General features: G+C 41.5%; 5 protein-coding genes and 1 long non-coding RNA gene across 14 annotated transcripts; 3 read left to right on the plus strand and 3 right to left on the minus strand.

Annotated features, from left to right (window-relative positions):
• The first annotated feature begins 25,583 nt into the window (after positions 1–25,583).
• Positions 25,584–51,701, plus strand: APCDD1L (APC down-regulated 1 like). The gene is made up of 4 exons (XM_073309240.1): positions 25,584–26,036; positions 44,266–44,440; positions 46,751–47,309; positions 50,247–51,701. Exons 1-4 carry the CDS (start codon positions 26,000–26,002, stop codon positions 51,012–51,014), a joined length of 1,539 nt encoding a protein of 512 aa, XP_073165341.1. The 5' UTR covers positions 25,584–25,999; the 3' UTR covers positions 51,015–51,701.
• Positions 51,702–56,382: 4,681 nt separating this feature from the next.
• VAPB (VAMP associated protein B and C) lies at positions 56,383–115,081 on the minus strand. 2 transcript variants are annotated; one of them, XR_012154658.1, is made up of 7 exons: positions 114,700–115,081; positions 91,401–91,553; positions 73,165–73,268; positions 69,313–69,393; positions 67,327–67,500; positions 65,601–65,669; positions 64,618–64,684 (listed from the first exon to the last, which is right to left on the minus strand). XR_012154658.1 is itself a non-coding variant. In XM_073309241.1 (6 exons), the coding sequence occupies exons 1-6, from the start codon at positions 114,755–114,757 to the stop codon at positions 64,526–64,528; spliced, it is 729 nt and encodes a 242-aa protein (XP_073165342.1). In that variant the 5' UTR covers positions 114,758–115,077; the 3' UTR covers positions 56,383–64,525. The 2 variants fall into 2 exon arrangements, 1 of the variants encoding a protein (XP_073165342.1); XM_073309241.1 differs by lacking the exon at positions 65,601–65,669 and having other exon boundaries at positions 56,383–64,684; positions 114,700–115,077.
• An 11-nt stretch (positions 115,082–115,092) lies between these two features.
• LOC140896995 (uncharacterized) lies at positions 115,093–138,293 on the plus strand. Its single transcript, XR_012154659.1, has 4 exons — positions 115,093–115,118; positions 123,086–123,394; positions 136,997–137,116; positions 137,864–138,293. It is a non-coding gene; the product is annotated as an uncharacterized lncRNA (long non-coding RNA).
• RAB22A (RAB22A, member RAS oncogene family) lies at positions 125,140–160,237 on the minus strand. 2 transcript variants are annotated; one of them, XM_073309242.1, is made up of 7 exons: positions 159,990–160,237; positions 157,117–157,196; positions 150,372–150,453; positions 143,297–143,368; positions 143,092–143,198; positions 135,206–135,315; positions 125,140–133,916 (listed from the first exon to the last, which is right to left on the minus strand). In XM_073309242.1, the coding sequence occupies exons 1-7, from the start codon at positions 160,023–160,025 to the stop codon at positions 133,819–133,821; spliced, it is 585 nt and encodes a 194-aa protein (XP_073165343.1). In that variant the 5' UTR covers positions 160,026–160,237; the 3' UTR covers positions 125,140–133,818. The 2 variants fall into 2 exon arrangements, with proteins under 2 accessions (XP_073165343.1, XP_073165344.1); XM_073309243.1 differs by lacking the exon at positions 143,297–143,368.
• LOC140896991 (putative serine/threonine-protein phosphatase 4 regulatory subunit 1-like) lies at positions 159,976–201,488 on the plus strand. Of its 7 annotated transcripts, none has more exons than XM_073309235.1 (21): positions 159,976–160,164; positions 160,635–160,679; positions 169,434–169,546; positions 170,534–170,666; positions 171,830–171,936; positions 174,207–174,349; positions 174,878–175,024; positions 179,654–179,761; positions 180,516–180,581; positions 182,004–182,162; positions 183,049–183,242; positions 183,698–184,152; positions 186,623–186,840; positions 188,319–188,411; positions 189,156–189,341; positions 189,681–189,842; positions 190,485–190,585; positions 192,817–192,937; positions 195,281–195,415; positions 196,466–196,607; positions 198,192–201,488. In XM_073309235.1, the coding sequence occupies exons 4-21, from the start codon at positions 170,569–170,571 to the stop codon at positions 198,344–198,346; spliced, it is 2,790 nt and encodes a 929-aa protein (XP_073165336.1). In that variant the 5' UTR covers positions 159,976–160,164; positions 160,635–160,679; positions 169,434–169,546; positions 170,534–170,568; the 3' UTR covers positions 198,347–201,488. The 7 variants fall into 7 exon arrangements, with proteins under 7 accessions (XP_073165336.1, XP_073165335.1, XP_073165337.1 ...); XM_073309234.1 differs by lacking the exon at positions 159,976–160,164 and adding an exon at positions 160,255–160,446; XM_073309236.1 differs by lacking the exon at positions 159,976–160,164 and adding an exon at positions 160,255–160,446 and having other exon boundaries at positions 169,434–169,521.
• A 41,046-nt stretch (positions 201,489–242,534) lies between these two features.
• Positions 242,535–250,880, minus strand: CIMIP1 (ciliary microtubule inner protein 1). Its single transcript, XM_073309524.1, has 4 exons — positions 250,819–250,880; positions 249,016–249,097; positions 246,868–246,966; positions 242,535–242,690 (listed from the first exon to the last, which is right to left on the minus strand). The coding sequence occupies exons 1-4, from the start codon at positions 250,878–250,880 to the stop codon at positions 242,535–242,537; spliced, it is 399 nt and encodes a 132-aa protein (XP_073165625.1).
• Between the last annotated feature and the right edge of the window lie 37,478 nt (positions 250,881–288,358).

Below are 288,358 nucleotides of genomic sequence, written 5' to 3' on the forward strand. Positions count from 1 at the left end.
CAAACTCACTCTCCTGCTGGTAATAGCCCATCCAAAGTGACCACTCTCTTTAAAATGTGTATGATAATCAAGGTGGGCCATTTCCAGCACAAATCCCGTGCTTTTAGAAAAGAGAATCCTGCTGCCTGTAATGAGACCCCCATAACTCATCCTGTAACTGGTACTATGTCAGCTTTTCCCTCTTTAATTAGATAACTATGGAGTAGTGCGGCTGCTTTGGGTAACATTTCATCATCAGAATCCATTTTTATTCACAAAATTACATACGCACACACACTTTCTTGGAGGATCAATTTTTAGATCATAAAATTCTAGAGATTAGTGGTGGTTGTAATTTGAGAGCGCCTGAGTGAACATTCTCCCCTTTCCAAGTTTTTCCTACTGTACAACCACCCTTTAGAATGTTATTGGAAGCCACACAGCTTAAAATGGTTTATGATCATTCAAACCAACTCCCATTGAAGTCAAAGGCAATTCCTTCAATTTACTTCCACGGGAGTTGGATCAGGTCCTTTCTGCAGCATAAGAGAGCAGTAATAAACACTCTAGTTGATTGAAAGCCCTTTTTTTTGATCACTTGAATTCCCGACAGTTCTTGTCCCCGCCCCTCCATTTTCCTCTTAATAAATAGGCATCTTTTCACGGGTACATTGGGATATAGAAAGTCTTTGTGTCTGCAGCTGTCAGACCTCTCCATCCCATGATCTTTAGGGACATCTATGAGCTGTCATGAAAAATTCTCATCATCTCTGCTTCTGCTGGGTTTTTCCCCGAAGACATGGATATAACAATAATGTCTGGGCTTCAAGCAACAATTGAGGCGCCTTTGAAAATGTTTTCTTTGGTCCAAACTGCTTAGGGGTTTTCTGAATCTTTGTTGTTACTTTCTCTGTGTGTGTGTGTCAAAGCACATGCACATGTATATCAGGGTGAGAGCAAGGAGCCACCAGGGGAACTGTCCATAATCTTGGCTATTTTTTGCTTTTATTACAAATTTATCACTGATATTTTTTTATGTCAGGAAGCTGGGAAGTACAGTTTCAAGCCGCTCACTTGGACTTAAACTACAGGCATGTGATACATTCAAATGATCAGAAGAGCACTCATTCTGTACACTAGTTTCCTTGCATGCTGAGATGTTGAACCAGCTGGATTCAATATTATTTTGGGGTTAGGTTCATCTGTCCTATCAGATACAGTAGAACAAAATAACTGATTCCAATGATATAAATATAGCAAACCACAAGATGTTCTTAGAGTCTGAGCTTGTTTTTATCTGCTCCCTTTATGTCACTGGTCTGTAACCAGCAGGATATTGTAACTCACTCCTGCTCAGTTTCTGGCTCAAGTGGATCTTTGAGGAGCGTATGCAGGCCCTGTTTACTTGAAATGTTTGTAACATTTACATAGTTGTAGCCTGAAGAATAGAAGCGCTTGGATCTCAGAGCCTTGGTGTGGAAAAATCACTCTTGTCATGCATTTTATCCTCTGTCCCTAGGGACTGTGCAACCACTGGGTATCCAAGGGTGTGTAGACGGGTGAGGGAGGGCAGTATTTTTAAGTGAAAGTTCCACCACCACCATTGCTGTAACATTTGAGGATTGAAGATGTAGGGGGAGGGGGAAGCCCTTTGTTTTCTTTCCTTTTAATTGAGAAAAAAGAGATTGTTTAACTCAACATGAAGTTTTTCTTCACGACCAGCATCTTTGAGGTGAAAACTGTTAACAACTGAAGGGCTAGATTGTGCAATCCTCACTCGTGTTGGTGACCACTGACTCCCAGGAGCAGTCCCCAATGAGTGTGTCTATGCCTGTGAGTAAATGCCCTGTGCAAAAGTTGCACAATATAGCTCAAAATGTTTAGGCCTGCAACTGGGTTCCCATGTTGCTTGTATGCTTACTGTGATTTTGTGCTCAGACTGGGTAATTGTGCACATAGGTGACCAGAAGTGGCTATTTCCACATGTATTAATTATTATTATTATTATCATCTATCATGTTTATTACTGTAGTGCTTAGGTGCCAGTTGAGGATGGGGCCCAGTTGTGCCAGGTACTACACAAACAGAATAAGAGAACATCCCTGCCCTGAAGAGTTTACAATCTAAACAGACAAGACAGACAAAGGGTAGGTGAAAGGGATATAATATAATTTGCATGCTCGTTAGAACTGCACACACAGACTAGGAACAGAGTTGTGCTTGCAGAATTGTTCATCTAGTCAAAAGTGACTAAAAATGTGGGGTGCCATTGTGAGGAAGCTGATCCCCAGAAACAGCTGAAACCCTTCATTCTGAAAATCAGGCTTCCTTGAGGTGCCTCAAGTTGGGGTACCCAAAAATTGAATCACCTTTGAAAATGTGGCCTTTAAATGCCATGCACAATTCCTCTCCCCACAAACCAAACACCAACAAAAATATTTCCCTTTCTTTGTCTCCTACACTCCTGCATCCTCTTCATACCACTGGGGTGAATGGCTTTTTATTTTTTCATGGAATTTATTTATCAAAGTAATACCAGCAAAGCATCTTTTTATTGATGACCCTGATTCTGCAGGTGTGAAATGCTGGGTTGTGTAAGTGCTCAGATATCCTACAGGGGATATCTCAGCTCAGTCCATGTGATGTTGACTGTCAAAATGAGCATGTACCCCTACACTTTGTTTTATACATAGTATGAACAGCTAGATAGTTAGACGGAGTTCCCTTATCTGATCTGAAGCTATTACACTTTGGGGTAGTTTTGTGAAGGAAAATTCATGAAAAACACATACAGCGAGAGTACTAGGGACACATGGCTGAGCTTATGGTCCTGGATCAGGCCTCTTGTTGCTAAACAGGCCTTCCTAAAGGCACTCCAGACAAAAGGCCTCATTAAGACAAAAAGTAGACTGGACAATCAAAATTGCAAGCTCTCTAAGATCTGATTCCATTTAGAGAGTTTAGTTGGCTAGTGACTCTATAATACAGATTTATTAGAGCTATGGACGTTTCATGGCTGGCCCTTCTAAACCCTCTGTGCCTTGTGGTTACAGCACAGAGCTGGGACACAAGACTCCTACAGTTCTGTTTTCTACTTTGCCACCGACTCACAGAGTGACTTTGGGCAAGTCCCTTAACCTCTCCATGGCACAGTCTTTGCATGTGTCAAATGGACACAAAAAAACTTCCCTATCACATAGGGGTTTTGTGGGTCTTCATTATGACTGAGAGCTTGCTAAGTGCTTTGAGATGCTCAGATGAAAGGCTTATTTATTATTATCTGATGTACAGTACTTTCTTCCCAACCTCTCAGTTTACCAAAGACCCTGTATAAAATTCTTACTTCTTATAACACAACTCTCAAGGGGAGAAGCCATGTGGACTGAGACCCAAAAAAACGTTTGCGTGAACCCCTCTGCAAACCAGAACAGCTGAGCCTCTCCCAGCCCTAGTTAGATTGAGGCTCAAGTCTTGGGTAGTTCTTTTGATAGTGTGATAGGTAAAAACAAGTGGGAGAGAGTGGGATTATCCTGGGCTTTATCCCACTGATTGCTGACACTTGGTTATTAGCTACCAGGAAATGACAATCCTTAAAAAACATGCACATTTTATTAACTTTACGCTGAGAGTCATTATTGGCTTTGCCAATAGATCGCAGTCTTAGAAGTTGGGCATAAGCAATGGAATTATGGCAGGCTTTGAGCCTGAAGGCATCACACTGAAGAAGGCTGCTTCTGAGTAGCTAATAGCGGTAGCGACTCTTGAAACTTATCAGGGGCTGTAATAATAACGTCTAGTAATGGCATGCTGTGTTCTGGCATTCCAGATGAGAAAGAAAAGGATGGTGACTGCATATTTCCTGCCTAAAAAAGCCCTGGCACAGTGTTCTAATTCATTCTATATCCTCTCTAACCATGTCTGTTGCATAGTAACCCCAGGGTGCTGGCAGATTCACTGATCTGACTGCAAATTGCTAATGCATTTTCCATCAAAGGCTGGCAGCTCCTGGCTGGCAGTGCTGAATGGCTGACAATTATGCTAGTGCAAGTGGAGACAGTCACTGGATTTCTTGCTGTTTGTCACTGAGACGTTAGTCTACCAGGTGCCTCCTGGTACCTTTCCAAATATGTTAGGGTTTATTAAAAAAGGCATTTCCTAGACTTTAAAATCCATTGTAAATATAGCACAAACTGACTTTAGTTGCATTTTCCTGATGGTGTCTGAGTATCTGATCTATTTCACACTTTGAGGTGATTGGCCACACCAGCAATTCTGATCATGAGGAGTAAAAGATTTTCAGTCCCAACTGTGTTGTATTATGACATGATCTGCAAGTGGTTTAGTGAATCTAATGTATACACAGATTATATTTACTAAGGGAAATGGTCAATTTGTACTTGTGCATGCCTTGGGGGGAGTCATTTAGCATGTCAATGTGTGTGTGTTTTGGGTGGGCTGGTGAGAGATCTTCCCTTACCCAGGATGATCTGACATCCTGATTATATTTTCTAGGTATTTTTTGTGACAAAATTGCTGACAAAAATTACTAAAACAATATTTCCAAAATGGACACTGTCTATTAATTGGGGCAGGTCCTTGAATGTCTTGCAGCCACTTTGCGCTGCAACACTGGTGTACTTTGACTGTGAAATCTGAGCGTGTGGCTGAGGACAGATTATCCCAGTGTAAGGATAGGTCTAAAATAAGGTCTTCAGAATCAAACCCCTTCCTTGTTGTTGGCCCAGCAGAGAAGTGGGAGCATGGTTCAGTTGGGACGCAACTCTGCTAAGCTGATCTTTTGTTAGGTGCTCAACCTTTTGTGAGCCAATGTAATTTAAAGCAGCCTTCAGGCTGCTCTACTATTGCACATGATCAGGTGTGTGCGCGCGCAGAGCTGCACTGGGATGATGGCACTGCAAGAAACAGTTATATACCAGCTTTGCATGCCACCCCTCGCTTCCCCTCTGTGCATTTTGGGCGTATGTGAGGATCTGGCCCCATATATCTCAATAAAAAAACATGAGTGCTTATTCAGGTGGTGGTTTCTTTGTGATGTCACCAGCAATCCAATGGACCAAGAGATCCAGGCCACCAACCCACAATCAGCTTGAACATCAGCTGGTAATGACCAACCTGGGCTGAACTTGAACAGCTGACCAAGGGAGAAAAATGTGACCTCTTATTACCAATCCCCTTAGCTATCCAGTTATCCCAGCCCAATTCTTCATACGGGGTTATTAATAGAAGCCTTCATTATGTTTGGCTCTGAATGGACTTCATGTATTATTCAATCATGACTATTTTTGTTTGAGTTTCATGTATATTTGTGCTTCATCTTTCCTCTAATAGTCAATGCAGTTTTATATTTTTTAACATTTGTTTGTAAATTGGAGTCCACCATTCAGCAAAGTGCTGTTATTGCATTGAGTTAGTTGGTCCTGTATAATGTAGATGTAGCAAGTATTTGATTTTTATTTATATCTAACTTCTCAGATAATTACATTTATATTTTCTCTTCCTACATTTTTATTTGTGCTACTAAATTTTCCTGGGTAACACACTAACGGTAAAAAGACCATATACTCCTAATTAAAATATTTATCAATGCTAACTAGAGATAAGTACTAATATCTTTTAAGGTCCTTACAAAAATAAAGCCCCTGTATAGCTTTTAGATAATTATTTTTTAAACCGTCACAAAAGTCATTCCCAGGCGATGGTTTAATAAGATATTTCAGTCAAGCTCAGAACAATCTGGGAAAGTTTTCAAAGTAGAAAATGCATGAAAGTTCCCAATTAACAGGCAGGAACCGGAATTTTCAGATTAATTTCAGTTTCTTACTTATCTTGGCACTCCATTAAAATAACTACATTTGCTTTAGTAGAGGATTGATTAGACAGGAATAATCTTGATGTTAAATGTTGAACATTATATTCACCCTACTTAACAGATTTTTGGTCCACAGTGGGGCAGAGAGTTGATAGCTTATCCTGAAGGATAAAAGCTGAGAAGTCGTTTATATGTAGAGGTTTCAAGTTTTAGTGGAGCCAGTCAAAAACAGGGAAGCTTCTGGCTGGCTTTAGTTTTCCTGGGGTAGAACATCTTTTCCCTACCCTGCTGACCCAAGCATATTAATCTTCCATGTGATAACACTTTACAGATAGAATGTTCGAAAGAGCCTAAGGAGTCAAGGAGTCCATGTCTGATTAAAGTTCAATGGCAGTTGGGTGCTTAGCTCCCATTAGCCTTCTTAGACGATCTCAAGCTTAAAAGTTGCATCTGAAGTTAAAAAAAAGGAGATAAGAACGGCCATACTGGGTCAGATCAATGGTCCATCTAGCCCAGTATCCTGTCTTCCGACAGTAGCCAATGCCAGATGCTTCAGAGGGAACAAACAGAACAGGGCAATTATCTACTGATCCATCCCCTGTCATCCAGGCTCAGTCATTCTGGCAGCCAGAGGCTTAGGTAGGGGCACACAGAGCATGGGGTTATGTCCCTGAGCGTCTTGGCTAATAGCCATTGATGGACCCATCCTCCATGAACTTACCTAATTCTTGTTTGAACCCAGTTATAATTTTGGCCTTCACCACATTCTTCAGCTACGAGTCCCACAGGCTGACTGTGCGTTGCGTGAAGAAATACTTCCTAAAGTTTGTTTAAAACCTGCTGCCTATTAATTTCATTGGGTGACCCCCCTGGTTCTTGTGTTATGTTAAGGGGTAAATAACGCTTCCTTATTCACTTTCCCCACACCATTCGTGATATATTAATTACTACAACTTCTGAACTTTGGGTGGGTTTGTTAATCAACTCCAAGCCTAAACCCTGATCCTGCAAACTCCTACATACACATTTAATTTATGCACGTCAGTGGTCCCATGGGACCTTTTGTGTGTCTAAAGTTCAACATGCTTATAAGTGTCAGCAGTAGTGACAACCCCTGAGTTCATGGCTAAAATGGTTACGTGATGAGTAAATGTGCTGACTGAAACATTAGACTGTTCACTCAATCAAGGATTCTTGCATATTTGGGCTAGTTGGCTGAGATTTTCCAAGCCATCTACAAAAACTCCTAAATAGTCCATCTGTGCAAGAACCCCTGACGGAATGAACCATCTATAATGATCCAGTCAGAATGCTTATTAATCACAAAACTGTAAGGAAAATGCTGTAAAAATCATCTGTCCTTCTCAGGCTGGTGATGAGACACACAATAAATAGCAGCAGGTCTCTCAGAAGCAAATGTAGGGGGATTCCACCTGCACTCCTTTCTCAGGCAAAACTCCCATTGCTAGCGACGGGATTGTGCCCTAAATCCGTGCATTTGTAACCCTTGTTCAATTTTGAATGGGATATTCTTCCCCCAATTTTCCACTGGATTCCCATTACAGACTGAGCACTGGCAACATTTCAGACTAAACACCACAAATGAACTCGCTTGGCTCTGAGGAAAATGTTTCTGTCAAAAGCTAACTTATGCTACCCTTTTCCCACCTGTTAATGGGGAGCTTATATTATAGAGACGTTTTCCTTTTATATTTTTGCAGCTTATTCAAAAAATCTTTTATGATCTTTTACGATCATACTGATGAAAACATCACTCCAAAATGTTGTGGTCTTCACAGCCGTGTCTTTTGACTTGTAGATTATAGCCATTATTAAGTGAAGGGATTGAAAAGTAATGTTGAAACCCATAAATATTTTGCCTGTAATTTACAGAGTTTAGGGCTTTTTGAAAAAATTATTTTGTATAAACACAATTTACTCTCAGGCTGAAACATTGTATAAATGTTTCAGAACAGAGCAGGTCCTGAAATGTATTAGTATAAACTCATAGGGTATGTCTACACTGCAGTTAGAAACTCATGGCTGGCCAGTGCCAGCTGACTTGGGCTAAGGGGCTCTGGCTAAGGGGCTGTTTAACTGAGGTGTAGATATTTGGGCTTCGGCTGCAGCCCAACCTCTAGGACTCTCCCACTTCACAGGGTCCTAGAGCCCAGGCCCCAGCCTGAGCTCAAAACATCTGTACTGCAATTAAACAGCTCCTTAGCTTGAGCCCTGTGAGCCCAAATCAGCTGGTATGGGTCAGCCAGGGGTTTTTAATTGCAGTGTAGATGTACCCCTAGAAGCACAAGTGCCAAACAGTGATGAGTTGCCAAAATTTTAACAACCGGTTCCCTCCTCACCCCACGAGGGAACCGTGGACTGCCCCCACCCCCCGGGACCCCTGCCCCATCCAATCCCCTCCCCTGACTTCCCCCAGAACCGGGCAGGAGGGTCTCATGGGCCACCGTAGTGGGTGCCCACCACTCCCCACCCCTAAGAGCCAGAGGGACCTGCTGGGGGGCAAGGTGGGGAGACCCAGTGGTGCTTACCTGGGGCAGCTCCCAGGAAGCATCCGGCAGGTCCCTCTGGGTCCTATGGGGGGCGGGGGCGGGGGGGTAGTGTAGCTGGGGGAGCAGGGGGAGTGGCTGCTCCCCCCACTGATCACATCAAAAGTGGCGCCTTAGGCACTGACTCCCTGGGTACTCTGGGGCTGGAGCACCCACGGGGAAAATTTGGTGGGTGCAGAGCACCTACCAGCAGCTCCCCATCCCGCGCCCAGCCCCAGCTCACCTCACCTCCGCTCCACCTCTTCCCCTGAACACGCCGCCCTGCTCTGCTTCTCCGCCCCCCCGGCCAGGTTTTCTGCGAATCAGCTGTTTGCGCGGGAAGCCTGGGAGGACTGAGAAGCAGGCGGCGGCTTCGCGCTCAGGCCCAGGGAGGCAGAGGAGAGCTGGGGCAGGGAGCGGTTCCCCTGCGCGCCCCCCGGGTTACCTGCTATGGTGCAGGCGGCCCTCCTCTCACCACCCCCCCCCGCCCCAGCTCACCTCCGCTCTGCCTCTGCCTCCCTGGGCCTGAGCGCGAAGCCGCCGCCTGCTTCTCAGCCCTCCCAGGCTTCCCGCGCGAACAGCTGGTTCTGGGGGGCGGGGGGCGGAGAAGCAGAGCGGGGCGGCGCGTTCAGGGGAGGAGGAGGAGGAGGCGGAGGTGAGGTGAGCTGCGGCCGAGCGAGGAGCTGCCGATGGGTGCTTTGCAAATTTTCCCTGTGGGTGCTCCAGTCCCGGAGCACCCACAGAGGTGGAGCCTAAGGCGCCACTTTTGCCCGGTTGTTAAAGTTAGAAGCCCTTTTAACAACCGGCTCCAGCTCACCGCTGGTGCCAAATCCTGTATTTCTTACTCAGCTGGCTACCCCTATTGCAAAATTAGGAGCCAAGGCCAAAATATTCAAATCTAGACACTGATTTGGGGTTTCTCAACTTCCAGGAGCCCAGCCTGCTACACCTTTAGGGTATGTATGGCCTGCAGCTAGGAGCAAGTCTCTGAGCCCATGGGGGACAGACTTTTGCTAGCGTGCTAAAAACAGCAGCATGGACATTGTGTCACCAGTGGCAGGATGGGCGAGCCACCGGGTACAAGCCACCCTGAGCCTCTGTGTCATCACCTGTGTGTTAGCTCAACCGAAGCTAGTGCGTGTCTGTCCCCCCGGGATGGGAGGCACAGCCCCAGCTGCAATGTGGACATATTCTTAAAGCCCCAGCGGTCAAATGTGAATGAGTAGCATTTCGGAAGATCAGAGGGAGCATGTCAAAATGGAGACACCCAAAATCAATGGTCCCTTTTGAAAACTTGCTTGGAGGTTTGCATTGGAATTTCAAAGGATCTCCCAAAACTGGGTGACTGGCAACAAAATGGCAGATGAAATTTAATGTGGATAAATGCAAAGTAATGCACATTGGAAAGCATAATCCCAACTATACATATAAAATGATGGGGTCTAAATTAGCTGTTACCACTCAAGAAAGAGATCTTGGAGTCATTGTGGATAGTTCTTTGAAAACATCCACTCAATGTGCAGTGGCAGTCAAAAAAGCAAATAGAATGGTGGGAATAATTAAGAAGGGGATAGATAATAGGACAGAAAATATCGTGTTGCCTCTATATAAATCCATGGTACATCCACATCTTGAATACTGTGTGCAGATGTGGTCACCCCCATCTCACAAAAGATATATTGGAATTGGAAAAGGTTCAGAAAAGGGCAACAAAAATGATTAGGGGTATGGAACGGCTTTCCTATGAGGAGAGATTAATAAGACTGAGACTTTTCAGCTTTGAAAAGAGATGGCTAAGGGGAGATATGATTGAGGTCTATAAAATCATGACTGGTGTAGAGAAAGTAGATAAGGAAGTGTTGTTTACTACTTCTCATAACACAAGAACTAGGGGTCACCAAATGAAATTAATAGGCAGCAGGTTTAAAACAAATAAAAGTATTTCTTCGTACAATGCACAGTCAACCTGTGGAACTCCTTGCCAGAGGATGTTGTGAAGGCCAAGACTATAACTGGGTTCAAAAAGAACTAGAAACATTCATGGAGGATAGGTCCATCAATGGCTATTAGCCAGGGTGGGCAGGGATGGTATCCCTAGCCTCTGTTTGCCAGAAGCTGGGAATGAGTGATGCGGGATGGATCACTTGATGACTACCTGTTCTGTTCATTCCCTCTGGGATACCTGGTATTGTCAACTGTCAGAAGACAGGATACTGGGCTAGATGGACCCTTGGCCTCAGCCAGTATGGCCATTCTTATGTTCTTATGATACAAGCTGTAGGGCCAATCCTGCTCCAATTTTTATAACTGTCTTCAAAGGTGCCAGACTGGTCCATTTACTATCTCAGTGTGACTGTCACAAGTATGGTAATACAAATCAACTGCTGACGGACTTTATACTTGCAGAGGACTGTGATGGCCCATTGTACCCATGGAAATTTCTTGTTACTTTTAAATCTCTTCTTAAACAAAGTCATAGTTCTCAAAAAGCCATTTAGAGAGGGAGAGTAATATTTTCCCAACAATTATTGCAATCAGTGTAGGTATACAGCAACAACATATACCAAGGGTGGCCAAACTTACTGACCCTCCGAGCCACATACGACAATCTTCAGAAGTTCAAGAGCCAGTGTGCACCTGCCAGGGCTTGGGGCTTCTGCCCCATGGGAGGCACCTGCCAGGGCTTGGGGCTTCAGCCCCACTCCTGCTGAAGCCCTGAGTTCAGGTAGGTGCACCCCTCAGGGCTTGAGCCCCAAGACCTCCCTGGGCAGAAGCCTCTACCCCACCACCCCACTGCAAGTCAGAGGTCCCAAGCTTCCCCGCTAAGTCTGGTAGGTGGAGAATGGGCGGGGTGTGAAGGGCTCTGCAAGCCGCACTTTAACTATAAAAGAGCCGCATGTGGCTCACGAGGCATAGGTTGGCCACCCCTGATATATACAATATTAATAATCTTGGCAAACATTTTATTTAAAAAAATAGTGTTTGAAAAACCTCTTGCTTTGAAAATTCAGTCGGAAATGCCACACAATTATTTTCATTTTCTCGTTGCTTTTGAGATTAATTGAAATTCATTGTTTTAGACTAATTCACATAGTAGCAATTACATTTACTCTCCTGTGACAATACACAGCAAATTAAAATGCTCAGCTATTAGGTAATTTCTCCTTGATTAAAGTGTAGGAGTGGCCAGAAAGCCATGGTCAACAGACTAATCAAGCAATATGAGAATGAAAACCCGTCTTTGATGTTCCAGAAATGCACGTGGCTCTACGGCTGTTTCAACTTAATTTTTGCCATTAACAAAATAAAACAGTGTGTTAGTGTAATAGCAAAGTAGGGCCTGATTCAAAGGCCACTGAAGCAGATGAGGGGTCTTTCCAATGATGTCAGCGGGCTTTGCATCAGGCCTATATATAGGAGCACCAGAGAACAGAACAATTGTTCAGGCACATCACATTTTGTGCTTCTTATATGTAATTGGATTTGACTATCCGAGATCAAGGAAAGAAAGGATTTAAATAGACATCCCCTGGAAGGTCCAGATTCTTCAGCTAGTATTAATTTGATGGCCCTCCTTCATTGCATCATCATGATCTGTTGTTATTACTATCACCAGATACTCACTTGTGTGTGACTTTGGACGTCTTTGGATGGATGTTGCTTAGAAAAACTAAATGTTTCCATATTTTCCCATTACAATGCAAAACCCTTTATTTCCTGCATTGAACAGGAAGATGTCTGAACATCATTATTCTTTATTTAAAGGATTTGTACACAGGGATAATAAGAAACCACCCTGCAAGAATTCATGCAAGAAACACACTACTGTTGGCCGTGATCATGCATTAGTTAAGGGGCCACTGTCACTGTTTCCCTGTATCCTCCCATCCCCCATTTTAGTTGTCTGCATACAACTATTGTTTCTTGTCTTGTATTTCGATTGTAAGGTCTTTGGGGCAATGTCATCGTGCAGGCTGTCCCGGTGCATCTGTGGTGGTCAGGTGTGGCAGCACAGGTGAGCCCTACCTTGATTTCTCTTCATCCCGGGGAATAAACAAGTACAAGGGGGTATCAAAGAGCACGGAGGGTCTTGTTTATTAAAAGACAGGCCAATACAAAGGATAATAAACCAAAAACCTTTGTCCCAGTGTCTTAGCTGGGACACAGAATCAGTCTTACTTTATTTATCCCACCATAGTCTACTGCTAGCTCTGTCCAGGCCCTTTACCAGCAGGGTTGTCTTCACTCAAGTCCCTTTTTTGGAGTCCAATCTTTTGCCACCAGCTGGGGAGAATCCTTCTCTGAAGATAGGGGTCAACCTGCCAACAGCAGCTCTTCTCAAGGACAGCCCATAGTTCCTGACTGGCTGGGCTTCCTGCCCCTGTTTTGGTGGAGATCCCTTCCATGGGACCAGGCCTTCCTGGTAGCATAGTTCTCCCCTTAAAGATCTCCTCTCTCTAGGAGCATAGGTGCTAGGCTCCTTCACCCAGTGAGCTCTCCTGCGGGCAGCTTGTTCTTAGAAGCATGCCTTCTCTCTAGAAGCACGTTCTCCCTGAGAGTACCTACCCTAACTAAGCTCAGGTAACCTTTTAACTAGGTCCATGGGTTTGTTTACCAATTAACCATTGAGTAGCCACCTGGGTAGTCAATTACCCCCAGGTGGGGCTTCAGAAGGCAGTTGTGGACAGATTAGGCCCTGATTTCCCTAAAACAGGCCAGTCACCTTATGATGGGCAAGGACTGTCTTTTTGTTGTATATTTGCACAGCACCTACTCAGTGGGTTTCTGGTCCATGACTGGGGATTCTAGGCACTATGTAATACAAATAATAAACATTACAAATCATTTAAAAAACCACCATTCCTGTTTTCCTAATAATGTGTACTTTTATTAAAAATGAGGGGAAAAAATAAAATCTAAGTGTAAAATTCATCTCTCTTCAGAGAGTCAGCATCAAGCTCTGTGACCCATGTAAATTCTACCCAAATCCTCAAAGTTTAAATAGCACTCCCATGGTGTTAGATGTTTGTGCTGGCTTTGTGCACGGCAGTAAATTATACCCTGCATGTATATTTGTGAGAGTAAATATATTTAACTGAACATTAGCAGAAAGCAAACGCTAAGAGACATGGTCTGGTTGAAGTCAACTAATTTTAACATTCCAATGAATAATGGTAAAGGTTTTTTTTTAAATATATCACCAGCTTTGTTTAATATATCACCTAGAGATTGCCTAGATTAATAGCTACTTACTACAAATAGGCTGGAGATGAGCCTCTTTCCACATTGAAGAGAATTTGGGTCCAATTCTATAAGCGACCCATGTCTGGAACACAAACTGATGTCAGCGGGATGCTTGTGGAATGGAGCCCTTCTGTGTTTAAAAACTGAAGGCATCATCCTCAGCATGAATGGTTCCTTCGAGTGACAGAGCCCAAGGTCAGAAATGCTTTGGGGAAGGTGCCACACAAATTCAGTACTAACTATACCCATGGGCTCTGGTCTCCGGAAGCTGAGATCAGCTGACTGAACACATATGCAGTAGCATCTGCAGCTGGATGTATTTTTGATCAAAGGAGGCCCTAAGTGAGGCCAGGAGCGACCAACTTTCAATAGCAGAGCATGCACTTACATCACATACAGTAAGAGAAGGACAATTTTACCACCTATTCAAGGTAAAGAACTTCTTCCACCATCGGTACCATCCCTCCTTCTTAAGGAGGACCTCCATTTTAGATCTGGCTGCCACCACTACACTAATCTAGAGCTGTGCCTCTTAATTATGCTGTTTCTATACCAGCGATGGGCATGGCACATGGAACTGGGAGTTCCACACACAGAATGATTACTGGTTTTGACACAGCCATAATCATCAAAGTAAAACTGCAGGGCCAGATCCTGAGGTTTTCATTCAGTTTATACTCAGTGGAAACTGTTTGAATGAGGACTGAGTAAAAGCTAAGTATAGACCATGGGGATCTGGCCCATAGAAAACAATGTTCTAGATTTTCAAATAGCTTGAACACACCATTTCTTCTCCAAAACGCACATTCAGTTGACTACCTAGTTTGTATATGCAATTATATCATTTTTAAGTCCCGTTGCCATAATTATGTTTGCAAATTAGCTGTACATTTGCCACAGATTTGAGGCATGCAGTTGTACTCCTCCCCTACTTGAAAGTATGGCCTAATGTTCTGAGCCTATCATGTTATTGTCCTACAATATTATTTTCTTACGCTCTTCATTCTGTGTCTTTCCCACATGTGGGTGCTGGTTGACAGGGAGTCATGCCAACATCTCAGATCTAGGAATAGGGATGACAATCGATCTCTTCCAAATAGTGTGTCTATATTTACAGCAAGTTCCAAGAAGCTCTTGTGCACTGTTCTTCTGGCCTGCTGGTAATACAGGCCGTTCAAGACTGGCTTTGTGTGTTTGTGTGAATTGGCCACAGCCTCTTCCCAAGAAAGCATAAAATGCTATAAAAGCCACACCAGCAAGTATAATACCAGTTACCACCCTTGCTGGAGCCACCAAGAGACAGAAATATAAATGACATCAGCTACATACTCCACTCTTGTACTGAGGCCTATATCTGTATTTTATATTTGTATTTTGAATTCAAATTTGATCAGTCTATATTCACCCAGCATGTTGTACCCACAGACTGAGGAAGAATGTCAGACAGAGAAAGAATTAGCTAGCTTCTTCTTCATCTATATCCAAAGGTTATAAGCAGCATTCACCCTCTAATTACAGCTACAAGTAACAGTCCTTCCAGTTATTTCTCTGTGTTTTTCCATTTTGAAAAATTTACTTATTATTTTATTTTCATAGCTTTTAGAGCTACCACTGCAAAAGAGTGAGCAGTAGTCTCCAAACTGTTGTGGCTTAGCACAGCTGCAGATCTGAAAAAGAAAGAGACTGTTGAAATAAACACCTTGGACCAAATCTGGACATCTGTACTTAGTTTTTCTTTTGGGTAAAAAGTTTTCAAAAGTGCCTAAAGTCCCATTTTCCAAAGTGCCTAACTCCAATGGACTTTCAGGGAAAGTTAGGTGCCTAACTCATTTGGCAATCTTGAAAATCCCAACCCCGAAGTGCCGAAACCACTTTTGGGAATGGAAGTTAGAATTCTAAGTCACTTACCCAGGCAACATGTCCACTGAAGTTAAAAGCTGAGTGAGACTTTAAGATTGGGCCCACTATTAATTTTGTCAGATTTTCATGTAACACAAAAAGTAATTGTTTTGCTTAAATCTTGCACTCTGTCCACTTTTGTGAAACAGCAAAATCTTAATCTTTTTATTGGTCAAGAGTAGAATAGAAATGGATTGTTTTTTTAGCTGTCCAATTTGTGCAATTATGTTTACTTTCCTGTAACAAAATAAACTGCAATCCCTAACTGTCTGTTAATTTCTGCTTGACGAAGGCATGCAGCGGAATAGAAAGGGGGGCTCCAATAAACTGATGAAGAATAAAGTTTGATGTTACTGATGCATATAGATTTTTTCTAGGCAGTAATTCAAATAGTAGCAACTGTTTGTGGAAAGTCTTTCTACAAGAGGGAAAAAGTGAATAGCAGGGAAAAAAAATTTGAAGTGGCCATGCAAAAATCAGTCATGGACATCTGGACCACCCTTATTCATCTTAGGAAATGTAACACTAGTTAAGCCTCCAAGTGAAAAGAATCAATTCCATATTCTGTCTTCAGCAGATCAAAGGTCCCCCTCTAAATTTCAGGCTGCCATTTACTCATAGAACTGGTATCTTGGTTCAGTACCTCACAAACCTCTGTGCTGCACCATGTCTGGGGCCCAATCCTTCAAACCCATGCTGTCTGCCTGTCTATAGGAACAAGGTGGGTCTTGTCTCTCTAATATCCTGGGACCGACATGGCTAAAACTACACTATCTGCTTGTCTAGGCATATACCACTGTGATATCTGAGCACTCATTGACGATAATACAACCACTTCCCTGAGCAAAGTGACCCTACGATAACAATGCAGTAGCTAGGAAGAAAGGGAGGTTGTTTGGGGATATGGAAGAAGGTGCAAAAATGAGTAGAAGGAGACACAAAGGATAGCATCTATCTACTCATACAGCACACATCACCATAGTCTCTGAGCACCTCAAAATTATGACGTTCCCACAGATAGGCCCCAATCCTGCAACTTCATCCTGGGCAGGTGATTGGGGCTCTGCGGCGCCCTCCCGCGCAGATCCAGTTGTAGGTTTGGGAGCCTACATTTCCCTCTTCTTCAGAGTTCAGGGACTAGATTCCATTTTTACTGTTATCGATGGTGGTGCTGGCGTTATAGGGAGCAAAGAAATAGGTTTGGCGTTTAGGTCTGAAGGAGCTGTGGCTTGTGGTCACTCAATGTCTCCTGGGAACAAATTCCAGATTTGAAGGCCAATCACAGAGAAAGACCTCTCTCTCCTCTGTGCACAGCCCTGATTCCTGAACTGGGTAGTTCCATTGTTTCCAGCATAAAATTAAACTGTCTGAGATACTAAGCTTGACATACTGGCTTCTGTGTATGTAGAGCATCTCTGTTTTTTCCTAAGGATTTTGCAAACTTTCTACACATGCACAGTATGGTGGATAGACTTATAGCACGGCCTTATTTTGAAATACCTAAACTGTCATTGATGTGATGGACTATATTGGCTCCAAAGTACCAGTGTTATTAATGGGAAATTCAGCTTGATTTAAGGCTGAAATGTAGGTTTTTGTAAAAACAAGGTTTTACAAAATCTAAGATCAGTAGAAGTGTGTCCATATATATATTTTAAATTCCAATGAAAATAGATTTTTTTTCCCCTTTCGACATTCCCTTTTAGTGCTTTCAGTCCAAACTCTGAGGCATTGGGCTAGTTCACGAAAAGGGCTATAGGATGTGAAACTGACTAGTCTATTTTCATCATCCAGGCTGGGTGAAATGCAAAAAGTAAATTTCAGAATTAATGGTCAGTAGTAGCATTTAAGGCAAAGTCCTGGCCCCACTGTAGTCAACGACAGAACTTACTGTATATAGGATTTTTCATCAAACATTTCACAATGGAGGTTAAGTATCATTATCCCTATTGTACAGATGGTAAAATGGAGACATAGAGGGTACATCGACACTGCAATAAAAGATCTGTGTCATGGCCGCAGCTGGCCAGGCTCAGCTGACTTGGCTTATGGGACTCGAGCTGCTGGGCTAAAAATTGAAGCATAGACATTCAGGTTTGGACTAGGACTAGAGCCTGGGCTCTGAAACTCCGTGAGGGAGGTGGGTTTCAGAGTCCAAACATCTATACTGCAATGTTTAGCCCCGCAGCCTGATCCCTGCAAACCCGAGTCAATTGACCTGGGCTCAGGCTTGATCTGCAGGTTTTTTATTGCAATGTAGATGTTCCTAGAGGGGTAAAATGAAGTATCCAAGGGAAGTCACACACCATGCCAGGAATAGGACCCCTGACTCTTCTTGCTGTTCCTTCTCTGTTGGACCATGCTGCCTCCTGATTTAGGCCCTTTTAGATTTGCTAATGTAAGGATTAAATATAACACAGGTAATGATTTTTTAAAAAAATGCTTAAGGCCAGATTCACTGTTTAGCCTGGACAATGTTCCTTTAAGTCCAAAGAATCTATTGTACCAATAATCCAGATGGTAACAATCCCTAATAGACACCATTCAGTGCAGGAAGGACATATTTTTAGCAATTACAGAAATAGTGGACCACTTACAGATGGCAGTATTTAGCGGAGTTTGTTTGGGTAATCGGTCAGCTGTTTGGGGCAGTTGCTAGTTGTTACAGGGCAGCAAAGAAAGACACGCTGTACAGATGTGCAGAGTGTTCAGAGGTCTCAGTGACTAATGCATACCCAGGAGCCAATGTATCAAAATAATCTATCAACCACTGCCCTCAAAATACAGCCCCCATCTCCTAGCCTGTTTTCCCTTTTGAAATATGCTTTGAAAATGCAATGATTGGTTTGAAGAATGGCAAGCGATGTGAAGCAGCAGAAATGCACAGTATAAGTCAGTCACCCCTGAAAAGCTGATGAGAGACCACTTTGCTAATATTATCATCATTGAATGGCACAGTGGAACAAAACTCTGGATGTATAAGGACTGCAAGTATAAGACTCCCATTAAGGTTAAGCATAAGCTTACGTGCTTTGTTGAACAGAAATGGAAGTAAGCATGTGATGAAGTGCTTTGCTGAATTGGGGCATGAGTGCATAATGGTCAATATACACAGGCCTCTGTAAGGACTGTTCTTATTCCTAGCAGAATATTACATGGGATGGGTCCATCCCAAGCAATGAACAGGTGCATATTAACACAGCTTTCAGAACAGACATGACTGCTGGGGCAATTTATGATGCTTTCCCAAAGTAGCTTGAATTTGGCTGGTGGCCTTTGTAATTTATCTTCACCAATATCGTTATGTGCCCTGAGAAACATTTTTCTTTCCGAATCTAAAAAAATTACCATCAGTTCAAGAAGCAGAAAACAACCCTTATTATAATGGCCCTGGACCCAGGACCACAGTAAGGTTTGGATTTTTAACATGCTCAGAGGTGTTTTAACAGCTGGCTTATGGTTACTACAGCCGCTGAGCAAACATGAAGGTTATTTTACCTTTCTTTATTGATGGCCCAGGCTCCATCTTATTTCCTCTCTCTGGGCAGACTGGCAGTGGCTGTGCTTGGAGCCACCAGGCCGCTCAGTCACTCTCACAAAGTGGTGCGACTGGTTCTGCTTAATTTTGTACTAAAGGCTGGAAAGGGACAAGAGTTGCATGATGATATGGAATGAATGCACAATTGTAATCTATCCATCTAGCCAAGGTATTTATATGGCACCCATTGCCTAGGTTTCTAGGCTTGGAAGAGGATGCTCATTAATAATGAGAACATCCTAGCCCAAGGAATAGACTGGTCGTGCGGTATGTACATTTGTACTCAGCAGCAAGCCACATGTTGGCATAATGTTACTGCGGTTGTGCAGGCTACATTTATACCACTTCTGATGAACAGGTTACTTGGAGATAGTCTCTCCTCCCCCCACCCAGAGCTAGCAGTGCTGTGGATCTAGCCTTGGAATAAAACAGCCACTTTCCACATTGTTATTCCCCTCCCTGTGCCGTGTGTGAGCAAAAACCGAAGACAACTGGAGTTGCCATTGACCTCAAGAATCCAAGCCCCAGACTGGAGTAAAATGAGACCTGCTCTCTAAATTCTAATGAGGAATCAGGGGCTTTTTGGAGGTGTCAAGTGCTACAGAGTATGACTGCGCATCTCAGCTCTTCCATCGTCAGCAGGGGTAATTGTGACAATGAAAATAAACTTGGGATTCCAGAGATCATGGAGGAAGGAGATCTGACCGGTGTAGTGTAACCTCTGTGATGCTGCCAGCCATCTCCAGCTGAGAACCAGCATCTCTCTTTTACCCAGGTTTGCTGAGGAACAAGAAACCGGACTCCCCTCAGATTACATAAAGGCATGGGGTTGCAAAGTCAATGGGATTCTTGGGGGCTCAGCCCCTCGTTGGATAGAGCCCACTGTGAATGAAAAACTTGGCCCAGATTTGAACCAACAGCCCTCCTACCTCCCGTCCCTTTGCTGTAACCACCAGACCACAAATGTCTTTCCCACTCTCTGCTGTTAAGACGGAAGCTTCAGTTTTCAAGTTTGGAGAAATGTGGTGAGCTGAGGGCAGGAAGGATCTGTCATTCATGCAAAAACGTAGGCTAGAGTTTCCAGATATATTTTAATTTCAAATTTCTTTCTTTAATACCAATAGGGTCTGAGGGGCAGGAGAAGGCTCCTACTCCTGTGATTCTCACAGCAGTGGGATAGCTCCTCTCCTTGCTTTCCAAAGTGTCTGTGAAAACAAATGATATGCTTGTAAATTCCCTTGCCCTTTGGAAATCAGAGGCACCTTGCACAAAATGGGAAGCTGGCTCTTTTTCTACCCTTTCTTGCTTTCCCAAAAAAGGAACCTTGAATTAATGTGCATTCCTGATAAAGGCAGTGATATAAATCACACTGGCTTGCTTTCACATTGAGATGTGAAGCCAGTTCTCTGCAGTGTCCTGGAGGGCGCGTATTCTCAACAAGTTAAAATGAAATGAAATGAAACCTAAGAAAGTCACTCCTGGTGTGTGTGCTATGCAAACTGCAGTGATGATCTCTGAGGAGGTGAGAGAGCACATGAGCTTGATCTGCTTCAAATCTTTACTTTCAAACACTCGAGAGTCAATTATAAAATGTGCCAAGGGGGGAAAAAACGTGTTAACCTTTTCATTGTGTGGTTGTTTCCTCCTCATTGCATTTACATTGGCCTTGAAGAACTGGGACATATTGCAGATGGCTTAGGGTCTATAAATTCTTATTTGAACCATCATGAGCCAAGTATAACAGGTAGCAGTCCAGACTTGTCTAAAAAGGATAAACCTCAGCTAAGTGTGTAAATAATACTCTGGTGCTTTTTATCATATAAACACACACACTGAGCCAGCCAGGTGCCATAAAAGGCCTAGTCACATTTCTCTATTGTTATCTTATAAAGTGCATTAAGTATGTACACTGGGACTTTAGTGGGTATTATTTTTTAAAAGCTACCTCTCACTGAAAAGCTCAAACCAAACAAACAGATTGAAGTATTGTGACACTTATTTTAGGGAGCTCTGAAGTTGACCATTAGCTGACTAGACAGTTATTCTCACTCTGCAGGTCAAAATATTCTCCCGCCTTTCAGGAGAAAGCCATGAGAAATTCACCTGCAGGATGTGGGGCCATCAAAGGGAATCTTACGTCACCACTAGTCTGCTGGATAATGTCATTTACTTGTACAGCACTATACAGGGGAAGGGGCAGGAGCAATGGGTGTTCTCTTGTGGTGTGAATCACGACAAATAAAGCACTTGTAACCTTCTGTTCCAGTTGGGAGAAATCCTGAGTCATCTCTACCCCAGTGTCCCAATGGAGAAAACAACAACCCTAGCTGCCTTAAGGGTGTTCTGAGAACTAATGAGTAAATGTTATCTGCTTTGCTTTGAAGATGAAAAGGGCTCTGTACATGCTAAGCATTTTAATTAGAGAATGAAAGAAATAGAATCTGAATCTTCTGTTTGTTTTCTGCACTGGGGAATCTCTGATACCCAAGAATTTCCCCACAGTTTCTGTTTGTTTTTTATCCCCTTTTTGGTCCCCATTCCCCAGGCCCAGGCATCATGGCAAATGTGATGACAAGCCAAGGAGTGTTGAATGTAAACAACTCCCTCCAGAGTTTCTCAATGAGATTCTCTGCAGTTGCAGTCATAAGGGACTTGAGTGTTTTTACTACAGATTCCTAGCTAGAAGGAGTTTATCATTCAGTTATAAACATTTATTATTGATTGAAACTTGACAAAGGAAATCTCAGATTGGGGAAAGCCATTTTACAGACATTGAGAAAGATCACTGTGTTTGTATGTTAGCTCTGTCCAGCCACAAGGAGGAAATTTCACAAGTGACCCATCCATAATAGTCAACATTACTGGCATGAAGAGGAAGAGGCGAGGAAGATATTTTTAATTGTGCATGTTCAATAATTGTTTTGCTATGATTTGTAGTGAATGCCCAAACTTTTATTTCTTTGGGGCCTGAACTTCAAGGGCAGAGTTGCTACTGCTCATTGCCAGGGCTGGCTGGCGATGCAAAGTGTGTAGTGGAGGAGTCCCTCCATTCATCTGAGCAGAATTTTCAAGGCTGGAGAACTGGATAGCTCTAGATCCCTGGCTTTCCTCTTCTTTTGTATGCTGACCCTTCCACCCACCCACTCTACTTCCTTGCTGGGCTGGAGGGAGAGGGGAGAATACTTGGAGTTCCCAGACCAGATTTTTGCCCTGCAACTTGGGTTGTCATTTACCAGTGTAAAATGATACTAAATCAAAATGGTAGTGTCCTGCACCCACTTTGCACTGATGTAAATGACGACACAGGGTGCAAGGCAGTATGGGCATGCAAAGCAATGTCTACACCACAGGGATAATACTGACATAGCTAGAGTGCCAGCATAACCCTGTGGTGTAGAGGCAGCCTACACCAATGGAAGGGGGTTTTCTATCAGTGTAGGAACACCACCTCCCCAAGCCCCTGTCACTAGGTCAATAGAAGCATTCTTCCATTGACCTAGCTGCATCTACACTGGGGGTTAGGTCAGCATAGCTTATCTATATATCATTCAGGGGTGTGGATTGTTCACACACTTGAGTGACATAGCTATTTTAAGTGTAGGCCAGGCCAAACTAAGACTGAAGCCCTGATTCTCCATTGCCCTGCACCTTATATTGGCATTGACACTAGTACAGAGTGTGTAAAATGCTACTAAATCAGAATGATGATGGTTTGAACCCACTTTGCCCTGGAATAAGGCAGTAAAGGACTTTGGAGGATCTGGTTCCAGGGTCCCATTGGAACTATGGGGTCATTGCAATAATATACTTCCCTTGGCATGCTTTGCTAGTTCAAACAGGAATTAGTTCAGGGAAGTCCTATGGCCTGTTATACATCAGGTCAGACAAGATGATCACAATGGCCTCTTCTGGCTTTATAAACCTTGGACAACAGCATACATGGTCCAGACTTATATGATCATCAAAAACCAGCCACATTTATGTCATTCCGATAAGAAGTTAAACTGAAGTCCTGGCCATCTGCAGTAATTAAAGATTCCCCACCAACTTTAGGGAAGTTCAGACCGATGTCCTGGCAAAATTCCAACTAGGAGAACTATATTCTTCCTACCTAAAGCCTCCCTGCAGTTTTAGTTGGATATAGTATACTTCTCATCCTAATGTTATTGTGTGCTGTGGAACTGCTGCCATGCTCTATCCAGACATGTCTTCATTTGAATGGTTGCAGAAGTGATCCTTTAAAATAAAACGTGTATATCATTTTGTTATGTTTGCAAAGTCCTTCAGGATCTTTGGGGATGAAAGGAGCCATATGAATGAAACATTATTATTATTACTCTGTTTTATAATAAAGTCTTAGAGAATCTGTTACACGTGATGGTGATAGTTTTCAAACACCTGTGTAAGAAGCGGTTTTAAAATTGTTTTTTTTAAAAAATTACTGCCAAAATATCCCAAAAGAACTCTGACGGTAGTAAGACCATATTAGAGTCAGTTTAGAGAGTACATTGAAAGCATTGTATGTGAGAGATCAGATGCACAACTTAAAAGTGAGATGGTTGTTCTTATAGAGTTATTTGCACCGTAATTTTTCCAAAGTGATGTGTTTGTTTTTAGTTGAATGGATTCCCAACAGTGGCATGTCAAAGCTGCTCCTTGCAAAATTGCTCCTTTTTCTTTAACATCATGGTTAGCTGGTTTGGATTTGTTTTTTTCTGCTAATGTGTTAGCTAAAAGATACAGCTGTGAGTGCAGTGATTTGGACTAATGACTGGGAGAGCCATTGTGAATTATTGGATTTTGTGACTTTGTGAAACAAATACAATAAAATAAACAAAAAGTGCTTGCACCACAAAATGGACTTTGTTAATTTATTTGGACAAGTGTAATGTAGTTTTAATGATTTCTGGTTGTACTTCAGATTAGACTTCATAGTAAAGGAACTGTGTGATATTTTGTTAAAGTAATGAAACCTTTAGTAATATGAAAGCACACTGCAGTAGCCTGAAGTCAGTGAAACCACACCTGTGAGCACGATTGGGCTCTAGGTTTTGCTCCCCTTATTCAGTCAAATAGTCTGGGATTACTATTGTCATTATGGGAAATCCAGGATCTAGCCCTAAACGTTCCCCAACCGTGGGGAGGAGATCGGCTCAGGACGATCAATATTTTGGTTTAAGCCTGATGAGCGTGTGTATCTATTTCCTAAATATGGAAGGCTGTTTTATGTTTCAGTCTGGAAATGCTCACGGCTAAACCTTAGCCTTTGGTGCAGACCCTGGAACGACTATTACACTCTCAGAGTCGCTATATCTTCGCCTCTCCCCCCTCACCTCTTCCCCCGATAGGTCACCCACTGTTTGACTGTAGCTAAGGGGTAGAAAATGCCTCCAGTCACACCTTTCCTCAACCGTTTGTGTCCGGCCCATTGCTAGTCACGGACAGAACGGAGGGGATTTGTCCAGGACGAGTTGAAATCCAGATTGGTGTTTTATTTCATCCAAGAGCGGGTCCCAACCCACCGATCCACCCTGAGCTGTGCGGCTGGGGAGGGTCAGGAGAGGAAAGGGGGGGACCGGAGCTCTGGTTCAGACGCTTCCCCAAATGGAAGCGCCAGGCGGAGGCACTTTTGGACTGACCCTAAGTCAGTGGGAGTCTGACCACAGCCGGGGGCCCGGTCTCCAGGGCTCTGCCAGGGCCGTTTAAATGGCCTGGACTCTGCTTGGTCAGCTCAGGGTCTCCCGATCCCACCGAGGGCGGCGGGCGAGTGGCCCGGCGCACGGGGATGGATTTCAGCCCGCCTCCTCCGGGGCAGCGCAGGGGGCTCGTTTGACAGCCCAACGCCTTCCAGCCCCGGGCGGCCGCTGCTCCTCTGCTCTCCCCTGCGCAGGGGGATCACGCCTCGCTCCTCCCTGCTGGCCACCAGGACACACCTCCCCCGCATCGGGGCACACACCTCCCTGCTGCCCACCCACAGCCCCTGCGCCTCTGTCCCGGGGCTCCCGCAGCCCCACGCCGGCCAGGGCGCGCTCGCTCGGGCAGGAGAGACGCCCCGGGCTCCTTGCAGCCGGAGCTGCGGTCTCGGCCGGGAGCTGGAGGCGGGTTGGGCCAAAGGCAGCAGAGCCCTGCAGGGAGCTGCGCGCTGCATTCCCCCCCCCCACACCCCCGGTTTTTAAAAACGCGGGTGGAAAAACAAACCTGTGTCTGGCGTGGCGCCTCCCCTTCCAGCCCGGCGCGCTGCAGAAATGCCCCTTTGCAGCCGCTAGACCCGGGGGAGGTGGCGAAGCAGAAAAGGTGGGGGGCGGGCTGTTGGCGGGGGGAGGAGGTGGCCCGTCCCCAGTCACCCACGGGACCTTCCGCGGGTGGGTGGGAGAGGCAGCCCTGCAAAGGGAAGGGGCGCGGCCCGGTGCCCAGGGACGGACGGGCCAAGCCGGGGCAGATCTCTGTGGCTGGCCTGGGGGGGGGGGGGGGGGGAAGCGAGCTGCAATGTGCAGCGGCAGATGGGGTTAAGACGAGGAAGTCTCCACCTCTTCTGGCAGCTTGCAGCGGTAGCTGCCCAGCTCCGTCCGAGCTGTCAGCGGCGCGGGGGGCTCCGCCGCGCAGGCATTCCGGCAAAGCGGGGGCCGAGCGGCGGCCGCTCGGATCCGAGTCCTGCCGAGAGAGACACGGGGGTGGGGGTGTGGTTAATGAGCCCCCTCGCCCCGCTGCCCCTCCTGGCGAGCGGCACGAAGGCAGAATAACCGCGGAGCTCCGGGGCAGCCTGTGCTGGGTCCCCCACTCTCCCCCCCACACACACCTGGGCAGATGAACTTCTAAGGGCTCCTACTAGCCCCACATGGCTCCGCGGCTTCCCCGCAGGGTCCCGCTCCACTGAGCATCGGAGCCAGCGACCTGCCCCGGCCAGCCAGCGGGCTCCGTTCCTCCTCGGCGGGCAGGTGGGAAGGAAGCCGGCTGGATACCACCATGGGCCAGTCCTGGTGCTTCATTGGGCTGCTGCTAGGTAGGTGACACTTCGGGGCCCTGCACTGGAGGGACCCGGGGGCGGGTGGGTTCTGGAGAGCGGCGGCAGGGATGTGCCCCCCACCCCCCTAGATAAGGGCCTGCCAGGATCCCGGCTGGGTCCTTTTGGCCTTCAGCTTCCTCCCCGGCTCTCTCTGGGGAAGACCAAGTTCCTCTTTCCTCCCGCTTGATGCCCGAGCAGGGCGGCTGCGAGTTGGCACCAGAACCTCGGACCCCCGGCCGAGCCCTCCCCAGCCCCGGCATCTCAGCCAGGGGCCCGGCGAATCTGCCTTGTTTCAGGGCCCTGGGGGGCCCTTTCCTTCCCGCGAACCCAGCGGGCAGCGCTCCCCGGGGTCCGATCCGCGAGAGGGCTCAGAGCGCGGCGACCTTTGCTGCGCACGGGAAAGCGGCGCTCAGCGGACTGGACGTGCACCCAGGCCGGCGTCCTGTCCCCTTCCAGCTCCGATCTTGTAACCGCTCGCCAGACATTCAATAAAAGAGCCGGGTTAATGACGAGGAAGAGCCGGGGGACCGTCCAACCCCCTGAAGTGGCTGGTGATGGCGGGAGGGGACTCTTGGCTTTATTGGGGTCCCCCGATCTCCCCAGGCCTGTCTCGCTCTAAGAATGACCCGGGGATGGAGGGTTTCCATCCTTTGATTTGAATGGACTTTGCGATGCTTTTTAGAGCTATTTCCAGCGTTTCTTCGGCACGAAAGAACACAAGTGGTGGGGGCTGGAAATGCCTAAGTGGACCGGGACCTAGTACTGATCTGCTCAGGGATAGCTCGTGGAGGGGAGGCTTTCACCAAAGCTAACACAGAGAGGAGAGGCAGCCTCTGGCTCCCGCCCAAAGCTCCCTTACTGCTGCTGATCATCACCCCGCAGACCGCCTTTGCAACCGTCCCTCTAATGATCTTTCCTTCCCGCCCCAGACAGTGGAGCAAGGTAGGAGGCTGAGCCCCAGTGTGTAACTGTAGCAAGGGCTGGGAGACTTTTCCTGATGCTATTTTCAACCGCCAGGGCTGGAGTTCCAGGAAGAAGCTCAGAAGCACCTGGCTTGGAGGTGAAATACATCAGAAGTATCTCACTTCTCCAAGAGGAGACACATCGCTTTCCCCACTGACCTCTAGGGTAGCTCCTAGACACTCCGAGCCTGGCTGCCGGTATATTTGCGCCCCACCTTTAGAACTGGCAAGGTTCACACCTCAACCGCCAGAGCTTCAGCAAGAGATGTCTTTGGATGCTCAGAGCTAGAGAACATAGACAGTCGTGCTGGTGAAGAAAAACAGCAGCACAGGGCTACATGATTCCCCATTAAAAAGAAGTGAGCCTGTGGGAGGGAAACTTTCTTTATCGCCCCTGCTTGGACAGCATGTTTCCCTGAAGAACACCAGGGAGACTCAGCTGAAACTGTTTGTCCATGTCCTGTGTGACCTCCTCAACAGATAAAAGGCAGAATAAAATATAGCATTGAAAGGAGAACGGGTGATCTTGAGGTTAAGGTGCTAGGCTGGGCCTGTTACAGACTTCCTGTGACTTGAAGTTTCTTAAGTTTCTTCCTCTGAAAAATGGGGAGAAAAATATGACCTGCCTCTCAAGGGCGATTGGAGGCTCAGTTCATTCACGCTTGTCAAGTACTTTGAGCTCAATGGGTGAAAGGCAATATACAAGTTCAAAGCATTTAAAGCACTAAATACAGTCAGCAAGAACTCAACCCGGCCTTTTAAAATACTTAGTGGTGAGACGATCTGATTTTGTGTGCCATCTGTCAGAACTGCCTGATGGTGATGTTTAAAGGAATGCACCATCAGACTTTAATGTGTAAACAAGATTAAAGCTAACAGGGGACTGACCAATTGCCCATCCAGCTGTACCATCTCAGCTGAGCTTCCCAGCCTTCGAGTTTTGATCTGAGCTTTAGATTCAAACCAAACACATTTAATAAGATAACTGAAAATGGTAAAAGGTGGATACAGAAAGATACCATTCTTACCCCACCTTGCCTGTGCCCAAACTCCAGAAACAAATGACTTTTGTCGCCCTCCTTACCAGTTTATAATCTGTAGCTCCAGTATTTAAAATTGATGGCAGCATTTTGCTGCTAGTGCAGGGGAACTGAAATTCATCAACGGTGCATCATTAAAAGATGATGCTCCAAAAAGCATGGATTGTACATAACTAAACTAAACCTTCACATCTCACAGAATATAAACTGGTAAGCAGGGAGCGGCTGTATGCATTGTATTTTTGATGTCTGGCAGCCCTGTTTGTTTGGATAAAGAGGGTTATACAATAAATTAGCCCTTTCTAGCTGTTGATTTCTCAGTGTTGTTACCTTTGCAGTACATTTTAGGATTAGGAAGGTAGGGATTTTTAAAAATTATTATCAATATTTTGGGGATTTGCCTTAGCAAAGGGGTGAGGAAACCAAAGGGACTGTATAACAGCCTTGCATAGGTGCTTTCTAATTTCGAGGTTGATTTTCACAGAGGTTGTATATCATCCATGAAAACCTTGTTTTTATAAATGACATGTGCTATGTTGTGGGCAAATAGAGGAACCCACTGAAAGTAAAACCTCTTTCCAAACTTGGTTCTGCCAGATGCAGCCTTTTCTAGAACTGGATTCCAGCTTTGGTTTTCTCCATAGCAGTTTCTGGCTTTTGAAAATTTCCTTACTCAACAATTTGAGCTTGTGGGGAAAATATAGAAACCACAATATATTTTTTCATGTATGCTCTTTTTTTTCTTTTTACATCTCAGCCCTATCTTTATCCATATCCATATACTTTGCAACATGGATAAGCTATCATTATGGAAAGAGCAAACAGAGTCAAATCGCAGGATCATAGCACATTAGTTGTTGATTTTTTGGGTAGCTTTGAAATAAAGAGTAAAAAACAAAACAACCCAGCAAACAGACAATACATTAGCAAGCAAACTTGGTCTATTTTAAACATGTCCAGAAGGCAGTATTGTTACTTTGTCAGTAAAATATTGTATAAACTTGGTATTATCTTTTTTATGGGATTCGCTTTCTAATCATATAATTGAACTCAACTGTTGATCTTATCTTAGTCCTGACCCCATAATTTTCAAACTTAAAAATAAACAGTGAAAGGCAAGAAGTTCTTTTATTTAAAAACTGGCTAGGTTCTAAACCATTTAAGAGAAGCTACCCATGGAAAATATCGGTGCGGTGTATTGGAATGTAAAAACTTTAATGAAAGTTTAGACAGAAATTGAGCAAGCCTGTTATGCTCTTACGTTTCCAAGAATGAGTGGTTCTTTGGTGAAGGAGGATCAGAAATCAGAGTCAGTTACCTAACTCAAAGAAAGGAGATTGATTTCTATTATTAGTTATTATTCCCTGGGCCCCCTCCTTACCTTCAGCATTATACAAAAGAGAGACCCAGCTCTGGGCCCCATTGAAGTCAATGAGTGACCTTCCATTGACTTTAATTAGTTTAGGATCTGGCCTGAGTTGTCTACTATATATTTTAAGGGTGCATTTCTGCTTTTATAGAAGTCAATAGAAGTTTTGTCACTGATATCAGTGGGAGAAAGATTGGGACCTAATTTAGATTAAACTATGAAAAATTGCACAAGGATTTAAGCAAGCAGTGTTCAAAATAGAATGACTGAAGTGGGGGCACTCTTGTAACGGGCACCACGGATCTGAGCAGGGGAACTGAACAAAGGAAATATATGGGAAAGGAAGAATGCATATCTCAACCTGCCAAGCCCCAAATGTGGGATGCAACATGTCACAAAGACCCTGAATGAGGACACTACAAGTGTTCTTGCAAGAAACTTAAAATGCTGCTGGATTCATTCTTTTAAAGTAAATAACTTTTTTCATAGGCCCAGCTTCATGATCCTTTATTTCTGATGTAAACAATGTTCAAGAGTAAAAGTGAGTAGGTAACTTTTTGACTCAATTAAGTGACATCAGCGAAATGAGGGACACTGCAGAGCTATGGAAGAATAAGTTCTGCAGAACAGGTCCAGTTGGTTCCCTGATTAACTCCTCCCTTTAACTCCTTCTTTCATATGTATTTGTAACCAATCTCATCCAATCTTTTGCTTTTATCAGCACAAAGATTTTTTACACTAACAGATATGCCAGGTCATACAGCTTCTGGTAGAAAACATTTGCAGGCACTTAGCTCTAGTGTACTTTTGCTCACTTTGAGTATTGGTAATAATAAAGCTATGTCCTGCCATTGAAACATGCAAAACATCCACTGCCAATAGACGTCATATTCTGTCATCAGTCAATTCCCCAAACAACCACTGAAGATTCACTCACAACTCTCACTGAAATAACTTTAAGCACTGAACTCTTGGCCCCACTGAAGTGAAAGGCAAAACGTACACTGAGCCCGGACTTCACCCTGTATCTTGGGATCAGTTCACACCAAAAACTCCCACTGGCATCAGAGGAATTCACCTCAGCTCTCACACTGAAGTCCATGAGATATGGGTGCAGATCACTGGCAGGTTATGGCTTTCAAGAGTTTTTATTTCCCCTCTTGAAACAAAACACGATACTTTGTTTTCCATGTTTTTCATAGAATTTTTCAATTAGGCCACCTGGAAAAGACCAATGAAAATATAGATGACAGCAGAAATTTGTGTCAAGAAAGTCCTAAACTTTTTTAATTTCAAGTAGTGCAAGTCCTCTTATTAGATTATGCAGCATGTAGGTTGAACATCAGCTTTAATTTCAGCATCTGTCGGCAGCATTTGAGAGAACTGGACTGCATCAAAAGTTGGCTAATGTTGACAGGCAAAACAATAGACTAAAATTTCAAACTAGCTAGAAACCACACCCAGACCCCGAAAAACACATGTTAAAAACAACTCTGATTCTATGCTTTAACTGAATGAGCAACCATTTTCTGTGGTCACTCGTGACTGAGTTAAAGATGTTCCCTTGTGTCTTTATTTCGGTATGCGTTACTGGTCTGGTGGCATGTATCAGTTTACTACCTTACTATGGAATCTCTTTGAGACAACTTCCACCATCAAACCAGCTAAAGTTCCGCAACTGGGTGGCTCACATTTTTCTTTAGGGACAGTCTCCAGCTTTTCATGGGTCTCCACCCTGCAGGCCTCACTCATGGAGCCACGGTGGAAAGACCTGTGTCCTTTTGAAATAATTCTGTTTGTTCCTATTATTCATCTCTCTAGTATTGTAATGCCTGGGAGCCTCAGTCATGGACCTGGGCCCCACTGTGCTAGGCGTTGTACACACACAGAACAAAAAGATGGTCCATGCCCCACAGAGCTCACAATCTATGTTCCTATAGTCTGATTTCCAAAGGCATTTAGGTGCCTAATGGGATTTTCAAGAGCGCCTAAACAGATTTGGCATCTGATCCCCATTAGGTGCCAATCTGAATCTTTAGGCACCTAAATACCTTTCAGAATCTGATCCCCCGATTCCTATGATTCCATTTTCATAGAACCAGACTGTGGACCCCTTGCTCCCACTTGTGAGCCATTACTTACACAGGCAGTTCCCTTGAAGACAATAGGGTTACTAGGGTGATTGTGAACTCCTGGGAGCAAGGCCCATAGCAGTCTGAGATGCAGAGGCCTGTTAGAATATCCAGGCCTTTTCCCTGTCAAACCCAGCTTATTCCCTATTGTAGACTCACCAATGCTTTGTGCAGCCTACTCTAAAATATGCCAAGAGAATGGGTTGCGATAGCTTAATAGATTTCAATGTCAAGACATTTATCCCACTGTTCAGGCTACATTTTTCCTTTCTTAATTCTCTCCCAACAGAACCTCTTTATTCACCTGAAGGAATTCATCCCCTTCCTGGGTGTTTTTAGCCTCTGAATATTTATAGACTCATCATACCCATACCCACAGCCACTTGTACTGAGCTCTCTTAATCTTTCATTGTAATTCAATCCCTCCCACCCCCTAATCATTTTTGTTGCTCTGCTCTCAGCTCCCACCAATGCCCTTTGCATTGAGCAAATGCTATAGTTACGTTAATATTATATGGTAGGTGGTCCCTTGTGCTCAGGATCCACATAAGTGATTTAGACATTTGAAATGAGGTTGGCATTTCATAGCCAAGCTGTCATCTGATTACCAGTTCTGCTCTTCAAAGCTCTCAAAAATATGCTTAGGAATCACTATTAAACATGGCCAGGATGGCCACTAATAAAGCGACTCCGGGGAGAGGTGCCATGGGATCTGCCAATGCATAGGCATTCTATACACTTGAAATGACAGAGGGCCATTCATTTCAAAAAGGTGGGTCTTGTTTTCTGCTGAGTTTCCATCTCTTCTAACGGAAGGGAGATAGGTGCGATTTGGTAAAAAAATATGGATTCCAATGAAGGTTTCTTTTTTATCTAGTCATAATTACAGCACTGGAGTAGTGCCCCATCATGTGTGTTTATTTGTGTGTGTGTGTTTGTATTTGTGTGTGTGTGTGTATTCACCAGAATGTTAGCACCCAAATCCCACCAGCTAGGCATGCAGGAGAGTGGAGATGGGTCTAAGTAACTCAACCCATGTAACTAAAAGCAAACCTGCACCCTCACTAGTACTCCAGGGGAAAAAACCTTGAGTTTCTTAGTTATTTCCTTGTGTTGGGCATTTCTCATAGATTTATCAATGCCAAACTTTTACAGCAAGGTAGGTCAGAGTTTGACATAGCTCACAAAGCAGCACTGCTCCCTCTGTCCACTGGCTTTCTTCAGACCTTCCTGAGACTAAACTCGGAGCAAATCAGTTCTCTCATCTATTCTTATGCCTCCTAATTAACCCTCCTTGCTCCATACTGTTATGCAGGTACATGCCATTATCAGGCGTTACCACAAGGGCAGCTCTGTGTATATGTTCTCAGCCCACAGCAGGAAAAATTATTTCAAGCACACTTGTCCATTATACTTAGGGCCCTACCAAATTCGCGGCCATGAAAAACACGTCACGGACCTTGAAATCTGGTCTCCCCCTGTGAAATCTGGCCTTTTGCGTGTTTTTACCCTATACTGTGCAGACTTCATGGGGGAAACCAGCGTTTCTCAAATTGGGGGTCTTGACCCAAAAGGGAGTTGTGGGGAGTGGGTGGGTCACAAGGTTATTTTAGGGGGGGGATCATGGTATTGCCACGCTTACTTCTGCACTGCCTTCAGAGCTGGATGGCTGGAGAGCGGCGGCTATTGGCTGGGTGCCCAGCTCTGAAGGCAGCACCCCCCAGCAGCAACAGAGAAATAAGGGTAGCAGTAATCTTGCGACCCCTCTTACAGCTCCTTTTTGGGTCAGGACCCCAACAATTACAACACTGTGAAATTTCAGATTTAAATAGCTGAACTCATGACTTTTATGATTTTAAAAATCCCATGACCATGAAATTGACCAAAATGGACCGTGAATTTTGTAGGGCCCTAATTATACTGGAATCACCCCAGCTATGCGGGCCTCTGTGGATTGGGCAAGGGCATCACTAAATACATGTTGGCATTGACCTAACCACAATGGCTAAACCTACGAAGGACCATATTCCCAGATGGTAATGCTCAGAGATTCCCTTGTTTGACTTTTTGTCTCTAGTTTCTGGGTCCACATAATATTTTGGTTAAAAAAAAAAATTAGTAGAGCAGTTCCCCCTGGGCCACAGCCAATCAGGAAAATAAGTTATTTTCCCGGTGTTTCAAATATATTTATATATAAAAAAGAATAAAACTTGTGTAATTAAAATACAGTGGATGCGGATAAGTATAAAATTCTTTGATTAAAGCATGCTGAGGTCTCTCAGTGAAATGTGCTCTCTGCCACTAGTACAGAACTTTATTAGAATATCTCTATGGCCCTCTGAAGTGGATTCTGCATATGCCCCTTGCTTTGTGTACTGTATTTTGATTCAGAATCCTCTGAATTTGTTTCCTCCTGTGAATCCCTTTATTCTCAAAACTGACTTCATCATGGACTGGGTCTTTTTCTATCAGTTTCATGTTAAAGCATTCAGAGTGAGTGTTTCCTGAGTAGGCCCTGATCCTGCACCATTAAAGGCAATGGGAGCTTTGCTATTGAGTTCAATGAGTACAGGAGCAAGAGTAACCCCATTTATACATTGTGTTAAGCCCTGTTTTTTTCTCTCTTGGTAAACTACCAGAGAAGGCATTTTAAACATAGGTAATCAGATCTAACATGGTCAACACTAAAGAAGACCCTGAAGGTACAGGAGAGAGTGTCTCCTTCACTCCCTTCACTTCCACCCTCTCTAGTCCAAATACTATCTGTCTTGTCTGATGTGCTTTTCCCTGTTTTCTGTTTCAAATGTGCAGGCCAAATCCTACCAGCCTAACTCAGGCAGAATTCCCACTGAAGGCTTGTGGGATTGAGAAGTGAGCTCAGCAGAAATAGAGACTGAGGATGTCTGTGGATGTTCTAACTTTTATCTTGTTTATCTTGACTCAGTAGGGTCTGGCATATTTTAGAAGGAAAAGCTGTACTGTAACACCAGCATCTCTGTAGAAATGAGTCAGTTCACCAGTGTATTAATCTAAATGACACACAAAGTTACAAAAGAATAGGGCCAAATTCTGTCTTCACTTATACCCAGGTTGAAGTCAATATGGTGTCCAGGTAGACAGGGAGGGTAGATCAGGCCCATAGTTGTATTCATACTTTTTTATAATTGTACCTTTTGACTGAAGTATAATAATTTGAGGTTGGTATGTAAAACAGAAGCAAATATTGATCAAAACATTACAAATACAACGGGCCCTATATCCCACTTGGAAATATTTGGTTTGTTTGATTGCTTAGAAAACAGCTCTGAAAGAAATATATTGTAACTTCTTTTTTTCAATCTTTACATTGCTTTTTACTGCTGGAATGACATCACACTGCCAGCCAGCCAGTCATAGTTATCTGAAGCTATGTGATGGATTTCCTAGAGCGCCTGCTTTCATAGGATGGTATCTCTGGCAATAACAAATCCTTTTCCATGATCAACATAAGAATGGCTATGCTGGGTCAGACCAAAGGTCCATCTAGCCCAGTATCCTGTCTTCTGACAATGGCTGGTGCTGGATGCCTCAGAGGGAATGAACAGAACAGGGCAGTCATTGAGTGATCCATCCCCTGTCGTCCAGTCCCACCAGTTTCAGGCAGTTGGAGGTTTAGGGACACCCAGAACATGGGATTGCATCCCTGACCATCTTAGCTAAAAGCCATTGATGGACCTATTCTACGTGACTTATCTAATTCTTTTTTGAGCCCAGTTATATTTTTGGCCTTCACATCCCCTGGCAATGAGTTCCACGGGTTGATTGTGTGTTGTATGAACAAATACTTCCTTTTGTTTGTTTAAATCTGCTGGCTATTAATTTCATTGGGTGACCCCTGGTTCTTGTGTTATATGAAGGGGTAAACAACACTTTCTTTTTCACTTTCTCCACACCATTCATGATTTTATAGACCACTACCATATCTCCTCTTAATCATCTCTTTTCTAAACTGAACAATCCCAGACTTTTTAATCTCTCCTCATATGGAAGCTGTTCCATACCCCTAATTATTCTTGTTAACCTTCTCTGTACTTTTTCCAATTCTAATTTTTTGAGATGGGCAAACAGAACTCCACACAGTATTCAAGGTATGGGTATACTATGGATTTATATAGTGGCATTATGATATTTTCTATTCCTTTCTTAATTCTTCCTAATATTGTTAGATTATTTGGACAGCCTCTGTACACTGAGAAGATGTTTTTAGAGAACTATCCATGATGACTCTAAGATCTCTTTCTTGAATGGAAACAGCTAGTTTAGATCTCATTATTTTGTATGTATAGTTGGGATTATGTTTTCCAATGCACATTATTTTGCATTTATCAACATTTAATTTCATCTGCCATTTTCTTGCCCAGTCTCAGTTTTTTGAGATTCCTTTGTAACTCTTTGCAGGCAGCTTTGGACTTCAATAACATGAGTAATTATATATATATATATAATTGTATATCATCTGCAAAGTTATATAGAACTGGCATCCTGGCAAACGATTTCCTCCTTCAACTTACTAGACCACACTCTGATCTCAAGTCAAGAAAGCATCACTAATCAGGACGGGTGCTTAAGCACATGCTTAACTTCAAGTGCATGCTTATGTCACATTGAAGCCAATAGGACTTAAGTGTGTCTTCAAGTGCTTTCCTGAGCTGGAACCTCTGTTTGTAGACATAGAAAATGCAAAATAGTGCTCAGATTCATTGTATTATAGTTAATTTTTCTAACTGATTTTAATACATAATATAGGTCTTCCCCACAAAATTGTGCTCTTGGGAAATTCTTTATTTTGAGCATATTAAAAAGATCACTAACTTAATCTCAACCCAAATTCAAGAGAAATTGATTTGGTAAACTACAAACATTTAGAAGAATGGTCATTCTTTTAGCAGCTGACCCAAAATCCATTCTGCATGCTTTCTCAGGGGAGAAGAATGGCAGAGGAATGCTTTGTTAATAATGTCTGTGTGGAAAAGTGTAATTCACTTATGCAGAATACATTTGTATGTTTCTTAGCCATAGTTTTGTTCCAGTCTGAACATTCCTTGCCAAATATCAAAGGTTTTGTGTCATTCTTAAATAAAGAGCTATTTAATTCCCCATGACTGTAGGCACTGATCTTATCCATGCGAATGGGTGACTTAGTGAAACATTAGAATTATAAATGGAAATAACAACTTTGGCCATAGGAAGCAACAGCATGAGCAATCTAGCCCTGGAAAAGAGTTGATCTACAGTGCCTAATTTTGTTGCAAGCTGTAATGTGGGCAATTTCTTCTCTATTTATTGATAAGAAACAAAGATGTATGACTAAACTCAGCTTTTCTTCCAAAGTCAATTTGCTTGGTAGAACACAAACAGAATTTGCTTCCAACAAGGCATATTAGGTTATTTCTCTCCTGTTTTTTTTTAAATTATTATTTATTTAAAAGCTGAGATGTGGATCTGAATCAGTGTAGCAGACCAACCAGACCAGGTGGAAGAGAGATATATGCAGCATAACCTCTCATGAGATGGGTTCTAGCTTAGAGGTCCAAACCTGCAGCTCTCAGAATCTTCTCTTAATTTTAACTGGAATTTAGCTTGATTAAGGATGGCAGGATCTGCCCCTTCATGAGTTGATACTATGCCCCTGATTTTTAAAAAGCTGCACGTGCAAATGTGTGTGCAAAACATCTACCTAATTTATACATGTACATTTGGTTACTGCAAGGGCAAATGACTAAGGGCCTGATCCAACTCCCATCGACAACGATAGGCATTAGATCAGGCCCCACTTCTGGTAACTGGCATTCACAATTGCTTGATCTAGATGTGCAATCATTATAATTGTACACATAATTGGCTCCATTATTTGGGGGTTAAGGGCTGGTACTTTGGATGTGGCACAGGTAGCTGTCACTTAGCAGAGAGCTGGAAAAACATACTATGGTGCCTAGCTACTACAGTGATAGGTCCTTTGGAAATACCTATGGTTAACAGATATGGATGGATGGGCAATGAGTACATAGCAGGGGTCACAGTGAGGGATTCTCCCTTTAGGGACTACTTTTGCCCTGTAGATCAAGTGTGATACCTTTCCTTCTTCCCTGTTTGAACCTTCTCTCCTGCGCCCCCTTAAGCCAAAGCATATGCGGATTCACTGAAGTGTCTGTTTTGGGGTAGAAAAAGGAACTGTTCTGACAACCCTTGGCAGTCACCTGAATGAGAGGAGGACAGGTGAGTGATAGGACATTACGCTGCTCTTATTTAGAGTAGAAATGATCTCAGGTATAAATGAGTAAGTAGAAAGTAGAGTAAATGAGTAGAGTAGAAATGAGCTCAAGCTACAGAATTCAGACCTGGATCTGAACTCTTCCAACTTTGGGGGTGTTTGGTTCAGAGCATTCAAGACATAGAATCATAGAAATGTTCGGCTGGAAGGGACTTCAAGAGGTCATCAAGTCCAGGCCCCTGCACAGAGACAACCTAGCCCATTCCTGACAGGTTTTGTTTAACATATTCTTAAAAACCTTTAGTGATGGGGATTTCACAATGTCCTTTGGTAGCCTATCCCAGTACTTAACTATCCTTATAGTTAGAAAGTTTTCTCTAATATCTAACCTAAATCTCCCTTGCTGCTCATTAAGCTGATTACTTCTTGTCCTACCTTCAATGGTCCTGGAGAACAATTGATCACAGTCTTCTCTATAACAGCCCTTAACACATTTGAAGACTCTTATTGGGTATCCCTTCAGCCTTCTTTTCTCAAAACTAAACATGCCCAGTTTTTTAACCTTTCCTCATAGGTCAGGTTTTCTAAACCCTTTATCACTTTTGTTGCTCTTTTCTGGACTCTCTTCAATTTGTCCCCATCTTTCTTAAAGTATGGTGTCCACAACTGGACACACTACTCCATCTGAGGCCTCACCAGTGCCAAGCAGAACAGGACAGTTACCTCCTGTGTCTTACATACAACACTTGTGTTAATACATGCCAAAATTATACTAGTCTTTTTCACAACTGAATGACATTCTTAGCTCCACATTTACAAGACCAAAATTTGTCCCTTTAACTCAAGTACCTCTGGTCAAATCAAAATATTTCACTGTATGCTGCAGAATAATTAATATATTTTGAAATGTAGATAAATTCAGATTCTTGTCTCACTGAAGGATGTCAGAGCTACAAAAGGATCTGTCAAAACTGGGTGAATGGGCAACAAAATGGCAGATGAAATTCACTGTCGATAAATGCAAAGTAACGCACATTGGAAAACATAATCCCAACTATACATATAAAATGATGGGGTCTAAATTAACTGTTACCACTCAAGAAAGAGATCTCGGAGTCATTGTGGAAAGTTCTCTGAAAACATCCACTCAATGTGCAGCGGCAGTCAAAAAAGGGAATAGAATGTTGGGAATCATTAAGAAAGGGATAGATAAGACAGAAAATATCATATTGCCTCTGTGTAAATCTATGGTACGCCCACATCTTGAATACTGCGTGCGGATGTGGTCGCCCCATATCAAAAAAGATATATTGGAATTGGAAAAGGTTCAGAAAAGGGCAACAGAAATGATTAGGGGTATGGAACAGCTTCTGTATGAGGAGAGATTAATAAGATTGGGACTTCTCAGCTTGGAAAAGAAACAACTAAGGGGGGGATATGATTGAGGTCTATAAAATCATGACTGGTGCGAAGAAAATAAGTAAGGAAGTGTTATTTACTCCTTCTCATAACACAAGAACTAGGGGCCACCAAATGAAATTAATAGGCAGCAGGTTTAAAACAAACAAAAGGAAGTATTTCTTCACACAATGCACAATCAACGTGTGGAACTCCTTTCCAGAGGATGTTGTGAAGGCCAAGACTATAACAGGGTTCAAAATGAACTAGATAAATTCATGGAGGATAGATCCATCAATGGCTGTTAGCCAGGATGGCAGGGATGGTGTCCCTAGTCTCTGTTTGCCAGAAGCAGGGAATGGGCAACAGGGGATGGATCGCTTGATTATTACCAGTTCTGTTCATTCCCTCTGGGGCACCTGGCATTGGCCACTGACTGAAGACAGGATACTGGGCTAGATGGACCTTTGGTCTAACCAGGTATGTCCGTTCTTATGTTCACTTTGCCAACATCTGTTAATTAGGCCTCATGACACCGCTGTGCATGGAATCTTGCCCATTTGCATAAAATGAGACCCAGGAGTAAGTAATTTGCCTGGGAATGCAAAAAAATCCATGGCAGAGTTGGGACTAGAAGTCACAGGCCTGCCTCCTAGCCTCCTTTCACCATAAAACATGCCGCTTTAATATGGAGTCAATTTCAGCTAATCCTGTAGTGGATGCTAATGTTTCAAAATTAAAAGACTAACCAATTGGACTGGGTTTTGCCACTCAAACCAATCGCTTTATTGTTGAAGAAATTGTACACATACCAGATCAAAGATGGGAAAGGCTAGTGCAAGCCATAAAGTGGGGATGTAGCAGCCCCCTTGCTGAACATAAAGGGCTTTAAAAATTAGAAAAACAGCATATCAATGAGCCTGCTGCAAGAAAGACCCCAGAACACTCATAAGATCTCTTTCCAGCTAGTCCCAGTACTTTGGTACTTAAAGCAGGAACAGAAAACCGAAGGCCCTGTTCCACTTGGCTTTTGGCAGGCTGGCTTCTGAATCTGATGATTTTCCTGTTTAGCTGGACTCTATTCCCTTCAGGCCCCTCATAGTGCTTTCAGCACCCACAGTCTCAAAGCCATCCAAGCACATTTCCTAGGGCTCCATTGCAGTGATGTTTAAGATACAATGAGCTTTTCCTAGAGCAAATGGCAGTTTTACAGCAAGGTGACTCTCAACTTGTAGACAGAATAACAGACCTTGGGTGGGGAGGCCTCACTTCCCCAGGTGTTCAGAAGACTTGGCATTGCAAACCCCTTGCCACTTGACTTGATCTAGGATTCATATGCTGAGCAGTGGCAAAGCTTGGCACTGAAGAATGAGCACTGAAGCTGTTTCATTAGGGATTTATACCTCAAATGAGACTAAGGGTTTTTTGGAGTGGGGGAGGTCTATTAATGCCCTGCCATAGGCCAGATCCTCAGCTGGTGTAAATTGGCACTGTTCTATTGAAATCAATGGAGCTAAGGCTCTGGCCCATCGTGTTTACATTTGTTTTATACACTGAGTGACTGTGCTGTGGAATTTTCAATTATAATCTTGCAGAACATCCCATGTCTTTCTGTGCTGGCTTTATTGGAAAACACCTTCCTAATGAGAAAATTTAAGACCTTATTCCATTCCACAAGCCAGGCTCAGATCCCTGATCGTTTGAGCTGTCCCTTCAGTGATACACAGTTGAATGATTTAGTTTCTCTTCCCAAATTAAGGGCCCTGTTATACCCACCCCAAAACAAAACAAAAACAGTTTAAGCAGAACTCCCCACTGAAGTCAATGGAGAGTTCTGCTTGTTTTAAAATATATATATATATATATATATATCAGTGGCACTTTGCTGGCAAAAAGAGGAACAATTGCTTTTTTTTGTGTGACATACATGTAACGGGTCAGACTGTGGCCCCTTAGATCTGTGTATGGGTTGGGGTGTTCTCCAGGCATAATTCCCCTCCTACAGACAGAAGGAATGTTCCAATCTCACCATTTCCTCCTTTCAGAGTCCTATCCCAGACGTCTGGAGTCCCCATGAGGTTGGGTGAGCCACAGGTTGGTTGGGTGAGCCACCAGAGGTCACAGCCAAAGCTGGGGTACAGGCCCCCTGTAAGGATGGCTCTAGCTTCTACTAGGTTTGAGGGCTGCCTTTTTTCCCACCAAAGGTTGGGGTGGGGCAAACCCTGCCCCTCTGAGGTGATGACGAAGTAATCTGTAGAAGGGAAACCTCACAGAAAAAGGCCCCTCCTACAGCTTTTAGGAAGGGACAACTTGATGCTTAAATTATAGTAAAACCCGTTCAAATGTTTGGCCTTGGCCAACGTCCGGCAAGTCTTGCTCTGTAGATACTTGCTCAGAAGATATATATATATATATATATATATATATATATATCTATATATATATAGATATATATATAGATATATATAGATATATATATATATATAAAACTGTCTCCTCCGCTTTCTGTGATAGACAGGAGAGAGAGCAACCTCTGTCATATGCATCAGTCATTGAATGAAATCTTCTAGCATGCTGCTAGGTTATAGAATTATATTATATAAAATATTAAAAAATATTAAATTATATTAAAATTTTATATTTAAGTTTATATTTAAAATATTAAAAATAAAATATTAAATTATAGAACAGAGCTAAAGTGAGCCAGCCCCCAGTGGGTCAATAAAACGAATACAGCCCAGTGCAAGTCTGCAGGGACACCTAAGCCAGGGACATAATTTTGCTAGATGGATCAATATTAGCCAGGGGTTCAAGTGTTTTAATTAGAAGGCATATCATTTATTCAAAGTGGGCTGAATCCTGGAGGTTCTCATTTAGGTCTTACTCAGGCAAACTGCCAATGGCTCCAGCAGGAGTTTTGCCTGAGCAAAGAGTGAATAAACATCCAAAGAAAGTCTTCAGGATTTAGCTGAGTGTTCACACATTCCCTAAGCCAGTAACATCCGTTGTTATGGGAAATGAGGTAAGTGACAGAGTTACTGTCCTTATGGTGGGCGACAGGAGAGGCTAATGTTCCCATGTTGTAATTCCCTGGTTCAGTGGCTGTCTCAACAATAGATTAAAAACTGAGAAAGGACAAAGAGCTCTCAGTCATATTTGAAAATTTCAGCTGTGAGCTGAGTGGATTCAGAGGAATCTCCACCAACAAATAAAATAAAATTATTCACGAGTACTAACAAACTAGTGGCCTTAGTTACAATCATTTGGTTTCTATGTTTGAACTAGTTCTTCTTGAGGTCTGTGAACAGAGCTTAGCCAGTGAATATTCAGATTCAGGCTGTGTGAATTAAAACATGAAGTGAATGGGAACTGTGGGTGCTGAGCACCTTGCAGGATCAGACCTCAGATGCTAGCAGATCTCTCTCAGCCTTTCTAATGTGGGTCTGTTGCTTTTCTGCACACACATAGTTTGAACCGTGAGGTTTGCCATTTTATGGGCCTGCAGTGATCATCATGGATCAGAATAGGGCCCCATCCAGACAAGTTGTAACAACAAGATTTCACTCATAAAGCCAGCGTCCAGACTGAGCACTGGAGCAACCGACCGTGCTTCAGTGTTGTGCAAAAAGGCAAACTAATCTGCAGCAATACAATATGCGATTATGATGGCCGTGCTTTTGTGAATGAGGTCTTCTCTGTGCTGCTGATACATTCAGCAGGCTTGCTGTCTTAGCTAATCAGGATGTAGCGAATGAGTGATGGGCACAGAGAACACTTTTGCACCAACCTCTGTCAGGCAAAATGACTAAGCCTGCTGCGTAATGGCAGTAATGGCTTCCGATTTACAATTAAACTCCTCAGCTTTGCCCCTGCATTCAGTTCTGATAAGTGTCTTGGCATTTGTCTCTAGCTGATGCAGATCATTACTGGGGACAGTGTTCTTCTCTGCTTCCATTTTCTCTGAGTAGGACTCCTGCAGCTACAACAAAATATTGGGAGAGACCAGAACTGTGTATGAATCCCATGTCTGTGTTGCGGCTCCTCTCTACGGGCAAAGGGGCATCTAACCAGAGCTGGCTACATTTCAGTGGTGATTAAAGCAATTCCTGTGTAAGTGGCATATTAGGATCTTTTGAGGTGAAAGATACGGCCTTCGCTTTGTCTTATTATTTGTCTCCATTTGTAAACTCCCTCCACGTTGTTACTTTAACTAAAATGTGTCTTCCTAAAAGGATTAAATCCACAAGAAAGATGTAAGGATTTCGCTTCCTAGGAAGAGTGGGTTAAAATTAGTCCCAAACTGAGAAAAAAAAGTACCTAGGTACAACAAAAACATGCAGTAAAATGTCCCTTAAAACACTACACAGTTTAAACACAGCTGTGCAAGGTTCTTTGGCAATGTGCTATGTATCTTAGAGAGAAAATATAGCGTCATTATTAAAGTACATTTTAATGAACACTAAAGTCACTCATGTAATGGACAGAGTATGAGCCAATTTGTGGGCATTTTTAAGGTACTTGTGTTGCCCCCTTCCCAAAATAATACTGTTGCTTGTTGGGCCCTTGAGACTGCAGAGCACAGAGATTGCTTTGTTCTCTGAATGTATCTTATTTATCTGATCAAGAGCCATAAAGAAATTGACTTTTTTGACTTAAGCGGCTTTCTCATGGTTTCATCTGAACTCACAGGGGAATAATAAATGCATGAACTGATAATGCTGGGGATCATGAAATAGCTGTGAAAGGCTGGATACTACCAGGGCTTTTCAAGCTGTCTATGTGACGATCACTGCACTTGAAACGACCAACTCCACCTGCAGCTCTAGGACAGGAGAAACAATCCCTTTCTGGCAGAGTTACAGGACTGGATCTAAAGCACCCTGTCCAGAAACTTAGCAAAAGGACCAAATAGTGCACCAGAAAGGCCTGGTGTGACCCACTGAAGAGGAATTCCTGGAACAGGCAGGTCCCATCTGGTCTTAAAAAAAAAAAATCTTTAGTCAGACTAACCCATTTAATTGAAAAGTGCAGGAGCGACTGCATCTGTGTTCTGAAAGCATCTGTCTTCTTTTAAGCCTATGCATCTGGAAAGAAGCTATGGGACGTGCCTGCCTCTCAGGCTCAGCAGCACAGCACTGGAAAACTGCTCTGGGAGCCACAGTGCCAGTACCAACTGCGCCACCTACAGGACAGCGCTAGAATTTCAGCTCTTCTGCCTCCCCGGCTGGAAGGTCATTGGATTTCTACAGGGTAAGGATCCCAGCAGCCCAGAGGAGTTTGCAGATTGCACGTCTTGCCTCCTTGCTAGACTCTGCAGACAGGGTGAGGTCACCTTCCTAAATAGCATCGTCAGGGTGCACTGATGGGCACACACACTGTTAGACTAATGTGTGCCTGCTGTTAGTGATTTTCCTTTATGGGGAAAGGGTCATGTATTGTTGGTGGCTGGAAAAAGGCCCAAAATTAAAGAGCTGAATATCCTTTAATTTTGGGGTGGTTCAAAATGCACTCCCAGAGCTACCGTTTGCAGATGGCCCCTTAATTTGGTAACGGACTGAATCAAAATCCTTGATATTATCAGTTTGGGATGTGCTCTAAATCCAGATGGAAATACTCCCTCTAGGACTTCCTCCATTTCTCTCTTAATTTGCCATGTCTGCCATACCACAGTTGCAGATGTTGCCCCATCAATGCCCTCTGGGCTGAGGGAACACACAAATACACAGGCTGAGGTTTGAAAACACAGCAGCACATCTTTAAAACACCCCACGGCCTACACGTCTTTTACAATGTCCTCATGTGAATGGACTTTGGCAAAGTCACGGTTCTGACTACCTTTGGGGAGCTATTGTTATTTGGCAGCTTCTGCTGTACACAATGGAACAGGCTCCAGTGCGCCTCTCACGACGACCAGGAGATGAACAGTGGGTCGTTAACTCAGGTGCAGCAAAAGGGAGAGAAAATAAGGGATTTTCAATTTAAGATCTCACAGGAAGCATGCTAGTTTACTTCACAAAAATTCCACTAGCAGCTTCATGAGAAACAGACCCATTTACGGGCAAAGGGGCATCTAACTGAAATTACCGCTCCTAAATCCTAGCCCAGGCCAAACTGCTAAACTAAGCTTCTGAGACTGGGCTGAGTTCTGGGGATTGGCATAAACTCCTGAATTATTAACCTCCCAGGCCAAAGCAAGCCCCTGAGCTGGAGCAAACTTCCACATGCAAGTGAGCTTCTGAGTAGTGCTACACATCCAGCCTGCAGTAAGCACCTGAACTCAATAGTAAACATCCCCCCGCTCCGAAACCTCACAGCTAGAACAGGCTTGTAAATAGAATGAGCTCCCAACTGGAGTGAGAGCACAGCCAGAGAGACCAACTTTATAGTCTCTTAGCCCCACCCCTGATTGGTTTTGGCTAATCAGCCCCCTCCACCTGACCCAAAATGGAGTCTCGAAGGCAGCATTAACCCTGCATCCTCTTCCAGCATGTCAAAATGCCATGGTCTCGGTGGTTTATCCTAACAAGGGGAAGGAAAAGGAGAAGCACCCATCCCTGCAATGTGCATTCTGCTGTAGGGTTCTCAGTATTACTAACCCCAAGTGTTCAAAAATCAGGAGGCAGGCTCCAAACAAGCGTGAGATTCTCAATAATAACAAAGGCTTTTTTTTAATTTGCCTTCTGGTATTTAAGCCTTGAAGGTTCATGTTTTCAAGCTTTTCTCAGCAGCCATAAGGGTAGACACTTTTTTTTTTTTTAAATGAAGGGTGGGCTTCTCATGCAATCACATGATGCCAGGAGCTGGGGGCTGAAAGAATAACACCAAATATCCTGAGAAAATCTTGAGAGTTGGCAACCATGGGTCTGACTTTCCTGTCTCTAGATGGGACTCCGTAAGGAACTTTAATACAAGCAGAGTATGCTACCTGTTGAACCCCATTCACAAACCTCCCCGCTGGACCTCCACCATTGCTGTGGTGGACAATTCCATCACAGTATCTTGTGATGAGGGACGTGGGGTGAGACTCTTATGCGGTCACTTATTGGCAAGTCTCTGGCATTCACATGGCACTGAGTTGCCCCATTTCTTTATGCCACCTAACGGAGGAAACACTACTTGATCATTTGTGAAACCGTTCTATTCAACACCACTTGGGTGAGGGTAGGGTGGAATGAATTGAGACTCTCCCCTCCCCTTAGTCTTATGGCAATATGCCTTGGGGATAGGATGGGGTAATGCTCCACAGACCAAGTTCTTCTATGCAAGGAAACTCTGATTTGTTAGTGGGTATATTTTTTTAATACTTCTTTGCTGGGGTTGCAGTGAAATGAAATCACCATTGCAGGAATAATTGTGTCACTGAGGTGAAATGGGGGGAAGGCCCTTTGGGTCAATGGGGAAGGGAGCAGTGCAAAGATGAGACCCTCGCATCATGGGGACAAAAGAAGTCAATGCCCCATTAATTTCTCTGTAGAAAGAGTCAGGTAGGAATTCAAACCCCAGCTCTTCCACTCTATACATGATTAAGGATTCTACCACCTGTCTCTTCTCTGTCCTTAGCTGTGAGGTACGTCCGGGACCGGAATTCCTCACCAGATCCTACCTGTTTTACTCCAACCGCTTGTTCAAGGCCTATCAGTTCTACTACTGGGACCCCTCCTGCCGCCATCCATCCCACTCCTTGGTCATCAAAGGCAAGCTCAGGCTGCGCCAGGCCTCCTGGATCACCCAAGGGGCAACTGAGGCAGACTACCACCTGCACAAAGTGGGTATTGTTTTCCACAGCCAGAGGGCCATGCAGGAGATTTCTGCCCGGATCAATCAGACGTCAGGAGGGGGCTGCAGTGGATTCTTTCCACCTGGACGGTCCTGGGCTCCCGGAGTCCTCTACGAGGTGCTGAGTGCCAAGGAGGGGCGGGATTGCACCACAGCCCTGGGCTTTGCCATGCATGAACTTAGTCTGGTGCGGGTGGAGAAGCATTACGAGCCCCTGCTGCAAACTCAGCCGAGTGGCAGCAGGACGGTGGAGGAGCTGTACCTAGGGGACATTCACACCAAGTGGTCTGAGAGGCTCCATTATCGACCAACGGGGTATCAACGCCCTTTGCAGAGTGCTGTGGTAAGAACATCGCTGGCTCCTGGGCCATGTTAAAAAATGGAAGCCCAGCTTCCCTGGTGTCCCCTGTTTTTCAATGCATGTCTGTCTGCAGCCTGTATAAAGAGAGGTTCTTAAATTATTTACCCCACCTGCAGTAGGTCACCTCAGTATTATAATGATACAGACAGAGTTGATGCGGAGAAAGCCTGGCTTAGAAAAGACAAAATTGTGTCTTGTGCAAAGTGCTGGTTGGGGGGGAAGGGGAGCCTAACCACAAACGTAGGTGCTCAGTTGTATGCGAATCTGGCTCTTCCCTTTACTAAGCATGTGGCCTTGAAGCCTGGACTAAGCAGTAACAAAAACATACTATAGGGAACAGTCCTCCTCGGCTGGGGCATGGAGCGAATAGATTTTCTTTACCCGCTATGTTTTCACTAGAAATGCTGACTCAGATCCTGGCATGAGGTTAAATCCCACATCACTATAAGCTCTGTGTGCTGTTATTTGTCTTGCAGCCCTCATCTTATTTCTTTGTCCTGTCCTTCAGGTTGAAAGAGGAAAACAAGCATCTTCCATTAAATCATTATTCCAGAATATAATGCCATTAGAAGGGGATATTGACCTGAATACAATTGTTATCCTACAGAAATCACTTTACTTCAACATAAATAATATTATACATTATTTTTATTTTTTGCCAGTAGGTTGCTTTATTTCCAGGGGAAAGAAAAAGGTATTATTTATCTAACTCATAACTAAATGTGACTGAGCAGTGAGATAGGGCAAAAAAGCCACTTATGAACATTACCAGCTGGAACAGGACTAACTCATATGAACTGCTTCATTTGGGGGGAGGTTTCCACCCTTGTGATACTGCAACAACTGGAATTTAAGAGAGAAAAAGAAAAAAAGAAAATGACAAGCCCCCAAGTAACATGCTTGGATTGGTATAAAGCTGGGTGTTATCTTGGGCTAAGACCATGTACATGAGCTAAACCAGATAGTAAACAAACATTTTTAAATGTTAACTTAAAACCAAACCTAAGATACTGAAATTCACTCTCTAAATATAGTGCTGTAATTAATCTGTAAACAGCTCTCCCCAGCACATGATGTCACACTTGGGGATAATTAGAAGCTCCAATACATTAGAAATAATTTCATGTGACTGGTTTAAACAAATAAGATTGTTGGCTTCACAATATGAATTTTGTTGGACGCAGCCTTCTCTTTTAATTAACTAACAGGCAACATTAGCCTGCACTAGCAAGAGATTTATAAAACTTTGCTGATGTCATGACCTGCAGGTCTCAAACCCAGGTCCAGGAGATGCCCGAGGTTGGTGTTAAATCATGTGCCAACCCTTCACCTGACACTTCACTATTACCAGCTAGAACCAGGACTCCTTGAAGCCTAACTCAGGTGGAAGACTCTACCCTAAGCCCTGATTGGTAGAACACCAGCACACCTGATTGGCTTGCTCCCCCTACTTAAGACAGAAGGAGGAGCAGGAAGTCTGTACAAGTGGGGTGTACCCTGTTTTGGACTGCTCATCCAGTGCTATCTATGCCTGTCTTCTGATCTCCTGGTTTCCTGACCCCTGGCTTGTCTACTGACCCTGCACTCCTGGTTCCTGACCTGACCTCCTGGTTCTGAACCCTGGCTAGTGTGGGAACCTGGCCCTTGTCTTATGCTGACCAGTAGGCCTGGCTACCTACATCCTGGTCCTGACAGCTAGGAGCTATTTTTTAACCTATGGGGAAATACTACTCTAACTTCCTTAAATCTATAACTGTTCTAAAGAAATCCACTCTCCTGAAATTACCTCCATTATCAAAGAATTTCCTGTCTACAGGGAATATATATATTTGCCAACTTCTGGGATTATTTAGCAATAATGGACTGTGGACTGTCAGCACTCATTAGTGTGACAGAAGCAGTAAAGCAAGCTGAAAATGACTAAATTACAGTAGACTCCAATCAACATGCATGTAAATTACCCACCCTATTGAGTTATTTAATCTTGTTCCATGTGAACAGTTAGATTAGCTAGAATTTCAAAAAATGATCAAATGTTATAATACTTATTTTTTAAAAAAGTCTCTACGTACTGATACTTTTCCATATGAAATATAGGAAAAGGTTTCAACTTTGCACAAAGCTCCTATAGAATTAGATTGGACATAGGATTGGTTTGACATAGAGCTTTGAGCAATGCTCAGGCATCCTGGGGCTCCTTCAAAATTAAACACATGTTGGTTGGATCCACGTTTTTCATAGAGTTTATAATGTCAGAAGGTGTTTTGATACTGGGTTTCATGGACTCTTCTAGGAGATGGCAGCACCATTTCTTAGCCCTCCTGCTGAGGGTCTCAGCTGTGCTTTGGCTTTTCCGGCACCATCTGAATGGATATAAAAATATACAGGCCTATTTGACAACTCCCAGCAGCACCAGAGACTGCCTCAATAACCTTAACTGGTGGCATTTTCTTTAAGTCCAGGTCTTGTCTAAGTTTTCACTAAGCACATGGTGTTGTGGGAGCAAAACCTCAGCATTTGTGCCCTGATCCTAACCTCTCAAATAGTCACAGAAATCTTGTAGTGAAAGAAAACCAGGGGATTCCAAAAGTGTATCCCTTGTCCTGCTTGCAGTGCTCCTCTTGGACCAACTGCTGCCCTGAGGTGCATGGCACACAGCTCCCACTGGCCTTCGAGAAGAGCCAGGTGCTCATCTCCAAAGACAGAATTTGGCCCTTCCTGGTTTTTCCCTAGAATAGCAGCCTTTTATCTTACTAAACTGCTTGGACCGATTGGGCCAAATTCATCCCTGACGCAGCCTCCTGGACCTCAATGAAGTTGCACCAGGGATGGAGATTGGCCTGTTGTTGTTTAAATACTTTGAATGGGGGTTTGCATGTAATATTTTTCATTTACTTTTTATTTGTTTGCCTCCAACAGCATCACGTGCATCCTTGCCCTGCTTGTGGGATTATATACAGATCTGATGAACACCATCCACCTATCTTACCAGCTAAAGCTGAGCTGCCGATGCAGTTAAGTGGCAGGTGGGTGAGTGCTCATTGTGAAGTCCGGCCAGCTGTGCTTTTTCTTACCAGGTACTTCATATTTCATGGCACCAATCGCACCTGGGAAGGGTACTATTATCACTACTCTGACCCACTCTGCAAGCAGCCTACTTTTACCATCTATGCATCTGGGCACTACACCAAGGGCATCCCATCCTCCATAGTGAGAGGAGGTACAGAGCTAGCATTTAAAGTGACCTGTGCTCGGGTTACAGCAATGGATCAGGTAACAGTGACTATGCTAAACTCCTCAGAGCCAGGGACCTGCGGGGAGACCGGCTCTTGGAGTGCCAGGATTGAGCAGGATATAACGCTGACCAATGGGTGTCTGGCTTTGGGTATCAAGCTGCCCCACACAGAATATGAACTCTTTAAAATGGAGCAAGACATGAAAGATCGCAGCTTGCTGTTCATCGGCGAAAGGCCCACAGACGGATCCAGCCCTGACAGACCTGAGAAGCGGCCCACCTCATATCAAGCACCTCTTATTCAGTGTGCTGGGGCTACTGGGGTCTTTTCTAAACACATCAGTCCAAGCTACCTAGGAAAAGAGGATAATAACGGGAATGAAGCACTAAAACCTTTGCCTGTGACCTTTTTATTGTCACTTATGGCAATGCAGTTTTTAAGATGGGACTAGATGAGTCCAGCTGTTTGCTCAGGTGCAGCACAGAATTCAGACACTGGTGCTAAGACAATTTTATATCCTCTTTAGGTAAGCACATCTGGAATCAGTTTGCTTAGATTCTGTACACATTAAAAACAAAATGGACAAAACAAGAGGGTTTCCCTGCATAACATGCCTGATTATATACGATGTGTACTGTGCATATATTTCCTAATTGACATTCATTGGGCATAAATCTAACGTAGTGACATGGACACGTTGCAAATTGTCAGGTAATTTAGCAATACTAAAAAGACGTGTTAAATTAGAACGGCTGATTCTAGCCTGCAGCATTGCTAGGATATAATTGAGAGCTCCAGTCACACAAAAATCCAGTTTCCAAAGCTTTGAGGGCTCATTCTCTCAAACTGATTCTCCTCTGCCCCTCACTTACTGCTCCTGTAAATTAATGTAGCTGGCTTTGGCAAGGGCTCTGGATCAATCACAGAAACTCATATCATACAAAGAAAAGGAGTACTTGTGGCACCTTAGAGACTTAGAGTGGCACTGAATGCATCCGATGAAGTGAGCTGTAGCTCACGAAAGCTTATGCTCAAATAAATTTGTTAGTCTCTAAGGTGCCACAAGTACTCTTTTTCTTTTTGTGAACACAGACTAACATGGCTGCTTCTCTGAAACCTGTCATACCATACACACACACACACTCTCTCTCTCTCTCTATCGCTCTTCCTTGAGTTCAGGAAGGGCTCTCCGTGGCAGACTGATGCCATCCTTGCAACGTACAGTTTGCAAGCTCTGCTTTCTTGTTGTGTGCATGTTAGCTTTCCCAGGTTCTGGGCTGTGATGGCCCCAGTTCACAAGCAACAATGCGTGAGACACAAGTGACTCTGCCATCCCGCTTTTTCTGTTACGACCTTGCCTCTGTCATATTACACTGACTGCATAAGGATTGGGTTCACTCTGTTCCACCTCTCTGTGTTATCACGTAGCCCAAATGTTCTGAGACATGACCAGCCGATTTATGACTGTACCACTCACCAGGGAGACATAAGCATAGGTGCAAAAAGACACTATACCGACCCTGTGTTACCTCTGCCCCCACTTTGGCACAATCCATTGTGCGTTTGCTGGTGCATTCCCTTAACAAGAGTCATCAATCCAACTCTGGCTTAGATCTCAAACATAAAAATGCCAAACAAGTGCTAGGATAACGTCTGATAAACTTGAGTCAAGTAAATTAATCTGAGGGGTGCAGAAGACAGACTATAATCAGACATCACAGTCAAATCCTAGCTAATTTCTGCCTACAAGGAGAGCAAGGTATGGAATTATATTCCCTAGCCTACTGTAGCTAAGAGGACACCTAACTCGAAGACACCTTGTGATAGCTAAATCCTCTTCACCTAACCCTATGTATCTTATCTGAAAAGGATTTTTTAAACCAACTATGCAATAGCTACATTTTTAGTGACGTATGTACAAAACTGAAGCTGTACTTAGGCCTTGTTTACACAAGGCCATCCAGGAAAATTAATCCAAGTTAACTAATGGTGTATTTGAAGTAGGTTAGTTGAACTCCACTGTGAACATCTGCATTCAGAAGTAAATTGGCTTTAATATGTTTAGTTTAATTCACTTCCAAAATGAATTAAGATAAACCACATTAAAGTCACTTTAATTCTGAACAACAGCATCCACACAAGGATTTAATACCACTGAACTAATCCATTTAAAATTCACACCATTAGGTAATTTTTTCTGGCTGGCCTCTGGTAGACAACCCCTTAGACAATTTATGGGTTTTATAAGTTTTGGGGACTGTGGACATTAACAATTGATTCATACACATTTAACAAGCATCTCTTCTAATAGTGGTACAAATGATTTTCAGCATGTTATCACCAGCCTGCCACAGAAAGTATCATGTACATATCTTCCGAAGTGCTTTCTCTGTTTAAAGATTACTGTGTTTTGATACCTGCTATGTACAAGTATCCAAGGTCAAATGCATATGTTTAAAAAGGAACCATGTGAGTGCAATGATTGTAAATCAAATTTCCTATACTTTTTTCTTGGGTGCAATGGAAAGTTTGCAGTCTGCTCAACCACTTCAGCATATCAAAAGAGAAAGTCATTTTGATATCCCCAAAATAATGACAATGCTCTTTTTCTTGTAGTTTAAAGGATTAGACTTTTTAAGTTTGTCTCAGTACGTGAAACCTTTTTTTCAACAACACTTAAATTTTGCAACTCAAGTAACTGATCCAGGAGAGCCAGGATGATGTAGTTAACAATTAGACACGACAAATGTCCAAGTTTTTTATTCCTTGGTACCTCGAACAGAACAGAATCTGCTAGCACAATGCTGATGCACCGATTCACTAATGGCTTAGAGGAAAGAGGGCTGCTACTTTCATCACCACAACTGCCACCTTCTGCAACAGCCAGGGATTTCTTTGGTGGCCTCCCACCCAAGCCTGATACTGTTTTGCTGGTGAGCTTTGATGAAGTCCTAGCCTGAGCTACACAGGGAAGTTCTAAATTCAGGCCCAAAGTCATCAGTGAGTTTTGTATGCAAATACCACCAGTTGCAGGCACATATATTTACATATGCAAGTTGCATAATACTGTCGCCGTATACACTTTTAATCACACTTGACGATGTGTTCAGAGACTATAGCAATGGGTGTAGTATAAAAACCTGGACAGTCAGTCTCAGGCATGGTGGCAAGGCTACAATTACATAACAAAGCTACGAGAGTAAACTTGGTACCATCGCATACAAATGCACTAAAGGAATCTGGTACATAAACAAATTAGTGAAATGTTTATACTAGGAGCACTTCCAACTCTATTCCCATAGGCTTATCCACTTCACCCTTCAGGGAGTCATTGCGAACAAAGCTCTACAGCATTCCTGTGGAGAGAACATCTGGATCCAGTTACCAATACCTGCAGCAGTGATGAGGTTTATTGGCTGTTTGGAGAGAGGCTTTACCCCTTTCCCTACCAAAACCCAGGCAGGAACCTTTTCACAACCGTTTTCCTTAAGACATTTTTAATGAAGGGGAGAGGGGTGGAGCCACAGAGATTTCTGCATAAAGGGAAAAAACTTGTGTTGTGTTGGATCTAGTTTTGGAAAGCCATTCCCAAACTATTCTGTAGTTTACTGCGAATCAACAGTGATTGTTTAGCAGACGCTTGCAGAATCAGGCCTTGAATTTGAATGAAGTACGTACATGAATGTATATCTCATGTGACTGCCTGTATATCACAGGTAAGTAAATTTCACCACTGTATTGAGCCTAATAACTTGTATGTGGCTAGAGTATATCCTCCAGAAAGGAATCCAGACTTGATTTGAAGACATGAAGAATCCACTTTCCTTGGCAGTTTGTTCCAATGGTTAATCACCCTCACTTGTACAACTATGTACTTACATAGTTTGGAATTTGTCTGGCTTCAGCTTTCAGCGAACACCCCAGTATTTACACACTATATACTCTCTTCTTTCAGATGAGCTAAACAGATAGCGCTCTTTAAATTGCTAACGCTAAGGCATTTTCTCTCATCCTCAGATGTGGCTCTTCTGCACCCACTCCCATTTTTCAAAGTCTATTAAAAAATATGGACAGAACTGTGCATGGTAATTCCGCATCCACCTCATCAATGCTATATACGGTGGTAAATTACTTCCACACTCCTACTCACTCTTTCCTTGTTTCTTCATCCAAAGATTGCATTAGACCATTGTGCTACAACATTACACTGGAGGCTTATGTTCAGTTGCTTGATCACTACCAACCCTTACATCTTTTTCAGAGTTTCTTCCTTCCAGGGTACAGTTGCCCATGTGGTAGGTACAGCTGTATAAAAACATTTTATCTGAATAGCCCAGACTACCAAGCAATCCAGAGGGCTCTGTATGTCTGCCTTGTCCTCATCCTCATTTACCAGTCTGCCAAACTTTGTGTCACTTATCTGTGAGCAGCAGCAATTTTGTATTTACTTCCAGCTGACAGATAAAAATGTTAACTAGCTTTGGGTCTAGTATTTGTCCCTGTTGAACACCACTAGAAATTTCGCCCATCTGATAATTCTCCATTGCCAACTACTGGGAGCTCTTTCAATTAGCCAGTTATCCATTTAACATATGCTTCATTGATATTGTAGAGTGCTTATTTTTTAAATCAGAATGTCATGCAGTATTAACATGTTACAAGAGTCTAATTGTATTACAGCTACAGAGTTTTTATCTACCAAGTTTGTAATCTCAGAGTTAAATCTATTTTGTTTGACAAAATCTATTTTCCGTAAAACTTCGTTGACCGGCATTAATTTATATTCCTATCATTTAATTCTTTAACTGACTCCTGTAGCAGCTTTTCCATTATTTTGCCCAGGACAGAGGTCAGGCTAATTAATCAAGAGTTACTCATGTCATCTTGCCTGCCTTTTTTGAATACTGGCACAACTGTATCCTTCTTCCAGGTTTCTGGAATATCCCTTGTATTCCAAAATTTATTAAAAGTGATCAACAAACCAGATCTCTTTAGCCAACATTTAGGACTCTTGAATGCAATTTATTCAGCACTTGCTAATCAATATCTCTAGCTGTCATAATGAAATCCAAAACAGAACCCCCACACACTGGGTACAATAAAGACTGCGAGTGTTAGAAAAAGCAGTCTCACATGGAAAAGAACAATGGCAACTAACTACTGGATTCCTTTCTTCTTAAACAGCTGCTTTCAATTGTTTAAAAAAAATCAAGCATTTGGGAGAGTCAGGACATTTCAAAGGGCATTTAGGCACAGAAAAAGTCCATAAGAGTGGACTTTTGTGTTTTTGAAAAAAATCAACCCCTTTTAAAAACTTTTTGTATGTTAAAACTTTGTACATCTCAGCTTTTTTTTTTTAAAAAAAAGGTATACATGCATTTTTTATTCCTCATGCATTATTAGTTACTTTCTATATTAACATCTGTTAGTATGAAACTGTTCATGCCTTCTTATTTTAACAGGAGAAGATATTTATTAAAGTTGCTTTTCTAAATTCCTGTTTTTCCAGTGGTATGTGAAAACACAGTCTGGGCTGAAACTTGGACAACAAGTTTTTAAACTGGGATCTATGTTTCTTCCTCACCAGTCCAATTAAAAAAAGTAGTTTCCTGTCAACTAGCTATCTTTATGCCTTCCATTTTTAAATTGCTTTGGGATGTGGTTTTTTTTTTTTTTAAAGCACAGACTTAGCACTCCCCCCCCCCCCCCCCCAATTCTCAAATAAAAATCAGCTACCAAACAAAAGTTAAAGTAAACAAACCTGGGCATTCTGAGATAAACTTGGATCACGGTGAACAAAAACGACTACCATTCACATGGTGTCTTTAGCATTTTCTTCGTAAGACAAATTTTACATTGAATATGGACAGCACATAAAATTGAGTTTAAATACTGAGAGGGTAGATACAAAAGTTTGCACAGCTTTCACTGGAACATTACAGAACAAGTTGAAGGAACAAAGCTGTAAAATGATTATATTAGGTCTCAAGGTGGAGACAGTGAATACAGTTAACATTTTTCAGAAGTGCTTACGTGACCTAGGACCTTAACTCCCATTTTCAAGAGACTCAGGCCCTTAGAGGTCTTAATCCCATTGACTTTCAATAAGATTTAGATTTCTAGATGCCCAAGTTTCTTTTTAAAATGGAGGTTGGTTCGATGTCACTTAGAGCTTTGGAACATTTTACTAATATTCTCCTTCATTAGGATTCATGTAGCTATACAACAATTACTCAGTTTGTTAGATAATTCTAGACCAGTGATACTCTGACTGAGGCTCAGGAGCAGCAAGGGGCTCTTTAATGCGCCTCTTTGCCGCACATATTAAAACACTGATTTAATTAACAACCAATCAGGATGTGTTTACTATGTTAACCAATTGTAGAATACTTGGTCAGTCATTTTGCTGAGAGAATAAATTATATAAATAAAATAGTAAATGAAACAATGAATTCACACTACTCTGGCTCTTTTGGGTAATGTTGATCATTAATTTGGCTCCTGAACCGCTGAGGTCTGAGTATCACTATTCTCGAATGAAATTCTCGCTCTGGTGAAGACAATGGTGAAACTCATTCAGATGAGTGGAGGCAGGATTTCAACCACACTGTATAAGAAACACTCATCCTGTTTTAGCATGGACAACTTTCAACAGCTATCAGAAAGGAAAACACATACCAGCCTCCTTAGTGCGGATGAGCGAATAGATTTTCCAGTTCACGGGCTCATCAGAAGGGAAAAAAAAAATCTATTTGAATTTAAAATCGAACCAATTACAAAAATTCATTTCAAATTTACCAAAACACCAAGGTGACCCAAATTTGAATTTTGTTTTTTTAATCTGTCACCAAAAGGTTTCAATTAACCCACAACAATTTTTCATTTTGATTTGGCCATTCTGGATGCTTGTCAACTTTGTATGTCTTTTTTTAAAATTTAAAATCAAAACAAAAACTGGTCAAAATGAAACACTCCTCCCTCCAAAAACCTATTAGTTGAATTTGAACTGTATTGGCAAATAGTTCTGGACCCCCAAAAATGCATTTTCAGGACCCCCCCCCCCAAAAAAAAACAAACTTTAGTTGAAAAAAAATTCAACCTGCAGCTGTGACCTCAGTTCTTATTCCTGGCTCCCTCATGCCCCTGCTGAACAATCACTTCATCTATCTGTTTCTCCTCTCAACATGTGTCAGTCTTTTGACTTAGACTGTAAGCTCTTTGGGGTAGGGACTCTCTCACTAAATGTTTGTACACAATGTAGCCCTTATCTTGCCTGGCAACTAAAATTCTGGCATTTCCTACCTTTGGAGTGCTTGACTTTGCAACGTTAATGTTCTTTTAATGTAGTTTTGTGTATAGCTTTCAATTCTAAAGCGAAGACTACGATAACTAGATCATTCCTTGAGTTTTCATAGCCAAGGATGAAAGTTGTAGGACCATACAGTCAAGAAATTTAACCCCACAAATAAGAATGAATTGTGGTGTTGACTTAGAGCGTAAACAGAGATACCAGATGCACATCTGCTCCGGGTATGTAGCTGTAATTCATTAAAAAAATTCCTTTTCACCTCCTTCATTTTCCTATTTGGGGGTCTAACAGTAGATGACACGATACAAGATGAAAAAGCATAATTTGTTTAAAAGGAAAACAGCCTGTTTTGCATTCCTGGGTTCAGGATTACATTTGATAAGTTTATTGCAAAACAGAGGCTTCAGTGTAAGCTTTGGTCAGGACTGGGGGCACAACAGATCTACAACAAAATTTATTTTTCCAGGGAACATTTGCAGGTAGTTTATACAGGAAGCGAGATCATAGTAAATGGCAGAGTATGGTGGAGTTAATGATCTATGCACAATAATTGCAGTTAGTCTTCAAATGAATGACTACAGCAATGGGGAAATGGTTTGTATCAGGTGTAATAGGTTCCTGGGTGGCTGTTACTTCGAGGTACTAGAACCCTTAGCTTCACCCAATAATAAAATCAGCCTATTCATAAAACAGCTCTTTTATGGTTAAGCTACTCTGGGTGGCTGAAGCACAGTTATTTTGTTCTTTACAGCTAATCAAAACACAAGTCAGTAATGGTACAATGAACACTGTCACTTCAATACCAACATCCCTTAGAACAAGTGATTAAATATACATCAATCTGTGGGTATAATACAAAGTAATCTTAATTGGACACGGTCAAAGCATCTGTCTCTCAAAGCCCTCTATTTAGCAGCAGGAGATTATTTATGCTAGTGTTGTATTCCATTGTCATCTTTTAACCAAGTCAATCTTTAGCATGACTATGTTTCAAGCTACATGAACAATCAGTCACAGCATGCTGTGAAAGTCACTTGTTCCTATGAAGTGCCTGATGGATTTCTATGAACATTTTTTTATGCGTAAATTACATTTTTAGAGAAGCACATATAATTATGCTATTGCACAATAAGTCACAACAGCTTCCAAATGCAGTGCTGGACTCATCTCCTACACAAATCACAGTAGAGGCTCTTTATAATAGTACTTCTGTAACAAAATAAAAGGGCATATCTTAAAATGGGTCAATTTAAAATTAAAAAAAACCAAAACCGAGGAATTGCTGTAACCCAGTACTCCCCGGCACCGCATGATGGTAGACTGGGATGCATTTCTCACTGTGCACGATCCAGCACTTGTATCTGAAAGTGAAATTTATACTCCACATTGCTGTGTGCGCTTTCTGCTTATGGCTGCCAGAGTTTAAAAATTAAGGGACCTATTCTCAGTGTAGAAGTCTAATAATGTTTCTTAATGGCATACAGCTATTCAATACTTTAAAGCTCAGCTGCTTCAGGCCTGCCTTATTTGTACTGGAATTGTGCACACAACTCAAAAATTGCATACAGAAACGCATCTAATCAGTTATTTTAATGTATAATTGTACACCTGCATCAGTTGAAGTCTCCCCTTCACGTTTTCTGGAGTGCAGTCCTTACACACTTCACCTGAAAATGAACACAATTTACCACTTCTCTCTCAAACTGGCCACCACAGATTTTCAACAACAGCTGCAAACTTGGGTTGAATTAGAATGGAAAACCAGCTGTCTAACTCCATGATTCTAAACTGCTGCTGTGAACTGGCATTGCTGTTAGCAGAGCCACCACAAAACATGGAAGTTCAGGATGTTTTATATAGTCTTCAAAAATCAAATAGAGTGCATACATATAGCGAATACAAACAGCAGTCCTCAGGACAAGTTTCATGATGCTACAATAAGCAAAATGAGTAGCTTTGAAGTCTGAAAACACTGTCTTTAAATTGGTCTATTGTGCCTAAGAATTAGGAATGATCTCCAGTTAAGAGGGACAAAAGGACATTAACATATTTCCTAAAGAGAAGAGTGATAACTATAGAATTCAAGCCACAATTCTGAATTCCCTTGGCTTTCTTGTATTAAGAATTGCAATATTAAACATTTTAAGATTGTAAAATGCCATTGTTAAGGTATGCAGATGCAAACATGTACAACTGTATATACATGTTAGCTGCCAAGGCAAGATTTTTATAAGAATTCATGTGTACGTGCGCAGAAGATATAATCCCTTTATAGTGTACTGGGGAGGAGAAACACTAACAATTTGCAGAATGGATTTCAAATTGTACTCCACTGGCAGCACTTCAGGAGAAAGAATTAACACTGAATACTACTATCGGGCATCTTACTTAAAATTTCATGGTTTTAGGGAACTACATTACGGTATACCAATCCCTGTCACTGTTATGTACTGAGCAGTACCTTGTTCTCTAATGACTCAGGCCATCAATTAAAAATAATTCCACATGTGAAAACATGCACACAAATTTGGTGCTTAACCTGCACATGCAATTGCTATAGTTCTGCATGTAAATTAGGGGACTGCCAACGCAAAGGGACAATTCTGATCATTTATGCATGGAATCCCCTCATTTGAAAACATGGGCCTCTGTGTGAAAATAGGAAAAAGTTCCTTTGATTTATTTGCATTCCACAGACTTCATGGAAAAAGATGTTAGTTTCCTTGCAAGTAAATTTAAAACTTGTGTCTAAAGGGGAAAGATTCCCAAGTCTACAAAGTGAAAATTCTGATTAGAGGCCTTTCCTGCTTCCACTGAAATTAATAGCAAAACCTCCATGGGAGTGGGGCATTCTAAGGGATTATTTTAAAACCAAGAATAGTTGGATGGTTAATTTTTAGATTGTGGATTCCACAATCACACAGAGATTAAGCAGTAGTTTGCTTACACCTGTGTGTTACATCATGGGTGTGAAATTATAGGTATATACACTATGAACATGATTTATAAACTGCATGCTTTGCATAGTTATATAAGTTACGCATTCTTTCACTTCGACTCCTTTTCTCATTTACAAAGGGTCAGAGCTGCCCACAATTATTTGCCACTCTTTCAAGTTCATGGAATGGGTTCATAGGTCTTGCAGTTCGAGTCCTCTTCAAACTTCTCTTCAGAGTCTTTCCATTGCATCCTTAGTCTTCCATGTCCTTTCCTGCTGTCCCCTATATTTTTATATAGCTCCTAGACATCAGAATACTTCACTTTTTACAAGTCTGATGAAGCATTTCTTCAGATGGCAAAGAAGTTTATGAAGCTCTCATACATGTCCAAGCAGTTTAAGAACATATTTCCATAATGGGAAAGTCTCTTACCTGAAAGACAGCTCTATCAGAGTCATACCAGTAAATACAGGTGTATAAAGAGTGTCTTCTTCAAAGAGGGTGGAAAAAGGGGATACTGCATTTGCAGAAGAATACCAGTCTTTTTGAAATTTTGAGAGTTTTCTGTCTCAAACAGGTGGGAAAACAGTAGCTTTCTGTTCAACAGGCAGATAAGAAGAATTCAATTGACACTGGCTATCCTTTGCTTGGATTGATTTTTTGGAGGACCTGGGGGCTACACCAATCACTTCCAGGCTCTCGTTTGTTAGGCTGCTGTCAGGCAGGATATGAGAGACTTCAGAGTTTCGTTAAAATTCTAAGTTTTAATAGTAACTTGAGTTATTTGAGGCACTTACAGAACATAGTGATACTGTGGCTCAGGTAGTACCATGGAAATCACCTGTCTGATCATAGCAGCCAGTACTGATGTATCAATAGCTACCTACTTAGATTGTAAACTCCTCAAGGTAGGGAGTGTCTTTGTATAGTGCTTAGAACAAGGGGAGAGGGTAATCTTTGTTTGGGGTCCCCTATGTACTACGGCAACACAAAAAGTAATAGAAGCAAATTTACTCAAATTATTTAAAATGTTTTAAGTTTTCAGAAAGATACAGACTAACACGGCTGTTACTCTGAAACCTAAGTTTTCAGAGACATTCGGAGGCATGGCCATTAAACAAGCTATGGCCTGAGGACACCAACAAACTCTTCTGGCTTTCTTCTCTAGCCATAAATCATTTGTGCCAGCAAAGTCAATTCCGATGGATAAAGTGCATGACAGTTGCTCAACGGACCAGCAAAAAAAGTCCAAAACACAAAAACCACAACTCTTCCCCACCCTCCTCCATAAAACAGAACAACATCAATGCTTATGCTCCATCATTACCCTGCAATGCTGGCTTGTGTTTAAAATTGCACTTGTAAGGCTGCCTCTGCTTTTAAAACAGCCACAATGCTCCAATGGCCACAGCCACCCAAAACATTTGCGTTCAGTCTCTCTTTAGTCCAGGTTCTTCCTGATACATCCTACAAAGCCATGAAAGTGAATTCTTCAGACATCATATTTATCCCAGTCTTTTAAAAGACAACTCTCCCTTTCAGAATGCTTCCTGTGTTGGTCAGTCATTTTGGTTAACAGAAGTGGAAGAGTTTCAGAAGGCTTCCATTAGTTGCTGGTCCCCTAAAGAGCAAAGCTGTAGCCGTTTAAATCCTTGTATAATCATGCCCCCTCCTACCTTGCTGATCTCACTACTACCTACCTTCTCCCTCTGCACTGTATCCAACCCATCTTGCACTCATGCAAAAAGTGGAGACTATAATTGCTTTAGCCCTACCATATTGAACAGACTTGACTCTGGTTTATCTTCATATTCTGTCTGAAGATGCACCACTTCCTGTTTGTCGGCAGTTCTACAAAAAGTCCACAGAAACACGTACATACCCAGAGGACAAGTTGGGATTTTACTTGACCTGCAAGGATAGCACCGGAAAATTCTGCTCATCTGCACAAAGTAGGGCAGAGGCAACCATTTGATAGATAAGTAAAAGTTCATTAGCATTTTGATTATTATGGCAAGGGTGGAAAAGTAGACAGCAGCAAAAGTCTACCAACCCAAGCCCTCCCCGGCCAGCCTTATTTAGGAATAACAAAAAGATGGCTTCCCTTTCTATTTTTTAAGTGCTTCAGGATTCAAAGGTGTGCGAATAAGCTTCAATCTATTGCACATCTTAATCTGATGGCTTCTGAAATTGGAATCCAAGAAAGATTATATGGGTAGCTGACTGAAAAGAATGTGTCATCTACAGATCATGCTTGAATATAGTGAATATACATGCCTTATAGTTAGTATTATTACTGCCTTATAGTAACATTACTATTAATAGTATTATTACCGTTACTAATATTACTGCCTTAGAGTGTCACTTTGTATAAATTCTCAGGCTTACTGACTCCAATCACTGAAGACTGAAAAACAGCAGAGGATACCTAGTAAATAAACAGACTGACAATGTGGTTATTCTAAACATCAGTATTCCATCAAATGTGCTTCTCTGGAGACTGGTTCTGGAGACTAAAATGCGGCTGGAGGAAACACTGTTGAGATAAGGCTAGCAATTTCCTGATGCCGTACATAAGCTTCAAAGTGACTAACTGCAGGCCCTTTAAAAAAAATTAATTGACTTTGACAAAAGTAACGAAATGAACTTTAATGTCTGGGCTTTATTTTTTTTTTTTTTTTTTTTTTTTTTTTTAAGATGCTACATAGTCAAACAGGATTGGTCTTTTTACGGCATAGAACTAGTTTACTACTAATTTTTTTGCTAGATAGACTATTTATTTACATACAAAAACAGTTTCCTGACTGCTGTTTCCCCAATGTTTAAGTGATCAAAACTTTAACAATTACATAGTGCCCAAAACATGAGGGGGCAGAAAAATCTTGCATCACTACAGCAGTAATTTTTTAGTTCTATCCACTGGTTTTAGAACAGGTGCCTTTTTATACCATAGGATTAGTCAATATGTGACAATAAGGAAACATGAGATGAAATACATTAAATAAGTTAAATATGCATTAAACATCTCTGAATAACATTTCAATTCAACTAAATGAACCAACAGCAATATAGCTTGGTCCCTTTCAGAGAACAAGGCATTGACCTTTATTCGAAATGAGTGTCATACCAGTCAATATATGCCTCTTAATGATGCCTAGCACATTCAGCGCTGCCACATAAATGAATAGTGAGAAGCTGAAAAGAACTGTAAGTGCCAATGAATTGTTAATTTGCACGGAGTTGAAGACACTAACAAACTGTTAACTTTGTGAGCAGAATGGTGGATCAACATATTTTACAGAAGTTATCAACCCCTCCTGCCTAACCCAGCTCCAAACATCCAAAAGGGCCAGCTCCAGCAGTGGAAGAATAATTTGTTTTTTGTTTGTTTGTTTTTTTTAAAATGGACAGGGGGACAGCAACATGTACCAAGGGCTAAGTGTTTAAAGTGACATTGACAGTATGCCATTGTAGTGTTAACTCATGATTTTTTCCTCATCACTTAATAAAGAACATTCTTTATCATTCATTCACTCATTGTACATTTTAAACTTTCAAGAAGATTACGTTATGTTATAGTTGTGCAGGGGTAATTTAAAGGCAAGACCTGTGAGATGTCATACATTAATTTTTTTAAAACATTGTTATGAATAAATTTGATCCAATGATATGGCAGAACCATCAAGCCAATTTACAATCCTCAGCATGCTGCCTTTACAAGGCTATTTTCCCTATAATTACACCAACAATAAAGAACAAAACCACCAGAGCAAGTAGTCTAGTGCTGAGCCCTTCCTCCTTGACAACAGTTGCAGATGCAGATATTGGGTTGTTTGTCTGGGGAGCCCTTCTCATCCGCAGACCATCTTCTTCCTACAGGAAGGAACCCTAATGATTAGTTTTGACCAAAAAAAAGCTGTATTTAAAAAAAACCACCACACCCCAAGACCCTATTGTTAACTAAGCCTATTAGGTGAGTTTCTTTGGAAAGGCACACAATTTTGATGCAGAAGTATGACAACTCGTCTCCATTCTAGTCCTACCAGTTCATTTGAATGAGGATAAAAAAACAAAAAAAATTTATTCAAGAAGTGTCCCACAAATAAATAAATAAATATGGACAGGGGGACAGCAACTTCGAGGGCCTGATTTTCAGTACTATGCACACAAGTAAGCTGTGCAAATTTGCAAATTTGAACACTATCTTGCACTTATGAAGATGCCAATCACCAATGGAATAACCTTGAATTATAAAGTAGCAATTTTTCTCAGGTACTTGAGCTAAGTATTTCCATGCTAATATTAAATGACATCTCACTGACACTACTGAGAATTACTGGCACACGTTGTCCTTCAATCCTATCAGTGCTCTCGATTGAAGAAGAGTCAGGTTAGTGATTGGATGAGATACCTATATTACAACTGCTGATGGAGGAGCTTTAATTTTAATTGGATACAGTATTCATTACTTCCTGACCTAAACAGTTGCGTAGTAGTGCTGCAGGCCGTGAACCACGTCAGAACGACTGTATTCAGGGGTGGATAAAGTGAGCCCTTTGTGCCCATACCATTCAAGTATCAGAGGGCTGGTGTTAGAGACATTCAACTACAGCCTAACACTAATCATGGAATTAAAAAAGGCATGTCAAATAGTTGCAACATGGAAGTAACAGACTCAAGTTTGGGCAAATAAAATTAAGCTATTCTTCCAAAAGGAATTTTTTTTTAAAATTGTAATAAAATTACTAAAACTTCAAAAATTCACAGGGCAAGTTGGACACTTCCTTACTTTTGACTTGTGTTTTTTGCAATTGCTCATTCCAACAGGATGTTCAGTCTACAGCACTGCTCATTACAGCTGTGTTTTAAAAACAACAACAACAAAACACTAGAGTCTTTATACCACTTAATATTTGCCAAATGAAGCAGGTCACAGACAGTTAAGAGGTTTTATAGTTCATGTCTTAGGCGCTGAAGGCCAGATTCTCAGACAAGTTAGACACCCAATTTGCATGCACAATTAGGCTAAGTAGGAGCTGCTCTGCAAACAGTTGTGTATCTATGTTGGAAGATCTGGTACATAGTCTAATCTGTTATACTGAGGTACCAATAACTGTTGCTGTACTGCTGCAAAAACAGACATTTATGAAGGGATTTTCTGAAGGCAGGCCTAATACTAGAGTCCTGTAATTGACAATATGGATCTACGTTCACCTTAAAAAAAGAAAATGGAGAGAGAAAACTATCATGAAGGCTGGTGGACACAAGGACTGAGAATATGTACTAAGGTTTCAATCTCTACAAGATTTTAACAGAACACTTTAGCAAATATTTGCAGAGACCATTTATGCTGTGAGCCTTCAATATGCTGTACTGAAGAATATTGCTTTACTGCTACATGTGGACAGTCCAGATCCACAAAGGAAAAAAAATGAACAAACCAAGTTCTGATCCATGTAACTCTGTCGTGCCACACTGCACAGTATCCTCCAATTTTGGCTTCAATCTTTTAAGTTATTCTTCATGGGTCTTTGGTGAAAGCAAAAAATCAGAACGAGCTTTCCCCTTATAATTGTAATAACTTAAAAGAAAGGCTCAGCACAACAGTATGAAAACTCCATAATAAGAAGCACACTTAAACTTAAGTGCCATGAGAAACGTATTTAAGAAAGATTTTTGAAAATCATATGGCATTTCAGACAATCATCTTGCGAGACACCAGCAAAGTGAGGACATAATGAGAAACTAAGCCAGCATCTAGCATGCTTTAAGAGACATAAAAATGGAGGAAAAACAAAACAGATTTTTAAATGGTAAAGATTTATTTCACACTTAAACCACTACTAAAAGAAGGATGAACATACAATCTCTTTCAATGTGACTGTGTCCCATATTACTATTTTCAGCTTTATAGCTACTTCTAGGCCTAGATCTAGAGAGCAATTAAAAACGGATTTAAAAAGAGTACTTCAAAACAGTGACAAGTGGTTCTTATATACTGAGCTTTCATACTGCTGGGCTGGTTAAGGCACGAACCAATGGTCCTCTTGCACTCTGGCTAACAGTTTAGAGTATGCATTTTAATAGCTTTGGACATTATGAGTGGGATTTCCAAAAGTGCTCAGTATTGGCCTGACTCTGCCCCTGCTGAACTCAGTGGTCAAACTCCCAACTGATGTAGATGGGAGCAGACTTTGCCCAATGCTGACTGCTTTTGAAAATTCTGCCCTAAATTCATTCTACAAAACAACAAAGAGGGGAGGAGAGAATGAATCATTTTGGGTCACTGTCATTTCGCTTTGCCAGGCTGTATGCTTCAGACTTCAGCCCATGCCCCAAGAGTGCATGGATTTATGCACTTCATTTTGATGGCAAAAACTAAATCTGCAGATAAGAATGTGTGTTTTCCTTACATGTGTAACTAATGCTTAAGTACCATGGCCCATGCCAACCACTCCCACCCACAAAGAGGGCTTCAAACTCAAATGGGCAGAACTCAAAAGAAAAATCTTTACCTTAAACTGTTTATTCTCCTCCCGTAACCTCTGAACTTCTACTTGAAGCCTCTTATATTCTTCCATTACTTTCTTAACTTCAGTGTCATCCAAGGAAGAACTTATTGATTTAGACATTACAGAGGATTCTGTCTTTGCAGTTGTGGATAGAATTTTATTTATTTCTACATCATGCTGTCAAAAAAAGGACAGTGATCTTAGGGTGATTATTAAAAAAAGAAAAAACCACACCTTATATTGAGAGGACTATTAGATAACTACTCTGCATTCCTGAACTGTGCCTATCTTAAAAAAAAAAAATCTTAAACTTTCTTTTTGCAGCCTTTATTTCCACTTTCTGGTTTAGGGCAAAAGTCAGAGCAGCAGCAAATCACAGACAGGGAGATTCCTAGACCAGGACTCTGCCTCTCAATGACGGGACAGGGGTTGGGGGACACACGTTTTGATTTGCTGTTTGCTCTCCCTCCCCCACTGCCCCAATACACTAACAGAAACTGTTTGGGGGCATTAGTGCCACCATGAGTCTGAGCAGGAGGGAAGCATGGAGAGCACAGAATGGCAAATAGTTGCTTCCTATACATGCTGAGACAGTATCTTTGCCCAAGCTGCACCTGGCCCATTGCCAGGAAGCCACCTCTTGACCTTGCAGTACATCTGAACACCCTCACTGCCCTCAGCTGGCCACCACTTCTATACTACAGAAGTATAGGAGGGTAGAGAAGGGGGAGCCACCCTTCAAACTAGTTTAGAGAACAGGAGTTGATATTTTAAACACTCATTTGTAGTAAGGATGTATGTGGAGAAACAATTCCCTATTCGCCATTCCAAATACGAGCCTGGACAGAAGGAGCTCAGGGATTTCTTCCCAAACCCTTCCCTTTGAACTTCTTGCATATTCTGTACTTAGGCACATAGAGCCAAGCCCTTGTGAAAAGCACAAGTACTGGTAAAAGCCTTGTGACAAGGAATAAAGGTTATAAGAATAAAGAATAGGATCTTGTTGCTACTTACGGTCTATTTTTGTCCTAATGAATTTTTAAAGAAAAACCAAAACTGCAACTTCAGGAGTTATGTTCAGACATATGAGGTTGCAAGTTTCACATAGATACAGGTCCATATTTCCCCCACCTCCCAAAGAGTGTGCATACAAAAGTGCATTGGCCTGACACATGTGAATATAAATCCCAGAGTGAATGTGCACAATGTGGGGTTTGCAGATGCACAGTATTACAAGTCTGGTCCACAGATGCATAGAAAGAGGTATAAAAGATCACAGAAGGCTTCTTGGGCTTGTAGGGCTTGTTACAAATACATAATTGTATTTGCACTAGCTTGAATGCAGTCTGCTCTTGTGCTTCCTATACATGAGGGTGAATGCACTAGATACACATTAATAGGCAGATCTTAATTAATCAATTCTGCATTTGAGGACACTTATTTCCATCATGAATTAATCAGTATCTTCTCTGCCCCAACAAGAAACACCACAGCTCAGCTCCTAACCAGCAGGAATCCCAGGCCACAGTTGCTATCTTGGTACTTGACCCCTTGCTAGCCTTCTACTTTTAAAACACCGTTTCACTCTCAGGAAACCCCATCAGATCAGGAAGGTGGTAAACTGGAAAGGCAACAAGTGGAAGCTTGTTCTGCTGACGCTTGTGTTGTATTTGCTCTGGGGATAAACAGAGGACTTCTGTGATATCAAACAGCACCTTTCAACGAGGCTGAATTTTTTTTTAATGCCATCTTTCATTAAGGAACAAAGACAAACCCCAAATTCACTGAGAAATAATTGCAGTAGTTTTGCTGCACTTCTGTTGTGCAAATTAAGCTCCAGCTGGATTAAGTAGCATGGATATTCTAATTAGTGTGTTTTTTTCCCCCTAAAGGGGATGTTATAGGGTTGGTCTGTATGAACATGCATTTTTATATGTTCTAGCTGTGGTATTAAGTTAAATCGCCCACCACATTATTGAAAATACTCACAGGTTTATCATTTTCTGCTGGTAGCTCAAACACACATCTAAGTTTAGAATCCATGAGTTCTTCTGGCTTTGCTTCTTTCCACTAAAAATTTAAAAATTATAATCCGGTCACAATAAGGCTTATGGAAAAGGTAATGTAATTCAATTCCTTGTTGCGCTGCCTGGTTCAGGAAAAAATGCTTGGTTTAAAAGTACTGGGTGTTTATCAGATCAAGGCTTTCAACAATAACAACAAGTGTTTTACTTCCACTCCGCCAAGCATATAATTCTTAAGGTATACTTGTTAAAACTATCCTGTAAGGGATAGGAAGGTACAAAATCTGACTCTCTAGATGTGCTGTAAGAATTCGTGGCATTCAGACATTTATATTGAGAATTTGTAAAAAAATGAAAACTACCTGTAAAACTAATTTGCTCTAGGGGGTCAGATGCACAAACGCTTCTCAGGGATATCTACAGTCTAGATCAAGTACATGAGATGCAAGGAGAAGCTCAAAAGAAAGGTGAAGTTACTAAAAACAAAACTAAATCAAATTCATGAATGTTAGCATTCTTATAAATGTACGGTCTGAACAACAATCTTAACAATATCAGTGATTTGTTTTCTAGTTTATTTCAAATGGGGTGTTCAAATCCCTTCTAGAACTGTGTCCATTAGGTATTAAAATAAGAACCGGTTTTCCATCGTTAATTGGTAAATTCAATTTCATGTGATGGGGGTGTTCACCCCACACCGGAAAGGAAGGAGTTAAAAGCAACCTAGGGAGGCTGTGCAGGGAGCAGCCAATTGTTGAGAGGCTGCATGGAGCAGCCAATCAGGGCCCAGCAGGCTTACATAAAAGGAGCTGCAGGGCACAGGCAGTCAGCTGCTGCAGGGAGCCTGAGGAGAGAGGACTGTGTTCCTAGCTGGCTGCAGGAAAGTAGCACATTATACAGAGCAGTTGCTGGCAGGGACGGGGGAAGCAAAGAGGTAGCTCCTGGCTGGAAGCCCTGAGAAGAGGGCGAAGAAGGTGCTGGAGCCCCAGGGAAGTGGCCCAGAGAATTGAAGCAGCTCTGGCAGAGAAGTTAAGGAGAGGCAGCAGGACGGTGCTATCCCACAGGATCCATGGGTCAGAACCCAGAGTAGTGCTTGGGCCCGGGTCCCCCACACTTGCCACTGGGGAAATGACTGCACTATAGAACTGGGAGATTCTTCCCCTCCCAGGAAGGGGGGAAAAAACACAGATAGTGACATGGCTGGAAGGTAGAGTCATGAAAAGGATGCTGTGGTTCCCGGGCTGAGACAGGTCTACAGGCAGAGAAGGCACCAGGAGAGGGCACGTGGGTTGAGAACTAATCCCCGAGACAGCCAGCAAGAGACACCGCCGCTCTGGTAAATGAACTCAGTCACATATAGAATATCAGGGTCGGAAGGGACCTCAGGAGGTCATCTAGTCCAAACCCCTGCTCAAAGCAGGACCAATCCCCACCTCAAGGGCCAGGCCCACCTCAAGGACTGAACTCACAACCCTGGGTTTAGTAGGCCAATGCTCAAACCACTGATGTTCATATGTAGTTGTTAGTTACCTGCTGAAGTCCAGTGTACTCAGTGCTGCATAAGTGTTACAGCCCTTATCCCCAAAGGAGGAGTTATACCATCTAAGCAGACTAACAATACACTTCTGCAACATTTATGTTCAGTGTTACAAATCAGAAGTTTTTGCCGGATATAAACAATAACCCATAACTGAAGTGGCTGGCTCACAGGAATGCTTTCTAGCTAGAAAGGTCCACAATTGTGTGTGTGGAGTGTTCATACACTTCTCTTCTCCCTGAATGTATTTTTGTTAGTGAGATATTTTAGATAATCAGCACATCTCAACACTCTGCAGATTGTGGCTCACCCTCATACAGTCTGATTAAGGATTTGACCCAGGTAAATAGCTGAACTGTTCTTTCACTTTTCTGTTGCTGAAATCAGGATTCTCTTTTGAGCTTGTTGGCTGGCTATGAAGTGTTGAAAGCTTTAGAGGACTCTTGAAATCTGTCACATCTGTTTATCCAGAATAGGAAGATATCTGTATTGTGGAAACATACTGAAGGACTGAGTGAGTACTGCAGGAAGAAAAAGTTACGTTGGCCTAGAGAGCTCTGGAAAATTTAAACACCCCTATAGGCTCCATGGTGTGGAGATACATTTCTGAGGACATAAAGTAGTGCATAAAAATCAAACTTAGCTCTTCTTTCAATCTCTATTTGATTGATTGGTAAATCTCTGCCAATGCAGGAATGTTTCTAACCAGGTAGTGGCTATTGTTTCATCTAGCCTCTTTCTAAAATGGGCTAAACCAAGGGGCTTCAATAACTTCCTTTGGAAAGGTGAGTTCTGGAGTTCCTAAAGGTTCAGAGCCTGTGAAACCATCCAAGAGAGTTAACATTGCAGACAAGAGTAAGATTATGTGACAGTAAGTCATTTGTACGGTTTTCTGGCCAGTCTAATAAAGAATAAGACCAACCTAGTTATCTTCATAGAACTGTGCACAAATTTGTTCTGTTCTACTATGTGATTTCTACTTGGCAAAAGGGCTAGCCTGTCTGCACAGCAAAGTCACCATACCCTCATAGAAACAAAGGACGGGAAAAGAGAGTTTCTCAAATATATTAAAGGGAGTAATTCTCTTCAATGGAACCACTACAAAAAGCCTATTACAATTAGCATGCTCTCATTTAGCTTATCAAAAACCACCATTGCATGCAAAGAGAATCAGTAAGTACCTTTTGGGGTTTTTTTATTTTTAACAGTTTACTATGTCTTTTTTTTTTTTTTTTTTTTAAAAGAAGGCTCAACTCAGGAGACATTTACAAAAATCCCTCTTTTCTTAAAGAAAGGGAGAGACTTGCGGTCATGAGTGGGATTAGTTTAAATCTGCTGTCGCTTCAGATGCATTTTTCTTAGGTGAGTTTGTATGAAATATAAGCTAAATTTAAGTGTCCAAGAGTTTAAAAGCAGGTGGATAGTGAAAAAGTACATTGCACAAAAATGATGTTAAATAGCTAGGAGTTTGTACAAGGAAATGTTTTCAACAAAAAGTACAAAGGCTACTTTTAGTGTTTTCACCTGTGTCAAATGTTTAGTAAAGTAATAAAAGTAAGGATGGAGAATGGTTCAACAGGAAGTGCCATCAGTGGAGAAACAAGAATACCGGTGAGTGTTTAACTGTCAGTGCTGCTTGCTTAAAGTAGCCAACAAGCTTATTGCTATATCTTTTGTCCTTCCTCACCCCAGCCTCTACCTACCTCTGTGTTCCTCATTTATAGCCCATTTAATGCTGTACTGTAAGATCTCTGGGGGTAAGGACCACATATGGGCAAATAAACAAGGGAAAGGATAAAGAAAACTCTACAATACTAGAAAAGATCCTGGTTCCCACTGGAAAGGCGGAGGCTGGTCTACGAAAGTCCTACTGTACATTCAGGAGGATTGAGAGACTCCAGATTGAGGGAAAATGTTTCACAGAGCACAGGAAAAGCAAAACAAAAATCAGACCATTAGCCTTGTAGCCCTTTTTAAAATTTGGACCCAGCCTGGTGTCCTAACACTGACAAAGCAGCCCTCAGAAACAGATGGTAAAGGCAACTCTCCCCATAGTGCAGCTATCCAATTCTGCAATGCTGAGACTTCTGGTACCAGAAACTTGGGGGTGAGAGTAGATGCCATCGCCCTTTGGAGTTATCAGGAAAACCATGAAGTTCATTAAGTCAATCTACAAGCAGTGCTAGAAAAATCTGATTGTGTTCCTCTTTAAGATGTTCTCTCTTTATAAAATTATACAAATAAATGACACTGTCTCTATAAATTAATTTCAATACTTACTACTGCTTCCATATCTGAAGTATCAGCTGGAGCAAACATAGATTGTACCATAAACTTGTGTTTACTTTTCTCGTTAGGGTCGTAATCGAAAGGTTGTAGCATCACTGCAAGAAAAAAAAAAAAGTTACATTAGAATCACTAATGATTCCCCATGACTATATGGTGTCTTGATAAGAAATATGCAAGGTTAAACTGGATTCTAAGTTGCATGCCCTTATGCCGAAACACATTGCATAGATCTGGCTGAGATTCTGAATTCAAAATTTAAATCAATTTGTGAAAGTTCAGACTCTTCAAACAAAAATTTAGATTTAAGAATCAGCAACTTTCTGTACAAAACCCCAGAAGAAAGGATAGTAACTTGTACACAGCAGGAGAATGTAAGTTTTATATATGGGATGGGGAAAGATGTGGAAAAGGGCATCTAAAATACAGTAACTACTGTGCATTCTGATTACTCATACACAGTATTGCTGATGGGTCTGAAAGAAAACTGCACAGAGCCACACAAAGACATAAGGATGTTTTAGAGATTGAGATTAAAGTTTAAAGATGCAAGTTCTCTTTGGAATGCTTAGAAGTCTCAGGGTGCTATTTTACAGCAGAGATTTTTCACATTGAAAATGTTACATACAATTTTAATTTGTTGTAATTTGTAGCACAATCTTCCTTAAAACTACAGAAAGGCTTAATCAACTTTGTAATAAGTGCAGTGAGAATGACATTATAATGCTGAAATTAATATAATGTATTTGAGAATTGACTGTGGAGAATGAGGACCATATCTACTTTGAAATGTCCCATCCTCCCCCTTGCATTAAAATTTTAATCTGCTTGAGTAATTCAGTGCACACATTCTGCCTTGCTAATTAAGATTTATGACAGATGTTTTCCCAGCTGCAGCTATGACTTAAGATACATTTCTTTGTGCACATATAAAAAAGCCCTTTGTTCTTAATCTTTTATAATCAGCTCCCAGGAAGTAAGGCAATAGGTGCCCAAACTATTTTTCAGGCGTCATGGCTCCACGAACCTAGGAGCAACGTGAAAGCAGAATACTCATCACATTAAGCGCTCCACTCTTTTAATTTATGGTACGTCATATCTCTAGGCTCTTGCAACAGCACCCACCACTGTAGGGTGTGTCTTTCAAAGGGCTGAGGGGCCAATGACAAGAACAAGGCTATGTCTACACTACAAACATACGTTAACTCAAGTTACATCAGCAAACAGCCACCACAGTTAGTACATTGCTTGTGAGCATGCATACGTGGGTCCTTGTGTTGGCAATGTGCATACTCACTAGGAGTGTTTGTGTTGATGCAGAGTGTTGCTACCATAGGTAGGCCACTGTGCAACTTGCCACCGTCCAGTGCACTGACTTGGGAAGTTTTGGCAATGCATGATGGGGCAGAAACAAGTCAGGCAGGGATGCATGGGGTCAACTTCCCAGTTTTCAACTGTCTCCATCCAATAATAGTATCTGTATCCCATAATTTTCATGCCTTTTTTCAAAATCCCACAAACCCGCATGCCCCTCCTTGCTGTTTGCCATCTCTGACAGAAGTGCAGAGCCTGCACAAGCTGTCATGAGCGTTGCAAGCACAGGGCACCCAATCCTGCAGTATTTGCAGAGCTGCAAGAACTGAATGAGTGGGGAACATAACGATTCCTTGGAGGACAGATTGCTGTGGGACATGGCAAGAACCAATTCAAGGTTGCTGGTGGTATTCATGCAGCAGCTGATTGGAGAGCACGCCTTCTGGCCCCAGAAACAAGCACCGACTAGCGGAATCGCATTGTAATGCATGTTTGGGATGATGAGCAGTGACTGCAGAACTTTCAGATGCACAGGACCACATTCCTGGATCTGTGCGCTGAGCCTGCCCCAGTCCTCCAGCGCAGACACAACAAAATGAGAGCTGAACTGACACTGGAGAAGTGAGTGGCAATCCGACTCTGGAAACTTGCAATGCCAGATTGCTACCAGTCAGTCAGAAATCAATTTGGAACCAGGAAATCCACTGTGGGGGTCACTGTCATGCAAGCATGCAGGCCATTAATTGCCTTCTGCTACGCAGGACTGCGACTCTCAGCAATGTGTAGGACAAAGGGGATGGCTTTACAGCAATGGGGTTCCTAAACTCTGGTGGAGCAACAGATGGCACTCATATCCCTGTTTTGGCACCAGACCACCTTACCACTGAGTATATAACAGAAAGGGCTACTTTTCTGTGGTTATACAAGCATTGGAGGATCACCGGGGATTCTTTCACTGACATCAATGGGGCTGGTCTGCGAAGGTGCATGACACTCACATATTTAAGAACATAGGACTGTTCAGAAAGCTACAAGCACGGACTTTCTGACAGGCAGATTACCATTGTTAATGTTAGAATGCCAGTAGTGATCCTGGGGGAGACCCAGTTTACCCCTTGCTCCCTGGCTCATGAAGCCGTACACTGGCCACCTTGACAGCACCAAGAAACAATTTGACTACTGGCTCAGCAGGTGCAGAACAACAGTTGAATGTGCTTTTAGTCATCTGAAGGATTGCTGGTGTTACCTACTCACAAGATCAGACCTCAGTGAGAAAAGTATCCCAATGCCTATAACTGCCTGCTGTGTCCTGTAAAAAGGGAAAGTTTCTGCCGGGATAGAGGGAACAGGCAGAGCAGCTGTCTGCTGAATCTGAACAGCCAGACACAAGGGCTATTAGAAGAGCTCAACATGGAGCTACATGGCTCAGGGAGTTTTTGGAAAACCATGTTAACAGTGAGCCAGAGTAATGTGTGGTGGTGTTGTATGCTCTATCTGGCCCTGCTCTTGTGTGGCCTGGTAGGAATTGTGTAGTGATTGCTATATATGTAGGAATATAACAGTCAATGCATCTAGTAATTTTGTTTGTGACTGATCCTATGAATTGTGTCACTGTGAAATAACAGGAAACTGACTGCTTTCAGAACGGCTGAGCACTCAGCAGCATCCATTATGAACTAATAAAGATGAATTATGTTCCAAATAAAATTTTATTCTATAACAAATAAGTGCAAAAAATGCAATTTAAAAACAAATACATTAAAAACTAAACATTCATGTCCATTTCAGCTACATATACACCAACTGTAGCTTTCACAGGTCAGTATATGTGAAGCTGTGAATGTCTTTAATGTTCCCCACTGTTGAGCGGTAAGAGTAGTGCAGCAACCCCCATATGCCACGTGGAACGCTGTGAGAGCGGTGTAGGGAGGTCCCGATACTAAGTTCTCAAGGGGCTGCAGAGGGAAGCGAGCCCAGGATTGGTGGACCTGCAGGTTCAACAAAATCTACAGCATCTGTTTGCTGTCTGAAGAGCCCTGATGCATCTCCCTCCCCTTTTCCTGCTGGGATTCCTGGGCCTCTCTCCTCTCTATTCTTTCCTTCTCCAAGCTGGCTGCCATGTTCATAGCACGGGGCCTGTGCTCACAGGCCGATGCAGTATTGGCTTGAAGGATCTTACTGAATATGTAATCCTGAGTCCTCTTTCTTCTCCTCATCTGGCTCGAGTGTTCTGTGGGAATGGAGGGGGAAATCATAAAGGCCGCAGGGGCAGTAGCTGCAGATAAAGCACACTGAGGTGCTACCGTCAGTGTATTCATTACAGAAAGTGAAACCTAAAATGCTGAACTCACTCCCCCTTGCTCCCCTAGAGTGTGAAGCACTACATTCTCACCTCTGCTTTTGCTTGTGTACGGTGCTAGCCACAGCGCCAGCCATGGGTTTGCCTGGGGTTGACAAAATGAAGAAGGAATTGCTCAGCTGCATGAAACTGAGCATGGGGCAATGACACTGAATAATGGCACCATTTCCCACAGGTAGTGGTGATTTTATCCGACATCTCACTCCTGAAGGTAACAAATGCAGGGAAAGCATAGCTGCTGCTGGTGTCTCAAAGCCACCTAGGTCTATATGTTGCTAGCCTGTGTATTGCAATGGTGCCTGCTAAAGTTATCGCTGAGTGGCATGGGAAAGCGTTCTACCGTGGAGACGGAAATAAGGCAGATCTCCCGAGAAACTTTTGGCAGAGAATTGCAGGTACCTCTGTGAAAGTTTCATCGAAAGCACTCAAAAGGATTCAGGAGACATCACTGTGTACATAACCAAACTGTTCCACATCCTCTCCCCTGCGCCTAACACTAGAGGGGAATGAAAAGCAGACAGAAGCTCTACCTCTTCTAGAACGAGTAAATTTAAGGAAAAGTCAGAAGATGCATCCTGTTACTTTGGGGATGCCAGCCCTGTAATTAAAAGTTTATCTACACGCTTACCCGAGTTTCCTTCCCCTGACCCGGGCTTGCCTGTGCTCAACTGGTGGTACTGACTGGACTACAGTGGAGTCAAAAACAGGTCCTGGCTTGCCGCACAGCTGGATTCCCCAGTCATCTGTCCCCCATATTCATCCTCTTCCTCATCCACCACCACCTTCTCCTTGTTGTTCATGGAAGAGCCTGTGACTTGGGCTCCTCAGAGGTATCCACAATGCTGTGGGGGGATGGAGGTGCTGTCTCTGCCCAGCACAGCATGCAGCTCTTTGTAAGAGTGGCAAGTCTGCGGCTTGGCACTGGATCGACTGTTGGCTTCCTTGGCCTTCTGATATGCCTGCCGTAGCCCCTTGGCTTTCACGTGGCACTGCTGCTGGTCCCTATTGTACCCTTTTTCCTGCATCCCCTGAGCAATCCGCTTGCAGAGGTTTACATTTCTACGGCTAGCTAGGAGCTGTGCCTGCACAGCCCCTTCAACCCCAAGCCCAAGAGATTCAGTATCTCTTGTCTACTCCAGGCAGGAGCATGTCTGGAGCGTGCAGCCAGTATGGTCAGCTGGGGAGTTTCACTCAGCAATGGAGACCTGCTAGGCTCGCTCGTCAAGTAGGGCAATCAGGAAAATAAACTACAAAAATTTGCAGGGCTTTAAAGGGGAGAGGGGCTTCTGGTCTCCATGACCCAGGGCACTGGAGTTCACAGTGATGACCAGAGTGGTCAGTGTGTGGCACTGCAGGACAACTGCTGGAAGACAAGGTCGACATAAGCAACCCAGTATTTACACATGCACTGCACTGAATTAAGTATTTCAACTGCGGCTGTACACTGCTCGGGGAGATGGTGTTACTATGTCAGCGTAACGGGTACTTACAGTGGTGGGACACCAGTTTAAGTGTAGACACATGCACAACTAGGTTGACGTAAACTGCGTTGTGTCGACCTTAAGCCTCATCTACACTATGAAGTAAGTATTGTAGGCATGCAGCACATTCTGAGAAGAGGCCCACAGAAAGAATGTGATCAACTCCCGCTAGTTCCATCCAGGAAGAAGAGGTCACTACCTGCCAAGTCACCTTTCCGTGAGTTGGAAGGTGGTGAGGATTAGGGGGCAAAGGAACTTAGGAGTCATCTTCGGCTTTTTTTTTTTTTTTAAGAGAAAATTCCCTTCTAATAGAGTGATTAACAGAGGGGAATCCCTGTGCTTCAATTACTAACAATTTTTAATCACAGCAGTCACCTGGGACCTCTGTTGTTGCAAATTGCATTGTGTGTGTCAGATTATCTTGGAGAGAGACTGCTAACAACTACATTTTGATTGCAGCCCATTGGTCAATTAAAATACCACATGCAATTTCAAAAGCAAAACCAAGTTTGAATATGAACACATGTAACTAGATGGTGCAAAGAGCTCCAAGCTAACAAACTGGAATCCAAAACTAAACTTGCATAATGCCACAATTACAATTATTAACCCGACTTAAAGATACCCAGTGTAAAATTTCAGAAGGTACATTTTACGATCAAAAGGTCCCCCCCACCCCATCATTTAGTTCATGCAGAGTCCCAGAATTAAGTGTAGTCCGATCTACTAGCACAGCTAAAAAAACTGTAATGAGCCGCTTATCAGATGAACTACAGGAAAGAAATTTCAGTTTACAACTGATATATCCAGCATATAGCTTTATGTGGATATCTAGAGGTTTTGTTACAAGAAAGCTATGTGCAAGGATGTCACTTACTTCAGAGTAAAAACAGCCAAACCAATTTGTTTTCTTAAGTGGACAAAATAAACACTAAGGCTATGCCATCACATTCTTACACACAAACAACACACAGAGTCTGTTGCCATTAGCAACTGTTTGCCTTTTAAAAATGGTAGAAGGAGCTAAACATTGACTGTTCTTATATGAAGTGCTAAATATAAAATTTAAAATGATGATGAGATGCAATGAAGTTGTAAACACTACTTTAAAAAGTTGGTCAAAATGAAAATGTGAACTGTGACAGCACTTGTGTTTCAATATTACACAATATGTAACAGACAAGAAGCATGATAATTAAGATCAGTACTTCCTCCATTGTTGCTCAGTTGTCTTCTCTGCCGCTCGAATCTCTATAGTGGGTGAGGACTAACTGGGTAGTTGAATACATATCCATTTATTGAAAAAGTTCTGCAGGCCTGTGGTTCATATCAGTTTGCTTAGTTGAGTGCAGCTATAAGCTCATTTAAAAAGTAATTATTTTCCAAGGTACAGTGTTGAATCTGTTTTGAACGCGAAACAGATTGCTGTTCTGAATTTAATTTAGTGCTTCGTAACAGCAGGATGCTAGAGAAGGTTTGATGGTGTAAGTGTTGTTACTACTTGTTCTTTCAGATCAATACATGAAAATTATACTGATAGGAATTATGTAGCAAACTTTGCATATGCCAGACTGTAAACCCGAAATACCTACCCATATCAGTTCATTCATTCTATTTACACTGTGAGGAGCCAGACTCAAACTGAACAGAAAACTTGGGAGCCTTCAGTCTAAAATGAATTTAATGTGAGTTCCAACATTTCTAATACCAAATATATAACAGAAGGAGGCTAGAGCATGGATCTCTCAGTCTGTAAAACTGAACAGTCACTATTTGACATCAACATTGTAAAATACTCTCAATATTCTGCCACATGAGATCTGCATAGCCACATGGAGACCAGTAGACAGAGGAGCAGAGTAAGACATTTGCTTGAAGCATTTTGAAAGCAATCATTCCCTCTGCTAATACAAAATGGTGGGGATTCAGATCAGGTGGTTCCGTGTGCTGGGTTACTGCAGAAGGGAATACTGGTTTCACAACACATGCACTGTTTTTCTCCTCTAATGCTGTGTTCACCTCTCTTTTGGTGCAGACAGGGGGCTATGGAGTAGTGGTGGGGAGGGAAAAACAGTAACTCTCACTTCACCTCTTTTCCTTGCATGGATTACTGGCAGAAGTTAATGCAGACACCATCAAGATGAGTTTATGCTGGTTACTCATGTCAGAGCAAACCTCTTTCTTCCCCAAAGGGAAGAGGAGGTTAGGAGGCAGCAACCGGCAAGGAGGCCCTGGAGAAAAACATGCTGTCACAGGGCCAAGAAGCAGTGAAGAGTCCCAGGGGCTGAGTGCATAATAGTTGTGGCCTCAAGCACTTGTCAGGCGATATCAGTGAGCCACCTGCCACAGTCTCACTATGAAGGACACTGGAGAAGACCTCTCATCCAGAGAGCCAGCAGGCAGAGATTTAGAATTTTGAAACAGAGGTTAAGACTTAATGGCTGTTTATGATGCACTTGAGAACTGCAGGAGCACCTTGCTTGTAGGATCATCTACATCAACACCCGCCTTTCAAGATTACATCAATTCTGCACAGCATAAGAGGAACTTGACAAGAGTCAAGAGTATTAGGTGCACAGTGAAATGCTACGAAAGAAAGGGCTAACCAGGAATTCTCTGGCTTAAATCATCTGCACAAATTAGGAAGAGGAGGTGGATGAGGCATTTCAAGGACAGATAAATACCCAGATCACAAGACCTGGTAGTAATGGGGGACTTAATAGGGCAAAACACAAAATTTCCACTAAGTTCTAGGAATGCATTAGGGACAACTTTTTGTTTCAGAAAGTGGAAGAAATATCCAGGGGACAGCCATTTTAGACTTGATTCTTGCCAACAGAGAGGAATTAATTGAGAATCTGAAGGTAAAAGGCAATTCAGGTGAAAGTGATCATGAAATGACAGATTTCAAGATTCCCAGGAAAGGAAGGAGTGATAGCAGCAGAATAAGCACAAAGGACATCAAAACAAAAAAGCACACTTTAGCAAATTCAGAGAGAACTGGTAGATAAGGTCCCATGGGAAGAAAATTTAAGAGAGGGAAAAAAAGTTCAGGAGAACTGGCAGTTTGTCAAAGAGACAATATGAAAGGTATAATGGCAAGCTATCCTGACATGAAGAAAAGATAGTAGTAAGAGGCTAATATGGCGCCATCAGGAAATTTTTAATGATCTGAAAAATCAAGAGAGAAATCCTACAAAAAGTGGAAACATTGACAAATTGCTAAGGAAGAGTACAAAAGAATAGCATAAGCATGAACAAACAAAATCAGAAAGGCTGAAGCACAAAATGAGTTACACCCAGCAAGGGGCATAAAAGACTCTAAGAAGAGGCTCTTTAAATACATTAGGAGCAGAAGAAAGATGAAGGGAAAATATAAGTCCTCTACATAGCAGTGAAGGAGAGCTAACAACAGATGATATCAAGGATGCTGAGGTGTTTAGTGACTAGTTAAGCTTCAGTCTTCACTAAAAGATTTAATGACCAGATACTCAACATAATATTAACCAGAGAGAAGGAATACAAGCCAAAATAGGGAAAGAACAGGTTAAAGAATATTTAGATAAGATAATGTATTCAGAGAACTGTAGGACTGGAAGGGACTGAGAGAGGTCACCTAGTCCAGTCCCTGGCACTTATGGCAGGATTAAGTATCACCTAGACCAGGGGTTCTCAAACTGGGGGTCAGGACCCCTCAGGGGGTCGTGAGGTTATTACATGGGGGGGGGGAGAAATCACGAGCTGTCAGCCTCCACCCCAAACCCCACTTTGCCTCCAGCATTTATAATGGTGTTAAATATATATAAAAAGTGTTTTTCATTTATAAGAGGCTTGCTATGTGAAAGGGGTCACCAGTACAAAAGTTTGAGAATCACTGATCTAGATCATCCCAACAGGTGTTTCTCTAATCTGCTCTTAAAAATCTCCAGAGATGGAGATTCCACAACCTCCCTAGGCAATTTATTCCAGTGCTTAAGCACCCTGCCAGGAAGTTTTTCTTAACATCCAACCTAAACCTCCCTTGCTGCAACTTAAGCCCACTGCTTTTTGTCCTATCCTCAGAGGTTAAGAATAATAATTTTTCTTCCTTGTCCTACTAATAACCTTTTATGTACTTGAAAACATATGTCCCCTCTCAGTCTTCTGTTTTCCAGACTAAACAACCCCAATTTTTTTCAGTCTTCCCTCATAGATCATGTTTTCTAGACCTTTAATCATTTTTGTCGTTCTTTTCTGGATTCCTGAAATGTGGCACGCGGACCTGGACACAATACTCCAATTGAGGCCTAATCAGTGCAGAGCAGAGCGGAAAAATTACTTATGTCTTGCTTACAACACTCCTGCTAATACATCCCAGAATGGTGTTTCATATTTAGCTTGTGGTCCACTAGGACCCCAGATCCCTTTCCACAGTACTCCTTCCTAGGCAGTCATTTCCCATTTTGTATGTGTGCAATTGATTGTTCCTTCCAAAATGGAGTACTTTGCACTTGTTCTTGCTGAATTTCATCCTATTTACTTCAGACCATTTCTCCAGTTTGCCTAGATCATTTTGAATTTTAACCCTAACCTCCAAAGCACTTCCAACCCCTCTCAGCTTGGTATCGTCCGCAAACTTTGTAAGTGTACTCTACGCCATTGTCTAAATCACTGATGAAGATATTAACAGAACCAGATCCAGAACTGACTCCTGTGGGACCCCACTCGTTATGTCCTTCCAGCATGACTGAACCACTGATAACTACTCTCTGGGAACGGTTTTCCAACCAGTTTTGCACCCACCTTATAGTAACTCCATCTAGGTTGGATTTCATTTGTTTGTTTGCGAGAAGATCATGCAAGACAGTATCAAAAGCTTTACTAAAGTCAAGCTATATCATTTATACCGCTTCCCCTCATCCACAAAGCTTTCTTTGACAGGGTAACAAGCCATCAGGTTGGTTTGACATGATATTTTTGGACCAATCCATGCTGACTGTCACTTATCACCTTATCTTCTAGATGTTTGCAAATTGATTGCTTAATTATTTGCTCCATTATCTTTCCGGGTACAGAAGTTAAGATGACTGGTCTGTAATTCCCCAATTTGTCCTTATTGTCCTTTTTATAGATGGGCAAATATAGTGCCATTTTCCAGTCTTCTGAAATCTCTCCAGTCTTCCACGACTTTTTGAAGATAATCACTAATAGCTCAGATATCTCCTCAGTTAGCTCCTTGAGTATTCTAGGATGCATTTCATCAGGCTGAAGCACAAATTTGACATCTAAGTAATTTTTAATTCAAGTCATTAGGGTCTGATGAAATTCACCTTAAGGTAGTTAAGGGAACTGAAGCAATCTCAAAACTTTTAGAAATTATCTTCGAGAACTCATGGCGGATCAATGAGGTCCCAGAGGACTGGAGAAGGGCAAACATAGTGCCTATTTTATTATTTTTTTAAAAAAAGCTTTCCTAATCTCTGCCCACTTGATGTGTTAAAATGAGAAGCTACTTATAACAGCAGATTGTGCAGATACTGAAATATGACAACATATACTCTGCTGGGCACCTCAGGAGGGTTTGAATATACCCTTGAACACAGCCAGATTAAGGCATAAGTATGGGTATAGGGCCTCAGGTCCCAAACCATTTGATGATATCAGAGACTTTAAATTATCAGTAGGAATCCCAGTTAATCCCATGGAAATGAAGCTGTTCATACTTACAGAGCTATTGTTTCAGACTCTCTGCAGATGCAGGCAGGCATGATTGCATCGGTTACATATGTTTCACATTCTTGTGGTTCCCTCTGCAATCATCAGTGTCTTTCAATTTAAAAAGTAGTAAGATGAGACTCTGGAGATCAAGACAGCAGCTTCAACAAAGTGACAGGTTGCTGCTCTGCCCAATTTGAGTCCTGGAGGAGGACAGAGAAACAGAAACAAGGCTCTTCTGTGCAGCAACTGCAAGGCTGATGGAAGAGCAGAGCAGTAGTCAGGAGTCTCTGGGATGGAGGAAATGAATACTCTCTTCTCTTCACCAATTAGATGACTTTGGGGAGGGCTAATGTTATCAAGTACCTATTATCCAGAGGCCTATAAGAAAAACAGAATCCCCTAAAGATGTCCACAGACAGCATCCTAGATGGAATCCTAGCACTGCCCTCCCAGAAGATGAACTGAGGTGCTGGGCTTTCCACCAGGGTGTTTGTCCATGGATTGGATGCGCCTCCCCAACCCCCACTCCTTGCCGCATATCAGCGTCTTGTGAAATTTTCAAATTTTGACTGCAACCGCAAATAAACCCCACTATCTTCATGTGCATCTTTTACAGATTGCACAATCCAGGGAGCTACAAAACCAGAAGGAAGAAGGTCTTTGTCAAAGAAGCAACTCAAACACACACACGCCCAATTTTTAAAGTAGTTAAGACCAAATGCCAATCAGCTCATTATGCAAATAGCTGCTGATGATCATTTGCACTCAATTGCCATAATCAGACACACTGTATGTACATTTATGTACTCAGCCTTTTTTTGAAAATCTGGGCGACAAGCCTGGAATTGTCATTAAGTGTGTGCTGATAGGTATGGGAATGCTTTAAAAAAAATTTGGTATTTAAATAGTGCTCTGAAATACTCTCAAAACACCGTTGTAGGTGTGTTAAGGGAGCTATCATGCTAGCTCAAGTAAAGCAGATTATACCGATAATATGACTGGACTCCTCTTATCGGAAAGTGACCCACTTATAAGCTTACATTCCTATGAGAAACTTCAAACGGTATTATACCGTTTTAATGCAAGACAACTGGTAGCATCGTGAAGATACAACAGCCCCAATTTTAGCTTCAGATAGTAATTTTCTGATAAACTACAACAACAACTTGGACAAGATCTTTATGCAGTTAGACTTTTGCAATGATCTTTTAAAAAATGAAATGCAGTGCCACTCTAGTGCAACCAAATTGCCACGTTAAACCTAGTCAGCAGAAACTCAGGAGGATGGAGTAGAGATTGTACATACAGCCCTATTAGTTTTATTGGCTGGAAGTTACCATCCAAATCGTTATACTCTAATATTTTCTTATTAGGTTTTGGAGAATCCAAGTGCTGTTTTATGCCTTACATATGATTTAAATTACAAAACTGAAAATATCTTGCTTCAGAAAGCAAAAAAGAACGTTATTTTTACTTCTTAAAATTTAGGACACTAATAGAGGATTTTTTTTTAAAAGTGCTCTTTTTGCACATTTAACAAATTAAATATATGCTATTTGACATGGCTACTGACATGTATCAGTGCTGAGAAGCAAAATTATACCAAAGTAAAGCATATACGCAACTCTCCCCCCAACCTCTAATTTGTTGTGTCTGGTAGCAAGCAGTACATCCGCCACTTCACTACAAGTGTTACAATAATTACTTATGTATTCATGAAATCAAAATTTGGTGAAGGTTAAAAGTGCTAACCCTAATAACATGCTGCAAGAAGCAGAAGTATTTTTGATGTGCCTAAAATTTTGTTGCTTCTCTTGATCTATGAACAAACATCAAATCCTGCTTTTTAAACTGCTGTGTGTTTGACAGTTAGACAGCATGCCCATGAAGAGTTTTGAGAATTAAACTACGCTATTTGCATATTTTGGAAAATATGGGGGGAGGGGGAAGTTAATGTAGGCATGATCATGAAAACTAGAATGCAAGATTCAAACAACTTTGTATTTCAGGCCCTGATCCTGTAAACTGGATCTGTGTAGATGGGAGGTTCCAGACATGAGAGTCTGATTCTAAGGCCAGAAGGGATTACTAATCATCTAGTCGGACCGTCTGCATAACATAGGCCACCTAACTTCCCTCAAATAATTCTTGTTGAACTACAGCATCTCTTTTAGAAAAACATCCTCTCTTGATTTATGAATGGCCATTGATAGTGAATCCACCATAACTGTTTGTGAATTGTTCCAATGATTAATCACCTGACTGCACTCTGACCTTACTTAGTGCAGTTTATGCAGTTCACACAGTTTAGGCCCTATTTAAAGTATTAAGGCACGATGGAAATGGGTTTGCCATCTTTGGTGTTTGGTTCCCATATTGCAACTAAACCAACACTTGGCAAGATGGCAACTAGCATCAGTCAATTCTACACAGGCTTCTCCCAACAGGCTAAAACACAGGTAACTTGCTATGCAACTTAGGGGAACCTGGTTTTCAGCAAGGGTTGGGGATGTTTTGAATCCTTTCCCTCAACCCACCCCAACGTGGTACCAGAGCATAACATGCTACTTCCATGGCTAATACAACAGTTCTACATATAGCAGTACCTGGTGCACTTACCCAAAAATTGTTGGAAACCCACTATCTATACATCACTTGCCTCCTCCCTCAATCTTCTCTTGAAGCCCCCTTCAATATGCAGACCCTCTTACATGGTCTGTTCGTATTGCCCTATGCCCAGCAGACCCAGGGTGACTGTGCTACTTTGTGTGTGCAGTCCCCCTCCAGGTTTTGTGGTTTAAGGAAACTTCCATGAACAAAAGGGGTGCACAGATCTTTTTGAAAGAGGCTGGAGTGCAAATGCGCCATCATTAAATAAATAAATAAATAAATAATAAAAAAAACCTTACAGTTGAAAGATCACTATAGCTTTTCTAAGGAAATAAAGAACATTTGTAATCCCAGAATCCTGTTTCTTTAACCTCAAACGGTGCTTATCAAAAGGAAAGAAATCTGAAAAACTTAAGTATTTATCAGGCATAGTTTAAAAATTCATTGCTAATTTGGGATAGGCATTTTAGGATTGAGTTTATCACCATCGTGATGTGAATTTCAGTGTGAAAGCAAGTCCAGTTCAGAAGCATTTAAGTGCCACAGTTAAACCCATAAACCTGACTGAGGAGGAGCAAACAGACCTCCCCCTCAACACACACTTGAAGGATCTGTCCACCAGTCTAGAGAGGCCAAGATTTCAGTGGGCATCCAAACCATCGTTTCTACGGAGAGTACACAGATGGCAGCTACCCCTGAAGCTGCTGAAAACAGCACCTGGCAAGCTGAACTACGTAAGTGCCTGAGCCCATATACTCCAGAAGCCATACTCCATACTCCTCATGGTAGGATGGGCCTTCAGGTCTAACACGACGGCCAGCATCATCTGCAATCCTATATGTGGAACAAAGGCCTTGGCTTCCACAGAGTCCAAGACTGTTCCTATAAACTATCTTATATAAAAGAGACAGGATTGACTTCTCCATGTTGATGAGCAACCCTAGTGCATCGAAGATTGTTTGGATGACTGACATTTAGGACAGCATCTGAGCCTCGGATTGGCCTCTAACTAGCCAGTCATCCAAGCAGGAATCACCTAATTCCTGACTTCCTCAGGAATGCTGCCAGCACTGCCATATACTGTACTTTGTGAACACCCGTGGAGCTGCAGACAGGCCAAACAGTAGTACTGTAAACTGGTAGTGGGTCTGATTTACCAGAAACCTGAACAATTTCCTGTGGCTTTGATGTATTGCCACATAGAAATATGCATCTTTTAAGATGAGGGCAGCATACCAGTCTCCAGGGATGGGATAATGGAAGCCAGCATGACCATGCAAAACTATTTTCTTCAGATGTTTGAACTGTCACAGGTCTAGTATGGGTCTGAGACCTACTTTTGCTTTTGGGATCAGGAAATACTGTGAAGAAAACCCTTCCCTCTGTATAACTGAGGAACTTCCTCTATGGCCTCTACTGAAGCAGAGATATTACCCCCTAAAGGAGAACCTCCTCCTGACAGTGGTCCCTGAAAATGGATGGAGAATAGGGATGGGAAGGGGGGGGAATGAAGGGTATAGTCCCAATTCCACCCTGCACTGATATGTAGTGGGATAGGAGTGGCTGGCACTCCAGAAATTTGTAGGCTGTCTTTGACAAACAGCAAAATGTTTGCTTAGAACTCCCAGGATGTATGAGTGAATCAGGAGCTGTTGAAAAAGGAGGGTGTCTTTAAATTTAAATAGATTGTCCAAGAGGTTATATAGAGATCGAGCAAAGACTGCTGGTTAGCAATCCTAAACTGCAGACTCACTGGCAAATAAAGTTTTCTGGCAAAGAAATCCAGCTTCTTTGCATCCTTTTCATTTCTTCCTGCTAATCTTGGCGTCCTCTCTCACTGGCAGCTCAGATCACCAATGACCCTGGAGGGTGGGTGTAAATGTTCAAATCCCTGTGAGGGGACAGAATATCTGCGCTTGGCCCTTTTTGCTGTTGGAGGGAGGGAGAGAGGGAAGGAAGATGGCGTCTGCCATAGCACCTTAGTGGGCTCCAGATTGCTCCCAATTAATGAAGCTCCCCTCCAGATGGTTCCTAACAAACTAAGATGTTGACCAGCCTGAAACCCCTTTCTCCAACCCCTTAAACCTGGATATCCAGACCAGAAGCCACCCTTTTTAATAGCAATGATGAGCCCTGTAGTCCTCTGAGGGAGATGAGGAACCTTCTAACACCACTGCCTCATTGGGTGATGAAGAGGAGGAGGTCAAAGGTGGGTGCTGTGGAGCTCCACGGATTCCTCTAAAGGTAGATCCACCAGAGCAATTACTTCCCACTCAATTCTGAGCCTGGTACTGAGAGTGGTCTCCTGCTGCATCTGGTGTGGTGTTGGTGTCTACCTGATAAAAGCAGAACAAGGAGGATGTGGAGACTATTTGGAGGCAGGTGGAAACCCCCAATGGATCCATGGCCATTTGGACAAGGCCCCAGAGCTTAATTTCTTCCCAGCCATGGGTCTCTGCTTGATGGCCAAGACAGAGCCTCCAGGGGATACTGAGGATGGTAGGTAGTGGAAAGGGAATAAGGATATTCATGGCACAGCTGCGACAGGTTGGAGTCAACTTCTGACCAAGAAGGGAGGACCGTTCCCTTCGATGCCACAGATTGATGTCTGGAGCCTGGAGATGGCAGTCCCAGTGAGATGATAATGGTTGGCACCACACAAAGAGGCATACAGCAAACCAGAGGAACTCACGACATTGCACACTGGGATGACACAGTTACAACAGGCGCCAGTACCAGGTGAGAAGTATCTTGGAAAGCCGGCGAAGCCAGTGCTAAGAGACTCACCAGATCCATGCAACGCTCATGCAGCAGAGTCATGCAACACCATGCTGAGTGTCCCTAGCCTCTGTTTGCCAGAAGCTGGGAATGAATGACAGGGGATGGATCACTTGATTGCCTGTTCTGTTCATTACCTCTGAAGCACTTGGCTTAGGCCACTGTCAGAAGACAGGATACTGGGCTAGATGGACCACTGGTCTGACCCAATATGGCCGTTCTTATGTTCTTATCTCAGGCTGCTGCAGAAGCCTCCGGCGTAAACAGTACCAGGATAGTCTCCCACACCACTGAATTAAATGGATCCACTTCAGGAGCTGGTAACCAGGGTGCCAGCACTGGAGCTGATGGTCCCTTTTAAGCAGATGACTGCCTCGGCCTTCAGTGCACTCTTGTGTTCTCGTCCACAAGCTTCCTGAATTTTGGTGCCAGGGATCTCAATCTCCCAGATTCTGAGCATTTGACACAGATTCCTGACATAAGACTCCCTGACACCCCTCAGGAAACTGGCAGGTCATCCACTGGCATCAGTTTCTTGCAAGAATGGCAAGGCTTGAAACCCAGTGACCAAGGTACCCAGAAAGTATTCAAAAAACACTTTAAAGGAAAACTTATGTCTATAACAAACTGTCTAAAACTACTAAAACACTACCAACTATACACAAGTGAGAAAAAAACTTGCAACAACCATTCCAACAACCATCAAGGGCAGTAAGGAGGAACTGAGGGGAGTCACAGCAACTCTGTCCTTTATACTTTTGCATGGTGGCACAAGACAGGCCCATGGTGCATGTGGTGCCCTGACAGGTCCCACTGAGGGATAAACCTCAGACTACTGTGCACTTACACACACCTCAAGTGGAACAGACATGTAACCACTTGAAAAAACTTGGAATTTAGCTACCCAATTTGCAGCTATTACAATTAGAACATGCAATTCTGAGTCTAAGCATATAAAACTGAGTCAGATATAAAACAATGCATGAAAAACCCATACATGTAGTAATATGGCTTATTTAAAATAGTCACTAAAAACTGACTTAGTAGAACTGATTCAATAAGTATTTCCATATATTTTTATAAGCCCTCAAGACTATACTATCATGTATAAATAGGGTTAATATTTTATTGCTAAGTCATAGCCACGTATTCTTCATTCCAGGAATGAAACTGCCACTGAAATCTAAGACTCGTACAATTATGTTCCTCTTAAAGTGTAAAAGCTTTAAAAAAGGAGCAATGATCTGCGTGAAATCCACAAAACCGATTGATTTAAATCTCTATCTAATTCTCTACTACTATTGTGACACTGGGTTTATGGAATATTATCTGACTGTTCCAGTAACATCTGCAAATTCTAGAAAAATAGTCCGAGAGAGATGTAATTTAAAGTTGAAAACATTTATCTTTAAGGGCCAAATTTTTCTCTGGGTTGCAGTGGTGTAAATTAAACAGTTACAAAATCTTCCCATTTCAGTGGGAAATATATTCAGCTCTGTAAACTTACAGCACACCAGTCTGCTGTGTCTTTTTATGATTGCTATAATTCAGTTACCAAACTTCTGCGGATTTATGCAAGTTAAAAATTCAGCTATCACTTGTCAATAAACAGACAAATAAACCCATGAACCTTTTCCCCTTACAAAGTAAAGTCTTGTTTTTTTTAAGTGCCAAAGCACACACCGCATTTTCAGGGAGTACAAAACACGTGCATTCTGAACGTAATTATCTGCATTGTTTATACTGATTTGTTTTAGCTCTTATCAAAATATAAAAGATTTAAAAATTAAGCCACCAGGAATAAGTAGAGGTGTATAAAAAGGTTGGTTTTACATGGAGATAAAATAAATATGAAATCATGCTCTCTTGCTTGTCTCTCCACTTTCCCCAATATATATTTAGTTCACACAGTGTTCTAAAAAAAAAAAAAAAAATCACTGATTTGATGAGACTGGCTTCAACTACAAAACAAGCCATTTTGAGTGACTTACCGGAAACGTTAATTGATGTTCCTGCATCAATAATTCCACTGTTAGGCCTTACACAGTATCTACGTGGTGCTGTAGTTTTCACTTTGAAGCACACATTTCTGTCTGTAGGATTACCAAGTTTCAGGTTTGTGGTGACAACATCTGTGAAAGGACCTGCAGAACACAGCAAAGAAGATTTTAAAATTATATTAAAAATACTCTCTAAACTTTGAGTTTAGACAGACTCAAAGTTTGTATCTACAAATCTTATAAAGTAGTTAGATATTCAGCTTCCATTAGCAGCATCTACAGTTAACTGTTCAAGCAGAACTGAGGATGGGTTGAGGCCTCTGAAAATCTGAGCCATATCAATAGTTGAGCTTTGCCTTTAATGACTAATAAGCTACAAGGAAGGATAGTTGGTACATCATGCTAATGTAGCAGCTGAATTCCACTATCTTACACTGTTGTAATTGTGAAGTAAATACTGAAGTCAGAGGTATTTTGGATGTTCACAGATATAACTTCAATAGCACAGATATAGGTGTGAGGTTTTTTGCAGGAATGGTGGGTGAAATTCTGTGGCCTGCGTTGTGCAGGAGGTCAAACTAGATGATCATAACGGTCCCTTCTGACCAAAATATCTATGAAAAACACTGAAAGCAGAGAGTTTGACCCACTTTATTCTAGGCTGTATAGAGGAGAAAGTTTTAGAAGGAAAGTCTAATCGTTAAGAAATCGTAAAGCTGTCTAAATGGACAAAAAAGCGAATATTGCACATATTAAAAAGGAAGGCAGAGTTATAAGAGAGTGGTTAGTACAAGAGTCAACCATGGAGTAGTGGGGTGTCCCAGTGAAAGCATGTCATTCAAAGGACACACTTGGGATTTCTAATTGGATCAGAGCTATAGATTGCTGGCAGTCCAAATATTAGCTAGTGTGCTACTGCACTCATTTCTCTGTGCTTCATATTAACAGAGCAAGACAATTACAGAAGTGAAAACATTTAGATTAACTTGCTTCTGACAAAGGCTACAAAAAAAACAACTTGGTGCATAATCATTGGAGGGAATTACCAAAAATCCTAGAGAATAAAAGCCAAGTGGACATGAACATTTAACACTGTAGTATGCAAATTTTCTTCATATTTTGAACTGTAAAATATGAAGAAACTCCCAGAAAAGGAGGCGAAATAGATTTTCAACTGGATACAAAAGTGATCATTTGTTTTAGTACTTTTTTTTAATGTTACATTCCTTTATATAACTGTTGCTGCTTCAGAAAGATGGGACTTGTTCCAGACCACAGCACCTTCAGCTTGAAATAAATCAGATTGAATGATAGGCTCGCTTTCCCTCCTCCAAATCTGGTCTTAAGGTGATTATGATAAAATTGTAAAAATTCTAAAGGCTTAAAGCCAATGTCCTTGATGCAAATAGTTTAAAAAGGAAAAAACCACATCCCCTCCAACATCAATATAGCATCAGTTCTGCCTGCACTGTGAACAGCACATTAGATGTGTATTTGCTATCAAGAAGGCACCAAAAGGGGAAGCCCATGGAATTTAGGGCTGAACACACGTTTCATAACATGAAGCAGTCCCTCTATCCACCAAATTCTTGCTCTACTCAGTCATGTGGCACTATGATGGTCCAAAGGTGTAATCACTAAATTCCCTCAGTCTTCCTATTGGAATGGAGTCCATGATTCCCGCCGCCACTTTGAGAACATTCAGAGACAAAGGGCTATAATTAGGAGTCATGAAATAATTCTGAAATAGATTTTGGGGATAGATTTTCAAAGGAGCTCAGCATTCATTTAGGCACCTCAGTAAAGTAGGCAGATTTTCAAGATAGATCTTAATGGTGGGGAAAGGTACTGTTTACTGCTCTAAACAGAAATTTCTGGGTGTGAGCACTTCTGAAAAACTGGCCATTCAGGTTATGACTTTACTGCAGAGTTAACTTGGGCAACTGGCACCTATGTTTGACTAGCCAGGCTGCAAGCAGCCACACTGCAAAACCAGACTTGAATGTGTTCACTTAATTGCATCCACACTGGTGCTGCACTCACTCATGTATCTCTAGGACTTCTGGGGCACTGTCCCATGGTTCTTAGTGCTGCAGTAAGCCTCTCAGAGATTTTTCCCCATGAGTTGTGGGATGTGTGTGTACTGGGAACATGGGGTGGGGGTGAGGGGGGCTGGGGAGAGAGAAGAGAAACTGTCAAAAGCACTGGAGGACTATCAGCATGCAAGCAAGCTGTGTTCTCACTGCAAAGTGGGTGGGTCACTAGCCCAAGCATAAGCAGCATTTGGGCTTAAGCCTCTATCCCAAGGCAGGCTAGCCAGTTGGGGTCAAAAGCACCACCACATTTAGGCAAGAGTTTTGTATGGGAGAACAACGTAATAAGAACCTGAGTCAACTCTGCAGGGAAGACTAAAGACTCTTTAGTGCCTAGATGGGAGCTACTGAAAACTGAGCTCTATTAAAAATCTGGCCTAATTCATCAAAAGATTGACAAATGACAAAAAAACCATATTCACTGTTACTAACATTTCCAGAAAAATGAGATTATACTTCTACAGATTCTTACCCAGCAAATCTAAGTATACTCACAGAAAGTTTCCCCTCTAAATGAAATTTATTTCTAAAGCTAGGAAACTTTTTCTCTGTTCTTTAAAAACAACATGAGAAAAATGGTGAAAAAGTTATAGGAAATGGAGAATCTGTCTGTACATAATCTGACATAGGGTTGTCATGCACACTATCTAAAAGGAAGAATGTAACAAGTTGAATTTGGTGGTGAAAAGTTTGGAATGTTCTGGGATCTTCTGAATTTTTTCAGCCAGTCCGAAAAAAGTTGATTTGTATTAATGCAAAACAACAGGCAACATTAACATTGCTAGATACTGCATGCAAACAAAAAAACAAACACAGTACCTCCTAGCTTGTGCCTCAGGGGTCACAAGTGTATATTACCAAGGACAGGAGGTATCTGACTTTCATATATACTCCAACATATTTTCCCACAGTTATTTTCAAACTGTTTCTGTGGCTTTCCATCCAGAAGCTATGCATGCAACCCTTCATATTTAAAGATCACTGCATTATCTCACAATTTGCCATGCTCTATTTCCTATTGAAACACCAGTGCTATATCAATCTTATCTTAAAAAGTGTCATTCTACATTGTAGCGTTTTATAATTTGTAAGATGATCATTTCAAAGAAAAAAAAGTGTTTGAGAATTAAGTCAAAAGAGTATGTCAACTATCTAACATTTAATAAAGGCTTGTTACCTTACCTTACAAATGCAGCACACAAATTCATGTACTGTACTATTCGGCTAATACGAGTTTGCCGAATAGTACAGTACATGTGTATTCCATCACCAATTATCATGGCAAATACGTCACCACACTGTCATTTCACTTGGATGGCTTCTATTTGTGCATCCTTTATGAAATTATTTGTATCCTAGTCAAGGCCTCTTACGTGGGGGGGAGGGGGTGCGCGGGAGAGATTAGGCAAACAATCCTCACATACAGGGAGGGTATGCCTACACTTTGAGCTGGGGACATGATAGCCATCAAACTAGTGTGCTAAAAATAGTGTAGCTGTGGCAGCACAAGTGGTCAGACGGGCTAGCCACCCCAGGATTATCTACTGTCTCAAGGCAGTTCGCTCCTTCTGGTAACTCATGTTGCTACAGCTGCATTATTTTTAGTGCATCTCCTCAAGCTGGGAATCACACCCCTGGCTCAAAGTGGACACATACCCCATACTAACATCTTTAATCACTTCTGTTCTCTAGCCCTGATTCAGCAAAGCACTTAAGCACATATCTAACTTCAAAAATGGGACTACTCATGTACTTGCAGTCAGTGAACCTACATTGCAACTGGGAGGTGTTATTTCCAACTCGGGTAATACAGGAGCTAGCTCTGCTTGAGATAAAAACAGAAGTGTGACCACAGCAGCATGGGTGGCAACTTGAGTTATCCTCCCGCTAGAGTTTTATATGGACAGCCTCAACTTAAAGGGAAGAAACCGAAATAAAACAACATCACACTTCTATCTGAACCTTTTAAAACCTGTTACAAACAGTAACACCTATGATTAATTTAACTGGAAGACTAGATAAAGCCTATTTTCTCAGTTTGTTTACTATGCATTTCACAGATCTTGGAGTCAGTTACTCTTTCCCTTGCATACTCCTTTCCCTCTAAGTTTGTGTGCATCTTCTCGCAGAAATAATGGAGAAATATATATATACATTTTTAAAGAAAAATGGTTGATTGTAAAACCACAAAAACTGACAGGAGGGCTCAGTGGCAGGTATAGCACTTGCTATTTTAATTTTTTTTTCTTTTAAGATTTGATTAGATTTCAAGTTTATGTCCTTTAAGAATAAGCTTTAAAATGAAATAAGCTGAAATGTCAAGTGAGACAGCATGGTCTGGAAGAACAAGTACATGGATGGGAGTCAGGAAGTCCTGAGTTCCAATCAAAGCTCTACCACTGTCTTGCTGTCTATCCTTAGGCTACGTCTATACTACCGTGGTAGCTGGAGTCGACGTACCTTAGGTTGAATTACCGTTGAGGGGGAAGGGGGTGGGGGCAATGGGAGAAAAAAAATCTCCTGTTAACTTACCTTACTCTTCTTGTCAGGTGTAGGGTACAGGGGTCATCGGGCGGAGAGCGATCTGCAGTCCATTTGGCGGGTCTTTACTAGACCTGCTAAATTGACCACCGGTGATCTCAGAGCGTCAATCCCTGCTGTAATGTAGACCTGCCCTTAGATAGATCACTTAAGTACTTGGTCTTGTGATTAAAATCAATGGGAGTTGACACCAATTTAAACAGGAGCAGGTTTGGGCCCTTAAAATTTCTCCACCTGAAGTAGTAAGTATAATACTTACCTAATCACAGGGAATCTTGTGAAAAGGAGTGCTTTTTCCTGTAATTAAGGAAGCATCAGCAACTTTTTAAAATCAAAGTAGTTTAGGAATGAGAAGGCAAGAGTATCTATATTATATAATTCAGAAGTATTTGGTTGAAAGCAGCCCTCCTATTCTGAATTTGAAAATTAATTTTTTAAAAAATAGGCAGATCTGTATAACTGCATCACTCACTTCTAACCTATTCACCTCTGGTTTATTCTTTTCACATCTTTGCTACCTTGCTTTCGCCTACCAATTCATGCTATGGCCAGGCAGTTCTTTTCAAAGGTAGCAAAAGTACGTACTACCACGGGAAATAGATACTTCACAAAGATCTGGTCCAGCAGCCCCAAAGCCAGCCATTAACTTACTCCCTGGGGAGTGCAGTGATGCAAAAAAACATAAAGGCAGTCAGTGTAACTAAATAACTGTAAAACAACCCTGCCAGAATAAGCACCACACTGTGGAGCTTCTACACTGGAGAAGTGATGTGCAAATGAGTGTATTGAAGCAGCTACCTATATATTTCTACTACGAGTACACTTCTCAAAGGAGCTACTGAGGCTACCTGAACCCTGATGGTCCGCAATTAGCTAATATTCACAGCACAGTCTAATGTAGCCAGTAATCCCAAAAGAAAGTCTAAGTTGAAATGTGTTTCCCTTTCATCCCGCCTGTGTAAACTACAAATAAATTTACAAGCTAGCTCTTGGGGGAAGCTGCTTTTTTTGTTCTGTTTGTACAGCACCTAGCACAATGGGGTCCTAGTCCATGACTACTGCACCCGGACACTACGTTAAGGCAAACAAATAATACCACCACAAATGGCTTAGTCCTACCTAGACCAAATGACAGTGTTTTATGCACTTCTAGAGTATGTAGCTTAGCTTACGTTTTCTAGTTTGACTTGGAGAATAAGAGAAGGTGGTGAATTACTTGACTGAGAGGGAAGTCAGACAGTATTCTGAGACCTAATTGCAACTTGTTATCCAAAATTATACTATATTCTATACAGACAGGGTAAGGCAGTCTTGACATAAGGTTATGAATCTCTCCCACCCTTTAGGCAAATGTTATTGCTACCAAACACATTGTTTTGATGGACTGGTGAAAAAAGAGAGCAGCATGATGCTAGGGGCTCAAAGGGTGGTCCGATCAACCCCATTAATATGTTTAGAGCCCACAGGGTGATAGGTCATCTCATTAGGGGATAAATCCTGATAAGGCCCTTCAGGAATCTAGCTACTATGGGATGAGAGAAAACTGAGTGCCTTTGAAGTGGAGAGGGATTAACTTGACATGACTTGTGAGTAGACTAAGGAATTTATGACCAGTCCTGATCTCTGTAATGATCAGCAGTATGCCTAGGAATCCGAGTCTATAAAGAACGTAGTCGTCGATTTGGGCCAAATGATAAACCTTTTCCATTTGGCAAAATAGATAGTCCTGGTAGAGTCCTTTCTACACTTATGAAGATATTCTAGATTTCTGGTGAGCCACTTCTCTCTAGCGCTGACAACTATCAGCAACCTGTAAGGAGTACGGAAGTTGGCTCTGGCCCTCCCTTTGTGACATCAGGTTCCGTTGAAGTAGTTGCTGAATAGGGGGTCAAATTGATAGATTCATCAGATCCAAGAACTAAAATTGCATTAACCTGGCTTGTGCCAGGACTGTCATTTTGCCCCAAGTCTTTCTGAGTTTTCTAATTATTCCTGAGATTTAAAAAAATTGGAGGCTAAGCACATATCAGACTTGGGAGACCAGGGAACATGAATGCATCTTACAGAGGCCCTTACCCTTGACCTCCTCTGGAGTAAAACTTGGAACACTTCCTGTTTGTAACAATGAACAACAGATCTATGGAGGACTGATCCTGACAAATATTTCTTGGATAATCCTTGACAGCATTCTTTGCTGCCATTCATGTTTGCTTATAAATTGCCTGAGGTGATCAGCCTGAACATTCTGTGGTCCTGTTAAGTGAAGACTACTTAGATTTACATTGTAACTGATACACCAGTTTCACAGATGCATAGTTTCCTGGCAAAGAGGGGTGGATCTTGCTCCTCCCTGTGGGGTTATGTAAAACATCACTGTGGTGTCATCTATCAAGACCTGAACAGATGATCCTCAGAGCTGGAAGGAACGTTATGCAAGCATGACTAATTGCTCTCAATTCCAGAGTGTTTATGTACAACTGGGCTTCTTGACAAGACAAGAACGGTGAGTCTGTAAGTGGTCCAGTTGAAACCCCATCATACTGGATTGGATGCATTTGTTATTGTTTGGATGTAATAGTGGAGAGAAGGGAACCCCTTCACAAACTTTCTCAGGACCCTTCTACCAATCTAAAATTATAGGACTCCCTGGGGGACCTACATTTTCTTCTCTAGTGATATCTGATGGGCTGATATAGGACTTCAACCACTCCTGCAGGCAGTGAAAATGAAGTCTGGTATGCTGAATTACATGAGAGCAGAAAGCTATAGGGCCTAGAAGCCCAGGGCAAGTTCTCACGGACGTTTGATGATGTGCCTGCAGTTGACTGACTAATTCTATATTGCTGAATCTTTCCTGAAGCAGGTAAGCCCTTGCTAGTTGAATCTAAAACTTGCTCCTATGAATTGACACAGGTAGGGCTGGGGGGATGCTCCTCCAGTGCTAGCCTCACCTGAGCTAACTCTGTAGTAAAACCATACCCATAAGTCCCAACAGATACCGCTGGCCAAATGAATTCTAACTGGAGTGCATAGGGCACATGTGCACCATCAGCGGAATACATATGAACAAATACCCAGATTTTAAATGGGAGCTCTTTGGAAAACTCAGTCCTGTGAAAATCTGTCCTCCTCCTACCACCATGAACATCCTCAACTGCAAGGATGCTTGGTGCAATGGGAGTAGAAGAGAAGAGAATGTAATTTCTCCGTTCCCCACCCCCATCTGAAGTAATCTTCAGGAAAGAGCTACTGGAAAAACAAATTGTTACATTAACAGGCACTACCAATGTCAAAATACAGAGGAGGGAATAAGACAGGGAAAAAAGTGTTTAAAAATTACATAACAATTTTTAAATTAAAAAGAGTCAACAGGAAAGAGAAGTGTATAAAAACCCAACATGATTACGAGATCCAGATGCCAAACTTGGAACGCTGTTCATAGTTTAAAAATTATTCAGTTTGGATCGATTAATCATTGTCCTTCCTTCTCTGCCTGTTTTGGCACAATCTATTCTTGCCAAGAACATACCTCACCTCACAATGGGAGTGTGGGGGAGGGGAAGAAACATGACTAAGATATTGAAAGAATATTTTCAGTATATGAATGCGCATGCTCCTTTGTCACCTTCTATATCCTTAGTGTTATTAACTGTTTACTTCACAGTTGTAAAAACTGTAAAGAGTGAGGTCACACTCAAGCTTGCCAACAGAGACAGATGAGCACGTCCTTCAACACTGAAGTATTTATCAGATTTTCACTTGCTTGTTCCAATCTGACTTCTTTAGAGTTTATTACATCCAAGCATTTTGTATTAAGTAATTTTAGAAGTTTTACACAAACAGAAAATAATTTGAGCAAATATTTTTTCTTGTGTCCTAAAATCTTAAAAACATGCTCTATGAATGATGAAGTAAACAAAAGGATTAACAGCACATGTGGCTGGATTTTACTTCTAAACATCTGTTTTTAAAAGGTAAGCATTATTTTAGAATTGGGTTCCAAATGAATTACATCATATTGTTAATGCATGGAATAAACATTTACTAAGTTATGCTTTATAGCAGAAAAAAGGGGACGTGTCAGAATAATGGGAGCAGAATATAACTATTCTATTTTTCCAGTGGAATAAAACAAAAAAAAACCCACCTCACCAGAATAAAATCTTCTTGAACAGAAGAAACCTCCCACACAACTTCAATACCCTACCTGCACTTGAAAAGAAAACGGTAATTACAGAAAACTTAGTATTTTTCATCCAAAAGTATTTAAAAAACCTTTACAGCAAGATGAAGTAGGATGAATCTAAGACAGGGGTTCTCAGTCTTTTTTCTTCCCCCTCACAACATGCTACAAAAACTTCATGGCCCACTTGTGCCACAACAACTGTTTTTCTGCATATAAAAACCAGGACCAGCGTAGGGGGTAGTAAGCAGGGTAATTGCCAGGGGCCCTGTCATAAATATAAAAGGAAGGGTAAACCCCTTTGAAATCCCTCCTGGCCAGGGGAAAGCTCCTCTCACCTGTAAAGGGTTAAGAAGCTAAAGGTAACCTCGCTGGCACCTGACCAAAATGACCAATGAGGAGACAAGATACTTTCAAAAGCTGGGAGGAGGGAGAGAAACAAAGGGTCTGTGTCTGTCTGTAGTCGTCTTGGCCGGGGATAGACCAGGAATGGAGTCTTAGCACTTTTAGTAAGTAATCTAGCTACGTATGTGTTAGATTATGATTTCTTTAAATGGCTGAGAAAAGAATTGTGCTGAATAGAATAACTATTTCTGTCTGTGTATCTTTTTTGTAACTTAAGGTTTTGCCTAGAGGGGTTCTCTAAGCTTTTGAATCTAATTACCCTGTAAGATATCTACCATCCTGATTTTACAGGGGGGATTTCTTTATTTCTATTTACTTCTATTTTTTTATTAAAAGTCTTCTTGTAAAAAACTGAATGCTTTTTCATTGTTCTCAGATCCAAGGGTTTGGGTCTGTGGTCACCTATGCAAATTGGTGAGGCTTTTTACCCAACATTTCCCAGGAAAGGGGGGGTGCAAGTGTTGGGAGGATTGTTTATTGTTCTTAAGATCCAAGGGTCTGGGTCTGTAGTCACCTAGGCAAATTGGTGAGGCTTTTTACCAAACCTTGTCCAGGAAGTGGGGTGCAGGGTTTTGGGAAGTATTTTGGGGGGAAAGACACGTCCAAACAGCTCTTCCCCAGTAACCAGTATTAGTTTGGTGGTGGTAGCGGCCAGTCCAAGGACAACGGGGGGAATATTTTGTACCTTGGGGAAGTTTTGACCTAAGCTGGTAAAGATAAGCTTAGGAGGTTTTTTCATGCAGGTCCCCACATCTGTACCCTAGAGTTCAGAGTGGGGGAGGAACTTTGACAGGCCCTGTGAAGTTAATTTGCCCACAGGTGCTAAGATCTCAACTTCCACTGGAGTTCTGGATGCTTAGGACTTAAAAATCAAGCCCTTTTAGTTTGGGGGGAGTGGTGATGTTGGGCTGGAGCTCATATCCACGTCAGGTACAATGTTGATAGTAACAGCAAGGAGTCCTGTGGCACCTTAAAGACTAAACAATTTATTTGGGCCTAAGCTTTCGTGGGTAAAAAACTCAATTCAGATGCTTTTTTACCCACGAAAGCGTATGCCCAAATAAATTGGTTAGTCTTTAAAGTGCCACCGGACTCGTTTTTGTGGATACAGACTAACATGGCTACCCCCCTGCCCCCCCGGATACTTGACACAATGTTGACAGTATATGCTATTTTAAAAATAAAGTTTCTAGAAGCATCAGTCCAAAAGAGAATTTGCTGTGACAAAGATTTTTTCCTATTTCTTGTAAAATTCTGTTTTGACAACTGTTCCTGCATTTCCATTTGCTATCTAATCTGTCTTTATAGTTATGTCAACTTGTTATTTGCTCCATCTTGCAGCTATTCTCCACCTCACCAACACAACTTCTACGATTTATTCGAGATGTGCCAATCCTGGGCTATGGACATGTGACTTTCAGTAGTGACCCAATGCAGTAGTTGCTAAAACATGTTTAGCCGCACGGAAATCAGTTTGTGTTCTCAGTCCTATTCCAAATACTTGCATCTCAAAACACACCACACAATCTTGTTTGATCACTTAGAGTTGACTTAAGACTGAATGGCTATGGAGAATTAAGCACACCCTTACGTACAGAAGTAGTCCTTCCAACAAGAAAGAGAAGCACAAAGGCTGGAGAAGCCTGAAATGGCACTGCTCATGCTGCTATTTGTACACTGAAGTCAGCACAAGACTTAAAGAGCCCCAAAAATTTTATTTCAGGAGTTGTCTTCTAAAAGGCCTTAGTGGTATTAGTGTTACTCCTGGGGGAATTCTGCACCAAAAAATTCAAAATTCTGCACACAATATTTGAAAACTCTGCAAAATTCTGCACATTTTGTCAAAATACCATAATATAATCATGCCAGGAAATTACTTTGGTAATTTATATCAAAATATCTGTCAGCAAAAATAGATTCTTTATAAGGCATACTACAGAACTTTGAGTCGTTCATTTAAAATTACAATACAGAACTGTATTTCCTGCACCTGTCAGAAGCAGTGCAAAGACTTGGGGGAGCCTGGGGTAACGGAGGAGCTGAGCGAGAGTGAAGGAGCCTAGGAGTGAACCTGGAGGGTGCCGAGTGTGGGAAGGAGCAGGTTTTTTAGGGGGTGAGGGGGACAAAGGGGTGGGATTGTTAGGGAGTTGGGAAGCCTCCCTCATGCAGACCCTGGCTGACCCCAAGCCTCCCCCATTCAGTCAGGCACTTCTGCCCGTCCCTGCACCTCCCCATCCCCATGGGTCTCTGCAGCCCCCCTCCCACATCCTCAGTCACTCCACTAGCTCCTGAGCCAATGCCCCAGTCTGTTCCTCTCACTAGCCATTCAGTACTCCAGTCTGTGACACCCCCCCTCCTCCCAGCAGCCTAGTTTGCCCCACTCTGTCCTTCCCTAGCTTCGTGGGCAGGGTACTGTGATGAACTTCTACTCCTGGGGGAATTCTGCAGCACTGGGCATAGAATTCTCTCCCCTGGCTCCGAAAATACATTCTGAAACAGAAGTACTGCAGTCCCACTTTTTGCCCACCAGAGGCCGCTGTGGGCACCAGAACAGCCAGCTGCTCTGGCACCACAATGGCTCCTGGTGGGCAAAAGGCAGAACTGCAGCACTTCTTGGGAAAATGTATTTTATGTGGGAAAATACAAAAGTATGCGGGACAGAGGAATTCTGCATGTCCCCAGATATGCAGAATTCCCCCAGGAGTAAATTTCATGGTTTGGTGGGCATATTTTCTTCTTATATTTGCTCTGAAGTAATTTTTTCTGGCCACGCAAGCCCCATCTACCCAGATATCTCTATTTCAGAGCAACAAGGAGTCCAGTGGCACTTTAAAGACTAACAGATTTATTTGAGCATAAGCTTTCGTGGGTAAAAACCTCACTTCTTCAGATGCATGGAGTGAAACTTACTGATGCAGACAAATATACTGACACACAAAAACACCTACATGCCTCCAGCTTCCATCCAGGACACATCACACGATCCATTGTCTACAGCCAAGCCCTAAGATACAACCCAAATTTGCTCCAATCCCTCAGACAGAGGAAAACACCTACAGGCATTTTTAAAACTACAATACCCACCTGGGGAAGTGAGGAAACAGACTGACAGAGCAAGACGGGTACCCAGATATCACCTACTACAGGACAGGCCCACAAGGAAAACAACAGAACACCACTGGCCATCACGTACAGCCCCCAGCTAAAACCTCCCCAGCACATTATCAATGATCTACAACCTATCCTGGAAAACTATCCCTCACTCTCACAGACCTTGGGAGACAGGCCAGTCCTCGCTTACAGACAGCCCCCCAACCTGAAGCAAATACTCACCAGCAAGTACACACCACGGAAACACTAACCCAGGAACCAATCCCTGTAGCAAACCTCGTTGCCTACTCTGTCCCCATATCTACTCTAGTGACACCATCAGAGGACCCAACCATATCAGCCACACCAGAGGCTCATTCACCTGCATGTCTACTAATGTTATATATGCCATCATGTGCCAGCAAAGCCCCTCTGCCATGTACATTGGCCAAACCGGACAGTCCCTACGGAAAAGAATAAATTGACACGAATCAGACATCAGGAATGGTAACACACAAAAATGCCTGTGGGAGAACACTTCAATCTTCCTGGACGTTCTATAACAAATTTGAAAGTAGCTATACTTGAACAAAAAACTTCAGAAAGACTTCAAAGAGAAACAGCAGAACTAAAATTCATTTGCAAATTTAACACCATTTATTTGGGCTTGAATAGGGACTGGGAGTGGCTGGCTCATTACAGAAGCAGCTTTGCCTCTCCTGGAATTGACACCTCCTCATCTATTGTTGGGAGTGGACTACATCCACCCAAATAGAATTGGCCCTATCAACACTGGTTCTCCACTTGTGAGGTAACTCCCTTCTCTTTGTGTGTCAGTATATTTATATCTGCATCTGTAACTTTCACTCCATGCATCTGAAGAAGTGAGGTTTTCACCCACGAAAGCTTATGCTCAAATAAATCCATTAGTCTTTAAGGTGCCACCGGACTCCTTGTTGTTTTTGTGGATACAGACTAACACGGCTACCCCCTGATATTTCAGAACACTGAATGTATTTAATATTGGGGGGAGGGAGGAAGAGTAGCAGTTACTATGAACATTAAATGGACAAAGGTTACAGCAACATGGTAATTTAAAGAAATGTGCATCATCATTCTGCTATAACCCTTGACTATTTATACATAAAGACCCTATCAAATGTGTGGCCACTGTAACCAACAGCATCATCATTAACATGATGGCTTTAGAATAAATGGAGAATAATTTTCTTATTATCTAGTTCTAATGTATTCATTTTCTATATACAAGTCAAACTGTATGTGTTCATATATATTATACATGTAATTTATATCTACAAAGGTTGTTACTGAATTGGAAGAGATTCAAAGATGCAATTTATGTATAATTTTAAGTACCTGAATAAAAATAACAGTGGATATAAAATTAAAGGTTTCAGGATATACACAGACTGGCTGCACATCAAGGAGGTTATAAAATAAACTTCTGCTATTAATATATTCAGGACCTAATAATGGAGATCAATCCTGTTCTCTGCAAGCAGCGGAAGCTATGGCTCTGCTGTTGAACTCTTAGAGAGCTGGATTATTAGTGATGTTTTCAGGATATGATGGAAAACACAAAAACAGCATTTAGGAGTGATCAGAGAGCCTAATGGAGGCAGAGAAAAACCTACAATTATTTTTCAGAGGAATCACAGCACAAAATTCAAGACAGTGAGGTAGAAAGCATTCTGTAGTCCTTATATGAAAGGAACTCCCATAGAGGTAATTTGAATTTCTGCACGAGTCAGGAGTGCAGAATTAGGTCTGCAGTGATCAGAATCTAATTTAGTTTGTAATTGGTACAGTAAGTGCAGGTACCTATAGCCTCACCATGGTTATAAAATTAAAGCTTTTCTCCCAATATAATTAAAGTTAATCAATTGTTTGTGCACAAGCTCTCTTACTTTATTGCTTCTTATGCCCACAACTGGGCATAGATGGGCGTGTAAAACAGAGAAAATACGGCATGCTCAACTTTAGCAGAACAAACATTTGGAAAAAATGATATAAAGTCACATGGTATAAATAAGCAGCAAAAAGACATTTTATAAAGCCTTCATTTTCCTTGCTTGTGTAGCCAGTTAATATGACCCTGGGATAATCATGCTTTCAGTGAGCTCAAGTGACTCGCACTAGGTCTTAAAACTATTTGCAGAAGACAAGATTTCCCTCCATTGTAGGGAGAACCAGGGATCAGAATCTTACAAATTGCATTGTAAATAACTGTTGGATTATGGGGCATGCAAGCATATACCTCTCCTTCCCTAATTCCCTACCTCCTACTGTGGAAACTGAAGAATGCAAGATAAAATTGTTCAGAAACACAGCATCTTTAATCCATAGCACCATGGTAAGAGGGACTTTGTTTACAGCTCAAAGAAGAGCTATGGCATTTAGTAAAGAGATTATTTTCAGAGAGTTACTATAATATGAGATAAGGCACTGCAGGAAGCACCAGAGCCAGTTTTTGAAATATCAGAAAAGGTGTTTGGAGAAAAATATTTTGACATTATCGATGGCAGGAGAAGCTTACTCAGCTTTGTACGGTGGAGCATGATTTTTTGTTCGCATAAAACCTCAGTCACTTCTTTACTATCCAGTCTTAAACATATTTTTAATTAAACATGGAAGTAGTCATGCTCGGTCACACAGAGAGAACATTTTGAGTGGCAGCAAAAGCAAGACAGCTGTTGCAGATTTATTACATAAACCCCTTTCTATAAAAGGCTGCCTAACAGGCCAAGTTTTCAAACTCAACAATTAATCCAGTCACATTAGGAAAGAAAATCCTGTGTCCCTTATGCACAAGAAATTTCCACCTTGGCATGTAAAGCAGTGGCTTATAATAGATTTGTATATTGAACAAATATTGAGGGGGGAAAACAACAACAACAACGCTATAGAGCCTTATTTTAAGCCTTGCCCTTAAGGTGGATAACTGTGCTTATGTACTGATGCACATATACAGAAGCACAAGCTCTCTTCTATCACTGGCACTCAGTGGAGAGAGATGAAGGAAAAAGGTCTCAGAGAAGTGGTTCTAGCAATGAGAATTGTCTGCAGTGCTGGAGTTCATTCTTCACTAAAAAAGAAAGGCCTAATACAGAGGTCCTTAATCTAGCAAAATGTCCATTTACATCAATGGGAGTTGTGCTTAATTAGAGACAATGGAATCTGGCTTAAAGTATGGGTTAGGGGAGTTTCTCTATGAAGCATCCTGTTTCTCTATAAATAACAGATGACATTCCTGGCCAACAGTTATGAGACAAAAAAAACTGTTTAAAACCTTATCCAATAAAGCTTTCAAAAACAACCAACTGCATTGACAAAAAAATAAAAAAAGGGCTTTGTTATTGTACTAACTGGCCAGGTTCTTTCAATACTTGTGTTTTCACCCTGCAGTGAACTAATAAGACTGATATGGTAATGAGATATTAGAAAATGAGTGTTACAGTAAGATGTGGACGTAATTAGCAAGGCTCATTTGATTCCACATTGTCTCCAGCTTGGCAAAAAGCTACATTTAGAGGAAATACTATCAGCCCCCGTAAACCAAAAAAACCCCCCAAACAAACATGAGATCAACCTGCATATTACCTAGTTTTCTGCAAAATTAAATTGACACTTAAAATACTCATTAGACTTGACTGAAGCAATGCCTACATCTTTTTAAAATGGTTATTAAGAGATGTACTTTCCATTGCAGTCTTCCATGAGATTACATGCGCCTCAAATGAAGAGAAACTCAGCAGACCAATATTACATCTTCAGTTATTCAAGCAAGTGTTTACACTAAGTTTTATTACCATTAAAATGATAATTTGGAGCAAAATTCTGCACGGAGTGTAAAAGTAGAATTTCGCTTTATATTCTTATGTAAACAATCAATTTATATGAATCAAGAGTTCACATGACCACCATTGATGCGTCTAATTCATACAGCTGCAAAGTGAAACAGAAATGCAATTGATTTACATAGGAACAAACTACTTTGCAACTAGAAGGCCTAAAATTACTATTTAAAAAAACAACAGATTCTGAAGAATTCAACATAATCCAAAGAACTACGATAATTTTGTGCACAAATATTTAGAATGCCCCTACTTACGATCCCCTTTGATTAATGGTTCTGAGTATGAAATCTAACATTTTATCAGTGTTTAGATGAGATAGTGATTGCAGGATTTAGCCCTATGAAAACAAAATTCCTATTGAGGTTAGTGGGACTTCTGCCCTATGGAGGGCTGCACAATTTAATCCATAGAAACTGAGAAGGCAAATTAACCAAGTTAGACCAATCCATTTTCGGACTTTTACAAGCACTTCAGTTTAAATACTAGTGCCCTTTGACAAACTAGGTACAGCAAGTTTGCCCGATTCACATTTTTTGTACCAGTATAACTACTTTGGTTAGGAAAGTGAGTTCCCAAACCTCACATAATTACACCAGTACAACCACCCCTAGAGCAGATGCACTAAAATTAGTATAAAGGTGCTGTATACGATTAACTTTTTCCCCTTCCCATAAGGGAAATATTTCAGCAGCAGTTCCTAAGGAACCGTACAGTACAGCCTGATTCTACGGTCCAAAAAGAAAAGGAGTACTAGTGGCACCTTAGAGACTAACCAATTTATTTGAGCATAAGCTTTCGTGAGCTACAGTTCACTTCATCGGATGCATTCAGTGGAAAATACAGCGAGGAGATTTATATACACACAGAACATGAAAAAATGGGTGTTATCATACACACTGTAAGGAGAGTGATCACTTAAGATGAGCTATTACCAGCAGGAGAGCCATTTCCAGCAGTTAACAGGTCCTTAACACAAGCCATAATGGCTTAGTTTTCAAGCAGGCAATGAAAACAGACCCTGGTTAATTTTCAAAATAGTCTAGGGGATTTATCATAGAATCACAGAACATCAGGGTTGGAAGGGACCTCAGGAGGTCATCTAGTCCAACCCCCTGCTCAAAGCAGGGCTGATCCCCAATTAAATCATCCCAGCCAGGGTTTTGTCAAGCCTGACCTTAAAAACTTCTAAGGAAAGAGATTCCACCACCTCCCTACATAACACATTCCAGTGTTTCACCACCCTCCTAGTGAAAAAGCTTTTCCTAATATCCAATATCTAAATCTCCCCCACTGCAACTTGAGACCATTACTCCTTGTCCTGTCATCTGCTACCACTGAGAACGGTCTAGAGGCATCCTCTTTGGAACCCCCTTTCAGATAGATGAAAGCAGCTATCAAATCCCCCCTCATTCTTCTCTTCCATAGACTAAACATCCCCAGTTCCCTCAGCCTCTCCTCATAACTCATGTGTTCCAGTCCCCTAATCATTTTTGTTGCTCTCCGCTGGACGCTTTCCAATTTTTCCACATCCTTCTTGTAGTGTGGGGCCCAAAACTGGACACAGTACTCCAGATGAGGCCTCACCAGTGTCAAATAGAGGGGAACGATCACGAACCTCGATCTGCTGGCAATGCCCCTACTTATACATCCCAAAATGCCATTGGCCTTCTTGGCAACAAGGGCACACTGTTGACTCATATCCAGCTTCTCGTCCACTGTAACCCCTAGGTCCTTTTCTGCAGAACAGATTTAGATATATCCTCCATTAAAATTAATAGAAGATGTGGCTACATCTCTTAGACTGCTTTGAAAAACAACTCATAAGCCAATTTTAGATCATGGAGTCATACAAAAGATACAGCAAGAGATAGTTGACTCAAAAATGGTAAAACTGTGATAACTAGACTATATATCTACACACACTCAACCTCACCTATGGAGTTGCTACTAACACATCCATAACCATAATATATGAAACAGATATAGACTTAAAAAAATTCACACTTTCAAAAGATGAAAAGTTGAAGGAATCCTTTTGGGGGATATAAAGATTGCCATGAACTATAACTTACTGTATCTTCAGTGTTTCTTTTAAAGTGATGCTAAGTTTCCATAAAGTTACAACTGATGAAAAGTGATCGGTTAATTATAAAGATAATACTAATGATGCACTTAAAATCAGTACAATTCAAGGAGGTACACAGCATGCCTGCTCTACTGTAAAGAACATTTAGCATAGTTAGAATAAGTTATTGATTTTAGTAGCATTGCAAAAAGAGCTACTGTAACAAACTGACAATATTTAAGTGTTGCTAGGAAAATGATTCATTGTGTTTCATATTTGGGTTGTGTGTTGAGATTTGTATAAATTTAGGAAATTTAGCTGTTCTTTAGATACTGTATTAGGTTTTTTAATAATCAAAAGCAAATGAGCAGGAATAAATTAATATTTTTCTGAGAGAGTACAAAACCACTTACTTTAATTATGTAACTGATTGTTAATCAAAGTGAAATGTGAACTGATAAGTTTTCCAACAGAGTAGTGGATAGCTATTCATACAGTAGTATTCAAATAGATGGGAGTAGAGAAATCCTAGTACAGACTGCCATTATGCATGAATCCAGAAAGGCTCATGGTTTCTAAGAGTTTAAAGAAAGCACTGTATGCTTTTTCAGTTTTGTTCTTTATTCATATCTAAAAGGCAATTTTAAGAAGATTTTTTTAAATGATTTCTGTGTACACAGATCAGCACCCATTCTAGTGACAACACAGGAAATCCCCATTTAGCCACAACACAGATACAACATTTTGGAAATTTGCATTGTTCTTACCTAAGAACCCTTACCAACAGCATGCTTAGAACTTGGAGTATAGAAACCACATGTAGAGGAGACAGGATAGTTTCATCTCCATGACCTATTCAGTCCTTAGCCTCTCTGCTGAGACTGATAGCGATAGAGTCAATTATGCTGATGAGCTGCTTGTAGTAGACAAAGATTACCACAAGCAACTGGACTGAGAACCCTAGTTCACGAACTACCCTAAGCATCAGACATCCACTTTCAGATTTAAGGGATTTAGGGTAAGTCTGAACTAATGACAGCTTGCAAAAAACACTACCAAGCCTCAAGCCAATGCCAAAGTAGTGTTTATGATTAAACAGGAAAAGTAAAGTGTACACCTCATTCCAGGGTTATTTTTCTGCTCTTTTCAGAAAATGAAGTTACATGGAGTCGTAAAACATATATGCAGAAGCAGGTGCTTGTGCACTGGGAACAGGAAACAGCATTTCCAACTGGAAGTAATTCTTATTGGTCTGTCTTCCAAGTTGTTAAATTCATGCATTTGGCAGTATTCCTATTTCCCAACTGGGGAGCACCACAGCACACTGCTGATTCACAACTCAGGGCCTACCTGTGGCTAGCCTCTAAGAAATCTGATGCAAGATCTCATCTGCCCAATCCAGGCCATTTCATTTTAGTAACTTCTCTGACTACTGTATTAAAGAACACTTCCTTACATCTCCCCAACCTGGGCAGGAAGCAACAGCATTACAATTATATTTAAAATAAGCTAAGTCCTAAAATGGTTACTCCCTAATGAAATTGTACTTGCTGGCATTAACAGACCAATCATGTCTCTAAAACTAGTTTTCAATAAGGTGTCTATACAATTTTAATTTTGTCCCCTTGGGGATCCATACTGTACACTCAATGAGGCAGGAGTCCTGTGGAAAAAACAGTATGATCATGTAATTAAAAACTATCAAAATGTTTCAAGTGCTTGACTTTGTAATCTAAATAATATTCTTTTAAACAGTTTTTACATTTAATTTCCTAGTTTTTACAAGGAAATTGTGTGTGTGTATATATATATATATACACACACACACACACAATTCGAACAGTTCTCGCCATCGTACATCATTAGCGTTTGAACCCTGAACCTTCAGCAAAAACGTCTACCACTTGAGCTACAGGACTAACTACATTGGCCAGCAACAGCAGAAGGCAGTTAACAAGGGGTTGGGAGCAGGGCAGCCTGACTGGCTCTTTCACCACATGGGGTTCAGGCTCCTATTCCAAATGATGCTAGGGCTGGGGGAGGTGGAGGGAATGGTTTGCTGTAGCCATATGCTGGGTTGGGAGCAGAGAACCTGGTCTTGCTCTCACTCTCGCTCTCCTTCTTCCCTCTCTAGCTAAGTTTCCAGCTTAGTATGTGGTTAGTCCATTGATGTTGCCTTGGTAGTGGAGGGTGCTTGGCTATAGAAGGTTCACATTCACTTATTTTGACAGCCTGCCATAGCAAGTGAGGGAAAAAGAATGGTGATTTTTTCAAACAGATTAGATTTTAACAACACCTGAACAGCATGCCCTGGTACAAATAAAAGACTTAATGCCATAGCTGAATTTCAAAGGTGTGCTGCAAACAATGGAGGTGTAAGAGATTTTCAAAAATGGCATAAAAAAATCTCTTACAATGGACAACATTAGGTAACCTGAAAATGAGGAATTGGCAGCAACCCCTCTCTTGTCTATCCCAAGGAAGACTCTCTCAACATTATACTACAGCTCAGCATGCTCTCCACCTCTGGATATATTCTTCAAGGTGGTAACCATCTTTCTAGTCTTCCAAAGTAACAGAACGGTATAATAATTTTAGAGTTGGAGACTTCACCTCTGTTTTCAACTCTGAACTGGCTCCATGCATCTGAAGAAGTGGGTTTTTTACCCACGAAAGCTTATGCCCAAATAAATCTGTTAGGCTTTAAGGTGCCACCAGACTCCTTATTTCAGTGCTGAGATCTTTATACCGCCCATATCCAACATATGCATTATGAAACTTAGATCACAATCCTTCTTCACTGACGTCACTAGTGTCTACAAAGTTCTCCGAGATCTTCCAGGGAAGAACACCATGGCAGCACACAATGATATAAAGGAATGGAGTATCTTCTGCTATTGATATCTCTCAGCAATTCTTATCTACTAATATGATACAAAATATCCCTTCTAAAATAAGGGTACCTAGCTGAAAAATGAAATGTCTGACATATTCATAGGCAACACATAATTAAAAAAAAAGGTCACATAAGCACTACCCAGAGCAGAATAAACTTCCTGATTACTTAAAATATGACTTTTCTGAACAAATCTGTGGTATTTTCCCCAGGGAAACTGGCTAAAAATTACTAATAATTGAATCTTTGCATGCCAAAGATGCATTATGATAAATCTTGTTCTAGTGTAGATGTTTAAGCACAAGTTTAAATCAAGTCATTTAATATCTGAAAATTGTCACTTGACATTTACATGGTAGGTTTCCTCTTATCATAATGCTACAGTATATCAAAGCGTAGAAATCACTGTCCTTTACACATTACTATTCCTGTCATATGGCTGTAAAATCAATAAAATCTAGTGAGTAGTTGACAATTTCACTGATGCTAACAGTTTAGTCCTGAATCTTGAAGCTGTGCATTATTTGATCAACAACTGGTCATCTCTCTATCCCAGCAGATCTTGGGAGTTGTTAAAACTGATTGTGTTTTGTGAAAGAGAAACAATGTACAACTCCAGCCCCCCCAACAAATAATTATTATGTTTCAGTCACAACTGAATGCTGATTAAAGGTCAGTTCTTTTGTCCATACACGTTCGATGCTGATTTTTAAATCTGATGGAAATAATTTTGGAATGGAAATTACTGGCTAAATTTTTAATTTTTATATTACTATATTATACTGCAATAGTTTGCTTCTAAATTTTGTTTAACTCATTATTGCCTTGGCAACATGCAATTATCTTAATTTGCAACAAAATAAAAACATTCACTCCATATCATATTTGTTACTATGTTTTTGTTCTTTTTAATAACTGTTTACCATATTATTTTTGAGATATTTATTAATGACCAAGTTAACAAATATATAGGGATGTTGCGAATTTATCAATGTTGATATGTAACCTAAGTAGATTGTGTTACAACTTGATGGACTGGACTGTTTAACATCATAATTTAAGAGCAAATAAAGTTAATCTGTTCACAGGAGGTTCTTCTTTAAAATAAAATCCTGAACATATTATTAGGAATGTGTTTATTTTAGAAGTTTATAAAATAAAGAAAAAAATATTACCAGATTCAAGGCCAGAAATCCCAGATTTTCTTTCATACACAAACTGAAATCCATTCCACATGTTCCAGGGCCCTGTATGGTCCAGCTACATGTAATTCTGACAGCTTTCAGATGGCTGTAAAGCTGCTCCAGGAAGTAGGAGCCACAAAACCATTCACTTATGCCAAGTGGTGGCTTCTATCTCAGCGTAAAATATTTTTATTCTTCTTTGACTACACCTCTAAAAATCACAGCAGCCAGAGCTAGTAATTAAGACCACAATCAGATTATTTAATCCATAGGAGTATGTCAGGATACAGCTCACATAAAAGACGCCATATATATAGTCCTACTGAATTACACCCACCATGAGACAAACTCAAGGCAGAGAGCAATCATACATAGAAGAAAAAAGGTAGAAGGGTTGTTTCTCATCCTGTCCTAATGATACCACCGAGGCGACGTGGAAGGTCAGATTATTTCAGGGTAGGGCTTCTCTGGAGTGGGCGGGGGGAAGATGAGAAATCTGAAGCTGGAGTCTTCTGACTACACAACACCACACGATTGTGTGTGTCACACACACACACTACAAGACACCCCCCCCTTCCCAGGAAACACCCCAGAAAAAGACAAGAAACATTTCACACCCCTTCCCCACTCTTTGTGGTCCCTCGCAATTTCAGGGCTCCCGGCATGCCTGGTGCCGGGGGATTGGGGCGAGGCCGGAGCAGAGCCCCGGGGGTCCAGACCTAGGGGCGGACGGAAGCACCCAGCGCCCCCACGCAGACCCCCGGGGGCACCGGCCGCCTGCCCCCCCAAGAGAGCGGTGGGAGGCCCGCAGAGCGGCGGGGATGCGGGCCAGGGCCCGAAAAGGACATTTGAGCCGCTGGAGCCGAGCGCCAGCCCCCGGAAAATGGCTGCCGCTGGAGCCCAGCCCTTGGCAGCGGCCGCCGAGGGAGCGCCGGGCCCCGCGGCCGCTCCTCACCTTTGAATTTCAGCTCGTGCTGCGGTTCGAGACTCAGGACCTGCTCCACTTTCGCCATGTTCCTCGGCGGCGGCACCGGGAGCGGGGTGGGGGCAGCGGGGACGCGCCCGGCGGGTTTAATAACCCCCGAGCCGCGGGTGACCGGCGGGCGGGAGGAAGGGGAGCGGCAGCGGCGCCTCTAGACGGGGTGGGGGCGTCAGGCGGCGGCTGCGCGGCGAGGAGGCTCCGGGCTCGCACACGCTCCCCTCACAGGGTCCCGGGGCGGGGAAGGGGGCGGGGATAATGCAGCACGGAGGGGCCCAGAGAGAGGCTACCGCTGACGTCGCCCTCCAGCCGCCGCCACAGCGAACAGCCCCTGCGCGCGGCGCCGCGCGGCCCGGCGGGCCAGGGCGCAGCGCGCAAGCGAGGCAGGGGCCAAGGTGCAGCACGGAGGGCGCGAGGCAGGGCAAGGGCGGGGCGAGGGGAGGGGAGCGCGCGGAGCGGGGCGGGGCGGGGCGAGGGGAGGGAGCGCGCAAGGCAGGGCCAGCCGGGGCACGGCGCTCAGGGTGGGGGAGGGGAGCGCGCAGGGCAGGGCAGGGCCGGGGCGCAGCAGCTAGGCGCAAGGAGAGGGCGTGGTTAAGGCTGGGCCAGGGCACACTGCCCGGAGGGAGAAGCCAGGGCCGGATTAACTCTCCTGCGGGCACTGGGCTATTAGGCTATTTGCGGGGCCCCTGTATACAAGTCTTTCCCCTAATTTAAAACAAAATGGTTCCAGTTATGGCAGCGAGGCTATTAACGCTACACTGAACTTGCCTTTTCGTTACCATAGAGCTGTTCTGTGGTTCTATTTCAGTCTTAAAACATGTAGAATACAGTTAATTCAAAATAGCCTGCTTCTTACCTTAGGACAGCTGTCATAGTCGTTTCTTTCTGGGAGGGCATGTGGGTGCAGGAGGGGGCTCCAGGCTGGGGCAGAGTGTTGGGGTGCAGGAGAGGGTGATGGGTGCGGGCTCTGGGAGGGCGTTTGGGTGCAGGAGGGGATTCTGACCTGGGGTGGGGGTGCAGGAGAGGGTGATGGGTGCGGGCTCTGGGAGGGTGTTTGGGTGCAGGAGGGGATTCTGACCTGGGGTGGGGGTGCAGGAGGGGGCGTGGGGTCTGGGAGGGCGTTTGGGTGCAGGAGGGGATTCTGACCTGGGGTGGGAGTGCAGGAGGGGGCGTGGGGTCTGGGAGGGCGTTTGGGTGCAGGAGGGGATTCTGACCTGGGGTGGGAGTGCAGGAGGGGGCATGGGCTCTGGGAGGGCGTTTGGGTGCAGGAGGAGATTCTGACCTGGGGTGGGGGTGCAGGAGGGGGCGTGGGGTCTGGGAGGGCGTTTGGGTGCAGGAGGGGATTCTTACCTGGGGTGGGGGTGCGGGTTCTGGGAGGGAGTTTGGGTGCAGGAGGGGATTCTGACCTGGGGTGGGGGTGCAGGAGAGGGTGATGGGTGCGGGCTCTGGGAGGGCGTTTGGGTGCAGGAGGGGATTCTGACCTGGGGTGGGAGTGCAGGAGGGGGCGTGGGGTCTGGGAGGGCGTTTGGGTGCAGGAGGGGATTCTGACCTGGGGTGGGGGTGCAGGAGGGGGCGTGGGGTCTGGGAGGGCGTTTGGGTGCAGGAGGGGATTCTGACCTGGGGTGGGGGTGCAGGAGAGGGTGATGGGTGCGGGCTCTGGGAGGGTGTTTGGGTGCAGGAGGGGATTCTGACCTGGGGTGGGGGTGCGGGTTCTGGGAGGGAGTTTGGGTGCAGGAGGGGATTCTGACCTGGGGTGGGGGTGCAGGAGAGGGTGATGGGTGCGGGCTCTGGGAGGGCGTTTGGGTGCAGGAGGGGATTCTGACCTGGGGTGGGGGTGCAGGAGGGGGCATGGGCTCTGGGAGGGCGTTTGGGTGCAGGAGGGGATTCTGACCTGGGGTGGGGGTGCAGGAGGGGGCGTGGGGTCTGGGAGGGCGTTTGGGTGCAGGAGGGGATTCTTACCTGGTGTGGGGGTGCGGGTTCTGGGAGGGAGTTTGGGTGCAGGAGGGGATTCTGACCTGGGGTGGGGGTGCAGGAGAGGGTGATGGGTGCGGGCTCTGGGAGGGCGTTTGGGTGCAGGAGGGGATTCTGACCTGGGGTGGGAGTGCAGGAGGGGGCGTGGGGTCTGGGAGGGCGTTTGGGTGCAGGAGGGGATTCTGACCTGGGGTGGGGGTGCAGGAGGGGGCGTGGGGTCTGGGAGGGCGTTTGGGTGCAGGAGGGGATTCTGACCTGGGGTGGGGGTGCAGGAGAGGGTGATGGGTGCGGGCTCTGGGAGGGTGTTTGGGTGCAGGAGGGGATTCTGATCTGGGGTGGGGGTGCGGGTTCTGGGAGGGAGTTTGGGTGCAGGAGGGGATTCTGACCTGGGGTGGGGGTGCAGGAGAGGGTGATGGGTGCGGGCTCTGGGAGGGTGTTTGGGTGCAGTAGGGGATTCTGACCTGGGGTGGGGGTGCGGGTTCTGGGAGGGAGTTTGGGTGCAGGAGGGGATTCTGACCTGGGGTGGGGGTGCAGGAGAGGGTGATGGGTGCGGGCTCTGGGAGGGCGTTTGGGTGCAGGAGGGGATTCTGACCTGGGGTGGGGGTGCAGGAGAGGGTGATGGGTGCGGGCTCTGGGAGGGTGTTTGGGTGCAGAAGGGGATTCTGACCTGGGGTGGGGGTGCGGGTTCTGGGAGGGCGTTTGGGTGCAGGAGGGGATTCTGACCTGGGGCAGAGGGTTGTGGTGCAGGAGGGAGTGCAAGGTGCAGGCTCCAGCCGGGAAGTGCTTAGCACCAGTGGCTCCTGGCTGGCGGCGCAGCAGGGCTCAGACAGGCTACCTGCCTGCCTACCATAGCCACAAGCCGTTCCTGGAAGCGGCCAGCTGTTGGCAGATTTCTGTGCGCCCCTGGGCAGAGGGCGACAGCATGTTTCCATGCTCTGCCTGTGCCCGCAAGTGCTGCCCCTGAAGCTCCCATTGGCTGGGCCAGTGCTGGGGACAGGACAGTGCATGGAGCCTCCTGCCCCCTTCCCCGACCCGCCAGGGGCCGCAGAGATGTACCAGCAGCTGGCTGCTTCCGGGAGTGGCATGGGGCCATGGCATGCAGGCAGCCTGCATGAGCCCTGCTGCACTGCTCGACTTCTAGCAGCCCGGAGATCGCGATTGACTGGCAGAGGCTCCAGGATCGACCAGTCGATCACAATCAATGGGTTGCTAACCACTGAATGGTATATAATTATGGATTTATTTTTGTGGGGGCCCCCTCTTAGCCCGAGGCTGCAGCCCCTAAAGCCCCTCTGTTAATCCGGCCCTGGAGAAGGGGAGTGCGTAAGACAGGGCCAGGTCAGCTCCACACTGAGCAGGGTGGGAGCGGGAGGGAAGGAGAGTGCAAGGCCAGAGCAGAACGTGCACCAGACTGAGTGCATTGCTTGGGAGGAGCAATTTGTGAAGGCAACAGGTGATTTTGGTGGGCCCAGGACTGGATTCTGCCACCCTTACTCCTGTAGCTCTCTCTGCAAGCAGCCCCATGTATTTAAATTGAAGAACTACTTGGAAAGTACTACTTAGTAGCAGTAAGGGTGCCAAATTCTGGTCTTGAGAGCAGTGGCCAGTAGCTGGTCTTGTCTGGTTGTGGGATTGGGATGGTGCAGACCACAAAATGTGCATGCTGGGCTGACTGCTAAGCCAGGGCGCAGCATGTGCCGGATGGTTATAGAGCCTGGGAATAATAGGGATATGATGCAATAGTAGAGATACATAGTTTAAGGTGGTATTTAGGTAGGTGCATAATTTAACAGTCTGGGAGCAGTATGGAATAGGCTAGACTTGCATCCTGGGAATATCACGACCAGGATGGGTTCAGTCTGGGTGAAACAGGTGCTGGACTCGACATATACCTTGAGAATAGTCTGCAGGGGACAGTCTGTGGGAACTGTGCAGAGCTAGAACTTGGCCAGGGATAATGTGAAATGCCAGAGTATACCACACAGCAGGTTGGGTGCAGAGCCGAGGTAAAGCATGCAGCAGGCTAAGTGCACAATCTTTGAATAGTCCGTGCAGAACTTGGGTGCAGCCTGAAGCAGATAGGGATAGACTGGTTAGATACAAGAACCAGTCTTTAACATGGCCAAGAGTATTTATTCTGAATTGTAAGATGTTCACTTGCCTCTACAAATAGCTCAAAAAAATGTAGTATTAAAGAGGAAAAGGCCCAGCAAATAACAAGCAATACTTAAATGACGTATGAAAAAGTGCTGAAAATGCAATTTAGACTCTCCATTCTTTCCCGTAGTACTGAGATGAGAAAAAGTACCGTATTTACCTCCATCATCTCATGGTAGCTTTATTTCATCCTGTTTGTTTAGAACCTGATTCTGTAGACCAGAAACACTTTTATTTATGCAGTGAATTCGCTGAGTATGGTAGATGATGAAGAGCAATGAAAGGTTCTTGTTTACAGGTGGAGGTGGTATCAAAATGATAAATTGCAGAACCACGGTGATAAATGAATCATGCGCCTTTGACCACCTCATCTGTACTTTTGCGCCCTGTAATCTGTGTCCCTAGGATTTAGTCAAATATTCCATTCTCCTGAACAGCTTTAAATAATAATAATTAAAAAACCATCAAAGGGATAAAGAAACGATTCCATCTTCTGACTCTAAATGTGGAATTTTGAGTCTGCAAAATTACCCCAGTCCAAGGCATTAAAGATATCTGTTAATAACTTTTCTGTACATAACATCATGAGTTTAAAGTCTGATGTCTCATGACTCTGTATCTGGAGATTGGATTTTTAGACCACAGAAAAGGGGAAATTCTGATTTTCCAATGGAGCCCAGTACTCACAGCTAGCCCTGGAATGGACTAAGATATACTTTAAAACTGAGATTTTTATGTATAGGAAAAGCAGTTTTGTTATTTTTAGGTGTTTTAAGACTCTCTCTGAGCTTTGTACTAATTTAACTCATAGTAATTAAAGCATCTGGCTTTATGCATCAGGTGATTAAAAAATTCTAATACGATTTCTAAAAACTTTAAAACATTGCTAAAATAGTGTTTCTGTACAGATGTGGCATACAGAATATATGATGGTATGGTATAACAGTTTAATCAAGCTGGAGTTTGGAATAGCAGCAAAGATTATAGTCTATAAAGTCTGACTTTTTACATACAGAAAAACTCATTCATTCAGAGCTGAATTTTGCCTATCCTAGGCCTTGGAGAGGTGTAATGTGTGTGTAGGGGAGTGGGGGGGGGGTGGATTCCCATTTACAGGAATGAGAAAATCTTGAGGCAGGTTGACTTTTAAAAGGGGTGTCTGTTGAAGGTGCATAGGTGTTTGGTTTGTTAAAGTCCCAATTAACTGGATTAATAGGCAGAAAAAGGTGATAAACTCATTTTTTCACAATGCTCTGCAGTTATCATGTTGATACAAACTCCATCTGTTTCATATGTAAAATAGAAATGTATAACACACAGATTTTATAACTGTATATAATCTGAATACTTTCATCCAAACACATGTAAATAATATATACAGAGCTAAGAGGACCTGAGCTTTGCATTGACAAGGCTCTAGTCTTTGGCAACATGAGCAGTAGGGAATGATTGATGGTCGTGAAAATTTGCATCACTAAGTGGAATAGTTATATTCTGATCTGCACCCCAAAGAAGTCTGTACAAGTATGTTTCTGCAGTATTTATACCACATATCAATACTTCAGCTGCTCTTCTCCATATTTGTTGCTTTGTTTCAGCTGCTCTGACCTGGTCTCTCTTTGGATACTCAACCTGTTCCATCTTGTTTTCGTTTGCTGGGGAGCATCTTTGATTTTTTTTTTATTTTATAGCATTTAATTTTCCATATTATGTAGCATAAGTGACAACTGATTATGGGCAAAACTGACCTGCACCACTGAAGTCGGGGAGTTTTACCATTGACTTCAATGGGAAATTGTATTGTGGCCAAATTCTTTTTCTAGATGGAGGAAAAATGGTCAAATAATGCACAAGGTGAACTGTGCAGTTTTGTTTGTTTTTTTTCCCTGTGCCTGGAATGTCCCTCACTTCCATTCTACTGGCCTGGAATCAGGGACACTCTGGCCAACTATTACTGCCCTTTGTCGGGTTCTAATTTACTGTACCACCATAAAACAAAATTATCAAGCAACATTCATTCAGATTTGAAACAAGAGGACATTTCATATGTTTATTGCTCCAGAAAGTACAGAACTTCTTTAGGCCACCTATTCTCCATATTATAATTTTATGATGCTCTGAAGTTTGCCTTCTACAGTTCTGATAACCTCTTACATTGTTTTATTTATTTTCATAAACAGATTGACCCCATTAAGCTGGCCATCAATCTATAACCATAAAGAGCAATCAGTAGAAAGCTTGCAGACAGGTACAAAGCTTCGTTTTTATAAAATATTATCAGGATTCAGAGCAGGTCAGAGGAAAATCTTAGAATTCCAAGTATCCTAAAAATTCTGTAGAGGAAACGTATATTTACCCAAAGTAAATAAATAAGCAAGCATACAATATGCTGCTTATACCTTTTCAAAGATCTTGTGCCTGAGGAGCCAAGGATGTTTAAAAACATTTGGTGATCTAAAAGATTTGTAGAGTTGCATTATTCTACTGAGTGCAATGTGACTGGCATCTTTGAACCTGACTCATATGCTTGGTTTTGGAGGGCTCACTTATGTTTGCTTCCAGCATGAAATGTTTAAGCATGTAAAAATTCTAGTCATGAAAGTGAAAAATTATGAACCTAATGAACATAGTTTGTCAGGCTTTTGTTACAAGTGATTAACTGTGTATATTTAGTGCTGTAGGGATCACATTTGCAGAGTTGGGCATACACCAAAACCACCTACAGGCTCAACTGTGAATTTTTTAACAATCCAGTAATGGTGGGACTATATGGTAATTTGTTGCCAGGCAAATTGTTAATGTAGAGGTGGGGTAGTATGGATGAGTACCCTTATCTGACTGTAAACTCCTTCTCGAGCAGTGTGCTGGAATTATTTCTTCTAACTAATAAAACTGTTTAGCTTAAACATTGAGTTAGACTTGGTCTACATTGGGGAAGCTGCATCTTCACAAGTTGTGTGCACAAATCAGGCAGTTTGCATGCAGTTATCTAACTTCCAGGTGCAAAGATGTGGTTTTGGGGGCATACTATTTTTCTTGCCAGTACATTCATATTCAACGCTGAACATTTGGCTCTAGCTGTACATTTTCCCAAGCACAATCATTTCTGTTATGCAAGCACATGGCCAAAGAAATACCTTAAATGATGGCAGGAGGACAGTAGCGAGCATTATGCATTAAACAAGTTTTTCTATTGCTTCTGCGGCAAAGACATACCAATATCTATTTCCCAAGTCAACTGCAACCTTGCTCCTTGACAGAAAGATGCTGAAGTATATTTTCTGACAAAATAAAGATCTTGAAACAAAGTGAAATAGCACTATCATTAATAGACTTTTTTTTTTCTCCAAAATTTCTTGCTTTTGTGAAGTCTGCTGTTGGTTAAACATCTTAAAAGTATAGTATCAAAAGCTGGAAGGGGAATACTGCATGCTTATAGCATTAGTACTAGGTAGTAACTAAGGAGAGGGTTTCATTTCCATCTTCTATATACATTTATAATTGATCCTATGCAGACCTTACTGACAGTTTTCTATGTTACATTGACCATAATCCTTTAGCTAGAAGCACATTGCAACAGACCTTTTAATTAAAATTCTAGCATCCCACACTAATCAAGTTTGGCTAAAAATAAATTCCTAGGTAGGTGTAGGGCAGAGGGTATTTTGATAGCTTGCCTTCACACACTAAGAGGGGAAGGCGCTGTTTATAAAGGTCTACACACATTTTTAGTATGTAACTAAAATATTTCATTTATATAGGAAACGTTGTTGAACCTTCCATGCAATTCCCACTGAAGCCACCTTTCTGTTGACTTGATGGAAGCTGGGTCAGGCTCAGCGTCGGATGTGTACATAAGACTGCCATTTATTACATGTTTGTAGAGGGCCTAGTATAACAGAGTCTGGCTTTGCAAGCAGGCGGAGGGCAGATGCTATTGTTAGTGGAGGCAGTTCTTTAAGGCTTCCTTTTTCTTACCAGCTTCACCTCCATCTTGCCTGAGTTCAGCTTTAACCAGCTACTCTTCAACCTAGTGGTGCATGTAAGCTGCAGCAGGATCAGTAACTGACTAACTGCATCAGGCCAACCAAGTCAGGGGGATGAGATTCCCAACAAGCAAAGGGACAAAGTGTCAACTGCAAGCAGGCATCTGACATGCTCAGAGGGGAAGGGGGCACAAGTAAATATATAGTGGGCCTCCCTATTCTCACTTTCTTTCTTCTTCCATTGCTAGGGCTATCCAGGATGCGGAAGCTACTCAAGTCACGGCCTACAGCAGTTCCCTTTGTAGGAAAAAGGAGGAGCCTGTTAATTAGGTTGGGGGGCCTTTTTCAACACTTGACCTCTGGGTTCAATGAGGATGTTGCACCCCCCTTTATTATTGTGGAGGAACCCTCTTCTTTCTGCTTCCCAATGGTAACAGCTGTGTGGAGTGACCAAGAGGAATAGGCTTCAGTCAGCTTGGCTGCCTCTTCTCTTTCTGGCTCAGACAGACAGACTTGGACAAACACCGGCAGTCCATTTTTTCCTTCTACATCAGCAGGTAGGGACAAAGATGCTCCTTGATCAAAACATCAAGATGAAGTACCAAATACACTCACTTCATACACAATTTGCAGAAGCTGCACAATGATGCTGGCATGACCTCACAACAGCAGCAGCACATGGCTTTGTGACTGACAGACATGGCAACTTCCTGCCATATCCTTAGAAGGCCTTATTGAATTAAGTTTAAGTATCTTTGGAGTCCATTGTACTAAATGAAGAGTTTATGTATGATTGTGTCCTACCGCTTGAGGGAGGGCTGCCATACCTCCTCCAGGAACCAAAAACAATGGGCAGTGATTAAGGCAGGTCACTCAGATTGTAGTAGCGCCAGAGGTGTATCACCTCCCAGAAAGATTCACATACTCTAGATCAAACTGGATGTTCCAAACTCTAAGAGACCAAAAAAAAAAAAAAAAAAAAAAAAGGACTTTTGGATAAATAGCCTTAGTTTAAACTGACTCAGTGATCTGCATTTCTGCTCAGTCTATTGCTCACTGGTGGTTAAAGACATCTTTACAGAAAACCGTTCTTATGTATTATTCTCTTTTCCATTTTTGTAGTTTAGAGCACTTCTGCTTCACTCTAATGGTTTTATACTTACAAGATGGAGCTGTTTCTTATGCTCATCTTATTTTTAAGTAAGTTACACATGCAAAATGTGTATGCAATTGCTCACCTAACTACCATGTCACAGGCACACCCGGAACTGCATGCACCTATGACCACGATTAGCTAATTGTGTGCAAAACTGCAGGGAGTGAACATTCAGGTTAGTCATATGATTACAGATATGTTTTGTATACACAACTGCAGATGTATATTGTTTCTATAGAACAAAGTTTAGTCCCTCAACCTCATACTCAAAAACCCAAACCATATATGAATAGCATTAATCTCCATTCCTGAGATTTTGGTTTAAATTGACAATGCCAAAATCCATTTTACACAGACACAGCAGGGGTCTGTGCAGTCAGGGGAAGGAGTAGGGTGAAAAGAGAAGGGTCTTCCTAGCTTATGTAACCAATAAGAACTATTGCAGATTCCACAGCTGCAAAGACAAGTTTGATCTGGTTAGAGCCTACTGTATGTTATGTTGAATTGACAGGTTTAATCTATGTTCTTGTACATACACTGAAGACCTGGCCATAAATACATAGTTTCATTAGGTAACATTTGACAAATAAAGGGGGGGCGGGGAGGGATTTAAGACATGATTAAAAAAAAAAATGTTTTTTTAAAAAACTGCAGTTTAACAGAAGTTCTGGTTTACCCAATCAAAACAATACCAGCTTGTGTAACACTTCTGTGAGCCTGCAACTAGAAAAGCAAGCTAAAAGCAATGCATTAAACAGCCTGAGACTGGTAAAAGTTTGCCAGGTCCTGGAGTGGCTGATGAAACTCTGATGGTCTATATTTTCTCAGGGGCTAGGTGGCAAATGAAAGGAAGCATTAAAGACAGATGCTGCATTTCCTGTCTTTGTTATTACTCTCTCTCCTTTTGTGTAAGTTTGTCTTGTGTTGCTTGGTGTGTGCACCTGCAACAAACATTCAACTTTTAGATGGAAAATGGTAGGTGTAGCATTGTTTTTAAAAATTATATGTTTGAAGTATTACTTGTACTCACTTTTTCCTTGGGGTATTTCCTACAACCTTCTTCCTACACGCTATGCTGTACATACTGAGATGTAACAATATTTCTGAGGAGTTCGATAGCTAGGGAAATTGTTGAAACCAAGCCAGCACATTTATAAAAACATTTTATTAATAAAATGTTTACACCTTTTTTGCACAATACATCACATTGGTAGTGATTTTGCATGTTATTACATTATAAAAGTTTATTATGAATGATTAAGCTGAAACAAAGCAGTTTACAATATGCTAACTCATTGTTTGCAGAGTATCTACTATAACAATACAAACTAAAAAGAGAGAGCGGAAGTCTATCTTTCTTCATTAGCATCTACAAACCAACAATACAGACTGTGTACACTCTCAGGACCAGCCCAAGAGAAGACCGTAAAAAAAAAAATCAAGTCTCAAAACATTCATAAGCTTAGCAATTCATTCTTACAATATTTCATCACTAGTAATCAGACTATATTTCATGCAATGAAGCAATGGTTGTAAATTTGTGCACTTTACAGTACTACAAATGCTTTTGTAACTGTGAGCTTAAATTTTGTTTTAATAATGGATGATAAATAAGAAGGCACAGACCTTTTAACCCTTACACCAGGTTAACCCCCAACATAGTCTTTAGAAGCAGAACATTCTGAAGAAGGACAAGAATTGCTGGTACAAAGATTATTTTTTCCCCATTTATGTTTACAGACCAAACACTTCTTATACTGTAGGAATTATATGCTTAATCAAGATTTTTACTTTTGTCCCCTAATCACAGGAATTTAAATGCTTTCCTTTTTTATTTAAACTAAAAAAAAAAAAACCTTAAGACACGTGGAATGATTTCTTCATCCGAAGAAGAATAAAAAAAAAAAATTTGCCAATGTATTTACACATTCTATATAGGTCTTTATACTGTTTCCATCACTGTGTGTAACATGAGCACATGGTGTGCCACACACAGAGTATCTGTCAGCCTCATTACCCTGTATTCAAGAATACAAAAGTTAATCATTTGTAAGTCTTATTAACAAAGTCTTGCAAACCTTTACACATCCTAGGTTAGTAATGTTTTTGGCAAATGAGTAACACTTTCTACATTATCCTAGGAGGATGTAGATGTATGTGTCTTGTCCACTGTGTTTTCACAACAGTTTTGCAAGGCAGTACTAATGAATTACCATTTTGTTCACAAATATTTGCTGCTGTGGCAGATGCTTTAAGAAGAAGAAAAAAAGATTTGCCAACCCTTACAACCTGAATCCCTTGCAGCATAGTGTAAGATGTCAAGAAAACATAATAGGTTTAAGGTACAGTACAGCTTCATGGAACATACAAATCATAACATGAGTAACAAAACAAGACACGAAAGTAGAGGTGAACCCATTTTCACTGACTACTCAAAGGGTTAAAATATGTTCTAGAACAATAACTGGATGGAATTACTAGAAAGGAAAGGTAAGGCCAGAGAGAAAAGGGGCTTTCTTCCAACATCTGAAAAATTACAGTACATATGCAAAGAAGGATAACAGGAATGGAGCAAAGAAAAATTAAATCACATCTAAAGACAAAATAAAAATACCTTTTAATAGATTCAGAGGTAATGGGTTTCTTTACCATAAAAGTGAAGACCAATTCTGGGGATTATAAAATGACCAACTCCAAGTTCTTAGATAATGCAAAGGGAAAGTCAACAATTGTTCCTTTTGGGAGAATGCCAAAATTCTGTAAGTGTCCTGGAATTCAAGTAGTTTCAATAAATTCTGTTGAAATCTTTAGAGGTTAGATCATATGCCCCATGAAGAGAAACCCACAGGTGAGGAAGAGGGGCACATGCAGCCACTCAGGTCGCCTCCCCTACTTCCACTGGATCACTCTACCAGTGGAAGTGAAAAGAAAAAGCCAGCCCTCAATCTTAAAAATCTGATCCAATTTTAAATAGTTATGCTCACACTAGAGGTTGTCAACATTAGGAGCAAGATTTCCAGAAGCCTTCAGCATTTAGCTACTGTTATTGCTGTCAGATGGAGAATTTTTGAAAAATCTGCCCACTTCATTTAGGCACCTACATGACAGCTGAGCTCTTGAAAATCTGGCCCTAAATCACAGTCAGATCCAGGAGGTACAACCCTACAATGTATATTACAGTATGGAACCATCTGTTAGGGTCTCAGAAAAAGTCCTGCTGCCAGTAAGGATTTCAGGTTAAAACAGACTCTGGAAGAAAACTTCCAGATAGAATTGAAGCCAAACACCCTCTACAGGATTTCCTTTCTATGACACTGCCTGGATAAATTTCAGGAAGGTCAAAAATGTATAACGAAGTTCAGCATCTTTGGTTCCAGTTGTATTACCAGGAAGAAGATCTGCACTTATTTCTCAACACTCCAGAGAATCAGACGGCATTTTTCTAAGTTTAAAGGCAAGTACAATTTGGCACATGGATTCTTACATAAGAAACCGAAAAATGCTGTTTCAAGCTTGCTTCCTCCCACAGGTTGGAGCCATTTGACAAGGCATCTGCCGTCACATTCTTTGGGGAGAAAGAACAGCTGACAGCTTACAGATGTTTTATTCTAGAATCCATATTTTATTTTTGCCTCAAACATCCACATGCCAACATCTCATTTCTACACGCAACAAGTTTTTTTGTTGTCTAATAAAACATACAGCTGGGAATGTAAAATGAACATTAATTTTGTCAGTTTTCTTTGTAGAATTTTATAGTGAACTTTTATGTAGTTTGGTTCTGGACACATGGTTCTTCTATTAAGGGACTGACTGTAGCTACATAAGAATGCATAAAGAGAATATTATTTGTGAACTCAAACTGCTAGAAGAGTGCAAAATCAGTCTAGACATTTATTTAGTTCTTATCTCTGTGGTCTTGGATCAATTTTTTGGAAGCTTCCAAGAATCTCAAGTGAGTAACCTGAAATTATTTCAACAAATAAGATGGTGCTGGTAAGAGTATGTCCATGCATAATCCACATTCTTGCCTCCTTCCCCCGCTCTCTCTTTCTTTTTCTTTTTTTTTTTTTTTAAAGTATTTGCTTTGAATTTTTACTTTTGTTTAGTTATTGCTATTTATGAGCAAGGCTCACTAAAGGAGAGATAGGCCATGGAATTTAGACAGCATCTTCTGTAAATCTGCAATTCCCAAGGTAGTCAACACAGCAAAAATATAAAACCTCATTCTCAATAAAAACTAGAGACACTTCCACAAGGAGGGAAGTCATCCAAACATCACTGATAAAGCTTCTTTTCCCGCACCATAATCTTAAGTGTTTTATATCATGTTTGTCTCCAGTAATATTAAATAAGGAATAGTTTAGATTTAACATCTTCATGAAGAGCCTGTTGAGGATAGCTTTTAAATCATGCAAGATATTCACCTTGAATGATTTTATTTTCAGCAACTAAATTGAAGGCTTTACTATCTATGAAAGAAATGGCTCCCTGATGAGAGCTGGACAGTGAACAATGAATGCCCAGTCTCCTGACCAATTTAGAGAATGATGTTTCCAAAACACTATAGCAACTATCAGATTTTCCAACTACACTATTTTATGGGAGGTGAAACACCCCCAACACATGTGCTTGTAGTAAAGTTATATTCATGTTACATAAAGTCACATTTATTTTGCACAGAATGCCCCCATCAAAAACATTAAGGATCAGATCCTGTAGCACTTCAAGCAAAAAAGTATTACTGATTTCACTAGACGTTAAGGGCTGCATCAATTTAAAGTTTAAAAACAGGCAAGACAAAAATAAGCTAGTAATACAAGATGTGGTTTCTCTAATAAGCTTCAACAAATAGCTCAATAATTTTAACTTCTTGGCAGCAAAAACTGTTAACTCCCAAGAGAACTCCGATTCCTAGCTTCCAGAGCATTTTCAATAATCTTGCCTCTAGAAAAAAAAACCCAGGAATGTTTCTGCCTTTTGTTAAAATAAGTAAACTGGCAGAGCATGTCCATTTAGAGGCTTAATAGGAGGATCTCAGCAGGTACACACAAATATGGTACTGTAAAGCCACATACATCAGAGAAGCAGTTTCTAAGCATATATTTGGGACCGAAGAGTTCAGTTCATTGTGGTTTTGTGGGGTTTTGCCCCCCCGCCCAAAATTTAGGAGCATGCTTATCCAGCTCCCAAAGCTTTATCTTAGACATGTCAGCCAACAGTTGCTTCACTTTTATACTTCATTTGAAAAACAAGTAAGTCTTGTCCACAGTCTGAAGAAAGCTGAAATGTTTCTACTTTGTCAGTTTCAAAAAGATGCATAGGATCATTACAGAAAGACATGCATTGTGCTACACAGAGCATAATGTTACTTTCATCCATTATTCAAATCGTACCTCAAAGAAGTCCATTCCTTTTGAGACTATCAGAGGCTAGATTTTCAAGAGTGCATTTCAGCCATTTAAAAAGCTGAGCCCTTAGAAGTGCGGAGCTCCTGAACTACTTCAGAGAAGAGAGAGTTTTTAGAAAGTCAACTAGAACCAGTGATGCTCAATACCTCCAAAAGAACAGACTCAAAAGTTATTTAGGGACAAAAAATGTAAGTAACTCAGCTGAACACTGTGCAGCACATATGAAGGCTACATCTACAGTAGAAACTTCAAAGCGCTGCTGCGGGAGCGCTCCCGCAGCAGCACCTTGAAGCGTGAGTATGGTCACGCGTGAGTGCTGGGAGAGAGCTCTCCCAGCGCTCCTGGTAATCCACCTCCATCAGGGAAGCCTGTCCACACTAGCGCTTTAAAGCGCTCAAACTTGCTGTGCTCAGGGGGGTGATTTTTCACACCCCTGAGCCAGCAAGTTAGACGGCTATAAAATGTAAGTGTAGACAAGCCTGAAGAAGAATTTGCAGGAAAGCTACGTAGCTCTGCCAGAGATGAAACTGCAACAAGCCAAACACTCAACTACATGGATGTCTCTGACCCAGGGAGACGTTTACTCATGTAATTGTATTTCAATATCCAGGTTATTGACAAGTGAACACTCAAGTTGGGATCTGGAATCAAAAGAATTTAGATCTCAGCATACTGACACATTTTAAACAAGCATGATACTAACAAGACACTTTGTCTCAGCTAACGTGCATGAAAGTATTTTTAGGTAATCTGATAATGAAGACATGGAAATGCCCAAGTTAAGTCTAACAATGTGTGATTCAGAATCAGAAGACAACTGTACAAAGGTGAAAAAAACTACACTGATACTTCATTCGAGTGGGCAGAGCTACAGAGAAATTTCACTTGTATAGATTTAAAAAAGTAAAAGGAAGAAGAGTTATGAGGCATCAAGATTTAGTCAGAAAAGGAAGGATATAGGCCTGGCTTGTTAGAGAAGATGATGTATTAATCTTAGTCTATCTTGCCAGTGACCAAGTTTACCACATACCAAACTGTATTTGGAAAAAACAAATACTGTCCAAGGAAGAAAAAAAAAACAAAACCTCTTTTTGGCCCTCTCTCAAGTTTTTAAAGATTTGCTAAGAAGAGATATGGCTATATGGCTTCATTGGATCCTGACTGGGGACTCTACTGTAAGACTATTACTACAATTCTAGAGTCAAATATCTTCTTTTCAAGTAATGCATATTTTATAGGTGTAGTTAAGCCAGTTATTCTCTGTGAAGAGACAATAGAGTTTAAACCTACACTTTTAGGTGCAAGGACACTGAAGTGATAATTTAGAGGGTATGAATCTGTTTGCGGCTCCCTGAATGGATCTTCTGCATGAGAGATGTTATTGATCTTTCACAGATATTAAAAAAATAAATATGCTGTTCAGTGTCTGGAAACTTGTCAGATTTACAATAAAATTCTTATGTTCAAACACTATTAATAAGCCTGAAGAAATCCAAGGCAGGTGAACATATTATATTAAAGATAGTAAAGGTACCTAATACCTTGGTGTGGAATGGGGAAGGAGACTTCTGAAGCACTGCCAACATCAACAGCTTGCAGGTAGAACTATGACACCATTCAACCATGTGATAACAAAACATGGTATTTAGTAGCAGCTCGACAGAACCTACTGTAAGTATATACTGAATCTTATCTTTAGATAAGAAGCTGGAACAAAAAGCAATTATTTGTAATTGAAGGGTACAAAATATTTTCAGTGTGGGGTTACAGTGATAACAGAAGATTACAAAACAAGCATTACAAAATGGTGAGCTGATGCTTCCAAGTAAACACCCCCTAACCCCAAAAGAGGAATATATTTTTTGTTATCCTGAAAGGGAACTCTGCTACAAAAGCATACTGAAGTGCCAGAAGAGCATACTGCTTGACATCTTTTTAGGACTAGCTTTGAAATCAAACATTTTTTAATCTATCTTCATTAAATGGATAACTACATCTTGGTCTGTTATTTATTAGAACTCTGCCAGTTGGTTAACTGAAGACAGAGCAAAACTTTCAAACAAGTTTGGCGTTTAATTATTGCCATTGTGCAAGGGCTTTGAGTAACTGTAATTAAGTTACAGAGTAGCAGCTATGTTAGTCCATATCCGCAAAAAGAAAAGGAATACTTGTAATGTTGATTACAAAACTATTAAACATTTCAGTACGATGAAGTGAGCTGTAGCTCACAAAAGCTTATGCTCAAATAAATTTGTTAGTCTCTAAGGTGCCACAAGTACGCCTTTTCTTTTTGTATATAATTAAGTGGTCAGTTGCTAGCCTGCTTTGATATAATACTGTATCATAGCTTTTACAAAACTTTAAACTTTATGTTTATAATCTATTGCTTCAAATGCCACACAAAGATTTCAATCATATTATTATATATCTTAGGGCTGAACCATGATGCACACCAATACATAATTATTCTGTCTTCATTGTAAGATTCTCTGTTAGGGAAACCAGCCTCCATATATGTGCATGCAACTTTTTGGGCACACACAATAAACTTTATATGCTCATAACCCATCTGCACATGCAGGGAGTTTGAGCATGTGTATGCTATTGCAGCAAACAGAAGTGCACACTCAAAGGACTGCATACCCACAGATAGAGGCCACATTTTGAAATCTTGGTCTTAAGAAGTTTTAACCCCAACGTTTCATTAAAGCTTATTAACCACATTCAGAATATGCTTTCTGTTACGATAATAGCAAAATAGTTTTGCTTGAGGATAGCTTTGAAACAAGGATTCTGAGTATGATTTAATCTGAAGTATAAGCTGTTTCATTTCCTACTTATTCTTTGAAATCTCCTTCAGCTAAAATACTTAAGATTGCAGAATGCCAAATTACAAATCGAGAACAAATACCACAGACATGGCTTTAATTTCAGAATCAAAACTTAAACTCAAATATTGAAAATACTCTTCCTTTAAAAAATAAGAAGTTCTCTACTAGTTCTAGAGGAAACTAAAAATAAATAATGAAAATAGCATAAAAGGATACGGTCAATTTATAGTTTAATATAAAATGTAAGAAAAACAATACAACATAAGCGAAAAGCTGATTTGCTTAAAAAAAAAGCCAAGTAATTAAGAAGTTATTTGGGCTAGACCCAGGAACCAAGAGGTAACGATCTACGCTACCATACGTGACTTGGATGTGGTTTCCTGTTTGTGTGCCTAGCCAGCAAGGATTGGGTGCACTGCAGAGGTGATCTGCTCAATGGACAAGCCACATGCTTCACCAACAGCAACATCTACCAGCCATTTCAAGCAGAAATGCAGATGTGATAGGAGGGAAGTATCACCCAATCTTCTTCTGGAAGAGGTCACTGCAATGTAAGACCTCACAAGCAGGGATAGAATTGTTGGAGATCCCCAGGGACTCTGTCAATGGGTGAGGAATGGAAAGACTGAAGAAAGCTGATTTCTCAACTGCTTTTACATAATTTATAATAGTTTAGGCATTGGTCTCATAAATATAGTACAAACACTTTACACATGCGAAGCAATAAAGAACTTTCCCCCAAAATATTAAAGTCTTACTAGAACTATTGATGGCATCTGTTGTCAGTCAGTCATGCTCAAGTTTAAATTTAGAAAGAGTTTCATCTAGGTTCTCTTCCACCACCATTTTTAATTGTAAAAATGCTTACTAAAACAAATAGGTGCTTATAAATGTATCAGTTTGCCTTTAAATGATTAAGCCAGCATGAAAAGGTAAGATTGTCTATGGTTTAAAATTCATTGCTTGTTTGTTCATATTACTTTTAAATAAAAAGTGCAAGTGGGATCTGGGGACTGGATGGGCTGATTTGCTCATTTTTTATCAGTAACTTATTTTGTAGCCATCTACAACCAATTGCCTCACTGTACTTTGGATTAGCTACAATTATATTTAAAATAATGCTCATTATAACAATTGAAAGGGTAGCAGAATAGCCTTATGATTAAAGTCACTATTTAAACAGGGCTGTTTCTTCCCCCTTCCTCATCCCTCTGGACCACAAAAGTGCTCGTTTCCCTTTTACAAAAAACATTACATATAATGTTGATTACAAAACTATTAAACATTTCAGTCCTACCATCCATATGTCGACATTCCTTTCACGTAAGGCCAAAGAACTAATGATGGATTCCCTTTGAATACAAGAGACACTATAAATGTTGTAAATAAACAGGCTGACATTATCACGACTGCAGTCTCTTCTGTGACAGACAGATGTCAGATGAGCTGGTCCATTTTTGTGGGACCTTGAAGTATGAACATCAGGCAGATAAGTTCTAAGACCAATAATGTATACTCAACATAAACTATTAGCTTCCAAGACCACCTACTTTCAAAACAAGTCTGATTTTCTAAAGTATCAGTCAACAACAGCTGCGTTTTGTCACTGAAGGCTGTCTTCTAAGTTTGAAGCCCTTACCGCTAGATGGGGGGTTGGTGTCAGTTGATGGAATTCTACGACCTATAAAGAAGAAAAAAAAAGTTTATAGCTAGAGTTACATTAATTATTGAAACTACTTTTACAGAGCATCGGATATCTGCAAAAGCATTTAATCCAACGGATTGGATTTTGGAGGGAGCCCCTCGGAAGGGCAGGTTCCCTTCTTTCCTGAATAGATACGGGGCTTTAGGACTCCTCATCCCTGCACTGGCCCCTTTTCTCTGTGTAAAAGTGCCAGAGTAGTGTTTCAGATCTCACCCTATATCCCTAAGATTAATGCTTAAACAACATGATCTGCTTTGGCATTTTTCAAGCATCAAAATTTATTCAAAATCAACTAAATGCCTAAGAAAAATAGCTTCCTGATTTCCTTAAATAGTTACAAAAGAATCTAAGTTGTAGTTAAAGTCAGTAGTAAAGAAAGTATTTAACTACTTCCATGGAGTCTTTAAATTTTTTTAGTTTAAAGTAAAAAATATTAAATAGCTTCACAATCATTTGACAGCTCTGATCTGTCTATGAAAGGATTGCCTCTAATTTTATACTGTTTACTTGACTCAAAAGACAAAGCTAAGAGAGATATCGGCACATAAGTGTTCAGTGTTTATTATAGCCATCTGAATTACAACTCAAATCCTCACTATAAGAATGCAGTACTGCACTGTATTCCCTTGTGGTACTGTTTGCATGTCTTCCATGTAAGAATCAATTTGGAATAATGTAGAAAAAAAATTTGTGGTCTAATTGAGGGACAGGGTTATCAAAAATTTTGTAAAGGGAATCCACACAAAAACGTTTGGTTTTAAATCACATTTAGTAATTGTGTGATAATTACACAATTACTACTCCCCATTAGCCAGTTATGCTTTGGATAATACATTCCCCTAATCAAATCTGAACACGGAACTCTGATTGGAAATACTATTTCCCCTTTTGTATTTGTGAAAGTTTTGGTATCCCTCATGCATTTCCTTCACTCACCCTTCAGTGACCTTGATCTACTAATTGAAACATTCACCAACAGATAGGGTAAGATGACACTTGACTTTTATGACAGTGACCTGCTTGCTATTTATCCAGTGATGTGGATCATCACAGTAGGTTTAGAATCTCTAGGCTGAAGCTTTTAGAGGTCATAGGAGGATCAGAAACCAGCAGATCATCTTGCAATCTTGTATCCCTACCAGTGGTGACAAATATGAACCCAACATTCTCTCAGCAAAATAGAACTACAAACTAATGCAGTAGTCAAGTTTCTGCTTAGGCTTCCTTCAGAGAAAAAATAATGTGTTAACTAAAGAAGTACTTACTAATTTCTATAAAGAGTTCATTTATGTTAATTGCATTTTTAGCACTGGTCTCTACAAATATGGCATGGATGGAATCTGCATAGTCTTTAGCGTCTTTTTCCATGACTTCTCTAAAAAGGAAAGAAAACATTGTGAACAAAGTAGAAACATTAAATTATCCCAATTTTAGAAAATTGGCTCGCTACTTAACAGTAATTTCAAAAAGTGATTTAGTGTCAACTGTTTGGCATCCTATTCCTCATGGAGCGGTCAATTCCTATCCTCAGCTCTTCTTTTACGTAACCCCCAGGACCAGACAATAGTGTGGCCTGAACAACAGTATTTGGACAGCACCATCATATAAATTCAGCAGCCACCACCATTTTCCTCTCCGGAAAATATGGATGTGTTTTCTTCTTAAAAGTGCCAGAATGCAGCTCTGAAGTCAGCAGAGGGGGAAGGGAGGCCTTTATTCTCAGAAAAAACAGCTCAAATTATAGGAAAAAACATATTACTTCTAACATCCATCTCATTCAGAATGAATCCAGACTTTGCTTACAAACCCTATTATCCTGCAACACAGCAATGTTCTGTACAAGCAGAGTTTAAAACGTTCAGATTGTACAGACAAAAGAGACAGGAAATGAAAAGGTTCCCACAGGCATCTAAGCCATACTATGCAACACACCCTATATATTTTATGGTAGATATTTAACACTAACGTCAAGCTTCTCATTTACAATAAATGTGAGTAGAAAATACATACAAATTAATTTTGCTTTGAGAGGTCAGGAAACTAAAGTTAACTAGGAAAAAAAATTGGTTACCTACCTTTTCGTAACTGTTGTTCTTCGAGATGCGTTGCTCACGTCCATTCCATTCTAAGCGTGAGCGTGCCCACGTGTGCCGTCATCAGAGATTTTTGCCTTAGTGGTATCCGGAGGGTTGGCAGTGGTGCCCCCTTAGGTGCCGTGCTCATGTGTCGGTATATCAGGCGCCGCCAGCCCTACGTCCTCTCTGTTCCTTCGGACGGAGCGACCACTAGTGGTGAGACAAGAAGGTCCTGCTGAGGCGATCTGCAAACACGTTCCTAGTCCTGGGCAGATGTGTGACTACCAGATGAATAGCCTGCTGCCCACAAAAGTCCCAAAGGTGGAGCACTTCTTGGGAAAGGGTCAGCGACCTGACTCTGCCCTGCCTGTTGATGTAATACATTGAGGCAGTATTGTCCGTGAGGACCTGCACCACCTTGCCCCTCAGGTGGGGTAAGAAAGCCTGGCAGGCTAGGCATGCTGCTTTGAGCTCCCTGACATTGATATGGAGGGCCAGATCATCTCGCAGCTGGCAGCCTTGCGTGCTGAGCTCGCCCAGGTGCGCTCCCCAGTCTAGGTCTGAAGCATCCAAGATCAGGGTCGGCAACAGGGCCAGGGCTGCGATGGGAACTCCCTGCAACACCAACCCTGGGTTCATCCACCAATCCTGGGACGATAGGATGTGATCGGGCACCCTGACTATTCGGTCTAGGATGTGCCTGTTGGGAATGTAAACTGACGCCAGCCTCATTTGCAAAAGCTGGAGATGGAGCTGGGCACGACTGACCACATATGTACAGGAAGCTATGTGGCCCAACAACCGCAGGCAGGTGTGAGCCATGGTGAGTGGGTTGTTCTTCACATGGGAGATCAGGTCTGGCATGGCCTGAAAACGTGCCTCCAGAAGGAAGGCTCTGGCTCGTGTGGAGTCAAGAACCACCCCAATTAACTATATTCATTGGACTGGCCTTAAGGTGGATTTTTTCTTGTTTACCAATAGGCCCAGGTTGCGGCAGGTGAAACACACCAGATGGAGGCTTCTCTGTACTCGTTCCCAAGACCTGCCCTTAATGAGCCAATCTTTGAGATAAGGGAAGACCTGGACCCCTCGATGTCTCAGGTAAGCGGCCACTGGTGCCATACATTTTGTGAAGACCCTTGGGGCTGATGAGAGGCCAAAGGGGAGCACCGTGAATTGGAAATGGCATCTGCCCACTCTGAAACGGAGGAAATGTCTGACGTTAGAATATGGAAATAAGCGTTCTTCAAGTCGAGGGTGGGGTACCAATCTCCTGGATCCAAGGAGGGGATGATGGAGGCCAGGGAGACTATGCGAAAATTAAACTTCTTGAGAGACTTGTTGAGGTGTCGCAGGTCCAGAATGGTCTGAGGCCTCTTTTGCTTTCAGAATTAGGAAATAATGGGAGTAGAACCCCTTTCCTGTCACGTCCTGAGGGACCTCCTGCACCGCCTCCAGGCGCAGGAGGTTCTCGACCTCTTGAACGAGGAGTTGCTCCTGAGAAGTGTCCCTGAAGAGGAACAGGAAAGAGGGTGGGTGAGTGGGAGGGAGGGGTGGCTGAAAACTGCAAGGTGTAGCCTTGTGACACTATGTCCAGCACCCAGCGGTCTGAGATGACCTGCACCCAGGCAGAGTGGTAGGAACAAAGACAGTCAAGGAAAGAACGGGGTGGATCCTGGGAGTTGATTGGGTGGTGGTGGTGGTGGGGGGGTCGCTCGAGTGCACCCTCAAAATGAGTGCTTCTGGCCCCTAGAATGCTTAGCCGAGCCGGGCTGGGCTGATTCCGTGAGCGGCAGGAGGAAGGGCGGCGGCGGCTGAAACTTATGTCCCTATCCCTTCCCCTTGCAGACCCTGGACGAGGCTGCCAAGGCCTTGGCGGTGAGGGCAGCCAGAACCACTCCTGTGCAGACTGTGGCTTATACATGCCCAGCAAGTGAAGGGTGGCCCAATTGTCCTTTAATCCATGCAGCCACGCATCTATCTGCTCTGAAAAAAAGACCGTCCCCATTGAATGGGAGGTCCTGGTTCGAGGTCTGCATCTCTTGAGAGAGGCTGGTGGTCTGAAGCCAGGAGCTGCGCTCCATAACCACTGCTGAAGCAGCCACCTAGCTCCCGAGTCAGACACGTCCTACGCCATTTGGAGGGAGCACTTAGCCGCTGTGGCACCCTCCTCCACCTGGGTACCGAATTATTGGGCTAAACCCTGCGTGTGGTACTCCTTGAACTTACGGAGGGAGTCCCATAAGTTAAAATTGTATCTGCCTAGGAGGACCTGATGTTTTGCCACTTGGAATTATAGGCTGGCAGATGAATACATTTTCCGCTCAAACAAGTCCAGTCTTTTCGCCTCTTTGTTTTTGAGAGTTGGGCTGGTGGGCCGCTGCTTGTCTTTTTCATTGGCTGCAGAGACAACCAGTGAACCCGGGGGAGGGTGGGTATAAAGATACTTAAATCCTTTGGCCGTGACAAAGTACTTCTTTTTAGTCCTTTTGCAGGTGGGAGGGATGGATGATGGGGTTTGCCAGAGGGCCTTGGCAATTTTGAGGACTTCATCATGCACTACTAGTGTGACACGGGCAAAGGTAGAGGCTGAGAGGACATTGAACAAGATGTCTGCCTGCTTGGCCATCTCCTCCGCCTCTAGGCCCAAGTTCTTGGCCACCCATCAAAGCAGGACCTGGTGTACTTTAAAATCATCTGGTGGGCTGGCCCTTAGGGTTCAGCGACCGCCTCGTCCAGGAACAAAGACAACAACTGTACCACAAGGGGAGGCCCAGGGGCATCATCTCCTTTGCTGGAGGCAGGTTTAGGGGTGGGTGCAGTCTCCTCTGCCTCGACCTCTTAGCGCACCTCATGCACTCAGCCTGGTGCTGCCAACTGATGCACCTAGGCGGTGCAGATGAGCGGTGCAAAGGGGGCAACGTCATGACCAACACTGCCCATGCACTCCAATAAGGCCACTGTGTTGGCCACTGGCCATGCTGCCAAGGTGGTGCCATTGATGTCGACATGGCCCCGGGTGCCCAATTGTGCCGGTGGGGTCTGGGTGAGGGGCTGAACTGCCCTTCTGTGCCGGAGGAATTCCCTCCACAGTGAGCCCGTCGCCACCTGAGTCTGCCTGCTGACTGTCACCGTCGGAGACCGATGCCTGGAGCAAGGGGATTGGTGCCAGTATCAAGTGGACTAGCACCAGTGGGACCGGAGACACGATGGGGAGTGATCCCACAGGGCAGGCAATCAAGATCTGTGCCAAGAGGACGACTGACAGGAGGGCCAACAGTGCTGGTAGTACAGAGACTGGTGCCTCCCTTTAGGCAGTCTGTGCTGAAACGACGGGGACGGCGATCGAGGGCTGGTGACTGAGGGCGAGCCCCAGAGGATCTGGGCTGCAACTCCAATGATCTGCGGTGCAGAGGTGGAGATGCTGTCTTGTCTTGGGGAATCAGCGGTGCTCTACTGCCCCCTGAGGGTTCTTAGTGGCTGGCTTGCCCTTGTGGGGAGCCTTTGCCGTTTTCTGTGGCACGTGCTGTGTTGGTGGTGTGGGCGGAGGCCTCTGCTCTCTCGGTGCTGGGGGAGCTTGGGAAGACATCGGTGCAGTCAGGGGTTTGGGTCCCATACCACTCCTGAGAGTTGGTGGTGGACCTTTTAATGGGCTAAGAGCCCCAACTGGGGAGGCATCTATACATGGTTCCAGAGTGTCCAGGCAGCCCGAACTGGGTCTCTTGCCCAATGACCCATGACTCTTCTTGCCTGGTGCCAGGGAGCCATACTTCCTTGCTTTCTTTTTGGGCACCGACAAAGGGGAGCAGTGCCGGGCGGAGCGGGTGCTGGGGGTGCACTGAGGCCAAGGTACTCAGCGAGTCTTGGCGGGATGGCTTGGAAGCTGGAAGAAGGGCAGGAGGACAGCTTGCAAACGAATATCCCGCTCTGAGTCCTGGGCCAAAAGTTTTTACAAATACGGCACTTGTCCTTCACGTGTGATTCCGTCAAGTACTTGAGGCAGCTACTACTGGGGTCACTTACAGGCATAGGCCTGTTACAGTCCATGCAGGGCTTAAACCCAGGAGACCAGGGCATGGTTGCCTGGGGCAAAGTCCCCTCTGGGACTATAACTTCAACTATTAACTACACTTAACTACTTAACGCAAACTACTATAAGGCCCTAAGGCTAAACAATTTACAAGGCCCTAAGGCTTGAAGTCAGTGGAGACGAAACCGCTAGCCCTTGCTATGAAAGAAAGGCGCTCCGACTAATCACCATGGGCGGTAAGAAGGAACTGAGACCGATGTAGGGCCGGCAGTGACTGTTATACTGACGTATGAGCGCGGCACTCAAGGGGGTGCCACTGCCAACCCTAGGGATACCGCTAAGGCAAAAATCTCTGATGGCTGCGCACATGGGTGCGCGCACACCTAGAATGGAATCAACATAAGCAAGCACTTGAAGAAGAACTATTAATGCCACATTACTGTATTATTTTTGCATTCAGTTGTCTTTTTGTTCAGTGTGCACTCTGTCTTGTTTAGTTAGGCTCTAGTCATACATTCAGAAGCCCTCTTCAGGGAAACATGCACGCTCTCAATCTCCTGAAAGCAATGCAAACTCTTAGACTTAGTGAAATTGTCTACTGTCAATACCCAGTACAAATTTTCAAACACATCAATAACCTTATTGATATCTAACAATTTTTTTCTCCAAAATTGGTCAAGGATGTGCTTCTCACAAAGGACTCTATGTTCCAAGTTTCATATTCAACTGTTTCCAATTTTTCTGTGTTTTATAAAATATAGTGCACAATAGTCATGCTCCTGCCCCAGAAAAACAGACCCACCCACCCAAACAACAACAATACCTGAGGCTTTAAGAGAATACTTCCCCTTAGGGAAGATACCAAACAAAATTTCAGCCAAAAATGCAATGAAAGCAAGTGCAAATATAATGGAAACTTTTCTGCAACTTTAGTTACAGTGTGACTGGCAGTAAGTGCTAAAATTCCTTATGTTACAATGCTATTTTCTCATTACTCCCGGGGGAATTCTGTGCTACTGCATGCATGCATAATTAATGAGTCATGCATATTTTTAAATTTTTTGCACAGGAAAAAAGCTTCTGCTGAAATGTTGCTGCAGTTCCAACTTTTGCCCACCAGAAGGCACTATGTTGCAGGAACAGCAGCAGCTCCTGGCCACCAAGGGAAGAAAAAGAGCCTGCCTTCTTCGCAGCACCTGTCAGGCCAGGTCAGGAGCTATGGGGAGACAGACAGTGTGGGAGGCTGGGCGGGGGGAAGTGAAAATCAGACAGGGGCTCATAAGGGTTAGTGGGGGAGGACAGACTTGGTCAGGGGCTGAATGGGAGTGGAGGCACAGGACCACAGGGGGGAGGGAGATGCAGGGCCACATTGTGATGGGGGAGGGGGCCAGAGCTACATAGGGACAGCAGAGTGGCTGGGTGGGAGGGCAGGGCCACATGGGGACAGGGCAGATGTGCCTGACTGAATGGGAGAGGCTAGGGGTCAGACAATGTCTGCATAGGGGGGAAGCTCCTTAACAATCCCTCTCCGCCCCCCAAAAATACCTGTTCCATACTTTTCCCATCCACACCCAACAACAACCCTCCAAGTTCACACCCAGGCTCCTTCCCAGCAATTTACTTCCCTCTCCCTCAGCTCCTCCATTACCCCTGATTCTCCCAAGCCTTTGCACTGCTTCTGAGAGGTGCAAGAAATACAGTTCTATATTGTAGTTTAAATGAATGATTATTTAGAGCTCTGTATTAAGATGCCTAGTAAGGAATCTATTTATCAAAAACATTTCTTGAATTATTTTGTTGTCTGTGTTGTTACAGACATACTTGCTGACAGGTATTTTGAAATAAATGACTAAAAATAATGGAAACTGGTGTGATTATAGTGTGTTATTTTGACACATAAAACATGCAGAATCTTAAAATACTGTGTGCATAATTTTTCATTTATTGGCGCAGAATTCCCCCAGGAGTATCATATGTAGATTTAAAAAGTTTGTATCTTAAAGTTATAATTCTAGTCAATAAAATTGAAGGTTCTAGAGTAGCATGTACACTGCATATGGCAGCAAAATCCTAAGTCAGACTGCCAAAAGCCATACAAAACCATCAGCATTTTAAGTATTACACTCATTAAAGTTCAGGAGCCCTGTCACTCATCAGTTTCAATGGGGAGTAGCGTGTGCACACCTTATGGTGTTATCAGGCCCCAAACCATTAGGAGGGACAGAACTATGTTTGGTTCACCAACACCAAGGCCCACTACAAAGCATGCAGTATCTGTCTTACAAATATTTAGCTTTTAGTCATTTACTTCATATCATTTCATCCTTGGAGATTATAAACATGTTTCTTAAAGATTTATTGGTGTTCTTTAAGTAACTGAAATTTCAGTATTTTTAAAAATACAGGTGACTGACTTTTGCAGTCCTGTCTCCCTTGGGATCAATGTCAACCAACTTTGCAATGGCTCTTTAAAAACATATCCACCTGTTTTAGCTGAGACCCCAGTTGTGGAAGTAAAATATGAAACAAAGGAGAGATCTGTGAGCAGGTGCCTTTCCCAACCTGCTCTGAAAAGAGGTCCACATGCTACGTAGAATCCAAACTCATTCCCTTTTTGGGGCTTGGCTTCATTAACCAAGACATTAGTAATAAAGAAGTTATGTTCAAACCTTTTCTAAGACTTGGCTGCCTCTAGAATTCCTTCCTCAGGACTTCATCCCATGTTCTAGATCCACTTTCCCCAGAACAGCTCCCACCCTTTTTTATATTGGTGGGGGTAACAAGGTGCCTGAATCAGCAAGTCAGCAAAAACCCACTTAAACTTTCCCAGAAGGATCAACATTTGCTAATAAGATGAAGTGTTGCAGACATCGCAAGCCTTTCTAAAATGGGCTAGACATCTTGTACTAGTTTTTAAAAAAACTTGCATTTTTTAATTACTATATATCTTTCATGGCTTGGTAAATCCCTTAATCTTCCTAACAAATATTTAGTACCATCACTTTGTATCTGAACTTACACCTGCACTGGACTGACATCAATTTACCTTACATCGTTAAGGTCACACTTATTTCCTGCAATAGCTACAACAATGTTTGGAGGTCCATGTTGTCGAAGTTCTTTCACCCAGTTCTTTAATGTTGAGAAGGTTTCCTGGTATGGAGAAGGGAGATAGAATTAAGATTCAGAACTGGCCAAACAAAACATACATGAGTGTTGGTTTGCAATATAGTTCTATAATCTCCTCTTACCTCTTTTGTGATGTCATAAACTATAATAGCTGCTGCTGAGCCTCGGTAGTACATTGGTGCTAAAGCACGGAACTGTAGGGAGAAACATCACATAGAATGGATTTAATACTGTGCCAGAGATCATGTGGCTCACTGACCAGTTAATCCAATTTTCACTGCTCTAGTATAGGAAAAGAGTTTAGGTTAGTGGAAAATGTATCCTTCAATTTACAAAGAGACTGCCAGCAGGATATAAAAGCTTCACATGAAGCAATCTTAGCCAAAGGCTAGCCAGTGAATACTTTTGGGTGCTAGTAGTACAAGATTACTATAGTACAATGGACTATAAATAAAGCCATATGACAACAAACAAAATTTGAGTTTATCCAGATAAAGCTGGTAAAGAAGTGGTTTAACTCCCAAAAGAAGGCGGAGTAGAGCTATAATTTAAACCTGTAAACCACTCTGTTCCTCCAAGACCACTCACTGTTAAAGAACTCCATTTTCTGGTTACTATTCAGGCAGTCTGTACAAGTTCATTTAGATGTGGATGTGGGAGAGAGGTTTCCATTCCAAGCCTCAGCTTCAGGGATAGCAGGAATCTAGTACAAGTAAGAAGAGGGCTGCTTCTAATGAAGATAGAGTATACTGCTGAATCTTATAGCAATGACTAATCTTTTGTGAGAGAGAGAGAGAGAGAGAGAGAGAGAGAGAGAGGATTAAAAGAAAGGATATAAGGGACTGGAGCAATACAGAATGTCAAAGGCATGAAGCAAAGTTCTTGGACTTCATGTTATCTCAGTCTCTAGTTCATAGTCCTCAGAAAAGTCAGGTTGCAAAGGCGAAATTACAGAAGGAACCCTGACAGTTATGTGAGATATGGAATGGGTCACCCCCATTAAAAAAAAAGATAGCTATACAGATATAGACAATACACACAGGATATATGCCTAATTTTGAACACTGAGGGAGAGAAAGGGTGGGGTGAATTGAATACATTTCTTCCTTTTTGAGATACTCATGTCCACAAAAGGAAAAATAAAAAGAACCAGTGTACATTATTACCAACCAAAACATCCTGAAAATGGCTTAAAAGTGAGATAAAAAAAACAAATGTTATATTCTTTTTATTTATCTTTTGGTATTTAGGATTAATGTTTTCAAGCTTTTCCCCTTCAACCAAAAGAGTTAGTGAAAAAAAAAGTTAAGGAAGAATAAAAGCTGAGAGTGTCTCACAATCACCTGACCCCTGAAGCAAAGGCTTTAGGAAACACCAGATATCATAAGACTTGCAGGAAATCTCAGGACTTAGCAACACTGACAATTGCTACAAATCTGAATGAGCCTGCAGTACACAGATCAGGCTACTATCCTTGCACGAATGCTACTTGCTTTTTGACTGCATAAGAAACTACAATGGTTACTTTAACACATGCTTGGCACTATAAAATAACTACTGTTTTAGATGCAGTGTTCAGAAATTCTGCTAAGGTAAGAAAAAACAAACAACTCATCTAGCACGCTGAAGTGTCAGTGGAAGAAGAGAATAATTAACTGATAGATGCAGTGTATTGATGTATGGCTTTATATACACTATTTACTACTCAATAAGAAATCTATAAAAATAATGAAGACAATGTAGCTTTTCACAAAGACATATTTGGTTATAATAAAATACTAGTTTTCTTTTGGTTAATATAGTTCAGCTGAGAGCAGTTCTTTACATCCTAAAAATTCCTTTGTTATAAAACAAAATTCCAGCCCATTTAGATTTGGCTCACAAAATTCTTCTGAGAATAAGCCTTTACACAAAGTGCACAGAATGAAAATACCTGTCAAACATTTAGGAGGGAGGAAATGTGTGATCACCCAACTCATCCAAGAAGGGTGTAATATCCTCTCCTTCCCCCATAAGTACTTAGAATGTAAAGGGAAACATATTTGATAAACCACTACTATTTGACTACCTGGCTTTTTGTGGTCTATTTATATTAGGGAAAAAAATCCTGCTTTCCCTTGCTGATCTTGTATTACTCATTTCCTGCCTGCTAACATTTTGATTTCTTTTCTCACCTAGGAATAGTCAGCAGTTAAAAAAAACATTTTCCCTTTAACAAAACAGATGTTTCCAGAAACTACATTTTCTTTCAGCTGTCTGTTCAAAGAATTCAGCTTTCTTGCACTGCAGCCCAACTCTGATTTGAGCTTTAACACAGAATTACCAGTGAGCATCAGTATAACACAAGAATTTGGCAGCATGGACAATAGACAAGACTCAGATAGTGGTTGAAGGCAATTTCATACTAACCTTAGTCAATGAAAGAGAAATAGTTACTTCTGACACGTGAGCAGAAGTGCCCCAGATGAAGTGTTAAATTTAAGTGTGATGCAATCCAAAAATGAAAGCTTCCATCAGCATGAATATAAAAATGGAAACTATGTCACCAAGAGAAATGGAGTAAATAAATATGGACTGGGGGAGGGGAGATGCCAGCTAGTCAACACCACACTAAATTAATGTTTTCTGCATTTGGGTTCCAAGACATCAGAACTTATTGGAAATACAGTTCTAGAATGACCAATTGAAGTAAATAGTAGGTTGAGGGAAAGAAAGAAGAGGGAAAAAATATCTTGACAACAACTGATGTGTTTTCATTTTTAAATACGAGGCCATTATTTGTAATAATGGAAGCAGACACTTGAGATATTTTAGTGACTTACAATGCCAGTTAAGGCATACTTTACATGTAGTCAGTGATCCTCTAACTTACTGTTTAAATCTGATTAAAAAGTTTGAACTGGCTATCAATGGAAATACACCCAACCTGAATGAAACTGCTTTACAACAGAGACAGTGTTAGTCACAGAAAATCTGCATTTTCTAAAGTCCTTGATTTTTTCCCCTCCTTGTCAAATACAACAATTCAGGAACAAAGGAGAGGGAGATCTGTGGGAAATAAATTTACATCAGGTGAAATATTGCGTTCTAGCTTAAAAATCAAGCTGTTGCTAATCAAGGTGTTTATATTGACAAGGAGTGGTGCAACCTGCTGAAAAAGAACTGCTCACTGATAAGCCTTGGAAGTGCATTGTTAAAATACAGCAAATGCTAAAACTAAAATATCGGGAACAGCAGATGATACTGGTTGGGAACTCAATGGTTCATATGGACCACCGCATCTGTGTTTTAACACTGTGCTCAAACCCTGATGGCTGAGGTCATATGTGGTTTGATGCCAGTTCTTAGTAAACCTGAGAAAGCCAATAATTTATCCAAACTGCAAAGTGTGTAGCGACTGTTATAATTTCTGCTGAAGAAGGCGCAGAAATAGAATACTGTCATGGAAGTTTCAGGGCAGGAGATTCACTGATCGAACTGACTAGCAGCTTTGATCAGTCCTTTCTGTAGTTGGTCCATTCCTAGCCAATGTTCTTAACCTGTCATTTTAAGGCACACCAAGTTCCTTTGCTGTACAACGATTCTGCAGTAAGATTTTCTCCTCACAGTATTTTTTTTTTTGACAGTCCATAGCCAGCTGTGTGAAAGTGAATACAAATTAGATCTTATCTGGCAGCCGTACAAACATTTTTGTAAAGGAAAAAAAACCAAAAAAACCCCCAGTACCAGTATTGGAAAACAAAACAGAAAAAAAAAAATGTTGCAACTATGGTTGTGTATGAATAAATCCTGGTTCTGTGATGCATTACATTATCACTATCTCTTTAATCCTTACAAGACTTAGTCTTTTGATCCTGTAAGCATTGTCCAAATTAAGTTCAGGTAGTATGTAATTTTCCCATTAGAATATGTATCTTGCAAAAGGAGAAGATGCACAAGTGATTAACAGTGTCATTTATTATTATCAGACTGGTATTACAAATCACTGAAAACTTGATATAAAATCCAATACCACATTCAGTACTTGATATAAAGTCAAGTGTTGGATTCAAGAGCCCTACAAGACACATGAAGTTATGGAAAGAGAGTTTATCATGGTTTCTAATGGCTGCCCAATTTGATTGATGGGCAAGTGGAAAAAACAGAGCCCTGAGCTTGGTCAGTTTTTCTTTCCCGGGCCAACAGAGTTTGGGAGCATCATGTATGTTCACTAATGCACAAGAGAGTTTTGCTCTTACACCAGAAGCCGTTACGGATAAATTGGGTTATTAGTAACTGACCTGTGCTATGACATTGGAGTTTGTATTTGACTGAATTGCTATGAAGCATTAATATTTCCACGTTTAAAAATAAATAAATATATTAAATATAAATAAATAAATAAAAGACACATTGCCCTAACTGATCACTTGGAATGGTGGAAGTATTGTTTGTAAAGGAACTCGAAACATACTGTCTGTGTGGGCCAGGAGGTGAGGGAAGGGAGAATGAGGATACATGGATGCACGTGAGCTTGTAGATTCAGCGGTAGCTGTCAGCAGCACTCTTTAGACGGAACTAAGGTGACATTGGCTCCTTCTTATGAAGCATCAGAATCTTGTTCCTACATCACTGTAGTCTCAAGATGTATGTTCTCCCAAAAAATAACCCCTCACTCTCAAGGTGTGGAGGGAGAAGTCTACAGAATCTTCAGCTCTGAGTCAGAGGTGGGGGGAGGACATCTTCATCTCTTCCAATTAGACAAAGTGTTGGACAACTTGCACGGAAAAAAGAATAGGGCATCACTCCAGGGATAAGAAAAGAAAAGAGGAAACATTTACTTCATACAAGCTGACAGCACCAATTGTCAGCCATTTACAGATATACTTCCTCATAGATTGCCCTACTTTGGATTCAGCATACTACATTCTTCCACTGCTTTCAAACAGGATTCAAATGAACAGAATGAAACTCTAATACGTAATGGAAATCCCTTGCCGAACAGCTTCAGGCAGGTTTATAAAACTTCATACATAATTGCAGCTTTTGTTGTTGCTGCCTGTAGTTCGTAAGCAAGGTAATTAGTATGCAGCACAAAGACACTTCCTCCAACTCCCTTTTTAATTTCAGTTTGTGTGCTTGTAAGTCTTGAATAAGTTTGTTGCATCCCCTCAAAAGGTGAGTATGCTGCAAAAGCAGCCATCAAGTTCTTCTTCTGGAAAGAATGCCAGGTTAAAATTTGTATTTCAAATGAAAAACTTCCTGACATGCACTTCTAACACAATCAGATTAGAAATGAAATATTTTTTTAAAAAAAAATCAAGTTAATAAGAACAGCCATATTGGGTCAGACCAAAGGTCCATTTAGCCCAGTATCCGGTCTTCAGACAGTGGCCAATGCCAGCTGCCCCAGAGGGAATGAACAGAACAGGTAATCATCAAGAGATCCATCCCCTGTCGCCCATTCCTAGGTTCTGGTAAACAGAGGCTAGGGACACCATCCCTGGCCATCCTGGCTAATGGCCATTGATGGACCTATCCTCCATGAATTTATCTAGTTCTTTTTTGAACCCTGTTATAGTCCTGGCCTTCACAATATCCTCTGGCAAGGAGTTCCACAGGTTGACTATATGTTGTGTGAAGAAATACTTCCTTTAGTTTGTTTTAAACCTGCTGCCTATTAATTTCATTTGGTGGCCCCAAGTTCTTGTGTTACGGGAAGAAGTAAATAACATTTCCTTATTTACTCTCTCCATGATTTTACAGATCTCTATCATATCCCTCCTAAGTCATCCCTTTTCTAAAATGAAAAGTCCCAGATTTATTAATCTCTCCACATATGGCAGCTGTTTCATACCCCTAATCATTTTTGTCACCCTTTTCTGAACCTTTTCCAATATATCTTTTTTGAGATGGGGCAACCACATCTGCATACAGTATTCAAGATGTGGACGTACCATGGATTTATATAAAGGAAATATGATATTTTCTGTCTTACTATCTGTCCCTTCCTTAATGATTCCCAACATTATGTTCACTTTTTTGACTGCCACTGCATATTGAGTGGATGCTTTTAGAGAACTATTCACAATGACTTCAAGATCTTTTTCTTGATCTTTTTCGTGAATGGTAACAGCTAATTTAGACCCCCACCATTTTATACGTATAGTTGGGCTTACGTTTTTCCATATGCATTACTTTGCGTTTATCAATGTTGAATTTCATCTGCCATTTTCTTGCCCAGTCACCCAGTTTTGAGAGATCCTTTTGTAGCTCTTTGCAGTCTGCTGGGACTTAACTATCTTGAGTAGTTTTGTATCACCTGTAAATTTTGCTACCTCACTATTTACCCCTTTTTCCAGACCATTTATGAATATGTTAAATAGGACTGGGGCCAGTACAGTCCGGAGGACACCACTATTTACCTCTCTCCTTTCTGAAAACTGACCATTTATTCCTACCCTTTGTTTCCTATCTTTTAACCAGTTACCAATCCATGAGATAACCTTCCCACTTATCCCATATTTTCCACCAATATTGTTGTTTCAAATGCGGCGTATAAACATCTAGACCCCAATCCTGCAGACACTTAAATGTCTGCATAATTTTACTCCCAGGATTAGTTACAATATTGAAGGCAATGGAACTGCTCATATCAGTAAAGCTACACAAGTGCTTACATTTGCAGAATCAGGGCCTTAGCTTGTGCAATTAAACTGGGATGATCAGTGTTGCAGAGAAATGTTCAAAGCCAAATAGAAATGCTTCTGTGAAGTAAAACTATTGCCAAAAACCACTACCTTGCAAGTCTGTTTTTGTGACAGACACTGCCCATTTGGTAAATATAACCTGTTTTTTCCAATCTCTCAATAGTTATAGCTCTCCTTTTATCTAGTCTCCTCAGTTATACCTTTTCTAATTTGTCAATATCCTTCTAATAATACTGTCTGAAATTGTGCTTAATATTCCAGTGAAGTCTCAGTAGACCTTTCCATTACTATAAAGATGTTATATAAATAGGTAATCTTCACATTCTCTAACAATTTATTTCCCTAGGAGAGCCAAATAACGAAGGTGAAAGATGAAATTTTGATTAAATTATCATGGGTTTATCTCCAGTGTATTTTGAAAGAATCATGTGTGAAAACATACATTTACAGAATTTGATCACACAAAAAATCTTTACAAACTAAGGAGGAAAACAACATCTCTACTTACTCGTTCCTGTCCAGCTGTATCCCAGATTAGGAATTTATGCAACTCATTTTGATACTGCACAGTCTTTGTCATAAAAGATGCTCTGAAAGATTTAATGTAATGTTACCAAAATGCAAATACAAAGAAAAAACTATTTCTAGCATAATTAGTTCATATCTCCAAATTTTTATATATAAAAAGGTCAATATCTTCAATTGACTTTAATACCACAATTTTTCATAACACAGGTCATTTTTTCAAAAGTGAAGTGCTTTTTACTATCTATAAAACTGATTAAGATCATGATACATAATGTTTGAAATTAATTACTGTGCAAAGGACCCAGACAAGGATGCATGCACCAATTAAGTCACACTTACACCACTTAAACACTGGTGAACTCCACCTTAACAGAATACAGTACAAAGGATCAGAGAGGGGATAAGAAGCCTTGTAAATTTGCACTCTCCTTCCTCTTAACTTTTCTGTTGAAGGTGAGGGGATGTAGGTTTTGCACTGCCACAGAAGCAGCTGGGGAATTAGAGTGGCATTCTTCACACCTCCCCCACACAAAGGAACACCACAACAAATTCACGAAAATGCACATGAATATTAGAGGAACTACTGAAGGGATACCACATGGAACCTGTGCACTAGCCCTTTCTGGACTTATGTTGACATGAAATTTGGCTGCCAACCACATTCTGGGGAGTCCCACAGAGCAGAGACTGAAAGCAGATAAGTTAATGCTGACTTCCCACCAAAATTTAATTGGGTGTTTGGGAGGTGAATAAGGCAGTGTAGAGTGCTGCCCCCAAGCCCTCTCCCCATCAGTATTTCCTGAAACCTGAAGATCCCCAGCACTTTCAAAAGAAGGGCCATAATCCTTCCTCCTCCCCACAGCTCCCTAAATATATATAACTTTTCTGTGCAGGAGGATGGTAATGATGGGGCTTCAAGATATGTGAAAGAGATTACCTTAAAAAAAAAAAAAATCTGCCAGAACCCAATGCCAGGATTCTTCATGTTTCCTGCAAGAATTGGATAACAACCCCAACACCTACCATGGTTGCTTCATCAGGGAAATAGTTCCCAGCTCTGCTTTAAGTGTTACTGATATCATCCACTCTTGCGAAAGAAACGTTACACTGAATTTAGGTCTGCAGAATAAGAGTACAAGGTGCTGTAACTTTTTATATTTTGGTGGCATGTGTATTTTGTTAATGCTTTGAGAGCTCAAACTGTTTCTTTACATTAGTTTTTGTCTTTCAAAATACTGCATATTTACCAGGTAATTAGCATAGGAGCTAGGGCCCCATAAAGATGTCTTGTGTACTTTAACAGGTCATACAGCAACTGAATTTGCCTGCTGAAGTATGCTATGGCATAAAGGCCTGTGTGAACTTACTAGCTTAAAAAAAAAGTTTGATAAGTGCCAGATAGGGTGTGAATTTTTCAAGTTTGAGATGAAAACCAAGGCCCTGATCCTGCAGTGAACTCTACACAGGAGTCAGGACCTGCATGGAGCCCCACCAAAATTAGGAGTCCACCAGCCCAAAGCCTATTACAGAAATGAAGCCAAAGGGTAAATGTCTTTAGCACAGGATGCAGTATTGGACACTAAAGTTCAGTGACTCAGGCTTTAGAGTCCTCCTGGGCTCTAAGTATTGTCAGGTCATAGAAGTTATGACAATAAGCCCTTCATAATTTCAGTTACACATTAATGGCAGCTACAGAGTATATCAACACAATTCAACAGTAAGGTAGCATGTAATAGTTAAGTTTAATGTATTTGTTTTTAAAAGGAAAGCAGAAAGCTCTTAAGTTCTCCTGGGAGGTTAAAACCTCCCATCACCTCAGATGGTTTAGCTAGAGTCTAGCACAAAGACTGCAAGATTTTAAGTTTCCTTTAAACAAGCTGAACAAAAGGTTACAATGACCTTAATACAAGTTAATACCAAAGGACAAGGGTAAGAGAGCCAAACTTCAGTGGATTTAAACGTAACTAATTATGTACTTGAGCAAAGGATAAGGGAAAGTAGCACGTTAAAAGAAAGTGTCTATTGTAAGCATTGTAAGCACTGCCACTTTCTTACATTATAACACTGCTGCGCAACGAGAATGAGGTAAAGTGTGCAGACCATGAACATGATGTCCATTAACAGATGATTGTTAGTGTGTATTTAAAGTGTATGGATACACATTTTAATTCATCATTTAAACTACAGTGTATAAATGACTGTTTTTCAATTCACAAAGGGGCCAAATTTAGGTTGCACAGTTAATCTTAATTTTTTATTTTCTAACTTTTAAGTTCTTAGATCTAGGAAATTACACATAAAAAACAAACTGAAAAACACAAATTCTATCATGTGACATCATACTGACACCCACATGGTTCATTGGCCAGGTTGGAACTGTTTGAGCTAATGGACAAACCTCTACTACTTGAGCTAAAAGACTAACTGAAAGCAGTAGTAGGTTGTCCTACTGTATGTGGACCACATGGTGGGAGGAGGGGGGGAAAAGGAGAGATACTTCACCATGGGTTTCACAAATATTTGTGGACAGCAGAGGAATGGTCAGACTCAGGAATTTGGGATTCCTTTCCAGGCTTTGGAGGGGAGTGTGATCTAGCAAACACAGACTCTTCTGCTCGTTTTGCTGTCATGGGTACAAATACTTCTGCCTGTTTTGCCTAAGCTTGACCCCTTCCATCCCATACCTTCCAACCTGTCTCAATCCTGTCTCTTTGTCCATAGGCTCTTCCCACCTGAGCTTGCTGTCTGAGTCTTAGCCCCTATCACTCCTAATCTCTCCCCTTCCTCACAGCCAGACAGTTCTGTCCCCTTACCCTAACTCCCTCTCCCAAGTCTCCTTGCCCAGGCAGTTCAAGTTATACCCCCCTGGCTCCTTGTCCAATCTGTCTCTTCCTTCTCTCCGACTGGCTACACATCCTAATCTACCTCCACTCCTAATTCTCCCCCTGCATCATAGCTCCTTGTCAGATCTATCACCCTCTTTTCCTTCCCATGATGGACTCCTAGTCCCAGTCTCCTTGTCCGGCCAGACTCATTCTTCCCACTCCTGCCAGTTTCTCACCCAACTGTTTTTTCCCCACACCACCTCCCCATAGTGCTCCCAGTCCCAGCATCCCCCACAACCCACTCTCCCAGACACATCTGACTAGGGCAAATCTTTATGCAATTTCTTCAGAAGAGACAGGTAGTGTATCCATCCCAATTTTCTTTAGAGACACTCAAATAGTTTAGCCCCAACATTTAATATAAATTGCTTGTGATTTAGAAAGGCCTTCTGGACTGTAAATATTCATGGCATACTATCACATCAATTCTAGTCCAAAGTTTAAGTTTTATAACGGATTTTACAGAATCTATGATCAGTTGTAATGTTACCAACAATTTTTAAAGATTCCAACGAATACAGTTGTATTTTGATTTAAGTCATCAGATGGAGCATTTGCAACCCAGCCACGACAGGTCTGCAGCTCTGTTCTAGTGTGTGTGAATCAGAGAGCAAGTAGTCCATTTTCATTTACCACTCTAAATTTACTTCAGATACTCTTCACTTTTGAGTACTAAATTATTTCATCTTTAATGAATCTAAGGTGTTTCCCATTCTCTTTTAACAAAATTAAATTTGTCTTTAAGAAAAAGTCACTCTTCTTAGCTTTGGGCATTAGGGTTGCTACTGTTATTGCAGCAGGATATACTGCTGATATCAAGGCACCCAGGGAAGAGCCTGTTTATAACTGTAGTTATATTGATGATGATGTTCAGAGTCAAATTTATGATTGTTCATTTAAAAAACGCTCACATTACCAATGTCACTAGACATATAATTGTTGGAAAGCAGTTTACCAAAACTTCCAAAGGCTCACTGCATAAAAGTTAAGGGTATATGACTTCAGCACCCCTTAGGCAAGACGCCATTAAATAAATCAGTTTTGTACTAAACTCTGAATTTTAAACTCTAGCCAAAGTGGAAGTGAATTCTGGAGTTGCAGTACCTCCACTGAAGACATCCCATTCCCATCCCCAGAGCTTCAGATATAGGGACTGTTAGCATGAGTGTCTCATCTGACAGTGGTGGCTGGAATGAGACACATGGAGAGAGAAAGTCTTTTGGGTAGCTAGAAGCCAAAACAAATTAGGCTTTACCAATCAACCAGCACCCTGAAGAGTATATGAAGATAGTACAGTCAATGGAACACTGGTGTAATGCATTTTCTACAGAAACTCCTATTCAGCAGCTGTGCTGCTCTATTCTGAATCAGCTGAATATTCTGAGTTGTCTTTGTGGACAGTTCCACATAGAGCATGTTCTATAGTCCAAAATGGAGGTCACCAAGCTTTGCATTTGAGAGAAATGAAGATTTTCGTTGTGGCAAGTGTTATTAAAAAAAGGCAGCTTTTTATGGCTCAGAGTGCTATCTGGGACTCCAACAGCAATCCAAAAATACCCCTGAATTGTAACTACCTTAATTATCCTCAATATTGGAGTAGGCAGCAACTCCTAGCTGCTTGCCTCAAACAACTTGCATCACATCCAGCTAAGCTGGGTTAAGCTTCAACCAGCTTGCTCTCTCATTCAAGAATCTATAATAGTCAGGCAGTGGAAAAGCAGAGATGGTGCACAAACTAGAGAGATCTGCTGATCAACAGAAGCAGACTGTTTCCTCAGCATCCTGGAACTTTAAGCAGTGTTCTGTTCTACTTGGAGTTCCCTAAGGGCTGATGACTTCATGCCCAGGTATATTACATTGCTGTAGTCTAGATGGGACATGGCAATGCCCTGAATGCCCTTTAGTGCCTTGGGTATAATATTACAGGATGGAAGAGAGTCTCCTAGTCAAATGGAGATGGTAGAAAGCAAAGCGTAACTCGCAGCTACTGCTATGTAAGCGCTTAGGGATAGAAAGGCCACCAGGACTACTCCTAAACTATGGACTGAATTGACAAATTGTAAGCGTGTACCCTCAGCCAAAGGAGACAGCATCTGCGCTGTAAACTCTGCCCTCCAGCACAACCTCTCTTGCTCAGGTTCATCTTTGCCCCATCTGTTCTTCATCCATGAACGGATCTTACACAAGCACTGGATTATCTTGGTGGTACTAGCATGGCTGAATGCGATACAAGATAGGCAGAGCTGTAGCACTTGAGTTCATATCATCCTGCCAGTTTACTTAGTGACTGCATGTAGCTGTTTGGCCACACTTGTGCATGGATCCAGTGGCAGGATCAGGGTCTTTGTTGTTGCAATGATTGCACAAGATAGCTATCCAACCATCAGTCCAAAAAAGAAGAAGCAAGGACAGATTTGTAAAAGTGTTCAGGTGCCTAGAGATTCAGATAGGCACTTCAATGGGATCTGCAAAAGCAACTGGGTGCTGAGGTGCCTATCTGCATCTTTAGGCACCTGAACACCTTTAAATATCGCGCCTGTAATAAATATATCTGCAGATAATGATTCTCAAGCTTTTTTATCCCAACACAGCTTTACCATAACCTCCTGCCCCCACATCTAGCTGGGACTTCCCTGCTCCCACTCCATTTAGTAATATGAAAAGGGCAGAGCACTCACAAACCCTACATGAAGAACCTCTGCTGTAGATTAATTAACAGATAAAAACTTGTAGCCCTTAAGTTTTGACATAAAATGATCTAGGTGTCTGTTCTTACATATAGTTTTTGTTAATAAAAGAACAGGATTTCTAAACAGCATGATTGTATTTAATCCAATTTTGTACACCATAATTAAAACATAGAAAAGGAAAACTAGATATTTCAAAGGAATGAAGGAAACACTTGATCTTTATTAGGAAGTGTTATTGTATTTACCCCATTTTGTTAGTTAAGGGAATATGCATTTTATATTAATCTAATTAAAGAAACAGATCTGGGAAGGAGAAAAAGATGCAGTTGACAAAAATATTTATCATTGTTAATTTGAAACATCCTAGAAAAATCTGAGACTTTGTTTTTACATTACTTTTTAAAAACCTCGAGCAACCAGATAGTTACTATACTCAGTTATTTTTGAAGTTCAAGAATGGTGCCTCAACATAAAGTGGACAAAGATTTATGTTCTTCTGTTGATGAATGAGAAACAGATATTGAGGTTTGCATCAGCAGTAGAACACACTTGTTTGTTCATAATCCAGAAAGCCTAACAGGATATTTTAGTTAAGATTATTAATACAAAAACAGGACAAGATTTTAAACCTGCCCTACAGCATAAACATTGAATCTGCATGAAGCCAGAATATTAACACTTAGCATTTTAGTCTTTAAGGGTATTTAGAAATCTCAGGCATTACAATGACACTGTAAGGCAGTTAAAGTGTAGATTTTTAAAACTAACTTATTTCCATTTGCATTAGTTGTGACTGGGTATTCAAAATCATGTATCTGTGTATACAAATGGAGGGTTATGTACGTAACTGCTGATTTGCATGCAGCTTTTACTACATGCAATTTTGCTGGTCAAGCCCCAAATGACTGGCCTAAGGCCTCACAGCAAATCAGTGTCAGTGCAAAGATTGAATTCAGGAGTTCCTGACTCCCACTTCAGCATTCAGAGCATGCGTTTTTCTTGCATTGAAATGAAATTTGGATAGATTTAACCGCTTTACCCAACTTCTGCTACTTCATGCAGAGTGTGTTTCATATGTGACTCTTTGGGATTAAATTATATATTCCTCTATCTTATTTACAATTCAAATACATTTTATTTAGTGTCTTACCCTATTGTTGGGTTGATGTTAGGGTCAAAGCTGTCTTCTACAAATCGCCACACAATACTTGATTTGCCTACACCAGTATCCTGAAAAATAACATAGCAGTTACACCAATGAGAATTTAGCTACCATAAACACTTAGGCACATTTAAGGCTAGTCTACACTAGCAACTACATTGGCTTGTGTAGTCACGGCAGAGCGACTTCCACGGGGGGCGGGGCGCAGCTCCCAGCGCTGGTGCACTGTCTAACACTGGTGCTTTACAGCACTGAAACTTGCTGCGCTCAGGGGGATGTTTTTTCACATCCCCAAGAGAGAAAGTTGCAGCATTGTAAAGTGCCAGTGTAGACAAGCCCTTAAACCACAATTCCGCAATAAGCTCCTTATGGAAAGACTGATCCCAGTTCCTACAGAGAGCATCACTGAAGTCAGTGCGGGTCCAGCCAAGTGGAACAACTCTTAGGATCAGGGTCTTAGTAATCAAAATATTTCAGTGCAGCAAAATTGAAAAACTGAAGAGCGAAAAAATAACATTTATGTTGAAAACAGGAGATAGCTCTATTAAAGATACATTATCCCAAAACAGATATAAAAGATATTTGATAACTTTGTATAAGACTTAAACAAAAAGCTATTATGTTCCTCTCTTGAAATAGATTGTTCTGTATGCTCCCCTCCCACCACGCCTCCCCCCTCAAAAAGTCTGCATAAGTGCTTGTTTTGAATTAGGGATATTTGTACAGGAGATCGAGAAAGCTGCTGCTTTATACCTCAACTGTTAAAAGTGTACATCTGTAGCTGAATAAGGTAATTAACACATACAAGTAGATCAAGGGTGTCACACTATTACAAGCATTGCAAACACATTTCAGCCTCTGAGTCATTGAGTCCCGCCCTATTAATGAAAGATCTTAAACATCTTCTGAGACATACCTGAAACTAATACATTTTTTAATCTCATAGCTGCATGGAGCAAGAGAGGAGGAATTCTAAGGTGACAAACCACAGTTTAAAATAGCACCAAACACATTAGAAATTTAACACTAGGTTGTATGTGTTTTGAATAGTAACTATGACAACTCAAGCTTAATAAAACAAACAAACAAAAGGCATGCTTCAAGTTGCATCTACTTGCAGCACTAAGTTAAGATGTCTGATTGCTCACATGCCTTTAAACACAACATAGCTGAACCACTTCACAATCTTCAGATGAGAGAATCAGGTAATCTATACCCCAAATTTAAAGATTTGAAAAAGATAGTTTACCAAACCTAATATTAAGAAATGTTTGAATAAAACAAGCTTGCTTTCATTTAAGCTTGCTTTCTGCAGTATTTGCAGCCCAGATTAAATTTTTTTTATTAGAGCTAATGTTAAAAAATTATATAATACACAGGTTAAGAAAAGAGTATCGGTACATCTGGGGATAGAGTTTAGATTATCGACAAATATTGAGTTTATTTTTAAAGTTATAAGATACATATAGTGCATAATCAGCAATATACTAATGTACTAATCTGTACAAAATTTAAGTTTGTGCTAATCGTCTCGAAGGTTCTCCTTTTTTGGGAGAGGAGAGAGGAATTCAAAAATACACTATTCTTGTCACTTACATATTTTAGTGTTTAACAGAAAGTTATAAAGAAGAGAAAGGGAGATGAAAGTAATTTCCTGGCTGAGGCATTTAGAAGGGGAAATTTTCTTAGTTACTCTCTTACTCCCCCTTTTCCCACTCCACAAAATTTTCACAGGTAGAGTTTGACGTAAACAAAGGATAACATATTTAGGAAGGTTTCAGAGTAACAGCCGTGTTAGTCTGTATTCGCAAAAAGAAAAGGAGTACTTGTGGCACCTTAGAGACTAACCAATTTATTTGAGCATAAGCTCACGAAAGTTTATGCTCAAATAAATTGGTTAGTCTCTAAGGTTCCACAAGTACTCCTTTTCATATTTAGGAAGCAACCGTGCCAACCACCTTCCCCCAAATACCGGATATACAAAATTAGGGAATATACACCAATTTTCCAGGGAGAGGGAACAAGACAATCTAGAACCAGGAAATACATAGTCCAACCTGTCAAATTTCGTTGTTTTTGTTTTGTTTTGTTTTTAAGCAGACAAAACTCCCAATAGAGTGAGTCCAGGAAAAAGCTCCAATTGACTTCAGTTGGATTTGGTTTGGAGGACCTTTGATTGGGAGCACTCATTTTGGAGCTAAGAATTTTTAAAAACGTCTGTCTTTTGAGATGAAGATTTTGCCATATATATTTCTAAACAAGATTTAAAGTCTCACCCACGTTTGTTCTGAAGTCTCCTTCATCCGTTATCTAGTATTTGGAGAGTGCTTTTGAAGCCTGAAAATGGCATTAAGTGTCTGATATCAAACTACATAAATACAAGGGCTAAATATTATTCAAATGATCAAAGCCTTGGACAGCATAAGGGGGATGGGAGCCGAGCAGTTTCAACACAGGACCATTTTTTTAATAGGGGAGCCTTGAAAATAAAAGTGTGTGTTACTTTGTGTGTCAAACACAGACAACAAAAATTCTTCCTAGAGAGAAAGGCTTTACTAGCTGTTGTGGAGCACACAAACAGATGATGCAGAAATCAACACGGGCACTGGAAAGAGACAAAAATATCCTCTCACCACAGGAAAAACACCGTCACAAACCACCCTCGCTTTAAAGCAGTTTTAAGGGCTTTCGTGATCATACAGGACAGAAATCCCCCCTCACCTTTCAAATGAATCCCTCTATGAGGGAAACTCCCCCCTCCTCCATCCCCTCCCCCATTCACCAAGACCGCACCGGGGGAGGGGCTATACAGCAGCCCCCCCCTTCCCTATCACCGCAGATACACCCAGCAGGTGACTTACCCCAAGCAAGCAAACTTTCAGCTCCCTCAGAGCCATGGCCAGGGAGGCTGCTGCCTTAAAGAGAACCAGAGGCGCAGCCCAGCATCACCATAGCCCCCACCCTGAACACAGGCAGGAGGGTCTCCCGAGGAGACAGAGGGCTCCCTGCCACTTCCCCCCCAGTCACCGCTTACAGGTAACCCCCGCTTCTCAGGCGCCACACACCAGACGCCATCTTGGGCAGCCCATACGAGTCACCTGACTACCCCCCCTCCTTCCTGGGGCATACTTTTTTAAAGACTGTAATTTTTCTGTCTCCTGGGGCTGCCTGGGCGCTTGGGGGGCTACCTGCCTCCAGGGCAGCATTTGTTTATTAAAATCTAGTGGGGGGGGGTTGGGGTTCAGCCGGGGTCAAGCAGCGCAGGGAGCTCCGCCCTCTGCCCCCCCCGCTTTCCCCATGTCCATTCCAAGATGGCTGGTAAGCAGCTCTCGCTCCTCACCTTCCTGCTCCGTGTGGGGTGTGCGGGTGTGTTGGGGTGTGCGGGTGACTAACGCCAAACTGCCGTGTAACTTCGTGCGTGCCTCTTTCCTCCTCTGTCTCTCGTCTCTCCAGAGAGCCTTGTGAAACCAACCCCCCGTGTCTCTCTCTTTTGTTTTTGTTTGTAGGGATCCCTTTGTATTTTGTGGATTTGCAGGATGACTTAGATGATTGTGAGTAACTGTTTTTACTTGTTTTACTCATTCACCCACATGCTCCTTTCTGCACCGCCCCACCCCATCTCCCTCTCCGCGCTTTCACCCAGATTAGTGTGAAAGGAAGAGGCTTGTGAGGCTCATTTTACTGATAGGTGAAAGATCAGAGAGGGCTTGGGTTTTCTTACCTAACACACGGACACACACGCAGTCTTGAATTTTCATGTTGCTGCTGGCAGAGGGGTCTCTGATACAGTAATTTTTGTGGTTTTATGCTAAATTTTTAGGGCACCTTATGCCACCTAACTGTTGTGATTTGATTTTTTTTTTAAATGCTCATTGACTCAGTAAAATCCTTTATTGTAAGACGGGAAAGGGACTGGGGGCTTTAAAACTCTTTATAAAATGATAGGTTATTTTATTTTAAATATCTCACTAAAACACGCTACAGAAAGCTGTGGGTACAGGAGGGAGAGAATTAACCCTAAATGAAGGAGACTTGTCAGATCTGGATACATGGGATGGACACCTGAATAACAGGGGAAAAGGGGACAAGTTAATTCAGAACTGTCATAAGCTATGATATTTTGAGGGATGTTTCTAAATTGTTTTCATAATTTTTTGCATGTCTAATTGTAACCCCAAAATGTCAATCTTTCATCATACACAGAAGATATAAGGTATTTCTTGCTTAGCAAAAAGCCTAGCATGCATTTGGGTGTTGCAGAAATAATACTTTAAAAACTGAAATGCAGTTAATTGCCAGAGAAGTAGCCTACAGTCAGGTCTGTGTTGTTTATAAAGTTGAGAGATGAAACAGGCGAGGTAATATTTTTCTCTCCCACCAAAAGAAGTTAGTCCAGTAACAAGCTTTCAGTCTTATACAGAGCTTTTCTTCATTTCAGGTTTATAAAGTTGACATTAGTTCTGTTGCTTGCAAAGGACGTTCCTAGCAGTTGGCCTAAGACAAGGACTTTTTGTTGTGATCATTTGAATGAGTGAGATTTTTAAATGATTAATTGAAACACACAGGACAACAATTTTTTACAAGGTGGTTATTTGTTTTGCGTTTCTTATGCCATTGTGAGAGTTACAGAGATACGGAAAAAAGTATGATCACTTTCTGTGATCTAGACTCATAGTCTCAAGTGCTAGTGAAGAATATTAGGGAGTTCATGTTCAACCTGTTACTGTAATACTCCTCCCTTCACCCAGTTTTCTACAGAATTCTCACTATCCTACTGAGGTCTGTCTCGATGAGGTTGCAGGTCTCATACATTTTCTCTTTAGCATCTCTCACTGTGACTTTTTAAAACGTGATTGCATTACTTTCCAGAACTGCCACTGATTTGTTTGGAAGGAAACTTCAATCATGGATTAATTTTGAGTCTGCTTTTAAAAACATCTCCTCTACTCTTGGCAGGTTTTTACAGAGTGCTTCAATGTGACATTTAAAATCTCCCTCCAGATTTTTTGTACCCTCCCTTATTTAGGCCCTGGTTATGCAGTGAGCTCTGCACAGCAGATTCTTGTGTCTATGTAAGGCATTGTTGAAGGATTGGGGCCTCATGTCCCAATCCTGCAAAGGGATGTGCATGTGAGAAGCTCCATTGTCAGTAGGACAACTCATACTTAAAGTTGAGGACATACATGTCTTGAGTACATATGTGTTTAGTGGCTTGAGGGCCACAGACTCCTAGAGTGTGTTTATATTGTAATAAAACACTGTGGTGGGGCTATGTCAGCTGATTCGAACTGTGGGGAGAGGGGGCGCTCAGGCTGCGGGGCTATAAAATTGCAGTGTAGACATTCTGATTGGGCTTTTGGACCCCAGTGTGGTACTAACTGGCACTTTGGATGGCAATTTGAGTTTATCATTTGAAAAAAGAAATTGTGAGTGTTTTTAAAGTTGTTGTTTTTGAGGGACCTGTTCTGTATTGCTTAGACAATCCTGATTTGTGGGGGGATGGCAGTTCAGAGACTGGGCTATAAAAATTGTCTTAAAGCTAATTGAAAATTATATGGAATCGCTCTTTAAAATGGTGAAATTTTGCAGGTCTGGATTTGTAGGGTTATGCTTGTGTTTTGCACTTCAGTTCATACATTTGTCTCTCTGGGATATTGGTTTTAAACAGAGGGCTATTGCTTGCTAAGTTTGCGCCATGACCTCAAACAACACCAAGTACCTTTGTTGAGCAGAGGATTTAAATTGGGAGCAGATTGGCTAGTACACTTCTGTGTGCCCACACTGGATTTGAAAGAAGCTTCTCAAAGCCCAGTACATCCCACCTTAAAGTTCCATTAATAACCAGGGGAGCCAAAGTAGCTGGATCTGCAGTTTAAACCCATTAGTAGAGTTGAAAATCTGTTCTATTTTGCTTTTCTCTGCCACAATTAAAATCAATCAATAAATAAACCCCCTTATAATCCAACCAGAAAATAGTCTGTCTATGTCTTGCCAACTAATTCTTCCCCCTTTGATTGGAAAAAGTGAAAGATGCCTGTCTGCCAGCTGAACTCTTCTGTTTTCAGTGCAAGCAACAGTCCAAACCTCCCACGGTGTCCTGCCAATGTGCCTGGACTGACTTGGAGGGTACCATCTCCAGGGGTGAAAGGGCAGTTCATTCTCCATGGCCAGTGACTCCTTGGCTTCTTTGCTAAGGCTATCAGCAGAAGTGTCATTTGTCCTGGTAACTTGACTAAAATAGTTTTATGATTGGTTTCAGAGTAGCAGCCGTGTTAGTCTGTATTCGCAAAAAGAAAAGGAGTACTTGTGGCACCTTAGAGACTAACCAATTTATTTGAACATAAGCTTTCGTGAGTTTCGTGATTGTAAGCCAAACTTCTGGCTTGGGGGATGAAGCTCAAGTTTGCCTCATCTGAGGATTTTTTTTATCATTTTGCAGTTTTGAATCTAGAATGGTGATCCAATAATGGAAAAAGTGTGCTTTGTATATGTCTATTTAATCACATCTATATGTACCACTATCAGTTTCACATTGAAATAGACCTAATGCAACATGTTGATTTATCACTACTGTGGCATGGACAGACAGAGAAAAATGTCTGACTTGAAGTATTGTTAATGACACCTGTTTGCATTTTTAATTCAACATCAAGTTCAAAACTAGAGTATGAACTGCTCCTAGTTGGTGTGAAAGAGCACCTAGAATTAAGATGCAAAATCTGAGAACTCAGTGTGTGGTCTTGATAGTTTGGGGCTTCTGAGACCTTCCGTAAATAAAAACAACAATCTAGATCAGTAGTGCTAGGTGCTGCAATTAGTCTCAAAGGGCATGTCTACACTGCAATTGGGAGCTTGCTTCACACTGCAGGTAGATGGGAGCTTTGTTTGAGCTAATAGCAATGTGGGCATGGTAGAACGGGTGGCAGCTTGGGCTGGGCTAGCCTAGCCACCTGAGTGCAAACCTGCCCAACCCTCTTGGTATGTACTTGGATGGCTAGCTTGAGCCACTGCCACTTGAGCCACTGCTATTTATAGCTCAGTGGCTTGAACAGAGCTAGCACGTATCTCTCTACCTGCATTGAGAAGCATGCTCCCAGTTGCAGTGTGGACATACCCTAAGGAAAAGGTTATGGAGCATTTTAAGCAATTCATTGCAGTAAATCACTAAAACTAGATCTATGGTGTCTGAAGGAAAGAAAGCATTAAATAGTGGAGATATTGGTGAGGAGATGTAATGTGCTACAACTAATTTTTATTAAAATAATCAAACAAAAAGAGCCAGAAGAGATCCTGGGAATTATGGAATGGGAAATCTCCCCTAAATTCCAGGGGAGCTGATTGAGAAACTAATTGTGGATAGTGTGACACTACACTTGAATAAATATTAACTGAAGGTCAAACCAGTACTAACTTTGTAAGATACTTTTTCGTTCCCCACTGTAAAAGCTGTCAAACCTGTATACAATTCTTTAAGAAGATTAATAAAATAATAAATGAAGCTGATTCTATAGGGTTTTATTTAAAAACTCCTTTTGTAAGACTAAAGAAAATACTGGTTAAGAAATGAAGTTTTATAGTGGATTTAAAAACTGAGTAGGTGAGAAAAATGTAGGGAATGACTGTTCTTTGCTCTTTTGAGAGATTAATAGTTCCGCAGGGGTGGGTATTGGTATTAATATATTTATTAGTGATTGAGTGGGGAAAATGGGCAATGAGATGGTGGTATTTGCTGATGTCATTAAATTGTTTGGATATGGCAGGATATGAGATTTAAGTACCTTTGGGACGGTCACATGATATATTAAATTCAACTTCTCTGGTGCACATTGGCTACACTAGTTAAATTTCCTATACACTGATGGATTCTGAACTTGCCCACTTGATCTTCTAAGTGGGAAAATATGGCTAGGCCTCTCAGTGGATAGTTTAATGGAACTGTGAGCCCTGTGTGTGTCAGCAATGGTGAAAGCATATTGGGTGCATTAGAAATAATAGTTCATGATTTTCTGTATTTTCTTTTAAACATGCTTACAATCTATCCAGAGTACTGTGTGCACTTTTGGTTTCCTCACTTTAGGAAAGAGAGTTGAGATTAAAATGGTCCAGAGAAGGTCAGTGAAGATGGTTAGAGTTATGGTGGAATTTATTTGGTATGAATTGAGAGGCTGCTAAAACTAGGATTATTTAACTCTTTACACTCTGTATGTAACAAAAGCAGTGTGTTCTGTAGCTGCTCTTCAGGGTCTGGATCGTGCAAGCACTTAAGCATGTGCTTAACTTTAGTAATTTGAGTAATCAGTGGAACTACTCAAGTTAGTAAAGTGAAGTATGTGCATACATATTTACAAGCTAGTGCAGTAAACTTTAGAACATAGAACCATGGTTGATTGGTTTGTTTGTTTGTTTGTTGCAATCAGAGTTACAGGGAATTCTACTGCAATAGTCAATATTATGAAGGTTATAGTGGCAACTGGTCAGTTCCTTCATTTTAATGTGGTTTTCTAATACAAGAACAAAGGGGTACTTGATAAAATTAATGGCTGATAAATTTAGTATGAATTAAAATAAATATTACTTCTCATGACATGTTAGTTTAAAGAATTCACTGCTGTAGAAATATGTTTAATATGACTGGATTTTAAAAAGAACAACCTTTATTATCAATACTATTTCTCATTATAGCAGGTCAGACAAGAGTAATCAAATCTCATGCTTCAGTATGTAAACTGATTGCTGCAGAGTCAGGAAGGAACTCCAAGCACCTTCCACACAGGGCATAACTTATTCAGAGCTTTTAGTGATGGCATCAGGGTTTGGCTACTGTTAGTTAGGATATTAGACATGATGGAGCACTAGTCTTATTGAGAATGGCATATCTTATGATCTTAAATTGATCTGATATTTGCTACACTAACCTGGAAAGTCTGTTTCACCACTTTCAACCCTTCTTTGGTCTGAGTAATGTGTTTTTTGTTTGTTTTGTTTTTTTGTTTAATGCAGATACAAATCGCAAACCTATTAAAGGATACTTATCTGTAGGCTGGTATTGCTTCTAAAATAATTAGTAATGCCACCTGCAAGAAGCAGTAATGGCTAGTTAAGTGGAAGTACATTTTAGTTTCCAGGTTATAGGTCACCTGTGTACAGTAGTATATCTCTGTGTTGCTATACTGCCCCCTCAAATGCCATATGTGTAAAAGATAGTTGTGAAGTAGTTCAATGATTTAAATATCAACAGAAAAAATACTCAGACCCTTATTTAAAAAAAACCCACAAACCCAATAAATATTAGCATGCCTAATTTGCGTGTACAGTTATGTGGCTGTGGGTGCGTTTGTGGTAGCTGAATGTGCACAAGTAAAATTGAAAAATTGGGCCTTCACGTTAATCCCAGTTTTCTTCTGCTTTGCTTTGTGTGCATGATTCAGCCCTTACTCAGTCTCTTGTTCGAATATTTTCCTCTGAAACTTCATATTGCAGTAGAAGAGGCCAATTAGCTTTCTATTTTTTTTAAGAGACTATGATATCAAATTCTGTCATCAGCTGTGTGTGCACCATTCCCTTTGAAGTAAATTAGCTGTGTGCCTATCTAAAGGCAGAATTTGACCCTACATATGAAGGACATCCTGTGTCTGAAACCAACTTTTTTGTTGTTTTAAATTTAGTTTTATCTCTTGGCAGGAAGTCTGCAGTATGCTCCAAGACCCCTAATTTATAATGATGATACTAGAGGGGCATGGGCCCCTTCTGTAGTACGCAAATGTTCTCCAATATTATTGATGGATACCTCTCTGTGAGGTTGGGGAAAAAAGACACCCTTCCCTAGGATGCATATTGTGGGGGAAGGGGAGTGGGGTGGGGAGAGAGAGAGTAAAAAGCAAGCTTGGCATTTCGCAGTGACTTCACATTTTGTTGTTATTTCATATTACTCTGAAAATAGTTATCTACATAGTTTTAACATATGCTGATTGATACTCCAAATAATATACCCATCCATATCAGTCTAGTATTTATATACACTGCAGTATCACTCTAACACTGTCATTGATAGTAGCGAATTTTAATGTGGTTCAGAGCCAAAGTTTGTTATATCAAGGCACATGTTAAGAAGGTCTTTGGGGAAAGTGTTGACCTTATTAAACTTAATGCTGTAATAAATGAAGGATGAGAACCAGAAGTGAAGGTGTTTATCCTTATTAAATGCAAGCATTTGAACCCTGTGAAGAGTGTTGTGTCTGATAGCTTGGAGAGTGTAAATGACATTGTAGATATAATTTTTTTAATGTACTGGCAAATCCAAATTTGAATATGAATAGACAGATATAACAAATATTTAATGAATATAAAGCAGCCTTGTGCAATTTGTAACATCCCATTTCGAGGGATTTTAATTATTGGCATGTCAGCTATTGGGAAGGTACTCTTCTTAAACAAAATACTTTAAGATAAAGCTTTACTTCTTCAAAGCACTTTACATAAATCAGTTAATCTTCACAATGTCCCAGTGAGGCAGATTAAGTATTATTCTTCCCATTTTACAGAGCAGGAAACTGAGAAGTGATAAAAGATCCTTTCTGGCTCACTTTGAAGTATGTTGCAGAAGTTCTATTGATTTCACTTGGAATAGGACTGGGTCCAATGTGAATATCCCACCCCAAAGTCCATTGATGGAGTCTGTCAGAGCCAGGAGATGCTAAATCACAATCCATTAGACTATGCATGCATCAATTTAAAATTAAAGCATAACATAATATACCTAATCAATAAGTGCAGTAAATAACTGATTACTTGATATTTTTATTGTGTTGTCTTAAGAGCTGCTTAATTTTATATATGCAACAGTAACATTTAGTATTTCTTTTTCTTTGAAAGCTTCCACTAGTTTGAGAGACTTCCTTAGATGTATAGTGAGGAATTCTGGTGCAACCAATACCAGTGTTGTAATTATGATCACAGTAATTACGTAGATTATACTATATTTGTGGGCTCTGTGTACAGTTTCTGCACCTGTTGACATCATTTTACTAAGATTTAAAGTTCAAGGGACAAAGTAGAAGATATAGCTGAATGGAGGTCATCTTTATTATACTATATGCAGCTTAGTTTGCTGTTAAAGTTTATTTCTTTAAGGACAGAGGTTAGAAATATCTTATCCAGTGGATCAAATTATATCTATTATTTATGCGTGGTCTGTAATGTTTACAGGATTAGAAACCAGTGACAACAGATGTGGTGGAGGGCAAGTACTGGCAGAGTACTGTTTGGGTAACAACATTGTTAGGAGTCTGAAATCACAAGAAAATCCCACTTGCATGGAGATGTTTATGTATCTTCAGAGGAGAACTCCCAAATGTGCCCACATAGTAGGGGAAAATTTCTGTAATAAGTACTAGTAATTCTGATACACCCTGCATTGCCTGCCTGAAAATAAAATGAGAAACAAGATGGGTGAGGTAATATCTTTTATTGGACCAACTTCTATTGGTGAGAGAGACAAGAAGTCGATCCAATAAAAGATATTACTTCACCCACCTTGTGTCTCTGATATCGTGGGACAGTCATGGCTACAACAACTCTACATACAGCAATGAAAATAAATGGTAACTTTCCCACTCTATCATTATACCAGCCACTCCTATGTGATTTGTTTAAAATTATCGAAATTAGTGTTTCAACCCCTTGCATTCAAAAAGTGTTAAGCTTCAAAAAATCACAAGATTAACTTTATAATCATGAGGGTATTTTTTAAATGAATCTTGGGTTTTGTATTTGCCTTCTGTGTTTGAGCCTTTACCCTTTGTTTTCAAGCTTTTCTCTACAATCACAAGAGCTAGAAACTTTTTTAAAATGAAAGATAAGATTTTCATGTAACTAATCGCATGATTCCAGGAGCTATGTCTTCAAGAATTACACTACATATCACATGATTCACAATAAATTTGCAGAACTCCCTCCTTCCCCCCCCCATCCCCCGGATAACTGATTTTTGGCTTGGGTGCTAGAGTCAAATCAGCAGTATTTTTATAGAAGTGGGATATACACCCCAGATAAAATTCTTTCTTCCCAGAAGACCAAAACAGTTTGCTAGGTTCTTATGATATGTGTATCCCTAAAATGTCAACACTTGGTCAAAATTTAAACAAATATTCATTTTTTTCAAGACAAAATCAGGGTGTTTTTTTTCTTTTTTCTGAAATGTGTTTAAGAAAAAAAGCCATTATAAAACCTAATATTCATATAAATATCTTCAAGGCTTAAAGAAAAATGAAAAGTATTTTTGTTTGAATGTAAACATTCACTTACAGGGTTTGGGATGTAAACTCTGTAGTACTGAGCATGAGAATCTGAAAGTGAAACTGAATAGTCTTCACTGCTGAAGCTGAGGGGCAAAATGTAAGCAAACAGCAGAAACTGAAAAGTAAGATTATTTTTTCATTTTTAATAATTTAAGGAATTATTAGCAACAGGTAAAGACAAGTTTCTTAGATATTATCTGACAGTACTTACTGAATAGCACTCAGGAACACACACAAATATTGAGAGCTTTAAGGCAGCGCTACTTCCAAAAAACATGAAAAGCTTATAGAAATTGATTCTGGATTTAATTGTCCGTGTAATCACAATCACATTTTTGGTGAATCGCTGTTTCGAAAAGATGATTATGTAACTTGAGTCTTTGGGTGTGTCTTCACAAAAGAGCTTTTTGCTGGCATAGCTACTCCAGCAAAGTCCCCTAGTGGATATTCAACATATACCAGCAAAAGCAGTTCTGTGGGTGTAGTTACACCACCTCCCTGAATGACATTGTATTCAAAAGCACTCTTCTCTTGGTATCTTTGAGTATACACCTGGGATTTTGCTAACATAGCTATGTTGGTTGGGTGTGTGTGATTTCCCCCACTCCTAGCTGACATAGCTATTTTGGCAAAACTTTACAGCATAGAGTAAGCCTTAAGAGGGAACTTCACTTACATGAAGGAGTTTTGCATTTTCCAAATACAAACCAGACAGGGCTGAGACTTTCAAACCATTGATAGGAGTTGGATGCACAGCTCTCATTAATTGCAGTGGGAAATGTGTCTAGGTGGCTTTGGAAATCTCAATCTATATTATGTATAAGGGACAAATCATGACTTTTGCAGTCATTGTTAAAATTCCCATTTACTTCAATCAGACTGACTTCCCTTATGGATTCATCCTTAAAGCTTAGTTGTTGAAGTACATGGGGGTGTGGTCACTGACCTCTCTAAGTGAAGAGTTGGATTCTATCTGAGCAGTTCTCAGCACTGTACTGATAGTTGGTGCTGTTATGCAGAATATTTCTAAAAGGGATGCTGCCAAGGAGATGTATTTAATGCTGTGATTTCTTCTCTTACTGACATGTTTTTTGTTTTTGTTTTTAAAGTTGGGTTTGAAGACTATGGACCAGATTGTGATAGCATGAGGATAACTGCATTCTTGGACATTCCGGGACAGGATAACTTGACTCCGCTTGCTCGTTTGGAAAAATATGCTTTTAGTGAGAATATATTTAATCGGTAAGGACATGACAATTAGACTAATATTCTTAAAGGTGAGGCTAGAAATTTCTGCATTGTTACTTTATTCCCCATAGTTTTCTAGTCATTATGTTAATATTTTTTTATTTTATTCTGAATCTTATTATGGATTTTAGATGAAGAATAAAATATTATGATACTATACCTCTTGTCCATTTTTTAAATGCATATTTGTTATGGTTTTTATTGTAGTAGAAACGGGATTATTGCTTTACATAATTTCTACAAGGGCCCAATTTTCAGTTTTGGTCACCTTAATAGGACATCTAAATCCCACAGTTCTACACTTGGTTTGGGATGTAGCCGTACTGCATACCTGTTCTGTATGCCTGAACATTTTAAAAGAAGATTGGCCATCCTTTTAAGGTGCAGAATGCTGTACTTAAGAGGGAAAATTAAATGTACAAATACAAATTGGGAAATAACTGTCTAGAGGGAAGCACTGCTGAAAAGGATCTGGGGGTGATAGTGGACCACAGAGTGAATGTGAACCAACAATATGATGCATTTGCAAAAAAGCGAATACCATTCTGGGGTATATGTATGACCACAAGAGGCAATTGTCCTACTCTATTTGACACTGGTGGCCTCAGCTCGAGTATTGTATCCAGTTTTGGGCACCACACCTGAAGAAAGATGTGATCAAATTGGAGAGAGTCCAGAAGAGAGCAACAGAAATGCTGAAAGATTTAGAAAACCTGACCGATGAGGACAGGCTAAAGCAAACTGGGTACATTTAGAGAAAAGAAGACTGAAGGAGGACCTGAAAAGTTTCAAATATGTTAAGGCTATTACAAAGAGGAAGGTAATCAATTGTTCTCCCAGTATAGGTAGTTAGATCTATTAGGAAAAACTTGCTAACTATAAGATAGTTAAGTGATGAAATAGGTTTCCAAGGGAAGTTGTGCAATCCTCATCATTGGTGATTTTTTAAGAACAGGTTAGACAAATGCCTGTCAGGGATAGTCTATAAATATTGGCCTGCCTCAGTGCAGGGGACTGGACTAGATGACCTTTTGAAATCCCTTCGAGCCCTGCATTTTTATGATATTCTCCCCTGCCCCTTCCCCTCTCTTCTCACCCCCCCTCCCCCCCAGCTGTCAGCAGGATGTTAAAGTGCACATTATGTTGTCCCTTTGCAGACAGATTATTGCCAGAGGTCTACTTGATGTCTTTCGAGATTTCAGTAATAATGAAGAAGATTTCTTGACGGTAATGGAGATAGTGGTCAGACTGTCCGAAGATGCAGGTTTGAGATTCAATTTCTTAATTTTTTAAAACTTACTAGTGCTTGGTTTGGATTGACAAATACTGTGTAAGGGTTTGTTGAGCAGGAGAGACAGGTCTATGTACCATGAACACCTTGTGACCTACTTTTTATTCAGCTCTCCACTCTATCTTTGTGTATGTGATATATGCTCTCTTTGGAGAGGTGCGAGATCTCTTAGTGACTGCAGGACATGGCTTCTGGCAGCAGTTCCACCATGCAACACTTAGCAGCCAGGTGTATCAATGAACTCTTAGTTTAGAAATATACACATTCTGGAGTATATCTTTGATCTGTCTGGCTCTTCAGAGGAGGAGGAAGAAGGAATGTAAATGTGTTAAAGCACAGGGTAGATTGAGCAAAACACACTTGTTTAATGTACCTTATGTATTTTATATGACACCCATTACCGTGGAGTCTGAATATCTCACAGTCTTTAATGTATTTATCCCATAACATCCCAGAGGTAAAAAGTGCTGTTTATCACCATCTTGCACATGGGGAACTAAGACCTGGAGAAGCTAAGAGACTTGGCCAAGGTCTCACAGGAAGGCTTGGACACAGCGGGGACTTGAACCAAGGTTTCCCAAGTTGTAATCCAGTGACCTAGCCACTGGACAATTCTTCTTCTCTGGAAGTCATTAACTGCTTTGCCATTTGGGAGCCATAGTGATTGGAACACTAACTTCTGTGTTTTTGCTTACTGCTCTGTGGGCTCTGTCTTAAAGTCAGCTCCTGACTTAAAAAATCAGAAGGCGAAGTCTGTACATAGAAAAAGTACAAACATAAAAACTTAAGCCAAAAATTTCAAATCTTCCGCCTAGTTAGTCACCAGGGCTAGGATTTTCCAAGGTACTAAGGGATTTAGGTACCCAGATCCCATTAAAATTCTGTGGGAGTTGGGTGCTTGACTCCCTTAGGTTCCTTTGAAAATCCTGCCCCTAAAACTATATTTTCATTTAAATTAGCAATGAGTACTTACAAATTCCACTGAATTCAGCAGGTGCAGCAGGTTTTCAGGACCTCTAAAAACCAGGCCACTTAATGCAGGTGCCTAAGAATAGATCTAGGTGCTTAACTTTAAGCACCCAGGATTGAAAAAAGTTATTTCCCAAAACATTTCTATACTTACTAAGAGTAGTTAGGGTAAAAATATATGTAACCCTCCCCCATAAGGCCACCCACACTTTGCTCTATTGTGTATATTATTGTGGGCAAGTTAACATGGATTGAGGAATTTAGTATTTGAATTTCCTGATGTTTGTGGGGGGTTGGTTTAACATATGCATTAACATACGGTTTTGGGAGTGTTTTTTGGTCACATATAATTTATGTATATTTAATATGACAACTTCTATATGTGATGCTTTCTTTGGGTTATCATGTGCTGAGTTGACGCCTGAACTAGTTAACATTTAAAGTTTCGTTTCTATGATATTTTTCTGCTTGTTTCTTTTAAACCTATCTGTCTTAAAAACAATTGAAAAATGTTAATTGCAATGAGGGAGAAATAGCTTTTAAAATACATGTCTCTATCTTATCAGTAGTTACATGATTAATATGGCAAAGTTTAACTATTAATTAGTGATTGATTGCTTTCTCTATCGCTCTATGAGGGACTAAAAAATGTTGCCCCTTGGCATGCTTAAGGTATGAAAATAAAGCACAGGTCCCCAACCTCTGGGATGTACGCTGTCTGGGACACTGGTGCAAAAATGCAGAAAACATCTACGTACTTTTCTATATCCCAGTTGTGACATTTAATGTTATTTTTATTATTAAACTACACCTGAGAATGTACAGGATGTTTTTCAAAAGATGAAAAAAATCCAATGAACCTTAGCAAAACACAGGAAAACGGTGTGAAAAATAACGTGTATATCCCTTTTCCTTTTGACTACTAGCTACTTCCACATGCATTGGCTCATAGATAAATGAGGTACTAGTACGCAGAAGCTGTAAGGAAATTAGTTATAATGCATGAAAAGGGCCAGATTCTCAAGAAAGATAGCTATCCATTTGTTTAAAAATATGGCTCTAAGTGTCTTGGGCTGATAGGAGGTTATATTTGAGACCGTTTGATTTCTCAGCTGACCTTTAAACACAGATATTCTAAATAGTGACATTTCAAAAAACAGGATTTCTTTTTTTTTGCTTTTCATAGTTTCACAAGAGGAAATGCTACTTATTGAATGTATCTGGTTCTAACTTTAAACTTACTAAAGCCGTTTTGACTTTCTCTATGCTGTCAGAGCCTACTGTACGGACGGAACTGATGGAACAAATACCTCCCATTGCCATTTTTCTGCAAGAAAGTCGACCAAACTTCCCAACAGCATTTTCTGACTACCTTATGCCCATTGTAGTGAGATACCTCACAGACCCTAACAACCAGGTAGGAAATCTCAGACTGTAAAAGTTGTATAGTTAATTCAGTCTGGCATGTGGACCTTTCACAATAGGGAGGAGTTATACATTAATTTCTATTAGTAATAATAATACTTAGATCTTATATAGCACTTTGTACATAGATCTGAAAAGCACTTTACAAGGGACATCTGTATCATTCCCATTTTACAGATGGAGGAACTGAGACATAGAGACTTGAAATGACTTTCCTAAGGTCACCCAGCAGGTCCATGATAGAGTCAGGAATAGAATCCAAGTCTCCTGAGTCTCAGTCCAGTGCTCCAACCAGTAGGCTAGTACCCAAAGTTGGGTTAAAAGTCCCCTTAAAATCCTCAAGTTTTTCTGTTTATTACTAAGAATATCTTAGTTTTATTAAAACTGATTAGCTTTTCACTGTTTCCTCGACTTTTTGCACTCCATTCAGTGAACAGATATTTACTTCACTTTTATGGTTCTCATAAAATACTGCATTTACAGTGTATTTTTTCTAATCTTTTCTTTTGCATGTTTCTAGGTTAGAAAAGCAAGTCAGGAAGCACTGCTGATACTGCTAGAACAAGAACTTCTTGCTCAAAATGATATTGAAAATAAGGTGTGTCCTATTCTGTTGGACCTCTCTGCTCCAGACAGTGACGATGAGTACAAAGTGGAAGCAGTGAATGTAAGTGGCAGTGAAGAAGTTTTTTTTGTTTTAAAATTGTATCCCCTATTTGGATGCTTTTTTTTTTTTTTTTTAATTGGTGTATACATTGGTCCGTGCAAGGATCTGGAAGATGGACTTCATATTCAAACTTTTAATTTGCTAATTAAGTAAACTAGTTAACTGGAAGGTTAGTTTTAATTCTGCCTGTACTGTCACTTACTTATTTCTCAGTTATCCAGTTACAAGTGGTCTTTCTGTAAAGGACTGACCAGTTTCCCAGCCCCTTTCCAGTGTCTCAATATGCATGTCTGCCTGTGAGATTTAAACAGACACACACACCCCCTAAAAAAACAAAACAAAACTAGTGAATGAAAATTACACTAACTTGAGCTCTGGAATTTGCTGTCTTTCAGTCTCGGCCAGTGCTGGTAAAACATTTCTAGATCAAGGAATGTGAGTTGATCAAAGTCCTCTTTTGTAAACCTTCTGGAATGGAATTAATTCCTGATATAATAAAAAAACCCCTTAGAATTATGATTAAAACAGGGATGCAAGATGGTATTGGCCATTATTTTGAGAAATTAGAAACCAGTGTTAAAATCCTCTCTGAGCTTGGAATGCCAGCTTCAGATGTGGTAAGCCATTCAGGCTTGAACTTATGGGGTCATTAGTAACTTGTAGTATTGGGCCCCAAACTTTCATTATTGTCATCAACGCGAGTTGTGCCATTAACTTGAATGGGAGCAGGTTTGGGCTCTTAAACACTAATTTGGATCTCTTATAAGGAACCTCGTCTAATTCATAAGAGATCACCAGCTAAAGTTGAAGAGGTGAAGAAAGCAAGATCGTAATGAGAACAATGTCACAGTAAGGTTTTTCGGTCTGCCAAAGATAGAAGCACTTTGTGAACCAATTCAAATAACTTTTCAGCTAGTAAATTTTCTGGGCCTAGTACATGTGGTCAGAGAGAAGAAAATTCCGAGCCCTGCATGAGTGAAGTTTTTGAGGAATCCTTTGGACCCTCCTGCTTTTGAGACTTATTTATAACTCTTCTTGGAAAAATCTTTTTTTTTTTTTTCCCTGCTTGTAAATGTTGTTACACCCACCTTGTATAGCTTTCACTCATACACTTAGTCAGACTTTCCAAATCTTATTTTCCTAAGTCATTTTCAAGACTAGGCATCATCGTGGTGTTGACAGACCATTTCACTTGAGACCCTGTGCGGCTCCATCTCCACTGTGAACTAGGGGGAGTGATCTTCCGGCTTGCGTGCACAGACTCACGCTAGCTCATAGCAGTCTAGCCGCGGTAGCCGGCAAAGCAGCAGTGGAGGCGTGACTTAGCCATGCCGAGTACAAACCCACCTGAACCAGTGCTGTGTACTCCGCATGGCTAAGCCATGCCACAGCTGCCGCTGCTTGTGCTACTGTGGCCACGCTGCTGTTTACAGCTCGATGAGAGCTAGTGTGAGTGTGTGTCAGCGAGCAGGAGAATCGCACCCTAGCTCGCAGTGTAGACGTAGCCCGATGGTGTGTCTGCACCGCCATTGGCGGCTCATTCCAGCACGTATAGGTGTAACCGAGCTAGCTCTGATTTCGCTCCCCCGGGCACCAATAGTAGTAAAGCTGTGGCAGCGCAGGCTTAGAATCATAGAATCATAGAATATCAGGGTTGGAAGGGACCCCAGAAGGTCATCTAGTCCAACCCCCTGCTCAAAGCAGGACCAATTCCCAGTTAAATCATCCCAGCCAGGGCTTTGTCAAGCCTGACCTTAAAAACCTCTAAGGAAGGAGATTCTACCACCTCCCTAGGTAACGCATTCCAGTGTTTCACCACCCTCTTAGTGAAAAAGTTTTTCCTAATATCCAATCTAAACCTCCCCCACTGCAACTTGAGACCATTACTCCTCGTTCTGTCATCTGCTACCATTGAGAACAGTCTAGAGCCATCCTCTTTGGAACCCCCTTTCAGGTAGTTGAAAGCAGCTATCAAATCCCCCCTCATTCTTCTCTTCTGCAGGCTAAACAATCCCAGCTCCCTCAGCCTCTCCTCATAACTCATGTGTTCCAGTCCCCTAATCATTTTTGTTGCCCTTCGCTGGACTCTCTCCAATTTATCCACATCCTTCTTGAAGTGTGGGGCCCAAAACTGGACACAGTACTCCAGATGAGGCCTCACCAATGTCGAATAGAGGGGAACGATCACGTCCCTCGATCTGCTCGCTATGCCCCTACTTATACATCCCAAAATGCCATTGGCCTTCTTGGCAACAAGGGCACACTGCTGACTCATATCCAGCTTCTCGTCCACTGTCACCCCTAGGTCCTTTTCTGCAGAACTGCTGCCTAGCCATTCGGTCCCTAGTCTGTAGCTGTGCATTGGGTTCTTCCGTCCTCAGTGCAGGACCCTGCACTTATCCTTATTGAACCTCATCAGATTCCTTTTGGCCCAATCCTCCAATTTGTCTAGGTCCTTCTGTATCCTATCCCTCCCCTCCAGCGTATCTACCACTCCTCCCAGTTTAGTATCATCCGCAAATTTGCTGAGAGTGCAATCCACACCATCCTCCAGATCATTTATGAAGATATAAATCACGCTTCAGCGTGGACTAGTTGCCTGGATACACACGCAGGGTCCCAGGGGGGATTGTACAGCCGGTGCGGTTGTAGCTTCACTGCAGTTGGTATCCAAGCTAATTAGATTAAAGCTGGCTAGAGGATGGATACACATGCTGCAGTTGCACGCGCACCTCTTCCCCCCCCCCCCCCCGCCCAACTGCTTTATGGACATATCCTTAAAGAGAGACTGTCCAACAGCAGAGCTTCAAAATTACTTGTATTGAAATTATAATGTAGTTGGCTTAACCGTCTGTGATGGAATTACTAATAGTTTCCTTAAACAAAGGGATATTTTTTCTTTATATAAAGTTCTTGGTATGTAATGCTCCAATAGGAACTCTGTTATATACTTGTGCCCCTTCCTCTGACTGCAGCATCAGTTAATCTACAGTCCCAGAGTAGTGCTGACATCACAGTGTTCATGCGCAAACAAGCAAGTAAGCAAGCAACAAAAGCTATGTTAATTACAAGTGCAATTAAATTCATAGGGAAAAATCAGTGTTCTCCATATTTGGGAAAAGATCAGAATCCGAGTTTATATTTTCAAAGTGCTAAAAGATTGTTAGAAACTGAGAGCAAATAAAATTAAAACACTTGGCAGCATCCCTTAAATTGTTGCAAAGGTCATAATTTCCCCCAGTGATCTTTCTGAAGTTTTCAGATTTCTACCCTGGTTCTTGTTAACTTTATAGAGAGTATGAATGATGATTAAAGTCTTAGGTCTCAAGTGTCTTGATGAAAAAGCAGATTCTGTTCACTTACAAGAAATCAAATTTGGGGTCAGCAGGGACCTCTGACACTTTACCTCTAAAACAGCTTTACCAGTTAGATTCCCCTTCCTTGCCTGGGAGTTGGTTATTACTCAGGGAGACTTCCAGGGTGACCTCTGAATACCAGATGTCTTTTTGAAGGATTGACAGTTCCATTTAAAAAGTGGGATTGTACGGTATTCTTCCTTAGTTTTTATTTGGCATTCTATCACAAAGATGGAATATTCTTGGGACTGGTACTTGTTTTTATAGAGGTAGAAAGTATATCTTTTTTGAAAATATTAAAATGTAGAGTTCTATTCAGTCAATAATATTTGTATCAGTATGCAATCCTTGCTCTGTGGGACACTGACCTAATCAATGAAAAGCCTGTAAGCCCTCCCTCTCTCTAGTCACAAATTTGGGACTCCTCGTGCACTGCACTGAAAAGACAGCTGAAAGAGTGTATATGGCTAAAGTAATTAAATGCTACAGGTAACATAGTTTGTGGTGACCTTTGAAATTGACAACTTCACACAGAAGCTTGAATTAATGAGGGTTTTTTTAAGCTGTTAGTTTATAAACGAACAGCTAACTGAATCTGAATTCCATCGAGTTGTGCACTAGCTAACCTATATAACCATGTTGTCTTAATCATTGTTACCATTGTCCTTCCTACCCTTTGTCTGTCCTGTGGTTGGACAAACCCACTTTTTTTTTTTTTTTTTTTTTTGTCTTCAGTTTAGGCCCTGTTCCTGCAAAGAGCTGTGTACATGCTTAACTTTAAACACCTGAGTTGACTAATTGAAGCCAAGGAGACTACTTGCATTCTTAAAGTTAAGCATGTGCTACAGTTTTTTCAGGATTGTGGGTTTTGGACAGCATCTACCACAGGGGGGCTTCAATCCTAGTATGGTCCTCCAACACTGCTGTCACATATATTTAAATGTAATCCACACTATGAAATAGCTTGAGAATCCTTGGATTAAACCATGTATAAATTGATTTCTGTAACTCATGCTACGCAATTTAAAAAAATAAAATGTCAATCTTCTAATAAAGAAATGTTATGCATAATAGTATGGTGTCAGTGGATTTTGTAGTTTTAATAACTCCTGGCAAGCAAAAACAATGTCAATTTAACTCATACAATAGTTGTATTTTAAAGTAGTAGTTTGCCTTTTGCTTTCAGAACTATTCTTTTTAGAAAGAAAACTTGAAGTAAAAGTGCTTGGTGACTATTACATTAATGTTTTCCCCCCTCCCTTCTGTGTTATAGATAATTTGTAAAATGACTTCTATGCTGAGCAAAACTATTGTTGAACGTATGCTACTTCCCCGTTTCTGCGAGCTGTGTGGTGACGGGAAACTCTTCCAAGTCCGTAAGGTTGGTATGACTTGTTTCAAAACTGAAAGACTTCAAGTACATTCTACAGTATTTTTAACATCTACATCAAATTACCTTCAAGCAAAGTATTGATAGGAATATAATTTCAGACTTTAACAGTGCCTCTGATTTTCCTCTTTCAATGTAAAGGAATTTCCTTGTTTGTTTGAATTGTGTGTTCTATCTTTAAAATATAATGCTCATGAATATGAGGTACCTACGCCCCTAGCTTGAGCCAAATATAGGCCTTGATTCAGCAAACTGTGTAAGCGTGTGCTTGAAATTAAGCCAGTCAGGGCCATAGTGAGGATAGTTTTGTCAATACACTTAAGTACTGACCTGTGCACGCTTTTTTTTTTCTTCTCCATTTTTGACAGCCTCTGCTCACATCTTTAAAATATTCAGGTGGCGAACCCCTGCGGTCCATTCAGCGTCCATTGAAGTTGATGAGATTCCTCACTGATGCAGAGGTCCAACCTAGGGGTATCATTGATTTCAACGGTGCTGTGTATGTACCACAGGGGGCTGCCCTAATGAATCTCTTGTTCAGGACTGAGGCCTTAGCCTACTGACAAATTTAAATTCTGTAAATACTATGTATTATAAAAGACATGCAAACTATTGAATCCAAATTTGATTCTTAGGAGTGAACAATAAGGGGTAAAATTCTTGACTCTAGTCAGTAGCAAAACTCTCATTCATTTCAGTGGGGCCAGGAGTTCACCCATAACTTTTATTGTTATGTTTTTTTTAGGTTTGTGCAGCTAGCTTTGGCGATATTTGTAATGCAGTTGGACAAGAAGCCACAGAGAGATTTTTGGTATGTAAAATTTAGAGATATACAAAAAGATTTGTATTTTGCTTGAGCTTTCATATCTGCTTTTACAACTGAAATGTTTTAACAAGAAAATTACCGATAGTAACATTTAGTTTTCTTTGAGACAAAAGAACAAACTTTTGGATAACTCTTTCTTAAATTTAAACCTGATTCACTGGTTTAGTTGCCATTGGTGGCAAAAGTTTGTTTTTTAAAAGAGACTTCTCAATTTATTTTTTAAGACACTGTTTATGCAATAAGGGAGGGTTCTTTTCAGTGAATTTATTAAATTATCAGGAAACAATCAACTTGAAATCTCAGCAATGGTAAAAAATTGAGTTAAAATAATTTCATGATTTATATCTATTCATGAGTGCCCTGGCAACTTTTGTAGTTTTATATTAAAGTTTATTATATTTTAAATGTTTTTCTTTCTCATCCTGATATTGTATAAAAGATGCACCCAAACAGTAGGCTTAACTTACAATATTCACTTTTCTTTAGGTGATAGTGAGTAGTTTTTAGGTGTCGGTGCGGGAGCTAGCTGTACTTATTGCAAGTGAGAGTCCTGATAAAACACCACAGTTTGTGCCTCTAATATTCTGTCTATATTGCTTTTAGTGAAAGTCAAGGAAAAATCAATTTTGATTTGAATATGATTGCTGTACAGATATGTATAAAATAGCATTTTAACAGAAACGCAGAGGTGTTTGCAAGAGTCTAATTAAAACAGATTACTTTCTTCTGCGTGTAGCTGGCTATTTTCCCTTTGCTAGACTTGTTAAATAAAATCCCAGAAACTTGTGAGAGTGTGAGAGAGGAAAAAAAAAACAAAGGGTGGTGGTGGTGGTGGGGTGTTCTTAAGCTAAACCCAGTAGTTGACTTGAATGCTCCTGAGGCAGTAATTCCAAATGAGGAGCTGGTCTGGTACTGAATAGGAAGATTGTGTGTTTTGCAAGTTAATAGTTTTATCCCTCACCTCCAACATACTTTTTTTTTTTTTTTTATAAGCACAGGTAAAAGCACAAGAGTATTTTTAAAGTGATCTATTTTTCTGTTCCCATCCCTTGACCCTCCCCAGAATGGAAAGAATTAGTTTCCGATGCTTGATAAGTTATCCTTACACCAAGATATGTTCGCAGAAAAGAAAGCCTATTACTAATTTTCCTTATGCCCCTCCCCGTAATTTAAATGTTAGCAAGACACAACTGAGATGAATGGGGGAGGGAAATTTTAATTCTTCAATAATTAATATAATTATAATTATTTTTCTTCTAGGTCACTACTTTCACATCCTTTTTCACCCATTGCACATAAACTATTACCAACTGCTTTTTCCAAGTAATTAAACCGACAGAAAGTGGTATCTTGTACTGCAGCTTTAATACCTGTTTGATTAGCTATAGTTTCATTCATTTTTGACAGATTCCAAAGTTTTTTGAACTCTGCTCTGATAGTGTTTGGGGAATGCGAAAAGCTTGTGCTGAATGCTTTATGGCTGTTTCTTACACCACATCCCCAGAAGTTCGCAGAAGCAAGCTGTCCCCTCTCTTTATCAATCTTATCAGTGACCCCTGCAGATGGGTAAGTAGGTGGGGAGGTACCTCTGACCTAAAAGAAATTCATGAATGCAAGCTACCTTTTTCAATTACAAGGACTTTTAAGTGGCCAAACCAGGGGCTTAATAGCAAAGGTAGGTCTCCTGTATAGGCACACATGTTAATTCTCAGTCTTGGTCCCTGAAATGGAGGACACTGAGGGCAGTATGGATGCAACATGCATATGCTTCCTTAAGGCACACATGCACACCCTGTAAAATTAGAGGACAGAATAAAATCCAATTACATGGGCTGTACAGTCACCACCAAAATCTGACAGCTGGATATGTTAGGATCATGGGTATGTGGTCTGCTCTTTTTAGTTTCCATGTACACTTTAGAAATGTAAAATTCATGCTTAGAAGTTGGGTATCATTCTGGACCTTCTAAATTTTGGCCCGTCAAACGTGGGGATGGTCCTTTAAATTTTTTTTGAAAATGTCATAATGGAGATTACATTTAACACTGTGTAAGAATAAAGAAGCATTTTCATTGTCACGATACTGGGTGCACAGGGCTTTTGGACCATGTCTATGAAACAATTGTGATTTGACTTGAACTTTGTAGTGAAAAGTTAAATAAGTCAGATGAATTATATTTACTAACACATTTTGTTTCTTAAATCCCCTTACTCTGATGTCTTGCTTTTTCCTGATTTAAACTCTAGTAGTAAAATGTAATAAATGAAGCCAGGACTGGCTTAATAGCATACTCTGAAAAACTTAGATAATAGCAAAGTATAACCTTGTACATTACTACTTAATATAGTAAGAGTTAAATTTGAGCCACATTTCATATTTCATTATTAACAATTTGCCAAAAGGCTGCATGGCTACAAAATATGTCACATGTTTATTTTTGTACTGTGCCAGGTTCGCCAAGCTGCTTTTCAGTCTCTAGGCCCGTTTATTTCTACCTTCGCAAACCCTTCTAGTGCTGGCCTTTATATTCGGGAGGATGGGACCCTCAGTATCCGACAATCAGCACAGGATGTGACTTCCAGTTCCTGCCAACCAGGCAACAATGCAAATATCACATCTGCCAGTACGAACATTGTATCCTCCAGGTAAAGCTATGGTTGAAGTGCGAAAGGGGAGAGGAAAACTGACAAAACATTTTTTCCTCCACAATCTTTGAGTTAAGTCTCTAGTTTTAGTTGATATGATCTTGTGTTTAATATATGTGACTAAAAGTAAGACCTTTAGTAACGCAGGTGTAGTTTCAATAATGATGTAAAATGTGGGCTACACATAGGTCTGATGAATTGCCACATGATTTGATCTAGCTACTTTAATGTTTCACCAGTAATTTTTTGGAGGGGAAGGGGAGAGAGGAGGGGAAAATATATTGAAACTAGAGGTGAAACAAGTAGTTCTAAAGCAGGATTTGTCCTCAAGTAGAATAGCTACACCTATTGTAATTGCTCTTGCTGCCTTATCTACAGTGTGTGTCTTTTAACTGAAAAGTATTGTTTTAGGGTCTTTACCTTTCATTTTCCTAATGCTATGTCTCTGTTCTCAGTTCAGAACAACCAATAGAAATTAAATTGGAATCGTCAACTGATGGGACTTCAGCAGAAGCCAACCCCTTGATCTGTGTTGAAAGCCCAAGGACAGACCTACTGAAAGGAAGTTCGAACAGTTGTGGTAGTCCTGGAGAGGCTCTGACTAGATTGTCCCAGAATGACAAAACCACTGCTTGTGTGATAGAAGGCATTAAAGACTGTCATGTGAGCAATTGCCAGGGAGTGAACTCAAGGTTCCAGTCTGCTGAGGATGTCTTTAATACTTTCCTGTATTGGCGCCCTCCACTCCCTGATATCAGCCAGGACTTGGAGCTGCTTCAGTCCAAGACTGAGAAGCATGAAGAAGGCTGCTCTATGTCAAAGGCGATGTGTAATAACTGTGTTGCCAGTAGTGAAATAAAAAAAGTGCTGGAAAGCTTGCAGGAGCACATGGATGATCCAGATGTTCAAGGTAAAAGCCTACAATAGTAGTGATGTATGGAGGTATAGTTTCTGATCCCTCCCTACATGAGGCTTCCCACACCCTTCAAAGCTCCTTATTGCAGCAGCCCTCTCTTGCCTAAGACAGAGTTTCTCAACCCGTGGGTCAGGACCCAAATTTGGGTTGCCAGAATGTTTCAGGGAGTTGCGTGTCAGTTCTGTGGCTCCTGTCCCAGAGGGCTGGCTGGGCTCGCCTCCCTGCTCCAGGCATTGCAACCTCTGGAGACCCAGCACCACTCAGGTTTGGCCCAGACGTTACGATGACAGATGTCCGGGTAGGCCAAATTTGAGTGATTGGCACTGCAACCCCCTGAGCCAGGTCACAACTCGACTCTCATTTGATTCAGTCAGGCTGGGAGTGGTAAACCAGAGAGATGCTGCAACCCTGGAGGTTGCAATGCTCGCAGTGGAGAGCCACATCCAGCCAGCCCAATGGCACAGGAGCCACCGCTGTGGGGTGAGTACCGGGCAAGACCCAACCACCTTGGGAGGGCAGGATCCAACCAATACCATCCCAGGGCCCCCACCCACAGACTATTTACTGAGTCATGATAGGCCATAAACATTTTCAAATGGGTCCTGAGCCCTAAAAGATTGAGAACCACTGGAAAAAGTGAGTGGTGGGGACGGAAGGCACGATAAAAAATATAAGAACCGAGAACTCAAAGGAGGAGAAAGCTTAATGACTAGGAAAAGAGCAAGAAGTGAAGTGGAACTGAAGCATAGGAATTGGCATCAGAGTGGGGAGTTGCATGGCTGACACATACAATAGAAAATAAAGAAATGGGTTTGGGCTACTAAGAAACAGTGAAGGAGTTAGACAGGTAAATCTGTATCTTTTCCATCATACCCTCTACTGTAATGTCCTTGCTTTTCATCATTCCTCAGCCAGGCAACCTTCTTCCCTTTCAGAATAAAAGGATGTGTGAATGCTCATTTCCTTCCTAGCCAAGCTGCCAAAACCCTCTAATATACCTCTACCTGACCTGATCCTCCTCTCTTTTTTGTTACAGTCATCTCATCTCTTCCTGTCTACTCTTAAATGGGTTGTTTTGATCCATTCTTGAAAGACAGTTTGAGAGACATTCACTAAATACTTCCTCTTGCTTATATATGATCAGAAATGGCTTCATCTATGTGTATGTGATATTTTAGGAATCGCCCAAACTGGTAAGGGGTTCTGTCACTGCCTGCCCTGTAACTTTGGGGTGACTTAATGCTGTGCTGCTGTGGCTCAGATCCCTGATAACCAGTAGGTTGCCCACAAGCACAAAGTCTCACCCGGGCTTCCACCAGCTTAGTGACAGCAGGGCGACACCAACAGTCCTTCCAGTCCCAAGTCTCGCCTAATCCATCCTCCCCAACTTCTTAACTACCAGAGTCTCTGACTTTTTCCCTCTGGTTCATCACCCCCGAAAGTATGAAACCAGCCACCCAGTTATCAGCTCACTTTGGTGCACATATACTCCATACGGGTTGCACAACAGAGATCTGCTTCGGGTAAAAAATTCAAAGATGAAATAATAAGGGAGAACAAACATACAAGTTACACAGTAAACAAACACAAAATGCAACTTCTGGCATTTACACTTGTATGGTAGATAAAATTCCTTTTCTATTACAAGTTACCTATTGCCTTTAAACAGTTTCCCAGCATACCCCATAACTGCAGGGGGGATCCAGAGTTTCACAGGCAGCCTCCTATCTAGAGGCTGGCTTTCAGTTTCTGGATGAAGGCCTCAGTTTCAAGCTTCCTTTCTAAAAGTAGTGCTGCCCCATGCCCCACTCTCCTCCATGTTAAATTGTTTTAGGATAGTGAAATAGGACATGATCCAGGGTTCCTTGCCAACAGAGATGATCAGAGGTCTGTCCAGAGAATGGAAACAGATACATGTATGCTTCTGCTGGAAACAGTAATACTGCCTCTAAATCTATACTCACAGCTTATCTGAAAGGTTTTGCTGAAGTTAATTCTAGACCTTTTTTGCAAAGGTAAATAATTCCTCTCATGTTTCTATGCATTTCATTGTGGGGTTTTTTTTTTTTGGTTTTTTTTTAAATCTCTCCGTATAAATAATTGTAGTGTTAATACTCCTTTAAAATGAAGCCCAGAAAAGGAAACTAAGGACCTGTATACACTATGCTGGTGAGGGATACTAGAGGGATGTGTTTTGTAGAGCACTCTAATGTGTTGTGCTCTAGCTGCCCTGTGTAGAGCCTGATGGTGTGCTCTAAAAAAGTACCTGGTTCATGTTGTCCCGCTTTACACAGGACTACATTAATGTGAACTAGTTATCTTTCAGAGTGCATCATCAGGGGCTACACAGGGCAGTTAAAGGGCAGCCTCTTAGAGCTCTTTACAGATCACATCCATCTGGTGCACTTTGCCAAGCTGTGTAGACAAGCCCTAAATGTGCCCCCAATCCCTTTACTTTATACAGCCCAGGTTCAAGTATTGTCCGCTGCGCTCAGAGCTGCTCAGTTTGATTCCATCAATGATTATGAGACCAAACACACAGAAGAGAGCAATGGCAAACTTCAGAATGAATTGTCCACTTTTGAAGCCAGCCATGCCACTGTGGAGAAGAACAGTTTGTCCTCTTCATCATTCCAGGACGATGTGAGCAACCAATCCACGACCAGTATACTGAAAAGCAAAGTAAGTATATACTCATCCTCTGGATAGACGAGTAAGCTTTTAAGGTACAGACAGTGTCTACCTCTGTTTGCACAGCACTTAGCACAGCAGTGCCCTGTTCTTGACTGGGGGCCCTAGACACTACTGTAGTATAATTTATTATATCCCACTTATAATATAAAACAAAATTTAAAGTTTTTCAAGAAGCTTATTTCTATTTAGGTTCAGGTGAGCCAGGAAATAGACCGCTTTAAGTGGCCTTACAGGATCTTCATAGAAAACAAACCTAGAAAAATCTTTCCTGTTTCTGAAGCAAATAGAAGTCATTTGTCCCCAGACAAGGGACTAAATCAACCAGTGACAACACACATCCTTCCTGATTGCCATTTTACAATATTCTTAATGTGCATGTAGGCTAATAGGAAAACTTTTTCACAGTGCTTATAATTTTGTCTTTATGATAGAGCTAATCATAAGAAGATACTAAAACCCTGCTTGTCCCCTAAAATAACACATTCAATGCTACCACATGTTTTGTAACTACAACTTGATGTTCGCCTTTAATTCCTCCGCAATACAGGAGTAAATATTTTAATCACCAGCTTTTTATTAGGAATTCAGAAGGGGGTGTACTTCACAAATTAACACATTGATCTTGGATTGGAGTTCACCAGAACAGTTTCTTCACTGGTCTGTGGGAAAATAAAAGCAATATCTTGAGGGGAAATACAGGAGAAGTAGAGTTTCCGGGACTGTACTCCAAAATGAATAAAACTTTTATCAGTGTGTTATTTTTTCTGAAGCAAATATATTGAGCTGCTTTGTCAACATCTGCTACATTTGCAGAGAGAGTAGAACCTTTAGAGAATAAATAAGAAACTACCTTCCAGTATCTGAAGGATGTTGGGTTCATTGCAATTAAAATTAATAATTTATATACCTTTTGAAGTATTGAAAATATTCATTAGTTGCTCCATCTGAACATGGTTCTGAATTCAGAGTGTGAGCATGAAGGCAGAGGAGTTATTTCAACATTGACCTTTTTACTGAAATCAAAATATTCTGGCTAGTGTCCCATGGACATTTTAACAATCCTAAAATTTGGTTAAAGAAAGTCCTTTGGGGTAATATTTGTTTCGTTGCCATAGTGGGTCAATAACTAGATGTGCAGTATCTGTTAATCATAGTGATTGTTCTTGATCTGACTTGCTATTCGTGAAACTGAAAACTGATCCTTTCTTTATTAAGACATTGCATAGAATTCATTTTGTTGTGGTTGATTCTTATACGGCCAAATTCTGCTTGCCTTACTCACATAAGTAATCATCTTGACTTGGCTACTTACATGAGTGGTGTGAGCATGATTTGGCCCTCAAAGACCCGCTCTGTGTCTGAGTTGTGTTGCTCTTCAGTGTAATGCTTTGAGATATACTAAACAGTAGTTCTATAATGAAAGAAAAACTAACTATTTTAATCATAAATACTACATCCTTTTACAGGAGTCAGAGGAACAACACTATGGGACCACTGAATTTTTAAAGAAAGAACAACATCATATTCCACCCATTGAAGATGATAAATCGAAATTACAGGTGATTTAAAATATTAATTCATGAGGCTTTACCCTCAACTCTGTGGCGTTTACAAATTATCACTTTACAGAAAAAGAAACACCTGTCCAATCAATTCCAAAATTTCAGAAAATGTTCTAGGCGTTAAGGAGTAGAACTCTATTGATTTTGATAAAATAATTAATGGAAATCCAGGCTTTTCCAGTCAGGTCCACAGAGTGCATATTTGGTGCTGCAAACAGAGGGATCTCTCTCTGGTGTCCCCAGCTGCTGCCTACATATCGCAGGCAGCAGCTTAATATGCTGCTCTCACTGTGTGTACAGATTGACCTACAAGCAACAATTTTGTTTTTAAACTGCCAGAGAAGTTTATATAAACAGAACTGCATTGGAAAATCTAGCTGTTAGATCTAGCTGCATAAAATAACTTGATGCAGCACCCAAAATGATGATTATCAGTAATAAAAATCGACCTTTGCTGTCTTCCTGATTTGATACATAGACTGTTGCCTACTGCTTTGTCTAAACCGGATGACAAGCCACCCACGGTAGTGACTTGTGCTGTAGTTTGTTGCGCTAGCCTGATGTAGGGCGTGGAGTGTTCAGTCATTTGTTGTTCTGTCCTGGCACGTGCCCCTTGTGCACCTGCCACCTGGTTAGAGGCAAGAGAGAATGCTGTACTAGAGCAGCTGTCTTTCCGTACCGATAATATCGTCCTCTTTTTTAAATTTATTAATGTTAATAATTTACTATCTTTATCTGTAGGATATCATACCTCAACCTTTATTAGACCAGTACTTGTCAATGACTGACCCCGCTCGAGCCCAGACTGTTGACACTGAAATAGCAAAACACTGTGCATATAGTCTCCCAGGGGTGGCCTTAACTCTGGGCCGGCAGAACTGGCATTGTTTGAAAGATACGTATGAGACCTTGGCAGCAGATGTACAGGTAAAACTGCATTTTCAAATAAGCATTCAGAATTCTAAGCAAATTATACAAATTAGAAATATAAGCAAACTATGCTGTAGTTTACAAGAAGTAATATCTAAAATTGACCGTGAATAAAATTTTATGATAAATCTGGAATGTTGTGTTGGATGCACTTTATTTTTTTTATTTAAGAAAGGAGACTTTATAAATGACACACGTGCTACGCAGCACCTGGTTTTCGTGAAACGAATTATGCTTTTTCTGCTCGTACCCTTCAAAATATAAGTGTACTTCTATTTAAGAGTTGCTCAAGAATATAGTGTTTAATCTAGATTGTTTTTTCTTAACTATGGACAGTGGAAGGTCCGTCGGACGCTAGCTTTTTCCATACACGAGCTGGCTGTTATTCTAGGGGATCAACTAACAGCAGCTGATCTGGTGCCGATCTTCAATGGATTCTTAAAAGATCTGGATGAAGTGCGCATTGGAGTTCTTAAACATCTCTATGACTTCCTTAAGGTAGGAGATTATATAGCAGTTTAAATTTCTGCTTTAATTTTATTAGGCACGTGCAAACCTCCATTTTTTTCATGCAGCAATTGCCTCAAAAGCTTTTTTGTGGATTCAAATGTATAACGTAATTGTTTTTTGGGTTTGGGATTCTTTGCAGAGAAGTTAAGTTTTTAATTTAATTTATTTTTAATTAAAGATCTTCCACTTTCCCCTCTGACTTTGTTTGCTTGCTTTTGTAAACTGTTATAGTGGAATTGGTGTTCAGAGCAATCTAAGTGGCCTACGATTAATTGAGGAATGAAAAAAGGGTATCAGGTCATCAAGTCCATCCTCAGGGTCCATTGCAAGAAGTGCCGAAGTAGCCCTTGGCATACGTAGCTACCCCAACTGGGTGTGCATTACTTTCAGAATCTGGGCTTTAGTTTTCTGGAGGAAAAAGCAGATTCCCTGTGAACTGTAATCTGATTTTAAGAGTTCTTTCTATCAGGAAAATACAGATAAACAGGAGTGACAGGAGTGTTAAAGAATAGAAGAATAACCCTGAAAGAAGTGAAAAGTGTTTTATAAAGCTTCAAACTGTAGTTTCAAACTGCTGGATTCATCAGTTGTATTTACTAATCAGTTGTTTGTGAACAACATTTCCTGTAGTTGCTTCATGCAGACAAAAGGCGCGAATACCTTTACCAGCTTCAAGAATTTGTCGTGACTGATAACAGCAGGAATTGGAGGTTTCGTTACGAGCTGGCAGAGTAAGTAAAACTTGTTAATGTGTGGTTCCATTACCTTTCATGGTAATGTTCAGAATTGTAACACACCCTGAATGTGAGCAAATGGCAGTAGCTTTCCATTTAAGGGGACATGGAGACTATTTTTAGGTTAAAATTTGAACTACATTAAGGCCAGAAAATCTTGTACAGTAGCAACAATTTTAGGTTACGCCATATTGTCCCACCAGTGAGCCTTAGCCCAACCTTTAGGGATCATCTGTTAGACAAGAGGATAGAGCAATATCCATTATCATTCACCTCTGCTAAGGTGCCAGTTATAGTGATGGACTTGTGATGTGGACTCTGTCCATTAGGATCTGTACCACCAACTTATTTCACATAGGTCCCTATCTCGCTGAACCATGCTCTGACAGCATTTCTCATTGTTGGCAAATAGTAGGGTTACTCACTACTTCCATATAGTTAAATATGAGTAGGGAGGTAATTTTACACCTGTATATAGCATTGGTAGACATTTTAGAGTATTGCTTAAAGTCTAGTGTCCACAATTTAAAAAGAATGCTGAAAATTAGAGTGGGTGCAGAAAAGAGCCACAAAAGTGACTCAAGGGCTAACGAAAATGCATTTACAGTGAGAGACTTAGGGTTCAATCTGTTTAAATTATTAAAAAGAAGATTGAGAGGTGACTTGTCCCCAGAGTAAAAGTATCTTCACAAAGAGAAAATGCCAGGTAATAAAGGACCGTTTGATCAAGTGAGAAGGACATAGCAAGAACAGGTGCCTAGATGCTGAAGCTAAACAAATTCAAATTAGAAATAAGACGCACATTTTTAACAGTGAGGGTGATTAACTATTGCAGCAAGCAACCAAGGCAAATGGTGGATTCTTTCTCTTTTGATGCCTTTGAGTCAAGGCTAGATGCCCTTCTGGAAGATATTATTTATTAATCATGTTTTCTATGGTAGGGCCAGCCAAGAATGGTCCCTTTTGCAATAGACCTATATAGAGCAGCAGGCGGAGTCAAATGCAGGTTTTTGGGCTTGATACAGAAGTAACTGAGTGAAACTTAATGGCCTATTGTGTATAGGAAGTCAGACTAGATTGTCAAAGGTTCCCTTACAGTCTTAAAATCTATAAAACTCTGGCAGATTATATTAATGCTCATTCAGTTGTATGTCTGATCCTATTCAGTTGTGGTGCTTATGTATAAATCAACAAAATGTGTATGGCATTGGTTTTTCCATCGTACAATTAGTTGACTCATTTTGGTGTTTTCACCCGAGTGGGAGTAGAATGGGGATGAACTAGGGACTGGTAATGGTTCTAGTAATGGTGGCTTGTTTCAGTATGATTTAGGATCTAAATGGCTAGCCAGTTGACATACACATTCCTGGATTGATGTTTCAAGCTACTTAAACTCTTTTCATAAAGCATTTTAATGCATACAATTAAAATACTTTCCTTCACAGTAATCTTAATTCAGTATGCTTTATTTGGTCTGTTGAGGTTTTAACCCCCATACTGGACTGCTGGTGTAATGTTATCCTTGTATTATAAACCCAGTGAAGAAAACTGCAGTGAATGTTGTGTAAGTTCCCTGACATCTAGTGGGAGAACTTTGTAACGTCGGTATGATTTTTTTTGCTGTAATTGGCAGAATATCACCAGCTGCTTGTTGTTGTTATGGCTGTGATATGTTATGTTCAGTTTCCTACAGATGATGCAACTTAAGTAGGCGATCTTTATGTATTCACTGCAGTAATTCAAATATTTCTCATCTTAACTTCCTAAGAGTATGTGTGATTATGTTCTGCAGTTAAGAAGAAATTTCCCATCATAGCATAAAAATTTCAAAATTCCTCAACATTTTCATCTAAGAATAATAAATTTTAAAGTATTAGTGAAGAAGGGATGAGGGGGAAAGTAAGATAAGGAATTTGAGAATCCCTAAGTAACTTACTTTGCAGTTTCTGATAATTCCCTTATACACCTGCAATTTATGTGAAATCTCATCACTGAAGCTGCATTTTTATACATTTAACTTTATTGAAATGTAGTAGTTCATGTATAAATTTTAGTCTGGTTGGGAGACTAAACAGAATCCCCAAGCTTTGCATAATAAAAAATGATTGTTCTCCCAGATTTTCAACAACTTTGTTCATGAAACCAAAATGATTTTCCTCCATCTTCAGCAGGAAGGCCATAAAGAAAAAGAGAGGAATGTTTTGACTCAATGATCCCTTGTGTTTCAGACAGCTGATCCTGATATTAGAACTCTACAACCCCAATGATGTATATGACTACTTAAGGCACATTGCGTTAACTCTCTGCTCTGATAAAGTATCAGAAGTCAGGTGGATCTCCTTCAAACTGGTAAAGGATTTTACTTTTTCTTGCAAAAAAGATTTATGAAAAATGTATTTAATAGCAACACATTGACTTGAAAAGTTTATTGAAATTATATGGTAACAACAGATATTAGGAACACAAATATGTTTCAACTAGATCTGGTCAAAAAATGAAGAGACAGTTTTTCATGAAGTATTGTGAAGTAGTTTCTGTGCTCCAAATGGTTTTGGGTTTTTTTGTTTTTTAATTTCAGTTGTCAAGAAATGACTGCAAGGAGGAAAAAGAGACGTTGAAAAGAAGAAAAAAAATCCCCAAAACGATAAATGAAAAATTTCAAAAAAAATCTGTTTTTGAAAAAAAAATTGAAATATTTTTTAAAATTTACAAATTTTGAAAAAAGTAGTTTTTTCATTTAAAAAAAATCTTGTTTCAAAAATAAATTGGACCAGCTTTAATTTCAACATCTTCCATGTATGCTCAATTTTTTTCTTGGCACAATACAATTATACATGCACTTTTGCAGAGACAAAAGTGGTGTGGAGAAAGTAAATAAGGAAGTGTTATTTACTCCTTCTCATAACACAAGAATTAGGGGTCACCAAATGAAATTAATATGCAGCAGGTTTAAAAGAAACTAAAGGAAGTATTTCTTCACACAACGCACGGTCAACCTGTGGAACTTTTTGCCAGAGGATGTTGTGAGGGCCAGAACTATAATAGGGTTCAAAAAATAACTAGATAAATTCATGGAGGATAGGTCCATCAATGGCTATTAGCCAGGATGGGCAGGGATGGTGTCCCTCGCCTCTGTTTGCCAGAAGGTGGGAATGAGTGACAGGGAATGGATCACTTGATGTTTACCTTTTCTGTTCATTCCCTCTGGGGCACCTGGCACTGGCCACTGTCTGAAGACAGGATACTGGGCTAGATGGACCTTTGGTCTGACCAAGTATGGCCGTTCTTATGACAAAAGATGAAGTTCTGGCCCCACCTGAAGTCAGTAACAAAACTCCAATTGACTTCAATGAGGTTGGGATTTCATGCAAACTTTTTCAGGTGCATTTTTGCAAAGGCAAAATCAGAGGCTCCCGAGCAACATAGCTTAAAAAATTCTCGCTCACAGTCTGTTACATTAGAACTCTGTTTGTTTGTGTTTTTTAAATTGTGGCTCAATAAAAGTTTACAGAATGGGCTGGGCATTGGGTATATTGAGTAAATACTAATTTTACAAATCTTTAAGCCTGCTAAATACATGGTTAACCAACAGAACTTTAAAAAAAAAAAAGACATATTTCAAGATAAAGGGGGAATTTTAATGTATGTACCCAGGTCTGTATGGACTTTTATTTTTAAACTTACTGATAAGAATATATATGTATAAAAGAGATTAAGGAAAACCTAGTTCTTTTTTTAAGTCCGCCTAACTCGTATGTACAGAACGACGGGAATACAAAATGAAATCCTGACTACTTACTATAATGTGATGTGCTGTAGCCCTGATAGCATGTAATGTTGCACATCGTGTGGTGGTGAAGTATTAAACTGCACTTGGAAGATGTGCCTGCTTTGAGGAGAAAGCTGAACTCTGAATTTCCTTCTTTTCTTCCTTTGTGTCATGGTGTTAATGGTAATTTTCTTTGTGAATGAACCACTTATGAGTAACTGCTGTTTTCTTTGTCTTCCTCAAAACTAACATTCTCATATGTAATCGTAACTATTTAGGAGATAGCAGCACCATTCTCTTGAATTTATTTCTAATGACTTATTTGAGCCCATTTTGTGTCAGACCTTTTCTGTTAAATATATATGCCTTCTGTAGAGAAGGACATGCTAGTAATCTGATTCATGAAAAAGTAGACAAATGATCTTACTGTTCACTGTTCTTTCCTGTAAGTTGGTTTTATGCTAGAATATAGTTTTGTTTAACAGTATTTAGTAAGTAGACAACTTGTCTACATGCTGGCACCACAGACATCACAGGATCTGCTCTTTGCTGCTTTGGTCCTCCACGGAAAGGCGGTGGTGGTGTTATTATTATTTAGTATTTATTATTAGCAAGGATATCGCTGAGAACACCACAAAGTGGTAGTGTAACATTTCTTTTAAAACCAGTGTTTGAGTGAGACCATAGCAAAGTAGACAGTTGGGTCAGTAAAGAAGCTTAAAAATGGCCTCTTCTCTCAACCTTTGCGTTTCAGGGCTGTGCTAAGTAAAGCTTTTGTCAAAACAAACAACACTATAGTTTAATGATCCCTATAGTTCTGCAGAGGTTTTGGCATTCTTAAGTAGTAGTCTTCAAGTAAAGTGATGCCACTTAAATGCTAGTCTAAATTCACAGTCTAAATCTGCCCTCTGATCTTTTCACAGGTTGTGGCAATACTACAGAAGTTCTACGCAAATAATGCAAGTGCGTTGGGATTAAATTTCATTAATGAGCTTGTAGCAAGGTTCCGTCATTGTTCCAAGTGGATTGGAAGACAAGCTTTTGCCTTCATTTGTCAGGTTAGATTGCCTTTTTACATGTATGGGTGTATCTACAAATTGAGAGGATTCATAATGCTGGCAGGAATGGCTTTCAGAATTGGTAAAGGAATATAGAGCCATTCACCTCCAGAGTATTTAAGAACTATTCCAAATCAGTAATGAGTGAAAGTCATTATCTTCTCAGGGTGGTTCAGTGGCTTGTGTGAACTGACATGTCCAAATCACAAAAGCAAACCTCAGAAGTAGCACCCTCCCTTGTCAGCAGTCTTGGCAACAAAGCAAAATATAGATGAGACTGAAAACAAGCTGTGTTTTGTGAAATCCACCTAGACTACTGGCAGGATCGTGCTTAGACAGGGACTATACAGTTCACGTGTGCTCTTTGAATTAGTGGTGGTTGCCGGGTGCCCAGAGTTGGTGGAGAACGGGTATGTCTCTAAAGTGACTAAACTTGTTTGCTACAGAGAGGAGGAGGAGGAGGAGGGGGAGTGGCCATTGACTGCCCTACTCTTCAGTTTGGTGGTCAATACTAGTCCATGAAAAGGCCATACATCATTTTCTTTTAGCCAGGGAAATTTATTCATACTAGTAGTTAGTTGTAAGGCAGTGGGAAGAGGAGAGGCAAAGCCAAGGTGTTAATGATTCCCAGAATAAAAATTGTAAGTAAGTCCACTGCCTTCCTTGGGCCAACTTTAAATGAATCCTGACATCCTAAATTCATATCTACACAGGGTAGAAGGACCAAATGATACTTATCCTTGAGTGAATCAATCAGATACTTTTCTTGTGGTGTCCTTCCAAAAACTTCCAGGGGAAGGAAGGGCCATTAAAAGAAAAAATATATTCAAGTAACCTCCCCTTGTAAATGTAAATTTAGGCTGCGTGTGTGGAACAATATACATTTGAGAGTTAAGAATACATCTGAAATAGACAGCCAGATAACTAACATTTTTTAAATACAAGCTAAACTTGAGGCAAGTTGGAAAGGAATCAGAGATGATTGTTTTTGTTAAAGATACACTGATTATTCGCCTTGCTTTATCTTCTGTTCTGCTATTACCTCCACAGGCTGTAGTAGAAGAAGAGTGTATGCCTGTTGACCATTTTGTCGAACACTTACTTCCCAGTCTTTTAAGTCTTGCTTCTGATCCTGTGCCAAACGTAAGGGTTCTGTTAGCCAAGGCTCTAAGGCAAACGCTGTTGGAGAAAGGTATGCTAAACTAATTCCTTTGATGTAAGAACTAATTTCTCATTAATTCCATCATTTCTGTAACACCGCAGCTTTTCACAAATTGGCTTGCTCAGCTGATAAAAAGAATGTTCAGATTTACGATATAATGATATAACAAAGGCAGAAACTAGTACACTATAATTTTGGGATCCTACATTTAAATTCAGCCTGTGCAGTGCTTGATATCAGTTAGTTTGTAAAAAGAACGCAGGCTTCTTTTTCCTTTCAAAAAGTTTTTTTTTTTCTGCTAGCATTAAAAGGCTACTGTATATCCTCTGTGGCTTGTCACCCTTTTGTGATTTTGACATAATACAACAGATGTGATATTCTATTCAGTGGAAGGCAGTTGAATGCTTATTTATAGTGGGAAAGTCGCATAGCGTGTTATATAAATTATTTAAGGCAGGAGTTCTCAAACTTCATTGCACCGCGACTCCCTTTTGACAACAAAAAATTACTATATGACTGCAGGACAGGGGACCGAAGCCTGAGCCCATGTGAGTCCCACTGCCCCAGGGGGCAGGACAGAGCCAAAGCCCTGAGCCCCACCACCCCAGGTGGGAAAGGGGTTAAAGCCGAAGCCCAAAGGCTTCAGCCCCAGCCAGGGGCCCTGTAACCTGAGCCCAACCGTCCAGGGCTATATCCCTTGGGCTTCGGCCCTGGGCAGTGGGGTTTGGGCTTTGGCCCTGAGCCCCTGCAAGTCTAAGCGAGCCCTGGCGGCACCATTAAAATGTGGTTGTGACCCACAGTTTGAGAAGCACTGACTGAAGGCTAAGAAGAGACATCAGTAAATTATAGGTCCAAAGAGGAGATGCTTTTGAGAAATTCAGAGGATCAAAATAAATGAAAGGAATTGTAATCGGATGTTTAAAAGGTTCTGCACAAACTCCGTTTGCTATATTCATCAACTATTTCTCAATTCTAGAGAATGAATAGTATAACGGCCTTGTTTGCAAATATGGTCACTCATCCACTCCATATGCATATTCCTGTATTTGTTTTTCAAAACATCCAGGCCACCTCTGATATATGCTTTTTATAAAGGGAGTCACCCTTCTCCATTCCTCACCAGAATCAGTTATGTCAATGGGAGTATTTTGATAGTACTAAAAAAAAAAAAAAGAACATGGCAGCCTGCCAATTTTCCTTTCTTGCTGGTACGTTTCCACTTGGGGGCCAGCAAAAGCAAAGAACCACTTATAGAAATATTGAGTATTCAACATAGAGCTCTCCCTTTGCCAAGTCCTTAGCGAAAGAAATTAAGAAAAAAACACAGCCTTCTTTCTCAACTTCCGTGGACTTGCTTTAGCTTCCCCAGGGAAGCTAGCCTCAAAGTTAGACATACTTCTCTGGATGAGGGAAGACCCTAACACTAATCCCACCATGTCCATTGTATGATCTGCAACTTTAAATTTAAAAGAAAAAAAAAAGCAAAGCTTCATTCCCTCTCTTCTGGCAAAGGGTAAGAATAATTTTGTGATGTGCCTGAAGTGTACAGTACAGCACAACTCTGAATAAAACTGTTTTTCCCCCCCTCGCCTTTTTTCCCCCTTCTTGTTCTAGCTTATTTTAAAAGTGTTGGCAGCCCTCATCTAGAAGCTGTGGAAGAGACTGTTCTAGCTTTACAGTCGGACAGAGACCAAGATGTGTCTTTTTTTGCCACTGTAAAACCAAAACTGAACCATATGGACATGACTTCCCTTGAAAAACAAAACTAAACTGTTCATCTGCTACAAACCCTGAACATCACAATGGTGACACACTTCATGTTCTTGGAGGAACATGGAACCAAGCAATTTATTGCCTCCCTGGTCTGAGAGAAAAGGGCTTGTTGAAAATACCATTATCTTCATTCAGTGACCACTTTTGTATCTACAGCTGTGCATCAGATGGGATGACTACATTCAAACGTTTGTTCTTTTCCTTGTAAACATGGATTGTAACTCATCTCTACAAAAGGTCCAGTGTTGTAAATATCCTCTTACGAAGTTGCACACATACAGCATTTCAGTATCCTCCGTTACAGTAATATATTTTTAAATACTGTATTTTAAAAAAATCCAGTCATAAAGCAGTTTGCTAGAAACCCCTCTAAGCTTGTAAGTTTAAAAACCTGAAGTTAGTAAGCTTGTGTGTAGATGCTTTACCCCATTTTATTGTGGTTTTTATATTTTTTGTTTATAGTACTGCATTTTATTATTTACCTGAAAAAATGTATATATGTGAATAGCTCCTGAAACTTGGCAAAAGAATTCAAAAAATTTGAATCCCACACCAGTGAGACTCATCTAAGCCATTTTACGTTATACAACACAGGTGGTTTGTTGGAACTAAAGCATGGCTTACTTCTACTTTTAACGTACATGTGATGTTTTTTAAAATCAGGGCTTGACTTTCTCTGTATATTGGGGCAGTTTTTATTACTTTGTCTTTTGTAAACTGTATTATTATTATTTAACACTTTTTCTCACTTCCTGCTGTTAATCCTTGGTCTCCTTTTCTCACTGCTAGTACTGATGGGTGTGTAATATACATGGACTGTTAACTTCCCAAACTGGAAATTGCTAATTCTGCCCTAGCAAAGTTCATTTCATTCAAGGCACTCAAAGGTCACAGATTAGAGGTTACTTCTTATTGCAGAGACTTCATGTATAAATGCTCTGCAAAGTGTGTAAGTAGGGATGCATGTGTATGGGAGTGCATCACATATGTACACGCACACACACCTGTGACTTGAAAAACACTGTATCTGGTTCAGCATTCAGATCCCTGGGAATCTGTCTGTACTGTAATGACAGAAAAATTCTTATGTTGTAGTCTCTGTATGTTTCCATATAGTGCAGATTTCCAGAGTACAAAAGTTGACCTATTTTACTTTACAGATTCGGTTTGTAGTCTTGTAGCTGTTGTCATGATTCTTTGGATTGGATGTAAACAAAAAATGAAATGTGAAAAACCAAGATTACATTACAGTATATTGGATTCTTCTCATATCTAAACAGGAACTTCGGTAGAAAAAAGTAGGATGAAATCCTCTTCACTAAACCTGGCAGTTTTGCAAAATAGTCACTTAAGCTAAAGAACTGACTCTCTTTGTTGGGCCCTGCTTATTTCAGCTCTGCCTTCCCGTGTACAAAGACTTGAACTAACATAGGACCTGATCCAAAACCTATTGAAGACAATGGGCTTTGACTCAGAACAGCAGCCTTGCAGTATATATACTGCATTATGGGGAAATGGATCTCATTTAATGACAAGTAAATTACTGTGTCCAGCATTTTCTTAATGTGTAAACAGACCAGTAAAAGAATAGTTCCTTCCACTTTATTTCATTGTTATAACATGAATTACTTATATTGTCTGGAAGTTAAAAATACTCCTCTCTTAAAACTGGATTGTCATCCTCATAGCAAGTAGCTTTCCCAGCCTGATATGTGTATGTTTTTGAGTGTTTAATTTTGTATAAATATTTACCAAACTAGTTTTGCATTATAATGTATAGTATTTGTAATAAATCGTTTGCTTGCAAGACCATAAGATGCTTTTAGAAACTATAGGCGGAAATATATTGTTGCTATTTCAGAAAACAGTTTAAAATCTGTAAATTCCACAATTTCCACCCTTAATTTTTTTATATAATTTAAAACAAATGCCTCTTCAATGCAAACCAATTTTTTATGACTGCAGTTTCTCAGCAAAAAAAATGCAAGTTAGTTTTTTTGTAGTTTTAATATCTTTTTCTAATGCTAACATTATACTAATATTTTTTAAACAGTTCAAATTTTCTAAGATTGTTCTAACCAGGTTTTATTTTTGTTGACTATTAACAGGTCGTTAAATTTCTCAGCACTGATCATAAAGTTTTTAAGTGTACATAGATATGTTTTAAACGTACTGTATATAAACTGGTTACTTTGAACATTAATACAACCCAGCTTTCTGTTTCCGTAATCATCTTAAAAAGTTACCTTGTCCTGCAATAACTTACTGGAAAATACAAACTTCTGTGTGTTTATGGAAAGTTGGGATAGTTTTTCGTGATGGTATTCTTAGACTCACTTGTAAACCATAAACTAAGGTCACTAAATGCCATAACAAAAATTTATGTTAAATCTTTTTTTGGCACCTTTCTAACTCCAGAAATTCACGTCCATTTTAAATTATGTGATTTCTGGGTTGTGTGTGTTTTTTTTAGTTCAATTTTTAAAAGCTCTTTAAAACTCGATAGTTGCATGCACTAGAGGGGACAACAGATCTTCCTTTAACTTCAGACAACATGCAGTTCTATTAAACTGGCTCACTTTTTCCAAGGTGTGCATTTTGTTTTCATTTTATACTGGAAATATGACTTCAGCATGACTAAAGACTGCACTTTACCACTCACACTAGACAGATGGTTGCAATGAAGATTAAAGCTGTGTATTCACCTGCAATTCTCTGGGCTGTTTAAATTATGCAAAAACTGTATTTTGAAAGCCAAATGGAGCAAAGTGAGGTAGTCAATCCACTTTTGCAAAAGCAGCAAGAATATCACTCTAAAACACTTTTGGCTAAGGGATATGAGAATAACATTAGTGGTGCAATATTGCTTGGATGCTGTAGAAAATTATCAGGCACTTGTAATCCAAAGCATGTTAGTCATGTTGCTTAGAATTCAGACTCACTGTATCCACTATATATGATACACTCTTGGCAACTAACAGGATTCTGCCCTAGTGGCAGCTGTCATCTATAAACAGTGTTGTTTAGAGCCCAAATAAGTGGAGACACTCTGGAAGTGCCACTGATTTGCCAGAATATAGAAGCTATGTAACTTTCTATTGTATTTATCTCAATAAATCTCATGACTGTTTTATGAAATGTCTGTGGTAATTGACTCCTGTCATAAATAGCATATACAATTTGTTTTCTTCACCTGCTTAAAATACAAGTTCAGTACTTGGGGTTATAAAGTGGTAATTACGTGGTTAAAAATAAACCACGAACAGCTATCGACTAACAAGGAAAACAGGAATATAAAATACCCTAGTGCATGCGTGCAACATGGCAAAGTTAATGTTGCTGTAGGAGCCTTAATAATGGAATTTCCTCACTTTTCTGTGCTTGGTTTCTTAATGTTGCATCAGTGCTAAGTTTTCCATATAAGAGACTAGGGGCCTGGGAGAGTGGGGAAGGAAAAAGGATGTCACAGGGTCCATTCACTGCTAGGGGCACCTCCTCCTGGCCCATCTGGGGTTTAGCTCCTTCCACGTGCTGCCCCCTCCTCTGGTGGTCCCTCAGCCCAGCTTCTATCACCCTGCAGCCCCTCTTGCTCCAGGAACTGCACCTGCCTCTCTGTGACTTGGCCTTCTGGCCAGGTCACTGTGTGTGTTTCCCTCTTCAAGGGCATCAAAGTTTTTCCTCAGTGCCAGTCTCAGGCAGTCTTCCCATTCATTCCCCCATGCTGCCACTTCCTCTGTGGCTGGCAGAGGAACCTGGGCCTGCCCTCTATTCTGGGTTCCAGCTCAGGGACCCTCTAATGAGCAGCCAAGGTCTGTTCTCTCCTGGACCTTCCTATCTTTCCCTGAGCCCAGGCACTTCCTGTTCTGATCCACCTGAGCCTCATCCTGCTTCCTGGCTCCTCCTCCAGGTGCAGCTTGGGGAGTTAATTGGCCCACCTAGCCACCTTAACCCTTCCAGGGCCTGTGGGGGTGGATACCCCATCACAGGGGGGATGCTGGTTATTAATTTTCACCCATCTCTGTGCTGCTCTCTGCCTCTCAAGGTCTGTCATCCTTTCTCCTCTTTTTCACCTCCCCTAGATCCCTGTACCTTCTCATAAATGAGTTGAGAAGTCCTATACTTCTCCCTAGCTCTTACTTACCTCTCCTGACTCCAACCACCTCTGTACCTGTCTCCCCTTCTCAAGGTGCTCTCCTGCACTGCTTCCCCAGCTCTTCCCTGGATTTGTACGCACAGTTCCCTTTTGTCCTCTTTTGGGTTCCTCACCTAATGTGCTCCTATGCCCAGCCTCAAGGTCCCTCTGTGACTATTCCCCACTCCTGCCTTCACCAAAGAGCAACTCTTCTTCCCTTCTCCTCCTTCACATTCCTCCACATGATCATAAATGATAAATCTCAACATGTCACCCCCACCCTCTCGGAGGAAGGAGGAAACGAAGCTGTGGCTGGGACTCCTCCCCAGCTGTCTCAACTGCTGCCCTTTGAGGTTCCGGCCTTCGTTCTGTTCTGAGCAGGAAGGACCCCAGTCCTGCGGAGCAGAGACTTGGGGCTTGTCTACGCTGGCACGTTTTTGCACTGTAAAGCAGCTTTTTGCACTCAAACTGCGGAGGTGTACACACTGCCCAACCACTTTGTGTGCAGAAAAACCACCTCGCCGGGAGTCCTAAGGCTATTTGCACAGAGGCTCCGGCACTCTGTTGCCAGTGTAGACACTTGATTGCTTTCTGCGCTGTAATTGGCCTCCAGAGTCATCCCATAATGCCTCAAGTGACCGCTCTGCTCATTGTTTTGAACTCGGCTGCCCTGGAGACATGCGCCCCAAGCCCCCCTTTCAAAGCACCTTTTCTGACAACCCTTGTGTGCTGTGCTGATCCGCTCCGGGACACAAAGCAGACCATTAATGTGGAGTGTTTGTGCTGTGTGTGCGTGCGTGTGTGCTTCCTGCCACTGTACTTACAAGACCGCATGCTGACGTACTGTGTCCCCCAAAACACACCCCCCCCTTCAGTTGAAAAGCAGCTGGCAAGGTTGTAGGATGCCCATGGAACAATGGGATGGGGAAACCTGCATCATGCACTGCTGTGCCTGCCCCATGAGGCATTGCAAACCCTTCCCAAAGCACCCTCCAGCCAGCTGCACAGTGGGATAGTTACCATAATGCACTGCTGTCTTTGCCATTGCAAGAGCTGCTAAGGTGAAGAAGCTCCAGCATCACAAGGAGCACAGTGTGGACACGCAACAGCCGTTTAATTCCAGCGTTTTAATAAAAGTGGTATACCTTGTGGCACAGAAACTTGCTAGTGTAGACATACCCTTAGATGCAGCCTTCACCCTGCTCCCTAGTGAACATCTTCGTACAAAAAGAAGGAAAAGAGTTGGCTGAGTTACGGCTTCCAGCAGGCTCATTCCCTTTCCCCTTCCTTGGCTGCCCTCCAGCCAACTAAAAGCTCTTGTCACCCTTGGTGAAAGTTGAGGGGGTCGAGACTGAGCAAACAGGCCCCCCTTTAAAATCACTGCATGTGCGCTGATAGCTCCTCTGAACGTATGTACTACGATGACACACCCATGCCACTGTGATTGCTACATGACATCATACTTAAGCTGCCTACCTAGCTATTATGTCACATGTATGGTGTACATCTGAGCCACATCCTTCATGCTGCCCAGATGTACTATGACATGCTAATGCTGCCCAGGTAACTTCACCTGGAGGGCGTTTAAGAGCAACGGCCATTGGCAGGAGGAGGGAGTGGCCACCACCAGGTCCAACCACAACCTTTAGGTAGTACTATGTTTTGGTTCAACCCAAGCTCCAAGCGGGGAAATACCCACAAAGTGGCCCCGAACAGCAGCTTGCCCCCCAGGCTATTCAGCATCAAACTCCACCTGGCTGAAACTAGTGAGACCTTCCAGTTACCCGGATGCTACAGCGACTTGACTGTGTTGAAGCTGAAGCACCATCTGGAGCTGCTGACTGGTATCCCCCTGCATTTCCAACGCCTCCAGTACCTGGATGAAGGTGGGGACTTCTACCATCCTGGGGGGCTTCAGCCTGGGTTCCTTGCTACATCGGGCGTCCCCAGTACCTGCTTTAAGGTCAGGGGCCACCTCTGCCAATTCCAGTGACATTAGTAGCCAGATGAAGATCCCAGATCTTCTTTCCTTTTTCCTACTCCATTCCTGGAACCCATCTCTTGTTTCAACCCTTAGTATTCCCTCCTCCAGCCCTGGGATCCCCTGCAGGGCTTGGAAACCCCACTCACCCATGGCTGCTTGGGAGCTTTCCCCGATGGGTGCCAGGGCTGAGCTCTCAAGTTTGGCAGAATTTAACCTTTCACTATTTTTTTTAATTGCTTAGTGCTTAAGGCTGTGGTGAAACCCTTCCAGTGTGAACATAGTGCAAACTGAAGCAGGGCCCTCTTCTTGAGTCTGCAGAAAGGCAGCTCAGAGCTTTGCCAAGCTGCAGCAGAGTGAAACTAACAAGATTTCTGGTCAGTTTCCCTGCTGCTCTTTAGAACCCAGTGATAACTGTCCAGAGTTACTTTTGCTGCCGGACTTCATATTTTTGGACAGTTTATATAAATGTCTGTCAGGGATCCCTTTCTCAAAACCCACCTATACCTTACCACCTATTTCCTTTTCTCCCAGACCCCTTTGTTTTTAGAATAAAAAACAAACAGTTGTGTGCAACACACGTGCACCAGACACACACATGCTCTGTATATATTTTGATTGTATCCCTCTTTACCTTTTACCCTCCCCCAACCATTCCACCTTTCATATTTTACGTGTCGTCTTAGGCCGTGATCCTTCAATGAGCTCTGTGTTGAAATGGGTCTACTCACATGGAGCTTTTTGCAGAATCGGGACTTTAGATTACAAACTATTTCAGGCAGGGAGCCTGTGTTTATGTTTGTACAGCACTTACGCAATTGAACTTTGATCCTGGATGGTGCATCTGGGTGCTATTGCGACCTATTTCTTAAACAATAAATGAGTGAACAGCAAAGCCAGATCAAAGTTCTGTTTACTAGAGAAAAACCAAGAGATTTTCAAATGGATGATATCTACCATATAATGGTCTCGTAGTGAGGGAATCTCTTCAGTTGATGTGCATATTCATTTCTCTCTTAATAACCCAGTTCTTTGCAAATGCTATCTTGACTTGTCGTTTTTCATTCCCTCCAGTAGATCTGCCAGATGAGTCGACGTTTAAATACAATGATATTGTCCCTGGCGGAGCAATTACTATACGCGTCTGGCGACAAGATGGCTGGGGGCTTCTCGTGGCAGCGGCTGCTGGAGGAGATATTACCCAGGTTGATTCCATAGCTTTTGTAAATGATGGGTCTGCTTTGCGCAAACACTGTAAAAGGGGGATTGTTAAAAGATTCATGTACTAGGTGAATATCTTCAGAGAGCGGCAAGTAGCGGAGAGGCTGTATCTGGGGTCCTAGGTCAAAAACCAATGGGGTGATCTTGAACACCTGCTAGTAGTAAAACCCAATGAAAGGTTGACCGCAGTAATACACCAGGTCCATTTCTGAGGGAAGTTTATGGACAACTGGGAATCCAAAGAGGATGGACAGCTTTGTGAAGGAGGGAAGAAGTTCAGGGGAGAAGATCTTTGATGCTGTTGGTTCACTTTAGCAGCCAGCCCGCTTCTTTTCACAGAATATCAGGGTTGGAAGGGACCTCAGGAGGTCATCTAGTCCAACCCTCTGCTCAAAGCAGGACCAATCCCCAATTTTTGCCCCAGATCCCTAAATGGCCCCCTCAAGGATTGAACTCACAACCCTGGGTTTAGCAGGCCAATGCTCAAACCACTGAGCTATCCCAAGCTATGGCCTTAGTTGTAGTGGGCTTCCTTTTGTCACCACTGCAATTTGGCTTTATTTTTGGTAGTGGTATTTCCCAATTCTTTTTTCTGCCCACAGTCATGCTACTGTTTGATCAATATACTGCCACATGGGAGAGTCTTTATTTTTCTCATTGCAAATTGCCACTATTTTAAATATCTCTTCTCTTCAGACACTTTTTACCACCATGCTTTTCCTGGGGGCAGCAATAACAATAATGCTTAGCACTTTTCATCCATATATCTCCAAGTGCTTTAAAAAGGTGATTAAACTTTATCACAGTTATAGCTAGGGAAACTGAGGCACACAGGATATGTGAGTTGCCCAAAGTCATGTGAGTCAATGGCAGAGCTATGAATATAACCTCTCTCACATGGTCCTTTATCCACTGACTCCCGAGTAAGTACAGTAGGCTAAGGACTACTTCAAAGTTCATGAAGCTTCCAAAATCAATGGAAGGGAGGGACTGATGTAGCAAAATCTGCACCATCTCCACAATTCCTGGGAGTTCCATTGGTCTGCAGTCATACTATCTTGAGCTGTGATCTTTGACTAGCTAAGTAGGCTTTGGCTGGGTCAGTTCTGAGGTGGGAGATCTCTGTGGAACACCTGGTCTTCAGTGATTCAGAAGATGGCATTCTTCTCTCCGGGCTTAGTACTGAACCAGGGTCTGAATTAGAGGGTAATGTGCTGTAAACTCAAGGTCCTGACTAGCTGTGGTCATGAAATATCCCATGGCATGTTAGAAGGGCTCTTTACCCAGTTGTCTTGGCTAATTACATTCTGCTTATCTACGTTTCCACAACTGTTTGACATGGATACAGAGGTGTACTTCACTTCCTGTCCTACACTGTTGTGTAATGTTGCAATACACTGGTAAGCAGCTGCTATGTTTTGAGCCAGAGGCGGCTGTATTTCACTGTTAAGTAAAGTGAAGTTGGTTATAGTGTATATGTCAGTTTGAAGGCCTGATTCTATGTTCCTTGTGCACCCAAAATTCCTTCTGATCCTGTATTGGCTGTGTGGGCAACATAGGAGTGGGCCACAAATGCTATGGTGTCTTTTGAGATGAAACATGCAGTGTATTATTTAATACATTATACTTTCAGCTGGTCAAAAAAAATTCTGTTTAAAACTTTTTTTCGACCAAAAATTGGGTTTTCAACTCAACGACCCTGAGGGTGCCATGATACATTACCTCCCTTCACCAAGAGGAGCGATGATGGTGCATCATGGGAGATGTAATCTGACCAGGGAATCCAGCCTATTGAGGAGAATGGGAGCATGAGGCACCTAAATTACCTCTCTCATGAGACACCATGGCAGCATTTCAGAATTGAAATATTTTGGCTTTTGATTTTTCACCAAAAACTCTAAAGCTTTCTATGGAGGTGGATGGGAGGGGAAATCTTTTCTGATCTGCTGTAATTATAATTCTACCTACCAGAAGACCTGAATACCCAAAGTCTCTTCTAGATCTTGGTTTTGTTTTGTTTTTTACTGGTTCCAGTGCACAGGCAGCTGCCTAGCCAAGGGTCACTTTAAGTTTAGAATGTAAGAGCCTGTAGTTTGAGTCTTTATAGGTATCTACACACTTTTAATATTGAAATTGATTGATTGAATAATCAGTCAGTATTTGTGTGATGTTCTCGTTTATTTCGCCAGCTGCTACGTTTAGGAGTTACAAAGGGCTCCACATGCAGCACTCCAAATTCACAGTTACTGGGAGCAGAAGAGAAAAATAAATGGATCGCGCACCGAGCATTTGTGGCATTGTACATTGCCAGCCACAGAGGCCACATTGCAGCTGTAGAATTTCTTCTGGAAAATGGTAATATTCGTTAATTTTCAAGGGGTCCTTATGACCATCTAGACAGATTTCCTGCATAAGGCAGGGGTCGAATTTTCCCCAGTGATTCCTGAACCAAGCCAAATGACTTGCGCTTGAACTAAAGCGGGCAACTTTTTGAAAGGCATTCAGCTGGGAGGAAGAATCCACCCCAGCCCTTGGTAAGCTGTTCCTACAGTTCATGATCCTCAAGGTTTAAAAATAGGCATCAGATTTCCAATTTGGATTTTTCTGACTTCAGCTTCCAGCCACTGAATTTTGTCGTTATTTATCATATTTATTCCCATAACACCTGTAGTTACTTTGAGCTTTTGGGTGTCTTCACCAGCCAGGGAAGGGGGAAAAAAGCACCCAAAATTATCCGTTGAAGGCCTGTCCTCAGGGCTTGCTTGGTCACACATAAAAGCAAACCAACTGAAAACCACTAGGCAATAACCCCAGGAGATTTCCCCTGTTGGCAGCCAGCCAGGAGGAGAGAGACACCCTTCCCTTTAGACCCACCTTCCCTTCCCTTTTATACTCTGCCTGAAGCAGCCATGTTACCAGCTGGGACCTGTTAAGTTTGCAGTCTGCAGTACCTTTACATTGTTGTTCTTATTTGCTTAAAATCTGGTATCCTCCTCTCCCCCCCCCCCCACCCGCTCGTTTTCTTTGGAGAACCTGCTAATAGAGACTAAAGAAATGATTTGTTTTTCTACCATCTAACCCATATATATCTTCACTGCCCAGCAGGTCCTATGAAAATTGACAATGAAAATCAGACCAACCAGGGCAGCCCCCTGTAGGGCATATGGAAGATGCTGCACATGTGCTCTTTTTGTGATGGGCTCCCTGGAGTCCTCTTAAGGTGACTCCAAGACTATTGACTGGCTCCTCAAGACTATTTAGCTGTGTTTTTCCCCGCTTACTAAACCCAGTCTTCCTTGTCTTGCCCACAGGCAATCAATATATGGGAAATCACACACTCAGCCATATGCTTTGAAAAGCCAGATGTTTCGTCTCAGGTTGTTTCCATGCTGAGCAAAAGCCAGGCCAGTCAAACACCATTTTTGTATTTTATTATATCTTTATATGACAGTAGGAGTCTGATCCAAAGTGCATTGGGAAAAAATGAGATCCTTTTTATTGGCCTCCCTGGAGTTTGCAGGGTGTATGCCAGCATAATGAGACTTTCTACTTCAGCTGCCAGTGTGCACTGTGATCCAACCCCTTCACTTGCCCATCTGTACTGCATGAGTATTACTCCATCACTGTTTTGCTTCTGGTGAGGTAATCTCCATCATTAAGAGCTGTGCTCAGATCCCAAAGTCTGTTGCTTTAAACTTCAATAAATACTTGACCCCCCACTGAAGTCAGGCTAGGAACTGCATAGAATCATAGAAGATTAGGTTTGGCAGAGACCTCAGGAGGTCATCTAGTCCAACTCCCTACTCAAAGCAGCACCAACCCCAACTAAATCATCCCAGCCAGGGCTTTGTCAAGCCGGGCCTTAAAAACCCCTAAGGATGGAGATTCCACCACCTCCCTAGGTAATCCATTCCAGGACTTCACCACCCTCCTAGTGAAATAGTTTTTCCTAATATCCAACCTAGACCTCCCCCACTGCAACTTGAGACCATTAGTCCTTGTTCTGTCATCTGCCACCACTGAGAACAGCTTAGCTCCATCCTCTTTGGAACCCCGCTTCAGATAGTTGAAGGCTGCTATCAAAGTCCCCCTCACTCTTCTTTTCCGCAGACTAAACAAGCCCAGTTCCCTCAGCCTCTCCTCATAAGTCATGTGCCCCAGTCCCCTAATCATTTCCGTTGCCCTCTGCTGGACTCTTTCCAATTTGTTCACATCCTTTCTGTAGTGGGGGGCACAAAACTGGATGCAGTATTCCAGATGTGGCCTCACCAGTGCTGAATAGAGGGGAATAATCACTTCCCTCGATCTGCTGGCAATGCTCCTATTAATGCAGCCCGATATGCCATTAGCCTTCTTGGCAACAAGGGCACACAGCTGACTCATCCAGCTTCTCGTCCACTGTAATCCCCAGGTCCTTTGCTACAGAACTGCCGCTTAGCCAGTCGGTCCCCAGCCTGTAGCAATGCATGGGATTCTTCCATCCTAAGTGCAGGACTCTACACGTGTCCTGTCGAGTGCAGGAATTTGTGCCTACCATGAAACATTTGCCTTACACATTTTACTGTCATGAATCTTATAAATGATACATTGATTCAGTTGGGAAAATGGGGTTCTTGACATTAAAGAGACATTAATACAGTTTAACCTTGAGTATTAATAAATGGCGCTGAAGAGCATCTCCTGATGTTTTTATAACATGCCCTCAGCTGTCGCTATTCAGGCTGTAATTCCATCAAGAGGTTCTGGTGATCCCATGTAACACAAGAGCAAAGCATGAGTGGTTTACTCATGTCACCAGACTCCCCTAAATGGAAGGACGTTTCTTTATCATCACTGGCACGTCTTACTGAGGAGTTGCTTAGTGGTGAGGAAAAAGATCCAGCAATGCTCTTCCGGTCCAAGGTTCTCACATCCAACCTTGATAAAGATTATCATCCTCCTCATGGATGTTCCCTTCCTGATTATCATCCTTCTCACGGTTCTTCAGCCACCAGGAGTTTCAGAAACTAATCTGGTTAAATAATAATCCTTCACGTGCCCTACATGAAGCAAGGGCAGACTTGGGTGCCCTGAACAGAATAGGTGTGTATCAGTTCTCAGACATGATGCTACCCAGAGCCAAGGAAGAGAGAGCATTTGGCCTGTAGATTTGTTAATTTAAATAAGGGTGATTAATTCAAGATCCTTTCTTAAGGAGGATTTAATTTTCACCTTCCTTGAACGTGCCAGGGGATGTGCACTCTCCTCTTCTGGCTTATTGGGTTCTGAGTATGCGTTATCCTCTCCGCAGGTGCAGATTTGCATGCTAAAACACCACTGGGGAGGACTGCTCTTCACGCTGCTGCTGTCACGGGCCAATGTGACTGCATTGATCTGCTTCTTAGCTGGGGGGCACAAACTTCTGACCCAGACAATGAGGGACAAAGTGCAGTAAGCCTAGCCCGCCTCTGGGGCCAGAAGCAGAGCGAACGTAGACTGTTCCATTTCCAGTGGCAGCAGAGATAAACTGGAACCATGTCACTCTCACCAAGTTGGAGCTTACATCAGAAGTTGGATTCCAGGACACAGAGTTCTCAGTCACCTGCTAAAATATACATGGACTAATTTATTTAGTGCTGGTCAGTTTCAGGGGACAGTCAATAATTCTCCCGGAAAGCCACACTTTAAATATTGGGGAGAAAAATCTGTGTGGTTCAGGTACTAAATGAGCTCTTGTGTTGGTGATGCTGCAGCCTTGATGACAGAAGGCTTGACAGCACAGCTCCCAGACACGCTCTTAATTTGTAGGTTATAGGGATCTGGAAAATTGTTACATAGCCATTTCAGCCATTTAATCAATACACTTAGTAGTGAGAGCTCAGACCTGCCTGTGAACTCTCCTTGAAATGCTCAGTGTGGGGTAATTTTCTGACGGTTGGCACTAGGTTGTGACAGTGTTGTCTAATGGGTAGATCGGGGGCTACAAATTAGGACTCCTAGGTTATTAATTCCATTTTCCTGCTGACTTGCTATGTAATGTAGGGCGGGTCACTTAAAGCTTGCTTTATTCAGACGTGGGGGTTCTATTCCCATGACTGTATGTAAATCAGGTGTGCAGGCAAGTGGCTAATTATGGTCACTGGTAGGTGCAATCAGGATAATTATGCATGGAAATTAGACAGTCCATTGGGTCCCCAGCTTTTTAAACAATTAGGCCTGGAGGAGGGCGGCTTTTCAAAAGCACCTAAGGGAATGATGTACCCAACTCCCATTGACTTTCAAGAGGTGCTGGGCAACTAACTTGGATGCATTAAGAAAATCCCACTTTACTTTTCTGGGGTCCCATTTTCAAGGACCCACTCCCAGATCTTCCAAGAGCTCTGCTCCCATTTAGGCACCTAAATGAGGGGCAGATTTTCAAAAGCGCTCATCCCCCAGCAGCTCCCATTGAAAACCTGCCCTTCGGGGTCACCAAACAGCTCCAGACCTAGCAGCTTCCGATTAGGCAACAAATGTGGTTTTCAGTGAGAGCTGAGCACTTCTGAAAATCTGGCTCACTGCCTGTTTGCTTGGTCAGCTCTATGCATACCCAGGGTGCTTTATAAATGGTAACCAAGAGATTCATTCTCAGTTCCTTGTGTCAAAGCAAAGTTTTCTTAATTTGCTAAAGGGATAGCACAAAAATTTCCAATTTAAATAGCACGTGAGTGGATTTCAGCATCAATATCTAGGTGTTTGTGGCTGTACTGTCGGAATTTGAGTTGACTCCAGAGTTTGTACCCAGCTCTGCCACAGATTTTACTGCATGTCCTTGCCAAGTTATTTGGGGTGGGATCCATGAAGGGACTGGGATTTGCAACTCGAAGCATCATCATCACCCTAACTTTTAGGCAACTAGTAAATCACAGAAACAACACTGTGATCCACAAAGCCGAATTAGGTGCCTTGGCTCCCTGTACCAGGATTAGGGAGCCCTCTGCTACAGGCAGCAGAGGCATTCTCTGTCTGGCCCAATGACTGTTCACTATGGCTAATACTAAACTACCCTGGGTTCAGTCCCCTTGCTCCAATCACTGGTTCATTATTTATCCACAGGGGAACAATGGAGGGAGTCCCACATCAGCTCAGTTGTTAGAGCACCCTCCTGAGAAGTGAGAGAGGGAGGAGTTGAACCTGGGCCTCTCACCTCCCAGGTGAGTGCTCTAACCACTGGTCTAGCAGTTTCAAGGTGGGTGGTGCTGGCCCCACCTCCTCCTCTGGATTTTGAACGGGGCTTGATCTGGTAGGTGTGCTCAGAAGGCAGCCTAGTGGATCGGTCCTGCACACAAGTTAGGTGACCAAATGTCTGTCTTTCCCTGATTCATGGATTGCTCTGGGGCTTAGTCATCCAGACGCATGAAGTGAGGCAGCAGGTTGCAATGCTCAGAGGCAGGAACATAGAATCATAGAATATCAGGGTTGGAAGGGACCTCAGGAGGTCATCTAGTCCAACCCCCCTGCTCAAAGCAGGACCAATCGCCAATTTTTTCCCCAGATCCCTAAATGGCCCACTCAAAGATTGAACTCACAACCCTGGGTTTAGCAGGCCAATACTCAAACCACTGAGCTCTCCCTCCCCCCCAAAGGTGCCTGGGTAACTTTTTACATTGTAAATGTAGGCACTGAGGGTTTGTCTACACTGCGATAAAAAAACCTACAACACCAAGTCTCAGTAGACTCGGGCTATGGGGCTATAAAATAGCCGTGTAGATGTTTGGGCTGGAGGCTGGACTCTGAAACCCTCCCTGCCCCCCCCCCCCCTTGTGGGGTCTCAGAGCCTGGGCTCCAGCCCAAGCCCAAACATCTATGCTGCTATTTTCTAGCCCCACAGCCTGAGCCCTGCAGCCCGGGCCAGCTGTGGCTGTGCTGTCTTTTATTGCAGCAGTGACATACCCCATGTATCTTTAGGTGCCTCCAGGGTTTGGCTGGAGTTTTGTGGTTCACAGGGAACCCAAAAATGGGACTTAGATGCCCAAGTCTAGGGGGTTAGGGATCTTAGCACTTCTGTGGCGTGTACCCCAGAGTCTGATTTCTCAAAGACACTGAGCTCTGGCACATTTCATCGATTTCAGAACCTGCTGTGCCCGCTCATTCCTTCTAAACATCAGGCCCTTAACCTTTCTGTACCATACTCACCCTCTCTGTCAAACAGGGGTACTAATTCTCACCTACTTCACAAGACTCTGTGAGGCTTAAATAATGAATGTCTGTAAGGCGCTTTAAAAAGCTGTGGGTAAAAGGCAGCGTGTGAGAACAAAGCAGCATTACTGTGCTGTAGACACAAGATGGTGATATGATCTCTCGATCTTTCACACTCACGTGTGCGGGCGTGCTGCCCCCTCGCCTCCTCCTTCCGTCCCAGGGGTAGACCACACTACAAATACGCTGTGGATGGACAGATGCACGGAGAAACCAAACTTATTATACAGCTGAGAGATGTACTTCCAATTTCCAATGCAACTACATCAGCTCAATTTTACTTTATAAACTCAAAAGGCTTCTCCTCCCCCCACATTTAAAATGTGTTTCAACCTCAAGGAAAAACTCCAGGTTTTTTTCAATCCTATTAATAAAAGTTGTACAACAGAAATTGCACAATACGGAATTAGGTGATCATTCTTAAAATTCACAGCAGAGGGCACTCTGGGATTAGACATAACGATACAATAGGTCACACTCCTATTTAGAAACAGGATTATTAGTAAAGCCTCTGAAACCTGTGTTTTCATAGATGCATAGAATCATAGGACTGGAAGGGACCTAGAGAGGTCATCTAGTCCAGTCCCCAGCACTCATGTCAGGACTAAGTGTTATCTAGAGACCCTCCCTGACAGGCGTTTGTCTAACCTGCTCTTAAAAATCCCCAGTGATGGAGCTTCCAAACCTCCCTGGGCAATTTATTTCAGTATTTTGGGTGCAAAGACATCCCTAATATTACATTTGAAATATCAGGGAAGACTTTGATGTTTAAGGAAGCAGACACACTGTTGGTGTAATATTGTTTGCCGTTCATGTTGGGGAAAAACAACTCTTTTTTCCTTCCTTCATTTATGATTCAGGTATATTTTTATTGTTCCTGTCTATTGTAAAACAGAACATATGCTGAGTTTGGGGGAGACTTTCAAAGGCAGCCAGCTCCTATTGACTTTCTGGACCTCACTGACATATGTGCCTGTGAAAATGATATGCGATAAGTTCACATAGCTTCCTGTGTTGTTGCTCTCATGAAACAGTAAATGAGGGTTCAGATTTTTAAAAGACTGGGTGCATAATTTGTACATGGAGCTACCTTGATTCTGGTAAACATTCCATATTGCTTACACCGACCAAGCATAGTTCTAACAATCTGAGCACAGATTTCGACAATCCAAGGGCTGTTCAGCGATGTTCTGCTCTTGAAAACAAAAAAATAATTTTAGTAGGAAGTGAGATGGTTTTCTGGAGACCTTTCTCTGTTCACTCTGTTGCTTCAGACTTTATGGTTTAAAAATGCAGTTGTTGTAAAATGGCTGCTGACTGGGAATGTTGTATGATTGACAGTCAATGGCGCTGATACAAAAGATGGTGCTGCCGGCATTTTGTTGAGCAGTTGCATATTCTAAGGAAGAATATACAGCTGGTGTCTCTGGAAGTCCTTTATCCTTCCCTTCTTTTATCAGCATGGACTGTCATTTAATCTACACCCAAGAGCCTAGAAACATGCAGAGGATTTGGATCTGCTCCTGAACCGTTTGTGGTCTGAGGAATGATAGCAGGTGCATTCACCTTTGGTATCAGGAAAGACCAAATGGGGCTGCTGAATCCACAGAATTATCAGCGCCTTTTGCAGGTTTTTTTTAATCTATGGGAAAGAACAAAAATTCTAGCTCAGTGTGGATGAAGGGAACATGTTGCTTGTTTGAAAATTGGGTAACGAACCATGCCACGATGCTTATCAACACATGAAAAAGAGCATCTCGAGGGGTAGAAATCACTCGAAAGAAAGTGTGTTCTAGTGGCTAGTGAAGGGGCTGGGAGCCTAGGTTTCCTGGTTGCTGTTCTTAGTTCTGCCACTGTTTGATTACACGATGTCAAACACCTGTTCTTGGGGCTGATTTACAAACATCAATGTGATAATGTATAAAAATATACAAATGCATTGTGTGCGCGTGGTACAGCTGTGTACACAAGCTGGTTACCTGTGCAAATGGCAAAGTATATCTCTAACTGGCCATTTATACATGCAAATAACTGATTTGCTAGTGCAGTTATGGTATCAATGTGCAAATTTGACGTGCAAATACACATGTATTTTTGCATGCATTCCTTAATCTCTCTCTCCCTTTCTGTAAAGTGGGGATAGTAATGCTGATTTACCCTGCAGGGCTCTTGCGAAGCCTCATTAAAAACTGAAAAATGCTTTGAGATCCCGGGAGAAATGATGTTCTAGAAGGGAAAAGTGAGATGATTATGAACAAGAGGCTGCACTAAAAAAGCCCAAGCCCTAAAACACAGGGTTAGGACAAATGCAATGTCTGCTTTTGCTTCACAATATTAAGAAATATGAAGCAGCTTGTTTCTGCTGGATGTGAAAGGCAATAAAAATGTAAGTTAATAGTAATGACAAGCACAGCAATAACCCATCACACTTCCTCTGTGTTATCAGCTCTACTTTTCCCTGTGTGGGAAGGGCCTCTCATTCCTGGGCTGCCCTTGGCCATCACATTGAATGTTTTCACTAGAAGCTTGATAAAGTGAAGGTTCAGAGATCCTGAAACATCTGACCCCTGCTATTTAGGAATAAAGTTACCTTGAGCAGTAAGTGCCTTACAAGTCTCCTAATTGTCATCCTCCATGCCATTTGTTGGTGAAATTTTGCAGTGTGTTCTGGCAGTTCCTCCATATGGGATGTCCTAGAGGTTTCTTCTTCATTCCCATCTGCTCCAGAATTACATTTTGATCTTGCTTATATTTGTTGTGTGACCGAATTCCTCTTTTTTGTCCAAATTCCTCCTATGTGGATGGTGCAAGTTAGCAAGGTCTTTTGGCACAGTTGTTAAAATCAGTTGCTCTCTGACCTCAAAAAAAGACTCTCTTAGCTAATGGCATTGCTCAGAGGCTCTTTGTCACAGCCGCACTGACAAGGTAAAGTAAGTGGGATTAGGCCTTAAGTAAATAACAATACACTGAAATTCAAAAGCAAACATAGCTGAAGAACACAATGTCACTGTTGGAGCTGGAAGTTGGCTAAGCTGCATGGGTTAACCCTCCTACGGAGTACTGAGTATGGTACCGTGGAGAGTGAAGCAATGTGGTAGCCTGGCTACAAAAAAGCAGATCTCTCTCTCAGTGTGACGGTGTCGGCTCCCACTTCTCGCGAGCGCCCCCTCTCTGGCTGCAATCTCAGTTTGGAATGGGGCAGCACCCACCTCTCATGAGCACCACCACCCCGCTTCTGGTCTTTCATTGGGGTGGCACCTACCGCTCGCAAGAGCCGCCCTGGCCAATGGTTCTTTCATTGGGTCTTCAGCGACTCAGCCCTCCAGCTGAGTCACACACACTGTCTCCCCGCCCCTCTTCTGGGGAATACAGTCTCTAGTTCTTGGTCATGCTGCTGGTATGGGGCCACAGCACCAAGCCTTCCTTCCTGGAGAAACTGCCTTCTTTAACGGCTCAAAAAGGCCCATCCCTGTGCCCTCAGTTGGTATGTTCTTTTTGGCAGCCCTCCTGGGCTCAGTGTTTAACCAGACCAGCAAAGCCCATCATGGTATTCTCGCCTGGTCTGGCTAGGTTCTGGGCTCAGTGTGCCCTCACTGACCCATCCATGGTTCTGCTGCTCTTCCAGCCAGCCAGGCACCCAGTCCTTCCTCTTCGAGCTCCAGGCAGCAACTAACTGCTTAGCCGCTGTTGCTTTCTGTCCCCTGATTGGTCACTCCAGCAGCCCCTCTGATTGGCTACTCCCCTGCAGCCACTCTAGGCTGCCTGGAGGACTTCTTCTCTGCTCTTTCTGGGGTGGGGAGGCAGGCGCCACAACCTAGTCCACCCCACCATACTCACTTTCATCATGAATATAGGACATATTTAGATGCAGAGGTCCAAATCCTCCTTTCTCTAGTGGCCTCTTTAAAATTCTCTGGTGGCATAAAAGGTGGTGCATCTGGGCATGGGGAAGTACTCCCAGGATAGGAGGAATCCCAGTGTGGCATAGCAGCTCTACATCAAGTTTCTACTTACGTGCTCTTGCAAAGGAGGCATGGCCAGGGGGAATGGCCAGAGCTCTGGCACCAACTCTGCTCCTGTGTAGCTTGGACAGACTAGAGAAAGTCCAGTTAGGGAAGTAATGAAGTCAATATGACTCATAATTCCATATAATCTAAAACAACCTCTTCTCTATACAGTCACATGTCTTTCTGTTTGTCTCACCCGCTCCCATCTGTAGTGTTGCCCACTTACCTCTGACATCACAATTGCACCTCTCTGCAGTGACCTGTTCCACAGGAGATTTGTTTCCGGTGGTCACAATCCTCCCTCCCTCCCCCCAATCAGCAGTGAACTCTATGGTGCCTAGGGCGGCAGCAGCTGTGGGGATAGGAAAGGCAGGACAAGGTTCCTTTGGATTTTACAGGTCTAGCCACCTGTTAATTTTTTTTTACTGATACCAGCTAGCAAAGGTACCAAGCTATGATACACTTGGTTGATATCAGTGCATGGACACACTTTTTCAAGGACTGTACCAGAGACAATTAAACATAGCAGTAAGACCCCGATACCGCCACCAAAATCTCTTGAGCTATTCAACTATAATAAGCAGAGAAGAGTGGAAACCAGGCACACATGAGTGGAGGAAGGTAGATCTCCAGAAACAGTTTTATTAAAAGGTGATTGAGGTTAACCACATCACCTCCTTTTCCTTTGGCTGCAGTAGAAATACTGCCTGCCTCAGCCAACCCAACAGCCTCCCATAAGGCTACTTATCATGATATGTATCGGGCAGATTTACATGCGAGCATCTGTAAATGGAAGTGACTGTAGAAATCAGCTGACTTCCTCCATTCATATGTCAATAACTTAAGCCAAAGGAAGAGAAACATTTGAGGATTAAATAAAATGAAGTAGTGATATTAAAGCAGAGGATCTGTGTGACTAGAGGCTCATAAGACTTTTTCTATGGTCTGCCACATCTACAACCACTCTAGGTTCAGTTATACATTAAGGCTTTTTGACTTACACGTGGAAAGCTTTGTTCACTAATTTGCAAAACCTCTTGTTCCTTATAGCACTTGCATACATGGGTCTTGTTTTCCAAACTCCCAGCCAGTTTGTGACACAAAAAGGCCTTTCTTCATTTCCCCATTGCCTGTGCTTTTCTACTCTTTTTTGGGGGGAACTCAAACTAAACTCTTTGGTGCTAAAACTCTTGAAGAATCCAAAGGACTCATTTTAAATTTAATTTAACTCTTAAGCCAAGTCAATGACTTGTAAATTCTCAAAAATGTATTCTGTGGACAAAGAGTAAGTGCTGTAATTTTCGGGAGGAGCTGCTGGATCCTTCATAGGTAAGCAGACAATTGAATTCCTGCTTTAAATATGTAAGTCGGATGAACTCAGCTTGATTATGAAATCACAAGTGGTGCTTCCTTGTCTTTTGCTTATCTTCCCAAGAATAAATGTGTGTATGTTCTCTCCGTGCAGGCTCTTGGTACGACTATAATGCAACCAATTAATAACAACAATGGTACTGTTTGCATTTGCATCTTGAGGACCAACTCCCACAGCCTTCCTCAGGTGATGCTCCCAGTGATTTCAATAGGAATTTTGCCTGAGTAGGAACTGCAGGATTTGGCCAATATTTATACTGTGTATCCACATTCCCACTTTGGACCAACAAGCTGGTGTCACTAAAAGCATCATCTTGTTGATAGGGATGGCACTAATGTTCAAACCTGGGTGAGATTCTGGCCCCATTGAGGTCAATGGCAAAACTTCCAGTGACTTCAGTGGGGTCAGGGTTTCACCTGAAATGCGGGCTAATGGCTGTGATGGGAAGGATGATTTTGTGGTTAAGACTTATGGTGCAAGAGCTCTGAGTTCGATTCATGGCTGTGCTGTAGGTGTTCTCTATGACCATAGACAAGTTACTTAACTTCTCTCTGCTTCAGTTTCCCATCTGTAAAATGGCAATAACATTTCCATCCATCACAGGATAAATTCACCAGTGTTTGTGAGGTGTTTGGATGCAACAGTGATGAGGGCCATATAAATACCTAGATGGAGAAGCTAATGCTAACTAGCCAGATTTGGGTGTTTAGTTGTATGGAGCAAACTATGCTGGTTTCTTCCACGGTTTCCTAGGTCTCGTCACAATATTCCACTATCTTCTGGTTGAGTTGTTTTTATATCCTGGGTCCTTTAAAAGTCATCATCCAGTTTGCATAGTTCCCCTCCTCACTGGGGCACATTTCTCTGCCTTCGTATTTGGTTTCTAAATTTGCTGTATTCCCTTGGTGTAGTATGTTCAAAGGGGATCGGAGTTCTGCTGTGAGGATCATGTTGGCCATTAACATTTAGAAGGGATGGTATTTTCAGAAGGAAGCTAAAAATGGTACACCTTCCAGTATGCTTTCAGCATCTCTTTTGTGTTGGTTGATGCCTACCCTAGACTTCAAATGGAGGATTACCCAAGGTTAGTGCTTTGGAGTTCCAGTTCACCATATATCATTCTATTTGCTTTCTGCATTGTATCCCTTACTTTACATTAAATGTAAGGCTCAAATGTTGGCTTTGCTGTCTTGTAAGAAAAAAATTCAGGGAATAAGAAAACGTTTCAAAATGTGGTTGACATTGTTGCCTTGTGTATTTTGGAAGGATTCCTGCATGCACAGAAGCTGAAAAACTAACTGCCAACTTTCACAAAGTAAATCTTAAAATCTGCCATCTCTGGTCTGGATGAAGAAAGGCAGACAGTCCACTTCCAAACCTCTGCAGTGGCATTTGTGATCTATTTTAACTTCTGTGATTTTCCAGGTAACCAAACTACTATGAAAGTCAAGTAAAAGTCAAGGTGTAAAAACTCCTTGCTTTATATGCTGGGCTATAAATTGGAGGGGTAATCTGTAGTACAGGAGTTGTCTTATATCCCTGATGAGCGTTTGTATGCATAATTCAAGTGCATGCGTGTGTTTGAATTCCAGCCTATATTGATTGAATTGGTCTCTGATAATAAACAGGATAAATAAACCTGATGTGAGTTAAAGCAGGTACATTGATGTGTTATATGGAAAACATTTAAATTCAACACAGTGACCTTGAGCAGGATGTAATTTCAAAAGTGACTTAAACATGCTGACACACACACACACAAGTGTTGAGAGAGGAGGCGGTGGAGGAACAGAACAAACACGTTCAAAATTATTTGGCTATATCGGGATTATGGGCTGATAAGTGGCTTATGCAGCTTGTTGTAAAGAAATGTGAGGTAATAAGGCCAGGGACCAAAAGTAATCAGAGACTGCAGCCTGAGAGTGAGCACAGTGCAGAATACAGATTGGAGCATGGCAGAAAGGCACGCATGGTATTGGGGTAGGTTCTGTTTACGATGGATGACCTAACAGACACCGGGGCCTCCTCCCTTCAAGAGACCACTTCCACCACTGTGACTGCAACATGCCTGGGATTCTGTTGGTTCCTCCAAAAGGGCTTCTGCTCAGTATGACTGTTTCATGAACTGGCTTGTAGATCAGATTGTTTTAATACTCCCTCCCTTGTTTTAATTCCCCTTTGTAGACTGCCGCCTTACTCTGTGAGCACTCCAATTAATTTCAAAGGAAGTATATGTGGAATAAAGCCCACTCGGCATGGGTAAGGAGGACAGAATTAGGCCTTATCTATATGTATAAAACCACCCAGGACTCCCTTTAAATTCACGTCTATGCTCTCTACATATTTGACCGTGTCAGAGATTCACCAAGGACTTTGAGTGGGTTCCTGCCAATCCAATTCTGATAGAATTCGACCCAAATTTGACTTACTCATTGGTCAAACTGATACTCGCTGTCTTCTCCAAAGGAAATGTTAACTATCTAACGAGCTGTCTCACATTCGATCACATCTACTTGTGATTTGATAAACTAGAACCTCATATCACTTGTCTCGTCGGAAAAATGTGAAGCCACATTTTTTCAGCTTGGCTACCTGCTATCAAGCTGGTTAATGTGAACTCAGACTAAAGTACTACTGATGGTCAGAGGCAAAACAAACAATAGTCGATGAAGTGTCTCCAGCATTTGGAGGTAGGTTACCAAGGTTATTAAAACACTTGGTGTCTTCTATTTTTCGTTTTAAACTTATTTCTGCATATCTTAATTTTTAAACCAGTCTTCATTTCCCCCCGAAATTCTAAGTTTTTGATCTCACTTGAAATGTAGCCAAAAAGCTTTTGAAACCTTGTCAAGCAGAGAGATAATTACAAAAAAGGAGAATTTTTGTATCTCTTTCTGAATTTAAAATACATCAACTCATCTAAAGCATCCCTTCATTTTATTAAATAGCACATCAACCTTAAAATCATATTTCTAAATATCAGTTTTACACTTAGATTTTTTGCTTAACATCTTAGAAATTTACAAATCGCTTTTCATGCCAAATATTTGTAACCATTGTAGTTTATCCAGAAAAAGCCCCATATTTGATTATTTCATGTTTCTGAACCATCCTGAAATATCAGTAACATTTAGACTTCTCTTTGGCCAGTGCTTTACCAGTCCTGTGGTTTGGTGCAGCATTAGACTGAAGTCTGGGATTGTCCATGTAATCTGGGTTCAGATTTGACCTAGGAAGTGTGGCTGCATGGGCTGTGTTTGCAAGGGTGTTTCTAGCATTGGGGAACGGGAGGAAGGCTTCACTCAGAAAAAGGAGAAAATGAAACCAGAGTAAGAAAAATATTCCTTCCTTCTAGTTCATTCAGAGCTCTGTCATTAACCCAATCGTTCTTCTGGGTGAAGGATCCATGGAAGAGCAGTACTCAGGTGTTCCCGTGTGTGTCATTCACGTGTGCCCATTCCAACCGGGGTAAAAAGCAGCATCAGAACTTCATAGGCTAGCATAGCAGAGGACTTAGGGACATGTTAAGTGCCCTCAGTTATCCACCTCATGGGCAGCTAAGGCTAGTTGTGGACTGTCACTTTACCTAAAATTCTCACCCTTAGCTGCCAGCAGGTGGGAGGCTGCATGCCCGTCTGTAGGGCAATCTGCGTGAGGATGAACCACACCTTAGAGCGTTGCACAGCACTACAAAGTTCAGTTGTATAAAAAACTGAGGGCTACATTCTGCTAAAAGTTACACAGGTGTAAATGTGGAGTAACTCCATTGACACAAAGCTGACTTGAGACTAGAACCAGGCCCAGAGTGTGAGGGGGTGGTGGAACACTCAGAAGATGTCTGAGACACATCTGGAAATGCTTCTATTCTGGGTCTCTTAGGGCTTTTCTACCCTTCTGTTAAGTTGCTGTCTGGTACACGGGTATTTCCTGAAACAACTGGGAGCACACTGTCTTGCAGAATGCACTTTAAGTGAGGGGTTATCCTGCCACACCTGCTACTGATGTCGTATCTCTCTACAGTTGCCCACCAGCCATTCTCTGTCCCTTATGTCCATCTAACTCCTGTGCCTAATAATGAGGGTGACAAAGAATTGTCTCCATGTCCTATTGCTCTGTGTTTTCGCTCGCCATTGATCCTCCATGTCGAATGGTCCTTACTTGTTGGAATCAGCGACTTTTTCTCTCTGTTGTCAGTTCAGGCTGTTGTCACAGAGTTAGCTAATACCCTCTAGCACTATTATTCCTTATTCACATGCACTCTTAATGTCCTTAGTCATTAGGCTGAGAAATGTTAACCTTGTCATAGCTAGTGACTGGAAGCAGAAAAGTCCATTTAGTTCTCAGGGGGAATGAATTCTAATTTTCTGCCTGTCAGAAACTGACATTTTACATATTTTCCTCCCCCTCCCCTCTCCACCCCAGTTTAGTGCTAAATTTAAATGTGTGTCATAGGGAAGGACCTTTTGCTCATGCTAAACCCCCCAAAGCCTTGGGAGATATCCAAAGTGTGAGGCTCTTGACCAGTAGCTGCTGCTGGAGCTAATTTCATATGCTGAAGGGAAAGGGAGGTGAGAATGAAAAGTTGCAGATGAGAGGTCTCTGCAAAGGCCACATTAGAGTTCCATGTCAGAAAACATTGCTTTTTTTTTTTTCTTCTCCCCAGCTGAAGTGGATGAAAAACAACTCCTCAGGATTTAAAATATGAAACAAAGAAACAAATTATGTTAATCAAGCAGACTGGTATCTAATATTTGTCATTACGATGTAACACCTCTTATTTAGTGTCACGGACTATTGGAGGCCTTTGACAAGCGCGTTGGTTGAAATGAAACATGTCTAAAGATATCCAGAGTTCACTGTTCTAGGCTCAGGTAATAGCTCATGTCTTGACAAATATATATGATACCATGATGGGGTGTATACACCCCCTACAGGCCCATAAAGAGTTAACAGGAGCCTGAGAGCCCAGTTAGCCCACTTTATGGCACTCAACAGGCCTGTCAGACTCAATTCAGTATTAGACCTAGCAGGGGAGGAGCCGGCTGGTTGCTGTAAGTTCAGAGCAGTCCTGAGGGAGGACCTAGGCCTGAGGAGACACTACCTAAGGCCCAGGAGAGCAGCAGATTGGATCTTGTCCCCTGCGTGGAGAGGCTGAAGAAGGACCCAGACATAGGGAGTAAGAGAGGAATAAGTTGCAGGAGTCAGGGATTAATGTCTATGGTGGGCCGCTAGGGTGGTGCAGAACTTGAGTCAACTGTCCCTGTGGATCTTTGTCCTGACAACAGGACTGAACACAATGGGAAATTGTGAAAGAGACAGAAATCTCAGACCTGCAAGGGAGGTAGTGAATTGGTTAGTGTTTTATTGTTTTGATGTCACTAGGTGAAGAGACAGGAACTGAAGTAAGACCCTCAGCTAGGGAAGAAGACATTTTGATTTGCTATCTGTGTTTTAATAGTGGTGAAGGTCATTACGGTTACAGATGCCCTGGAAGGGGTGGGACTCCAGAGGGACCTAGCCGTTATATGAGATTGATGACGGTGCCACAAGAGCGAGCTCCATGATGGTAAGACCACTACAGACATTTACTGGAAAGAGACACATTCATCCTGCAAAATCTCCAGTTATTTGTTGTGCTGCTTCTGTATTGTGTTGACCGTATCATCTTTAATAAGTATTATAAATTCTAGCATATTATTTTTACAGTAATGCTGAGAAGCCTGACCAAGATCAGGGTCCCATTGTGGTAGGTGCTGTACTTATACCTAGTAAGAGATGCTGCCTCAAAGAGTTTGCAGTCTAAACAGTGGTTTGAGCATTGGCCTGCTAAACCTAGGGTTGTGAGTTCAATCCTTGAGGGGGCCATTTAGGGATCTGGGGCAAAAATTGGGGATTGGCCCTGCTTTGAGCAGGGGGTTGGACTAGATGACCTCCTGAGGTCCCTTCCAACCCTGATATTCTATGATTCTATGAAATAGAGAAGAGGGTAAAGGATGGAATGAAGGCTAATTCTCCCCATTTTACAGATAGGCAACTGAGGTAAAAGGAGTCAGTGACAGGGCTAGGAACTGAACCCAGAACTCCTGATTCCCACTCTGCTGCCTTCACCATAAGATCATCCTTCCTTTCCCTATTACAGCTGAAAGTGGAATTAGGAGGAGGTGTCATACAGGCACTACATGTGTTTAATGAGCTGAATTCTGACCTTATGTTAGTTAGTGCATCCAAAGGCTGGAGATAACCCACTGGATGCAAAACATTGTTAATATTTATTCCATGAACCCTCCACCTCCCAGGCTTGATGTGAGATTCATCCCTTCCCCTTGGTGTTTTCACCAGCCAGGGGTTGGCTGTAGACTGGAGTGGAGATGACAGTCCATTGTTCCATTCGTTGGGTGGCTGAGGAGGCAGTGGTCGAGTGTTTTGGCCCAGGTATATGGCCCTTTGTGTTATCCCAATGCATCCAGGCATCGAGTGGTACTTGGCACATGATGAATGAATCGGTTAATACAATAAATAAACAAAGCCTTCAATAAAAGTGACCTGTCAAGTTCCTTCATTATTTGTGGAAGGAGGGAGAGACTTGTACGCATATATCCTATACTCAGTATATATGCCTCTTGTGCTGCTCTATGGTAACTGGGTATAGGCTGACTACAAATGCAGACAAAATGAATTATGCTCTTTTAGGCAAGTAAATATTCGTTCAGAGAGTAGCTGAAGGATTTTGTCTGGCTGCATTCTGTGCTAATATTTTCTAGTGGGTGGAAGTTTGGCCCAATGGGTAAGGCACTAACTTGGGACTCTAGAGGCCTGAGTTCAATTCTCTACTATGCCACTGATTTCCTGTGTGATCTTGGGTGCATCACTTAATCTTTCTTGCCTCAATTGTAAAATGAGCATAATACAACAATGTGATTTGTTAAAGACGGTGGGTTTCTCTAATATAACAGTAATGGGGGCTATGCAACATCAAAACTATATAGGATATTTCTGAGAGCTGACTTTGTAGGTACCACTCACCTCTTGGATGTACAGGAAACTGCTGATTCAGGTAAACTGCTCCAAATACGGACTCTGTGTGTGTGTGTGTGTGTTAATTCCTGAGTTGCAGGTACAATATTTTGGTGCTGTTTGTTTTGGAAATAAGTTCTCCTGTTCACAGTTCTCTGGACATAATGTTGTGTTCTAATACATGACTGGTATATGCATGCAGAATTAGCAGGGATAATAAAGAAAAACAATTTATGGAATTTTATACAGTCAATTGTACATTAAACAGCTGTAATTCTATTGAGAGGGTTTGGAGTCATCATAAACTAGGAGAAATCTTGCCTGGAATTGCAGCATTACATGCACAATTGCAATGTCTTTAATATTTTATGATGCTTCATTGTAATTAGAAAGGACTCCTTTTTTTCTCCATACTGTTTATTACAGTTGCCTGGTAGCCTTTCCCTCGACCCTTTCCTTCTGCCTTGCTCTTTTATCACCTTCTTATTGGTCTGCATCTCTTTCTCTCCTGCTTCCCCTTCTTTTATTTCTTTGTCTTCTGCTGCTCCTTTGCTCCTCCATCTCATCCTAAGTTTAATAGGGCCATTATGGCTTAGAGATGGCTACAAATCCATTTTCAGCCCATCTTGATAGATGTGATCCTGCTCAAAGCTACAACTCTTCAAAAAAAAAAAGTAAGAGCCACTGATAAATACAAGTGAGCCCAATTCAAAATCCCAGATCTAAGCATCCTTCAAACTCTGGGTCTGTTAGAAATCCAAATCCAGATCTGTGTCTTAGAAGTAGTCCCTAACTTTACAGGGAGCTGAATCAAACACTCCACAGCTGAGCAAGCACAGATTTGAGGATGTTCACAATCCAACCCGTTTCTAACCTTGTCATCAGTGGGTAGATATGTTTTATGCCATGCGCCCACAGGCATCTGGCTTAGCAGAGATTGAACCCAGGCCCTTTAGTATCACAAGCACACACTCCTGCTACTTGAGCTAAAAGAGAAACTTCATTAGCTGTTTGCAAGTAGCAGTCACCTAGCCTCATGTGGGCCATTCAGTAGAGGGAGACATGATCACTCACACTTAGTCACTAATTATACCTTAACAAAATGTAATAAAGTAAACGACAAATTAAAGGCCCAAGTGCAGGCTCCTTATACAGAGACGTATGGGAATTTTGACTGTGTAAGCAGTAAGGGTGAGCTCCATGGAGGGACTTAGGTGTTGCAATGCTGAGCACCATGGAGACTAACTTTTCGGCATCTAGAAAACCACAGGAACAATACTGTGATCTACAGAGCTGACTTAGGCGCCTACGCTCCCTATACAATGAACAGGGAGAGACAGATGCTTATGAATGTGATCCACAAAAGCCAGCATGCTAGGCGGGGAGCTGCCTAAACCAGCCAATGGGAGATGCCGACTAGAGAGGTGTGTGCTCAGCCCTGACCCTCTCTCTGAGGTAGGCATGTAAGTCTGGGCTGCAGGGAGGCACCTAGCTTTGCTGTCAGCCCACATGTGCCAACACACTGCTTGGAGTCAGATGACTTAGGCTCCAAAGGTATTTCTTGAGGGAATGAGTTAGGTGCTGGCCTTGCCCACACAACAGTGGGGGTGGTGTGGTGCCCACAGTGTAGCTTTTAGGTCAGGTGGCAGAGCACTCCGTTGGGATGTGAAAGGCTTAGGTTCGATTCCCCCCTTGCTGCCAGATGGTGAGGGAGAATCTGAGGAGGGGTCTCCCACCTCTCAGGAGACTGCTCTACCCACAAAGCTATGGGATATTCTGATGTGGAAAAAGAAAAGGAGGACTTGTGGCCCCTTAGAGACTAACCAATTTATTTGAGCATAAGCTTTCGTGAGCTACAGCTCACTTCATCGGATGCATACTGTGGAAAGTGTAGAAGATCTTTTTAGATACACACAAAGGATGAACAAATACCTCCTCCCACCCCACTCTCCTGCTGGTAATAGCTTATCTAAAGTGACCACTCTCCTTACAATGTGTATGATAATGAAGGTGGGCCATTTCCAGCACAAATCCAGGGTTTAACAAGAACGTCTGGGGGGGGCGGGGTAGGAAAAAACAAGGGGAAATAGGTTACCTTGCATAAAGGTTCTTGTTAAACCCTGGATTTGTGCTGGAAATGGCCCACCTTCATTATCATACACATTGTAAGGAGAGTGGTCACTTTAGATAAGCTATTACCAGCAGGAGAGTGGGTTTGTGTGTGTGTGGGTTGGGGGGGGGGGTGAGAAAACCTGGATTTGTGCTGGAAATGACCCAACTTGATTATCATACACATTGTAAGGAGAGTGATCACTTTAGATAAGCTATTACCAGCAGGAGAGTGGGGTGGGAGGAGGTATTTTTTCATGCTTTGTGTGTATATAAAAAGATCTTCTACACTTTCCACAGTATGCATCCGCTGAAGTGAGCTGTAGCTCACGAAAGCTTATGCTCAAATAAATTGGTTAGTCTCTAAGGTGCCACAAGTACTCCTTTTCTTTTTGCGAATACAGACTAACATGGCTGTTACTCTGAAACCTGTCATTCTGATGTGGGACTCCCTCAGCTCCGCTGTTGAACTCTGGATAAATAATAAAAGAGTGGCTGGAGCAGGAGGACTGGACTTAGGGTCTCCAACCTCCCAGGTAGGTGCCCTAACCACGGGAACACACAGTCATTTTCTCTTTTTTTCTCTCTCTTGTGCCCAATGACTATCCCACTGTAGATAAATACATCAATAGCCATTACTAGTTTTAGCTCAGATCACCATTCCACTTAACACACAGCATGTAGATATGTTTATAGTGAAATCAAGTATAAGTTTATTTAACAAACCATAGAGATTCAAGTAAGAACAAACAAAAACAAATGGTTACCTAGAAAATAAAACTGTAATACACACTCTAGAACATAGGATGCATTAACTACATACACTTATGTCTGGTACAGTATTGCTCACCCAAAATCTTACAGCACTTTGCAGCCAGGTAGGCTGTGATTCTCCTTTCATGAGATAGACACTGTCAGCTTGCCTTCTTGGTGAAAGACCCTGTGTGTTTCCTTGCACTCCAAGGTATACCAGAACAATCTTTTGTCTTTTTTCATAAATAGGAACCCCTGCACCCTAGTGTCTGGTTCATCTTGTAGATTTTCTTTCTTGTAGATTTCACAATCTCTTATTTTGCCTGTTGCTCAGTACACAAATAGGCCTACAGTGTGGGGCTTACAATACACAAATGATCAGACAGGGAGATAGGTGTCTGTTACCTCCTGCCCGAAAGGAACATTTCTGAGGTACTTTACCTCCTCGTGAGCTGCCTTAACTCCAAGACCTTACGAACACAATTTTTAATATAGATACATAACTCCTTAAATATTATCCCTACAGACATTGCACATGATGACCAGTGGTGGGCTACTTGCTCTCAGCAGAGACCTCACATGCCACCATTTGGTGCACTATTATGCATATATCTGAACCAGGGGGTCTGTGGGTCACAGCTACTCATGAATCTCCATTTTCTTGTGAAAATCCCAGTTAGGTTTCTAACCCACTCAGTGCTCCTACATTTAACAAAAGGGAGAAAGAACCCATAAGAACCTCTGTAAAGGAAATTACAGGCACAAAGTTATGCTAGTAAAATCACAGCCTTTGCTCATTTGCTTACAGTTGGTTCAGAAAGTCTCCTGTGATGTTCCAAGATTGGTTCTATGTAGCTTGCCCATCCGGTGAAATGTTCTTCCCCTAATCCCAGGGTAAGTCAGAATTTTATTTTTCTGTATTCAAAATTCCTAGATTTCAATCTATGGCTTGTTACAGGACATCTGCTTATGAGATCTCATTTACACAATTAAGAATATGGTTCTTGAAAGCACAAAACATCTGCAGTGACAATTTGGAACAGAGCACTTACAAAAAGTGTCTTTTTTTTTTTTAAGAGACACTAAATATTTTGTTTTTGTTTATGAAATAAACAAAAAACTGAGCTGGCAACTGTGTGCAGTGCATCATGGGTAGCACAGAGAGCGGTTGCAGCTTACACTGTAACAAGGACATAACCATGCCTTGGCAATAGGAGGAGAATGGCTGTTTAATTTCTCCAGACAGGAACTTGCAGCTCATTGTTTTGTTTTTTGCTCTAGCTTTGAAGGATGAGAATGTTGTGTCTGATGCATTTCAGCAAGGAAAGAGGATTCACTAGCACAGTTGAGTTCATTTCACTCCCCAGTGAGGAGTAAAAAGCATTAACCGTCTCTCACTTCACCAGGGAAGGAGGAGGGGGTGTTTTCAGCCTGCGAGAAGTGTGAAGGCATTGTCAGGTTTAGGTCAGGCTGTAGCAGGAGGCTGTGTGGTTCTCTCAGTAGGACAGATTAGTTTGATGTCAGATGGCAGCCTGGAGGCAAAACAGAGAAAAAGCAAGAGACCCCAGGAATGGGGTGGGGGAGACTGGGGAAATTGCCATGTTCCTTGTGATGCAAAGCTGTTCTCTCTGACAATGACCTTTCTGGAAAGCAGATTCAGAAAGACTGGTTTGTGTAAAGAAACCGTACCAAGGAAATTGGACTGGAGAGGAAATGGCCATGTTTCCAGTCCTTAAACTGTACTTGTGGCACCTTGGAGACTAACCAATTTATAAATTGGTTAGTCTCTAAGGTGCCACAAGTCCTCCTTTTCTTTTTGCGAATACAGACTAACACGGCTGCTACTCTGAAACCAGTCCTTAAACTGCAGGTTTCAGAGTAACAGCCGTGTTAGTCTGTATTCGCAAAAAGAAAAGGAGGACTTGTGGCACCTTGGAGACTAACCAATTTATTTGAGCATGAGCTTTCGTGAGCTACATACGATGCATCCGATGAAGTGAGCTGTAGCTCACGAAAGCTCATGCTCAAATAAATTGGTTAGTCTCTAAGGTGCCACAAGTACTCCAGTCCTTAAACTGTAATTGTAACTAAAGTTGTAGTTGTCTCTCCTTGAGCTCTTACATTTCTCCATGAGATTCCTGTTCAGATATATACCAATGCTGATGACAACAAGGCCTGATGCTACAGTCCTTACTCAGTCATAGTCAAGGAAGATGACATCAGTGGGCCTACTCAAATGAGCAAGGGTTTCAGGGTGGGGACCATTCTTTGCATTCCTTTTACCATTGTGCTTTACTATTATACATATTTCCATAGTGCCTTACATCCCAAGGTCTCAGGATTAAATGAGTCACGGCACACCCCTGTCAGGTAGATGCTGGGCACATGGGAAAATGTGAGACAAAGAGCCAAATTCAGAGTTGAGTGTAAATTGACATAACTTACACACTCAGGGACCACAAGGTGTAAGTTACACTAATGCAAAGTACCTTAGACTGACACATCACCTCTGAAATTCACCCAGATTTTTGTACAGCTACATGACTAAGTGAGTCATGTATCAGTGGTGACATCGAGAATAGAAGTCAAGTGTCCTGGCTCCCAGGGGTAAGCACAAGACCATATCCTTCTCTGGTGCTCAGTCCCTTAACTCCCTGGTTCTGAAGGTCTGTTGAGGTAATCCCCTTCCTCCTCTCCATTCTGAAGCAAGACAAAAATCTCCTAAAATGATGGCTTTGCTCACTTCTGCTATGCTTACACAAAGGCTGTGAAGTTCATCACAGCTTGTCTGAATTCCACCAGCAGAGCTGTGCAAAATGTTCATACTTGAGCCTTGACTCAGCCAGCTCAGACTCAGTCTGAATTCAAAGTTTGCTGTGTTTTGTCCTGGCGGGGGTGTGGAAATTACAGTAAGGTGAGTAAAATCAGTTCAGCAGGGTTGGTTCATCCCACAAAAGAGTAGGGGTCAGGCCTAAAGTTAGGATCATTATCCAAAGTTTGGTGTGAGGGTGGGAGCTGGAGCTGGGCTCTGATTCAAGACCATCTCTATTTAGAATGTTTAGAGGACCTGAATGAAGAATCCTTTGGGAAATCTGCTATATTTTCTCTGTATTACGTTGCTGTATTTTATACTATGTGTTCCAGAAAGCTGGCTGAATTTTTTTTTCGAAAGAATGCTGTAAAATAATGGGATTTTGATGGCAATGACTTTTCATTGTCATTGACATTTTGAAAAGAAAAAAATTCAATAAAACATACAAAACATTCAGACCTTTTCCTTTTGAAATGGTGGGGGAAATGCCAAAACAAAGCAAAACATTTCAAAGTGAAACATTTCATTTTATAATTTGTTGTTGAAAAACGGAAATGTTTGTGAAAACTTGTGAACCAAATGAAAATCGTTAGGTTTGTTTTCCCCCCCCCACAAAAATCATTATCTTTTTTTGACCATCTCTAGTATTCTGGCTGTAGCCTGACCTTTTCTTTGTTATTGGTACAAGTCAGGGGTAATTAATTTAAATGATATGATATTTGGTTAAAAAGGACGATTTAACATATTGTTCTATACTGCACCTGGAACATCGTTCTCATAAAGAGTAGCCCATATTATGTATTAACGGTTACGGAGGAGAAAGTACTTTCATTCTATTTTCAGCACTATTTTCAGATGCTCTTATCTTTAAAACAAAAGATTGGGCTGTTTTCTAAACACACAGCAAACTCTTCACATATGCCATAATTAACCCCAAGTTGTGTTAAACTACTTTTGAGAGCTCAACTTCATTATGATAAAAAAAATGGAAGTGCTAAACCATGGAAAATCTTATTGTGTCTTTCAGGTATAGTGTACTGATCTCTGCTTATCTGCTCAATCTTCTGAAGGTGAGCAGTTTCAGACAAGGAGATGCTGAGTCACATGTCTAGCTGGAGCTTTTCATGTTACAGTAAATATAGCTGCATTTGTTTAAATGATTAGACATTATAATTAACCTGCTGCATTTATTGTAATGTCTGACCCCATGTGATCCTTCTCAGAACATCTGGTGAGCCCACTGCCTGGAAATGCATTGAGACTCCTCCACTCTCAGATAGCCTGAAGTTACAGGCATAGGTGGATGGTGCGGTGGAATATTTAGGGGCTTTAAGTCACCCGTCAGTGCATAACTAGGAACTCTGGTGCTTTAGTGTCTCTTTCCAATATTGGTGGTCGGGTGATGCAAGACTAAAGTGGCATCTGGAGAGCCACCACCACCTTGGATTTGCTTTCTACAGATTTCCTCACTCCCACAAGAGCCTGCAAAACCCAGTGCTCTGTATGAGGAGTGTCTCATTTTCAAAGGGGTAGCACTATAAATCTTGCTGCACTGAGATGAACATATAACTTGCAGTACTGTTCAGATTATACCCATGAATTTCTAGTGGGAAATCTTTATGGAAATAAATCCTGCACTGCCGTGGATAGGAAAGATCATTCTTTAAACTCTGTATTCTGGTCTATCTGGTGCAGAGCAAGACTTCAGTCTTGTGTGAGCAGCCTGAAGCCCTAATGTAAATCTAGCTCCAATCCATCTGAATAATAATGACCCTATCCAGTGTTTTACTTTGAGACTTTAAGAACCAGATCCTTGCAGTTTCTTTATTGTTTACACAGGCTTTCTAGTTTTAAGTATTTCCCATATTGTTTACTGCTGATCATTCTCACGTACAGTGGAGTCCTCAGTGAGAGAAGACTAAAGGGGTGCAGTTTTGCCCATCTATAAATGAACCAGTTTCCAAGTACCTGAGAACAAAAGAATGGCCATACTGGGTCAGACCAATGGGCCATCTAGCCCAGTATCCTGTCTTCCGACAGTCGCAAATGCACAACTGTGCATTGTACAACAATGTCAGTTTACAGTACAGTTGAATTTAATACAGCAAGGCTCTTGAAATAGTTAATATGCTTTCAGCCATTAAAATCGATGTAACTACATCTCCTTTGCCTGGATGCTTGCAAAAAACTTGACAACAGTTAGGATGCTGCTGTGCTGAGACCTTACTTATCATGCTGACCAATTGTCTCCTTGTTTCCTTGTACTTTCCTATTTATTTATATCCACCTGTTGTCTCTTGTCTAATACTTAGATCAGGGGTGGCCAACCTGAGCCTGAGAAGGAGCCAGAATTTACCAATTACATTGCCAAAGAGTCACAGTAATATGTCAGCAGCCCCCCATCAACTCCCCCGTGCCCTGCTCCCCGTGCCTCCCACCCCCCAGCAGCTCTGCCGATCAGCACCTCCCCTTCTCTCCCCACACCTCCCGATCAGCTGTTTTGTGGCGTGCAGGAGGCTCGGAGGGGGAGGAGCAAGGGCATGGCAAGCTCAGGGGAGTGGGTGGGAAGAGGGGGAGTGGGGACAGGGCCTGTGGCAGAGCCAGGGGTTAAGCAGTGAGCACCCCCCCCCCCAGCACATTGGAAAGTTGGCGCCTGGAGCTCCAGCCCCGGAGCCGTTGCCTATCCAAGAAGCCACATATTAACTTCTGAAGAGCCGCATGTGGCTCCAGAGCCACAGGTTGGCCACCTGTGCCTTAGATTGTGGTTTGGGACAGCGACAGTCCTTTTTGTTCTGTGTTTTATACAGCACCTAGCACAACGGGGTCCTGGTCCATGAGTAGGACTTCTAGGCGCTATGATAATACAAACAATAAATAACACATATGTTCCGTTTTCCAGAAACAGAAATGTCAGTTATACAATACCAGTGAGAGTTGTTTTCTAATTAAGAGTCCTCCTTGCACAGTAAGTCCATCACATATACACACACCGCAACTGCTTATGTAGTCCTCTCCCCTCTCAAAATGTACAGCAGCACTTGACTGGTGACTGGAATTCCAGCAGTGTTACTTATTCAGAATCATCATTTGCCTTTCATCTAATCAAAATCTCTATCCTCTGATGCAGAATGCATCTTTCAAAACAAATAACAATCTCCTAAAACTAAGTCTCATACAAATCATCTTGTATTAGTGCAATTATATGTAGCAAGTGTCAATTCTAGGTTTTCCATGCATATTTTAACAGCACAAAAATGAACACCCTCTGAATGGAAGATGCACTAAATTTTTGTGACCTAATTTTGTAGGCCTGTAAATAAAGTAACTGTGGCTTGAGGACAAGTTAATTTGATGTTAATAGGAGTATTGTATGGTAAATTGTAGCTGAGACCCATATATACAAAATGTTGCATGGCCAATTATATATCCCAAAAGAGATGTGCAAGTGGCAAGTGCACGCCCAGTTTGTGCATGCCGTTCAAGTAATTGTGTGGGTAAACAATAGGGGTCTGCCAAGTGTGCATGAGTGTTTAGTTTGCATAACTAGTCATAGGCCTAGATCCACAAAGGGCACTTCGCTTTGTTATGCCTTAACTCTTAGGTATCCTGCTGCCCCATGGAATTTAAAGCTCGGAGTTAAGTGTCCAGGCTCCCTGTGTGTTGTACTAGGAAAGTTAGTTGCCTAAGAAAGGGATTCACAGAAGCCAACAAGCTGATGGAGGCACTGCTTAAACTAGCCAGTGGGAGATACCCAGGAGAGGGATGGGGCCTAAGCCCTCCAAGGCAGTTAAGTGTTTAATTCTGGGCTGGAGGGAGGCACCTTTCTCTGCTTGAGATTCTCAGCTATAAACCCTCTGTTGGAGTTAGGCTCCTAAATCAGGTCAGTCCTTTCTTGTGAAAACACAGAGACCCGCCTCCCCTGTTCTCTCCCCCTGCCCCATTATGGCCAATACCCAGTGGTTTGGGCACCTACCTGGGATATGGGAGAACTGTTCCTAAATACCTGCTCTACCTGTTGTGGAGCACAGTCCAGATCTACCACACTGCAAGAGAGTGCGCTCGCTACCAGGGTATTCTGGGTTGAGTCTCTTTCTGGGTATGTCTGTAATTGAACTGGGAGGTGTGACACCCAGCTTGCCTATAGGGACCCGTGCTAGTTCTTCTAAAGCTAGCCCCTCAAAGTAGCAGTGTGTCCACGGTGGCTCGAGTGTGCCTATAGCGTACATACCCGGGGGTAGGGGGATTGTGCTCAGGGTGGCTAGCCTAAGCAGCAGCTGCCTCTGCTGTCAGGGACACAGTGCTATTTTTAGATGCTAGCTCAACAGAGCTAGCACGGTATGTCTGTGCAAGTTGGGAGTCACCTCTCCTAGCTCAAATGTAGACATACCCTCCATATTTCCCATGGAAGCCATTTCACTTTGTATGAAATCATTCATGGTTTGGGGGGGCAAGGGAAGAGAGAGGCAGAGAGAGATTGACTCGATAGCTCAGGGGTTAGGGCACTCCCTGGGATGTAGGAAAGTCAGGTCCAGGTCCTTGCTCCAAATCACAGAGAATGGAGATTCAAACCTGAGTCTCCCACACTTCATGCGAGTGGTCAAACCGCCGGTGTATTGGGCATAATTGAACGGGCCCCGTCCCAGAAAATTCCTGGCTGTCCTTAGGTGGGGAAATGCCTGGTTTGAAAATCCTGCCAGAGCTTAGGCATGAGCTAGGCTGCTGAGCAGGTTGGTGGTGTCTTAGGCGGCTTTGTGCATGCCCAATTTAGGCAGCTTTGTGCATGCCCGTTGATGGAAACTTTGGAGGTGCCTCCAGGATCAGGTTGCAGCTGAGTGAGAGGTTTTGAGGATCTCGGTGGCATTTAAATGTTGGATTTAGGCACTTTAGGTGCTTAAGTCCTTTGGACTTCTAGCTCATGCTCACTGTACACATAAACAAGACTTTTGGACATGCATTTAAAGAAAATGCATCTCTTTCCCCACTTAAGAATACTGCTATTAAATGTAAGAACCTTGTCTAAAGCAATGATTAAAGGACAGGATGGCTTCAATGGTCTGTGAAAATGTTAGAAAACTAGGGAACCGCTAATATATATTCCTTGGCTAATGTGATTATTTAACTCTATTTGTGTTAGTCAAAGGCTTTGAGAAACACATTACTCAATGAAACTTTAATTGAAAAATAGCAGATTTTTATATACTCAAGTGCAATTTTAGGCTTAAAAATTAACAAACTGTGACTTTTTGTGTACATTCAAACTTTGACTCATGCAGTACGGTGTATGTTAAAGGTGTACAAACAGAATTACATGTCTTGGGTTTTACTTCATTTTTGAGTTTAATCGTTTAAAAATCAGGGAGTTCATTGTCTTGATACTCCACTAATGTGTACACTGAGTTTACTAATACTATACTGACCTTAGAAATGGTGTGCTATTTTACAGTGTGCAGTGACATTTATGTGCTCTGTTGGACTCCAATAAAGATGTTAATTTTCATAGATTACATGTCAAGTTTGAAACAGTACAAGGTAATTTAGTACTTCTGCATTGTCTGTTTGCACTCATGGTTGGAGCAGTTGACTGGACAGTTCTCTCTAGTACAGTTACAAAAGAAATTGTATTAAATACAGAAAAGGCAAAAGAGGAATCTTGGGAAAGTAGATACAATCAGAGCAATATAAAATGATTCTTTCAAAAGTTTCATTAAACAAAAAAAAATCTCCACTGATTTGTGGATCAAGTAATGGTTAATTCAGATTAAATGAAGTAATTTCAATCCTGTGTATGAGTATTTGAACATCACTGTTAGGTAGGGCTCCGTGTTTGTCACGGAGGTCGCGGAAGTCATGGATTCTATGACTTTCTGCAAACTCCGTGACTTCTGCACCGGCCAGTGTGACTGACCCCAGGGCTGCGCAAGCAGCTGGCTCCAGGGGCCAGCTGCTCAGGTGGCCTCAGGGACAGTCACACCGGCCACTGCTGGAGTGGCTCCGCAGCCAGCTCCTTGGGCAGTCCTGCAGCCAGCTGCACCAGCCGCTGCTGGAATGGCCCCGGGGCCAGAGAGCGCAGGAGCAGCGGCTGGTGCGGCTGGGTCCGGGGATTGCCTGAGCAGCGGTCTCGGGGGCAGCCAGAGCAGCCACTGGTTGGTGGCCCTCAGCAATGATCCTGGGGCAGGCCCCCAGAGCACCCTCCCCAGCAGCAGTCCCCCCAGACACCCGCCTAGTAGCGGCCCCCTGGGACACCTCCTGCCCCAGTAGTGACCCCTCCCTCAAGATTTAGTCAGGGATATTTAGAGTATAAGTCATGGACAGGCCACATGAATTTTTGTTTATTGCCCGTGACCTGACCATGACTTTTAGTAAAAATACCCGTGACTAAATTGTAGCCTTATAATTAGGTTACCATCAAAAGGCCTCTTAACTGAAGCAAAGTAGAACACAAATACCTATTCATGGTCTTGAGTCAGTTTTTAGGGATCAGTTATAAACTCCAGCAATTTACGGTTGGAAATTGGCAAGCTGGGAGTTATTTTGGGTTTGTAAAATGTTGTCAGTCTTGTTTTGGTTTTGCAAAATAAAAAACCCAGGAGTTGTTTGGACCTGAACCTCATTTTACACAAATCACCACAGGATATAGGGTGCCATTTCTGGTTCTTTGCTAATCAGTCAGTATTACAAAATTCCAAATACCATCTCAACCGTGTTGTCTCTCCTTTGTTTGGCTCTATCTATGCTGGCATTTAAAATAGTGCACTCTGAATTTTATGTGCCTTTTCAGCTATTAAATTACACGTTCATTTGCAGCACAAGCATTTATCTGAAACCAGCTTGGAATTAAAGGGTCAGTCTACACTTGCCTTTAAAATAAGTCTGAGAACCATTTAATGGAAAATGTGTTAAATATAATCAAAATGGGCCACCTTCCTGACAGCAATATAAACACAGCCATGGCAAGGAAGGAAGGAAGACATTGATCAAAAACACTGACTTCTAGTATGGCCCTATCTGTTCACGGAGCACTGTTTGTTCTTTTTAATGCTATGTTGTTTAGTAGCAAACTTGAAACTTCAGATAATTTCCAGAGTCTGATTTTATATTATTCCTTACTCTGGTTCTAAAGTAAATTGTCTGGGGGTGATTTCTGATATGGGTTCTCATTCTTTGGGTAATCTTTCCAAAGGATGTGAGTCACCTCTCCATTATTTGTAAAGAATATGGAGAAAGTCAAATGTTCTTTTGTGGGCATTTGGAGTGGGATGTTAACGTAAAAAATAGATGGGCTGTTGATCATCATGAGTCACTTCTTGGGAAGCAAGAAAGAAAAACAACAACTCACAAACAGCTGACCTACTGCCATTTGTGCCAGGGGGTTGCTGCTGACTCAAGAAGTAGGTATTGACAGCTGCAGGATGCACTGGAGTTTTGATAGCAATACTACAAATGGAGGATTTGGGGGATGGGGAGAAGTCACCTGTGTTAATTTCTGGGATTTTTTAAATCTTCCTTTAATTTCAAATATCTTCACAAGTTAAAAAACCTGCAGATGGCTGTAAATTCAAAATAATCATAAAAATATAGGGCTGGAAGGGACCTCAAGAGGTCACAAAGTCCAGCCCCCTGAACTAGGCAGAACCAAGTAAACCTAGACATTCCCTGACAGTTTTGTCCAATCTGTTCTTCAAAACCTCCAATGAAGGGATTCCACACCTCCTTTGGAAGCCTGTTCCAGTACTTAACTATTCTTATAATTAGAAAGTTGTTCCTAATATCTAATCTAAATTTCCCATGCTTCAGATTAAGTCCCTTACTTCACGTCCTACCCTCAATGGACATGGAGAATAATTGATCACCAGCTTCTTTATAGCAGCTCTTTACACAGTTGAAGATTGTTATCAGGTCCACCATCAGTTTTCTTTTTTCAAGACTAAACATGCCCAGTTTTTTAACCTTTCCTCATAGGTCACGTATCATCTCTGACACCCTGCATCTGACTCCACGCCCATGGCTTCCAGTTCTAAGCAATATTGCTCTTCATATTAGATGAGAGGTTGCCACTGGCAAGTTACTGGAGAAAGTACGCACCAACTCAAACCTGCTGCTGCACAATGACTTTTTTAAATCACCAGCTGCACGTTTGCCATCACATCCCCCATTATGGTCTCATCTGCCATGCCAGGATGTTAGGGTGGAAACACTCTGGCAAGAGGAATGGATATCTGTTATAATCCCCAACCAGTCCCTCGACACCAACCACACAATTTGCCCGCCTGGTTTTGACCTGCCCCATCGCCAGTGGTCCCTGTTGAACAGGTTCTGGACCGGGCAAGGTCTCTATGCAGCCAACCAGTATCGCTGGGGCCTTCCTGACAGCCCTTTGTGCAGCTGAGGTGCAACACAGATGATGGCGCACGTTGTTGAGGAATGCCTGCTGATTAGGTTCAGCGGTTGGCCTAGAAAAGCTGCATCGTGCCACTGAAGATGCCATCGCTTGGCTAGACGACTATGCACACACTAAATAAAAGGTTTAATAACCCCAACCTATTTATCACTTGTTTTGCCCTCCTCTGGACTCTTTCCAATTTATCCTCATCTTTCCTAAAGTGTGGTACCCAAAATCGGACACACTACTCCAGCCAAGTAGAGCAGGACAATTGCCTCCTGTGTCTTACATATGACACTTTTGTTAGTACACCCCAGAATTATATTAGCCTTTTTTGCAACTGCATCACATTGTTGGTTCATATTCAATTTGTGAGCCACTATCACCTCCAGATCCTTTTCTGCAGTACTACTGCCTAGCCAATTATACCTCATTTTGTCGTGGTCCTTTAACGGACATTCAGCTAGATGGCATGTATTGAAGTGTTAACACAGTAAGACAGGATTCAACCCTGCAACAGCTTATTTTCACTGGGATAGCTAAACCACTGTAGCTGCACAAGGCAGATCATAATGTTGATCCACACTGCACCAGTGTAAAGTGTGGCTTGCACTTGTGCATGGCTCGGATACAGGCTACTGATTTCAAAAATAAAGAAGCCATGCTATAATAGCCAGACTGGTATGACATAAGTTTTTCCACCTTGAACAGTACAGCAGCTCATTTGTCCCTAAATGTAAACCAAACAAGTGAGACTGGCCACTGATCCCCACATTTGCTAACACCACAATGATTACTATAAAGTCATTTGTACCAACAGCAAGAGGAAACTGGTACCTGTTAGAAGCCAGTGATTTCTCAACACTGATGAGAGGGACCAGTTTGCACAGAATTATTTGAGACTCACTGAAAGAACTGATCTAATGCTCAGTAAAGTCAATAGGAATAGGAAACTTTCCACTGATTTTAATGTCAGGTGGATCAGACCCTCAAATGTATCAGGTGAGGCAGAGAAACCTTGTTCAGGTTTGCATTCAGGCCTAATTTCTGTGCAGTAGCAAAGTGCTTTTAATTTTAAACCTGTGCATGTTATATTGCACTCAGCTATGCCACTGTGAGACTAATGTGCCTGTTTGATAAGTAGGACACAGGGTGCACTCTATAAGCTCTCTAAACGTCATGTGACAAGCATTTTCAATCAAAGAGTGAGTAGCTCTGTAACCTGATGGCTGTTCAGTGGGTTACTCAATGACCTGTAGGCAGTGCTAATGGGTTTGTATGATTTTTTTCTTTTTTCAAACCCACAATGTTTCTGAAAAATTAGTGTGAGGGTTCTTTGTTTGGTTTTGGTTGAAACATGAGGCATTGTCTTTGCTTATGTAAAATTTACATGTTTTGTACCTTGCTAGATGGCTACGGAGGTGTTTGAATGCTATACAATTACTTGAATTTGGCCAGCTTTGTTGCTTTTGTCAGTTTATTCAACAAACTATTTCCGAGTCTCTGACAAGCTCTAGATTATGTAAATTATTTTAATATAATTACTGTGATTCAAATGCTTGAGAAGTCATTGTATTGTTATATACAGTTAAATGCTCACCAACATACATATGGATACCTTTTTGATCAGTCATCTAAGTGGTTCTCATTTTGAAAGCAACCGCCTTGCATGCAGATAAATAGAATTGGTGTGAACTATTTATACTGATAAGGCAGCTCAACTGGGATCCACAAAATAACACAGATGTGTTCATTACACAAACTACCTATAAAGCATATACAATGTATTTAGTAATTTATGGCTTAGTGACACATCTGACTCACCAGCACAGTCATAGACAAGTTGTAATGCAGACAACTAGAAAGGTGCTACTTAAATAATCTTCCTAGGATTCTTTTACAGGAAAACTTATTGCAAAAAATAAGGTGTTTTAAATTAGGGCTGCTTTCATAGAAAAACATTCCAAAATGTGCACTAACAGTATGTATACTGTAGACTTCAATAAAACAGTAACAACTGACATGCTACATTTCTCACATACACCTCTTACCTAATATATTGCTGACACTATGCACAAACATTTACTCTCTAATATCAATTTATGCAAATCTGACATTTGTTCTACTGAATATTAACTTAGATTAAGAAAAAATGGCTCAATATGCCTATTCGTTATTTCTTAATGTCAATCAGAGGGTTCATCAGGCCACTTCAGATCCTTGTGAAAGGCACCTTTGCAGCTACTGATCTGATAATAACGTTCAAGTTCCAGTCCTGGCACAGATGATCTCCAGCCAATAAATCCTTGAGTTGTTTTAGGGATTGGAGGAGACGGGTAGACCTGAAATAAGAGTAAGTAAATAGAATTAAGTATATTTCTTGTTCATTTCTATTGTACTGCCATGCAACATGCTCTTTTGTATTCTAGTGTTGATGGAATGGACAATTTCTTTTCAACTAGCTCTTTTTTTAAAATGAAAATTGATGAATGCTAATATTACTTCAAAGTTTAAATGAATTCTCTCTTTAAAGTGGTGCCAAGTATATGCTGTGCCATCCTGCACAGTGCTGAATAACCTTCAACTTTTATTGAAGTCAATGGAAGTTGATGGAGCTAAGGACCTTCAAGAGTTGACTAGCACCCTCCCGGATTAAGCCCATAATACAGATGTCATAATTAAAAACCATCTAGAATATTTTGGGGGCCCATTCTACAAGCTATGTTGGAAATATTTTTAATAGCAATGGAAAAGATTAAGAGGTTTTGGTTAAGCAATTGGTTTTGTTTGACCAACAGGCTTAAAAATTATTGCAGTGCTTAAATCAGTGTGTATCGAAGAAAATAAGTTAGTTCCAAAGGTAATAAACAAGAGGTAATCAGAAGTTAAAAGGAAAGCATTCCATTTGCCATCCAATCCTCAATTTTTATCAACATACATCTGATTTTTCAAGTTTTCTCTACTGTTGAAAGGCAACTTAAGCAAAAAGAAGAGTATGAAAATTAGCTTTAACTTCATTTGGCAGGAAAGAATTAAGTGTTTAATATATTTTAGATTATAGCTTCTCATCATTACCTTTGTTTAATAAAGTAGTAGAGCCTTTGTTTGGTTTTCACTGTTAGAATCAAAATTTAAGCTGATGCTTTAATTGTTTCCCAACTATCAAATATTAAAATAATCTCTGGGTAGGTAACATTTCTAAACAAGGGAAGCAGACATTTTGGTACCAAATTGGATGTAAAATAGCTAAGAAATAATAGTTCTGAGGCCAAACACTGAAGATATTACTGACCAAGCTGGCTCTTGCATCAAGAACTACTTATCCTTTAAAGTCTGTTTCTAGCATAAAAGATGGTTATGCATCAAGATAATCAGTAAGAAGGAAACAAAACAAAAGCCAGCATTCTCTGATCACTGACTGCACTGCTTACTTTGGCTGAATCATCCCACTAAGGCACATTAGAAGTGCTCTCTGTTGTATCACTTTAACATCTGGGGACTTACTCAGTAGAGAAACACACAGTGAGAGAACAATGTTTCAGTTTATTCTTTTGCCAGAGTTGTTTTGCTTTGTTCCTTGGCCAAAACTGAAAAATGTTTTTGATATTGAGGTGGAGCATTTCCTTTGAAGAGATGATTTTCTATTGCCATAAATGCCACCCACTGAGCAGGATAATGGAGAAAACTATGCTCCACCTCTATTCTGCAGGAAAGAGAGGGGGACAAGAAGGCCAGGAGATTACATATCTAACCCAGCCAAAGGAACAGACATGTTATTACTGTGCATTGCCATGAGAGAGAGCAAATGTGATAATTTCAAGTCACAGATTTAAAAAACATTAATATGGATCTTCATGTAAAAGGATGAACTGCAGCATAGATCCAACAAAAAGAAAAGGAGGACTTATGGCACCTCAGAGACTAACAAATTTATTTGAGCATAAGCTTTCGTGAGCTACAGCTCACTTCATCGGATGCATTCAGTGGAAAATACAGTGGGGAGATTTATATACACAGAGAACGTGAAACAATATGTGTTACCATACACACTGTAACCAGAGTGATCACTTAAGGTGAGCTATTACCAGCAGGAGAGCGGTGGGGCAGGAGGGGGGGACCTTCTGTAGTGATAATCAAGGTGGGCCATTTCCAGCAGTTGACAAGAGCCTCTGAGGAACAGTGGGGGGTGGGGTGGGGTGGGGGAATAAACATGGGGAAATAGTTTTACTACACTAATTCTTGCTCTCCTTGGCTAATTCATATGTCAGAGGTCAAATCTGAAGCTCTGGCCTCTGTTTCTGAGCACACACCACTGGCTACTCATGCTAATCTTGCAGCTGAGTGTCCAACTGCTGAATTTGTAGTACACACTTTGCATGCACAAGACGGGTGCAGGTGCAATTGTACCCACAAATTCTGGGTAGGTCCACACTGCAGCTAAGAAGTGTAATTCACAGCTCAGGCAGTTGCGTCTGCACTGGCTCTGCTTGAGCTAGCATGCTAAAAGGAGCAGTATGGTCACAGTGGCATGGTGGCAGCTCAGGCTAGCTGCCTGGGTATAACCCCGCCCAAGATCCTAGGTATGTACTCAGACAGCTCGCCCGAGCCGCCAATCATGCTGCTATGGCCCCAGTTATTTTTTGTGCACTAGCTCAAGCAGAGCCTGTGAGAGTGTGTCTACCTGAGCTTCACACCTTCTAGCTGCTGTGTAGACATAGGTAAGCTTGGCTCTGACTTGAATATTTGGTCTTACAACACTGTTTAAGAATGTGAAGCATTAACAGCAGAAAGGGTGGCACTTTTTCAATTCTAACATTCTGCACTAACTTTTTCTTTAATTTTCAGTTATTTTGATTTTGGCAACAGCTTTGTTGCTTATTATTTTTGTAAATCCTTTAAAAAGATTTTTTCCACCAGAAGGCGGGGTTTCTAATGGTACTTTCTTCCATAATATGGTATGCATCTTAATAGAGATGTCGTCTCTTGGACTAACCTCCCTTCCCATTGGCAATTGCATGACCCCCAGCTCACCTCCTGTTTCTGACTGTGTATCCTGCTCATTGGCAATTGCTTAATTGCTTACATAGCAGAGAAATATTAAGAAATTGAATGTATTGTTGGCTGTCTTTAATCTGAGCCAGCAGCAGGAAAGAAGAACAGCCAACACCATATCACAAGTCAGCTCTCAGCAGACTACTGGTGATCAGTGGATCTACTGCTATAAGGAAAAGGTTACAATAACCACTCCAAAGGAGGAAGAAGAATTCACTTCCTAGTTAGACATTGATGCAATGTTACAGCAGATTCTGTAATAGTACTGATAGACATACAGGTGTTCATAGCCCTTTATAGATATACGAAACAGGAGCGCTTTCCCAAGGAAATGATGATATAAGGCCCTGACTTTAAGAAATCTGCCCATACGATCTTTTACTCAGGCACAGTTCTGGTCAGTTCAGTGGGGTGAAGTAAGTTTCTGTGGGGGTGGATGTCTTTGTAGGATTCGGGCTTATGGGGCTTTCAATCCTAATTCACACAAGTAGTCCCTTTGAAGCCTTGTGGGTCTCTGTAAATCCAACTATCTATTAACCTAGCAGCTCCCAAATGTCTTCTGTTGCTGCCCCCTTGAAAAGGATGGATCAGAGTCTTCTCACATCACAGGTTGGCACTGTTGCCACCATTTTTATTCTGCCCATTTTCCCTTCTGTTCTTTTCTGCCTTTTAATCTTTCCCTTCTCACATGCTTTTATTTTTGCTTTGTTTTGTGGCTACTTGCTGCTCGTTTGGTTACTAAGCAGAAGATTGCATGAGTGGGGACATCCACTTGAAGTACAAACACTGTAAAATTATGAATTAAACAATGTGCCAGGTTCCACTGTCAGAAACAGGTGTGTGTACAACTCCCACTGGCATTCAGGAATATGAGTATCAATGACAAGCTATAAAACCAAATTGCTGAATCATCTGTTAGAAGATAGCCTAGTAGGAGTAGCAAGAAAATCTAATTTGTGCCACTAAGAGGGCTTAAAATAAATAAAATCCAGAAAAAAATGATTTATTTAAATAAAGACAGAGCAAGGATTCGTTTTTACAACGTTGTTGAAGTTGAAAAATGGCTCTTAAAACTGGGTTATAATAACTCTTGAAATCATTGTGAGATGGAGGTAGAGGGGAGCTTCCACTGAGCTCCTTATAAATGCTACCCTCCTCCCCCACCACATTAGAAGACTGGTCTGATACTATATAAACCTTATGTTACACAGGAGGTTAAAGAGGAGGTGCTTTACCATAATAGTTGATTGTTGTACAGTGAAACCCATAGTAACAACCACATCAAAAGAGAAAATTCCCTGGCTTAAGCAAACCCTTTAAAGTATCCTCGAGGTTTCCAATACAATTTAGTCTGACCTTTAGTGGAAGACCCACCTCTACTAGGTAACTGACTTTTAGCACTTGGGTGGCTGCTTAGGACAGATTTAACCTACTGGTATATTGCCGTTTTTAAATCTATTGCCTAACCTTAATATATTTTTCCACTGGTGTCACAGGTCGGATTTGTAAATGTTCTGGAAGCTCTATCTTAGGCTTAGTGGGTTCTTTCTTTTCGTCTTTTATCAACTAAAAATAGAATACCAACATTAATCAAAATTAACACTTCAGGCTAAGAAATGTGTTGTCATAGCATTTTCATATCAGATATCTATACCATTCCCATCACTACGGTATCTGTGCACTGTGTTCTTGGCACCCAATACAGGACTATTTATTATACAGCTTTGGAAGCCGTTCTAATGCACTTTTCAGTTTCAGAAAGAGCTTTAATTCTGAATTTAAGACAGGCTGAATCTTGCCGAGCACCCTCAACTCTCACTTACTTCACTGAATTGAAGAAACCTGCAAATTTGTTTTGTGTGACAACAAACTAAAAATACATAATAAAAGTGCCAAATATATTTGTAATATATAATGTATAGTAATATATGGCATTAAACATATTGGTTAAAGCTTACATTGTGCTTTTCATCTTTACATCTCCAAGTGCTGTACAAAGGTGGACAAGCGTAATTTACCCTGTTTGTAAAGAAGGGATATTGAAGCCCAGAGGGCCAGATTTTCAAAGGTACACAGGCACCTAAAGATGTAGATGGACAATAGGACTTAGGCACCTATCCTTCTTAGGCACTTTTGAAAGTCCCATTAGGCACCTATATGCATCTCCAAGAGTCTAAGTACCTTTGAAAAGCTGGCCCAGAGAGATTAAGAGTCTTGTCCAAAGTCACACAAATCAGTGGCAGAGTTAGGGTGACCAGATGTCCTGATTTTATAGGGACAGTCCTGATTTTGGGGTCTTTTTCTTATATAGGCTCCTATTATCCCCCACCCCCTGTCTCGATTTTTCATACTTGCTGTCTGGTCAGCCTACGCAGAGTTGGGAACAGAATCCACATGCCCTGCCATCCAATCCATGCTCTAACCATTGGATCATAATATATAAACTTGCAAAGCTGCAAGCCCTTTGTTATTGCTGTTTGTGTTCACATTTGTTACAATTTGTTTTAGGTGCACTTAATCATTCTTTCAAGTCATTCAGTACAGGAAAAATTATGCAGAAACTAGTCTCACAGAGAAGATCGTGTCAGATAATCAATTAAGTGACTCACATTTTACTGAATTTAATATGCATCCTGTAATGTTTAAATATACAGGCCATGAACCTGTTCCCATTTAAACCAGTGGGAGGTTTGCCATTAAATTCAGTGGCAACATTAACCCTATTTCAGTAGAGATCATTTTAGCACATTGTAAAATTCCTTACTGACAATTAAATTAGCTAAATCCTGGCCCTCCTTCCATTTTAAAAGCATCTCATAGACAAACAAAGGGGAAATATTCTCGTATCAGTGCATCTAGTTCCTGTCACCACCACTGAGAGTGATGTATGTCAAGAGGAACATTAGAATATGTGCAACACACAAAGTACAACTTGTCATATTTTATTCTGAAAGAAACTAGAACTATCACCTTAAAAGAACCTCATTTGTTAGTACTCCTACAAACAGGGCTCCAAGTTATCAGTGCTTATCTACACTTATATGCTCCATTCATGTTGTCTGCAAAAGATGAAAATTCTTTGGAGAAATACATTTTGCTTGTATGGCAGGGTGCCTTAATCAGTTCCTGCCATTCCAGCCCCAATTAGGGGGATTGGATTGGGGTTGGGTAGATGTCCGTTACTAAGCAAGCATCAGGCTCACAGCTCCCTGCCTTGTTAGCAGGAGCTATAAGGCTGGGAGGAAGTGAGAGCAAAAGAGGGGGGTGGAGGCCAGGAGAGGAAGGTCCGGGTCCGGGTCCAGGTCCAGGTTGGCGGCGGCAGTGGCCCCGTCTGTGGTCGGCTAAACTGTTGTAAAAAGCTTGTATATAGTTGGGAACTGGTGGTGGGGACTTGATCACAAATAAAGAGCACGGGGGTTGCACCAGCCTGAAGAGTCTCTGAGAAGAGAGGGAGAAGGGCCGAACTGGAGATGCACAGTGTGCAACCTGTTACAGCTTGGCTTTCAATAATAATGATTCTAAACTGGGACATCTTAACTGAAAGTCATACCTAACTATTCTGGGTATGCTATTCAAGTAAATTTCGTACACAGGCTACATCAAATTTAGTTTTACCTCCTCAAACGGTGTTGTTAAATATCCCCATTTGATGGACCATTTCTTTGCAGCTTCAAACTCAGTTTCAACATGGTATTTCCTGAAGCAGACAGAAATTATGTTTAAAAAGACTTTCCTAGCTATCATCAAAATAAAAAAATCTAAAGTCACAAAACACAATTTACAATAATGAGAAACGTAAGTTGTGAAATTGTAGTCCCCCAACTTAAACCAAAAGTGTCTGTATTAAGAATTTAAGGCTAAAGAAGTCTGAGCCAAAGATCTTCTTATCAGGGAAAAATAAGACTGAATATGTCCCCTGCTAAATTAGATTCATATTTAGAATTCATCATCAGATGAAGTCTCAGAAACATAATCATTTGGGAATCCTGACTCAATAATACTGGCAGGTTTTGTTACAGTAGTGGCCATTAAGCCATGAAAAAAAGATTGTATGAACCTGTCAATGAGAACAGACCTGATTTCATATTTTGTATGTCTCGATTAACCAAAGATACCTGTTAAAAGTGAACTACAGATAAAACTAATTTAATAAATGCACACCAAAATAACTATGACTATTGCTTAGACTTTAAGCAAAAACTCTTTTCCATTAAGAATTACTGGAGAATTTACAAAAGTGTTGATTTATTCTATTCACTGAGTGATAGTTTTTAAAGGTCCTCAACAATCAAACAACTTGATGAAACAAAAAGGTCTTACTTATAAAGGAACTTGTTATTGTATAACTCTGCTCAGAATCGCATTTATAACACTTCTTGTTGATCATTCATCTGTTTTTTTCTTACCTTAAGAAAAAGGACTTTGCTTGCTATTTTTCCCAGTTACTATTGGTACCTGCCACTCTACATCACACAGATATATAAGTATATATGAGAAAAATGGGTGTAACAAGAATCATACCAATGACCGTGGAGTGCTGAGCATATTGATGAATGAAACACATATGTAGCCCACCTCACATTCATGTCTCATCTGCTTAGCTTTTCTGTTCAGAAGTATACTTGCTAGGGTTTTTTAAAATTAAAACAGGTATTTAATTTCATAGAGACATGAAAGCTTTTCAAGAGTTTTACATGGTATAACACTTATCAGGCAAAATCTGTCACATATATTCAGAGATGAGGGCAAACAGAGAAGGATGGGAATATTAACAAAGGCAGTGCAATATGTAATAGACAATTTAGATAAATAAGTATTTATCAGGAAACCAGAGAGCTGGGGGAGGTCAGTGGAATCAGTGATGGGAGGAAATGAGGATTGGGAGAGGGAAGGTCATTAGGATAAGGTCCTGGGAATTGGCATGAGAGGGGGCAAGCTGTGCAATGTGTTTGAGGCTGCAGGAGGGGAGGAGTGGGTACCTGAACTGTGTCTGCAGGATTGGGCCAGGAGCCATGTGGGATGGGGTGAGCCGTGTGTGTGCATTGGGGTGGGGTTCTTCTGGGGGGAGGGGGTTGTGTCTAGAATTGAGGCTGGTATAGAGGCCACAGGGTGAGAGGAGAAGTTTAGGGGCTGGGGTTTTGGAGTTGGATAGAGGAGGTTGGAGGAGGAGACCCCAGTGGAGGGAGGAGACTGGGGTAGAGACCCAGGAGAGGGAGTCAAAGCAAGGGGTTGGGGGAGGAAATTTGGGTGGTGACCTGGGGTGCGGGGAGTTGGAGCGAGGGATTAGGGGGAGGATTTTTGGGTAGCGACCCGAGGAGGGGTACAAGCCAGAGTGAGGGGGATGGGGGGGGGGGGAAGGAGATTCAGTGGTGACTCAGAGGGGGCACGTCAGAGCGAGAGGAGTGGGGGAGGCCTTACCAGATATTATCCTGAGCCACAAAGTTGAATTGCTGGGCAGGGTTGGTGCTTTTCTGTGCCATGGTTCCCCCTTACCCCCACCAGCCTGGCCCTGCCCTTTGCCACCTCAGGTGTTGCTAGGAGACGGCGGTGTGTTCAGGCTCCAGGGAGGAGTGAATAAGGCCTGGCACCCGGTTCCCAGGCTACCACTGCCTCTCCCTATAACAAGCACCCTAGAGCCTGCTGCTCGAATCTCCCCTTTCCCCAGGGCCCCAACCCATAGCCATGATCCTCAATACATCTCAGCATCTTCCCTCCCCCTGCAGCACCCAACCTGCTCAGCCCTAACCCAGCTCCTCTCCTCACCCCCCATAGCATCCTGATCACGCCCAAATCCAGCTCAGCATCTTCCCTCCTCAATACACAGTGCCCCATCCCCAGTCCCCACGCAACAGCCCTCCAAGCCCAGAGGCTGCTGGTAGAGAACAGCATTTCCAGAACCTCAGGTCTCAACCCAGGAGTCACTGAGAGCTATAACCCCCACAAAAAGCCACCCCAAACCCACACACCACTGCAACCCATAGCCTCAAAGCCAGAAAGCCTGCAGTCCTCACAGAAAACAACTCTAAAGTCAGCCTTCCTATTCCAAAAACCATTGAGAGCCACCACCCCTTCCATGCCCCCAAACCACTGATAGGGCTCAGCGCCCTCCCAAAAGAAGCCTGAACCCCCAACCAGTAATCACTGTTAGTCATGACCCTTCAAGGCCCACATTACCACTCTAAACCCCCAAATCATTCTTAGCACATGCCAGCCTTCCCTTTTAATTTCCCCAGAATATTGACTATCCTCTCTATCTCCCTCCTTTATGTATTTCAAAGGGAACAAAAATGTATGGCCATGCTTTTTTATTTATTATTTATATTGCAGTGGGATCTAGGAACTCCTGTCATGGACAAAGACCCCATTGTGCTAGGTGCTGTGCAAACATAGAACCAAAAGGTGAGCCCTGCCTCAAAGAATTTACAATCCAGCTAATGCAATCCATTGCCCCTGTAGTGTATATATCTTTCCACTGTTGGCAGGTACACCACCGCCACCAGCCTCCTCAAAACATGGTGACCTCTGACACAGGTCTGCAAAACAATGCAATTAAGAAACATCAGGATTACTACTACTTAATTGTGGTGCTTTCTGAACGGCAATATAAATAGGTGTCCTCCAGGATCCAGCTAGTTTTTAGAAGCCTTTGGTTGTGCAAATGTCCTGCATGCAACTATTAGATTTGCTAGTTATTTTCATGTGACAAATGGAATTTGATGCATCAGTCCACTGTCAAGGTGTAATCTGATAGGGTGTTTTCCCAAGTTCAATGGCCTGATTATTTATTCTGATGATCTTTCTTGCTGTTATTCTTCCCTCTCCCTGCTCCTCAACACTCTTATTAACAGACTTGTAATTTGGAGTGTTCGCTATTTTACAGATGGTGTTTTTCTTCTCAACCCACCCAAGCCCTAAAATGTGCTCGTCTTTGTGAAGAGTGGCAAAAACAAAAATGAGGGACAAAGCAAAAATAGCAGAAGAGGAACCTTAAAGGTGTGTGTGTGGGGGGGAGACAATGGGGCTTTTTTGCTTCTTTATGATGTGTGAAGAAGTCCAGTAAGGATTGGTTTTGATTTTGAAGGTTTCCCCACCATTCCTTGTTTACATTAGAAAGTCTACCATGGAAACCTTAATGATTAGAGAGTTAAGTACCAAGGAAGTGAAATCAAATCATCTGAGGGGGAAAGGGGTTTAATTCAGACAATTTACACCTCTGTTTTTCACTTATTTTGTTAATAACTATTTAATGAAAACACCTGAGAGAAAAACTCACTTTTTTTTAAAGGATCCAGTAACAAAGGCCCTTGAGATAAAGGCTAAAAAACTCTGTCTCCATTACCCAGTCATCCAATGAGTTCTTCAGCAAAAGAACAGGGAAGAGCATATTTGGTGATGATATTTCTAAGGTTTAAAAAAAAAAGGCAAAAAAAAGAAACTTTAAAAAAGAACACCACCTTTCTGGCTTCCTGTAGAAGAAGCAGGGGGGGAACCTCCCCGCCTTTTTTTTTCTTTGCAGCTCACCATTACAATGTTGCACAGTAAGAAATTCTTTTATGTATAAAAAGTTTACTACAGCCCTTCTTTCATGATTTGTTATACAAAATAATAGACAGTGAAATAGCACCATGTTTTTGTAGGGTGGAGATAGGTCCAGAAACCAGGTACATTAAAAAACACGGTTACAACTATAAAGAAGAAATAACTAAATGGTATGTAAAGTAGATGGGCAAATTACAGGCTGAGAATGAATTTCTGCAGTCGCTATTAGAATAAGGTTGTTGCAAATAATATGTAAACATATCTTTTTTTTTTAAGATGGATTCTGCTTGGATTTAGTTCTTGGTTTTGCTGGGCCTGTGTACAGCGATCCTGTCTAGTGCAGGAGTTCTCAAACTGGTCTTTGAAGCTGCTTTTTTTTTTTTTTAACTGTGAGTGGCATCTCTGTCTGCACTGGTAGAAATATATGGAGTGGTTGCCTCACAGATGCTGGAATCTGCCATTGTGGCGCAGTTTGCAAGATCAGTGCATTCGTTTATATGAAAGGTTGCCGTCTGTTAGTTGTAGCCAGCTTTCCAGAGGATATTTTAAACTAATGAAACTAATAATAAGTAAGCACTTTTCCTGAACCCTTCTTATATTTGTCCAATGTTTAATATTCAACCATAATCAAGTTTGCAGACCACACCAAAATTTGGGGTGTGTTAGGGGAGTAAAAAAAAAAAAAAGACATAATCAAACTACAACATGAGTTGGAAAGAGCAGTTGGGTCTGCAGACAATGGGATTGATATTCAACATTAATAAATGTAACTTATACTTAAGGAGAGGAAATAAACTGCAGTTTTAAAAAGTTAACAGTTGCCAATAGTTACCACGGAGTGATGTGTGAGATTACTAATTTCCCCTAATATTTAGAATAGGTGATATCTGTGGGAACTGTTGTATAGAAAGGACATAACCAAGTAGCCACATCCATTGTGGTAGCAATGTTTCATAATTACCTCTTAATATTGCATTTTCCATGCATACTTGCTGTAGAGAAGGAGTGGAACTGGTTTAGAAGGTTGGAAAGGGAGATATTTGTAAGAGAGGGAGAGAGGCTGGGAACAGGTATTAATACTTGGTGGTATGGGCCCCATGATGAGGGCCTTACATGCTAATTGCACTTCCTCCTCTCTCCACTGTGGACTATCAGAGCTAATGTTGATTCCATTAGGAGTCTAGTTACAGGCTGCTGAGCTGAATTCACTTTGGGCCAATGGTGCACCAGCACTGAGGCTCCTCTACTACAAGGTGAAATCACTGAGCGTTGTGTTAAGTAGTGGGGGAGCCTGAAGATCTATTGCGGAGCAGTTTGCGGGGACGGCTGGTGGAGCAGAGCAGTTTGTCGGATGCTCAGTGGTTTGTGCTATCCCAGGGTTGTGAGTTCAATCCTTGAGGGGGCCATTTAGGGATCTGGGGCAACTATGGGGGATGGGTCCTGCTTTGAGCAGGGGGTTGGACTAGATGACCTCCTGAGGTCCCTTCCAACCCTGATATTCTGTGAATATCTTCATCTTTTACCTTAAGAATGTGCTAAAATTTGTTTACAACTTCACTGTGTCTTTCTTGCTAATATAATATATTTGAATTAATCTGATGGAAAGCTGACGTATCCCCTGGGGCTTTAGTGAGTCTTATGTCACAAATAGCGGTGCTTCCGTAAATTCGAGGTATTATTGAATCTAAATTAGCTTCTTTTTAATAGGAAGCAAATAGTAAAATACTCTCCCATATTCTAACTGATAGACTTGGTTTAAATCTGAACATGCAAGTTTGTACCAAGGTTAAGAATTTTACAAGAATGACATTTTAATTTTTATTCAATTTGTAATAAGACCTTTCACAGATGCTGTTTATTATCTTGGTAGGAACCAACTTGCTAATATGTCCAAGGTCCAGAAAGCTAGCCAATCAATATCTACAATGATGGATCTTAGTTCTTATTTAATAATTTTTTAACTAACTAGTCTCCAATTCCTAGATAGTTTTGGTAAATATAAAAAGGATCTTACTTCTGGTATCTGTAATTGGAAATACGTAGGCCTTTTGACAAACACAATGACTTTCCAAAATATTTTTTTTAATATTGTTTTGTTTTTTGTAGATGTTATTTATCATGGACTACAAACTTCTACTGGAAGGTTTGAGAAAGAAAGGACTCAACATACTTTATGGTTATATGTGGGAACCCGAGAAAATATTTACAGATTGCAAAAAGTTCACTGTGTTCCAGTATATTAATATTTTTGGCCCTCTACCAATTTTTCAGTACCGTTTTTCTTCTTGCAGTTGCTTTATAAAACATTTCAACAACAAATAAAGCCAACTGGCTCTTTCCACTAATGTGCTTGAATAGTTTTCCTCCTTTTTGTCTGAAACCTGTTTTGTGCAATGAATTGTTAAAGCCTAATGTAGCTTTTTCATGCCATGCAACAGGTTTTTATTCATTCTGTAAAATGAATGCAGAGAGGGTTTAAAACTAAACTTACCAGTTTACAAGCAACATATTTGACTGTTTAATTGCCAAGTTATTTTTTTCCTAGGGCAAGGGATCTAATGGTCTTGAATACAAAAAGACTGTAAACACCTTCAGTAGTCATTTTAGATGTACAAAAGAACTTTTATTTGCTTAGCAAAAAAATAAGCACCACTCTGTACACCCAAAATAGCAGTTATTATTGCTCTTTGGGGTCTCAAAAATCTTTAAACTACCTAAAATAAAACAGATATCTCACTTGCACCTAGCTGCCTGATTCTATACTGTGTCTCATTATCAATTAGTTCAGCAATTAAATTGGTTGAGTCTCCAATAACACTCAGAAAAGCTTACTCATTGTCCTATTTAATTAGCTCCTGCTGTTTAGTCCCATTTATCTCCTGGAACCCTCTTAATGTAGTCTATGCCACTTTATGGGCAAAAAATAATCTTTTAATGAAAACAATCAAAATCAGAACTTAAATTCTAATGCACAGTAAAGGAACTGCTTTAATTCTCTGTCATATGGAATGAAACTTTATATTTGAATATTAATACTAAATTTAGCAAAAAAAATTCTTGTCACCATTATTGAATGGAATCAGAGTTTTCAGATATGAGAAAGCAGATGTAAAACATGACTATAGGTTTTAGGACTTTTATAATATCCACAGTTAAAAAAAAATCCTCTCTTTTACATACATTTCCCCCCTCCAAGACTGTGCAAAAGTAGGTGTGTACTTGTGAACATAATTCAAAAAAGCAGGGACTGATTGTCTTCAAGATCTGAAATCCATTTATGTTTATCCCTAAATTGATGCAAACATACTGTATTTGATGCTTTGTATATTATTCATTGGGGAAAAGAATCTGAAACTCATATACGGGAGCCTTCTGTGAGATAATCTGTTCACTGAAGTTATATGCCATGACCAGGGTTCATCTCACATGGACTCTGTATAAGTAGCCCATAAGTACTATTTATGAGTGTTTTCACTCCCACCCAAATGAACTGAGATAGATGATTCTATTGTATACCTTTCACTCAAGTAGTACAGATATAGGCATAAAGTATTTTTCCTTTTATTGGACTCTAAAGTATCTATTCTGTAGTTTTCATCTTCAGTTACAAAACCGGGCTTCTTATTTATATCTAAGATTGGGTTCCCAATGCCAATATTACACCATATCATCAACTGAAGAGATTTGACAACAGTTGCTATCCTTGCCAGTAGAGAAAAGAGTGTTACCGTGGATGGCTTTCATCAGAGGTTAGTAATGCAAAAGAAAAGTTGTTGTTATAAAAGGAACTTTTGAGGGTCTTTGTATTTTGCTAGCTCTTAGTCCATCAGTACTTTGAATTATTCAGGAAAAAGTGAAGTGGCAATTATAGGGCTAGATGTTTTGCCCCTGTTTTAGTTGCTTTGTGCTGTGCATGTTGGAAAACTGCCTTATATAGGGGAAGACTCGGGTGTTGTAAAGATGAGTTGTTTTACTTTCCCCACAAGTGTAGGTGGTATGTTGGGAATAGGGAGGGAGTCTGAGGGCAGGTGAACACAGAACTAGAGCTCACAGTGCTCTTGTGGATCCTGGTTTGGCAGAATGGTTTCCCACCTGGTGCAATTTAGAGGAGCTGTTAGACCATAAATTACACTGGGGATTGTTTCAGCTCTTGGCAGATCTAGGATTGGAGCATCATAAAGGTGGCTTAGAGACATGCTCCATCCATCCCCATTTTTCATGGCAAAATTGTATGTGCTTCATGACCTACTGTACTAACTCACATATATATTGTGAACAAAATCCTAGAAATGAAAATATATGAGAATATTTTTCATCTCTACAGCCTAGAATTGCTCAAGGTAGGAAGCATGTGTCACTAAGAAAAAGCTTTGAAGTATGTGTTTGTCTTTGACATTTTTGAAACACACAATAGTAATTCTAAAGATCTGTTACAGTATCGGAGGTATGGTTTATACGGAGAGGCAGGACTTATGTACAATAGTTCTCTCTCTCTCTGGCTCTATATATCATCAGTCCAGGGGTCAGACATTTTTAATTTTTTGAAGGCCTCCATTTCAAACTATGGACTTAGGCACTTCAATGTATATACAGGCACCTAAAAAGAGGCTTGATTTTTAGAGACGTTGAACATCCCCAGCTCCCACTGAAGTCTGTGGGAACTGTGGGTGTTTCTGAATATCAGGCGACTTATTCAAGTGCCTAAATATACATTTAAGTGTCTACTTTTAGGCAATCGCATTTCAAGAGTGTTTACCATTGGCAGTTCTGTGCCTGTTGCTGTGATATTGTTTGGGTTGCTAACAGCGTAGGAGACTAAGAGAAGAGATGGTACACATAACTTCAGCCTGTTTTACTAATGTTTTAACATTACTGTTTCAATTTAGGTACCTTAAATGGTACAGTCTTCGTTATGATTACTGTTATTTTTTTGAAGTAGACAAAATCCTATTGATGTTATAGACTGGTGGTTCCACTCCACTATAAGCTGCTAAGACCTGTCATGTCATGAATACATTAATTAAAGTATGGAATATCCATTTTAACAATGGTCCCCAATGGTGTTGTTGGAACCATTAGAGTTTATGGTAACATTTAGAGCTGTCACCATCCTAATGTGACTGTAATGATTCTATTGCTTTGAACAATGTTGTCTTGACTTTCTCAATGATTGACTGTTCTTTTGCTGTCCATAAAATGACACTGACAACAGCAGTCTTTTGCGGGCTTTCATGCTGCTGAAGCTGGAATAATTTTAAATTGAATATGGACATAACTGTTGCAATTTCCATGGATACTTCAGAGGTCACATAGGCATACTAGATTTTGGCTCTTACCCCCGGGGGGTACACATATCTATAATCTGGCTGACAGAATATCCATGTGTAGCACCCCAAAGAAGATTATTTCTTCAAACAGCATAGGGGACTCTGCATATGTGTCCCTTTGCATGAAAGCATGGCCCTTGACTCTTCAACCCTATCCCCGAACACAGTTCCCAGATTCTGTTGCAAAGAGTCTGCATAATGGTCTCACTGAGATTTGAAGGAAGACAGAACATGGGCAGCCAACTTCCAGCCTGTGCTTGGTGAGGATTATTTTTGTCGGTGCCTACAGGCATCACTTACAAGAATATTGCTCATACATGCTGGAGTACCTAGGCATAAGAGCATGAATTAAGGATGAAGTGAGAAGATTTAGCTATGAATTTGTTGAATTATATGGTTTGATATCAAACTCTTAATGTTATTTCCAAGTAGTTTTCTGTGTCTCATACAGTGCAAGTTTCAAATCAGGAGAGAGTTACCTTTTTTTTTTTTTTGGCATGTTAGTCAGGGAGTCTAAGACATTTTAATAGCTTTCATATTCCACTCTTCAAATATATTATTGCAGCACAATAGTTTCTTTGCATTAGAATTGCTTAAATGATTGAAAATGGATTGAAAAATATATTTCAGGTTTTAATTTTATGCACAGAACTTTAATGAGCAGTGCCCCTTAGAGACTTGCTGTCAGTTTAACATATTCACAATAATCTCAACACAGATGTTATTCCATCTAAATCCTTTTAGAGGGAAGAAACTAGTAATTTTGCCTTGGAGGATGTCAGAAAATATATTATTGTTGAAATTACATCTTGATCCCAGAATGCTACGTAAAATATCATTGCTAGGAAGAATAAATAGCACTTTGTTTCTGAAGTAATATGCATGTGAAACTTTTTTTTGAGTCTCCTGTAAATGTAAAAACAAGTGATCTTCATTTTATTAGTCTCATACTGTTTTGCTTCCCTTGTGGATAATCTTAGGCAGTGATGGATTTCAGCATCTAATTTTCCTCTAATTTAAGGAAACATTTGTTATTAGCTTCAGATTTTCCTACACACAAATGGCACCTGTAGCCATTATCAGTTATTATCAGCCCTGTCTGAAGTTATTATCAGCCCTGTCTAGCTATATCTCACTGGACATACTTTGAGCAAGTAAATTAGAAATATTTGATAAAAATGAAACTCAAAATTACTAATTTTTTGTTGCAGGACATTACAATATTTCCTCTGGAGCATATGAACAAATACACTTTAGTCCTGTCCTGAGCCCTGTGATGTATCAGTGTTCTCTTTCCACTCAGAACATAAGAATGGCCATACTGGGTCAGACCAATGGTCCATCTAGCCCAGTATCTTGTCTTCTGACAGTGGCCAGTGCTAAATGCTTCAGAGGGAGTGAATAGAACAGGGCAATTTTGAGTGTTCCATCCCCTGTCATCCTGTCCCAGTTTCTGGCAGTCAGAGATTTAGGGACACCTGGAGCATGGAGTTGCATCCCTGACCATCTTGGCTAATAGCCATTGATGGATCAGTCCTCCGTGAACTTGCCTAATTATTTTTTGAATGCAGTCATACTTTTGGTCTTCACAACTTCTCATGGCAATGAGTTCTACAGGTGGACTCTGTGTTGTGTGAAGAAGTACTTCCTTTTGTTTATCTTAAACATGCTGTCTGTTATTCTTATCAGGCAACCTCTGATTCTTGTATTATGTGAAGGGGCAAATAAGACTTCCTTATTCACTTTCTCCATTCAATTCACAATTTTGTAGATCTCTATCATATTCCCCCCATGTCATCTCTTTTCTAAAACAGCCAGCCTCTGTCTTTTTAATCTCTCTTCATGTGGAAGCTGTTTCATACTCCAGTCATTTTTGTTGCCCCCTCTGCACCTTTTCCAATTCTAATATGTCTTTCTGGAGACAGAGTGACCAGAACTACACAATATTCCAGGTGTGGATGTATATGAATTTATATAGTGGCATTATGATATTTTCTATTTTATTATCTATCCCTTTCTTAATGTTTCCTAACATTATTAGCTTTTTTGACTTCTGCTGCACATTGAGCAGATGTTTTTAGAGAACTCTCCACAATGACACCAAGATCTGTTTCTTGAGTCGTAACAGCTAATTTGGACCCTGTCATTTTGTATTTATAGCTGGGATTATTTTGAATTACTTTGCACTTTGAATTTCATCTGCTATTTTCTTGCCCAGTTAGTTTAATGAGATCCCTTTGTAACTTTTCAGTCAGCTATGGACTTCACTATCTTGAGTAATTTTGTGTTGTCTGAAAATTTTGCAACCTCACTGTTCACTCCCTTTTCCAGATCATTTATCAATATGTTGAACAGCACATGTCCCAGTACAGATCCTTGAGGGACCCCGCTATTTACTGCTCTCCACTGAGAACTTACCACTTATTCCTACCCTTTGTTTCTTATCTTTTAACCAGTTATTATCCAGGGGAAGAGTTTCCATGACCGCTTACTTTGCTTAAGAGCCTTTGGTGAGGGACCTTGTCAAAGGCTTTCTGAAAGTCCAAGTACACTATATTAACTGGATAACCCTTGTATACATGCTTATTGCCACCCTCAAAGAATTCTCATAGACTGGTGAGACATCCTACTCTGCTTGCTCTCTTACACATTAGTTTCTAAATATCTTCAATTATATTATATCAGTGCAACTGTATTGTCTCAGTCAGCAGGGTTGGAGAATGAAGTTGAAGTCAATGGTGCTACAAAGGTAGTACAGGACAGAATTTAGTCTTCTGAGACTGGACCAAGATATCCCTGTTTCTGGAATCTTAATATTGGTAGAACTCTTGTTGCTTCACTTCAGACGACTCACATGTTGCTGTGGGGTCAGCTTCAGTGGAGAGGCTTTATCTAACCTGTCTAATGTGTTTTAGGGCTTACTGTAGTGCCCATCACTGCAGTAACAAAAGGCTAGATCAACATTAGGCATTGAAAAAGAGGCACTTAGGGATGGATCCACAAATGAACTTCAGCAACTAAGTGGGGTCCATGGTGGACTTCATGGAGTATTCTGGTCTTTACTCTTCCCTAATTCTAGGAAGCTCTCCTGGGGCTCTGTGTATATAGGCACACAACCGATTGTTAATGAATTGTTGACTGTGGAGCCCATAATGCTTCACTGTTTCTACAAGTGGTCTGATGTAGATAGTGAAAAGATTGGTGGGGACAGGATAAATCCATGTTGGAGTCAATGGGTGGGGGAGCTTTTGCCAGGGGTAAAAATAAAAGGGGCTGAGGGCGGGAGGGCACATTTTACCTTTCTTTACTAAAAGCAGAGGGAGAGCTCCCCCTCCTCTTTGGCTGTGTGGTGAAGTTCCCTCTCCTGTTTCAAACTACTAGCCAGCTTTTGGGAAAGATGAGTAGTTGCCCACAACCGTTCTCTGTGTATTGTTGAGAGTAATCAAGATTTCAAACATTGTAGTGCTATATCACCTACTATGATGAGGAAGCAGGGTCAGCAATACCTTGTGGGCAACTGTGTTAAAAGCTTCAGACAGGTCAAGAAATATGAGCATTAAGCTGAGTCCTCTATCCATTTCAATAAGGAGGTCATCCATTAGTGCTACTAAGGCTGTCTCCACAACACATCCCAGCCTGAAGCTTGGTAGTAAAGCTTCCAGATGTCAGTGGATGTCACACGTTGTTGGAACTTGGCTGTCACTACTTTTTGAATGTTCTGAATAATTTTGCCTGGAAATTAGAGGTTGGAGAGGATTACTGTATAGGATTTTGACCTTTTGAGGACAGGACAGACTATTATGCTTTCCAAGGATGTTGGCAGATTCACTTGGAAGGAAGTTTTGATTAATTTCCATTAGCAGTGGGCACAGTTTTCTTTGCTGGCTTTCTTCAGCCAGCGGGGGCCATTGGTATGTGTCACATGTAGTGGCTAGGATATTTCTCAGGACTTCTTGTGCTTTCATCATGTGTGGACAGAGCCAACCTCAATAAGCAACAGTGGGATGGTTAATATCAGCGGGTCAGGTTTTGGGTTTTCTGCCTTGTTGAGTTCATCTTGTTTATCTTTTCTGCAAAGCAGGATGAATGCTCTTCATAGTGGTCAAAATTTGAGTTTTATTACACAATCTGGGATTATTAGCTGCTCACTAAGAGGAATATAGCACTTCTAACTGATGGTTGCAGTTGTGATGGCGGAAGAAGAAAGGTTTCTATTTGCTTCCTTTACTGCCATGGTGCAGTGCTAGCAGGTGGCCTTCATTGGTGGTGAATGGATTCAAAGTGCATTTTGCTTCATTTGCATTTTATGGTTTTGTTTATGCACCTCAGTTTTTGATCAACCACTGTGATTTTCATAGTTAGAGCAGGACAAAGAGGTGACTTGCATCCAAATCACTGAATTTACGGAGGCAGATATTTTCATGAGAAATGGCTGTTCCTTGCTGTTGAGAATGCCAAACGGAAACAACTGTTAACTCTACGATATAAGAATGAAACAGGTAAAAAAGTGTAAGAACATGCACAAAGGTGGCTCAGATGAAATTGTCCAAATATGAATGTCAGTCTAAACAGAATAATTTTTTATTTAATATTAACATGGCTCAGAATCCTACTCAAATGTAAAGATAACTTGTATAATCCTACCACTAAATTTTTCAAGCCGGTGATAAAATTTTTATTAGTTGAACTTGTAAATGTAATATTTTGACATGTATTTAAATATTTAAAGAAATTTGTTCTAGATACTCAAATATAAAATATTCTTATGCATTTTTAAAGAGCAAAGAGTACAATAATTTGCTGCTGTCATCTGAGGTTGTTTTAAGTGTGCATTAATGACCTCTAGGATATACATCACAAGCTTCATGCTCGCTAAATTATAGAGCTTGGGAGCTTTGCCATTATTGGTCAGGCTCTGTTTTTTTTTTGTTTACATGAATTTTTAAGCATGTCATTGACAAGATTTGTAGATCTGAACGTTAGACAAGAATGAAGGCTATACCTGCAGCTCATGGTGGCATAGTTACTATTTCTAATCACATCTAAAAACACTTGTTTCAGAGAGAGACTACCAAAAAATGTGGCAATTTTTAGTTGCTTTCCAAAAATTATTTGTATTAACTTGGGTAAGATGAAGCATTTTAGGTCATAGATAAACTGTTGATAAAAATCACAAATGGTAAGGTACAGGATCCTCAATATTATAACTGAATTGGGTGTTTTTGTTTTTTAAAACATGGAAATGACCATTTCAAAAGGAGTTGATTGGCTTAATTTTGTGTAACTTAATTAGTTGTGTTTGGATGCATTTTACCGTCTATTGTAAGTTCCTTCCAGTGAATAGGTTTTAACTTTTTTGGTCTCCTTAAAGGTCCCCAACAGAGAAAATAGGATACATAATGCTTGAGTCTGTGTATTTGCTAATGAACACTGGGAAAGATAAGCACAGCCTGAGAATATCACAACATTTCCTGCTCTCCTGAGTGCTCTTGAGTATCAAAAAGTCTCCCAACATTCTCAGACACAAGTTCCCTAATTAAGTGCTTTCTCTTTAAGGCAAGAGAGAAGGTGGCTTTACTTTGTTGCAAAGTAAAGGAAGCCATGGGAAAGAAAAATAAAAAAATTTATAGGAGGTTCAAAACTGCACACCAATTAGAATCATGGTCTCATTTTCTAGGATGAGATTCCTCCCTGAGAAACCAAGTTCAAAAGTAGCAGCAAAACATGATTAATCTGCACCCTATAGGAATACAGAAGAGAACAAACTGTAAATGAGAGGAAAGTGAACCAAAACAACTGGAAGCATAAATATTCCTGTGCAAGATCGAACAGAAAAGGGCTAAAGGGTTCCCTAAGGTTGAAGATAAGGTTGCTTTATGCTCCTCCTACACAGTCCCCTAGTATATAGATAACATTGATACACTGCAACGGGAAGGAAAGCTTAGTTGTTTCTGGGATCATTCTGCACAGCATTTCTTATTAACGCTTATAATATCAGACTATTGGCCATATTCTTCTCTGCTATTTCACTGTAAAGCTGAATAGAATAGAATTTTTCCTTAGAAACTTAGATAAGCTCCCACGTGTTGAGCTCAGTGGAGTCAAATCTAGAATAAGGTAGTCATGTATACATCTCTGCATCTAAGTTAGGACAAGCAATCCCTTTGTTGTGGTGTTAGCCACTGGTATTCACGAAAATGTTATAGATCTGGGACATCCTTAGGTTTGAGAGTCTGCTGGGGCTTAGTAGTGGAGTTGACTGCTTATGACAGAATGCATGCCTGTGTCAACACCTTACACACTATTGTAATAATCTTTATACAAAATATACTTTGTGAGGTATCACTTGAAAACTCAGAATTTGCTGGTCATTATTGTCCTGACAAAATGTGTGTGGTGACTTTGTATGTGAACTGATAAGTTTCCACTGTATGGTGTTATTAACACATTCCAAACTAAGGTTGGCAAATAGGTGTGTCTCAAACAACGGAATGTGTGCTCTGTTTAATTTGCATTTAAGCAATATACAGAGTCATCATGTAGGAGGGGAAACAAAAGAAGCTCCAACAAGAAAAAGCAGCAGAGAACATCCTCTTTGTCTCTTGAATGTCAACTGGAAATGTTTTCCAAAAGGGGACTGACACTATAAAAAGGAGGGACAAACACCCCAAGGCAACCCTCCTCTCCCCCTCTTTGCCATTGATTCACTGCACCAGAAAGGACAAAGAAAGCAGCCATTGAACTGGGGTCCTGACCTATGAAGTTTGGTCAGTGAGACTGCTGAAAGCGTGTGGTGAGAACTTTGCTTTGAGTTTAACATAGTTAAGTTGGGCACCAGTTGTATTTTATCTTTATTTTTCTCGTAACCCTTTCTGACTTTTATGCCTCATTACTTGTACTCACTTAAAACCTATCTCTTTGTACTTAATATAATTGTTTTATCTAATCCACTAATTGAAGTGTTTGGGAAACTCCATTTGGTGTGGCAAGTTATGTGCGTATTAGTATTATTAAAATGTCATGCACGTCGCAGTAAATACAGCTTTGTGGTTCCATCCTGCAAGGTGCTCAAGTGCCCTCACCTGCCGTCGCAGCTTCAAGAACCTGAATGCTGTTGAAAAGCATAGACTAGTCTGTGACATCCTGCACTACGATGTACTGTAAAAGATGGTTGTCATTGCAACAATAGTCTTGATATTAGAGCCTCGGGGGCTCTTAAGATGAGGCCATGCACAGAGAATAAAATTCATTTCCTCAGTGGAATACAAAGAGGAAGAAAATGCATTCCCCCACAATGTGGCTTTTACTGTAGCTGTGGAGGGTCATGGGACTTAAAATATTTACACTGCCAAATGTATGAAATCCTAGACATGTCAGTATTTAGACGTACGTTCCATATGTGGTGTTGCTATAGCGAAGAATTATCTTAATGGACAATTATCGTATGCTGCCTGCATAAATAATTTTACCAACAATTTCCGGCAAATGTAAGCCTCTGTTATTGGATTTAGACTATCATTTTGCTTCTCCCCCCCCCCCATCCTGTATTTCAGTAATGGATACTTTTAACATGTTCTTTATAGAAGGAGCAATTCCAAATGTAGCAAAGGTTACTGGCATCAATTATTGCCGCCAAGATTACCCACCTTTCATATTTCAGTCTGATTTGCTATTCCTTATGTAAATTGCCCCTTTAAACATAACCTGAGCTAGTCCATTTTCTTCCCAGGATTGTCTGAGAACCTGTCATATGATGTGCTGTATAAAGATATATGTTAGAAAAAGGCAAATGATGGAGCATCATAATGTAGTTGTAAGTTTTGGTATAATAGATCTTATTACTATTAAATAGCTGTTAACCCATCTGAGTTATATAACATGTAATTTAATATATATAATTTAATGAAAGCCTCCATCACTTCTCAGTAGCATGTTAAATGTTACAAATTCAGGGAGGTTTTCACATAAAAGTAATTGGAAATGAAGCTTATAAGAACAGAAAGAAAGTTTACTCTTCCTCTTTATAGTGAAAACAAATGTGTTTTTCTCTAGACTCTGCCAAGACTGTGTTTTAATGATTTAACAGATGGAGTTGGCACATGTGAACCTGGAAGATGCATCTGTCTGATTTTTCCAGTCTGAGGATTTTTTTAACTGCATTAATAGCACAGATGATGGTAAAATATCACCTCCCCAGGCTGCTTTGCTCTCCTAACACATAATGTCTTTTAAGAAAAAAGTGATAGAAGACTGGGGTGAGGAAAAGGCCAGGGAAATGAGGATTTGAAAAGTTTAATATTTTCTGTCTTCACTGCACCAGGCTTTTAAAACTCTTGCTTTGATGAATTCTGTGCATGTGACGTGTGTGTGCTGAAGCTGAAATGCTACCCAGGCAGCCTTATCTGTGATCTTACAGCTCTGTTAATTACTTGCTCTAAATAAACAAACACAATTTTAAATGGCAGGTTTTAGAGTAACAGCCGTGTTAGTCTGTATTCGCAAAAAGAAAAGGAGTACTTGTGGCACCTTAGAGACTAACCAATTTATTTGAGCATAAGCTTTCGTGAGTTACAGCTCACGAAAGCTTATGCTCAAATAAATTGGTTAGTCTCTAAGGTGCCAAAATGTACTCCTTTTCTTTTTACAATTTTAAATAAGGAGACCAAAGAAGAACCAGCCTTTCAGCTTTTCAGTTTTAAGTGAGTGTGATTTGAAATGTTGAATGTGCAGTATGGTCGTTTTACTATTTTTAGGAGCTTATCTTGCAAAGGCATGCTTAATATTAGATATGTGAGTTGTATCATTGTCTTCTGAGACATTACTATGCATGCATGTAAAGCACCCGTGTAAGTGTTTGACTTCAATTTTCTCAGTCCTTGTTCAAACTTCCTAGTGAAACCAACTTGGATGTCTACCTGAGGGCTTAGCTGCACTAAAAATGCTGCAGCAGCACAGCTTCAGTGTAACCACTCGACGGGAGGGATTCTCCCATAGATGTAGGTAATCAACCTCCCCGAGAGGCAGTAGTTAAGTTGACAGAAGTCTTCCATCAACCAAGCACTATGTGGGGACTGAGGTCAGCTTCACTACACCACTTGGGGGTGTGTGGATTTTTCACACCCCTGATCAACCTGGTTAAACTGACCTAATTTTCTAGTGTAGACCAGGCCTGAGTAAAAACAGCAGGAATTCACTCTTGATTCTATCCTGCTGCCATTTTACAACAGTTATGTTAAGAACAGGTCAATGGGTTGATAGTTCTAAGCCTGTGAATTATATAATACCAATTTAATTTGTGTAAGGATTTAAAATGTTTAATATTTTGTATTTCTGCTATAATACTATACTATAATAATAATTAATTAATTAATAATGATAAATATTCCAGTAGTGCCTAAGATCCAATTGATAGGGCCCATTGTGCTAAGTGCCGTAAAACTCTTACTAAGAGTGAGTCCCTGTCCCAAAGAGTTTACAGTTCAACAGCCAGATTGTAAAGCCCTTAGCCACATTGGATAGCATGCAGTTCATCTGGTTTCAGTAAGTTTAGTCTCATGAAGAAATGCTTGCCAGAGTGAGCAAGGGCTCTATATTCTGCTCCTAAATAAAAATGTTAGTGAAAATTAATTTCCAGGAGGCTATGGATCTTCCCGTGCTTGCTTTAATAGAACTGGGCCTTTTAATTAATTTCAGTTTTACTTTACTAGTTTTGAGAAAAAAGAAAATGAAAAATGGAGCAACTCTCGCTGCTTATGGATTCATCATAGAGAAACTCAGGAGCAAAACCAGTCTGGACTGAGCAGCGGAAAGAGCATTAATGATACTGATGGTATGTTAAAATTAAAAAATACTGCAATGAAGAAGAACTTGTTTCCCTATGAACAGCACTCTCTCATCCGCTGCAAAGCAAAACAAAATGTATCAAGCTACCTCGTGCACCTGCTCCACAAATGCCATGATGCATGTTTAACTCTGCACATGTTACTCCTTGCACAATGACAGCACTTGAAAACCAATGCATGGTAAACATATTTTTTCATATAAATGTTTAAAATAGATTTATGCTTTCAGCCATGTTTGGATCATTGCACAGTGTGCAGCTGTGCTAACTCCCTTTTGCTCTGCCTCTCAGCTGCAAACCACCACGGGTCCAACACAATGGCCACCTTCTCTTCACCTTGCTGAGTCCAGGTTGGAAGCAGTTAGCTTTCTTTCTATTAAGGCCAAAACCAGAGGCCCTTACTCAGGCAAAACTCTTTCTGAAACAGCAGGGAGCTTGCCTAAGGAAGCAAGGAGTTGACCAGGAGCCTCATCCAAAGCCCAGTGAAGTCAGTGGTGGGCTTTGGATCAGGCCCCCTTTTTAACCACTCCCAGACACTATTAGACCATCTGCCCATACAAACATTTTAAAACATTTCTCATAAGGGGTGCAAACCTTGCTAACACACAAACATCCTGTATCAGAATCAGGAGTGTGCTAATAGAACCTAAGTTACGTAGATTCTACAAAAAGAAAAGGAGGACTTGTGTCACCTTAGAGACTAACCAATTTATTTGAGCATGAGCTTTCATGAGCTACAGCTCACTTCATCGGATGCATACTGTGGAAACTGCAGAAGACTTTATATACACAGAGACCATGAAACAATACCTCCTCCCACCCCACTCTCCTGCTGGTAATAGCTTATCTAAAGTGATCACTCTCTTTACAATGTGTATGATAATCAAGTTGGGCCATTTCCAGCACAAATCCAGGTTTTCTCACTCTCCGCCCCCCCCCCACCCCGAAATAAACTCACTCTCCTGCTGGTAATAGCCCATCCAAAGTGACCACTCTCTTTACAATGTGTATGATAATCAAGGTGGGCCATTTCCAACACACACAAGTTTCCATGGATAGCAATAGGAGTTTTGGATTTTCAGGAAATAAAAGACTGAACTCAAAGTTATTAAAAATATCTGCACTTAATTGTCCTGTTAAAATCCCAATATGATCATCAAACTTCAGTTGTTGTTAATAGGCAGATTGGAGGTTGGGACTCGGATCACTGACAGCAGTAGAAAAGTGTCCAGTTTAGTTTTATTGTAAACTCATCATGGCAAGGATTGTGGGTTTTGGGATTTTTTTTTATTTATTTCTGTAAAGAGTCATGCAAATATTTTTGGGCTATAGAGACAATAAATAACACTAATGTATTTTGTATGGATTACAGAATGAATTGCTGTTAGTTATATTCTTTAGCTTATGAAACAATATAAAATATTTCCTTTTGAATCAATGGGCGTTCAATGGGCTTTAAACAGTGATATATGAAGTCAATGTAGCCCTTGACATCAGTGAGCATTGAAGTAGGTTCTATGTTAGAAAAAAAAATTGCACAAATTTTTAAAAATCTCATTCCAGTTAGGGGAAATTTCAGTAGTCTGATTTAGAATTCAGGTTGTAATGACTCAACGGTTACACAGGCTCTGTGGTCTTTATCTACTTAGCTAAATAAATGACTTGGTCATTGGTAGGAACTGAACTGAGAGCCTTTTGCTCCCAGAACATAAGCCTTTACCTTGTAAGCTAAAGGAAAATGTCTACTGCTGGCAGTATTATGGTTTAGATACTCTGTAGGCAAGTCACTAGGGAAGCAACATTACGGGCACTGAGGATATGTCTACACTGCAATTGAAGGTGTGGTGCTGCTTGTGTAGGCATACCTTTGTTAGCTTTAATTTAGCTAGCATAGCTAAAAATAGCGGTGAAGATATGGCAGCAGGGGCTTCAGGACAGGCTGTAGATGCACTCCTGGAACTCTGTATACATATGTGCATTGCTAGCCTGAACTGAAACCCTAATCAAATCTGAGATTCTATGCAGGGCAGTGGTACATATAATACACTAGATGGCTTGTTGTATGATTTAAAAAATATTACAAATCCACCATATTTAATGCTTAAATTATGGCCTCTATTTAGCATTATGTAGAGCAATAATAGGGTATTTGGCAAAGTCTGTTTGTTGAATGCTAGGTTTTTTTCTATAATAGCCATAGTAAATAAGCTAACATTTTCTGTTTGATTTGAATGAGATAATCCATTTGTTAAGAAAATAAGATGCATGATATTCTGCAGATATAAGAAAAGAGGGATAATATCATTTGAAGCTATTGCATCATATTTCTTTGGAGTGTTGTACTAGAAATAATTAATTTCCCTAGTCTTGAATGTACATAAATTTTGACACTTCTTTATGTCATGGTTACAGGAGAGAAGGAAGCTAGAGTTAGTGGCAGCCTATTGACATGAATGGTGTTAAATTAGAAGCTACAGAGTTTAGGTAAAATGGATTTATATGAACTCAATCAAATCTGATCTTTTGAAAGAAAAAAATTGAGTTATGACACAAATGTTTTTATATAACGGAACAGTCTTCAACAACCTGACCCTGTTCTCATTAAGTCCATGACAAGTCTCCAAGTGACCCTAAATTCACTGATAAAAGTTTTTGGCTTCTGTACATGTAGGGGGAAAAGAGAAATAATGGTGCTGAAGAAAGCTGAGAAGAAAGTAGTGTATTGAGAAATCTGCCTTCTTCCCTTAATAATAAAGAGACATTTGTAAGGTAATGAACTTTAACAGTTCTCTTTAGACTGTTAACAGTTTGGCTGAGTTATGACATTTTAAACTTTTTAATTTCTCTTTATAGTTCCTTTGCTCTCTCATTGTGATTGGTAAAATAGAGGTTTATCTGCACATCCAGTTAATGAAACTTATCAGCTGCAGTTACTGCCCAAGTTACCAAAAGTAAAGTGTAGCAAATCATAAAGTTTTTCTATGCTTTGAATCTCACCTTCATCTTAAAACTAAGTGATGTACATGACAAAGCAGAATAAAAGAAATTCAGTCTGCTTGTAAAGGAGTGGACTCACCCCTGCGGCGCCTCCTGCTGGTCTTGGTTGGGAATTAGCTCACCAGGTTCTGGAGCGCCATATGCAGGCCGGTGATCTACCTTAGTGCTGGCTCCGCATCCCTCCCGGACCCGGTGCCCCTTGTCTCCTGGATGGCTGCAACCTCCATATCTGCCTGGCTTTCTACTAGGTCGCAGCCTGGGATTTTTCCGGCCGGAGCTCCCCACCTCCCTTAGCCTTTCTCCAGCCCTGCTGCAATCTAGGTACTCTCTGCTCCCTGCAGCCAGGTCCCTCCCTCTCCAAAGGCTAGAGAGAGAGTGTGTTTGCTCCTGGCTCACTGCCTACTTATAAGTGTAAGGGGACTGTTGCCCCCTTACTAACATTCAGTGGGGGTGTTTTAGTTGCTAGCTCCCAGTACTAAAAAAGGGGGAAGGGTTGATGGGGACTCAGGACCCTGAAACTGACAGCCCCCAGGCACAATGGGGAGAGGCCAATGCTCCAGGTCAGCCTGAATGACAGGGTGGGCAGGCTAATCAGGGAGTCAGGAGGCCAAGGAGGTCCCGTCCTCCGTCCTCCGTGTGAGGATTTGCCTGGGTCAGACAGAGGGGGGCTGAGCTAAGGAGAAAGCAGGGGCCTGAGCTGAGCTGGAGAGCAGAGCTGGGCCAGATCCAGAGGGACCAGAAAAGCAGCCCAGAGAGAGCAGACCCTGTCCTGGGAGCAGAGCTGCAGCCCCAAAGCCAGAGGCACAGCCCAGAGAGAGCAGACTTGCCCTGGGAGCAGAGCTGCAGCAACCAGAGCCAGAGGGGCCAGAAAAGCAGCCCATGAAGCAGGTCAGTGCTGGGAGCAGAGTCACAGAAGCAGCCTGCAGAGCAGACCTGTCCTGGGAGCAGAGCTGTAGCAACCAGAGGCAGAGGGGCCAAAGAAGCAGCCCAGAGAGCTGGAGATAGAGCAGCAGCACTGAAACCGAGTGGTGGAGCTGGGGCTGGAGCAGTCCGGAGCTGGGTGCGGTGAGCAGCTGGGGAGAGCGAGGGGGACCCTGGGCAGCAGGCCCAGCACAGGGAGACGCCTCAGCCAAGAGGCTCTGCAGGCCAGGCTTGGATCGTAATCCCAGCAGGGCAGGGGCGACACTGGGAAGAAGGGTCCTACCACTTAGAGCCTGAGAGCGTGTGGACACCACCAGAGCAAGTGTCCAACCCACAGCATCCCTACAGCATAGCCAGGGCCTGAGAGGAAGGCCTGGGATTTACAAGGAACAGACTGTGAACTGCCCCGACATTCCAGAGACACTGTTTGTGATGTTCCCTGCCACAGAGCGGGTTGATGTGTTTCCTTTCACCTTTCCCATTTTTCCTTATTCTTTTTAAAATTAATTGTTGATTAAATAACTTGCATTTGCTTTAACTTGTATGTAATGGTCAGTGGTTCAGAGAAGTGCCCAGTGCAGAGAGAGTACCCCGGAGTCGGGACACCCTAGCCCCTGTCCTAGGTGACCACAGCAGGGTTGGGGGTTGAGCCCCACAGGAATCCTGGGCCCAGCCTTGTTGGGGTTATGAGGACTCTGCCAGACAGGAGATCGGAAGGGGAGTCCTCAAGGGTAGGGAGGCCACTGGGTAAAGGAAGTGGGAGCGAGGACTCAGATCCTTTCACTAGCCCACTTCACCGGGGTACTACAGAAGCCAGGAAAGTTCCTCACAATAGCGGGACTATTTCCCCGCTTACATAAGGCCAGCTGAGCCCTGATTGGGGCGTGGCCCTAGCTGAGCCTACTTCCCTACTCAGCCTGGGCTGCTTGCCCCAGCCCCAGCCCTCCCCTGGGCTGTTCTAAGCCCCTCAGGGTAGGAGTGTGTGTCTACCCCGTTACATTGCTACACTAGAGATCCAGCTATTTAAATAATATGTACCGATAATGTTAAATTCTTATTGGCAGTTTATCTCTATCCTAACAAGGTCAGATAAGAACAATGCTATGTTTGCTTGGGTGGTGGTGGTTTTTTGAAATTCAGAATCCAGCTCTTTTCTAGATTCACCTTTTGAAATAGTGCAGTTTGATGGTTAACTTTCTCTAGAATAGTGTTGCAGCATACCTGTACATGAAACCAACTCCCTTCCTTCTTTTGTAAGGGGCTGGTAAACGATTAAGACCCTCTCTCGCTCTCCCTGATCGAGCTTAGCATTGCTCGTTGACGTGCGATGCTCATGAATTGTGGTGTCCCCGCTTTTTATGCAAACACGGTAAAGCGAAATGAACAAAGATGATTTCTGGTTAGTCTAAATGTGCAATTGTAGCCACTTTAGGAAGCACTGACAGTGAAATGGAGCTGTTAAGTTTTATGTTTCCTTAGGTCCATTTGCTTTCATCTCCCCAAACATGGATCTTCTGCTGAAATCATGAGAGCTGCAGATGCTCAGCACCACTGAAAGTTAAGTCACCTATTTTGATGCCTAAATATGGTGCCTACATTAGGTTTAATTGTCTAAATTTGGGCATCCAATTTTGGTCTAAGTGACTTAGCTGTAGCAAGAATAACTTGGTGACAGTTAGAACCTGTGTCCAGATCTTTATTTTAGCCACAAGGTCATCATCCTCTCCAAGAAAGACCTTACTGCCTTTAGGGAGAGATTCAAGATAGCAGTTTGATCTGAGCAAGGTCCTGGCATTTTTATCTTCTGCCTCTTGCTAGCCCACAGATGTGGCACTTGAATCTTTGTTCCTTTAATAATGTTACTCATCGTGGTGCACTTAACAAGGAGAGCTTTCTTGGATAACACGTACTACCCCGTGAGCATGAATGGCACAGTCTCTCCTGAATCCCTGTCTCCTACAACATGATATAACACTGTCTGCTAGATTATTTTGATTCCTCTAAGATACCTTCATTTGATACTTGTCTTTAATACATTGATATAAACACTCGTGTGTATTTGGATCTGTACTTAAAATACATAGTCCATATTCAGGGGCTATTAGGGTTAAATTGTCAACATTGAACTGAACCCATGAAATTTCTGCAAGCACGTGTTGGACCTGTGGTTTTGGCATTTCTTTTTTATAGAGCACCATCAATATGCATGGTACCTTATAGACATACAAGAAGGTAAATTCCCTGCCCTGAAATGCTTAAAATCCTAACAGGTAAAAGGCAGAAGAGGGAAGGGAGAAAGGGGATGATTCAAATCCCATTAAAGTCAATAGGAATCTTTCTGCTCTCTTCAGTGGGATTTGGATCAGACCCAAGCTGAGCAAAATACAGGCAAAGTGTTGAGCAGTTGTGTTTGACCGTAACTTGCTAGTGCCTCATGAGGTGTTCTGACAGATTCATTTCTAATGTACAATAGGGATTTGAAAATATTATAATGTAGCTCACTATAAAGATTATAAAGTGAGGCATGAGAAAAGGTATGGACGGTAATTACTGGAAAGCTAGCCATTGGCACATCAGGTAATTGTCACAAAGGACTCGTACAAAGGTAGTAAGTCATGCAGTGGGCTACCAGTGCTGTTTATCCAGCTGCTTCACAGACTTACCTTATGAACAGCAGACATTGTTTTTAATTGTTTGTGCTGTAATGTCCATGGGAAACCATCATTTTACTGTAGCTGGTGTGGCAGATTCATCTTCTTCCCAAGCCACAAGAGAAATGAATGGTATACCTTTCTATAATAATTCTATACATAATAAATCACGGTTTGCTGTATTTCAGCAGGTGCAGCCAGTAGAATATACTTGTAGTCTTGTATCAGATACTAATATTTGCTTTAAAGATTCCCAGGCTATCGTGTCAACCAGTTTGGCTGGTACTAAGATCTGGGTTACCAGCCTGTAATTGCCAGGATCGCCTCTAGAGCCTTTCTTAAAAAATCAGCCTTACATTAGCTATCTGCCAGTCATCTGGTACGCAGGCTGATGGTGCTTCTTGATGCTTGTGCCAAGGGGCTTGGATACAATGCTGATGGGAGTCATATAAGTACTAACTTAGACAGTTTTCTTCCTGAAGCATGAGGTTCGATCGCCTTTATTGTAGCATGCATGACTGCAGACTGGTCCTAAAATGATCTAATCCAGTTGCAGTATTTAACTCTGCAGTGCTGCCTGTATGTTGTGCACAGGAGTGCCGCTTTTATTTGTTCTTGATTTACCAGCCATTCATTTCCTAGGGACCGTCCCCCTTGTACCTGGACATCTTAGATAAATAAAAATTGTACCCGTCATGCCAGAAACCTGTATTTAAACTGAAAGCAGAATGTTATAAATTGTTCCTTTCTGTCTGTGATTTCCAGTCTTTGGGTGTTTTCCAGCCCCTTTGCCATTATGCAGGTACCTCAGCTTTTATTCACACCCGGCAGTGGGGCTGCTAGAGTACCGCTAGCTCTTTCAGTAGAGGCTGTGGGATGCTGTCCATTTATCCATGGTACACCAGAGGAATCAATGCCAGGTCAAATCATACCCTGTGCTTTTCTTGGTGCAAGGCAGAGGTGGAAATTGCTCTTTCGCCCCTTGCTTAATGTTAAGATTCGGCAACTTGGCTTTGTATTGTGATTTCACATTGTAATCCATCAGCTGGTGCTGACATTCTAATTTGCTGTCTCCTTTGTAATAATAATCAGTTTCCCAACCCACAAACTTTTTTCTCTACTGTCTGCTATTCTATGCTAAAGCAAAAAGTTTGAAACGATGCAGTCATGTGGTCATAATTGTGACTCTCGTAATAGGTTTCAATGAAAGGTGAAGTCATGTTTAAACTAGCCATCAATCTGTTGTTTCAAGAGCAAACTAGTGATTGGAGCCAGTAGATCTTCGCAATTTGGTATTAAATGTCTATTGCATACCAGTGCCCACTGTTTCACCTTCTGTTGACTCAAATTCCCCTTTCTAGATGCTACTGAGATTAGTGTGGTAAGCCTTCATGTATGTTTTTGCCTGCAGAGCTTCACCAATCCTACTAGACTTCCCCATTCAAGTGCTAATTTTCCAAGGAAGGAAGAGCGAAGAAGGAAAACAACAACAACAAAACAATAACTCACCCAAGTGGCTAATTGTTCCACGCTGAGCAAAGTATCACACCAGATTGAGCATCTACATTTTCCAAATCATTCTGGAAAATAGTCCTTTGCTTTTTCACTGAATCCAAATGCCAGCTCAACATGCATGTTTCTGGCTTTCAACCTCCTTCGTTGGTATTGGGTCCTGCTGAACTGTTTTCTTTTCAGTTGTGCTTGCTGCTGCATGCTTGGGGTTGGTGTCGGAATAGATGCTGGGGTTGTAATGCTGAGCAGACCGTGTGATTGCTAAATTTGGTGGTGGCATCACTTGCCCCATATGAGTCTGGTGTGAAGGCTGTGCTTTTTGAATGTGGAAATAGATAGATAATGAGTGATTTTCTGTGTGACAAAATACATTACATTAATTTAACAGTGAAAAAGGCAGCGAAACTAGCAAAGAGGCTCCAGAATCATGAATTGTGGCCTAAAATCTAGACGTGCCATTGTACCTCTAAAATGCATGCATACTTGCCTGTCTTAATGCATATACGTGTCTTGTTATGTGTGTGCAATTGCTTGTCTAAACTGTCCTATACACAACTTGGGCCTTATTTGCTTGTTACATTAGTGTCCTATCACTGTAAGGCCATCATACTCAATGGAGATCTCTCATCTTACACCTGCAGAGAATTTGACCTCTGGTATCTAAGGGGACAGCATAGCTCAGGGAATTGTTACTGAGATATGGAGCTTGTCATGACTGCTAGAGAGCACTGGTTCAGAGATGAATAAAGGTGCTGGCAAATGAAAGTAATTCATTACCACCTGATAACTGATTTTGCAAAGGTGCACAAATAACTTGCCCGATTCAGTTCTTAATGGACAGCTGTTCACATTACAGAAGCATCAGCTCAGCTGTCACCCTTGTTTGTATTCTGATCAGAACGGCCAAAAATTTGCCAGGGCATGGACTCTTAAGTTTCCTCTCTCCCTTGTAGAAAGAGAATGAAACTTTGTTTTAAATTTCCAGTGCTATTAATCCAGTGTCCTTCATGGGCTATATATTGGGCCTGGTTTTGATTTCATTTGCTTTTTCTCTTTCTTTTCAGCCAACAGGTATGTTCTTTAATACCAGTAACAAGGAACATCTTAAAAACACTGATGTGAGGTAAGGTCTGTACAAAGGGAGAAAACAAGACAGTCTTGAAATGCAGTGATGGAAATTACCCACTCTTTATGATTCAGGGCCAGCTAATGAACTAGAGAATTCCAAACCTCGCAGATGTGCTTTACCTCATACGAGAAGAAATCCACTAATACTGTCTGTTTAAAGCAAAGTCTCTCTCATAAAGTACTGAATCCTGTAATGAATGGGCAATGCTCTTCCATTAGTATTAAGATGATTATTCATTCTTTTGGGTGCTCATTGGAGCAATATTAATTACGGTGAACACTTCTGGGAGTCATTTGGAGGAATATGAACACTTTACAGCCTTAGAAATTCTAACTCTCAATGTGTTACAAATTCAGGGCTGGATTAACCCATCATTTTTTCCTCTGGACAAATATAGGCACTACAGTTGTACCCCCTTTTTATTTAAAAGAGAGAGAGAGAGAAAGGAAAAAAGGTGGGTTTTTTTGCTTAAAAATAATGCAAATTCAAAAACCATTCCTTGCCATGTGAGAAGAAACCACTCTAAGAGCAATTATATTAACAGGTGCTTTGCCAGCTACTGAACATTCATTACATTTTTGTAGGCATTTTTGATCTCCTTTGACATTAACATTGTTATATTAAAAGGGGCAAATAAGCAAGCAGTCCATGTAAGATACTTGTTGAGAGTGTTTATTGCCATCTAGACTTTACATTTGGAAGGGCAGGTATCCCAGAAATTGTGAATTCGTGTGGCTGACCAGTAGACTTAGTGGAAAAGTGAGAAAATTTTCAGATATTTTCATGAAAAATGCTCCTTTTTCATTAAAAAAAAAAATGCAGAATTTGAAATATTTTGGGCAGCTCTGCTGACTGTCTGGAGTACTGTGTCCAGTTTTGGGCCCCACACTACAAGAAGGATGTGGAAAAATTGGAAAACGTCCAGCGGAGGGCAACAAAAATGATTAGGGGACTGGAACACATGACTTATGAGGAGAGGCTGAGGGAACTGGGATTGTTTAGTCTGTGGAAGAGAAGAATGAGGGGGGATTTGATAGCTGCTTTCAACTACCTGAAAGGGGGTTCCAAAGAGGATGGATCTAGACTGTTCTCAGTGGTAGCTGATGACAGAACGAGGAGTAATGGTCTCAAGTTGCAGTGGGGGAGGTTTAGATTGGATATTAGGAAAAACTTTTTCACTAAGAGGGTGGTGAAGCACTGGAATGCGTTACCTAGGGAGGTGGTGGAATCTCTTTCCTTAGAAGTTTTTAAGGTCAGGTTTGACAAAGCCCTGGCTGGGATGATTTAGTTGGGGATTGGTCCCGCTTTGAGCAGGGGTCCCTTCCAACCCTGATATTCTATGACTAGGTAGCTATATTAAAATTTTATACAGAATCTCATTTTAGGTGTAAATCCTGTGAACTTGTATTTCAACTCTAACATGTTAATATTTTGGAAGTACATAATTTATACCTTTCTTTTGAGGTCTTATACTCATATTGAATTTATCATATAAATAATATGTATGCAAATGAAGAGTCTGATTTTCATGAATTTGTGTGCGAAGTTCATAGCATGTGGCCAAATATCTTTTTGGATCTTGCATCTTACATGGCAACTATGAATCTACATACACAACCCATGGTCCAGAGAGCAAGGTATTTCTTATCTCATTTCAGTTTGCGGTTTCCCCCTTTGCACTGAGTTACTACTGAGTCTGCTGTTTGCCTAACTTGGAAAGTCTAGCCAGGCCTTTCCTAAGGTTTTCATGTGGATTTTTGTCTGTTTTTAGTGAACTCTCCAAATTTTTTTGACCAGCATTGGATGTCATCTATATAATGTATCCATATCATGTTTGATGAGACCTATATTAAGATGTGCAAAATGAACTTGTTGGACTAGGGCCCATTCCATCTCCCAGGGAATTCAATTGGATTCTTTCCATGGTTAGACCCCCCCCCCAGTAAGTCTTTTTCATATCTAATTGCTATGAGTATCCACTGCCCACAGGCTGCAGCAAAATATGAGAACTGGCATCTCCTGAGTACCTGGATTAGATCTTTATTCTATCCAACTTGTATAGAATCTCCAACAGATAGAAAGGTGGCAAGTCAGGGTCTAAAGTCAGCTGTCACCATGAGTGGCTGAGTGACTAGACAAAACAAAAGTGGTGGACCAAGCCCGTTCTTTTCTTAAAGAATGTTTTCCCAAGATGAGCTTTGCAAAAATATGTATTGTTCCTCAGAAGATACCTCCTTTTAAAGTTCAGCATTTTACCAGTATGACTGTTTAAAGCACATAGACGTTCACTGAGGTAATATCTTTTATTGGACTAACTTCTGTTGGTGACAGAGACAAGGTTTTGAACTACCCTGAGCTCTTCTTGAGGAAGCTCGAAAGCTTTACAGTCTCACCAATAGAAGTTGGTCCAGTAAAAGATATTATCTCACGCACCCTGTCTCTCTGGGACTGACACAGCTACAATAACATTGCATGCAATAGATGTTTGCTAATAGTCTCCTTAGTGTTCCAATGTCTAAAGGAATACAGTCCTAGACCTCTGTTGCATTTAATAGGCAAATACTATATAAGAATTGGCACTTGCATCAGCAAAGCCGAGATTGGAAAAAATGTCTCCCATATAGATGGACAGAACTTTTTTCATTAATAAAATGCAAGCAGTTTAATGTAAGTATAGAAAGGTGAAGGGTTTGCAATATTTAATGTCCAGAGTAAGATGAAAAAATTATGTGGAACTCAGGCTCAATCTCTAACTTCCAACTAAATTGTCATGATCAGATTTTATAAACGTGGCATGTGGAAGAATGCAAGTTCTCCTGCTTGTGAAAAACCACAATGAGTACTTGGGTTAGAAAATGAGGTGGGAAATTAATACTTGGACATATCATAAAGCCAGAAAAATCCATATGACATTTTATACTAGCAATATTGTTAGTGCTGACTATTTTAACTTTTCCATTGTACATATCTTTCCTCTACACGTCTTCTGTGTGATAAGGTTGCAACACAAAGAATTTCTGAAATACCATACCTGTACACCAGTAATGTGTGTGTGGGGGGGAGACTATTTATAAATGAGCATGGATTTTTAAAAAAATAATCTGTTTGTTAAAAAATTTCCAATGAATAGAACAATTTGTGCAGCAGAAGCAAAAGAAAAGGTTATGCTGGTAGCACAGTGCACAAACATATTATCAGCCAATGAGAAAATGAATTATTCAGCTTCTGTTGTTTTATAAACTCAATTATTTACCAAACAGATTAGGGGGGTGACTTGGCAAAAGCTAGTCATAAATCAAGAAATTTTATACTCAAATACAGCCCTAAGTTTTGCATTGATTTTTTTAAAAATAGTTGTCATCAGCCTTCTGGTTTGAGATAATTCATATAATTCAGGAATAAAATATAGGAAATAATAAAGAATCATAAAACAGGAGAGACCAGAAAAGATAAACAGAATAATGGATGGGCCGGATGGATGGATTCCCTCCCCTCACTAACTCACAATTTTCTGAAATGATTGACTTAATCACGTTAGGGTGCGAACACCCTCAACCACTGGACCTTCTTATTCTGATTTCAAACTCTTTCTGGGTTCGAAAATTCCTTTAGTATGATCCTAAAACAAAACTGCATGTATAGGGAGGGGGTGGGGAGCTCTGCAAAACTCTGCAGTACGTCTTCTACAGTAAAACTGTATGTGGTAGAAGATGTTGCTCTATCGGTTCTGTAAATTTACCACAAGGTGGTTTATGTTTTCTGGAGAGCCAGAGCCAAGATGCTGATCTTGGTAATGCTGGTGCAAGTCTGGAGTAATTCCAGTAAAGTCAATGGAGATACTTGGATTTACACGGCGTAACTGAGATTAGAATCTCTCCTCTTTCAATGCTGGTCTCTTTATGACCATGTCCATTATGTGCTAAATGGACACATCTCTCGAGTGCAACAATAAGGAAGCAACCTCTGTCATATAATGGGAGTGGGTGTACTTCTTAGCGTAGGGTGAAAGAACTCAGAAGAGACAGTCGGTTTGGACTGGTAGTCAATGCTGTATCCATTTCTAATGCTCCAAAAGAAGTTGGAACTTACTTCGCTCATTTCACTACGTATGGCCAAGCAATTGAGCATGCTACTTGCAGGAGCTCCCATATCATGATAGGGAATATGAAGATATATAAGTACACACACAGAATAAAACAAAGATGGGGCAAAATTCTGACTTGGTGTAAGAGGTATACAACTTCCAGTGGAGACGAACCTCTTACAGCTGGTCTAAATTTGGTCCAGCATGCTGTGACTATCATTATTATCATGATCATAATTATTAAATCCTATTATTGCACTTTGAAGTGTTCAGTCTGGTAGGACTATATGAACTAAAGCTGTACTGGAATGAGACTGCAATACCAGGGGAAGCCAGAGCATACACAGTGAATAGTGCCTGGGAAAATAGGGGCTTATGAATTTATTTAATCATATGTAAATTAGCATTAAAACAATGAAGGACTCACAACCAGCAAAGCAATCTGCCAGTCAAGTGATGGATGTAAACCCAGAGTTCTTCCTGGAGCATCTCTTTGTTACCTGTCGCCCCCACCTCTGGCACAAGAGAAAGGAGAAAGCTCTGTACTGAAAGCACGATCCCCCTCCTCTTCCCAAGGTCACATCCTGCCTGGGAAATCATCTGTCAGTCACCTGGGATCCTCCCCTCTCAGACATATGTTTGGGCAGGAAGGATTGGAATGGGACAAGGGAGATCTGAGATCAGTTCTGGACTCTGCAATAGATGCTCTGTGTGACCATGGGCACATTACTTAAATCTCTCTGGGCCGCAGTTCCCCACCTGTAAAATGGAGATGATAATGGATTCTTCCTCCCATCCTTGGAGTTCCTTTTCTGTTTAGATTAGATTAGTTCATGGTGGAGACTGTTTCCTATTATGTGTTTATACAGCATCCAGGACAACAGGGCTGTGATCTCAGCTGAGGCCTTTAAGTCCAACAGTAGTATAACATTTATTAAAGAGGAGCACCAGACTCCTAGGGCTCCAGTCCTCATTCTGGTTTCCACTGGAATAACTGATGGCCTCTTCTTCTGGCAGCCAGACCAACGGCTGCTTCAAATGTGCTAATGCCGAGTAATCATCCAGCACCAGCAGGGCCAAACTGATCACTGGGAATTTATGGGGAAGCAGCTATGCCACAGTATGAAGAATAAGACTTTCCACATCTATAAAGTAAACAAGAAGTGTGTGTGGGGGGGAAATGCTGTGAAAAGTGTGTGTGAGAGATTTTTTTTATCTCTAAACAGAACAAAGGGCTAATGAAAGAAGTAGCCAGCAAGTAGGACCATTACTTCTGTTATTTAAGACATTCCAGCATTTCATATTTGCAAAGATGCACATCTGTGTAATTCAAATACTGTAGGTTAATTGCTTATTGTATTAAATTATTTCTGATGAAAAGAAAAAAAAATCCCTCTACAGCACATTAAGAGATGTTGCTTTGTCTTTTATTAAGATGCTAAGCAGAATCCCAGACTGCAACCAACTCCCATCGAATAGCTGCACATTCCTCAAGTCAACTTGGTAATAAGGCCAGGCTGCAAAATTACACCTTGATTGCAGAGAAGCCTTCCTTGATGTATGCATTGCCACTACAAATGAGTAGTTTGTTACTCATTTACACTTGGAATGTCTTTGTCTAAACTAAGTTGAAAATCAAATATTGTTTCTACTTTGCCTGCCATGTAAATGCTGCTCAGTAGAGGCCACTGTTTTACTGTGCTGGTAACTTTAAAAGGAAAAGTAGGTTCAGTATTTAAAGAAAATATATGTTGTACTTTTTTCAAATTTACTAATCAAAGCCTCAAAGAAACAGGCAGCCCCTTTTAATCTGCTCTTGATTTTTAGTCATGCATCAGTGTTTTTATTTTCAGTGTTCTCTGTTTCTTTATATTGACTGGTTAAGTCCTTTAACTTAACAAGAAAACAGTAACTATTGTGGTCGTAAAATATCATTGGCAATTGAGATATCTTGGATGCAGAGTGGATAGGATGAATAAAGGCCAGCTGATATAAATCAGTGTAGTTTCACTGACTTCCATACTGATTTACACCATCTGAGGATCTGGTTTTCTCCTCTCTCCCAACACATCCATTGACCAGTATTGGGAACTGTAGCAACAGGATGGCTTAGATTTAGGGGTTTTTTAAATGTATATTTTTCGTGTATATAACACTGAATAGAAAGAGAGAGAGTCAAATTTAGCCTTGATGCAAATGGATATAATGTGTACTAACTTCAGTGAAGTTAGCTTACAACCGGCTAAAATCAGTCCAGAGAGAGGAATGAAACTTCTTTTTTTTTTTTTTTGCACTCTTTTGATCTAAATTTTTTCCCTAAAGGGAATATCTTTTTTTCCCTTCACAATTAAAAAAAAAAAATAGGGGACTGCTGCTCTAATGCCATTAAACCTCTCTCATTTCATACTCCAAGAATGTTGCACATTTCACACTAGTCACGGATAATTCAGGCAGTGATCTCCTTTGTATAAATCCATGACAGGAAAATCAGATGCAATAGAGGTTGAGCAGACTGTTGTTACTGGGGTATGTCATGAAATGATGGAGATGTGTCCAAGTTAGACAGTGAAATCTGTCAGTTTGCTTTTTTTTTTCCATTTGAAAAGTGCAGAGAATGTAAACCAGAACGACAAAGATCTGTGCCCACTCTTAGCAGAAATACTGTTGTGTTGAATGGAATTTTTTGGTTAGTAGAATCATAGAATCATAGAATATCAGGGTTGGAAGGGACCTAGGAGGTCATCTAGTCCAACCCCCTGCTCAAAGCAGGACCAATCCCCAATTAAATCATCCCAGCCAGGGCTTTGTCAAGCCTGACCTTAAAAACTTCTAAGGAAGGAGATTCTACCACCTCCCTAGGTAACGCATTCCAGTGTTTCACCACCCTCCTAGTGAAAAAGTTTTTCCTAATATCCAACCTAAACCTCCCGCACTGCAACTTGAGACCATTACTCCTTGTCCTGTCCTCTTCTACCACTGAGAATAGTCTAGAACCATCCTCTCTGGAACCACCTCTCAGGTAGCTGAAAGCCGCTATCAAATCCCCCCTCATTCTTCTCTTCTGCAGACTAAACAATCCCAGTTCCCTCAGCCTCTCCTCATAAGTCATGTGTTCCAGACCCCTAATAATTTTTGTTGCCCTTCGCTGGACTCTCTCCAATTTATCCACATCCTTCTTGTAGTGTGGGGCCCAAAACTGGACACAGTACTCCAGATGAGGCCTCACCAATGTCAAATAGAGGGGAACGATCACGTCCCTCGATCTGCTCGCTATGCCCCTACTTATGCATCCTAAAATGCCATTGGTCTTCTTGGCAACAAGGGCACACTGCTGACTCATATCCAGCTTCTCGTCCACTGTCACCCCTAGGTACTCTTCCGCAGAACTGCTGCCTAGCCATTCGGTCTCTAGTCTGTAGCTGTGCATGGGGTTCTTCCGTCCTAAGTGCAGGACCCTGCATTTATCCTTATTGAACCTCATCAGATTTCTTTTGGCCCAATCCTCCAATTTGTCTAGGTCCCTTTGTATCCTATCCCTCCCCTCCAGCGTATCTACCACTCCTCCTAGTTTAGTATCATCCGCAAATTTGCTGAGAGTGCAATCCACACCATCCTCCAGATCATTTATGAAGATATTGAACAAAACTGGCCCCAGGACCGACCCCTGGGGCACTCCACTTGACACCGGCTGCCAACTAGACATGGAGCCATTGATCACTACCTGTTGAGCCCGACAATCTAGCCAACTTTCTACCCACCTTATAGTGCATTCATCCAGCCCATACTTCTTTAACTTGCTGACAAGAATACTGTGGGAGACCGTGTCAAAAGCTTTGCTAAAGTCAAGAAACAATACATCCACTGCTTTCCTTTCATCCACAGAACCAGTAATCTCATCATAGAAGGCGATTAGATTAGTCAGGCGTGACCTTCCCTTGGTGAATCCATGCTGACTGTTCCTGATCACTTTCCTCTCATGTAAGTGCTTCAGGATTGATTCTTTGAGGATCTGCTCCATGATTTTTCCGGGGACTGAGGTGAGGCTGACTGGCCTGTGTTAGGATATAGATATTCAGGCCTTTCTGCAAAGGCCTGTACTTTAAGAATTTAGGGGTATTCTTATCACTTGGCTAGTTCTAGAGGTATAAAAGAAGAATCAAAATCACTGTCTGCTGTGTAAGGGCCTTCTCTTACTGTGACAGTCTGAGGCCCTGTGCTTAGGCTAAGGCCTTTGGCTAAGCAGCAGAGGCAGCCATAAGCTAGGAAGTGAACAGTCACATCCTCACATTCCAAACTAGTCACACTGAAATAAGGTGCTATTCGGCTGTTAGGAATGCAGTCCTGTCCTGATAATTCCTATCACCTCCAGAGAAAGGGAAGTGCCTAGAAAATGTAAAAGGAAACTTAGTTTGATAGCATCCTGTTTGGCAAGAACTCACTTATCAATAGCTGGGATGTGAAATCCTCACTTCTGTATTGTTTTGTCATTATAGTTCCCACTTTGCTGTTGTTTGTCTGTATAATCTCTGTCTGGTTCTGTGATTGTTCTTGTCTGCTGTATAATTAATTTTGCTGGGTGTAAACTAATTAAGGTGGTGGGATATAATTGGTTACATAATCATGTTACAATATGTTAGGATTGGTTAGTTAAATTTCAGGAAAATGATTGGTTAAGGTATAGCTAAGCAGAACTCAAGTTTTACTGTATAATCTGTAGTCAATGAGGAAGTGAGGGGGTGTGGGTGGGAGGCGGTGGGTGGGTGGGTGGGAGAGATGGGAACAGGGAATGGGGGTAAAGAAGTTGGAATCATGTTTGGCTAAGGGTAGGAATGGGAACAGGGACACAGGTGTAAGGCTCTGTGGTGTCAGAGCTGGGAAGGAGGATACTAAGGAAGGAAACTGGAATCATGCTTGCTGGAAGTTCACCCCAATAAACATTGAATTGTTTGCACCTTTGGACTTCGGGTATTGTTGCTCTCTGTTCATGCGAGAAGGACCAGGGAAGTAAGTGGGTGAAGGAATAAGCCCCCTAACAGCCTGTAGTTCCCAGGATCCTCCTTCTTCCCTTTTTTAAAGATTAGCCTTTTTCCAGGCATCTGGGACTTCCCCCGTTTGCCACGAGTTTTCAAAGATAATGGCCAATGGCTCTGCAATCACAGCTGCCAATTCCTTTAGCACTCTCGGATGCAACTCGTCCGGCCGCATGGACTTATGCACGTCCAGCTTTTCTAAATAGTCCCTAACCACCTCTTTCTCCACAGAGGGCTGGCCATCTACTCCCCATGTTGTGATGCCCAGCTCAGCAGTCTGGGAGCTGACCTTGTTAGTGGAGACAGAGGCAAAAAAAGCATTGAGTACATTAGCTTTTTCCACATCCTCTGTCACTAGGTTGCCTCCCTCATTCAGTAAGGGGCCCACACTTTCCTTGGCTTTCTTCTTGTTGCCAACATACCTGAAGAAAACCTTCTTGTTACTCTTGACATCTCTTGCTAGCTGCAGCTCCACGTGCGATTTGGCCCTCCTGATTTCATTCCTACATGCCCGAGCAATATTTTTATACTCTTCCCTGGTCATATGTCCAACCTTCCACTTCTTGTAAGCTTCTTTTTTATGTTTAAGATCCGCTAGGATTTCACCGTTAAGCCAAGCTGGTTGCCTGCCATATTTACTATTCTTTCGACTCATCAGGATGGTTTGTCCCTGTAACCTCAACAGGGATTCCTTGAAATACAGCCAACTCTCCGGGACTCCTTTCCCCTTCATATTAGTCCCCCAGGGGATCCTACCCATCCATTCCCTGAGGGAGTCGAAGTCTGCTTTCCTGAAGTCCAGGGTCCGTATCCTGCTGCTTACCTTTCCTCCCTGTGTCAGGATCCTGAACTCAACCAACTCATGGTCACTGCCTCCCAGATTCCCATCCACTTTTGCTTCCCCCACTAATTTGGTATGGTAGTTATTATTATTTATTATTATGGTAAATGTCCCAAAGAAGATTGGGACCTCATTCAGCTAGGTCCAGTGCAAGCACATAATAAGAAACAGTCTCTGATCCAAAATGTTTACAGTCTAAGTTGAGAACACAAAGGGTGATAGAAAGTAAGGATTATTACCTCATTTTACATATTAAAATCTTAGGCACAGACAGTTTAAGTATCTAAAGTCCCTCAGGAAATCAGAGCAGGGAATTGAACCCAGGTTGACCGAGTCTCAGCCCAGGGCAGCTGTCTTTTGTTTTTGGGTGATTTGTAGTTCCTCTCTTTCCTTGGTAGCAATTACAAAACAGAAAAGAGCCTTACCTTGAGAAATCTTTGGAAATGGCCTTCCAGCTTTCATCTTACCTCTGAGGAACAACATGAAGTGCAGGAGAGCTGGGTTGGGATATTCATACCTCTCAATGGTAGTCTAAAGTGCTCTGCTGTTGTGGAGAAAGTTCCATCAAAGCCATTGATACAAAATATCCATGAATCACCTTCTTGTGTGCAGTATCTAGTAACCTTATAATGATTACATTCAGGAGCACCATTCCCAGTTATGATAGTCTTTACAAAAGTAAGGCCAGGCACGTGTCTTTCAAACAAGAGACAAAATGGCTTTTGGAGGGAAGAAGTCCTCAAAAGTCAAATATATACAGAGACAACTGAGCATATGTTGTTTTGAGGGAGTTGGAGGATGGGGCAATATGGGGCAGAAGATTGATAGATTTTATGCAAAGGTCATCCTCCTTGTTTAAACAGAAATCATACTTTTCCAGAAACACAGAATTTTGTAAATATTCTTACATTTGTGGCTTACTCTTCCATTTCTTCACTAATATTTCCTGTTTTAATCATCAGGCTCCTCAATATGCTTTTACACATTACAGGAACAGATCTGTGCAGACACATGCCTAGAACCCCGACCAGGGGTATTCTATCTGCTTCCCAAGATCCATAAACCTGGGAATCCTGGATGCCCTAT

This window comes from Lepidochelys kempii, chromosome 13, assembly GCF_965140265.1.
Source record: "Lepidochelys kempii isolate rLepKem1 chromosome 13, rLepKem1.hap2, whole genome shotgun sequence".
Classification (NCBI taxonomy): Eukaryota; Metazoa; Chordata; order Testudines; family Cheloniidae; genus Lepidochelys; species Lepidochelys kempii.

Excerpts from the sequence above, each read along its gene's own strand:
- LOC140896991 (XM_073309238.1), top strand. The coding sequence starts at position 160,440 with ATGGCTGGTAAGCAGCTCTCGCTCCTCACCTTCCTGCTCCGTGTGGGG. Across the intron at positions 179,762-180,515 it reads AACTCTTCCAAGTCCGTAAG|GTTTGTGCAGCTAGCTTTGG; the intron begins GTTGGTATGACT and ends TGTTTTTTTTAG. Across the intron at positions 188,412-189,155 it reads ATGATAAATCGAAATTACAG|GATATCATACCTCAACCTTT; the intron begins GTGATTTAAAAT and ends CTTTATCTGTAG.
- RAB22A (XM_073309242.1), bottom strand. The coding sequence starts at position 160,025 with ATGGCTCTGAGGGAGCTGAAAGTTTGCTTGCTTGGG. Across the intron at positions 157,197-159,989 it reads TGAAAGTTTGCTTGCTTGGG|GATACTGGTGTAGGCAAATC; the intron begins GTAAGTCACCTG and ends GTTATTTTTCAG. Across the intron at positions 133,917-135,205 it reads TGAACTCTTTATAGAAATTA|GTCGTAGAATTCCATCAACT; the intron begins GTAAGTACTTCT and ends TCTTCTTTATAG.
- APCDD1L (XM_073309240.1), top strand. The coding sequence starts at position 26,000 with ATGGGCCAGTCCTGGTGCTTCATTGGGCTGCTGCTAG. Across the intron at positions 26,037-44,265 it reads CTTCATTGGGCTGCTGCTAG|CCTATGCATCTGGAAAGAAG; the intron begins GTAGGTGACACT and ends TCTTCTTTTAAG. Across the intron at positions 44,441-46,750 it reads GGTCATTGGATTTCTACAGG|CTGTGAGGTACGTCCGGGAC; the intron begins GTAAGGATCCCA and ends CTCTGTCCTTAG.
- VAPB (XM_073309241.1), bottom strand. The coding sequence starts at position 114,757 with ATGGCGAAAGTGGAGCAGGTCCTGAGTCTCGAACCGCAGCACGAGCTG. Across the intron at positions 73,269-91,400 it reads AACATCAATTAACGTTTCCG|TGATGCTACAACCTTTCGAT; the intron begins GTAAGTCACTCA and ends TTTTTCTTGCAG. Across the intron at positions 64,685-67,326 it reads AGGAGAATAAACAGTTTAAG|GAAGAAGATGGTCTGCGGAT; the intron begins GTAAAGATTTTT and ends TCCTTCCTGTAG.
- CIMIP1 (XM_073309524.1), bottom strand. The coding sequence starts at position 250,880 with ATGGCACAGAAAAGCACCAACCCTGCCCAGCAATTCAACTTTGTGGCT. Across the intron at positions 249,098-250,818 it reads GTGGCTCAGGATAATATCTG|GAAATACCATGTTGAAACTG; the intron begins GTAAGGCCTCCC and ends TGTCTGCTTCAG. Across the intron at positions 242,691-246,867 it reads CAGTGGAAAAATATATTAAG|GTCTACCCGTCTCCTCCAAT; the intron begins GTTAGGCAATAG and ends CTCTTATTTCAG.